The sequence below is a fragment of the Enoplosus armatus genome, chromosome 8 (assembly GCF_043641665.1).
Source record: "Enoplosus armatus isolate fEnoArm2 chromosome 8, fEnoArm2.hap1, whole genome shotgun sequence".
Classification (NCBI taxonomy): Eukaryota; Metazoa; Chordata; class Actinopteri; order Centrarchiformes; family Enoplosidae; genus Enoplosus; species Enoplosus armatus.
The window spans coordinates 2,316,673-2,550,559 of record NC_092187.1 but is presented as its reverse complement, the minus strand read 5'-3'; the positions used below and the strand labels follow the sequence as shown (position 1 = coordinate 2,550,559).

The 233,887-nt window shown below is 43.0% G+C and overlaps 12 protein-coding genes across 26 annotated transcripts; 8 read left to right on the top strand and 4 right to left on the bottom strand.

The window, feature by feature from the left end:
- Positions 1 to 1,666: 1,666 nt before the first annotated feature.
- On the bottom strand, positions 1,667 to 17,970 carry dennd2c (DENN/MADD domain containing 2C). Its single transcript, XM_070909932.1, has 19 exons — positions 17,674 to 17,970; positions 16,926 to 17,589; positions 14,777 to 14,901; positions 12,972 to 13,054; positions 12,627 to 12,785; positions 11,583 to 11,661; positions 11,275 to 11,319; positions 10,002 to 10,189; positions 9,595 to 9,704; positions 8,925 to 8,994; positions 8,210 to 8,287; positions 7,760 to 7,900; positions 7,148 to 7,296; positions 5,756 to 5,933; positions 5,455 to 5,496; positions 4,578 to 4,686; positions 3,390 to 3,635; positions 2,631 to 2,717; positions 1,667 to 2,537 (listed from the first exon to the last, which is right to left on the bottom strand). The coding sequence occupies exons 1-19, from the start codon at positions 17,924 to 17,926 to the stop codon at positions 2,506 to 2,508; spliced, it is 2,838 nt and encodes a 945-aa protein (XP_070766033.1). The 5' UTR covers positions 17,927 to 17,970; the 3' UTR covers positions 1,667 to 2,505.
- Positions 17,971 to 23,986: 6,016 nt separating this feature from the next.
- ampd1 (adenosine monophosphate deaminase 1 (isoform M)) lies at positions 23,987 to 35,816 on the bottom strand. 4 transcript variants are annotated; one of them, XM_070909993.1, is made up of 16 exons: positions 35,795 to 35,816; positions 33,132 to 33,140; positions 32,220 to 32,385; positions 31,858 to 32,011; positions 29,970 to 30,135; positions 29,628 to 29,847; positions 29,063 to 29,192; positions 28,288 to 28,482; positions 27,898 to 28,029; positions 27,510 to 27,673; positions 27,185 to 27,311; positions 26,649 to 26,812; positions 26,366 to 26,486; positions 25,033 to 25,206; positions 24,572 to 24,682; positions 23,987 to 24,421 (listed from the first exon to the last, which is right to left on the bottom strand). In XM_070909993.1, the coding sequence occupies exons 1-16, from the start codon at positions 35,814 to 35,816 to the stop codon at positions 24,266 to 24,268; spliced, it is 2,211 nt and encodes a 736-aa protein (XP_070766094.1). In that variant the 3' UTR covers positions 23,987 to 24,265. The 4 variants fall into 4 exon arrangements, with proteins under 4 accessions (XP_070766094.1, XP_070766095.1, XP_070766092.1 ...); XM_070909994.1 differs by lacking the exon at positions 33,132 to 33,140 and adding an exon at positions 32,635 to 32,640; XM_070909991.1 differs by lacking the exon at positions 33,132 to 33,140 and having other exon boundaries at positions 35,780 to 35,816.
- A 3,033-nt stretch (positions 35,817 to 38,849) lies between these two features.
- LOC139289543 (ras association domain-containing protein 8-like) lies at positions 38,850 to 41,655 on the top strand. Its single transcript, XM_070911168.1, has 3 exons — positions 38,850 to 38,956; positions 39,191 to 39,303; positions 39,387 to 41,655. Exons 1-3 carry the CDS (start codon positions 38,883 to 38,885, stop codon positions 40,721 to 40,723), a joined length of 1,524 nt encoding a protein of 507 aa, XP_070767269.1. The 5' UTR covers positions 38,850 to 38,882; the 3' UTR covers positions 40,724 to 41,655.
- A 2-nt stretch (positions 41,656 to 41,657) lies between these two features.
- Positions 41,658 to 59,487, bottom strand: csde1 (cold shock domain containing E1, RNA-binding). 5 transcript variants are annotated; one of them, XM_070911165.1, is made up of 20 exons: positions 59,429 to 59,487; positions 56,054 to 56,715; positions 52,565 to 52,763; positions 52,292 to 52,458; positions 51,429 to 51,515; positions 50,969 to 51,066; positions 50,807 to 50,888; positions 49,762 to 49,890; positions 49,481 to 49,606; positions 49,128 to 49,343; positions 48,795 to 48,965; positions 48,539 to 48,703; positions 47,031 to 47,138; positions 46,612 to 46,790; positions 44,749 to 44,861; positions 44,508 to 44,627; positions 44,243 to 44,421; positions 43,932 to 44,095; positions 43,670 to 43,802; positions 41,658 to 43,213 (listed from the first exon to the last, which is right to left on the bottom strand). In XM_070911165.1, the coding sequence occupies exons 3-20, from the start codon at positions 52,761 to 52,763 to the stop codon at positions 43,166 to 43,168; spliced, it is 2,484 nt and encodes an 827-aa protein (XP_070767266.1). In that variant the 5' UTR covers positions 56,054 to 56,715; positions 59,429 to 59,487; the 3' UTR covers positions 41,658 to 43,165. The 5 variants fall into 5 exon arrangements, with proteins under 5 accessions (XP_070767266.1, XP_070767267.1, XP_070767264.1 ...); XM_070911166.1 differs by having other exon boundaries at positions 47,043 to 47,138; XM_070911163.1 differs by lacking the exons at positions 56,054 to 56,715; positions 59,429 to 59,487 and having other exon boundaries at positions 48,825 to 48,965.
- Positions 59,488 to 60,803: 1,316 nt separating this feature from the next.
- Positions 60,804 to 64,242, top strand: sike1 (suppressor of IKBKE 1). Of its 2 annotated transcripts, none has more exons than XM_070910606.1 (5): positions 60,804 to 61,155; positions 62,020 to 62,125; positions 62,215 to 62,357; positions 62,452 to 62,565; positions 63,133 to 64,242. In XM_070910606.1, the coding sequence occupies exons 1-5, from the start codon at positions 60,997 to 60,999 to the stop codon at positions 63,268 to 63,270; spliced, it is 660 nt and encodes a 219-aa protein (XP_070766707.1). In that variant the 5' UTR covers positions 60,804 to 60,996; the 3' UTR covers positions 63,271 to 64,242. The 2 variants fall into 2 exon arrangements, with proteins under 2 accessions (XP_070766707.1, XP_070766708.1); XM_070910607.1 differs by having other exon boundaries at positions 60,804 to 61,166; positions 62,019 to 62,125.
- A 377-nt stretch (positions 64,243 to 64,619) lies between these two features.
- micos10 (mitochondrial contact site and cristae organizing system subunit 10) lies at positions 64,620 to 66,809 on the top strand. Its single transcript, XM_070910868.1, has 4 exons — positions 64,620 to 64,730; positions 65,878 to 65,925; positions 66,341 to 66,447; positions 66,588 to 66,809. The coding sequence occupies exons 1-4, from the start codon at positions 64,667 to 64,669 to the stop codon at positions 66,591 to 66,593; spliced, it is 225 nt and encodes a 74-aa protein (XP_070766969.1). The 5' UTR covers positions 64,620 to 64,666; the 3' UTR covers positions 66,594 to 66,809.
- A 2,000-nt stretch (positions 66,810 to 68,809) lies between these two features.
- htr6 (5-hydroxytryptamine (serotonin) receptor 6) lies at positions 68,810 to 74,277 on the top strand. Its single transcript, XM_070911156.1, has 3 exons — positions 68,810 to 69,727; positions 71,773 to 71,907; positions 73,921 to 74,277. The coding sequence occupies exons 1-3, from the start codon at positions 68,810 to 68,812 to the stop codon at positions 74,275 to 74,277; spliced, it is 1,410 nt and encodes a 469-aa protein (XP_070767257.1).
- A 162-nt stretch (positions 74,278 to 74,439) lies between these two features.
- On the bottom strand, positions 74,440 to 83,696 carry tmco4 (transmembrane and coiled-coil domains 4). The gene is made up of 14 exons (XM_070910551.1): positions 83,654 to 83,696; positions 82,819 to 82,969; positions 82,169 to 82,343; positions 81,581 to 81,608; positions 81,349 to 81,478; positions 80,851 to 80,948; positions 80,506 to 80,649; positions 80,216 to 80,335; positions 78,567 to 78,731; positions 78,221 to 78,357; positions 77,903 to 77,987; positions 77,573 to 77,690; positions 77,263 to 77,380; positions 74,440 to 75,692 (listed from the first exon to the last, which is right to left on the bottom strand). Exons 1-14 carry the CDS (start codon positions 83,694 to 83,696, stop codon positions 75,180 to 75,182), a joined length of 2,025 nt encoding a protein of 674 aa, XP_070766652.1. The 3' UTR covers positions 74,440 to 75,179.
- A 10,342-nt stretch (positions 83,697 to 94,038) lies between these two features.
- vwa1 (von Willebrand factor A domain containing 1) lies at positions 94,039 to 103,866 on the top strand. The gene is made up of 6 exons (XM_070910647.1): positions 94,039 to 94,387; positions 97,523 to 98,080; positions 100,077 to 100,409; positions 100,910 to 101,185; positions 101,494 to 101,769; positions 102,852 to 103,866. The coding sequence occupies exons 1-6, from the start codon at positions 94,303 to 94,305 to the stop codon at positions 102,878 to 102,880; spliced, it is 1,557 nt and encodes a 518-aa protein (XP_070766748.1). The 5' UTR covers positions 94,039 to 94,302; the 3' UTR covers positions 102,881 to 103,866.
- Positions 103,867 to 106,249: 2,383 nt separating this feature from the next.
- Positions 106,250 to 126,040, top strand: LOC139288647 (ral GTPase-activating protein subunit beta-like). 3 transcript variants are annotated; one of them, XM_070910002.1, is made up of 30 exons: positions 106,250 to 106,336; positions 107,410 to 107,630; positions 109,889 to 110,091; positions 110,317 to 110,483; positions 110,575 to 110,761; positions 111,053 to 111,184; positions 111,548 to 111,726; positions 112,923 to 113,074; positions 113,415 to 113,652; positions 115,138 to 115,339; positions 115,461 to 115,628; positions 115,775 to 115,889; positions 116,011 to 116,158; positions 116,276 to 116,340; positions 116,442 to 116,586; positions 118,142 to 118,269; positions 119,098 to 119,274; positions 119,423 to 119,571; positions 119,959 to 120,146; positions 120,316 to 120,419; positions 120,587 to 120,742; positions 121,434 to 121,643; positions 121,895 to 122,053; positions 122,247 to 122,415; positions 122,555 to 122,677; positions 122,791 to 122,927; positions 123,038 to 123,146; positions 123,426 to 123,504; positions 124,472 to 124,620; positions 125,357 to 126,040. In XM_070910002.1, the coding sequence occupies exons 2-30, from the start codon at positions 107,454 to 107,456 to the stop codon at positions 125,548 to 125,550; spliced, it is 4,509 nt and encodes a 1,502-aa protein (XP_070766103.1). In that variant the 5' UTR covers positions 106,250 to 106,336; positions 107,410 to 107,453; the 3' UTR covers positions 125,551 to 126,040. The 3 variants fall into 3 exon arrangements, with proteins under 3 accessions (XP_070766103.1, XP_070766102.1, XP_070766104.1); XM_070910001.1 differs by having other exon boundaries at positions 118,133 to 118,269; XM_070910003.1 differs by having other exon boundaries at positions 112,923 to 113,078; positions 113,440 to 113,652; positions 118,142 to 118,263; positions 119,092 to 119,274; positions 120,590 to 120,742.
- A 3,558-nt stretch (positions 126,041 to 129,598) lies between these two features.
- On the top strand, positions 129,599 to 206,651 carry prex1 (phosphatidylinositol-3,4,5-trisphosphate-dependent Rac exchange factor 1). 2 transcript variants are annotated; one of them, XM_070909962.1, is made up of 41 exons: positions 129,599 to 129,742; positions 146,826 to 146,891; positions 147,102 to 147,224; positions 153,051 to 153,155; positions 156,172 to 156,273; positions 156,668 to 156,829; positions 160,209 to 160,342; positions 160,679 to 160,794; positions 162,758 to 162,907; positions 166,732 to 166,879; positions 171,150 to 171,250; positions 173,329 to 173,432; positions 173,913 to 173,962; positions 176,335 to 176,410; positions 176,766 to 176,838; positions 180,026 to 180,171; positions 182,425 to 182,517; positions 184,355 to 184,503; positions 184,608 to 184,693; positions 186,269 to 186,408; positions 187,844 to 187,988; positions 188,794 to 188,969; positions 189,293 to 189,454; positions 189,834 to 190,044; positions 191,357 to 191,642; positions 192,303 to 192,521; positions 195,831 to 195,919; positions 196,438 to 196,520; positions 197,565 to 197,655; positions 197,799 to 197,927; positions 198,029 to 198,070; positions 198,934 to 199,151; positions 199,401 to 199,503; positions 201,571 to 201,714; positions 202,750 to 202,864; positions 203,638 to 203,704; positions 203,863 to 203,907; positions 204,576 to 204,751; positions 204,998 to 205,100; positions 205,743 to 205,810; positions 205,925 to 206,651. In XM_070909962.1, the coding sequence occupies exons 1-41, from the start codon at positions 129,599 to 129,601 to the stop codon at positions 205,965 to 205,967; spliced, it is 4,983 nt and encodes a 1,660-aa protein (XP_070766063.1). In that variant the 3' UTR covers positions 205,968 to 206,651. The 2 variants fall into 2 exon arrangements, with proteins under 2 accessions (XP_070766063.1, XP_070766064.1); XM_070909963.1 differs by lacking the exon at positions 203,863 to 203,907.
- Positions 206,652 to 209,153: 2,502 nt separating this feature from the next.
- Positions 209,154 to 231,801, top strand: LOC139288649 (potassium voltage-gated channel subfamily KQT member 2-like). 4 transcript variants are annotated; one of them, XM_070910006.1, is made up of 19 exons: positions 209,154 to 209,452; positions 217,268 to 217,358; positions 217,451 to 217,577; positions 217,887 to 218,062; positions 219,164 to 219,289; positions 219,464 to 219,574; positions 221,128 to 221,223; positions 221,320 to 221,414; positions 221,968 to 222,027; positions 222,671 to 222,700; positions 223,484 to 223,537; positions 224,387 to 224,592; positions 225,436 to 225,483; positions 225,765 to 225,782; positions 226,579 to 226,684; positions 229,043 to 229,174; positions 229,812 to 229,880; positions 230,732 to 230,825; positions 230,962 to 231,801. In XM_070910006.1, exons 1-19 carry the CDS (start codon positions 209,154 to 209,156, stop codon positions 231,799 to 231,801), a joined length of 2,778 nt encoding a protein of 925 aa, XP_070766107.1. The 4 variants fall into 4 exon arrangements, with proteins under 4 accessions (XP_070766107.1, XP_070766108.1, XP_070766110.1 ...); XM_070910007.1 differs by lacking the exon at positions 223,484 to 223,537; XM_070910009.1 differs by lacking the exon at positions 229,812 to 229,880.
- Positions 231,802 to 233,887: the final 2,086 nt, after the last annotated feature.

Sequence of the window (233,887 nt, the reverse complement as noted above, 5' to 3'; positions counted from 1 at the left end):
GGTTAAGTAAACAGTTAATGACAGTAATAATTTTCTTGCCCCAAACAGTTGTCCTATTGACTGACTTCCACCACAAAGTTCCAGGAAGACTTTCAGTGCGTTGGACTGAAAACTCTACTAAGCTTGTCCTGTCCTCGTCAGTGGAAGCACATGCAGGCAGCGCCCCCAAGTGGTCATGGCGGTGATATATTCTTATCACGTTGCTTGGGTGGCCTTTACATTAGTAAATGGCACATAGTACTTCCGAAAAAATACTAAGAGATTTAATTGACTGCTCCAACAAACTCCATCAATCAAATGTTTGTGTTTTGGTTAGGGCTGGTAGGGTTAGGGCCCTGTTTGGGGTGGGTTCTCCTCTCAGAAGAACCTGTTCTGCCAGAATCCTCCTTCCCTGCTCTCTCAGGGCGTGTCCTTCAACCAATACACCAATCCTCTGGAGGAGTCACTCCTCTGTACAGACGTTATTCAGGTGACTCCTTTTTTTGGATTTCAGGCCCCAATTGGACGCGATGAGCGAGGTGAGGTCAGAGGTACATGCTCACGAGCTATTTTACATAATGTGCTGGTAAATGTAAATCACAGAGTTAATTTGTAATGCAGTGAGCATCATGCAAAGGAGCTTCTGTCCTGGAGAAGGTGCCTCATGTGGAAAGGGATGATGGGAAATTGTCTCATCACTGGTGGCTCAAAGAGCAAGCGATGTCTACCTCCTGCTAAATCAGACGTTTTCAAGCCAGTGACATTTTTACTTGCTTATAATAGTGAAATATACCGTGTGTATAATTTCCCTGATGGAATAGGATGCAGCCCCACATTGCAAAACTGCAGGGCACCTTTAAATAGAATAAGGATACTTGACTGACAACTTAAGCCACTGTCTGATCCTCAAAACACATACAGACAATAGGACAACAAGATAAAATGTACATGCTGACTATATTTTTTCAGACCTTTTTTCAAGTGAACATAAGTGCAGGCTTGTCTTTTTTAATACTTTTCGTACTTGACAAAGGTGATGCTTTGTACTGCCTCAGGTGTGATTTGGAGTCATTTCTATAAAAAGACTAAAAACACATTCAGGAGTCAGTGTGACTTCAAGGATATGTTCACAGTTTTCAGACAATGGTCAGGTGCCCATATGAATATTGAAACAGGTTTGCTCTCTGAAACCATTCCCCCTGGTCGTACTGGCTGTAAAGAGATCGCTTCCTAACGTTTTTCCAGTGATTAAAATGTAATCAAAAGCATGAAGCCTCAGCCTGCCAAATGAGTCAGATTTAAGTGGATATCTTCCAATCTTACAGCCAATTCCCTCTTTTTGCTATATACTGCCACGGAAACGCAAGAGGGAAACAGAGAATTTTATAGTAAAAAGATTGTAACTTTGGAAGATTTCCACTCCATCTCAGCCTCATTAACTTCAGATAAACGTTTGAATACATTTTTTTGCACAGGATTTTGTCCCCCGGCTCTTACGTTGAAGGTGCATTAGGAGGTGATCTCTTAATGGTCAGTATGAACAGGAAGTACAGTATAGAATATACAGCAATATGGCCTCTCATACAAACGCTTGTATGTAATTATTATTAAGTATGCTTCCTGTAAAACCCAGTGTAATGCATTTGCATCATAAATAGCACAGTCACACATTAAATACTGTCCCTGTTCCATTTATTTAAAAAGTATGTAGGACACGTCATGCTTTTCTACAAAAATATTCCAAATACTGTACACTGGTTCTTACCATTGTGCAAAATGTAAAAAAAAAACAAAAATATTTACAACTCCAGTTAACAAGGAGAAAGTCAAGGACAGATGAAATAAAACAGACTTAATTTCCTCAAAATGTAAATATTAATTTTGACTGACATGGAGTTCCAATCAGAGTTAATAAACCTCCACTTAATCTGAACTTCAAACAAACAGAAACACAGTAAACAACAGGTTCTTACAGTTTGTGCTGAAACCAATGCAACATGGATAATGGAATATTACATCAAAATGTATAAAAACATGCACCAGGATGGAACGGCAGACGTTACTTTAAGTACTTACACAAGACTGGAATGCAACATTAAAGTTGCATTCATGTAAAATGCACACATTGTGCAGTAGAGCGGAATGTAAATGTGAAAGTCTTGCAAGTCAAAGAGGAAATAGTTACAACCACACGTGTTGAGGTTGGTAACTGAGGCGAAGTAGCCGGAATGTTTTTTTTTGTAGATTTCCAAAGACACAGTGCCTCGTCCTCAACGCTTCATAAAACCATACGCTGATGTAAAAAAAAGTTCCAGTTTGCGTCCAACAAGCAGCGCGCTGCTCTCGGATGGTTGTAACACGAGCCGAGGTCCTCTCGTATCCAAACTCTTCACCGTCCCGTTCACATCGGGACACAAGGCTCGGGACACACGTTCGTTTCCTCAGCGAGTCCAGCAGCGGCGAGTGATCTGGTTTCAATTGCAAAGTCTTTCATTTAAAAGCCAGGGCGCTGGTCTTTTATTTCTTTCATTTAATTTGTAGGAGTTTCATCTTGTTTCCTAAAAAAACAAACAAAAAAAAAGGAACCCATAATTAGCTGTTGAAAATTAACCCTTTGGAGAGTGAACATTTGATGATAGAGCAACACTTACCCAGTCCTTTAAGAAACTTGTTCACACCACTTGGCTCCGGTTCAGGGTACGAATCCAGATACTCACCCACTCTGACCTCAAAGAGACCTGGGAAGGGGTTGGAAAGGGGGAGCCATCGAGACAAAATTATGTACAGCGTAAGATATTCAACTTAAAACGAAAAAAAAGTTTAGATTCTCTTCGCATGCAGCGTGGTTCAGTGTTCTGGTATTTGCATGCAGGGATTTACCTTCTTGACCCTGCTTTTCAAACGTCCTGACTTTATGCTTTGACTTCAGTGCTATCTGTGACTCATTTCATTTAGCTCATATGTTTCAGGTTTCATATGATTGAATTAAAAACACTACCATTTATCCATTTAACAAAATTATGTGGAAACATCTGACTATGTGAAATCTCACTGGGACGATATTTAATATGTTCCTCCCAAACATCACGGAGCAACGGTGCATCCACGCTGCTCCAAATTAATCAAATGATTTCGTTTTCCTGTTATTATTTGAAAGCTTTTTCAGCTTTTACTTTTGTTGTATGCATCAACTTTGTTTGCACAGCATTATCAGAACATTAAAAAGGAAGGGACAGCTTAGATTCATGTAAAAAGCTTAAATAAAAGTGTTGGCTTGAAGGACAATACCAAATGATACCAGAGAATGTTTATTTTTCTTATTGATTTTATTATTATGAAAATGAGTTCTACTCTGTCACTACTGAGTGTGACCCTCATGATTACTGGCAGTGCTACATTAACACAATTACCTCTTCTTCCTCCTCCCTTGCACAGCTCTTTGTCTTGGATGAAGCCGGCAAACATCTGAGTATCCATGAAGAGCTGCAGGAACTGGCGGACTCCGCGGGAGGGGTGGGATTTGCGGAAGCTGTCACGCTGGAGCTCCCTGCTTCCGTTGGAGGACTCGACCATGTGGAGGGGATAGTGGCCCACCAGCTCCACGAACAACCGCACAAAACCCTCCGAAACCAGAGAGCTCAGGTCAGCCTGCTGACCTGGATTTGGGATGAAGACAAAGGGGTTAATGACAGACTCCAAAACAGATGAATTCTGCTGTGGTTTTACAAGAGGAGATATACAGTGCTTAGCAAATGTATTAGACCACCTGTCATAAAACACAAGAAAACACAAATATTTTAGAAATCTGTCAAAAACTTGTTTCAAACTAAAAATTGTATCGTTATTTATTAGGGAAATAACAAACTGGAACAACTAAATAGTCCTTATTCACATATATTAACCAGAAATCTTAATATTCTGTATGACCTCCTTTGGCCCTGATAACAGCTTGCATTCTTTGCAACCACTAAAACAAATGTTTCTGTTCAGGAATGCAAGTAAATTTTTTTTGTAAAACGGTAAATTTGAGAATTCATGGATAACAACAATAATTCTATTTTAGCATTAAAGAGATCATTTGGATTAAAGAGCTTGGCTTGCACATACTGGTGGATTAACCATTACAGAAACATCAGCAATACTGTTCATTTAGGGCAGCGGGGGCAAACACCTTACACTGGGTGGGGGGGTCTAATACATTTGTTAAGCACTGTATTTGTTTCATAAAATACTACAACATTCTTGCTACACGCATGTTAAAAGCTTACATGACTTGCTGACTTAATATTGAAACCTCTTTACTGATGTATTGTAATCATAATCTATTAAACAACATAAATAGGTCAAACTGCAGGTCATCGGCAACGCAGGCATTTTGTGCAGCTGGCATTAGCACGCCGAACAACAGGGTGAGCTGATGCTGCGGTGATGATGTCCAGGACCTGCAAATATTCTTTATCACTCCAAAAGGAGACAAACAAGGAACGTCATCTGGTGGTGACGGGGCGACTGCAAGGGCTTTATAAAAATCGGCAGCTGAAGATGCTGACACGCAGCGTCTTGTGGTTTGGCACGTGTCGGTGTCTGACATTACCGACCTCCACATCTGTCTCCACCCTCCTGTCTCAGGATATCTTCCCTCTCCTCCAGGATCTGCTGCAGCGCCGCCTGCAGTTTGCTGGGCAGGATGCAGTCTTCGTCGCCCAGCTGTCACACATTACAGGAGAGGTCAACAGCAGTCCAACACTCCTGACCAATCCGTTCTTAGGAATTAACAGCTGTACATTTTTTGTTTCAGTATAATTTTTAAATCAGGCGTACAAAAACAAACAAACAATGACCTAATGCTGCTAAACACTGTTTGTGTCACTGTTTCAAATCTCGTGTGCCAAAGTGTTTCACTGTCTAAATGCCTGCAGACTACATGTGTATGTCAAAGATTCTTGAGCCCTTTATTCAAACAATGTTGTACTTCATGTTCCCTGCTGAGGAGGGAAGCCACCCACCCAAGCTTTATTGACATTAAAGCTCTGTATAACAGACATCTGTTGCTGGAGTGGCAAGTCAACACTGCTTGTCCCATTAGCTCGTAGCTAATAGAGAAAGGGACTGAACAAAGATTAAGCTCGCTGAATTAAATGTCAAACAGGAACCCAGACAAATTAAGACAGACGTAATACAAACAAAACTAAACAAACAAGTGTATCATCAATTGAATGGGCCGAGTAATTACTGTTGACTGACAAACCTGCAGCTCTGAATCTGCCATGTGTTTGCATCATGACAGGATTCTGCCCTGGGCTTACATCCTGCATAGTTTCACCTCTTCTGTGTGCTTGAGGGTGTAACATCATTTTCTCTCTGTCGCCCTCAAAACATTCTACATGCAAACAAGAGACAAGTGTGGGCAAAGCCCTTTTTCCCCCACTGGGACCACACCCATCATTCCCATTATGCGCTGCTATGTGTACACACCTGAACTACGAACTTGTCTGCACACAGATCCACTATGAGCACCTGGGGAGACGGTGGGGAGAAAGAATGACAGTTATTGACTGCAAGAGTTCATTATTTCGCAACAAGAAGGTGAGCTGAGCCTGAGCTACAGTCCCTTCAGGGTGTTGCTCACACACACAGTGGAAGCTGCTAAGCTACTGTGGAGCCCTCACTGGTTCTAGACTCATCTTTACAACCAAAAGATGGCACCAAAACCACTACACAGAAACACGGCAAACTGAACAAGGATTAAAACATTTTAACTGAAAGTCTGACCGACCTCCTCGATGGGCAGCTCCAGCAGCTGTGGCAGGCAGGGCGCCAGGACCCCAATGAGAAACGGGGTGGGGGAGCAGCTAATGTCCAGCATGCTGGCTGGTAGCACAGGCACAAAGGTATGCTGCCAGGTGAAGGGGTACAGCAGCGCCAGCACTGCGTGGCCACACCGAGACAACACACTTCAGAGACCAGGGGAGGAGAGAGAAGATGAAACACTATTCAGTTCTTGCACAGATCACATGAGACAAAGAAATCAACCACAGCTCCCTGAAACTAGTGTGGTCACACGAGTGTAATTCTTTTCCACCACATTTTACAACTGGCCAACAGTAAGTGCTTCCAGCAAACAGTACTTGTATGAGGACGCTGTTAACTGTTCTATGCTAATACTCTTGGGGCAGTTTTATTACTACCAGCTCTGATGACACTCCTTGTCCCTTTACCGTCAGTGGCCTACAAGCTGCTAAATACCCCCTCCACTTCCTCCTTGGTCAATTTCTGGAGAAAAAACTCTTTTCATCTGTGCTCAGCGCTTTTTTTTTCCCCCTCCAAAGCACACTCATCTTATTCATTCATTCATCACCCGATTATCTTCTGGATTCAAAAAGTGACTCGTCATCCATCACCATTGTTCTCAGAAGTTGTGTCTTTCGAACAGCTGTTATTGTACTCCTCAGCAAAACTCTGAATCCTTCTATTTTTGATCACTTAAACCCAATTTCTCTTCTAAATTTCCTCTCCAAAATCCTTTGAACATTTAATACCCAACCAGCCGCTGGATAATTGTATTTCTAATAACCAAACTTAGTCAGTTTTAGACCACATGACTTTGACGTACTTTTGTCTAGAGCCTAGCTGATATGTTGGGAGGTTGACATTTGCTCGTTATCAGTATCAGCACATATGTTGGCAGATATTCTTTTCTCATAGCCTCCATTTTTATGTATACAAGGCTGTCATTCTACATAATTCAAGTCTGATATACCTTTGTTGTATATACACATTAGTTACTGTCAAATTTGAATTTGTATTATTCAACTGAGAAATGTCCAGCTAAATGAAAAAACGAATTTGCTCGTGTTTAGGAGCTTGGGCTGGGTCAGGACCGGTTATTGTTGTGGCCCTGTGGAGTGACTGTTGGCCTGTGCAAACAAACAAACATGACTGGACTTGCCATTGGGACTCTGCCATAGCTTAGCATTGGGGCCAAGGTACACACGGCCCTGGGCCTGTGTGATGTAATCAAGCATCAACTCTAGCTGGCACACATCGAGGGGGAGTCTAAGTTTTTTTTAAAATAGCTTACCTCAATATTTTTGAATCGGTATATCATCCTTATATGTACGCCGATGGATAAGTGGCCCTGCAGTATGTTGTGTTAGCACAGTAGTACCTGAGTTTGTCAGCGATAAAGATGACCCTCCTCTCAAGCAGAAGGGAGGCAAACACCTGCAGGAGTTTCCCGACGCTGAGACACTGCAGCAGGCTGTCGAAGTCCACGTGCTCCAGTCTGGAGTCCACTGGTCGACACAAAGTCAGTACCTGGCAAAGCGACAAGAGGGCAATGGGGTCAGGATGAGTATAAATATGGTGTTTTAATGTAGTTGTTCCACATTGTTAACCTGTATGTTAAGGAAAACCAGACTCTGTAGATGTATGTATATAAACGTTGCTCAAGACAAAGGACTGGTGGAGGATGGAGTTTAGAAGCCCAGTAGCAAAAACCTAAGTTGGCATCTTAAGAGAAAATAGTGATCTCGCAACATCTCCTCAGAATTGTTATTGGAAGGGTCATTACTTCGCTTATTTGAAGTCTGTAAATGGTAATGACTGAATTGTTTACTGTTGACGGCTGTCCCAACATGAACCCTTCAAAGCTGAAATAGCTCTCCCTATTGTTTACACAGATAACCTCCCATTCTGAGTCATTCTGAGTCTGCAGAAAGGAGTGGTTAGCAGGAACAAAACTACCAATTAACATTTCCTCTTTTGGTTTCAGGGTTACCTCATTCCCAGAGCCAGGGAGGAAGCTCTTGACGGTGACTGTGCGTCCAGGGGCCGGAAACGGGGCCTCCATCACGCTACGCATAAAAGGGTAGACCAGCGCTGGGGAAATCTCCCTGCGCCTCTCCACCTCCTCCAAAACCTGGACAGACACAGCCCAGACAACTCACCGTGTGTCCTGAAGGAACTAGCGGTGATTAAAAGTCTAAACAATAACACAGAGGCAAGATGCAGCTCTGCATGCAAATTTCTTCCTGGCCATATTCACACTTACTGTTTGTAGATTTCTCTCGGCCAACTGGAAAATGGGTGGGACACAACGACATGCAATACAATTCCATTTTTGAAAAACACACCCAGGGATTTGCTCAGGATTCTTTTCTATTATCTTCCTATCAAGGCTTCTATCGGCGAGAAACCAGAGAGCAGACGCATTGTATGGTTGCCTTACCTTTGCAAACAGGTTGAAACAGCCCAGTTTGCTGACAATACAGTGCACCTCAGGAAGCCTCTTCCCTTTTCCACTGGGCTTAAAGACACATATAGTTTCAGATGTCATAATGCAGGTAACAACAGAGGTATATATGACAAAAAAAAAACACTTAACTAAACAGAGAACAATCACGGCCAGAACATCAATAGCCTATTACCCCTTTTATTGTGTTTGTAGATAGAGGGAAAGAAAACAAATCAAGAGTCTAAAGTCGAACTCCATCCATGTTTATGATAGCAGAGCTTATCTACTGACAAAACAAAACATAAAACATTACTGTCTACACTACAGATAGAATAAACACAACAAAAAGGTAGTTAAATAGAGCTTAACAAGACCCATACAGCGTGTTCACAATAATACAAATAAACACAAAGAAAATAGACGAGGCTTGTTTGAAAAGGGTCTTAAGAAGATGTAAAAGCAGCTCTCCTTGTGAGGCAAAAGAAAGGGGGAAAATTATGGAATTCTTCTTACTCTCTGTCATTGATTCAGAAGTGGTTTATGGTCTGTGATTCACATGTACTGATTCACATCTCCTCAGAGATGTTGAGTAAGCACATGGCGGGCTGCCATGTCATCTCTCTCACACACACACACACACACACACACACACACACACACGCGCTCGAGTCAATGACTCAGATGCAACTGTTAATATATCCACACTCACCAAGATCTTACGGCAATAACAAAACCAGCGGCTGCCGTCCTCTCCAGTCAGGACAAAGGAGAAGGTTTCACTGTAAACACAACGCTGTTTAAATCACTTCTCGACTATTTACCGCCTTAAAACATGTAACCATAATTGTAAAACGCCCGCAAAAACAATATCTAAAAACACTGCCACATATACGCGTTTTAAAGACAGTGGGGCAGTGTAGGTTGAGATCACAACCCACATTACAACAATGTACCATACCCAGTAGAAAACAAAGGATGCCCCCAATGCCCCTTAGCACTCAGAGACTTAATTAGATCAGTTGAAACTTTAATTATCCCTGTGGGGAATTTGAGTTGTTGCAGCAGCAGCAGCTTTTGGTTACAGCTGAAAGCCGAGGATGTAAATAGGAAAAGAGGAAATGGGGGTATTAAACATAATACAGCCGATGATTACGGTGCTAACACTAAACTAAATACTGTATGTAAACAACATTTGTTAGAACACGTGTAAATTGTGTATAATGACCACAAAAGAAAATACCATAACATGCAGGAAATGAATGGAAGATGGAAAAGAATGCAGTGTCATGTTACCATTAGGCCAGTGTCACGGGACATGTTGGGTCACTTCTGTATACATTTAGCATGCTATTCAGACATTACTGTAGTAATGTGCTGACCTTGGCATGTGGGAGGAGGGCTTCCAGTCCTGTGAGTCGGGGAAGCAGAACTTGGGGATGACCTTCAGCTGATCCTCAGCCTCTCTGGAGAGCCGGGATGACTTCTCAAACTGAAACAGAGGGACTCCAGTTACAGCCTTTTCACACACAAACCTTTTCTTAAAATGGCCACATTTTAACACGACGACAACAAAAACCAGTTCCTGAAAGCTCTGGACTCACGTACACCTGGGGAAAGTCCCCTTTAAAGGATTCCTCATCATGTGAAATAAGAGTCATCTTCCTTTAATTTTGCCGGACAAGATTATATTTTGGACATGAAATTGTCCCAATCACACACAATACCATTCAGTTACAGCACCATGATCAAATTACAGTTAATTACAGTATTAAAGTGTCCTTCTAACCATTTTGGGGAACTGCTGTGTGATTTCAGGGGAGTAGGTGTTTCCTGGGGAGCCTTTTCTCAGTGACACCACCACGAAGATCTGGAAAAGCTGCTGCTGCTGCAGCTGGATCAGGTCTCTCTCCAGGGTGCGATAGCCTGGCCGGCGTTTCAGTGTAGACTGGATGTAAACTGATCTCCTGGAGCCTACTGGACACCACACAATGAGACGACATGGCAATGCTTGTCCTGAGACATATTCCATCCAGAGCAATGTCAGGCATTATAAATATCAATATATAGTAATTGTGAAGCTGACCCTGATTACACACACAAAGAGGAAGCTGCTTGGATGTGACTTTGTTTTATTTGATTGAGAACGATGAACAGAAGCCACAGTTGCCAAGGGCTTTAGGGAGGGCAACGTCGACCACTTTGGTCCAGATTTATATATCTTGACAAACAGTGTAGTGGAGGGATTTCCATAAAATCTGCCTTCATGAGTCACAGTTAAGTTGTACTGGTTTGTAGCCAAATACCTGCAAAACGAATGTCATTCCCATCAGCCTCAGCTGCAAATGTTAGCATGCTAACACGCTAAACTAAGGTGGAGTGCATGGTAAATACTTCCTAGTAGGCATCAGCATGTTATCATTTTCATTGTGCGCATGTTAGCATGCTAGCTTTAGCATTTTGCTCAAAGCACCGCTGGCGTACAGCCTCAGTGGTGTTAGCATGGCCGCGGACTCCTAGTTTTGTTTTAATCAGTTATTTAGTCTTTAGAGTATCAAAACGAATAACTGAAACTGTCAAGTCAACGTCTTGCAATTGCTTTTTTGGTCTGACCAGCAGTCTAAAACCCAAATTTGCAATTTTAGAAAACAAAGGAACACAGCAGGTCCACACGTAAAATAATCTGAAACCAGCGAGAGCTTGACATTGATTGATTATTGACTTCAACAATTAATCACATTTTCAGATGACTAATTGTTTCCACACTAGTCTTTTCTGTCTCAGTCACGTATAATCAGGTGCATTATGGTCCCGTTATGGGCGTATGTCGCTTGATTGAACAGACATATGTAACATGGCTGGCATTAACCAACCATACGATAGAAGAGCGATAATAACTTCCCTGGAGCTAATCAATTCTTCAGAGATGCTTATGACAGTTTTTGATGAGAATGAATACTGATTCCGTACTCCATACAAGATTATGTACCTCTAAACGGTAACCTGAAAAGCAGACTTCACATAAAAGGGACATGAGAGACATTTCAGCTCTACGGCGATACCTTTGGTGTTGTCCTCAGGGTCACTCTCTGTCCCGCTGGTCTCCTCTGTTGATATGAATTCGAGGAGGGAGAGATTAGGGAGAAGCAGAGGGGAGGAAAAGGCTTGAGACGCCATAATCAAAAGCAGACAGTCGGCCTTTGTTTCATAATCAGCCGCTTTGCAGCTGGCCTTGTGTGTACCATCAAGAGCTGGGTATTTCCACCAAGAGGCTCAGCTAAATCTTATTGAAGTGTTGATGTGGGTGACATATGGGCATCTGTGACAGTCTATGGAAGTGTGTGTGAGTGTGTGTGTGTGTGTGTGTTACCTCGAACTGAAACTCCCTGGTTCTTTACTCTCTTCCTCCCTCGCTTGTCGTCAAAGATGGTCTCAATCTTGTTGACATACTTTGTAGTAGAAAACACACACACACACACACACACACACACACACACACACACACACACACACACAGGTACTTGTCAGCCCCCATAATTTCATAATTTCACAGCCATTACAGAATCATGATTACAGGGAATCATGACATAACAGCCACTAAATACATAATTATATTACAGATTTGCAGCATTTTTTTGTTTACCCTTACATTCTTGCATTCTACTGTTAATGCCCCGAAAGAACACATATTTAATAGTGGAGGCCCTGCATTAATACACAGAGCTGTTCAACACAGAAACAGAAACATACAGGAAGCTCATACTTATCTTGAAGAAGACACACAAAGCCCTGCCAGCGCGTGGAAAGAAACTAAAATGCCCCTTCTAAGATAACAGTACAGTTGTTAAGCAGAAAAATACATAACGAGGTGTTATTATGCCCATTTTCGTTGTTTTAACATCTGTGTCAAAGATGTGATCTAAAAGAGTTTAAGGACAGCTAGTGAGCCAAATGTTATGTTTTATTATTACTACGGAAGTTATTCATTCTAAACTTGTTGGGTTTTTGTTTTTTTTAAAGTTACATAAGAGCCATCACCTTTGCAGATCTACGCCGGTACGTCTGTTTTATTACTGTACCTTATCGTTAAAGTTCCTCCCTGTCGACAGTCTTTCCACTGCCATGAGTCGTACGTTCGAATTCATGCGCTCTGTCCGAACTCTCACGAAGCATTCGCGCATGCTGCTCTGCCACTATCTATTTCTTTCAGTGTCCTCTCCTTCCTGCTCGACAAGTCCCCGCCCCCTTCTTTTCCTTCCAACACACCACATGATTCATCACTCAACAGAAGGCATACTCCTTTGTTGGTCTACCATATGGCAATATTAAAAAAAAAAAACCCATCTCAGTCAACCACTGTATGCAAATAACAACGGTGTGTGAAAACTCATGGCAAGATCCACTTCTCATCTACCTGAGGAGTCCTCTGTGGTTTTTGAGTGCTTGTGCGCAGGGGTGTAGCTGGTTTGGGAGTTTCTGCAAGGGTTGAGGATTTGGATGCTGTTGACGCTTGGAACCTCTTCCTCTCCACTTTGCCAGCGTAGCCTTGCAACGTTTGGGGTTTAGGAGGTAGCTGGAAGACAAGAACTGTGGAGTTAACGCTTGGTTTTAGGTAATTACATAGTACTACAATACTTCCTTCTTCCTCCCAGGTTAGGTTGCCAGGTTAGGCAGGGATCATTTGATACACCCATTAATTCACACCCAAAAATACTTCTGTAGTGCGAGAAGAGGACATAAATGAAATATCTCCCGTTACCTTTGGGACTTGAGGCCTTCCGACAGGGAGACACATGGTGGATAGCTTGACATCCTCATAGGGGTTATCTCTGGTGACTTCACCTGAGGGAAGAAAGAGTGTTGGGAAAGATCTTTTTTTTTTTTTTCTCACCTTTCTTAACATATGAAAAAAAGAAAATGAGTGAGGGGTCTGCTGTGGATATGAAAATGATGACTTTCCATCACAAAGCTGGAGCATTTCCATATTATTCTTTTCTGGTTTTGATGTGTTTTGATGTTACAGGTTCAACAACTTCAACATCTTTATTTTAAAAGACCAGTTGTAAACCTGGGAATTGCATAATAATTCCTAATCATTCCCATGGCCACAGACAGGGGTGGTTATTATTGTCATTATTGATTAATCTGTCAATTATTTTAATATATATATATACACATTTCGCTGTGATTATATCTTCGATGATTGCATGTGACAAATAAATTGATTGATTGATTGCTTGTATATATCTATATCAATTTATCTTAAAATTGTTTTGTCTATAAAATGAAAATAGTGAAAAATGCTGTGTGTAATTTTGCAAAGCCCAAGGTGATGTATTAAAATTGCTCGTTTTATTTCACATGTGAGAAGCTGCAACCAGATACATTTTGGCATTTTTGCTTGAAAAATGATTATTCATTATTAATTACGATTAAATAGTCGCAGATTAATTCTCTGTCAATTAACTGATCGTTGCACCTCTAGATATAGAAACTTTTCATTTCACTGCAGTACCACCATGTGTCAGTTTCTACCATTGGAGTTTACTGCCATGGCTGATGTCACCGTCACTGTTATATAATGTTAATACTGTTAAATAATTATATTGTTTCTGATGCAATCACTGAAAGGTGCGCACAAATCTCTCCTACACATTACAAAGGATGTAACATTTATCCTGCATTCTATTTTTTATAGCTTGCTCCTGCATTTTTGATGAACGCTTCTTTATAAAGAAACTGTTGTCTCAAGATAACAAGTTATTTTAAAAAGTGGGAAATCTCTTCAGGCAGTCCCTGGTTTGAGTCCGGCTGGGCTACCTTTATTACCTTTATTGCATGTCATTCACCATTTCTTTCCCCCTCATTTCTACTACAATAAAAAGGCATAAAAACGCCCTGAAAAATATTGATTTTATATTACCTTTTATCCATGACTATTAATTTGTACATTTGAACCAAAGTAGCCTTTCATGGCTAAAATAAATGAAAATTCACCCTTGTGCAACTGTAACTAATAACTACCACTAACATATTGTGTATAATCTTAATATCAGTCCCACTACCTATAACACAATTATTACAGACAAAACAGATGACTGAGACATGTGCGCTCCTTGAATAATCCCGATTCCCTGACTTCAGAAGTCATCCAATCCGCTGTCTTTTCCCAAGTTGAATGTTACTCTCAAAATATCACAATATTGCAGAAACTGTAAGGTCTGTGTGAAACCAGGAGTGGGAAACAGGCCCCTTTCGTAGACATATGAAATTATTTTTCTTGATCAGTTCACATTGCTCTTTAACAGGCTCTGTTATGGCAATATAATACATTTTAAATGGGGCATTTAAGTATCAGAACTGTACGTTCAACCAATGACAAGCACCCAACAGTCTTTAAGACTTCTTGTCTTTGTCTTTTTGACAAACGCAGTGTTTTAAGTTAAGCAGTTTAAAATACAGGACAACCAGACAGTCGATGCAACGATCAAAAGCTCCACAGGTTCTTTCACGACAAGCTCCACAATGTCTTCTTCGCTTTACATGACACGGAGTTCGACTTACAAACGATGTCCTCGTAAATATTGTCATCAGAGTAGGCATGGTAAAGGCCTGAGTGCCTGGCCTGGCCTCCCGCCGTGTCTTGCTTCGCCGTGAGACGCGCTGCATCCTCATACTCAAAGGACTTCCTGTGGCAGGGAGGGAAGGGAAGGCAGTGAACAAGAGGGGCCTGGATGCTGTCATAAAGATAGCCACGATACTTTTGTTTGCTCTGTTGTCTTATGTGGAGCCAGCGTCCCACCATAAAAATTCCTAATGTTGATATCAAACTGTGTCTTGTGAGCGTGATAAACTGTCATGAAAGGAAATGACTGGGCATATGGGACGAAAGCTGTTAAAAAGCAAAACAAGGAATAAGTATGACCGGATTTAGACAGAGATAGCAGTTGGCAATATGACAATGTCAGATGTCCTGGTAAAAATTAGGTCACTGTGCAACTTTGCTCTCCTGGAAGCTTTGAAATGTAGATACAGCTTCATTTAGTTTTAGCTGATCTTACAATCATCAAGTTTTAAGTGGTCACATTGTTTTACATGTAGTTGATTTTAGTTCTTTTTGTCGTGCACACAACACTCAGTCAAACTCGGTGCTGACACAGACACCGTTACATGATTTATGTTCAGATGTGATGCAATACCTAGCCCCATGGAGGTATTTCATAATGTACAAGACTAATAGCTTCCTCTCAAGCTGGTAAACAAGCAGCCGTGTGGAATGACGCTAACTGTGTGCAGACATGAGAGAAGGCTGTAGGTGAGAGAACGTTGTTGGCTTATAAACTAAACACGACATTGGATTACACTGCCAACGTAAGTATAATGGCAATATTGTACCACAATTAGGGGGTTTAAAGGCCTGTTTTTACAGTAGCTTTAGCTATGTTGCCAGATTGGGTGGCCTTCTGTCCAATTGAAAGGCACTTCTTATTTAACTGGGTGGGTAAAATGTTTTTTTGGGCAGCTTGTGACAATTTGGCCTACTTTTTGTACCATTTGGGCAGTGTCCCCCAACGAGAGGTTAGGCTATATTCCAATTAACCAGGGCCCTCCTCTCCTCAACACAATGTCTGCTAACTGATGACCAAGAAAAAAAAACAAATGTCATTTCAGTTTATTACAATTAGGCTATTTTTTTTCTATTCAAACTATCATTTGGTCATAGCTCTGTGATAAAAGACTAGTAAAAGCTTTCATCTGTTCACTTAAGTGAAGCCTTAGTATTAAAGACTTACTGGAGATCATTTTTGTTATTGTAACCACAGTTTGCATAATTACACTAAAACACCTGCGTTCTTATCGGTTTTCTTCTTGCACTCATATTGAGGCGTCAGGCTCCTTCCCATTCATTAATTAGGAAGCAGACCTCGTATAAATATACACTCAGTTGCCAGTTTATTAGGTACAGCTAGCTGAAATGAATGAGGTCTAATACAACAGTTCTGCAATAAACCCCACCTTTGTGGTGGTTATAATGTATAATGTTTCTATTATTTGGTCTAACCCCTTTATATCAGTGAGGGAAGGCTGCATAACAGAAACACTTCTCAAACTCAAAAGTACTATGAGGCTTTATATGTTTTTGTTATTGTCATCTCCTGGACAGTGTTTGGATTATAATGAAAAGACAACGCCGGGACATGACAGCTACAGAGAAGTCATGTCACCTAACAAGCCCTGAGCTGAACGTGTACACAGGTTACACAGTTATGTTTTGCTTTGCTTGACCATGAGTGAATGATTGAGCGAGTGTGAGAGTGTGTGTGCGTGCCTGTAGATGATGACCTGGGACCCGTGGCTGCTGAGGAACTAGGCCACGTCCAGACAATAGAGGACAATGCTGCCAGATATCGTGTGACATCACACCTGGACCCCAGCCAGCAATTACACGGAGTACCTTCCCCCCAAAAAACTGCCCTAAAAGCACTCACAACAAACACCACAACGTGTTTTAGACCGTCCAAAAAAAAAGAGGACAGTTTTAATACATATTAAAAATATATATATATGAGTTCCCTTATTCTATCAGCTGGAGATGTTTTCTTCAAAAACATGATTCAGATCAAATAAAGCACTGCAAGAAATTCCATCCCCTTTCAATTTTTTAAAGGTTTTTAAGAGTTATTGGTGCTCAGCTTTTAGTGCATTGACTCACCTGTTCTTTTTATGCCTTGAAAGCCCATTAGTCTTTGGAACTGGACATGGAGGAGGTGGGAAGCAAGGTGGGTGGGCCGCCCTCCTACTCCTCGTCTTGGAGTGGTTGTTACGAGGGGATCTGCTGTCCATTGTGGTCCCTGTGTTGGTTCCCCGATACTGGAATGTCCGCTGAGGTTTGGGAGGAGGAGGAGGAGGCTGAGCTTCACCTGAAGAATCCCTGCCTTTCTCCCAGAGCAATCTGTCCCCCTCAAGCTTTCGCCAGAAACCCCGTGAAGTGTAGAAGTTTCCAGCAGGCATGTTATCTTCTTGGTCATCAGTTGATAGAGGTAGAGGTTTAGAAATCACTTCAACATCCAAGATGCGATCCATTTTTTGGTCCCCATTGGCAGTGAAGATTTGTTTACCTGTAGCGTCAGCACTGTTAGCCTCCACTCCGGGAGACGCAAATATTTGTGCTGCAAGTTGTTTATTTCCTGGGCTTGTGGTTGAAAATTCAGTGGAATATTTCTGCAGAGGTTCTGACTTCCTACCAACCACACCATGTCCAGCTTGTGCTGTGCATTCCCGAAAATCTAAGCCCAAGCTCTTAGCTTTTGAGAGGCTGGCTTTTGCATGAAATCCCCCTCTCAAACCCTCGTTGGAACATCCGTTGCCCAGGACATCTCCAGACAGACTTCGGGATACAGTCTTAACTTTTGAGGGGTTGGCTTTTGCATGAATCCCCCCTCTCGATCCTTCGTTGGAACATCCGTTGCCCAGAACATCTCCAGACAGACTTCGGGATATAGTCGGAGGGTGTGCTTTCACCCCGGCATCCTGGCTGCTGCCGTGCTGACTCCGACCTTCCCACTGGGAGATCTTGTCCCTGATGCTAATGCCCTGCTCGTGAGAAGGGAGCCTCCCTGACTGACGGCCCTGCCAAGCCGCGGCGGCCCCTTTCTGCAGGCGATCAACTTCACCACCCCCTCGCCTGCCCTGCTCCAGCCTCAGAGCCAGCATGTTGAGAGGGGGCTCACCCTCAGTTCTCCATTGGTGTATGCATCACAGATTTCCTCGCAAGGACGGACAAAAAAAAACCCCCCACTGTAATATGTTGTCAATTAATCCAGAAATGATAAGTAAAAACAGGAGCGCCACAAGGTTTATGGTTCTAACTGTTCCTTTATGTCTTTATGCGTCTTCTTGTGCTATTAGAGCGTCATTTCCCCCCTTGTCTCCTTTTGTAAACAACCTAAAAAGAAGACAAGACACAAAAATTACTCATCAATCACTGCACTTAAAAACAAGCCCAGACAGCACTCCGCGGGGTCAAAGGGATACTGAGGCAACACAGGAGGACACAGTTACTTTTGAAACAGCGCACATCTGAAGCAGTCTACAACTTGCAGGCAGGGACAGAGAGGGGGTCAGGAAGGACAGGCTCCTGTCAAGGTCGGTTTCCAAAAATAAATCCAGTGAGAATAAGGAAAGGCAGTGACAGGAACAAGGTTACCGCAGGTTTCTGCTGCCGTGTGTGTCTTGAGCCTCCCCAACCCTCCTCTAGCCCCGGGGGAATTCTGTCTTCTTTGTAGCTGTCGTCCTTAACCGCGTAGCCGGCCAAAATACGAAACGCCAATGATACAGCAAAGCATTAAATCTAATTTAGTGCTCTTGCAAAGCTGACTGGGAAGAATGCACATTTTAGGTGATCTCAAAGAGCTTTAGAGGCAAGAAAACACGTTGATCTTAAAAGCATACATTTAGAGCCAGTGACAATTAGGCGACTGATGGAAAACATTTTAACCACACCTATCTACGCAGTGGAAGAAAAGCTCCTCAATCGGTTGAGCTATTTATCAGACACAACATAAAAACATACAGGGCTGTAGACTCTGACTGACGCCTCTGTGCCAGGATTAGACTATGTACGGTACAAAGCTGTACGGTATGGTCTTGCTCCCGCTCATCAAATGCTATCAAACACTGAGGACTTGATGTAAAGTTCCGCAGCGGCATCCACCCTGTCTACTAATCCCAGAGTCGACATCAATGCGGTCACTGTACGCTCTTCTGCAGCAGCTCCTGGCTTGCTGGAACCAAACCATTTGGACACGTTGCACATTAGGACCGAGGCTGAGAGAATGTGGAGAAGGGGAGACATGGTAAAATTCCACTGCACAGTTCGTGATCATAATAACGCTATGAGCTGCATTCCTGCCGAGCTGTACAAGAGGGGGGTCGGGGAATAAATTTAACCAGAGACAGTCGGTCAGTCAGTCTTGCAAGTGACGCCTTTGTTCTGTTTGACCTAAATCAAATGTATGTGTGCACTGGAATGCTGCTCAATCATTGCCAGACCATGCAATGACAATGCAACTCCCAAACTGACCCACTTGCATTATTTGTCTGTGTGCGGTATGTTGTACAGGAAGGCATGAGTTGTGTTTCCTGAGCTGCAGGAAGAAGGATCAGCAGACTGTCCATAATTATGGTGCAGGGAGATTTTCACCCAGTTGCAACCACTGATTTGAGCTATGTTTAGATTATCCATATCCAATCCCTGTGATGGCAATCAAACATTGTCTTTGAAACGCAGTAAATCCAGAAATATACAAGCTACTGGTTGGCGACAGTAACATTTTCAAACACGTCTAAAACTGTCAGCGCCACCTTTCCCATGGCATACAGTTAAAATCAAATGTTGTTACTGCCAGTGAGGCAACCTGTGACGTGCTGTGATGTGATATCAAGTGACAAAGCCAGAGGGTGAGTCAAAGTGAACTTCACTTATGTTTATGAGGCTATCAACTCTGCAGAAAGGTATCCTTGTATTTTCTTTGGTGAAACTCACTGACTCACCTACGTAGAAACCAGACAGGGGACCCATGAAGCTGGAGTAACCCGTCATCACTTGGCAGCTAAATTAAACCCTAATTGCACCTTCAAAACCACCACAAAACGCCCTCCCAAAAGAAGTGCGGCATGACACGACATGTTGTAGGTGAGGTATTGTACGACCGCGGTTCACCATCAACGGTGACAGGCAAAGCTATAATAAAAGAAAAATGTGGGTTTGCTAAATGCCAGCATGAAAGGACGCACCAAGATTAAGTGCCTTGAAATGACTGATCCATCACCCAGCCACCAGAACAGCTTGTGCGTATCACAGACATTCATTTTGACAGTGCCTGTGAAAGAGTGATAGTCCACTTCAACATGACAAGTTCCATAATTTGGTGTGGGTGGTTGTAGATGCCGCTAGCCTGAAAATGTTTCTATGGTCTCTCATAAACTCAGACCAACACAGCTATAATATAAAGAAAATGCCCATTCATTGTGCAGTGAGAAGAGCTTTACTATAAAAATGAATGCAAATCAAGTCATTAATAGTATTCCTGGTGTTGATTTTGAGATTAGTGAAATATACACCTCAGACCATTTCAGTTGTAGTCAGTTATTCATTAACTCGACTGTTTTTCCTAAGTTTGGCAAGAACAGCAGAAGATTTCCATATTGTAGCTATCCTCTCTGTATTAAGGTCCAATGACCTTAGCAAACTCTGTGACCTGAATTAGTAGCTTAAGTCCTGGTATTGCTGTTTATCGTCTGCATTGTAGACAATCAATTACTAAACTGCAGTAAAATGGTGATAGATGCAGGGGGAGAGAGAGAGAGAGAAAGATTGCTCCAGTAAGTGCCCTCGTTCTCTGCTACATGAAGAAAACATCCTGCCAAACTCCCTTCAAAACTAGGTGAATTTAAAATGTTCTTCGTTATTGTAAAGCCTCACTTCCATACAAATCAAACTCAATCACTCCTCGGACTCATTCAGTACTACTCTGTCATTCGGCCTTAACAAAAGACCGAAATAACACCAAGTAGCTAATTGGTTTACACCGCTCGTTTCCGACCACCAGGTTAAACATACTGCGCTGTCACTCGGAGGAGCGACACAGGACTAAAGTCTTCGTTACATCTCAAGGTTATATTTTACTAAAAAAAAAAGAAGAAAGAGTCGAGCCGAATTGAACAACAGGGCTTATTGATACAGAAACATTCTCGACACGGATGTCAAAATATACATGCGTTTGTCGATGGTGAAGTTAGTTTAAAAATCGCCGAACGCAACCAAATAAAACCGCTCTTACGTTGACTAACTCAGCGTTGCGAGAGAAAGACGGTAGTTAACCGTGAACAGTTAAGTCAGAGTTGTGCGATAAGGTAATTACAACACAATACCACACGGGCAGATGCATAAACTACGTGTCTTGTGACTTAACTCACCCCTCGCTGTTTCAAATTATGGGCAAAAGTCATGCCGAGTCCTCATTCTCCTTTCGATAAAAATGAAAAAGACAAATAAAATCCGACTCCACTCGCTCGTGGCTAGCAGTCTGAATAAGTCCAGGCTAGCGTTGCAGTCCACGGCCAGTTGTTGGCAACTTATTACAAAATAAAACAGTTATGAGGCATAAAAAAAAACGTGTCCCCTCTACTAATAACTATACACAACAACAAAGAAAGTGGCCATAGACTAGAGCAAAGCAGAGCAGAGCAGAGCGCTCCTCGCCCTCCTTCTCGGGACAACTACCGTCAAGTCATCCAGGAAATATGTGACTTCCGGTTACAACTTCCAAAATAAAATCCTTTCGCAGAATTGTTTCCATTATCCGACGTTTCTCAACTTTCGAATTCATTTTGCGTCTTCACCTTAAAAAAAAACAAAAAAAAACCAAAAGCATTTGTCTTTCCATTTGTACATTCGGATAAAATCTTTTCAGAGTTATCTTGTTCTTGTATTTCAAAGGCACATGTAGACTATTTTCATTTAGAACGGCAGATGGGGGTTATGTTCAGATTTAGTGTCTTAAAATGTTTTTTGTTTTTTTTATCCTACTCCGGCAACAGGCCTGTCACTGAAGTTTGGAAACGCCAAAATTGTAATAATATGATCATGATAATGATAATGTTTAAAATCCAGTACTGCTGCATCAGAATCAACAGAGGATGAGGCCTTAATGCACACATTGTGTAGTATTGTTTAATTTGTTTGTCAGAGGCAATATCAGCCTAACATGCTTACTGCCTACTTATTTCCCATGGATAAATGTCTATTTATTTCTTTATTAGACAGACACACAACTCTAAACGACTAAATAAATAAATCTGCCTTGTTTCCAATTGAGCCACACTCATTTTCTAGGCAAGTCGTGTGACTTCCGGTTTCACTCTGGGTGCTTCTGTCGAGCTTGACGCGGCCGTGACTGTGAGAAAGTTTGGTTGAATCCTCCCGATGCGAGAGGGAAGACGTCACCACATCAACTCCTGCAGCTGTCAACGATGAATAAATACTGTTGTCTTCAAGTGTCCTGGGAAATGTAGATACTGTTTTTATGAGCTGCACCTGCGCGACTCCACGAGTACTTTTCCTTTCTGAAGCGCCGAAGCTGTGATGTTTTGGGGCGGGAAAGCGATGGACACACATTTTATAAGTGATATGTCCATTCCGTCGCTCCAAAGCATCATTTGATTCGCCTCGCTCCAGCTAATGTCAAAGTCTAATAAACATCGATGCAGCAGATGACTTTTATTTTGAAACTCACTTATTTACTTATTTACTTAATTACTCAGTTTTTTCTACTCTTGAATGGGAGCACTGTATACCTGTATATATATAACTTTACATAACTGTATAATTTCCCCCTGGGGATCAATAAAGTATTTCCGATTTTGATTCTGATTCTGATATTTCACTCTAGTGGACCAGACTCACAGCATATTCTGCATATTTGTTCAGCTATTTCAGACAAACAGTGGGCCACAAAAGTCTTAGTCTGGAACTCCCTTGATGTAACAATATTGACCCATTTAAAAGTTGATGCATAGACATTTTTCAGACACTTTTTCTCTACCAGGTCAAATGTCCTATCAAGCCAGGTTGTTGGTAAGGACTTAAAGATACTAACACAAATCCATTTAAAAAGAAATCTTTGTTCTTGCCCTCATCCAATCTGAGTGCCACCATGCTAAGAATTAGCTGAGCTGTACCAGACTTCACATGCTGTAAAAATGAATGTGAATTCATTTGAATTGAAAGCTCTGAGCAGCTTGGAATCTAGGAGAGAGATCAGACCAGTTGTGGTTATGGGTTTTGAATACAATCCCAGCATGAGAAGTCAACTAGCTGAGGCAGAGTGGTATACACCTCTGAAGTCCAACCCAACAGAACATTTCAAAAACCAAATTGATGTGTCTTTTGGCTCTGGCTTTAAAAGGGTTGGATCGAGGGTCGTTGAGTGCCCTATATGTCCTGGGGTTTTTTTTTAATGCATGGGGTGTGGCTAGTCTGTTAGTCTGTTTGCATAATCAAAGGCTGCAAATCAATCAGTGTGCTCAAGTCTTAGTTTTTGCTTTGGAAGTTTGTTGTCCTCAAACTGAGAAGCACCTGATTCAGCTGCAAATTGCTTGGAGACGAGCGGAGAACCCCGATCCTCCCCTGATGTAATTGTGCTCTTTAGACATGACTTCCAAGTAGATCCCAGACTTGATCTCCATCCATGGAACAAGGTTAAACAAGAACCCAGTGCAACTAAGATACGGCAAATGTTGACTTTGCCGTCCCACTTTTGATGCTCAATAATGTGAGCGGTGCGTCTTCATGGGAAATGGCAGACATCATGGAGGTTCAGTCAATAACTAATGCCAAAAGTGATGCATTATGAAACAACTCAGACTAATAACTTCATTAAATTTGCATGACGGATGCACTTTTTTCTCCTCTTCATGCTGCTGATACAGCTAAATGTACGCAGCTACACTTCTACAGGAAACAGCAGCCATCAGGGAAGTACTTCTGCCACAGTGTAAAAGAAACAAGGCGCCGAATAAGAGTGCATAATCAAGTCTCATTTGCGACTTCTAAGGGACGTCTGAAGGCGGCAGTAGCACTGCCAAGTCACAAAGTCAACACAACTAGACAAGATCCTGCTGTCAAGTAAATCATGTTGCAATGTAATACTGATGAAATTATGAAATGCATCAATGGGGCAACTACCACGCAAACACACACTTGTGTTTTTTCACATTTTATTTCCTTTCATTCTTATACACGATGTTTCTCCATATGGCATACGCATACTGCAGTGCATATGTCAGTTGGACAAGATGTGCAGCTGATATACAGTGAAGACAATTATCAAAAGGTTTCTTCCTCCAAAGGAGAGAACATCAGTGTGTTGGAAGGTCAGTTTCTTTAAGATTGACTTCTGTTAAGAGTTACTGCGAAAAACAAAAAAGAAACCTTTCTACATCACAGCAGGCGATGAGTTTGACCGGGTGTAAGTCGGGTTTTAGGAGTGTTTACTCAGTCTTCAAGCCGTCCTTGATGAGGTTGAGCTCATAGCACAGGGTCTCGAAGCGAAAGGCCATACGGATCTGGGCCACATTCGTCTTACGGATGTCGTTGCCCTCTGGACCCTCCTTCAGGTAGTCGGGACCCAGGCAGTGGCTCTTCTCCTGGACCGCCGAAGAAAAGCACAAGCATAATTTGGTGAAGAGTATAAAATCACTTCTATGTGGATCATGATGTGATTTAAGAGCAGTCTGGGCACCAAGGATGTTACCAAGAAGATGAAAGGAAGTAAAGTCAACAAACAGGTGTGTTACCTCATGAGACATGGCGCTCTGCAGCACACTGTTCCTGGAGATCTCACACATGTCGCAGGTGCTAAGCTTGAAGACCTGTGCTGCAATGGCGTACTCTTCCATCAGGGGTTCCTGTGGACATAAAGGCCAAGATTCACACTCTGATATTTTCAAGTCACTGAGGCTCAAAAGAGACCGTGTAGATGCAGCTACCGCCAGCTACAGTTTTGCACACATCTGCATGCTCTACATGTGGCATAAACCTGTTTATGTGTTTACAATGCATTCAGTTCTACTCTTTTTTTTTCCATTTGAGTGTGCTGGAAATGACGTGGGCCTGTATAATTTGAATACAAAGACTGGCAAAGAAAACTCGAATGCATTCCACTGTAGATGTACATAATACAGTGCTTATTACGCACAGCATGGTATGCACCGTTATTAACATCATTATCAAAGGCCCTCTGTCCATGTGCTCAGACCTTGGTGTAGTGGAACTGCATGGGGTCGTCGGTGGACAGAGAAACCACCAGGCCTTTCTTGTGGAACTCCAGCAGGGGGTTCTTGGCGTACTCCAGGAACAGGCTGTTGTTGCTAAGAGGGGACATGGCAATGGGGATCTGGGCCATGAAGTACAGGTACTGCAGCACCGGACTCTGGTGGGGGAGCAAGAGTGTACGGGATCAGTTTCAGTCAACTGTTTGTTAATTTTGACTTTTATTTTTGATGATAAAGCAGGCAAAATGACTTAGAGGGCAATAACTAATATATGAACTGCTGGACTTCACTTGACATTACACTATCAATTGTACAGAAGTCCAAATATCCCCTTACAAATGTGCTCTTTTTAGTGCAATAACCCTATGGCAATGAATACAGATAAGGTCTGGAGAGCAGTACAACGTATTAAGGAAGGTAGCAAGTGTGAAACATTGGGCCTTAAAAGGTATTTCTTCCCTCAAGGACCTCTGTGAGAAGCGAGTCCTTGTGGTCTTGAATCAGCCAGTACAAAAATAGAATATATCCATAAAGAACATCTTTCAGTACTTTCAGATAAGAGATAAAAAAAAAAGAAAAAAAAAAGAAAACAGGAGAAAAGTCCTGTAGGACTCTCGCAATCTCTGGTTGTAATAATAATAATAATATGTAATAATGGAGAATATTCCGCTGGACTTCCTGAGTGAACCCTTTCTCTAACATTATTGTGAACTATGAGTCTGCCATTTTGGGTTTTGTATGTATGAGATGCTAAGGCCAGCGGCGGTGGTTGCTGCTGTATTGTATAACTGACCCTGAAAATGATGTACAATATTTGACCAATGTGCCCGCAGAGAATGGTGGGTTTTTATTGTCTCTTTGTATTGAGCTGAACAGTGTGGAGTTTTTTTCCCTGTCTGTTTGTTATTGGCTCATTTAAATTATACTTCACATGTTGTGCTTTCATGTATTTTTGTTTTTGTCCTCCTTTTATCTTAATGAAAAAGTCCAAATGTAGTTAACACATTTTGTGAAAAAAAAAAGAAGAAGTGGCTCTTCTAAAGGTTTTACTGCAATGCTATGGACTGTGCAATGAATGTTTCCATTCGTAGCCACCAACAAAAGTATATATAAATATATGCATATATCATTGTCATATTATGCTTTCGAACAATGGCAACCTTACGGTTCCTTTACAGAACCCAAGTCTGCCTCCTGGAGCTGGTGCTTGATCGTGCATAATGAATGAGTGCTGCTGAATCAAAGCGTTCATTTACAGTAAGACAGACGCCGCATCCAAGCTGCCATTTTATCCTGTAGAGAGAGAGAGAGACTGACCTTCTTGAGGTTGAGGCCGTGAGAGATGTTGTCGGCGGTCATGAAGGCAGCCAGCAGATGGGTGATGGCACCGGCCTCGCCGCAGTGAGGCCTGAATGTGAACGTGTTCATCCCCCTCTGTCTGGAAAGCAGAGGATCAACAAGTATTATACTGACGGAGAGGAACTTATTGTCCTGTTATTGTCCAAATATGCACTCACTGTGAGTGTTTAGAGAAGATGAGATATAAAGAAATTAAAAAACGAAATAATCACATTGTGTGTGGAGAGACAAAGCTGCTGACCTGCGGAGCTGGTTGAGCACAGCGATGTTGGCATACATGTAGTAAATGTAGTAAGTGTAGGAGGGGTTCTTGACGATGTCCCACTCCTCGGGTTTGGGGCTCTTGGTGGAAAACATGTGACCGCTGTGTTTGGACTCATCGTCCACGCTGTCGAAACCCGTCACCTACACACCAGGAGGCAAGCGGTTTGTTATAGGACGAAACAGGGGCCCTCTCTGGAGGTTATTCTGGGGTCTTCAACTCTTGGAGAAAGATAGCTGTCTACATTTCAGCAGAAATAACTGTAGCATACACCAGCGCCACACACGACAACACTAGAAGCCAATTTGCAACGCCCATCCCTAGATGGGCCTTTAAAATACATAAAACCCAACAACAAATACACGAGACACTAAGTCTCTTGCTTTTTCATAAAATAGAATATGAGATTCAGTGTCCCTTCCCAACCCAGTCCCTGATTCATGGCAAGGTAATCCGTCCTTTAACCAAGATACGATTTGTTTGTATCTGAGCTGTTACGACTGTTCCTGACTCACATGCTTGAGGAAGATGCTGAGGTCTGGGTCGGAGTGTGGGTCGATGGTGGCCTTGAACACAGGGAGGAAAATGTTCTCCAACATCTTGCCAAAGTGGGGCACAAAGTTCCTGCCTCTGAAGATGTCGCTAAGATAGAAAAACAAATTCTCTGAAATACGGATTCTAGCCATCTTTCAAACCTTTTTTTTTTTTTTTTCCAAGCAAAGCACGGGGGAGTATTTGACACTCAAAACATAGATTCTTCTTTAACATCAAAGTCGGATCTGTAATCGATCCATGACAGGATAAGTCATTCTCTGTCTGACTCACAGATTGAAAACTTACTAGATCCTGGGTACTTGAATCATCCATTTGAGGTTTGGGGAGAAGACTCTGTGCCTGACGAACCAGCCGGAGAGCTTGTTCCACTCGTTGGGGTTGCAGCCGTAGATGGACAGGCGAGGCTCAGCATACTGGTACTTGGCATCCTCCAGGTCAGTGGCTACTTCCTGGTTTACACAGGTGGTCAAATCGGGCACAGATCACATGAAGTTTGGTATATAAAAGACAGTGTATTTGGCAGATCAGCAGGCTGCTACATAGACAACAGGAAGCAGCATAACATCTGCTTCTAGGGTCAGTCGGGTTACAAAAACATGGAGCCTTTCATTATCAAGTTTTTTTGTCTCTCTCTGTGATGTGTCTTATCTATTCTATTTACACAGAAACCGACCTTGATGATGGTGGCAAAGTACTCTCCATTGATGTGATTCTCCGTCTTCAGGTACAGGTCACGCAGCTCGCTGGCTCCCACAGGGTTGTACTTGGCGTTGAACTTATCGAAACGCTGGAAGGTTTGTCTCCCCTTCAGAGAGACAACAAAGAGACGAGAGAAGAGATGTAGATCGAGGAAGGTTGACTGAGGGGGATGGGACAATAGGACTGATTTATTTTAGATGTTGCAATACTGGCAGTTTTTGAGTGGTCCTTATCCAATTAAATATTAAAGATTCCCAACAGGTGTTTAAATCGTAGCCGTACATGGTAATTCTATTTGTGGATATGTATGTCTATTATTCTGTATGCTCAAGGCCACCATTGTTCCAACAAGTGAGTGACGTACAGCGTGCACGTCCAGGGAGTCCACAGTGAGGTCATAAGGGTGCAGGTTAAGGGACTCGAAGAGCGCCTTCATGGTGACCTCTTTCCCTTTGAGGTTGTGCACGACGCGCTCAGCGTCCACGCGGTACGACTTCTTGATGAAGCGCAGCAGGTGCTTCTGGTTCATGCAGGCGGCAGCGTGGATGTGGGTGTCCACCTGGCAGAGGGACGACAGAGGGTGGATCACTGAGGTTTTGGGTTTATGTGTTGTAATGTCTCTGCTTGGCCACAAGAGGGAGCCGAACACACACACAAGGTTCATGACAGCTGCAAGTGAGGAAAACGACAGCAAACCGAGTGTGAAATGGAATCTCACAATTTATGTAAATGTGAATATATTTGAAATGAATATGACGAAACTTGATTTTACAACATGTTTGAATACACTGAAAATGTTGATATTCGATTTTTTTGCTCTTGAATTACTGTTCTCAACTTTTGTTCGTATGTTTTGTGTGACATATAAAACCAGATAATCATTCAAGATCTACATTACATCCAGTCAATGTAAAGATTTTAAGATCAGTGAGTGCAAAAGTTCCACTTTATTTTACAGTTTCTCCCTCATCTAGAATCCAGTCTTTGTGGAAACTGTGCCCAAAGTGTATGCGTTTGTGTTATGTTCCTCCAGATTAAAATGGCAAGAGGTTGGCTGATTTAGCGTTGTTTTTGTGTGGCTTTCACGTTTTAAAGCCAAATTAGAAGCAGTGTCCATGCTAAAGGCTGCTCATGGCTACCTTCCTGCAGTTGTAGAAGTCCCTGTGGGGGTTCATCTTCAGCTCCTTCATCTCCTCCATCTCATTCAGCATTTCGTGCACGTTGAACTTGGACATGAGGAACTTCAGACGGCGGTGACAGTAAGTCTTGCTGCAAAACAAAGAGAGGCATATTAACGCATGCGCTGCACTGCGAGGCGATACACACCGGCTTGCTGGTAGACATATCTCATGAGTGTTTGTGTCTATGAAACATGTTACTGTTTCCTCACAAAAGCAAAATGTTCATTTGAAGCATCTTGTTATTGTATGTTGTGTTGTTGTGGACCTTTCGAGGGCCCCCGTGTGGATGCCAACGACCACACACTGAGAACTTGTCTCGGGCAGTCAACCCTGTGGGTCACCTAAAAGAACGGCTACAAGCCATCAGTGTCATCAGTGGTAAATTCGGGACATTCTTTCAAAAAATCTTGGTTGCACAGAAAATTGGATATGGGTGAAATCATGGGGGGGACAACGGAGAATGATTGAGATATTGCAATTCTATATTTAAAACAGAGTAATGCACACATGTCACAGGACTCACGTTGGGCCCTGCGCAATGAGAGCAATGAGGAAGTTCATGTCGTCGATGAAGGTGGTGTAGTCGGGGCAGGGCAGGTCTTTGGGCTGATGTTTGTCAGCAGCTGCAGCGTCGTTGTACACGTAGATGAGACCCTCCCTCATGCGAGCAACATATCCCAGATTCTTTGGCAGGTCCTTGGAATCGAAGGGGTCTTCCCCGTTCTTGGGAGGAGATGTGAAGACTGATGGATATGACATACAAATTGAACATTTGGGATACCCAATGGCACAGGGAACTTATTGCATGAGGGAATTTATTGAAACCGAGGGTTCACCGCCCTATTGAGCCGCCTTTTCTCCTCACCTGGCTGCACCTGATCTTCAGGCTTGAAGGACTCCGCCTCGATCTCGCGCAAGTACTGGGAGGTCGTCCGTGGGAAGCGCTGGTAGGCCAGCCTCATGTACTTCTCCCTGATGGTCAAGGCACGGTACAGACCCCTACAGGACAGCTCAAAGTCATCCATGGTCACCTGAACGGCAGATATGAGATGTGTTACAGATTTTTTGTTTTTAAATACCAGTGCACTGATTGTAGCCTTTAAAATGACGTGTTACAATTTGAGGCATTCCTTACAAAAATAAAATGAACCACCAGCTCTCTACTCATACAAAAACCTTCATACCAAATTGAATTAATGGGGGAAAAAAAGCACATTTATATTTGTTTTGATGGAAGGGGTGGATGTTAAAAACATTTTGTGAAATGGCCAATAAACTGCTAAAATCAACAGTTTTCTGTTCAAAAGATTGTCTGTGTTTTGCTGGGGGGGTGGGGGGGGGGGGTCCTTATACTGTTTGCTGCATTACATGAGCGTTGAGTAGGATAAAGCAGAAGTATAGTAACAATCAGCTCCTCCAAAGTGTTTATCTCCCTGTAAATGTCAAACCCACGGTCAGGAAACCTAAACCCCCGGCCTGCTCTCAGATGACCTCCATTCATGGGCCTCCGGTAGTGGGAGGGAGGCTGTGAGACCACTGACCCACAGAAACAGATAGTCAGTGAAATTCAAAGTCAACACCTCCTGGAACTTTTCGTGACATGCAGTAAAATAGTATACTTATATATAGTACTGCTACTGCAAACATCGCAAAACATCGTCCTATAATTCAGTGAAATCAACTAATAGTTCATAATCTAGCTAATTTAAAAAGTCACGTTTTAATACTTTTAAAGGCTTAGGTCATGATGTTGGGAAATACTCTTAGCCAGTTTTTTGCAAAGTTAAATGGTACCACACTGTCATTGTAGCTTAGCATAAAGACTGGGGAAACAAGGGGATGACTAGACTCCAGGAAGTCATTGCACCCGGCCAAGGAATAGTCATATACCACCATAACACCACAAGTCATGTCTAAACTTTGTTTTTTATACAGATTAAACAAAAAAATATATAACGTGTTAATGATTAGAGGTGCTTGTTGGAAGACTTTGACACCTTTGAACAAAGCCAGGCCAGCTGATTCCCCCCTGTTTCCAAAACGTTATGCTAAGCGAAGCTAACTGGCTGCTGGTTGTTGTGGCCTTTATTTGAAAGGACAGATATGGGACTTTTGACAAGAAAAGAGTATTTCCCAAAATGTTATTCCTTAAATTTCTTGTTAGGCCTCGCAATTTCAAATTATGATTGATGAATGTTCTCCTGGCGGTTTCCTAAAGCAGCCAAATGAAGTCTCTACAGAAAATGGTTAGCTTATTAGCAAAGACTCCAGAGAGTCTTCAGGTTTGAAGAAAAGCTACATGATGGAAACTTTGTTTATACATGTGTGTTAAGTCAAAGATAATAATGAAAAAAAACTGCTGGTCCTGATGAAGGATAGCATTCCACGCATTTACAACAAAGTCAAACAAAGTTTTTTTTTACCCTTTAAGTTCAGGGAGCTTAATGAGGAGACTAAAAATGTTTTATAGTGCAGTACTGCATCCCCACCAGTTAATGATTGTCCGAATTTCAATCACCAATATGAGTAAAAACATTGAGTAAAAGTTTTTTTTTTTTCTGGCCTCTAAACACCACATCTTCAATTGACTAAAACCAGTTTGATGCTACTTACTGTGATGATTTTACATGAAAGGTTTATCCAAGTCTAAAAATAGTGGGTGATGTGTTTTTCTACGAAAATCAAGGAAAAACATTGAAATACCCCGAGATCACTAGTGAATTTCATTGGGGTGGAAGGAAAACGAACAGTACCCCGGCGGCGTAGTCTCCGATGATGGCCACCCTCTGGAAGTCAGGCACTTCCAGGTAGGTGGGCGTGTCCACCTCCACTGACACCACAGGGGCAGAATTCGCGTGGGCAGCGGCCGCGGGCACGGCCATGGTGCGGCAACGCTGGTGCCTCTTGCTGCAGATAAGGAGAGGTGAGGTTTAGTGGTTGGCTTCATCCATTAGTATCATTTATATAGTGAAATTTTGAACTGTTCTTTCAGGGAACTCACCAGTCTTTAAATGGTCTCAAAAGTCTAAATATAAAACCTTATTTTCTCACCATGTAATGACATGATTTTGTGGGGCCCACAAGCACAAGACAGTGACATGATCTCCCACCTCACCGTTTCTCAGCATCATCCTCAGTGTGCAGATGGTGGGCCATCTCATTGTGGAGGATGGGACAGTCCTCGGCCACATCGAACATGGAGATCTCATCGCGGATGCTCTCGTCTTTGGTCTCGGACGCGAAGACCTCCTCCGCGAAGGCCCGCATCTTATCATCGGTCTCTGTCAGGCACAGCAATGGCATGTCCCGTTAATAACAGGAAAGCCTTCTGCTCCCACCACATCATGCAGCACTGCTGAGCTCTATGAATGCTGAATGCTGTAAACTCACGATGAATGAATGGTGCACATGACATCCTTATATCTATGACATAAAAAGGCACACAACTTACCTAACCTGAAGTGTACAGACTCCAGCACATGCGTTGTATGCATGACCAAAGGTTGACTCAGTCACTACAAGTCTGCAACTCTGACCTCCAGTCCCATGCATACAGAGGAACTACAGTGATGAAGCACTGACACACACACACACAGTCAGATAGACTCATATGGATACAAGATGGTAAAGCCTTTCTCCAGACCCCATTTTCTTGTCATCTTTCGCTGTTTATTTTGCACTTTATTACTATTTGCACCCACACCAGTCAAGAGGTGAGTGGCTCTATAATTTGATCAGAATTCATGTTGAAACAATGACAGAAAAAGAGGGTCAAGATCTAAAATGACTGAACCAAGCTATGAAAAAGTTTCATGAGAAACACACTGACAATACACAGCATGAGTGGCATTACTTGATGCCCGCTACAGAGATAACTTGAGTCCAGTCTCTACTCTCTAGATCAAACTCTACTTGTTACATGCACTCACTGGGCAAGAGCCAATGCTTTCTACTCTAAGACAGCAACTCTGGTACGGCACATGTGACTAATGCGATTTGGGGTTGTACTTTCACCCTCCATACTTACTCTGTTGACCTGATTATGCACAGCAAGAAAGCAGCACCACCCGGAGTAAAACCCAAAAAAGAGAGCGTTAGAAAAGCATCGGTTAGAGAGGTATTATACATGAGGATGACACACAAACCCAACCCTGTACTGTGTTTTACATACAAAATATGCATCATATCGCCCCCATAGTTATGAAAACATAGCATTTTAGGAACAGACTGTACTTTAACACTTATTGACAATATAGAATACAGATTAGAAATACATGCCGTAGTAAAATGCTGAGGTGATGTGAGCAGTGAAATGAGACACTGAACGAGTGTATACACTTGACGGTAAATGGATAAGTTGGAAGTTAAAAGTGTGAGGACGGTACAGGCGGCGATGAGAGGAGAGGACACTGAAATTTGCAGTTACACTTGAAATAAATGTGGACACAGCAGCTGGACAAAGAACTGCTAATTGCATCGTCATGACACGTGCAGGGAGGATTTCGTGGTCTCCGTGCTCCCAGTGGGAGCGGGCTTTGAATCCAATGTGTAGGATGCTCGGGTGATGTGATTGCCATCCCTGCACCCCTACCATCTTTTAAAACCCCTCCATGCATGTGAAGACGCATTTCCCGTTGGTGGTTCAAGCAAGTCCGAAGGTCAGTTAAGTCTTGTCTGTGTGCTGCTTTGCTAAGTGGCGAGCATTCCCATGGTGGAAGAGTCAGTGAGCTACCTGGGAGAAGTCATTTATTAACGCAAGTGTCCACCTTCAGTTCAGTTTTGATTGGCGATGCTCTGTTCGTAAAGCATCTGATGCAAATACTATTATAATAAACCAGAACCGATATTGAATGTGAACAACAGATTAATAAATGGTGTCCATTTCCACTATATTCTATTACTTTCCATTTCATACGGAACGGACATTCATCTACTAAGATCCATTACTGGGTCGCATTCAAATGCACTTTGGAGAAAAACTAATTTAGGTGATGTGACTATCTCACATCCATACAGTAAACCATGCATTTTAAGATGCTTCGCATCTTCCCCAAAACTCCGGAGCCGTTTCTCAGCTCCATACTTACTTCTTCCCTCTGCTGAGTAAGCAAAAAGTCTCAGTCAGGGTGAGATGGTCCAGGTTAGAGGGAAACAAAACAAGTGTGGTTATGTCTCAAAGCAGCAACAACAAGGAAGCAAGTGAGCTACACAAAAAAAAAAACTAGTCTACAGACTTTCGGGACTATTCTTTTAGTAGAAAATGTCCATAATTAGTTAAGTGTGGAGTGTCCAGGACATGTTTCTTGACATTGTTGAGTATTTTTTAAAGGAATGTTTCAATGCTGCAGCAAAAATTCAATTCCAATCAGCCCCATGGTATCTCAAAACCTCTGTAAATAAAAACCTAAACTCTCTGCATGATGAAATCCCACTAGAAGTATGTGGGAAGATGGTAAAAAAAAGTGTTGTTTTTTTTTGTTTTGTTTTTTGTGATTTGGGTAAACTGGCCCTTTAATGTAAAACTCGTCTGAATTCAATCCGTCTTTTGTTGTCAGCTGGCCACACCTGCTCCAGCAGATTGTAAAAAAACCTGCATGGATTGCATGACAAAGTGTAAACAGTCTCAAACACATTCTCCACCAATACCGGCTAAATCATTACAACCACGTAACCGAGCCAGTTCTTCAGACAGCAGCTGTTTAGACCATTGCATTTCTATTTTTCACCCTTTGAAAAACTCTCGACGGCATAATGTGACTTCATTCTTGCCAGTTGCCCGGTGCCCAGTGGAAGTAACGTATAATTAGCCATTACAACAGCATTCAGAACAGTAATAATGATGGAGCTTTTTATGCTGGAGGAAACCGAGCATGACCTGATCCCCCGTCACACATACTCTGAGAATCCGCTGACACACAGCACACATTCCTCAAACATCATCTCTTGACATTTTCACTGCCGATACTCAATCAGTCACTAGACCCTGCACCGTCAGGAGTTTTAGGATATGATTTTGAATGCATACAATTTAGCTCTTGGAAGGTATTTTGGTGGTTGGAATCTCTGCTGATTGGACTAATATATGAAAATTCAAAGTGGTTAAGCTATTGGTGCAAGCACAGATCACAAAGGAAAGGTTAAGGTAAACAGCATTTTTATTTAAAAAATGGTCAATTCTCAGAAGAAGAAGAAGAAGAAAAAAACAAAGACACATTGTGATGACAGTATATTAGTCAGTATGGACTTCGTATTGGAACTATATGCATTTCAACCCCAATGAACCTGTCATTAAAGCTGTCAGTGCCATCCATTAAAGTGACAATATCACAGATGGAATTTATTACCTTTAGAAGTTGTTGATATTCAGTTAGGGGTGCGACCCCCGTAATATACGTTCAAAGCATATCTGCAAAGTTTTGTGAATTCTTTCGATACATTTCAAGAAGCACTTTTTTGTAGTTTCTTAAAATTATTTATTTATTTATTCATTTATTTTTGACACTTTTTCATGTGCTGGCCAAAACACGCCATGGAAAAGCATAAGAGCGTTGAATACACTATTACACCACCGGTGAAGGCTTTCCTCTGTTCGTCTTTATAGTCATGTGTCAGTGTAAAACTTTGAAAATGCTACCCAAGCCCTCTTTCTACAGGTGAGAGTGCACCCGGCGTCGCTCTGCCCGTACTCACCTGGCACTAAGACTTTAGGCATGGCGACAATCTTCTGTTGAAACGCTCCCTGAGGACTGGGAAAGGGAGGTCAGCCACTGGACCACTGTAGTAGGGAAGTGTGCTGCCCTGTGCTTGGTCTATGCAATATTAAGCTCCCTCTGCCGCAAGTGTAACCAGAACCTGCGCCCCCCCCCCCCACCACCACGCGGGACACGCCTTGACGTAATAGGGAACTCATATGTGTCCAACTCTATTTTAAGTTGTCTATGTGCACACAGGACTCACTGACAGGCACAGTGTGGAGACAAAGACTCGTATTATATAACACCCTGATAGCTGCACAAGTTGCTCTGCACATGGCGGGCGGGCTTTTAGACGGGCGCTCGTGAGTTAGTCTTCAGATTCACAACACACCCTTTCTATCCAATGCAAATGCATCAGGTGACGCAATTGTTATTCTTGCTGTTGGGTGAAAATGTTTTCAGTAAATAAGAAAAAAAAACGTCAGTTTTAAAAAAAATGATGACGGCCCATTTTTGACACTTTAGGGATTCATAGCGCAAGTGGAGTGGACTCTCAGCCCACGATGCCTTTGCTTGATCTGAAAACATGAAACCCACTGACATCAGCGATTTGTAGTTTTCACAGAGGCATTCAAGTCGTGTTATATTGTTGTTACCGAGAAACCACTCAAAGCTCCATGCTGCTACTTTTCAGCATAAGGTCTAGTTCTGTTAAACCTCACAGACCAACTTTAGAGACTATTTTGCCATCTAGTTCCCATCAAGCCAGCGGCTCTGTGAGGCTGTACTAGAAGCACAGCGGCGATTTGAACTAAAACTCTTAACGTGCTCACAATGGCAATGCCCATTGACCTGATGATGGCGCTAGAAAGTCATTAGAATTCCTTTCTTGTGGACAATAATTGTCTGTTAAAAACTTTGTGCCAGTCTATGTTGAGGTATGATGAGATTGGTGCTCAAGGAAAAGTCAGGGGATCAAGGTCAGCAGGATTAACCCTCATGGGACCACGAATATCACAAATCAATTTTGTAATTTTTCAAATGGCAAAAAGGCTGATATTGCGTTCTCAGATTGGTTAGGCTGTATATATCTAGCCCTGCAGAACGTTTTTAGCTTTGTTTGTCCTGGTTCTTCTCCGAATCTTCTGCCACTACCCTACGATGGAAGTCAATGGATTTGTTCTCCTCAGAGCTTTGAAAACGTACATACAGGCGATGTCCTGGGTACTCGGAACATGTTGTCAACAGTTTCTTTTGGGAGTATTTCAATTGCAGTTGAACCTTTTTAATGCAATCTTTTACTACTTTGAGCACGACAAACAAAATTCCACGCACCATTGTATCAGAAATCTCAGAGACAGGTATTTCAAAAGTAAAGTAAAACTCAAACTATCTGCCTTGCTAGATATGAGAATAGGTAAGTAGAAACATTTTGGGTGAATTCACCCTTTATGTAATGACTATTTCTTTGGTTGTTACAGAGGAAAAATCCTCGTCCTCATTGCACAGACTTTGCCATTCACTTGGGTGACACACTTCTGCTTCTCCGGTCCTCCTAAGACATTTAACAAGCCATCTATTTTTAGGGAATGTGATCCTAAATGTCAAAGTTCTTCTTAAGGTACGACTAGTTAAAGAGATCAAGTTAGAAATGGGCAGTCAGTCAGTTCAGCCAATAGAAATAAAAATGCCAGACAGAATGTTTTAACTTCTGAAGAGTTACTGGCGAAACATAATCCATTTCCAATCCTTTGCTCCCTCTTTGTGTGTGAATTTTTACAGCTACATCTCTACATTTTTGACCACGGCATTGACAAAGCCGCCACATGAATGTGAACTTGAAGGGCGAACTATTCCAGGCAACAAATGCACAGGCTGACATGAATGAACAGTTCTCGGAGGAATTTCTTTTTCGTGGTCTAGAGAGAAATGACTGTTCCTCACCATGAAACCGAGAGATTATCAGCAGCTGGACATGTGGTTAACATGGGCAAGAGGGAGCAGGGAGTCCAAGTTTCCCCCGTCTCGTATTACTCCTATCATCACCACCCGGACTGTCAGACACTACCAAATTACAACAGGTGCTCCCCTGTCCGGCTTCTGGTCTGGGAGTTTTTTGGGTAGTGTTTGGCCATGCGGACGTTTCCTGTGGTTTTTACTTTTCTAATCCATTTCCAATGTCATATGATAACCGAAGAGAAGCAGCAAAACATGATTCAAATGAAACAAATCCAAAAAAAAAAAGAACGTTCCATTTACACATTTCCAATATGTAAAGAGTTCGAGTTGGTCTCATATAACAATCTTTTGTTTGGTATTGAATATTACTGGTGTCATAAGTACATGTGCAAAGAAACCTGAAATATATTTAGCAGCACAGACTCTGACTGAGGAACGTGTGTGTGTGTGTGTGTGTGTGCTTGATGGTGATGGCTCACTGGTGCACACTTCAGTTCAGCATGTTTACATGTTCTGTTTGGATTGTAATCACCCTTCCTGTCAAAAAGATAAAGAGGAACACCCAGATCTAAAAACGGCATAGCCACATAATAACTGGTGAGTACACACATACACAGGTTTGTTTTCGGGCACGGCAAGTTTCACGAGGCTGTTTAGATTTTACTTCACAAAAGGCCTTCAATTCTAGTAAAATAAACAGGACTGGAGTCTGCAGCGGGTCAATAGGCTGTTTGGGGTGATGTTTCGGGGTGTGTGGGCTGCTGTTCAGCAAAACTTGGCTGCTGATGAGAATAAAAAAGCGGCAAACACAGATACATTTGGCCTGAGCAACGGGATTACACATAAACAAAGGCCTCTTCATTTCAACGTCAAAGTCTCAAAGGGTTCTCCGACTGACAGGCTCTTGTTATGCAAGCTATGTACTCCATACCATCTCAGTACTGACAGCGACCGACAAAAATGTCTCTATTTATTTTATTTTTCTGTTGTACAACTTTCTATAAACCCAGAGATTTTGCTGTGTTTTTTCAGGCAAAGTGGAAACTACGCAAGCTGGGTGGGATCATAAACTATCCTCCAGTGGTAGATGCCTTCAGGAATTTTAATTGGTCTTAATTGCTCAAATGTTCCTCCCAACCAAGAAAGTTCCCCCGGATCAGAGTGGTCAGAGCAGCCGCACTACAGACAGGACAAAGAGGTAGGTCCCTTCAAATATTTTGTCATGGATATTCCTTTGAAAGCCTTTATTAAAACCTTGCTTTCTGCATTTCCGGTATCATGGGGACACTGTCACTAGATGTCCCACAAAAAAGCTTTAAACTGACTTCAAACTGCATGATGGGCAGACGGATTACAATGAATGTTAATGGGGGTCATATAGCTGTCTCAACCACTTTACTAAACACACTTTAATTTCCTTTTCAAATCGCAGACAGGGTACAATGGAAGTAAAGGTGTCGGTGGACGGTATCCCACGCGTGGTTTGTGGAGTTACAGAGGAAACAACATGCCAAGAAGTGGTGATAGCGTTGGCTCAGGCCCTGGGTATGTACGTCTGTGGCTTTACATAGCAAGATTTACCTTCTGACATGTTCACCAAGCTGACAAACAGTCATCTTTGTCTTTAGGTCAACCGGGACGCTACACGTTACAGGAGAAATTTAAAGACTTTGAGCGGTGCATGACGCCCAATGAACGCCTTCTAGAGACTCTTAAGAAGTACGGCGAGCAGGCCAGGGAGGTCCAACTCACACTGCTCCACAACGGACCCTCAGTCTGGGATGAAATGAGCAGGACAAAAGTCGGCAGATACCAGCCCTGCCCGCCCCTGAGGAGAAAGGATGCAGGCACCAGAATGCGGCGGGGCAGTGGTTCGCTAAGTTTGCATCGTCAAAGCTTGCCACCATTGTCCTGTTTGAGAAAAGAGGCTGAGCAGCAGAAAGAGGACCTGAAAAGGCCTAAAAGAAAGTCTATGACGCTCATGGAGGAGGCCTGGGAATGGCTGGAGAGTCTGGGTAAAGGCAAGGTCTATAGCACTGCCTGTGATAAGGAAAGCAGTAAGAGGACCGACAGAAGGAACCGCACCTCTTTGGATGTTTCTTTCTCTGTCGAGAAAGATAACTCGGGCCAAAGAAGTAGAAGCAAAGTCAGAAGTCAGAAAAGTTTGCAGTCGGACTTAGATCATCAAACATCCTGCTGCATGGGAAGTCAGACGAGGGGCAAAGAAAGCAAACACTCCAAAAAGGCTCAAGAGGCAAAATCTGATGACCTGCCCAGTTCAGGCTGTGCTACAACTGACGATGAGAAAAACAGCCTAAGAGAAACCATAATATGTCAACTCGGTTGTTTGCAGGATATACAGGTCCAGATAGCGCGCACGGACAAACAGATTTTTGAGCTCGAAGAAAGACAGAGGACCAGAAAGGCTGCGCAGGAAGCCCAGCAGAGAACGGCTGACGAAGAGACGGAGCAGATCAAGTTTTGGGAGAATGAATTAAAGGCAGAGGAAGGTTACGAGAAAGACTTGCAGAGCCAGTTCCTTGAGATGAGGGCGAAGGCCGCAGAGAGCAAGGCCAGGCTGGAGGAGTACAAGCGCAAGATGCAGGGGCTTGATTTCTTCGCCACTCAAAACGCCGTTCAAGAGGATTCAGAGATGGTTTCAAAAGTTCGTGCAAGGGCCGCCGCTAAGATTTCAGCCGTTTCAACTGAAAACCTAAATCGCCAACAATCTGATCCAGATGGGAATGTAAATATTAACAGGAAGTTCCTGCCCAGAGAAGACTTGAACCCTCCTCATGCTCTAGTTCCTCCCAACCAGATAAAGGAGCGACGGCCCACGGGCCCCACCGAGCTGAGGGAGTGGTGGACGCGTTGGTCTGAAACCCAAAGCTCTCCATCACAGACTAAAAAGAAGGTGATCCACCGCTCTGAGCTCACTATATATCTGGGCAGCACCAAGGTTTAGAATCTAATTAACAGAGGTCATAAAGTCATTAAATATTATGAATGCCTTGTACATCCGTTGTTGTAATTCGATTCCTCAAAATGCAAGACGCTGATCCTCCTGGTTTAACTTACATTGAGTGTCTGTATCCAATACTTAGTGTTTGCATGTGTTTGGGATACAGCAACAGGCACTGTGGTGCACCCAATCCTACATCAGCACACAAGTCTTCTCTGTTTATTCACTCAAGTGAGCCCCCTAGTGGTTAAATATCATTGTGCCTTGAGTATCTAACCCATGCAACCTTGCGTTGTGGTGCATTGTGGAATACATTGTACATGCTATACCCTTATTGGAAGCAAGGGAACGTAGTAGTATTACTACCTTTGCTTCATACACATGTGAAATTTCATTTTGTCTATTTTGACATTCAGCTTTCGTCTGTGCATTTTGGGGATTCTGCGGGATCTGATTCTCACAGATGATGTCCATAAGAACTTTTTATGTTGTACTGAATGGAAGTGTGTGTGTGTTTCGTGCTGGAAGACAAAGCAAATAATTAGCCCTTGAGAAGTGATGGATTGGATGATTTTGGATGACAGCATTCAAGAAAGCTGGTGCAAGTATTCGTCTTGGGAGGGGTGGGAGTGGACCGAATGCTTTGACTCAGCTTCATCTCTGGTGAATTTGTAAATTCGGTCATCAGCTAAGAGGCCCTTGTTGTGAATGTTTCTCAGCCGTTAACTAGTCTTTAATAATGCAGACTACAAATGTCTTTTTTTAAATGAGGTTATTTCTTGCCCTGGAGTGGAGGACTCCTTGGAGTGCAACACTAGTCTACATAATAGAATTGTTTTCACAGCTATTTTTTGCTTTGACGTTTTCCTTATTCAGTCTTAAGATAAAGCAGACTTGTAGCAATTCTCGGAAATAAAAAGACAAACAAAACCCCTCATGATTTTCATAAAATTTTAATTCAATTGTTTCATTCAAGACCATTAACAAAAGTACATGAGAACCTCTGTAGGTGGTTCAACTGAAACCCGGTGATCTCCAAAGTTGAAATAAATTTTTGACTGTAACTTAATGTGCAGAGGCACAACAGCTCATCCACCACGTCTCCAGAGCGTAATAGCCGATATCCTGATTCTTAATGCTTTGTTTTGTTTTTTTTAAAGTGAATTTCTAATACTTTACCTTTCTCCTTCTTTAAGTTAAATTTATTTCATTATATCTGAAGTTTGAACTTTCACTAAGAAAAAAAAAAAAAAAAAAAAAAAAAAGCACACATTACATACAGTATAGTTCAACCCACAGGTTTGGGATGCATATCAGTATTATTTCTACTAGAAAAGAAAGCCACCCTAAGATTGTTCTGAATATTTTGGCGGTTGGCTGGGAACAGAGGATACATCTAATTTTTTGTTTTGTTTTTTGTTTTTTTTTTCATTTCATTTTGCTTGTAGTTTTTAGGCACCTTATTCTTACTTAATTCAATATTAGCAGATTGAGTTTCAATGAAAAAAAAAAAAGCAAAAATATGCGCGCGAGAGAAAAAAAAAAAAAAAAAAAAAACATAGTATAAAAGAACTGCAGATATAAGATGCCACAGGGAATTCTGCACCTGGGGAAAATTGCTTAAGTGGAGCATGTGAATACCAAAAAAGGTATCTAAAGGCTCCAGATTGGTAAAAGTAAATCCATCAGATTAACTACTTTGACATTCACATACACCACCCACACACACCATGCTTTCACTTCAGCTCTTCAATAAAGCATTTTTTAAAACTGCTCAAAAAACCGAGCAGAGAAGAATCCTCAGTTTAAGCTCGCACATATGAGAAATATGATCCTCCTTATGGAGGGAACTTTGCTTTGCTTTATGCGTCTTTTAGGAAAGCATACAGTAGTGGAAACCTGACAATGAAACCATTTTAAGTTTCCATGGGTAAAGGAGCAAAAATATGAGAAAAGAAAAAATGGAGCAGATGCTCAAAGACATGCCAACAGTCACAATCACTCACCCAGGCAAACTACTGGACAGATTACAGGTGCAGAATTCCAGACAAAGCAGATTCAAAAAGATACGGACATAGACAGCCACACAGTCATCACTCTGATGTAGAGGGAGAGGACCCTCAGAAACAAATACCTCCGTTACACACTATAATCACTTCTAGGATACATCACACACGCACACACACACACACACACACACACACACACACACTCAGAGATCCCATGTACACTGCAGTGTGGAACTCTGTATCAAGTACATCATACATGGGAGGCAGGGAACCGTGGAATGAGAAAAGTTACACATGCCGATTACTGTATGTGTGCGCATGTTTCGTGTATGAGTTTGTGTGTACAAGCATGTGTCAAATCAAATTCCCTTATCCCCTGCTGTTGCCCTTTGGGACAGCATCCCACCAACACCAAACAGGGTAGGCTCCGTATTGCTCAGTCAATGACACCCGGCTGGCGAGTCTTGCGCTCCACATTGAAGCCCTGTATAGGAGAGGACAGACATCATTAATGTAGCAGTGTTTCAAATCATAGTTTAGAGTTTCAGGTAGGTAAAATCTAAAAACCTTTCAGATTCTAATTAGTTCTGAACTTAAAAATTGGATAACTTCGGTTGTATCAGGCCATTGTGGCCAATGTTGAAAATCTATGACCGCATATGGCAACATTACAAGATTTTTGCATTTATGTGACGCAGTACCTTGATTTTTCCCCCCCAGGTACCTCATTCTGTATATCCCGAACATAATCCAGCTAATAGTCCTGTATATGTGCTGATATACATTTTCTTTGCATTTACACTATTTAATATATGATAAGTGAAAAAATTAAATTGGTATTTGAATCTATGATTTCATTACAATTACACATCAGGTCAAAGAACAGCAGCTACTTTCATGGTACAGGCAAAATGTGGCGATAGCACAGGCTTGATGGTACCTTTGAATTGTCAGGACCCCGGGGCTGTCTTACAATGACCAGGCGAGGAGCACTGGCGTCGTCCAGAGTGATGCTCTTCAATCGGTTCACGAGACGATCAGGACGCGGAGTCACCACCGGTTTAGGCCCCTCGCTGTAACGTCGGATACATAAAAGAGAATTCAAGATCAACATTGAGACAAATTATTTGCATCTTAAGTCACTTGAAAATGCTACCAAACAGACTGCATATCTCTAAGTTCAGCCAAAATGGAGTCCCTACCTGACTCTGCGTACGTTGCAGGCACTACATTTTCCTGTGCGTTGATTGAGGACAACTGAGAACTCCACTTCGTCCCCGGTCTGGAGCTCCAGGCCATCTTGCACTTCTTTTACATGGAAGAACAGCTTCTTGCTCTCACCAACTTCATATGTGATGAAGCCAAACTGGGGGGCGACAAAACAACACAACTTCAGGATTGAAAACTGGCAGTCAGCGACGGTAACTTCAACACTGAGGTTTCCGATACATGTGATGCAGTGAGCACTAATTCAACTGAAGACAAAAAAAAAAAAAAAGCAACTGATCACTACCTGGTCTTTGACACACTCCACCATGGCTCTACGCTGAGGGACCACATTACAGGCCATCTTCTGTCCAGTTTGAGCTACTGTGCAAACCTGGAACTTCACAAGTTCTCCTTTCTGCAGACAATCTGCCTTGTTTGCCATACCCATGATGCCAAAGGGATAATTCTGGCCTTTAGTTCCACCTGAAACAACAAAGAAGGGAGGAGGAGTGATATCGTCTTGCACAGCCTGCTTTAAATGTTGAGTCCCATCATAACTCGACACCAACCTTCTTCTGTGACTTCAATAAGCCCTTGGTATTCTGTCTGGGAGGGGTCCACACTGCGCAAGGGACGGATGACCTTCCCCATCATCACTGTTGCACCAACATCCTCACCAATGCCATTCACTAAAAGTGGAAAACAGTGGATTTCACACACTTTGTGTCTGCGCTCTACACCGCCATGTCAACAAACATTGCAAAGAAGAATGATGTAAATGAAAAGGCTTTAATGTGACCCCCCTCATACCTGCAGCCACTTTGGTAACCTTTTCAGCGCTGACTTTGTTTCCTTTTCCCTTAGAGAGAGTGTACTCCACTGTGTCGCCCAGCTCCAAGTTCTCCAAGTCTCCACACATTTCACTGAGGAGAAAACAGAGAATCGGATAAGAATGAACGGATCTTTGGAAACCATGAATACAGTGCATCCGGAAAGTATTCACAGCGCTTCACTTTTTCCACATTTTGTTATGTTGCAGCCTTATACCAAAATGGATTAAATTCATTTTTTTCCTCAAAATTCTACACACAACACCCCATAATGACAACGTGAAGAAAGTTTTTTTGAGATTTTTGCAAATTTATTAAAAATAAAAAACCTGAGAAATCACATGTACATAAGTATTCACAGCCTTTGCTCAATACTTTGTTGATGCACCTTTGGCAGCAATTACAGCCTCAAGTCTTTTTGAATATGATGCCACAAGCTTGGCACACCTATCTTTGGGCAGTTTCACCCATTCCTCTTTGCAGCACCTCTCAAGCTCCATCAGGTTGGATGGGAAGCGTCGGTGCACAGCCATTTTCAGATCTCTCCAGAGATGTTCAATCGGATTCAAGTCTGGGCTCTGGCTGGGCCACTCAAGGACATTCACAGAGTTGTCCTGAAGCCACTCCTTTGATATCTTGGCTGTGTGCTTAGGGTCGTTGTCCTGCTGAAAGATAAACCGTCGCCCCAGTCTGAGGTCAAGAGCGCTCTGGAGCAGGTTTTCATCCAGGATGTCTCTGTACTTTGCTGCATTCATCTTTCCCTCTATCCTGACTAGTCTCCCAGTTCCTGCCGCTGAAAAACATCCCCACAGCATGATGCTGCCACCACCATGCTTCACTGTAGGGATGGTATTGGCCTGGTGATGAGCGGTGCCTGGTTTCCTCCAAACGTGACGCCTGGCATTCACACCAAAGAGTTCAATCTTTGTCTCATCAGACCAGAGAATTTTGTTTCTCATGGTCTGAGAGTCCTTCAGGTGCCTTTTGGCAAACTCCAGGCGGGCTGCTATGTGCCTTTTACTAAGGAGTGGCTTCCGTCTGGCCACTCTACCATACAGGCCTGATTGGTGGATTGCTGCAGAGATGGTTGTCCTTCTGGAAGGTTCTCCTCTCTCCACAGAGGAACTCTGGAGCTCTGACAGAGTGACCATCGGGTTCTTGGTCACCTCCCTGACTAAGGCCCTTCTCCCCCGATAACTCAGTTTAGATGGCCGGCCAGCTCTAGGAAGAGTCCTGGTGGTTCCGAACTTCTTCCACTTACGGATGATGGAGGCCACTGTGCTCATTGGGACCTTCAAAGCAGCAGAAATTTTTCTGTAACCTTCCCCAGATTTGTGCCTCGAGACAATCCTGTCTCGGAGGTCTACAGACAATTCCTTTGACTTCATGCTTGGTTTGTGCTCTGACATGCACTGTCAACTGTGGGACCTTATATAGACAGGTGTGTGCCTTTCCAAATCATGTCCAACCAACTGAATTTACCACAGGTGGACTCCAATTAAGCTGCAGAAACATCTCAAGGATGATCAGTGGAAACAGGATGCACCTGAGCTCAATTTTGAGCTTCATGGCAAAGGCTGTGAATACTTATGTACATGTGATTTCTTAGTTTTTTATTTTTAATAAATTTGCAAAAATTTCAAAAAAACTTTTTTCACATTGTCATTATGGGGTGTTGTGTGTAGAATTTTGAGGAAAAAAATTAATTTAATCCATTTTGGAATAAGGGTGTAACATAACAAAATGTGGAAAAAGTGAAGCGCCGTGAATACTTTCCGGATGCACTGTAAATAAAGCAGCAACTAACTCGTCCAAAAAGGCATCTCACGACTTCGACCTCTACCTGTAGTGAAAGAAAATCTCCTGGTCATGATTTGCGGTCTCAATGAAGCCAAAGTTGTCCTTCAGTGTGGCAACAAATCCATGCAGTCTCTTGGCATTGGAGGTGTTACGGTTGAGGACCCTGATGGAGACTGCGCTCTGCTGGCCAGTTCGCTTCACTTCGTTGATAGAGAACTCCACCTAAAAAAGGACAAAGGTTAATGTCATACACATGGGGGGGGGGGGGGGGGGGAAGACTAAACACAACATGACACAGCTACAAAAGGTGGGTTATATTAGCAGCATTTGTCTGGTATAGGAGCAGACCTCGCATTGCCCACCAAGTCCTTTTAGACGGATGAGTTGACATTTTGTCAACCCTTTGAATATTCATTTAAGTCTCAAGCAAAAGTACTGAGTGCACTGTCACTCAGTAGATACCTTGTCTCCAACCTGTGGGTAACTTCCTCCCTCCAGATCCTTGGTATGGTATGGCACAGTGAGCTTCACTCCACAGTCTTCATATGCAATCACTCCTTCCTCAGCTTCCTACAGAGAGTGCAACAAACCCAGTCTACATTATCTTTCCAATAATGATCACCACCAATGCTTGATCCACCCAAGGCCATTTGTCTCGTTAACGCTACACCTGTTTCTCAATGAAACTGGTGTAAGCCACCGTTGATTCAGTCAGACTATTTAAGAGTATGCAGCGTATTAGAAGATGTGGGCAGAGGTGTGAGGATAGCCTACACAATCCTAAGAGAGGCACCAGTGTGCGCAATGCATCATTCTCTAGCAGCCTCGTTGGTTAGCATTAGCCTAGTCTACTGCGAGTTATGCTACAGCCTACAATGTAGGGCTGCATAATTACCCATCACTATTCTAGTTTCAACTACTGGGAACAGTTCTGCAATATTCGCATCAGTTATCTTCTCAGTTATTCACAGTAATTGCCTGAACCAGTCACAGCTTGCAATTTAATGACATCATCATGTCAATGTCAATAGATATTAAAAACCAACAAAAGTATGAGAAAGAAAATACAAATTAAGATGGACAGGCTGCTGGATCACAGAAAAAAGGGACATGGCTATGTTATGCTTCTTAATATGTTGTGTTCTTGCAGCTCATTACTGCGTGCAAAAACATTTATCGACCAAGTGCCAAAAAAAGGACCACTAAGTAATGGAGACCAGGGAAGTTGATTAAATGACTAATTCAGGTGCTGTTTAGGTAATTTAGGAAGGACCAAAAGAGATGCTGATATCCATTACTTAAGGCACTTAACATACTGTTCCCACAAACCATACCAGTAATTTGGATGACCGTTTCATCATTAATTGTGCAGCCCTACAACTCACTGAATAAGTGACACAAAGTTTGAGTCCATGGTACGGGTTAATTGGTGATCAAATAACATGCCGTCAACTAAAGAGTAAAAGGCGGCAATCAGTGGGCCAGAGTCCTGCAAAGACTAACCTTTTCTACAACTTTACCCTTGAAAAACATGAGAGAAACAACCACCCATTAGACAGCAAGGCTGGTCAACATCACACTACAGGAGTCTTGCACTGCATTATTTCGCAACTGTTGACTGTCAGATGTTTACCTAAGGTCTTGGAATTATTAGACTCTAAGTTAGTGAAATGTATTGACTACTGGTATAAGTTTGCACAAATTGCCTAGAATACAAGCGTCTTTATCCATTTATTTGAGACAGATGTGGCTTCATGCAGAAGGTCTAAGTCCTACCTTGTCTTTTTTCTAACCAACAAGGAGCATGAACAGGAAGAAGTCATTGGAGGAGAAAGCAAAGAGGAAAATTAGAACTAAAACAAAAATTGGGGAAAGGGGTAGATGTGGGTTGGGGCTGGACTAAGAGGCTATTGTTTTTGATGTACTGAGGGCATTTTCATGTAAAATAATGTATTTGTGCACTATGGTACCTTCTCCTTGCCCTTGGTGGGACTTGCATTCTTGTTGCTGGTTGCTACAACTTCCTTTTCCACCACACCCGCAAAGCGCTGCTCAGACTGGGTATGGAAGGACACTGTGCCCTTGGGCAGCTTCTTGATGCGCACTGCATGGTTCCTCTGGGCTGACAGCATATCCTGGCAACGACAGGACATTTACTTTATTTTGCCATTAACAAATAATGAATAATTATTAGAATGTGCCTGCTTAATAACACAGTATACATACTTTTGTGAAAAGCTTATAAACAGGACCTACAGGCACAACCGTGAACTCCACTTCATCCGAGATGTGCAGTTGGCTCTCCTCTAGAACTTCACTGAAGTGAAAGAACATCCTGGCATCCCGATCCACACACTTAATGAAGCCAAAGCCATCACGTATGGCTGCAATCACCCCCTAGAAGACAAAGTTAGTCTGTGAATAGGTATTCACTTCAGTTCAATGAAAGTGACAGCCCTTTCCAATCCGTCAATTCTTTCAACTCTATAATGACGCATTACATAATATCATTGATCACTTCAGCAAAATCACATGGATTTATCCCATAGCAATCCTCACCATTTCGCGGGTCTCCTTGGTGAAGTTGAAGGTGTCTGGGAGGACGTCGATGTTGGTAGCCCTCTCCAGCTTGTCTCTGCGGTCGGTAGAGATGTTGAACTGTATGTGGTCTCCCTCCAAAAGGGTCACCTTGGACTTTGTATCCTTCTCACCAAACGGCAGTTCCTTGTCAGTGAAACCAATTCGGGCACTGATGCGACCTGGTAGAGGGTCATTCTGTGGAAGCAGGAAAGATTTGTGAAAGCTGTGCGTTGTATTCTTGGTCAGTGGTTCACAGTTCCTCGCTTGCTTTTACAGCCAAAGCCTCTTCAAACATTTAAGAATTCAACTTGCCAATCTTGTGATCTACTTGCCTGGTTTTTGGTGGGAACCTTGGGAATGACCTTGACGACAGTGCCTTCGAACTGCTCTATGCTGATATCCTCAAAGATGACCGTTCCTTGGGCGAGCAGCCTCACATCTGTGGCTACTTCTTTACCCTACAAGAGGATAAAATGTAAACCATGTTATATGCAAATTCAGGCAGGCCATTAAAGAGTTACAGGTGTTAAAGATGGTCAAAAGTGGATCTATCCAAAGTTTAAAAGTTACTAAGGTATTTCTGAATGGTAAAGTTGAAAAGCTTAACACCTACATTTCTGTCTTTGATGGTGAACTCGACATCATCTCCAGCTTGCAGAGCCTCCAGGTCGCCCTTAAACTCACTGTAGTGAAAGAAGATCTCCTTCACCACATCAGCTCTCTCAATGAATCCAAAGGCCTCCTGAAAGACCACAAATGGTTCAACATAACAGGTACATCAACCTGACCACTGAGGCCAAAGTTACTCAGAGTATTTTAGTCAATATACGTCATTATATTCACCGGTATGGTGAAAATCATTGTGTGGCGCCGACCTGTTTGTTACAAACTCTAGGTTGGTAAATCCTGGGTTGACAGGAAAAATGTATGGCTTCTTTTCTCAGCTGTTTTGGATAGTGCAGTGTTTCCCATACACAGGCCCTACTTGGGTGGCCCGCCCAGGTAGACTGTGCCGTTTTGCCTGTCCTGTATTAACCAGTGTAAGTGGCAGTTGTTCAGGAATTATTAACAGGTCTTGGAGTCTTGGATGGAGCATTACTGACATTTGTCTGACATTACATGCCTGTATGCGAGTGCATTAACTGTTACAGTAAGAATTATGGCCAATGGGCCACTGTTGAATGTTTACATTTTTCAAAATAAATGACAAATGTTATTTTCTGCATTTTTTTGTGTTTTCCTTCTGTACTGAACTGGTACGTACTGAACCGTGTGTACAGTAACACCCCTAGTTTGATGCCTAAAAAGAAAGCTGTGTCGCATTTAATGCGTTAACATTGCACATCTTATTTTAACTTGCAATGGTGGTTGGACTGGCTAGCCAGTAATGTTAACACGCAGTGCAAAGTGATGTATTGGTAAGTTAGCCAGCTAACTAACACGAGGTCTCTCTGAGTTATTCATAAGCATTTGTTTGACTGGTTTATTACTGAACCCGGCCGTCATATGTGCCACCACCCACCACCACAAGTAAATTCTCAAGCTGAGGGAAACACTGTAGTGCATTTAGTTTTCTGATATAAGCGAGCAAAGATAGCCAGACTATGTCTGATTTGCTTATTAATAAAGTCCATGTAATTATAGTCAGTAACCCTTACCTTTGTAGCACACACCACACCCTGGCACCTCATTTGTTTTTTCTTCACAAGTTGAATATTACGAGCACTGACTGCACCAGTACTGAAATGCAAGAGCGATAACAATAAAAATTGAGCGGAAGCTGGGAATTATTACAATACTGGCACGGTGTAAAGACTTACTGCTTGTTGGTCTCCATGTAAAAACTGACTTTGTCGCCTGTGTCCAGGTGGATATTACCCTCCACATCATCAGGAGTGTAGGTAAGGTAGAACACTTCCTGTGGGAAGTCACACCACTGTCAAACTTATTGTAGACACACCTTCTAGTCGTAAAACAATTTCACATTCAAGACCAACCATAAAGTAAGAGGATGCATATATATGAAAAGCCATGCGCTGTGGAGGCTGAAGATATTACAGCTCCCCACAGCACATGGTTGCATTACATACATTGTGAATTATAACGTGGGCCCAGATGTAAAAAAATAAAAAATAAAAAAAAACCCAGCCAAGTATGAAACAAGTAATCAAGTGATGTTTGTACAAAATCCTAATGAGTGGAAGGATGACATTTTAAAATGACATTAACATTCTGCATTTCATTGATCAAGCATGCTGTAATCCAAGCCACTTCTCTTACCCCATTTCTTTCATAACAAACACTGCCAGTGGGCACCTGGCCAGGAGCAGACTTCCCATCCAAGTGCACTGGGATTGCGGAGACAACCTGCAGAAAAAGGAGGAAATTGCAAAGGGAGGCCATTAACACACTGCTTCTCCAATCTTAGATTGAATATTCATTGACATTACAAAGCCCAATTAAAATATGTCTGGACATGTGATGGATGAAATGGCAGAATTGCTAATGTCACAGTAACAAGTATATCAAGTGTCGCAGATATGGTGCATGATTCCCCACCTTAGCAGAGTTGCACGTGCACTATTGTGCTTCATTGTGACATCTGCACACTGTCAGGCCTCCTAACAGCCTCTAGCATGTTGATAACCTGACTGAAAGTGGAGTCACAATGGGCTCAGCGTGTGGACTTAGATTTATTATGTGTATGCATTACAACACAAGCAGCATCACTTGCATGTTATGAATTGTACATCACCAATAAGCCAAGCAAGCCAAGTCTGCTGTGGCTTTACGATATTTGTTTTGGTTTGTGAGACTGACCAACTGAGCTATACTAGTTGCTGTGAGCATTCACAGAGAAAGTAATACACCCGCTGGGTAATTACATTGATCACTTGACCATATTTGTTCTAGAGACATTCAACACCTCAAGCAAACATGCATGTCAAGCCAATCTGAAATTCAAATGTATTCCAAGTCTTTACGGAAAAAGTTGTTCTTTAAAATTTAGATGCGGGATAGGGGGCGGTCAAATTTCACAGTGTACTTACAATAACATCCCCTGCCCGAAAAACACAATGGGCCATACAAATGTTAAGTTGACAAACAAGGACAGAACCAAAAATAAAATGGTGTTCCTTAACTGGATGAATATAACCATGCAGCACAGTAAAGGGATAGGCGTGCAGGTCTGGCCCCACCTGGCCCGAGATGCGCTCCTCTGGCAGCACCTCTGGCTTTATCTTTAGCAGCTTCACTGCTATGGGCTTGCCAGTGCGCCTGTCAGAGGATACCTCAAACTCTACATCATCTGAGGAGAGAGAAGCAAGAGAAAACCACACACTTAGCACACTTCCAACAACAAGTTAAGTTCTGCAGGTTAAGTATTCATGGTTGATAAGTCCAAGGCCTCTCACCTCCTATTTTAAGCTCCTGTAGGTTGCCATTGTACTGGGAACAGTGGAAGAAGAGACGAGCCTGACGTTCAGAGCACTGGATGAACCCGTAAGAAGTCAGTAGCTTCTCCACCACACCAGTCTCTCTAATGCCAGGCCCTGTGCCGTTGGCGTACGCAGTGTGTCCATTGTTATGGAGCATGCCTGGGTCAAAACTCATCTGGGGAAGAGGAGAAGCAAGTGTTACTATGCATCCAGTAGTGGATCATCATGAAGCAGACAAAAAAAAAGGAGGCCATAGTTGAATGCAGTGTTTGATGCCAACCTTAACAAAACAAAAACAAAAAAAAAAAAAAACACTTCAAACATGCAGGTACAGCAAACTTCAGAGGAAGTGGCCAGGGGAAAAAGCAAAAGTAAAGCTACATCAGAGTCTTCTGGGGCTATCTGGTCATCAACAGAGGAGAACACACGTTGATGACGCCTAGATAGAATATCAGGATGATTTATACCAGTGACTGGAAATAATAAACAACCCTGTGTGGTGCTTCCAGTGTCATGCACTCAACTTGTCACATGATTTTAGTCCCAAACCACTTACGCACTAACAAAACTTTGCAGAAAAGTTCATGCAATTCTGGTTAGACAGACACATGTTTGAAAATTGTTCACTTCCTTCTACCAACCAACCGGCGACTACACAGGAGTAACAAAAACTCGCTTATCAAAACCTGCCACTACACCCTGGTTGAACTCGTTTTTTCACGCATCTACAAACCATGCTGTTAGGAAAAGTCACACGACACAACGGCAGCTCAAACGTGGGCACCACTGAACACGCCCTCTTACTGATCTCTGATACAAGGGAGTCCGCTTGTGTTTTTTACTTCCTGGGTGGGGATGGCAAGACATGGAAGAGGAGCGGGGGATAGGCATGGGACCAGTAGAGGTAGATGGGGCAGAGCCAGTGTTGCGAGCCACTGGAGGTTCAGAGGAGCCTCTTTCCATTTCTGACACTGGGGATAGGACTTGGACCTGCTGTTGGGAGGAGGCAACAGCCTTGAAAAGTAGCATAGTCATATCATTTAACTTTTTTTTTTTTTTTTAAATCACTCTTATCCAGACATCACAAGTTGTTGTTATCCAGCATTTGGGTATAAAATACTAATATCATCTACTTGTCCTTACAAATCTGTCGATATTTCATGACACCCAGTGTTTGGCCATGTAGCGATGTTTGGAGGCCAAACGTAGAGAGAGAGATGTATATAAAATTCACAATATCACAGCAATATACTACATCTTGTGCACAAAGATTTCTCCCATGCTATTGTATATTTTAGCTCATCATAACCACCAACCAATAGCCAAACCATGTGGGAACTCCTGGCACCAAAACACTCAGCAGAAAACCCTGAGGCCTCTCAGTAACAATGGATCTGCTACCATGACAATCTAACATTACATTATTAATCAATAGCACTAATAAGTGGATGATAACACCAATGCATTCAAACAGGAATTGCTCTACAAAAGAAGGCAGACTAAAAACTGAAAAGATCAACCTGCTTTTTTTGAGCAGCCAGTTAATGTGAAGTGGTTCAAAGTGCAGTGTCGCAAATTTCACTCAAGGTCGAGTAAAATAAAACTACTGAAGATGGAGACTCAGAAAATGCAGATGACAGGTCAAATAGCGGTGCATCTACAGTGGACAGAGTTGGTGATGGGTTATGGGTTATGAGGGGGTCCCAGAACAGCCTCTTCTGTTAGGCCCTGTACTACACTATGACAAATGATTGAGTCTTAAAACATATTTATCGGTATTTCTCAATACCAGGGACCGACTGGTATGTAGTTTAGCTTGTGTTTGTGTTGCCTTGATTTGAGCGAAGTTATGTACCAGCATTAATGTAGCCCAACAGGATTTGCCCGTGTCATGGCCGAACTAAGGTTTTACTGCATTGTGACGCAAAGTAAAAATGAGGGGGAAAAAAGAAAGAAAAAAAAAAAAAAGGTTCTTCAGGACTTGTGAAAAGTGCCAAATTTCTACAGTCTAATCAGCAGAACACCCCTCACCCTGCAACAATATAACTGAGTAGAGGCTAGTCTCGGGAGCCCGAAAAGGATGGAAGAGGTTAGGCCATTCACAGCAGAAAGATGCAGGGCAAGGTGGGTGGATGGGTGTTCGATGGGGTGGGGCACGTAGAAAAAGAGGTGCGAAGGTGGAACTTACGGATCGGCCATATGGCGACAGGCTGAGTCCGACAGGGGAGGTGCTGCTCAGGTCAGCGCTAACAAACGCGGTGGGTGGCGACGCAGGCAAGGTAAACTCAACAAAGCCTTTCCAGGGGCTGCCCATATTTTCCCATAAACTCGGACCAAACTTGCTTGAGCACTTGCTGAACTTGATTACTTGTTTAATTTTTTTTTGCTTGACTGTTAAGGACTATTTTTATGTAACCACCCAAATGATACACCGCTGGATGTCTGCAAGGGTGAAGAGAGGAACAAACATAACGGGTAAGGTAGATAGGTCAGCCAGTCTGCCAAGTGTCACAAACAAAAAGGAAAATAGCTGTGGGCTTCTATCCCCCAGGGAGGGAGTTGAAAAGGCAAAATTCAGGGAGGATATGACTTGAAAACGACAGAATAGAAAAAAGGTGCGAGCTGGGTGTGGGAAGGCAATCATAATTCTCAAACTCAATTGAATAACCAGTTTAACTGTTTGGAGGTGGAGGCTCAGTTCAGTTCAGCTGGCTTGTGTGAAGTTTTTTTAAGTTATCTTTAGCAAATAGCAATGTAGAGGTCACTGACACAATAGAATCAACCCTTCAACTCAGTATCACTTTGCCCTCATTCCACATTAGGAATGTCTAAACATGCTCGAAGAGCAGCGAATAGACATGGTTCGTTTCTAACCACGCACTGCAACATCTGCTTTCACCGATATCTCCCTCTCTCTGGTTGAAGGTGCGCTAATCAGTGAAATCAGCTGCTGCAAATGAATCACTGAAGATGCTGCCATTTAAAAATGTCAAACCCCAAACTCTAACTGATCAGGCCATATGATCCAGATACAGTTTCAATAAAAAACATTTCAGAAATAGTAGCGTTTGTCAAAGTTGGATGTTGTTTAGGCAAACAAGGACAAAACACACTCTTATTTGTGTTCAGTGATTAAAACAACCTCTGCATTGCTGCCCAAAACTGCTGGCCAAACTGAACAAGAATTGAGAGCATTACACAATCTGTGTTTGTACACCTGCACACCAGGGCAATGTGTACAAACAGGGAATTTACCAATTACATTTTCTGAATTCCACCCAACTTGGGGTATCAAATTCTTTTATCTCAATTCTTAAAAGCCCTTACAGGGACAACTTCTCATGATTGGGGGGAGGACATCATTCAAAACATGACATATTAAATCATAAGTGACTAAACAGTTACAAAATACAGTTGTTAACATGATAGGTCTCATGTTATGAAGGGACTGCAACTGAGACCCACCTTTATTTGTCGTCTTGAATCTTGTGATTCTCAGGATCTCGATGACTATGCAGTTCCTGCTGATCTCTTCACGCACACAGTTGAACACACACACTTGTTACAGGTTTCTGGCACAAGTTCTAGATGGTTGCATAAAGCAAAAAAGGGGGAGAAATCTAGCGCAAAAAAAGGCCAACGCAGGTGTAATAACACTGCTTAGAAAAAATTACAATGAAAACAGTGGAAGGAGTAAAGGGAGGAAAAGACGAGGGAACTATGGGGGGAAAAACTAGCAGATAGCAGCCCACTCCACACCCCGGTGGTGAGTCGGTGGTGTGGCGAGGATGAGGAGGGCTAGGAGCAGCGTTGGGACGTGTGCTTTGTCAAAGCTGTTGAGTAGGCACAAACTTCTGGTTTCAGATCAGTTATTGTCTTCTCAGAATATGGGCATAGGTTTGCTTCTCGTCTGCGTTTCAATTGGGCTGATGTGCATCTTCTTTGGTCGTTTCAGGATTTGGTTACTTCTTGTGTTTTAAACCCTTGAAGTGATCCTTTTTTTCCCTGTGTGTCTTCAGTGTTGCAACTTTGCTTGTTTCGGGAGGTTTATCTTCAGTTTCTTTGTTATGATCTGAACTTGAAGCAGTTGCGGATGGTACAAAAATTCAGTTCCGTTTCACTTCATACTGTTGGGAAAAAGCAAAATTGGTTAGCTGAGCAGAAGATATGACTTTGACTTCACCTCATGTTGATCAACAACCAACAACTTCACAGACCAAACTTCTAGGTTTAACACAAAAGACAAAAAGGCCCAAGGGCTTACATTGTCAACTTATAAGAATCGCACATTTTTCTGTCGCATGAAAAACAATAACAACCCTGAGGACCAGTGGCTTGAAGTTTTTTTGAGAACACTAGATTCTTTGCCCCCAGACTCAAGTACAAAAATAGGTTTTGCTAAGATGCCTCTGGATACTGCCCACAATGCCAGGCAGCTGACTTGCCGGCAAGAGCTGTGGATCAACAAGACCTTGAGCATACCTTCAGTTTAGGCCGTGATATTTATGGCACCATTTCTGACCAGGGCCCTCTGTTTTGTCATTCAACTCAGAACTGTTTTGAACATGAGCAGGTGAAAAATTCACACTCACGGTACACACAAACTTTTTTCATCTGGAAACCTTTCCAGATGAGAAAAGTTTGTGTCGAATTTTTCCAAATTTAGTTAGAAACTCAGAAAAAGATCTCTATCAGTAGGTTAGAGCAGACTGTTGTTGACCTAAATACACTGCTTTGAAAACAAGCTGGGGGAGCCAACCCGGGACACATGATATCTATTCTGCTGTGACTGTGTTGCAATGACTCCCATCCCACATACTTCCCAGCGGGCTAAAATATAATGTTGTAAAAATGCTAAAATGATATTCCTAGCAGTAGAGAGGAGAGCCCCCCCCCCCCCCCCCCCCCACCCCAAGGTGGCTCCTTGGTATTCATATCCAAATGTCAAATCCAGATTAAGCAACAAGCACTTTTGTGTTTTGTTTTCATTTGCAAAGCTTGGATGAATACTAGACCCCCAGGAACTAAAGCTGTGCTGCCTAGTGATAGCACAAACAAAGTTATCACAAGATGGGTTGGTTAAGTGGGTTAAAGGTTATGAGCAATGAACAGAGACGACTCTTAGGTGAAAACCTTGGGAGGAGATGGGCTCTTCTGCTTCCCCCCTTTTCAGCTTTCGGTGACGCGGAAAGAGTGCTGGTGTTTTAGTCCACCCACTAAACCGCCACCACCGATTGGCCGTTTCAGCTCTTTCTAATGAGTATTAAAGTACAGTTTCGCTCGGTAATCATTTAACTAGAAAGACTAGGAACCATACAGACTGTCACGGTTACGACAGAAAGGCTAATAAACCCATGACGTCTCTGGTCTCGCAGGCCTTCAGACGGCGGTGCTACCCTGGGTCTGGGCCCGAACAACAACGGCCCTGACAGGACCAACCATGTGACTTCCTAGCAATCCGCTATCCTCAGCTGGAACTGCTAATATGGCCTGATCCAACACGTTGCGGCATGCAGCGCTATCGAAAACGTCACATCTAGGCTAGCAAGATAATTTCTAACACATGTCAGACTCTACAATACGTGCCCAAACACTCGAGGATGTGTTACTATTCACTGTTTTACAGCGTGTTAGGTCAAAATAACGCACACAATAACAGTTAAGTACAAATCTCATCATCTTAATGACCTTGTGTGGAGAAACGGAACCAGGCAGTTTAGCATCTCGCTAACGCTAAAGTCGTAAACAGCCAATACCCCCGGGCGTTTCCGACTCTTAAAATGGAAATTAATTCACTGCGACAGTGTCATTACTGTAAGTTACGCCACAAGTTATCGCAAATAGTTAGCACACCAGGCATTTTAGTTATTTGGTTGTTATCACAAATACATGGCTCTGATCAGAAAGTTCGCGGAAAGTAGGCACTTAATCGTGTTATTCTTGTATACTGTGACAAGCATACCAAACTCCATCCAAAAAAAGTGCCTTTTCATGTTTTATAGTTTAGTCTAAAATGCCTACACTTGGTAGAAAATTATTTGAGGCGTTTTATAAAACGATTGGGTGCCCCGACAAATTCGGCACACATGTGATAAACGAGTAATTACTTTGTTTTAATAAAATGATACTGTGTAGAACTGCGTAACGTTGGAACAGCGCACTTCCCTCTGATACTGGGTATTTTGGTGGAAATATAATTGAACAGCCAAAACCAGAGTTTGGAATGGTCGATATGAAAGTGACAGCTGACGGAAAGACTTAATCTTAACGTTAGTTATTATCCGGGCTGTGTACACTTGCAACCAATCAAGGTCAAAATACATCGTTAGAGTTGTAACGGAGTTCATTATCTTCATACTCAGATAAAAGAAGGATAACGTTATCTGTGCTAACGGCACGAGGACGGAACAACAAAGAAGCTTCGACAAGCGGTCGGAGGCTCGTGGTCAATTCTAATCAATTATCGCGTCTGTCAGTCACTAATGTTCAACATAGCAATTTCACACACGTGCGGACTCTTCGGTACATTTGTCCACGTTTTATAAATGCACGATTGTTTAATTGTGCCGTTAACAATGTAGGCAGGCCGTTCACAATGCTAAGCGGCTAATAGCGGCTAAAGTCAGCTAGCATGCTGCTGGACTGCTTGGTTCTTGTGATTTATGCTGAGGAAAAACACGGCTGCCCCCACCCAGGCCCGAGCTCTGCGTATGACTAAGCGCAGGCTAACCTGTTCAATTCTAAAGACCCACTGGATGAGAAAGAGAAAATGTCTTACTGACACATTTCAAACAAATGTTTGAATAGTTATATGAAAAGGGAATATTAATAAAAACTCACCCCAACAGCTTTCAGCACTGTCACCAGCGCCGCTAGAAGCAGCACGGCACATTACGTAGTGATTAGCGATGCGGATACCGCGATATTTGACAACGTTAGGACAATCGGAGAGCCTAAAAGAAGGAGTGGTCACTGCTACGTAGAGCTGAGTGGGGCTAGTTGTGGTCTCACAATAATCCACGAGAGATTGGTAATACAGTAGTATGATAACGGTGGTAATATTTTCTCTAACTTGCTATCTGGGCTCGAAACCTGTGTTGCTGGAAACGTAGTAATCAGCATGTCATTCAGTAGTTCCAGACAGTTGAACTCGACACGTTTCCCATATTTAACCCCCTGATCGTGACTTCTCTCTCCCTAGAGTAGAGTTTCTGAGGCCACACGTTGCAACTTGGGGGTGTATTCAAGAAGCAAATCGATTGTAGGTAAAATGTCATTTGAGGCCGCAAGGCTTCTTACTTCAATTATTCACTCCTTTGCCACGCTCATGCAACATGTCTGATTGTATAATAAATGGTGCAATGTCTACATCTCTCTATGTGCAATTCAGTATAATTCCTTTACTTTTATTTCTTTCGTTCTGTGAATTTGTAAATTTGTAAATTATACTTGTTTTTTAGTTTTAGTAGCTTTTTTTTTTATGACGGTCTTTATTGTTTTTATTTATTATATCTTGATTTTCTACTTATGTCTCTGCTATTGCACTATCCTGTATGCTGCTGTAACAATGCAAATTTAACAAGGGATTATCTTATTTTATCTTATGTTATCTTTGATATTATTGATTGAACCTGTGGAGACTTGAAATGCGGATGATACGTAAAGCTCTTAAATGTGCTGATTAGATATTTGATGGCTTATTATTTTACTGTCCATAATATAAAGCGTGTTGAACTCTCAGAATATATTCAATCTGAAATCCCACAATTACTTCACTTTCAACCATAGAGGGATTAGATAAACAATACAGTCTATATGCATTCCTTTATTGGTGCCATATTCTTCTCCAAACATTTTTAAAACAAAGGGGGGGGGGGAGTTGTTTTAAAAAAAAATACCCTCTGTTACGTGACGTGTTGATGATACAGTCATTTTAGACAATGACTCTTCTGGGGGGCGGGGTCAAATTAATTGGTCTCAATTAGAATATTTGAAGGGCTTATCTTTTGTTGTTAAGGTCATTAAATGTATCTCACGCTGGCTACTGTCAAACTCGCCAGTAGATGGCGCGGTATCCACCTCGATGTTAGTGTGAGTGAGAAGAGGATACGGAAGTGACGTCGACGGGTCGGCTCACACGGAAACGGCAGACTTGACAACAAAACTGACTTATCGAGTTTTTTTTTTTTTATTCGTGTGTACTGTGCTAATTCTGTCTACCGACACATTTTTCCCGAAGGCCTGCAATAGTTTCCACACGTTGCTACAAAGGCGCCGCGGCAGCCTCGGCTAACTCAGGCTTACGGAGCCGACGTCAGCTAACGCCGCGAGTTGGTGGAGTGTGGAGTCGGTTAGCTTGTTTACGTTACACACACACACACACACAGGAGTTTTCAGTTTTCCTGCAAATGGCCTGCACTTTGGAAAAAGTGTTGGGCGATGCCCGGACCCTTCTCGAGAGGCTGAAAGAGCACGACACGGCCGCCGAGGGACTGATAGAGCAGTCCGGGGCCCTCAGCCACAGGGTGCACAGCATGAGAGAGGTGGGGGATGCCCTTCCAGACAAGGTAAGGACAAGCATCTCAACAAGGTTACACATAGATTTCATTCAAGTGCATATGGCTACGTGAAGCTGCACTGTTCAGTGGCATACACGCAGGGTTGGTACAATTGGACATAGTGGCGCACTAACTTAACTCGTCAATTCAGAATAACACAGGGAAACATGTGAACCAATAATACCAAAAAGCTGAGATTATAATGGCATTAAGTGCTGCTTGATGGGACACTCCTGTGCCCAGTTTAGATCCCCACGTTTTGATTTGTTCAGATGTTTTGTTGATGTGAGTGTTGGAGATAACCACAGCACTGTTAAATTCTATTAATGTTGAATGGAGTTTGGCGTGGCATTCATTTTACCGCTTGCATGACACCCCTGTCTTCCTGAGACTACGTTTGATTCTTATTTTTTTGTCCTTGTATTTTGCTTGTTTATGTGTTTATTTACTTCATCAAAAGCAATGAGTAAATTCAACCGGTGGGAAAAACAATTAGATGTACTGAATGTCATGGAAACATTTCTATGGAGCAGGTCAATATTTTTTGTAATTGACCTTTTGATGCTTTTAGTGAGTAAATACCTCTCATAATAACATAAATTTGTATCTTTAAAATGGAAATTAGGACTTTCTTTTACGAATGAAACAACGGCTTTGCACCATCATACTCTGTTGTAGCATTAGTATTCAGCTTTTGAGGTAGGATGTTAAATGTATATTATCATCATGCACTTTCACTTTGCAATATGCTGGAAATCCCTATTTTTGAATATAATATATTCCCCCGTGTCTCGGTTGATTTAATAATAAAACATCATCCGTCTCTCTATTCTATATAATTTCTTTCCACCTTTAACTGCTCTCTCCTCCCAGCACATAGAAGACACGTCAGAGATTCAAGAGCTAACCAAATACAAGCCTCATGTCCTTCTGACTCAGGAAAACACTCAAATCAAGGAACTACAGCAGGAGAATAAAGGTTAAAAAAGAAACAACAACACAATTCTGTTGATTGTATGGCTGGTGTTTTATATCTTTGCTAACCCCTTTTCTTGACTGTATCTGCAGAACTATGGTTGTCTCTTGAAGAACACCAGTACGCGCTAGAGTTGATCATGGGTCGATACCGGAAGCAGATGCTCCAGCTGATGATGGCGAAGAAGGAGCTCGACACCAAGCCTGTGCTCAGCCTTCACGAGGACCACGCGAAGGTATGCTGGCCGTCTCCACATTTGAACATTTTTAGGATTACACGTGAATGGCTGTATTCTGGGGAAAACGTCTTGCTTTCTGACTCTTCTCCAGGAAGTGCAGAGCCAGGTGGAGCGGATATGCGAGATGGGTCAGGTGATGAGAAGAGCAGTGCAGGTCGATGACCAGCACTACTGCTCTGTTCGAGAGAGGCTCGCTCAGCTGGAGGTGAGCGCAAGGCTACAGGAGAATCGGGAACAGCTGTAGATGTTTGTCTGGTTGAATCCATATATCTGGGAAGCTGTTTCTGGTACTGTCTCTGTATCTCTATGTGGTATATTTCTTAGCTAAGGTGAAGGGATAAATACATGTAAACCCGCATTTTTGCATGTACCACCTACATAAATATGAAATATGTATATTGAATTGTATGTGTACATACAATACAATATACATGATTTTAGATCTGTTCATCTGGATATAATGCACATAAATGTGCCTTTTTGTTTTGTACCAAAACACATTTTGTCATTTTTTTGTTAGTTAGGCAAACTGTCCATTTTACACACGAGTTGGTTCACCAAAATTATAAAATAAAACAACATATTTTTACACTTATCTCTACTGATATCTGGTCATGCAGAGAGTTTTGGTTTCATTTGCGATAGTTTTGTGATATCCACCTCTGAAAGAAAACAGTTCCAGTGATACATGTTCACCGCAACATCTCTAGATTATCCAGAGTAACAGAAACACTGTTTCCTTTTAAATATACGGTTACTCTGTCTTGTTTAGATTGAGAACAAGGAGCTGCGAGACCTCCTGGCCATCAGCAAGGGCTCTGTGAAGACAGCGAGAGAAGAAACCTACCAGGCAGCAGCAGCAGCAGTAGCAGCACAAGAACAGTCCCCTCAATCAGGGTCCAACGAGTGATCAGAATAGCTTCCGTGTGAACCGTGGTTGGGGCAACAAGTCCTTCAGGACCAGGAGACAGGGTTGATGATCTCTTTACCTGTGTTCACATTATTTTTTTACATAAGATGGAATGCAGTCAAACCACATTATATTTTTTTGCCGTGAATGCCACTTAAACACAACATTCTGGCTATCAGAAGCATTTACCTGCAGGTATGTCTGAATGATAGCTATTGTTTTCATATGTACAGTATGTGTATTATCACTTTTAATGAATTGTCTTGGTTTTCACAGACAACAATTGAGTGGGAGCTAAGACACATGTACTGGAGTAAAGGTGGTAAAAGCAAAGGGGATTTATTTTGTTTTTGGCCAAAGATACGTTATTCTTCAAGGACACAGTTTCTACCTCTTTGGTGTCCCTTTGCTGTTCACACACACTCACAATGTGCAAAATGCTCATAACCACACCTGCTATGAGTTCACTTGAAGTCCATTAAGAAGCCAAGTCGTGTTCTACACCATTTTAAGAGGCTGTGATGGAGAATCACTGCCAACAAGATGACTTTTTGGCTGTTTCACATAGTTTGCCTGCTGAGGAGTGACAGTGAATCATTTGTATGTGATTGTCTATAATCTTCCTGAAGTTGGTACGTTTGTCGGTCTGTTTGTAGAATTCATATATAACATGATTTCCATGTTAAGTTCTTTGATTCGGTGTGTTAAACACTAGTTTTCATATTTGGATGCACAGTAATCCCAGTGTCCCAGCTGATGGCACGTCTTTATTTAATGGCAACAATTTCAAAACATACCAGCTTTTCGTGTAATGGATATCAAATGTTGGCGCACTGTGTGGTGTCAGAGATTGTACCTTGTCATCTCAGGAAATCAGTGTTAATAAGGTGAACATGCTGTAATGACGTCATGACAGTGTACTGATTTGTGTCAAGTGAAATTTCATTCTGAAACTTTGAAATAAATTTTCAATTAAAATATTGTGCATCTGTGAATGTTTTTTTTTTTCTTCCAGAACATACTGTATGTATTGAGGTGAATGACTGCGGGAGTTATCATATTCTTTGCCGCAAGATGGCGACATTAAGCCGCTTCTAACGCGTCGCGAGGTTTGCTGGAGTGGCGTAATGTTGCGTTCAAGTGAACAGCCGTAAACGAGCTTTCGTCAGTTTCGGTGGGGGTTTTTTTCCACATATACTGTGCTGTCTATGATATTGACAACATAGAGCCGATAAGGTAACATTTTAAACTCTGGCGGCCTAAAACCATCTGCACTTGGTCACTTGGTCACTTGGTCTACGTTCAAATCTCAACGACTGTACATTTCCAACAGGACTTGAAAGCCGCACCGGAGCTGCATTTGACACTTCTAGCCTGACACAAGCTAACGTTCAGCATGTCTGAGAAGGAGCTGGGGAAAAAGTGGGACCGATGTCTTGCTGACAGTGCCATTAAACTCGGTAAATATCCCAATGTCTTCTGCGTTTAACGACATTGTAATGTCCCCGAATAAGGGTGAAACAAGCAGCAGTTTTTATTGCAGCCTACAGCTGTCATTGACTGGGCGATAGGCTAACTAGCTAGCAATAAAGGGCTTGTAAAGGACATTTGAATGACTTGTTTATTCTGACGGGTAGAATTATACTGGGACAGTTATGCAGTTTCATTAAATAATACAACCCTCGGTACTTTTTCCCTAACCTTACTCATCAATATTTGTGTTTCCCTTAGATTCTGTTGTTGGAAATAACGTCATTCAAAAAAATGGCAACGTAAATTGGACGCGTTCTTTCTTATCGATATGTAGTCTACGCCTTTGCTAAGACGTTAATCAAGATGTCTTACGTGACAGTGTCCCCCACTCCCGAATTCGGCATACATATAAAACACCAGCAAACATTTTAATATCATGTAAATCCTCCATGGTCTCGGCTTCCATCTCCACACTTTTCCAGAACGAATATAATGTAGCTTAGCTTGATAGAAATGGCGGCAGGGAGCCGGGTAAAGTTAGTTTATTTATTCGAATAAGGTATTGCTTGGTGAATCACTTGCATTCTAGACTAGTGGATCCTGTAATATCGCTAGAAAAAAAAGAAAGAAAGTCTTAAGCCATGTACGCACTTCTAATAAGCAAAGCACCATTAAATTGTCAGATATTTGAATGGAGTTTGGTCCGATGTCATTGACACAGCATCAGCTATTGGAGTGAGTCACTTGGCCCACTTTGTTTTAATAAGGAGGCTGTGTATAAAGACTGCTGGTGTTCTTTGAAACAGTGGGAGGAAATGATACCACATCATTAGCCAGTTTCACCCTGCTGTATGAATGAGAGTACAGTATGAAGTTGAAATGTAGACATTTTTGAAATTTTCACTGCAAAGCAACAAAGCAACAAAGCTTGAGCAGGGCTACATGAAAACAGTACATACTAGAAATGCACATACATTTGAGACAGTATGAGACAGCATACGCGCACAATAAATAAATAAAGATGAAGCAATAGATGTGTAAATTAAGCAGTCAATTAAAGTTACATTGCCATCCATGTCATGCTACAGCTGTGTTTATCCCCCCCCCCCCTCTCTCTCTCTCTTTTTTTTCCAGGTACTGGGCTGGGGTTAGGAATCGTGTTTTCTGTTCTGTTCTTCAAACGTAAGTCGTTCCGATGGATTGCTGCCGTATTGCATCTTGACCCCCTTTCGCTTAGCTCAGAGGTCCTTGACAAGGGGAGCAGAGCTCGGAGTGATGTTCTGTAGCCTACTGAATGCTTTGTGTCAATCAACAGTCTTGTCTAACTGAACACATTATTCAATGTGAATAAATGTGAAGTGCTTTTGTTGTGAGAAGAACATTAACAACAACCATCCTCCAAAGCATGTGAATATTAAAAGTTAAGTACAGGGGGCGCCCTTTGCTGCATGTCTCTCTCTCTCTCTCTCCTGTCTTCTTTAAATCTTTAAAAGTTCAATACGTTAAAGAAAAACAGACATGGAGTGTGAAAAGGATGTATGTTTTCTATGTGAAGTGCTTCTCTGCGTAAGAGATAAAATACCTGTTTTATTTGTAGGGCACACCTGGCCAATTTCATTCGGCTCAGGAACGGGACTTGGCATGGCATATGCCAACTGTCAGAATGACCTGAGGTCACACTATTTGCAGCACAGAAGCGAAAAGGTTTGTCTGTGCAATAAAAACACACGTGGGCCGTAAAAAACAGCTTACACAAATGATTCCTCTAACTCAGAATAGCAACCCTGTGTCATTGTTGATGGAAATCAAGACTCACGTAACCGATTGCCATTTTCCTTTAACAGGAGTAATAGCTGCAAGTCATCGAGGGACTGTCGTCTATATTTTTTTTGAATTTGTTCTTTTTTGTTTTGTTTTGTTTTGTCTGTGGGAGAGTCACCGTTTGCACTGTTCTACAGTTAGATGCCCGTCTCCCTGTTGAACAATCCATCCCTAGTATGACTCTGTATCATTTGTATGTGCCTGATCAGGACAGTCTGTGTTTATTTAATAAAACAATCATAACAACAAAACTGATGCCCTGCTGATTCATTTTTCCTCAAATGCTTTACAATGAATGAAAACCTAACCTGACCTAAAACCGAGTAACGTAATGAATTATATAAACTAGATTATACTTCACACACTCCAAGGAGTCAAGTGTTAATGCAGCTTTGAAAAAGGTGGGTTTTCAGTTTATTTCTGAATGCGTGTGGGAGTGATTTTGTGAAATGTGTGGCGGAGGAAGGTGGGGGCAGCAATGCAAACGCTGTCCCATAAGGCGGTGGGCTTGGTGTGGGTGAGAGGGGGGTCACAAGGTTGGCAGCAGCTGATCTGATGTGGCAGATGACAGGGGCGGAGTGATGGAGGAGATTAGTCAGTTTTGAGGGGGCATGAAAATTGAGAGCCTTTGCATATTATGTTTAGTATTTGACAAGGCTGTTGAAACGCTGGCGTGCACAGCACTTCACCCTGCGAATGCTTTTGTTTTATGTTATTCAGCATTCAAGTGCTCCTTTCTCATGTATTATTGAGTCACACTGAAAGCAATTAGGCTTTTTGACAGTGACAACAGAAAAAAAAAGACCGCTTCGCAAAATGTATGTGAGGTAAAAAAAAAAAAAAAAATTACAAATTGCAAAATAATTGATTGCATAAACATTCACGCCTTTCACTCTGGTGCATCATGACTGGTGCAGCCAATCGCTTCTTCAGAAGTCACTTGAGGTGTACGGAGTAAAAGCGAGCTTGAGGTGAAATACCCCTGTATCTGTATCATTAGGCCAAAAAAGGATTAAACAAATTCCAAACAAATCTGGGACAAGGTTATTGAATTGGGGAGGATACGAGAACATTTCAAATGCTGTAGAGCACAAAAGCTGAATTACATCCAGCGTGGTTCAGTCTTTTAAACCAGTAAAACGTGAAACGAGTTATTTTGATTGACAGATTGGACCGTGCTCTCAAAAAAGGAAAAGAAAAAACAGGAAAGATGACCCTCTCCATGTCTATAAATTGTACACATCCTTTGTACCCTTTTTCAAATAGACCTTACTTTGAAGAAAAAGCAGTTGCATCAAATCTTTATAATGCCTTACAACAAAAAAAAAAAAGCTATAACAGCCTCAGTAGTTTGAAAACACCATGACCAAACATGGAAAAAAAAGACCACCCACACCATGGTGTAGAATTAGCATTTCTTGGCTGTGATTGTGCATGGTTATGCATTAACAGCTCAATGCTTTGACACGCTCCTTCTCAGAAGCTGTGCGCTCCGGCTGGGAGGCGCGCTGGAGTGGCCGACACAGGGATTAACGGGAGCGAGGGATATAAAGGCAGCGTTACAAGGACCCAGGTACCTGTAGAGCACTTATGGACAGAGCCTGGCTTACAAATGACTGCCGCACAGTTTTGTGTTGGTCTCTGCTCCCCTACGCTGTTTCCCAGAATGAAAGAGATGCGTGAAAGGCGGCGGAGCTCCAGCTCTAAGGACTTTCGGAAGCTGTGCAATTCCTCTTCTGTGAGGTGAGGTGCGATTCTGAGAATTGGTCCTTGTTGTCTTTATCTTCAGCAGAGCCTAGTCGAGCTCGTCTCCCTGTGTGCCCTCCTACCAGTGACTGTCATCATTGTGACATGCTGCTTCGAAACCCTCTGTCAGCCATCGAATGGCTCATTCTGGCTCTTAGCCGTGGATGAGGCAGGGACGTGCTGGCCAGGATGGAGAGATGAGTGAAACTGTGTGTTGGTGATTTTGATCACTGTACTGGTGGCAGTGGACGTAAGCCCACTGGACACCTGGATGTATTCCTGCCAAAGGGAGGTGGAGATATTTACCCATGGAGAACGGTCCGGTTAGCCTGGACAGGGAGAGGGTTGGATGGCTTCCCAACACAAGACCTCAGTGGCTTCTTTTTATCCAACAGTGTCCCTAAAGTGAGAGCTTCGGCTGGTTAAAGTCTAGAACATTTAGTCGCGCCTGAAGAGGGACCTTCAGGAGCCGGTTCGTCGGTTGTTGCCAACCAGCACCATGGCTGACTCCCACTTGTCTGGTTCCGTAGGAAGCTACAACAGCAGCTCCGCCGCCACCACCAGCGCTTGGAACATCACTGGCAGCGGCCCGTGGTTGTTGGCCTTCATGCTGACTGTCATCATCCTCATGACAGTCTGTGGCAACATGCTGCTTATTGCTTTGGTGTTTGCCCATCGCTCCTTGCGTTGCACCTCGAACTGCTTCCTGGTGTCTCTGTTCCTGTCTGACCTAATGGTGGCCCTGGTGGTCATGCCCCCAGCCATGCTCAACGTGCTGTGTGGGGCCTGGGTGCTGTGGCCCGCCTTTTGCCCGATTTGGCTTTGCTTTGACGTCATGTGCTGCAGCGCGTCCATCCTCAACCTGTGTGTGATCAGCCTGGACCGCTACCTCTTCATCATCTCACCGCTGCGCTACAAGCAGAGGATGACCCCACCTCGGGCGTTGCTCCTTGTAGGAGCAGCTTGGGGGTTGGCGGCGTTGGCCTCCTTCCTGCCCATTGAGATGAAATGGCACAGCTTAGGCCACGGGAGTGGACACTCAGCGGTTCCCGGGGTCAGCGGTAGCAACAGCAGCTCTTACTCTGACACACTGTACCCAGCATCCTACTTCCAGCTGTCACCATCAGGAGGCCTTTCCTTCCAGTGCCGCCTGCGGGTCACCCTGCCCTTTGCCCTGGTGGCGTCTGTACTCACGTTCTTTTTGCCCTCCAGCGCCATTTGTTTCACCTACTGTCGGATCCTTCTGGCAGCACGGAGGCAGGCGAAGAGGGTCGCAGCGCTGAGCCACCCGCCGCACCCACATCCCTCTCTCGGGGAGCCTTCCAGACCTCCTTCACCCGGGGTTGTAGCAGGGCAAGCTCAGCAGGACGGAGACGACTGCACTCACCAGGAGCCTCCTGTGTCACAAAATGTACCGGTAAGGAACTTTAGGGCTCTCAGACCAAGACATAATTATTATTAAAAACAATTTCTATGTGAAATCCAGACCGAAATGCCTAAAATGAAGCAGCGGCGCTAAAATAATCGACTGGCCTTTCAGTAGAGCAGACTGCAATGAGAGTAGGAGTTGAAAAGGTTGATTCTGAGTGGTGAAAGCAGCGCAAAGATATTAACCAAATTACAGCAAGCTTGTCGTATCCTTGACATTTTTAAGGTTTTACATAATACTTTTCACACCTGCATCTCAATCCCTAAAAATGCCATTTATACTGTTGAAATCCACTCCTAAGTTTAATAGTAGTGCAGCAATTATAAACCTGGAGATGTTATTTTTTATTATTATAGGCCACCGTGTGCTTTAAATTCTTTTTACTGTTTTACTTTTAGTTCTGAGTTTAGACCCACTTGACTGTCCTGCTGTTCTCTATCGCAAAAGTACCTCTTTTTTTTTTGCCTAGTTTGGAAGTATATCTGAAAGTATGACTGAGACATTTTTGTCCACCAAAAACCTCATAGGAAATTTGGAGATCAAGTGCATGCACCATTCAATCGTGCAGGTGTGAAAGTGTACTGTTGGGGCTCTGCAGCAGGATGGGCCTGTCTCAACGAAGAGGACCAGCGTGGAGTTTTTACAGCTTTTTTAAATGAGGATATTGAATAACAAAGAAGTGGAGATGTTAAAGACTGATGCTGAAATGAATGTGGACGTCACTGAACATGAGCCTATGGAGAGCAGCGGTAGTACGTAACCAAGTTACATTTACTACAATTTGTACATGTACAAATTTGAGGTACTTGTACTTTACTTGAGTATTTCCATTTTACGCTACTTTATACGTCTAAAATATTTTACTTTTTACTCCACTACATTTGTCTTGACAGCTTATACTTACTGGTTTGTTTGCAGAATACATTTTTTTCAAGTAAAAAACATGTATCTCCAAATTTGGTGATGTTGTATTTGATTTTTTTTCTGATAAACCGAAGGATTAAGTGTTCCTTTGTGAGTTGAGAAAATTCTCATACTTCATAAGCTAAATAAACTATTAAGAATAACAACAGCCTGGGATTAGCTGGAAAGTGCATTATCACAAAGCTGAAAACAGGAATTATATTTATTATAGTAATTATTAGCTCAACCATAAACATCTAGAGCAGTGAGATGAACATACACATTAATGCAGCAGTAGTATTAATCCAGAAACATCAGTATCTGAATACTTCCTCCGGCACGAGTGCAAGGATATAAACCAATGAGAGGAATGCTGCACAAATGCGTGCTCGTGTGGTTTACTGGCTGCCTGCAAGGACAGGGAGACAGACATTCTTTTACTTTTGGTGTATTTTAAACTTGGTTCATCGTTATCAGGCTGTCAAATAAAAAAAAAACAGAAGACAGACAAATAACGGGAGGCAGCTAGTATACGATGTAGAGCTGAGGAACGTTTTCGCTCTTCAGCCATTTTAACCCACGAATGGATAAAAAAAGTAAAAAATAATAAAAACCCAGCAGAGACTCAGTGAAAGGGAGGCGTGAAACCTGCCTGAGAGAAGAGTACAGCCAGTGCGTCAGATGTGTTACCCCCGTTTGCAAGGATCACAGCCACGTAGTCTGTCACATTTTCCTGCAGTAAAACCACACACACTCTCACACTCACACACACTCTCACACACACACACACACACACACACACCAGAACAGTCCGTTCTATATGAATTCTAAAAAAATTCAGCAAAGAAAAATCGAATAATTTACAAACCCTTAAAACATAGTGTTTTAAGTGGAGAGTTCAAACTTTTTTATGGCTGCACTATTCTATCCAATGGAACTAGTCCCCCCAAATTAAATCTGACATATTTGGTATCTTTGGGAATTTCATGACCTCCACTGAAATAAATATTAAAGTCGGTTAAATTCGTAACGACTGGCTCGCCCGTCGATGACGTTTAAGGGACGTTCAAAAGATGGAACTACTTTACGTTTATATTCTATATATTTCTATTGTTCTCTCCTGCCCACAGCCGTCGGTGAACAGTGAGCGTCGCCTGGCTCACAGGCAGGGTCGGAGGGCACTGAAGGCCAGCCTGACGCTGGGAGTCCTCCTGGGACTCTTCTTCAGCGCTTGGCTACCCTTCTTCATCACCAACATGGCACAGGTCAGTAGAGGGACCAGGGCGCTGACTCCACCACAGAAATGTAGTCAATGAAAAATACACAAAATACAGCTAACACGACATATTAGCGTCCATCTGATACCATCTAGTCTGTGGTTGCTTTTGGAAGCAGCTCTCCTCTTCTATGTATCTCAGTGACTCAGAGGTTGTTTGAGTTTTTTTTTTTTTCAGTTTTTCTCACAAATGTACATGTGCACCACAGCGGTGTGAAATAAATGCGAAAGAAAGAAAGAAAGAAGAAAGAAAAGGGAAAAAAAAAAACACAAAAACACTTGGATACCGGTCTATTTTTGTATTGGCCAGCCTTGGCGTCACAGCCTTGCCAAGCTACCCAACAAGGAAATAGATTGGCATTTCAGCTTCGTGGGGCTGACTCATTCCAAAAGCCAGCAAACAACACGGCAGAGCACCATTTATAATTGGTATTCTTTTTGAGTTGTTGATTTTCATTTGATTAGAACGAGCACTCGCGCTCATTACTCAGCCAACGAACATTGGAAGCCATGACCCCCCCCCCCGTAGAGAGTAAATGAATGTCAAAAAAACAGCTTAATCTAAATTGGTAATGACACTTGTCCTGTTTTTCAAGCTTTCAATGATCCAGTCATTTTGATTTCCCATCTGTGCCCTCTCGCTTCTCCCCTGCACAACATCGAGCACAGAGACTTGACTGTGTCTGCGCTCTCCTTCCTTTTCACACTCAATGTGGCGTGTGAAACGCACCCCTCCTTCCCGTCCCATTCCCACCGCCTCCCTGTCTTCATCTTGATAGTATTGGAAGCTCTCCTCTAACAGCTGTCTCCTCCTTCACTGTCCTTCTCCGAGCCTAGTGGTTATGTTCGAGATCAGCGTTTTCACGTGCAAGTGGATTTGCACGTTCCATTAAGGGAAAATGAAGATGTTCCGTAAGAAAAAGAGGGAGTGTGCAGCCTGTGTGATTAAGTGAGAAAGAAAATCTGTCTTCTTCTTTTTCTGATGATCACACGACTCAGCTATTTCAAATACATCGGGCAACAGATAAAGATTATATTAGGTTATTGCTAAAGGCTTAAAAAGAAGGCTGTCTTGTAGTGGTCTCAGCAGTTTCTACACCACTTCTCAGAAGGGGAGACAAGGCTGGGCTTGGGGTGGGCAAAGAAATATCAGCATTTACTATTTACACCCATTCGCTGATGAATCCAAGTTTGAGATTCATGGCAGCAACAGAAGGGGCGTACGTAAGGTGACGGACAGGAGAGAGAGTGATACCGCAGTGTATCAAACCAACAGTGAAACATGGGGGCGGGAATATTCAAGTCTACTGTGGGAGTTGGAAGCAGCTCCACCCTCTGGTTTGCACCTTTGTGGAGAGGGATTCATGCTGCAGCAGGATAATGACCCCAAACACACCAAGGAGTCCGGACTGTCATGGACTTTCCTCCACAGTCACACCTGACCTCAACCCCATTGAACATTTATGGGGGCACTTGAAGACTCAAGAAAGCCAAGCATTCTGTGTCATCACAAGGCGCCCTTTGGAACATTGTCAGATCATGCTGGGTTAACGTGGGTCGTGATCAGGGTTTGCACAAACTTGTAGAGTCCATGCCAGCTACATGAACCAGCTCCAAATAACTACATTAATAGATAAATAGACGATCTGCTTTTCTTAATCTATTTAACTCTCTCTCACACTGTAAATTAAAGGCGCCTTGTGGAGTTTTCTGTGATATTTACACGAGATATTTATCCTCGAGGTCAAACAATCGTGTTGAACGCATTTTCTTCCTCATAAAACATTTGCAAAGCAGATTGCATTGTTTACATGTATTTTTCTCAGCAGAAGCAGCAGAACAGTGTAAAACCACCGCTCCACAGCGCTACCATGGCTCCTTAGGGTGCCTTTAAGATTATATTTCTCTGCATTTATTTCTCTAATGAATTGTTTTTCCCCATTTTTTACCATAAATGAACTGATGCCTTCCTGCCTGCAATACCTTTCATGTCTTCATTCAGGCAGTGTGTGAGTGCGTCCCCCTCGCGCTCTTCGACGCCATCACCTGGCTGGGCTACTGCAACAGCACAATGAACCCCATCATCTACCCGCTGTTCATGAGGGACTTCAAGCGAGCGCTGGGGAGGCTCTTGCCCTGCTGTTCCTCCCGGTCAACCAGAAGACCCTCACCAGCGCTCTCCCTCTCCCTCCGCAACTCAGGAGAGCCCAACGTCGCCAGCGAGCCCCCCTCCCCGCTGGCCTCCGACCCCACCCACCCCCCTGCCACCGCCACCGATGCCGTCAACCTGCTGGAGGCCGAGCACGCTGGCATCGAGTTGCCTCTGCTTCTGCCCAATCAGGTCGACACACTGGATTGAACAGCAGCGACAGAAATGGAGTCAGCTAGTGTGTTCAGTCAGGGTTTAAAAGTGATTCAAGACACTGAGACTCATAACAATTCACTATTTACTCACCGTGAGTTCAGAGGTTTAGGCCTAAGAGAAATTTAAAAAGAAAAAAAAGAAAAAGACACATTTAAAATGAATTCTTTATAGTCACAGAAAAATGTCAATGGACACAAATTCAATAAGCTCCGATAAGCCCTGTTCTATCTCGAATTGTGTGTTTCTTTGCAATTATGAAATACTGTTGTAAGAATCTCTTACAGACGCATTACCAAAAGAAAGGGTTTTGGGTTGTTTTTTTGTTTTTTTTTTACAATGTAACTCAACTCTATGTAAACTCTACAGCACGCAGCCCTTCACATTGGTATGGGTGGAACAGAGAAAAGGAAGGCCTTGAAGAAGACACACTCACTGAATTAGCCGCTGGCCTTATGGAAATCAAATGACTGTGATAATATCCATAGCAACCAAGCCAACCGATGAATATGAGAAGCGCACGAGGGACGGAGACGTCACCTATTTTGTAGCATCCTCTAAAACCTGAACAACACAAGTAATATTTACAGTGTGTTCGGGGGAATAAATTATGACACTATTTACAGTTTGTAAAAAAAAAAAAAAATCAGCTTCATTTACAAAATCCTAAATTGTTATTAAATGAATACATTCGTGTAAAAACCCCATTTAGGGGTTAAACAAAGCAGTTGATTCAGGGGCACTGACTCTTCATCAGCCATCTCTGGCATGTCAGCGTGTTGAGAATGGAATGAATATTTTCTCCAACAAAGCTTTGATGCGGGAGAAAAAAAAAAAAAAAAAAAAACTTGAGAAGACAAGATTTTACAGGGGAAGCAGCTGGTCCTGTAACATGCTCTTTACAAGTTTGGCCGCCTTTGTTTGTGTGTGTGCTCTGTGGTCCAGTGTGTATCATCCCAGCTCCATGATGCGCGTTCGCTGTCAGGGTCAGCCCCCACTGCACCGTCACACACGGTCGGAGCAGGCGCTGTGTCGTCACTCGTGGCATTCTCCTCAGGGGGAAGTGGTACGTTGTCCCTGACTCCGATTTGACGCTCCGATTCCGTATCGTTCAGTGAGTCCAGCAGGTCTGAAATATCAGGGATATCCCAGCCGTCGTCCATCCCGTCTGTCCCTGCCACCTGTTTCACGTCTCCACTGTCTTCTGTGCAGGTCTCAGCCTCCTCGGCTTGGCTTTGTGTCTCAGTCACCTGTTGCTCATTGGGGATTTGATCAGGGACGTCCACGGCTGCCTTTGTAATTGTCCCAGGCTGAGGAAGAGCAAAGAAGGCTCCTGGGACTTCTTTGGTGGGAAGTCCTACTGCCACCAAGATGGTGTCCATCTGTCGCATGTAGTCCAAGTGACCTTTCACCTGGGAGGCAGAAACATGGTTTTACTGTCTCTGAATAAAAAAAGGACACATCTTTCTTTGTAAATGACAGCGTAGAATTGAAATAACTTTTTTGTATAGCAGATTTTCCTCCCGTTACATGACTACATATACAGTGTGCGGTGCTTCAGGCATGTCAAGTATCTTTTTACTGTTCTTTTCTAAATGTTCAGTTGAGTGAAATGTGAAACCTGATGCTTTACCTGGTTCAGCAAAACAACTTGCCATGATAAGTACTACGTGTTAAGTTTCTTGTGGAATCATGTTGATTTACGGGGTGGCAGAGAGGCATTGCTGCGAACTGAAACAGACCAGCAGGGGCCTTATTTTTAATTTTATCGAAAACGATACAACTGTCTCTTTTCAAGTGCTAATTAAATTGTGTATTTCGTAATATTGCATCGCAAACATTTGATCTCATAACGTTTTATTTGCAGTTATTAGAAACCGTTTTTTTGTATTAATTACTAAAAATAACAATTTCTTTCAAAAACCTCCAGCCTGGTTTTCGTTTAAAGCTGCACTAATTCACATTTTCTCCAATAGGTCGCAGTGTGTAACGTGAACGGGGTCGTTCATAGCGATGATCCCACAATGAATCATCGCCAGGCTCTGCAGTTCCATCTCAGCTACTTCCAGCTCAGTGTTTTGGTTTTATGGGCCACAACTTTGCCGTTTTGTTCTATCACACCGCTCTCATTGACCTTGTTACCAAACGGCAGGCAGAGACAGTTAGAGACGAGCTGATGAACTAAGTGAAGCATTTAGCAGCTATGTACAGCTTGTTCTACTGCCCCCAAGTTGCCCCAAAAAATATCAATTAATACTTAATGAGGGACGCAGTAAGCAGTCAATAATAAGTCAATGAGACAAAACATAACTGACTGGGAACATCTGCAAGTTTATTTAAGTTTAGCTTATTTACTCTGGCAGATACATCTGCCCCCCACTTTCGGAACAACCTAGATGGCTGCCGCTGATGTGGAACGTTCTGAATCTGCCATCGCATCAGCATTAAACGACCTGGACGGTAGTCCGCGCTACGTACAAAGTGTTGGCTTCTAAATCATGTCATGCCAAATGTCTGTGTATTATGTTGAACGAGAGGCCACAAGAATTGGATGTTGGAACTAGCTACCTAGCCTAGCAGCCTACTGCTACGTCCCACGTTTGCTGCGATTGGCCAGAGCTTCCAGAGGCGTTTTGGTCTGCGCCTGCTGATAACGCCCCTTTATAACCAACATGAATATGGCAGCTGCACACAATGTACAGCTTACGTTGTCAGTAGTGTCATGCAGGATCGTGTCAGCTGCGTCTCCCCTCTCATCAATCAGTCAACGACCCCTTATATCATTTCACAAACTCTGACGTAGCAAAACAAATCACATTATTATGCTTGAGAAGCGTCAATCTGAGGCGACTGCTGCACGTGGCCTTTCTTGAAAGACGAAAACCTTGAGACATTAAACAAACTTTAGCTCGCATGTACTTGGAAAAACTATTCATGCAGGAAACTTGAATGAGCCTAATTCAAATATAAGCTCTGACTCACCACAGAGGAAAGATCCACATTGATTATACGGCGATCCTGGACGTTGATTGGCTGTAGCCCAGCAACAGACAGTTGTGCAGCTGAACTTCGGTACAAGAACCCCAGGAGCCAGTCCCCTCTGAGAGATGGAGAGTTTGGAAAGTCATTTATTTATTTTATTACTTCTATCACAAACCCTGCCGTCGTGACAGTAGTTTCAGAATCCACTGCAGTCAAAACATTGGATCCTGAATATACAATGACTCTATATAAAGGCTGCTATAGAGCAACCTCAAGCATTCACTTGCAGGATAGAGCTCTTTTAGATTACCTGCAGTAGCCGTTCACGATTTTTCCAGCCACTACCTTGGTCATCCTCTCCCAGGCCTTTTCAGAGCCGTCCACAGGGGCCCCCAAGAGGACTACATCCTCCACTACTCCCTCACTACCTGAAGAATCACAACAACGCAGGACTCGTTTGTCAGAACAATGTGAAACAAATATGGAAAAATGAGAAACTGAATTAGATCAATCACGGTTTGATTATAGAAGGTATAACAATCAAACTGAGTTTTGGTAGACAGTCAGTAGGAAATTGAGACGTGAATCCAATTCCAATGCATAATCAAAATATGGCTCATCCACAGAAAGCTGTTCATACCTTGGTCATTGGCAAGCTCCTGTAGACAGTAATAGATAACTCTGGCCCCAAGACTGAAACCTATGAGACTGACAGGCCGCTTTCCCTTCAAATACAGAAAGAAAGACGAGAGAGAAAGAAGAGATGCACAATTCTTGAGTAGCTTTCATCCTCCTAGTGTTTACTGACCACAGGCAACTTATTCTCTCTGAGCTCATTGTAACACTTCACGTTAATAAATATAACAGATCATTTAAAGTTTTGTTCTAACATCCTAGGAGTACAATCAAAGCGAAGGGGAACTAACGCAGTTAATAATGTGGACCCAAAATACGATACCTGCTGTCTGCTTCTCAAAACCTGTGCCAGGTGTTTCCCCACCTCAGCTGAGCGGTTCAGACAAACACACCAGGGGTTGTCAATGACGCTGGCTGCTGCCAGCAAAGACGCGGGCCACGTCAGAGCCGCCACGATGCCTGGCCACAGCGCCATGGTGGAAAAGAGGGTGCCAAGCGAGGGTCAATACAACAAAAGGACAATGGCTAGATAACATAGTCTACGTTAACAGTGGCATTGACTTTTTACCTCCCATATCACACATATCACACGCAAGCACAAACACTCCCGTTTCTAAACACAGATGCACTGAATGGACCAAGTGCTTCCTGCAGGACCGTCCTCCTACCTGAGAGCACTGTGTACTTGAGCGCTTCCTGGGCCACTATGCTGACTAGCCCATCCAACAGCGAGGCCATGGCCGAGCCCAGGTCCCTGAGGAAACGTGACTCCCACACCAGGCAGTACTGCTCCCCGCACTCGCCCAGGCTGCACCACGGGGCCTGGAACGAACCTGGAAGAGAGCAGTTGTGTTTTTATGCAAGGAGACGAAGCAGCACTTGTAAGTGAAGTGTTTTTTAGCCACTGTAAGAGAAGGGGGTACTGAGCTTGTTACTGAGTGTATTTTTTTCGTGGGGGAAGAGAGCTGCATCGTTTTATGCAAGTGGCTTGTTTGCATAATCTCAGGTGGACACTCTACTGGTATAGCTTTAGAACATTATGTGTTATATGTTATTGTGTGTTATGCGTTACCACATCAATTTGTGGGATTGCTGTTTCCCAGCAGCAAAATGTCCAGCTCATTGAGGACATGATGGGAATTACTAAGTATTATTATTATTATTATTATTATTATTATTATATTGTTATATTTAGTTTGTATCTTCCACATCTTCCACAGGTTTTCCAAATAAAAGCCATCAGAGGGTAACCCGGCTTACTGGGGGGCACCGGAGTAGACTGGATTTTCAAACTAAAAGCCAAAAAGGTAACAGCAGCTACATGAGCACTGATCTCAAAGACTTTTTTTTTTTTAGACCTCCGCTGATAGTTTACCCTTATTCCAACTAAGACACTTAAATGACACCTCAACTAATAACATTATAAAGAGTACGGTCTAGGCCTGCTCTATATGTAAAGTGTCATGAGATGACATTTGGCGCTATATAAATAAAACTGAATTGAATTGAACTCCTTCTACACGCTCATTCAAGTCCTTACACTATAACTCTCACTTCAACACCTTTCATTGCTTACGCTAAAGCTTGCTCCTCTTTATGCCTTTCCTGCTATTCCAATTCTTCATACTCCTTCAGCTGCTCCTTCATCCAAAGTTAACCCAGCAATGCAGTTTCGCTCAGGTCAGCGTCAGCTTTTCAGCAGCCGGCAATCCCACCTCAATTTCTTCTTCTGGTTTCTGTTTCGTGTAATGGACCTAGCTGAGCCCCAAAACCTAACACTGAACCTGACAAGAACACGCAGAGAAAGCATTTAAAAAAAAAAAAGATCACAGCAAATGTGTTAAGATGGCTATGTTTATTTATCTATGTTTTTTTTTTCCCTCGTGCACGGATACGATGGCCCTGGCACTGACCCTCCTCTCAAAACTGGTAAAAAAAAAAAAAAAAAAAACTGAACAGGATTGTAATATATTCAGTGCTCTCTAAACTGAACTATGCAGGCTTAACTGTCACGGTAAAGACAGCTATTGGAAGATATCACATGTCCAGTGTAGTTGTATGGTTATGTTCAGCCATGATATCTAACACCTCTGAATGCAAAAGATTGTGACATAAACAGACCAGCAGTCCTATCTGGTTATTTTATCCATGAACATTTTCTCAATTCATTTTTACAGAAAATGTACTATACCATGATGTATATTGATACTGCAATATAAAATGACACATACCATGCCAGGGGATTTATCCATATCGCCCACACCTCATCAGTAGAAACTGTGAGTGGTTGTAGTGAGACAGTATAAGCCATACTTACTGTATTTACCACTGCAGAGCCAACCTGTCACGGCAATGGTCAGGTGAAGATGCTTCCCGGAGTTGAGTGGCAGGAATTCAAATTCCTCTATCGCCCCAACACACTTATTCATCTTATAGCCTGGAGAGCCAACGTATGGAAATGAAAAATCAAGTAGAGGATGAGAAAAGCTATCGATATCACAACTAGGGAACACCACAAAAACACGTGTGTTTATTGCATATTGAGTCAAAATACCAAAGACGATAACTTCTTTCTGCACACAATCATGTGTCGTCCAACGCTCTCACCAGTCAATCCAGCTCCCGCTGCTCCAAACAGGGAGGCCATGATTGCGATGCCAGTGGCTGAGCCCAGAGCAGCAGCCCCTCCAGCCCCGAGCACAGCACCGGCCCCTGCTGCCACCAGTGGGGCTGCCAGCCCACCTGTCACACCTGGCAAAGGCGCAAGAGTGCAGAACAAAGCAGGTCAGTGCCGATATCTGTAAGGTGAAGGCTTTTAGGGAAAAGTCAAGTCTAAAGAAGAATAATCAGTTGATTTGCTTATCAACTGAAGTCTACGTGTCCACATAAGGTACTAGATGCTTCAAATGTCAATTTCAGGTTTTCAAAAGCAGTTGAGGCAGGAATAATCACCGATCACAGTTCCTCCGCCCACGGTGGCTAGTCCAATCAGGAGGTAGCGTCGTAACTTTCGCCCCCTTTCTCTCCTCAGCCGCCGGGAGGACTCCTCCCTAACAGAAGCAGAGTCAGACAGATCACCCGTGTTGCTTGAAATACCGATTGGCTCTAAAAATAAAAATGCCGGATGACTTTTGCATTTAAGATGGCATCTTGAAAACAAGACGCTGCTTGTTTATGCCACACAACTATCTTCACGCTATCATTTTGGATACAAGTGTGTGAGTGCCATGCACAGTGTCTGTGTTGTTTAAACAGTGTGACACACACAAGATTTGGCAAATAAGAAAAGACTGAACATATTGTCATTTAGTTTTTTTTTAATTGACTGAGGTTGAAGGTTTTTTAACACCTCTTGCAACTAAATGAACTTTTCTATTATCAGTAGTGTAAAAGGCTCAGTCAGATTCATCTATCATCCATCCTTCCATCCTACTATCAGCCATAACTTACTCGCTCTCCTCTCCTCCTTCCCTCAGCCTCTCTCCCAGCGTCTCCTCGAACTCCTCCAGCCGCTGTGGGAAGACTCGTAGCAGACAGCTGACGTGACGGACGAGAACCCTCGCTCTGGCATCATACCGGCCTGAGTGCGGGACGGAATCACGGACGTTATGAAGTAACAGGCTTATATGAATTTACGCCGACTTAAAAGTCGACGGGCGTTTATTCATCGAAGGATTCTTACCGTCTTTGACAGAAAAAGACACCAGATCCTGTCATGAAAAGTGAAAGCTGGTTATAACTGGTGTGTTTGTAGAAATACAGACACAAATTTAGTACAAAACGATTGAATTGCTGTTCAACAACAAAAAAGATGAATTGTTATGTTAGCATGATCAGTTGTTTACACAAAATATACTTTTTATTCAATAACACTTAATAATAATAATAATAATAATATTTAATAAAATGAAATCATGTATGACTGAGTTGATTATGATACGCATTCTATGTAGATATTTATAATCAATACATTGCATATATCTTTGACTCAGTACTAAATTAAGATAAAGGAATAAAGGATAAAAGTCAGAAACATAAGAAAACAAACAGGAGCGACTGTAACAGGCTGCATGCACAGTCGGCGCATGCACACTCAATGCTCACTTCTGTAGTTATTTCAATTACAAATTTGTACTTAATATGTTTTTCTATTGCGTTAAATTACAGTGCAACAACCCATTTGCTATCATCTTTGTATTCTGCGTTTTCTTTGCTGTTGCAACAATCCAATTTTCCACAGGGTGCGCGTTGGAAATGCAGTGACAAAGACCTGTACGATGGGGGTGGCCCCAGCAGCCAGCAGTGGTTCGGCCTGTAAGGTGGAGAGGAAGGTGTCGGAGCCCTCGAAGCCCAGGCCTGACAGGAAAGCCCCCATAACCGGCATCACCGACTCATCCAGGTCCAGCCAGCGGACCAAGCCCCGCAGGTACTGCTCCCTGAACACACTGAGAGACAACACAGCTGCTCATCCCCTCAAGTCAAACGACCGTTCAGTGAAAGCATTATTATTCAGTTCAGTTAAAAAGCTGTTAATCCAAAAGTGAAAGAAGAAAGTGGTGTCCGAGACTTCTTAAAGCCTGTAAGGATCCCACTCATGCCCACTTAAATTTGACCCATGGCGGATGACCACATGCACGCACTGCATGTGCAAGTCCAAATTTGATTTTGCCATTATGGGGAGCCATATAGGTCAATTTATCTAGAAGCCATATGTAACGAAAACCTAATCAAATCAAAGGTGCATTCAGGGCCAGCATCCCCTCCGTATGGTGCGTTTGTTGACTGTAGCTGCGATAGGTCATCCCACTGACCAAATACTCACACCTTGGTCGATCATCAGCCACTTATCCGCTGAAAAAAACACTTCAGGTGGAATGACGCAGAATGTCATGGTGACATTCTCCTTCATGGCTCTGTTACCTGTTTTCGGGTCCAGTGAACAGCTGGCCCAGAGACACACCACACAGCGCGGCATAAGCAAACCGGCCCTGTTCAGTCAGCTGTCTGCTGAGGATTTCCGCTGGGCTTTGGTCACTTGGGGCCTCCTGTGTTGCTCCTGCACCCCCCGGGTCTAAGGTGACAAAGCTTAATCATTAACTACCGTAAGGTAGCAGTTTGACTCAGACACATCATAGAATAAAACAAATACAAGTGACATATTACCACATAGTAACGACTTCGGGGGGGGGTTATACGGACTATTTCAAAGGCTGTTTGGTGGATCACCTACACGCCGAATTTACCCCCAGAGGACCCCAGTGATTGATATGAGGTCTTATGTCACATTGCACAAGATTTGTTACCTGCCCATGTGACCTGTGAGAAATGGTGAGTGGAGTTCAGTGTGACGTTTCGCTCCACTCTCGCAAACAGCGAAACTAGGTTAACTATGGAGTCTAACTTTGTGCTTCTCGCCATGTCTCTGGTGAACTGACCTAAATTCAACACACAAGAGGCCGCTGAAATGTGTGTGACCCTCATGATGGTTCAACGTCCCCTTTAGCTACAACTTAATAACTTAATAACAAAGCCAGTGTGACTCAAACTTGTGTATTTCAACAACATACAACACTTAGCGCTAGCTGGTCCGAACAGCTGGCTGATAGTGGCTGTGCGGCTTCCAGCAGGTTAACTAGCTAACGGTTCGGTCGCAACTTTTCAGAACGTCGTCAATTTAATTACTTAATTAATTAATTAATTGTTAAGTGACGTTACTACTGCGCTGGGGGAAGTAATACAAACTTTTAAGTGGTACCTGGAGCAAAATTGGTGTCCGCACTGTGCTTATTTTCCTCCATAGCAGATGTCTCAAGTCCGTAGACTGAACTTTTGTTGCCTTCAGGGTCTTCCTCCCGAGCTCTGAAATCTGACAATTACACGTTGATACGACATTGAGACGTTCAGGTTCACTTGCTTCATTCGCTGGATGATAAATATTCCCCCAAAATCACCAATGCAACAAAAACATTTCTTGTGGCTGTTTTAATGTTAGATATCAACCCGCACAGAGCTACTGTGTGCTGGACCGATACAATGAAGGGAAGAAAAGTGCATTAGAAACAAGTTTAGTTATATGATTCATTTACTTTTGGGAAAGCTGCTGTATATATCGCCGTTACCACCAAACAATAGTGCAGCTTTAAAACGCAGTTTCCTATGTAACGACCAAACGTTTTTATAACCACGTTTTATAACGCGACGTTTTGGAGACATTCACACGGTTGTTCAGAATTAAATCTCAATATTTTCGACTGTATCTGAAGGCATCACTTGTTTGCAACTTTTGAATGACGTCACTATCCACGTACCGTTAACACAGAGCAGGGGTCTATTCACGACTGAAACGTTTTGGAAAGTTTTTGTTTGAGAAATTGATATTAAGTCGATGAATTACACATCTTTAAGCAAGACCTTATGTGCTACTGGAGGCTAAAGCAAAGAGCAGCTGCTGGTTTCACTGATTAGCTGTACTTCATACAGAGAAGAGGAAATAAGCAGTGAAATCCCCTGCAAGATCCAAAATCAGAGGTAGAGGTAGTATAACTACTGGCCAGTAGGTGTGAGTGTAACATTTATTTTCTGCCATTCTGACTGCACAGCCCTGATCACAGCAATTATTATTGTTGGTCACTTCAATTAAGTGGATGGTTACTGTTTTCATAATGTGGATTATTCTGAAATGTGGCATTTGTTTGCCTTCTGTTGGTTATATGACTGTCTGTCACCAGAAAAAAAAAATGCCTTTTCTCAGATCCGTGGCGGTACATGAGCCTGAGGATGGTTGCTTGCCAACCACTCAAGGGAAACAGCTTCACTCAAGGACATGGTCATGGAAGCGCACTGGAATCATTTGATTAGACGTCGCCCATGGCTAAGAATGCAACAGAAAACGCCATTGTTCAATGGTGTATGGTTAATAGATGGATTTTTTAAAAGTGAAAAAGGGGTCACAACCGTAAAGAGAGAGGAGCAAGAGACACTTACAATAGACCGAGGCCACTGCATTTGGAATGAGTGGGATTTAATGGAATTTTGTGGATTCTCTTTTATGTGCGAGGGGAGACATGAGCTATGAGTCATATAGTACCATACCCAACTAGAGAGTATATTATAATGTAGTATAGTATAGTTTACTATAATATAGCATAGTATAGTTATTACAGTACAGAACAGTATGTGAATTATAGTATAGTAGGCTATGTGTAGGTGGTACTATGGTATAGTAAGTATAGAACAGTATGTGTAGCATGATAAAATACAGTGTAGTGTTATACAGTATAACATATATACAAGAAGAGTGAAACATGTATAGTATATTACAGTATAGTAAAGTACAGTACAGTATGTGTAGTATAGTATAGTAAAGTAGAGTATAGTGTATTAAAGTATAGTACAATATGTATAGTGCAGTTTAGTAAAATAGTGCAGAAAAATGAAATACAGCGAAAACTAAAAATAATTGATCATCAGTGACGGTATCTATCCGAGAGTGAGGGTTAAGTGCATTTTTAGCATATTGAGTGCTTGTCAAGGAGGCATTGTGCTCCAACCTCCATGTGGCTATCATGTTCTTTCTTGCCAAAACGCTTTATTTTCTTACACAGTACACACCACCTTTTCATATACTCTCTCTGGCCACCGCTCTGTTGATCTTTGACTTTCCCGTTGGTATTTTTCCTCTCCCACTCCCTTCCCATCTGCTTCATCAGCCATCTCATCTCCCTTCATGGTTCCCAGTGACAGAGGAGAGCAAGGCCAGTAGTGGAAAGTGCGTAAGGGCGGATTAAGCTTCCACCAGGTCTTCGTGTGGAGGAACTGTTAGTACTGTGTGGGTACTTTGTCAAAATAATATCCTGGCCTTGTCACAGAGGAATCTCCAACCCTACGTGTGCTGTATTTGTCTGTCTCTGAAAGGCATCCTGTTTATACAGCCTACCGAACAGTCTCGAGTGTATCATAAACAAGACTTTATATGCAGCAAAGCCACAGCTTGATTGCAAATGACGCAAATAGTGGAATCTTTTTCTTTTGCGTAGCATGAATATGAATAATCATTTCTACATTAAACACAGCAGGTACAACATATACAACTAACTATTGATGAAAGGCAGATAAGAGGCATTGTGAGAGAATAACTGTTAAACTCATATAAGTTCTCCTTTCAAAGACTTGACCTGTTCAGCTTGCCTAGACTTGTAATCAGGGAAAAATAAAAGCCCTAAGTCTGACTTTGAAAACCTTGAGTAATCAAAAACAGCGAGAATAAAAGATAATATGACGTGAACTCCTGCTGTACCTCGCATAACATTCAGGCTATTTGTACACCTGTGCTCAACATCCCTGGTAAACAGTGCTCACGTTTCTGCTGTTATCAGTGCATTGCCTTTAGTTAGTGTTTCTATGGTGGCATTAAAATAACATTGACATGTATTATTATTATTATCATTACACTTGACCAGTATTTTACTTTGCTAAATATTGTGTGGGCTGCAACACTGTGAAAATAATTCTATCCGCCAAACTTGTGGTTGAGGCTACAATAAAGAATTGATCAGTTTTATTAACAATTTTAGCGATCAATTAATAATTTCAGTCCTTTCTCATGTTAAACATTCACTGGTTCCAGCTTCTCAAATATGAGAATTTGATGCTTTTGTTTGTGTTAAAGTAAGCTGAATATCTTTTGGGTTTTGGACCGTTGTTTGGTTTAAACAAGCATTTTGAAGATGTGGCTTTTGGTCTGGGAAATCGTATTGGGCTTTTTTTGTAGACTCAATGATTAGTTGATTAGTTCGCAGATCAATCGATAATGAAAATAACCGTAGGTCCCTACTTGTGTTTGTCCTAAACGTCTTTGCAAATGCTTAAATCCCTTGCCATGCAAGTATTATTTTAAATTTAAAGCCATCACGTGTAGATTTGAAAAAAAATCCGCATTAGCGTCTACTTGCGTCCTTCCAGACATTTAATTGCTTCTCGTCATCTAGCCTTAAGAGATGAAGGATGGATCTGAAAACTGGAATATTTTGAAATCCTTAGACTGCTCCCATGATTGTTTTCTTCTGTTTCGGTGACGTACTGTGACAATCAAAAATGTTTCACTCGTTCATTTCACTGCAAAAACACACGTTGCCTACAGACATGTAGTGGTGAGGCTGTATTTTGGCACAGTGGTGCTTTGAGCTAAATGCTAACCTGCTTACGCTTCGTAGGTATAATGTTTACCATGTTCACCATCTTAGTTTAGTGTGTTAGCATTATAATATTTGCTTATTATAATATATATTATAATATATTTATAATATATGATATTTGGTCATAAACCAAAGTATTGGACACTGGGATGAAAAGTCAGGGGATCAGTAAAGTTATCACAGTTCATCCTGAGGGGGACTTGAATGCATGCGCCATATTCCACGGCAATTTATCCAGTTAACATTTGCTGAGATGTTTCAGTCTGGACCAAAGCGGTGGACCAGCCGACAGACTGGCATCATCCATCCCTGCAGCTAGGCCGCCAGCTCGGGCTGGTGAAAAGAAACTAGGGTTGGAGGTTGTTAAACAAGTAGCGTGAAGCTTTGACGCTTTGCAGGTATACATTACTGCCTCACAGTCATGGTGCCGTTTTCAACCGCAGAAGCTTCAGCAAACTTTCCACAAGAAGACAAACTCTTCAACCTAACCGGCAGCCTCCTCGTCTCACACGTCACCCATCGATCTCCCTCGGGGCTGAAACCCCTCTTCCCTCATGTACTTGAGCCGTCAGACAACCTGCCAGTGTGTATGTGTGTATGCGTGTGTGCTCAGTCTTACAATGGATTACTCATTCGAAAGCAGGCAGGCAGACAGGCAGAGCTCATGCCAGACAAGTTCAAACACAACACCCCCCCCCCCTCCTCCCCCCTTCTCCCCCATACCATATCTCGAACAGACAATGTCAGGTTTCTTCTCCTTTCTGTCACCTTGACACTCGACAGGAGGAGGTGAGTGAAACCGAGACAGAGTGGACTGTGACCTGCGGGGCGTGTTGTGTGTGCGTACGGTAAAAAAAAAAAAGAAAGAGCCGGAGGTGGGAAAGAGATAACAAAGGGAGGCTGAAACTCTGAGCGTGTGCAGAATGCGCCTGGAAGTGAAAGGCGCAGACTTAAGTGGGGAGGCAGCGGACGTGAATGACAGGTGATTGTGTTAATAGGCAGGGATGGGCCGGACAGCCGGGTTGTCATCCGTCTGTCATTAAAGGACGGTGGGATGTTCATCACACCTGGTGAGGTGTTTGAGTAAAAGTTTGCTCCTCGGGAGTCTCAACCTCTCCGTTTATCCCGGCCCGATGCGTCTGCAGCACACATATCAAGACTGGGGATTTGACCAGGTGGGGAGATTGTAGCTTTTGAACAATATCTGAGCCTTTGTGTGTACGAGCAGATACAAGAGAGGGGGTGGTTTGCCACACTGATGGCTTTGATAGGTTGCCAGGTCCTCCCCCCTGACTCAACCTGCCCTAACAGATTCCACTGTGGATGCACTTGTAATTACACCACATGCCTGCTTCTTTAAACCTTAAGACATACCAAAAAAGTGACTTCAGCCACCTTCTCTCTGTGTGTGTGTGTGTGTGTGTGTGTGTGTGTGTGTGTGTGTGTGTGTGTGTGTACGTATCGGCCGGCGCGTGAGTATTTGCTGTGTATGCATGCATGCGCGTGCACCTCTGTCGGCGTACATGCGAGGGCTTGTGTGCGTGCTTGTGTCTGTGTGTTTGTATAGCTTGCAGGAGTGTTACTAAGGGTGGGAGGCAGCTGGGACTGCCGGGGAGGGAGTGTGCCGGGTTTGAGGAGCAATAAGAGGGCGAGGTATCACAAAGGGAGGAGAGAATGGAGAATCCAGCTGCTATCCACTGAGGCCAAAACACTTTGGAGAACCAGCTGAAAGGAAGAGAAAAAACTGATCGGCCTGCTATATTAAAAACAGAGAGTGGGTGATCAGAGAAAGAATGGAAAGAAAACAAAGGATGAGTGGAAATGCGACTTGAGAACTTGAGGCAGGAAAGAATTTATTAGAGTCCTTGCGATGTGAATACAAACGCACTCCAGCACGGCACTGGATTGTGGTTGCCCGTGTGTGTGTGTGTGTGAGAAACGCCTGTTACATCCAGCCAACTGTAGCCTACCATCCTCCTTCCCACAGGCTGCACTCATGCAGCCAGTGCTGGGAGAACTCTGACATGGATGAGTCACCACCACTGACCTTTCTCATGTGGTTTCTGAATAAGTGGGACTTTTAGTATTTCTCCGTTTATTGCGAGCATTAGAGATTCTTTCAGCATTTTGTGCTTTTGGATGGAAGTCATTTCACACAGTACAAGAGAGCACTTGGGGGCACCCTGAGGATGTGAATGGAATTTCCCTTTTATATTGCTGAACTATAGTCAACAAAGCAGACTTCTTAGTTCTCAGACATTTTGGAAACAACAACCAGTAGAGCCTTTCCAGAGGACTTCAGTCTCACTAGGGGTAAAGTTTCTCGCATGCCGCTGGAGTCAAACCCTACTGCGATGTTAAAATGACCCATGAAATGTTCCTCTTTCAGTGAGCTTCCTCGTGAATCACGGGATTCATTGCCTCGGGCGACAGATTTGAACCTGCACTATCAGCTGCCATCTTTCAAAGGTTATCCAACGTCCCCCCCCCCGATCAGTTTGTGCTCACACTGAGCCCAAAAGATAAATACATTTATCCTCTATTGATAAATGATGTCCTGCCAAACCTCAGCAACAATAAGACCATTATCTGAGCGGACCTCTAAAGGGGAGCCGAGCCAGCTACAGAGAGAGAGAGAACGTCCTCCACCGACCCAACTTGGCAGAACCAGAGTCAGCTTGTGACATTTTACTGTGGAAACTTGCAGTGGGTGTTGGCCTCACCAGTGTGGAGACTCGCTGACTGTCGATGATTGCAAAACAGATGTGTCTAACTAGCGAGATGGATCTAGGCTGCGTACCCGGTTTCACTCCGAGACAGTGAGCAGACACGGGCGCTTCTGTCCAAATTTAAATACACACTCTGATTTATTCAGTGAAAATGTGGTCCTGCCTTGAACTGGATGGTTTGCTTGTGTTTAACGTAACTTGTCATATTTGTTTAGGAAAAGCTTGATTGAGCATTTCTCAGGATGCAGTTAGGTCTTGAGTTCCAGGAACACAGGGAGATAGCAACAGTTTCGTTCAGAGGCAGCATCTTACCGAACCTTTTGTGTCTCCAGACCAGAGTTACTCAACTATACACTTCCTGCCAGGTTTTTAATAGAAAACAAAATGTTCCACCAGTTAAAAAGCTCAGGAAATGCCTTTATAGTCGCAGTTTAAAAGACAAGACCCAGTGTGGAGATACACAGGATGCTGATCAGAGGAGGCAGGAAGGTGCCGCTGACGCAGGACCGGAGGTGTCAGTGTTTCTCAGGAAAGCAGTGGGCACTTGGAAGCATTTCTGGTCTTCTGCACATCCCGGCGATGGGAAGCCCCTGTCTTTATTTTTAGTTTAATGACTTTTGTTTATGTGTACAGTCACGCTGGACAGGCAAAGAGCGTCCTTGGCTCTGCGTTTGAGCTGCTTGCCCGAAAGGTCCAAATGTAAATTCAGCTAAATATTTGATCTGGTGTTTCACTCTCATCCTTGGATTTATCTCCCTTTAACGTCACCCTCAAACCCGCATCCCCCCTTGTTCCCTCTCCTTAATCTGTGTTTTCATCTAGCCTCTCCTTCTTCGTCTTCTTCACTTTTTGCGATGCAGTTTCATTCGTATCACTGACAGAGAGGCGACATTTCTGCTTTTATTCCTCAAATCTGCACAGAAACACTTTGCGTTTGCCATAAACCAAACCTCGAATACCATAGCCTGGCAGAAAGGAGGAAAACACTGGCAAATATAGATCCGTGGAATTCACTTCACCGCTGACAGTGGCATTCCGATACGTAGCCAAACCCTCAGCAGCCAAAGTTTTAATGGGTAATTACAAGTAGGCTGCTATTATGGGCCGAAGTTACAAGAGGCTGCATACGAGGCTGTAACTCTGCTGGTTAAAGAGCGTTTCAGGCTTCAACCCCCTCCCAAAGGATCTGCTGTTTTTCTCTGTTTCCATGTTATCACACCCTCAATGTTGTGATGAACAGAATGTCGTAAACTCTTCCTTTGCCTCGATGACATCTCACTGTTTTCGCCTCTCCTCCCGTTCCTCCTACTCCCTCTGCTGCCGCCTTGCCCAGAGCTAAAAGGTCAAGTTTGCAGTGCTGTTGCGACTTTTTTCCCCCTCTGAAAGGACTTTTAGTTGTCATCTCAACAGGACTACGATGGTATGTGAAAATGAGCAGAAACAGATCGCCGCTCAGGTTGCGTAATCTGACATACTGATTGAGGCGGTGGAGACAGGGTGCTGACATGACGCTGTGTTGGGTGGAAACAGCTGGCGATGTCTGTGGATTTCAACGCAATGTCTGTCGCGAGCTGCAACTCGTGTGCTGCATGTGATCCGTCATTACACAAACTCACGCAATGCTTGACATGATGAAATACACGCAGAAACGCTCATGCAAAGAACATACACTCATGAACATGCTCTGTGCGCATGCATGTTGAGCTATTTACAGCTCACACACACACACACACACACCGGTGCCAAGTTGCTCCAGGTGGGGTTATACTGTGTGTATCTAACTGATTTACAGCTCACTGACTAGACTGTTAAAAGGAAAAAAGAAAAAAAAAAGCACAGGAAGAGAACTCCCATCTGTAGTAATATCCAAACAGCATGGTGTCGTTGACCATGGACTTCGGGGGCCACAAATGTGCATGTGAGAACTTGTTCAGCCCCGGAGGGGAGTTGCTCAAAAGCCGCAGAGAAATTAATGTTGCATGTCTGTTGTGCAGTAGCAGCAGGGTGTAAATGGATCACGATGCAGCAGGGGACTTGACTTTGGAGTCAAATTATAGCAACAGAGCATAAAACCAAAATGTCCAGAAACCGGACACAGACTTAAATTGGCATGCGTATAAAATGGGTCACACTCATGAGCCACAAGCATAATTAAGAGCTTGTACTTATCTATTATTGTTTGTTTGTTTATTTGTCTCATATGTGGTGCTCTTTTTTTTTTTCTTTTTTTTTTACATAATTTTCTGTGTGGATGATTGCAATGAAATATAGGTCAGACTTAGCTATCACAGTGCTTACCAATCACTGACCTCCCCCGGAGTGGTTGTGTTTAGTTACTAGGTGTGTGTATTGGGAAGGGTGTGTTTATTGTCAATGTCTCACTGGAACAAAACAAGTATTTGGACACAATGCGTCACAGAGGAATCCAGACCTTTGAACCCCTGCATCCTCTCACATCCATTCATTCCCTCCTACCCCCTTTTGTTTCTTTTTTTTTTGTGCGTGTGTTTCTGTCTCACACACAAACACACTAATAGACACACACACACACACACACACACACACACACACACACACACACACACACAGTAGGTCCTGTGTGACTTCATGCAGCTAAACTGCCAATTCACTTCACTTTCTGCATGTAAATCTTACTCTATTGTATAAAAGGCAGAGCGGTTGACCTCAGAAAGTAGCCTACATGCAAAGCGACTGACCCTCCTCCACTCTCGGACTTTGTGCTGTGCAGTTTCAAAGATGCACTCCCTGCGGTTGTGGCCTCTCTTGGTGAAACAGTTCCCTCATCTCTTGGGATAGCTGAAATTCTTGGTTGTCTCCACCACGACAAATATGCAGAAAATAAGTCTTAAGTCTTAAAGGTAAATATTACTCGCAGTGTCTGAAGACCAATTCGAAAAAATTAACAAAAATTGGGGGCATTTCAGCAAAGATCTATAATATTTTCACAAGTGTATTAACTAATAATTATTACTTATTTCTCTGTAATCCCCCATAGACTTTGTGTGTACTTGTCAGCAAAAAACTGTACAGTGAGTTTTTAGTGGGTTCTCCATTTATATCGCTGCTAATGAGGTAATGTGAAGACTTCTAATCGTGGATCAGATCCAAGGTGCTGACGCCTGGATGGTGAACATTGCCCCATTTACTATTCTGAGTTACTGGGGAGACTGGAGACTGCAGAGAAGGGAGGAGTGAGGTACACAAGACCGTCAGAGGTGTCAGGGGCAGCCAAAGGGAAGTCAAAGCAACTTTAACTTCAAAATAAAAGCACATCTTTGTCAGCCGTGTCAGTGCTGGCTTACTCTGATTTGTCTGTTCTTCCACCTCTGCTATATTGGCTACAATAATAACCAGACATCATTCTTAGCAGTGTGTTTGTGATCAAGTCTCTTCAAGTAAATAATGCAGGTTTGCAAATGTTTTATGAGGAAGGAAATGCAGTCAACTCATTTGTTAGGTCTTAATGAACACGCATGATGCATTTTGATAATTAACACTAAATGTAAACAGAAATTTTGTTTACAAGAAAACTCCACTGAGCACCATTAAGATAATATATATATATTTATAAAATATGTATTTTTAACAGAAGAAACATCATATAAATCATTATGCATTGGGTTTTTTTTATGTGGTTGTTTTATTTGTGTTATGTTATTTGCTTGCTGTATGTTTGGTCCTGTGTGTTCTTCTTATTGTAAAAGTGTATCGGGACCATGCTGCATGGTGATTCTGCACTTTGAATAAAACTGATTGATTGATTGATTGATCAAATCTAAACTAGCCAACAGCATCTACAACGTTAACATCCTGCTTACAAGTTAAGGATAATGATAATCAAATAATATGGCATATACAATAATATGACCATTCTGCATTACAAATACTTTGTTACACTTTGTTGAGAATATTTTTTTTAAGTAACATTTAGAAAGTAAAATTACTTGTGAGTATTTTTTACATTGTGGTACTACTATTTTTTTTTTTTAACTTACTTTTAGTGAGAGGCTACGTACTTTATTTAGGCTACTCGATGTTTTATTCCACCATTCCTGTAACCACCCTACGATGAAATCTGACTTCAGCCGGAGCAAGCGAGAGTTTTATTGTGAAGGTTTTGCCCGGAAACCTTGTATGTTACTTTGTCGCGCGCTTGACGCCCGCGTCCCGAGCGCAAAGCGCAGCGCACGTTGACGGGGAGCGCCCGGACTCTGCGCACACGGACTGAAGTCTGGAGTCCCGGTTTAACTTCCAGCGCCTCCAGTCGCCGCCCGGTCGGTCATGTCCAACGAGGAGGACCGAGGAGCAGGAGAAGCCCAATAAAGCGCGGTGGACGCGACTCGTGCGTGTTATGCTTCTGAGTGAGGTCTGCTGGCTGGGAGCGCGCTCCTCCGGGCTGCGGTGCGTTTTATGTTTGACTCAAGAGCCCCGAACGTCTGCGTGATTATTTGGAACTAACGATGGAGAACCACATGTCGTTGACCTGGATGCTGTTGTGTCTGCTCCTGCGGCCGTCGGCCCCACAGAACCCCGCACCTGAAGCAGGTAAGCCCCCCCCTCAGATGGACACGGACACCATTGATCCAATTTTTTTTTTTTTTTTTTTTAGCATTTGAAGGCCACAACAGTAAAAAAGGTAGTTCTCAGCCGTTACAAAACTTTATCCCCACTTTACATGAGGGGAGTTTAAATGCGTTGGTGGCGCATGATATGAGATGCGATGACTTGCAAGGAGGTGGAGGGACTGTTTGTGCTCAGGGTGGATCAGGGTGGGGCTGATATTACGCCCCAGTGTTCTCGGTGAAATGGCATGACTCCAGGTATTGGATTGTCAGTTGATGAAATCCCACAGCCTGGGGCAGTGGTTCCTAAAAAAAAAAATTACAATTCCTAGGGTATTACAAAGCAGCCTACAGATCCACTGAGGAATAGTTATAATATGATGATTACCTTCGTTAAAGTAATAATCCAATGAGAAACCTGCCAGCAAGAGCACCTGATCCCATCTACACTACAATGTAAGTGATGTGCTAAATAACATGTATGATAAAAGTCTCACTAAGGCTGTGTTTTTTTTGTTGTCTCTGAACTCATTAGCTCTGATCACGTGATTGCCAGTTTGATTCACTGACACAACAAAACAAGTGTCGTCGGCTGCAGTTATTGCAGTGCCCCCCTTTCGCTCCCCGTGGTGAAGCTGACGACCACAAGGTGTCTGAGAGGCTAAGTTTATCACTGGGAGCGACTCTTTATGACTGCAGTGAGTGAGATGCTGTCGCTTTGCTGTTGCCATTAATAGGGAGCTGATGAGGCTGGAGCATCCCAGCTTACAGTAACTGGGCTTTTTTTTTTATAAGTGTTATTACTGTCATCCTTGTATAACAGAGAGCTCACCACCCCCATGACAGACACCCACAGACAGAGAAGGAACATGCTGCTGTTGTTTCTTGTTCTGCTGTATGGCTTTGGAAGCTGGTCGTGAAATGCTTCAAATTCAAATTCCTCTAATCTTCTGCAGGACACCACACGCTGAACTTTCTGTCTTTGGTAGTCCTCATATTCGTGCTACATTTCTGCACACAACAAAACCTACATTGTTCGTGCTTGGTTGTGCATCGTGTCAGCGTACGACTCCTGATGTGCCCATGTGTTCAGCAGGTTGCAAGACCTGCTCTGCTCTCCCGTAGTGTTTTACTGGGGCCACATGAGGTTTTACACTTCATTTTTCCACCATCACATCACTCGGGTGCTAATAGTCCACCAATAAATCTGATTTATCCTGCGCACTATAACAGCAGGCTTGCAGTTAAACGCGTCTTCTCTCCGTCTTGTCTCCGGGTTAGGGTTAGGGTTAGGGTTAGTTACTGAGTTCTCTTTTTCAAAACTCTTCACGCAGTCAGCACAGCAGAAGTCAGCGTGGACTGAACTGTTCACATTTCATTGCTTTGAAACAAAACGCATTCAATGACCTCATCTTTCAAATGTCATTAACTATTTCCTCCCTCAAACTCAACAGCCACCAAACCTCTGTGCATTTTCCCGCCATTTTGCACGTTTACATGCTATTCTCGAAAACGGTTCCATTTATACTTCAAACACAAAAGTGCTGGAAATTAGACCGCAGTTTCCTAAATTCTGCTACATCGACACCTAAAGAGAAATTAGAAAAAAAAAAATGGGTGCTTATTTTCGTTCCTTGATGACCTTCATGAAAGACCTGTGCCGGGCTTCTCCTTCCACCACATTCTCCATTCCTCAACCCCATAGAGGAAATCTTTTCCTCATTGTGGTGGAAAGTTTATCACCAACCAGCCACGTGGACGCATCTGCAGGAGATTGCCAGCGTTGGATCAGACATGCAAATAGATCCTCTCCCAGGTGGATCGCAAGAGAAGGACGGGAGGTGGGATGTGGATGAGAACTCGTGGGCCAAATGCAGAAGACAGGGTGCACCAGCACTTTTGTATTACTATATCTGTAGCAATCATATACATACTTAACTAATTACTTAAGTTTCATTTTGCGCACTTGGAAATATTCTGCAAAAATGGCAAAAAAAACAAACAAACAATTAAGCCTATTGAAGCATGATTCATTTCTGTGACATACTGCAAGGCTGCACAATCCATGCGATGAAGGAGTGACCTCCTGGAATCTGGGTTTATGCTAATTAAGTAGATACATAAACACATGTTAGGTCATTGCTGTTGGGAGAGTTGACCCTGAGGCTGTACTGTGTGATGAACTGCTGCATGTCGGCGAAGAGCTCAGGATAGAGAAATGTGTGTCGAACGATTCTAAAAAAGGCTGCAAGTCAGACTAATCCATCTAAGGCCTTCATCTCTCTATGTATCACACCTTTATCTTTTTCTTTTCTCCTTAACCCGGAATTTAACAGTGTGGCGTCTCTTCTCGGATGACTGCAAAATCTGGAGATCTACTGCAACTAGATATTGCTTTTAGATTCTTGTCTCTATTGCTGCCGTTTCTTTCTCTCTCTCTCTCTCTCTCTCTCTCTCTCTCTCTCTCTCTCTGCACTGTATCTGGCCATCCAACATTCCTCTTCGCCTCTCACATGGAACTGCCCCCCCAACCCCCCCCCCCGCCTCACTCCTCTCCATTTAACGCCTTTTATTTCTCCTCTCTCCACTCCCTTTCCCCTTCCCTCTACCACTAATTCCCAGCAGCTACTGTTTTCCCTCCCCCTTATCCTTCACTCTTCGCATTCCCTTTTAACTTTGCTTCTGTTACGAAATATGGAAAATTGTGTGTGTGTGTGGGGGGGGGGCACTCTCTGGCTCAGTGCCAGAATGCCTTTTATCCATCCATTATCATAATGCAGCATCATTTGTTGTTCCTCTGTTTGTTTTCGTTTCTTCTTATCGTCGCTGTAATTACTTGTTTCTTACTTGCGTCTGACTCTTTGCTGCTTTCATGACAATATCCCCCTAGAAATGTTGGGTGACTGTGTTGTTCCAAGAAGGTGGAAGGAGAAAAGGGAGGGAGATTTCCAATGTGTGTGTGTGTGTGTGTGTGTGAGACCTGTGGAAAAAGTTGTGGGAGTAAAAAGGAATCATAGAGGGGAGTTGAATAGAGTGTTCCCACATCAGAATTAAAAAGCAGCACATAGTGATTTTGCATATTAATGACTGTGTTGATCTTTATTTTGTTCCTCCACAGTGCTGAACTGCTGCGAGGGTGACGTCCTCTTCTTGTTGGACTCCTCGGGGAGTGTGTCGTCCTACGAGCACTCCCGCATGCTCACCTTCCTGTCTGAGCTCCTCCTCCCCTTCTCACTGGGAGAGGACCAGGTGAGGGTGGGGCTTCTGCAGGTGGGCACCCGACCACGCCTCGAGTTCGGCTTTGACACCCATAGCACCCAAAGTGGCCTCCAGGGGGCTTTGAGGAGCGTCAAGCCCCTCAGGGGGGACACGAACACAGTGGAGGCGCTAAGAATGGCAAAGGAGTGGGTGCTGAGACCCGGAGCAGCGGACGGGGCCCGGGCGGGGCTCCCAAGAGTGCTGGTGTGGTTGACGGATGGGGTGAAACCGGGTGATGTTATTGGACCAATGGCCGAACTGCGGGAGCAGGGCGTGGCTGTGCTGGTGGTCTCCACTGGGCATGGCAACTATCAGGTGTTGAGGGAGGTGGTGACCCCGCCCGTGGAAAACAACCTGTACTTTGTGGACATCGATGATATGAGTATCATCACGGAGGACCTGCGGGATGCCATCATTGGTGAGTACGGTGCGGGTTAACTGGGGATTTTTGAGGTTTAAGGGATGGAGCCTGAGATGTGCCACCAAAAGAATTATTGATTTTTCAGTGTTTAATAATAATCAACAAACTAATTTTGAGATCTTTCCTTGTCTGCCAATCAGAGCCCCTGTCACTGCTTTGCGGGTTGGACTCTGGTTTCATTGTTAGGTGTAACATCGCTTACATGACTTTAAATGGAAGCAATAATAAAACCGAATGTTAAAGCAGGAGACAAATTGTGAAATGCACATCAGTGAAATGGAGTATTAAAGAGCAATACTCAAGAGCCTTTAAAAATTCATTTTAAAACATAATTATTAATTCCTAATTTAAAGACAGAATGAAGAAATAGAATTCTGGCAAATGCAATGATTTTCTTTACTTTGTGATTTTTACTGCAACGTTTAATGCAAACTCAGAATGGTTTCCTTAAATGTACCAATTTATTAAAGCCGCACTGGCCAATGTTTTATTTTTATTTCATTATATTACTAATGGAACAAGTGACTCACTATTTGCACTATACTTAATGTCCGCCATTTTATTCGTGGGAAGTTTATGCTGTAACATTATATAGTGCCCTCAAAGATTCCCACAATGGAAGAAAAAAAAAGTAGTGTTCGGTTTTACATTTAGGAACATAAGTCTTTCGGTATAATCTTACCGCTGTCATCCACCTTGTTTCCAGCTATATAAGGAAAAAAAACTGATAAACCGACTGTACACTACCTGCTCAGCACGATATTTCCCTCAGGTGTTGGTAGACGCCAAAACAGAGCTAAAAGAGAGGGAATATTGGACTTACATTTTCCAGGTGACCAGAAACATGACTCCAAATGATGGATAATGACTACTGGATATGAAAACAGGCAACTGCATGCAAGCACGCTGGCCACAACAACTTTTGGCTAAAAGGTCAAAGTCAGTCATTTCTTAAAGGTACATGTTGTTGCATCAAGTCAATTTCCGGCTTTTCATCAAAATGTACATACCTTTGCCCAGGTTTGAAATCGGGATCTGAGGTGATTCATTTGAATTTCATTTCATGTAGCTCAAAGCTTTCAAAAGTTAAATTTAAAATTCAAATTTAGCGTTAACAATGCCCTGTTTACTCTGTATAGTCAATCTGTGGAAGTACTTTCTACCAAGGAAATAGTCCCTATAATTACAGCTGACAGTGATTTCTTATGCAGTGTGTTATCCAGAGTCACCAGGACATTCTTTTTTTACAAAGACACTGTGGCACTCATACACAGATGTAGGCTTGTCACATGTCTATGTGCTTCTCCCTAATTCCACACATGCTCCTGAAGACAGTGAGACTAAAAGGGAAGCCAGGACACTGAGAGCGTCTGTGTGCATGTGTAATGAGATAGGATGATCTATTAATGGATTACTGATTCAACTTCCCTTTCTGCATTCTCCAACACTATGCCAGACATGATGCATATATATATATATATATATATATATATATATATATATATATATATATACTGTATATATAATTTATAAATAGACCAGGGGGGTCGCCCACTTCTCTGGCCAGATTAGGTAACTGCCAGAAACACTCACAGGGGACACCTCAGCAATTATACAGTATATACTGCAGCTGTAGGACATGATGCATAGTATAAATAAGGCTTGGGTACAACGAGGAGATTTGCACCAGTCCTTGCAGAGTGCCTAAGGATCCCATCACAGATATCAATGCCTCTGTGGTATTTGTCATTTTGTTGCAGGGCCTCACTGGGTTGGCTATTTCAAGTTGTCTTATTGCAAGGGTTATGAATGCACCCAGAAACCCAAGTCTGGCTGCCTACGCGGGTGGCTGTCTGAAGTCCGAGGCATTTTTAGCGCTCTGCCTTGTCTCCATCCTGTCTCTGTGTCTTTGCAGAATTATAACTTGTCCCTAAATCCTGACAGACTAGTGCGCGCACAGTGACTTCAGTCATCTTTACCCTGCCTCCAACAGAGATTATCCGAGCGGAGCGAATCCAAGTCCGCGACGTCTCCTCCGACTCTGCCACGCTCCAGTGGCGACCCGTTCTGTCCGGTTTGACGGGCTACTACGAGGTCCGCTTTGGCCCGCTACCGACGGGAGGAGCAGGTGGTGGTGGAGGAGGCGGAACTGGGACCAGTCCCAGCACCGGTGGTAGTCATTACCAGAGACTAATCCAATCTGGAGAGTCCAGCACTGCCAGGCTAACAGGCCTGAAGCCTGACACCACCTATACCGCCACACTGACCCCGGAGTCCAATGAACAAGCATTTAACACACTCTCTGTCGCCTTCACAACAAAGCCAGGTTGGATAACATCCTATTTACACGCTGTCATAACCCATAACTGTGTACTTTGTTACTTACTCTGAATCTTTTCATTAGGATGGTTGGAGAGGAAAAAAATGCAAACATTCACTGGTTCCAGCTTTTATCTGTATTTCATTATAAATTTAATTGGAGCAGTTTAACAATTTGAAGAACTTTTCATGCCATTATTGACTATTATTTGTCATTTTCTAGGTAGTGTTTTATTTTACGGGTCTGAATTTTTCCCCCAAAATCCCCAATAATCTGGTACTAATTATATCTTTTTCATATATGTTGAATTGTATGCTTGTCTGTGGACACATTTTCACATTTTGACTAATAGACTTCTCATGCTAGTAATTAACTGGAATTAATTAATTGGAAGTGTACCAATTGAATACTTCTTGATGTCTTCTCTGTTCTTGTTATAGTTATTAAGAAGTTAATCATAAATTTAATCAAAAACAAGTTTATTATCTTGTGTCCCCACACACCAGAGGTGCTGAGCCCAGCTGTGGTAACGGTCTCTGAGTCGGGGCCAACCAGCGTCCGGGTGAGCTGGGGTCCTCTTCAGCCAGAGATGGTCACGAGTTATTACATCGAGTACTCCGGCCTGCCCCGGGGCAAGCTCCACGCGGTCACAGTGGGTCAAACGCAAAACTCCACGCTGCTCAGAGACCTCCAACCAGATACCACTTACTTGGTCACCGTCAGTGCCCGGCACGCCTCGGGCATGGAGAAGGCCATGTCTGTCAAAGTGTGCACTCAGGAAGGTGAGCTACATGAAGAAAACACAGTCAAACTTGGTGATCAAGGATCCATTTACTGCACACTAATCCTAATCCTACACAGCCTAGTCCTCTCTGGGTCTTAAATATCTGATAATTACTAGCAGTTCCATTCAGGTTTGACTACCCCAAGGGTAGTTCTGAGCTGCTAGAGGAGCTTGAGCCAACCAAACAGACTCATATTTCTACTGTACAAGTTCTATTAAAGAATTCCCGTTTTCCTTTAGCTTCAACTTTTTTTTTACTCCGCTTCTGAAATATATGACCAATATCTCTGTGGTCTCCATTACCAGTGACTCCAGCCCTGGCAGACCTCCAGCTGACCACAGTGGGGAGCGACTCAGTGCAGGTCAACTGGAAGAGCAGTGTAGCCGGCCTGAGGGGCTACTGGCTCACCTGGGAGGGACAGCAAAGCTCTGTGCCTGGCCAGCGCTCCACCCTCTATTTGCCGCCCGACTCTCTGTCAACGCGCCTCACACACCTCCCTCCGTTGGCTAGAGTGTGTGTGTCACCCATTTACCGGACGGCGCGGGGAGAGGGACTGTGTTGCACGGCACAGTTTCATTCAGGTGAGGGAATTTCATGCCATGAGGGGAATTTCTTGGGTTGGTTGGGTTGATATTTATAGGAATATTCACAGTTTGGGAAATATACTTTCTTTCAGAGAGTTTAGCATTTACTAAACAGCTAGAGCCATGACACAATTAGCCTAGCTAAAGAAAATCCCCCTACCGACGTCTAAAATGCTCTAACAACATATCTGTTTGTTTTTTTTAATCCATACACAAAAAGTAATGAAATTAAAGAATATATATTGTTTGTGTAACTATTTCTTGATAAACAACAACAAACAGGTGACTTCCTGGAGACTTGTCATCATCGTGCAGACGCTGCTCAAAAGTGCTGGGAGGAAGGATAAACTGTTGTCATAAAATAGTTCCACTGCATAACTCCCTCTAAAACCATTTCTCTGTTGTTTTTACGTGTCTGTTTCAGTACTGATTACACTAATGAGATACCAAGTTTTTACTGGTTAACTTTGGAGGTGTTGGTAGGCGGACATTAACTATGGAGGAAACAGGCTAGCTCTTTCCACACTTGCACGCTTCACGCCTCCAGCTTAGTACTCAAAAGAAGTAGTAGAAGTAGAAGAAGTTCAGCATTTTGGGAAAAAGTGGTACAGTATCTATCCATGTAGATAGTCCAGGTTTTGATCAGTCTCTGCCTACACCGAAATACAATGGAGGTAAATGGAATTTTGTTTGTGTTGCACAAAACATCTACAACGTCTCTTTCAGAATCCGTTTCCTGGATAATCCACAGACCTCACCGTCAACACTTTTTATTGTATCTACTTTCTATTGGAGTAATAATCCCTCAAAAATCAAAGAGACAGTTATCTCAAAATCTAGGCAAATAAATCCTGTCTTCATGTCTAGATACCACCAGCAATAAGTCAGAAAATGCGTGTTTTTGTAAATTGATGAACAGACCCTGTGAAACGTGTTTATGTTGAATGAATAGCTCCAAATTAACTCAATTTGTTATCTGATGGTAAATGAAATGAAAATTCATGACATAACACTTTGACTTTTGCCCAAATGTTTTTAAATGTCATTGTCTTAGCTGCTGTTTTCTCTCTGCTCTTTAGATGCATTAGCATACGGCTACCAGTCATAGCACCCCTGAACCGCAAGTGCACCTTACCAAACATGGACGCGCGATGGCAAAAGAAGAATGCTGACTTTCATCCATAATTCTCTTCCGTGCCTCTCCCCTCTGTGGACGTCATCCAGGAGAGATGTGTGGTTTGTCTTACTGAGCGCTCAATGTGGAGGCCATAGACACTGAAGAGTGGTCTGGGACAATATGGCCACATGTCGACTGCTAACAATCTGCAACATAGAGGACTATTGGCTTTTCCATGTCTATTGTCTCATCTGGTTTACACCTGTAGTAAATGCATAATGCTTCAGTTTAAATATGCAAGCTTAAGATAAAGATATTTCTGATGCCTGTTTTGCAGATACACAGCAAGCCACGCTGGGAATGTTGGATGTTTTATGTGGCTTGTTTTGGAGAAAGGCTTTGCACCATATGTGGGGCCCATACCCCAAATTACCATTTTTTTTTTTTTCAAATCCTGCTAACACACAGAGAACATCTGATTTACATTTATAATGAATACTTATGACTTGTACTTAAATAACTTCTCTTTCAGCACATGCTTGATTCATGTGTGAACACTGGACTGCAACCAGGGAACATTAACATGCGGGTCCTAATAACAGGATCTGAAAGATTGCTTTGAACTTTCCCCAAAATTACGAACAGACCGGCCACATGCCCTGAAACTACGGAGATGCTGCATGTGAGAAAAATGTGTTTAACTGAGAGTGGGCTTGTATTACAGTCTCTGACTATAGATCCATCATTCATATTTATTAATCAAGAGTCATGGAAGTATGATAATTAATAGCGTATGGTATTTACAGACATGCGGTTTACATTTTAAGACTGTTACCTTTTTTATGCCAGTCTTTGCTGCCCCCTACTGAAAGGACCCTCACAAGCTTACAGCTGATCTTTTACTGTTATCCTCTCAGAGAAAATGTATTGTGTTATGTTTGTTGATCACTATTGAAATTTAATATGAGCTTGCAATAAAGTCCTTATATAATTTTGTTTATAATAATTCTATATATTTTTTTTATTATAGTACAATCTAGCATCGAGGACTGAGATCACGGCTAAATATTCTGAAGAATAGCCCCTTTTAAAGGGGCGCTCCACTGATTTTACAAGTCAATTTCAGTTTACTAGTCATGAGGAGTACTACTCAGTCAGTGAAAACACTTGTATAATGTCTTTGTGGCTCTGCAAGTGCTTTGAAATGATCATTTAGCAGGCAGAGAGGGTCTACTGAATGTAGGATCCAGCATTTTTGGAGTTTGGCCCATTCTAAGGACAAAAATTCAGGATGCCTTGGCCTCTGCTGCTTCAATTTACCAACTTTTGCTAATACAATCCTACTATAATCATTGAAACTCTCCCTAAAATCACTTTATGATAGAACTGTACCTTAAAGGTTTCATCCAGAAAAATAACATGCATCAAACACCACTAGTTTCCATGAAAAAGTCAGTGTGTTTGTTTTAGTGTTTGCTTTATAATTCTTCCAAAAACACAGCATTTTGGCTCACCTTCAAGTATTGTCTAGTTTTGTACAGTAACGGTATGAATAACTTACCAAATACAATCTGTATGAAGTGGTGGGATGGCACCAGCTCATGCGTTATCAACAATCCTGTCCATCTCTCATGTGGGCGTGGTCTGAAGAGACTGAAAGTGGGAGAGCATGAAACCAGTCCAGTCCTATCACAGTTTCATAGAGTAGAGATGATGGTTATGCTTGATAACTTTGAAGGGAGGTTTCATGGTATTTGTAGATTTAAATATAAATTAGGTTTTGAAAGCAGACTTTGATTATTCCAGATGTTGTACAAAGATCACATAAACGCACTCAATGAAATGAGTGGAGTATACTGACTGTATCAAGGCCTCCCCCTGCAGATGAAAGAAAGCATCTTCAACTGGTCAGCTGGTGTATTATCTGTGAAATACCATTTTGATAAACATTGGTGGTTTAATTGGTCTTTTCTGGCTAAATCTTGAATTAAAGACATTTATGCAGAATGTTTTGACACATAGGTCTGAATATATGAGGAAATTCATTTGGTGCGTGATATGGGTGAAAGGTGGTTTCCATGGGTGCAGGGCACAAAATTAGCACCAGCTAATAGATGGTAGATTTGCTTCACTCACCAGCCAAAAAAAACAATGGTAATATATTGAGTGGCAGGTCAAATTTGAACATTCACCAGCAAAAGTTCATGTTGCACCTTGCACGGGTGGCTGTTGCTCAGGCCAAAGAGGCTGTTGGACATTAATTGTAGGGTTGGTGGTTCCTGGCTCCTCAAGTTGAAGCGTCAAAGTAAAACTAAACACAGACACACTCCCAAATTGCTCCAGATGTATATGGAAAAATGTTTAATGTCCATGTAATTTTATATTGCATTAGTCATGTACTGTATATCATAATGCACAAGTCACATGCAACCAAATGTATGTTTTTTACTCCCCCAGGGCACTAAATACCTGACAAGTCAAGTTACTTCATCACATTTATGAAGATGTGTAAATCCAATATTGTAATAAAGCCTAGAATTGCCTACAAGTACCTCATGTAACAAGAGATAATAAAGGGACGGCAATCTAAACAGTGTGGCAAAGGGTAGACAAATCTTTTATTGTCTTATGGCATATTGTCATGTCACCCAACCCTACAACTATCCTCAACAAACAGCCTAAAGTGTATGCATAGAGTCTCTCAGGCCTGACCATCATCTCTAATGTCCTGCTGGAGAATCAGCAGTTTTAGTCACATTCTTTTCCGAAGTCAAGTTCAGTACCAAAATACATGACTTAATCACTATTTATGAGGTTAATAGCTCAGCAATTGATTCTGATTACTACATCCTAAGGTGACCATTTTATACCAGTTTACGAGCTACTCCCACATCCTAATTCATTCCAACTGGATCAGGGCACCCTAATATAACTGTATGACTGCAATACAAAAGCATACCATACTCTTTTTTTTTTATTGTACGTAACCATCATGTCTCACCTAATGTAATCTAACTTCTATTTGAAACCCCGTTACTTTTAGGGACCTTTATCAGAGACCCTGAACATCACGCAGGCCTCCCAGAGATGAAAACATATAATCAAACAGAGTATATTTCTTTCTTTGAATTGTAAAACGAAACAATGGCTTTCAGGAAGACAAACACTATTTCAATATTCAAATATCTGAACGAGAGCACTTGAACGGATTTTCGAGCGGACGAGAGTTCACCAGGAGCACATGAAGGCAGCACCAGGTCTGATGCAGTTGCTGCACAGTAGGGGGCGTCAATCTACGGATCCTGTTTCCCGTTAGCCCATCAAGCTGCAATATCCAAACCTTGACATTGCGAAGATGGACGCTGTTATGGTCTAGACCAGGAAACATAGAAAGCACACACTGCGAGTTTCAGAGCTCTGTTATGACAACATTTCCAGTTGGTCCAGGTAAATGGAAAAACCCCGGGCTACTTAGCTGGCGAGCAAACGTTAGCGTCTTTGCAAAGTTACGTATAGCTAGGTTAGCTATAACAAATGACAGTCAGCTCAGCTAATGTCAACGAACGGGCTAGCGCAGCGAACATTAGCTAAGCTAGCTAGCAGCGTCGGACCAACTAGCTACAACGTAGTTTGATATAACTGATAAGTTAGCACATAGAACCGTCAGTTTGTCTTAGCGACAGCTTCTTGTCTTATCCACAGAGATGGCCTTGTAACAAAGAAGCCAGTCAGCGGCTAACTTCAGCTAATGTCATCAGCGAGATAAGGGAGATGTTTCGATGTCAATGCTAGCTAACGTTAGCAAGCTAATCATTTTCAGAACCGTTTCCTGGTTGTGATTCCTTGGCTTGTTACCGACCCGAGGTTTAGGATACAAATGGTTGGTATGTTTCTTTCCTCGTCTTCGTTTATGCTCACAGGGCATAAAAGCCAGCTGGCATTTAACATATGTTATGTAATTCTAGTTTTGACACTTTATGTTTTCTCTGGAAGGAGAGCTTGTAGCGTTAACATTAGCAACAACATACAAATACCTGCTGTTTGATGGGCTCTCTTTACTTTCAAACTACATATCAATGAACATTACTTAAGAAGCTTTACAAAGTTTTATGATACGCTCTTTATTTCGCTATGCATGCAGTGCACCAAATGGCAATTGTTTTAATGTAATGATAATAAGATAATACTATTCTTGCCGTTGCTAATGTTTAAGTCCGGCATTCCCTTTCTACCAAAACACACTATACGTAAGATAAAAGTAAACCAGTTAAACAAGTTAAAGTCGAAACACTGCATGATGGACCTTTTGATAGTCGACAAGATCAAATCTATTATCAAAAGATTCTCGTTCTGTAAGAGGTTTCTCTGTTAGCAGGGTTAACTACAATATTGGCAGCGTTGGCAGAAGTATTCTCATAATAGACGACACAACTGCCTGTGCTAGATATTAGCTAAGTAGCCTATTCATAGTTTTCTCAACATGACATATTAGGTTGACTTCTCGATTTGTGTGTGTGCAGGTGGAGGCAGGAGGTGTGAGTAGAGTGCAGTAGACATCAGCAGCATGTACTCCGAGTGGCGCTCGCTGCAGTTGGTGGTGCAGAGTGACCAGGGCCACCTCAGCGTTCTGCACACCTACCCCACCAGTGTGGGTACGGAGGTGGCAAATGCTGTGGTCAAGCCTCTGGGCACAGCTGTAAGCCCTGTCGCCACGGAAAACATCCTCAAGACAGACAAGGAGGTGAGAAAGAGGTTCACACTGTTAGTACCTTAACCTGGTAACAATACAATGTTTGACATATAATTTGAATGCCTTGGTAGTCAGCTACCAGATCCATCACCAAAGCTTTGGAGAGCCTGTCAGCTTCAAAACTCATATGACTTAAGTGGGCTTGGCCTCATTGATCCATCATAAGATGTATTTTAGACAACACCAGTGACAGGAGCTCAGTGTATACCACACTGTTTGATGGTGCTATCACTATGCTACGGTATATATGTTTTGATAAAATATTAGTAAAAATAATAAAGTAAAATGGAGGTTAAGCTACTAATATCAGTTGTTTGAATGTGATGCAAATCATTTTTGTGGACATACGGCTTAGTGTCAGCAGGCCAGGGTGAGGAAGTTTATTGATCATTGTTTGATATGACATACTGCAATTTGAGCAGTAATCCACTTTAAAGGAAGAGCCTTCCGCATAACTCGTGTTGTCTTAAGTGCCATATGTAAGCAGTACAAACTAGACACTATTAAAACTTAAAAAGCCAGAAATACAGTGGCTGCTGGCTCCTGCCCACAGCATTCAAGGGGCACCTCTATTTTACATACAGCTGTCTGTGTCATTACTGTGACAACCAATATATGGTAAAATAAATAAAATAATAACTGCACTGCTAGGAGGCATAAAGTGCTATTTGCATCCCCTCACTTTTTATTTATTTATTTATTTTTTACATTATCTTGTGTGTTTGAATTGGATAAAAAGTCTAACCATTATACCCAATAAGTTATGCCATGATGCTATCACAGCCATGTTTCACTGTAGGGATGATAGTATCTGTGTAGACCCTAATTTGGACCTGATGTAATACTTGACATTTAGACCAAAGAGTTAAATTTTTATGTCATGAGATCAGAGTCCTTTATTTCACATGCTCTCAAAGTCCATTAAGTGCCATTAGGCAAAACCTAGTTGGGCTGTCATGTTTTTTACACAGGGGTATCTTTGCTGTAGCTACTCTAGCATATAAAGGCGTGACTGATGGAGTGCTACAGAGATAGCTTCTCCTATCTCTGCAGGAGGCTTAAGCCTGAAACACAACAGACACTTAGAGCTGTTTGAACAGTTCCCCTTCACTTCACCTTCCATGTTAATGAAAATGAACACAGTTTGGGTGCCTATGTGTGCGATTTATTTTGATGTATTTTCTCTAAATGTTGTGCGTGGATTATCCATGAAAACTACCTTTTTAAATGGCTAAACAATGAGTGATAAACAATATATGTGTGTTTAATAGGGATGTCCTGAGCCTTTCTTTAGGATTAGGACAGAGTGTCTGATTAAAGCTGTATTTGATGGATTGGTCAGATTCTTTTTTTTGTATGCTTGGTGTACACCAGCTGTCAAAAAAGTCTCCCACGTGCTCTGATAAAACACTGGAAGCTCTGCTTACGCACACCGTTGTGAGCAAGTGAACTGCAGAGCTCACAGCAAACCCAGAGTTACAATTAATGATATGACTGCATGAGTCAGGATGTGATGTGAGAGGCGCTGCGTTGGGTTAAGAATATTACAGCAATATTTCTCAGGTGCACCGTGCATCCATGCTGTTGCTTTCATCTACTACTGATCCACAGTGACTTTCCTCTCTTCACGAATATTTCACGAAACACTGTAGTATATTATAGAAAATATTGCAGGAAACTGTTAAGGGAGAGCTGTTATGCAGGCCGACTTGAGGCTAAGTATGAAGCTGTATTATGTTGGGGGTGAAAAAAATACCTTGGATTGACAGATACTGAATATATAAAACATGATTGGGACATCCCCTGTCTTTACTGTTATCATTGATAAGTGTACACCAATGTTTAAGTGTAACATTGACTGTAGAAGGATTATCTGGTTTTCATTCATCATTTGCCTTTTGAATGTCCCGTCTGTTTTTGATTTAGCAGGAAACTCAAAAACATGGAGAGAGAAGCATATGTATTGTATATTGCCACCATTGTCTTACCCTAAACCTTTGGCCCTCCTTGTTATGAGACACTAAATCAGATGTGCTCAACTCCTTTGGTTGCTCACTTGACATAGTTCAGACGACACAAAGGTACAGTATTATATCAAACGAATTAAAGCACTTGCAGAATAGGACATTGTTTAATATATTTTGAGAACTGTCATTCTTTCTGTGTCATGTGCAGTTGGATACAGGACTCATCAACAGCAATATGTTCACAGCCTTCACATAAGCTAATGAGAATGGTTTGATTCACAGGTGAAGTGGACCATGGAGGTGCTGTGTTATGGTCTCACCCTGCCCCTAGAGGGTGACACTGTCAAGCTGTGTGTGGATGTGTACACAGACTGGATGATGGCCCTGGTGTCACCCAGGGACTCGATGCCTCAGCCTGTGGTGAAGGAGCCCAATATGTACGTCCAGACCATCCTTAAACATCTCTACAACGTCTTTGTACCAAGGTATGTCAGAAGTGTTCACAGACGAGCCTTTATCTCACATTAGCCGTAGTTTTCAAATGTAAATGCATACGTATCTGTTTTTGCACAATGTCTGTAGCTGTAACAGCCGTCCTACATAAATCTGAGAGCACTGGTGCCACTTATAATGCCTGCTGTTCTCTGTACACTCTCTCTCCTCATTACCTCCCTATCCCCTCATTTCAAACGCTCCATCTCTCCCCTTAGGCCTGAACAGCACAGTCTGAACCACATCAGGCTTTGCCAGCAGGTTCTGACTGCAGTCCAGAAATTGGCACGAGAGTCCATTTCCATGGTGAGGGAAACCTGGGAGGTGCTGCTGCTCTTCCTGCTTCGCATCAACGACACATTACTTGCCCCGCCTACGGTTGGAGGTATGCCCCTCCCTGTCCTACGCGACCCCTCTTGCTCTTATTAATGATGATTACTAATATCAATAATCCCCTAATATTTCCCCTCTTCCAGTTGGGGTGGCAGAGAAACTGGCAGAGAAATTGATGGCAGTGCTCTTTGAGGTGTGGCTGCTGGCATGTGCCCGCTGCTTTCCCACGCCGCCATATTGGAAGACAGCAAGGGAGATGCTGGCCAACTGGAGACACCACCCTCCTGTAGTAGAGCAGTGGAGCAGAGTGGCCTGTGCCCTCACCTCCAGGTTAGCAAGGCATCAGCTCAACTTTATGTGGCCTTGGATTTAGTGCTGAAAAAGGTTTCATACAGCTTGTCACTGACAGAGAGTTTTGTGTGTGCTTGAAGAGTTAAGATAGTTGGTCTAACTTGTTTTAGGGGAAGCAAACCTAATATTGAACTAAACAGTAGTAGCCTCTGAAGTGGGGAGTGTGTTGGTGGTTGCAATAATGTCAGTAGGAAAAATAGTAAGATAAGTGCCTGTATTCTCTACTGAGTGTGATCATCTTTACATTCTTGTCTCACTTCTTCAACCCAGGCTTTTGCGCTTTACCCATGGACCATCCTTCCCCCCTTTTAAAGTTCCTGATGAAGATGCCAACCTGATTCCTTTAGAGATGGACAATGACTGTGTGGCACAGACGTGGTACCGCTTTCTCCACATGCTTAGGTGCATAAAACCTAATTTTCCTGGGTTCAAATGTGAAAAGGAGATTTTCTCTCTTCATCAAACTAACTAATGGACACAGATGATCTTTCATGTGTTGTAAGGGACAGAGAAGTTGTAGCACGGGGTGGAATGAAGAAGTATCTTATATCACCCTCTTACCATCAAATATTTACTCTATGTATTCTACTTCCTGTTCCTAAAATGTCCCCTCTATCCTTCCCTCCTTTCCTTCCATCCACCTATGGCAGATTCAGATATCAGATATCATATATATATATATATATATATAAAATAAGCTTTAGCAGCATCTGTAAGCTTTTTTGCTTAATCCATAAATGTTCTTCTTCCCCACTTTCTTTGTAGTAACCCAGTGGACCTGAGCAACCCTGCGATTGTGAGCACCACTCCAAAGTTTCAGGAACAGTTTCTTAACTCCAGCGGTATTCCTCATGAAGTGGTGCTGCATCCGTGTTTGAAACAGCTACCCCAGATCTTCTTCAGGGCCATGAGGGGCATCAGCTGCCTAGTGGATGCCTTCTTAGGTAAGAGGATGCAGAGTTAATATGAAAAGCTCAGTCATTGGACACTTGAGAGGAATGTGAATGTGTTTTTGCACATTTTAGTAGTAAAATACTACAAGACATGTTAACATTACTGCTCATTTTGCAATGCATGATAATGTTGAATGCAATTTGTTGTTCCTACCTTCTAGGCAGCTACCTGCTTTTGTAAGGGAAATCATCACATTGAACATGCTTTTACTATTGTCAAAGTTATACATAATTTACATGGACTGATTTTCAAAGCCTGTCCCGTATTACATGCAAACGAGATGTTACTTTGACCAAAAAAAAAAAGCAGACATATTGTTTATTGTGATCTATCTCAAAAATACATTACATTCAAACTCTGTACATTCAAAATGGTATGGAAAAAGGTAAAGTGTATGTGCTTAGTAGTGAAAAGGGCAAAACATACAACACAGAGAGTCATTTAAATGATTGACAGCAATTCCAAACATTAATTTCTTCTACAGTTTTACTGCTTTCCAGTTGTTGTTCTGGGCACTGCTCCTGAGAAAAATCCAGATGGAAGATGTCAGTCAGTAATACCTGTTCACACATTTGAATAAAAAGTGTGTCGGTGTGTATTTTTCTCTTTACACTGTAGGTGTCTCTGTTGAAAAGAGAGATGTACGGGAGAGGGTGTTCTCTTTTTGTCCAGTGCTGCTCTCTCATGGTACAAACATCAGCTGATGCATCATATAATGAGATGGGCATATGATGGAGTGGTCTATTTATTGGTGGTGATGATATTAACAACTGGGGTTAGTCTTCCTATAGCAAAATGATATGTCCCGTACATTCAGACTACGCTACAAGATCATCAACAGGGGTCAAAAGTCAATCAAGATGGATGGATATCAATTATTGCTGATTTGTATCTAACCATTGTCTTGCATGTCTACGAATGAATATTATCAATGATCAACTCACAACTCTGAAGCCACTTCATTTCCTTCTCTCTCTCATAACAGTAGAAATGGGGAAAATGGCTTCAAATGATTATGTTTACCCATACAAAGTTCTGTCCACTGGAAAAGTGGCGGGATGACGATTTTTCTTTCTTGTTTACTGAAGGCTAATCAGAAATGTATTTTCCCCCTGCTATGGAGGGAAAAAACACTAACTTTAACACTAACTTTAATCCCCAACTCATTTGACCTTCCTGTCAACAGGTATATCGCGTCCCAGAGCTGACAGTGCCCCGCCCACCCCAGTCAACAGAATGAGCATGTCTCCGCCACCCTCCATCGCTAACACCACGCCCCCTCACAGCCGCAAGCAACGGCATACAGTGGTCACCAAAACCACAAGCAAGAGTTCAACTGTAAGTTCAATCATTGCATTAAACCACAACAAATACTTTTTTATTTAATTACATTTTTTTATCCTCGTACATATTTGCAGTTTATCTACAGACAGAACAGAGCTTATACATTTGTGATACATTTGCGTAGCTACACTAACCCAAGATTTTTATGGAAGAATACAGCACACTTGTCCAAATCAGTGTGTGGATCGCATCTCCTGCCATGTGTTTTGTCCTGTTCATGTAAAGAAACCCCAAGAAACCATCTTTTTAACTCACCTTGTCTGTGTGTGATCTGTTAGTGACACTAGTCAACAGCCTAATCAGATATCTTCCTCTATCCCTCCCCACCCTGCAGAGCAGCGGCAGTCAACCAACCAAAGCATCCCAGCAGCAACAGCAGCAGCAGCAAACTTCGTCCTCCCCCACCCTGCTTTCCAGCCCCAACCAGAGCAGTTGGGAGTCTCGGCCCCTGCCAGCCCCAGCACGGCCCAAGGTCAACAGCATCCTCAACCTGTTTGGCCAGTGGCTTTTTGACGCTGCTCTGGTCCACTGTAAGCTCCACAGCGGCCTCAGCCGAGACCCCAGCATGACTGGTAAGAAGTGAGACGATGGCTATTAGCATTTCCATTTATGCATGGGCAGGTGGGTGTTTTGTTGCTGTTCATTAGTATGTGTTTTTGTGGAGTTATCTGTGTTTTCGGTGTCAGTGTTATTTTTTTACTGTATGTCTTTGGGATATCCTTTCCTTTTTTCACCATTTTCTCTGAAACTTCTTTGTGCCTTTCTGTGTGTGGAGGGCTTGGTTAGAAGTGGCCTGGTATGAGATTTCCATCTGATTCTAATCCATTTACATCTACCAACTATTTAAGCCTGGCTAAAACTGCATATAGACTATAACCATATGTTAAGGACTTCATACAGTCATTTTATTGGTAAAATCATTGCTAGAGGAGTCAATGACAGCACATAGAATACTTGGTATTTGAAAATAAATTTGGCTCATCATTGGCTCTCCATTTATTTTTCTCTTTTTGGTGTAGTGTCCTGCACGTGTCTACCATGTCTGATTAATGTTAAAGAGTTGTAATGGGTCAAAAGTCATGTATTGAGGAGAACAAAAAAAAAAAACACAATTCATGCCTGATATGAATTGATCCCAAAATATTGGATCTGCTTTGATTTTGTGTCTCTCCACTATTTCTGTTATCTTGCAGCCTCTTTTATCCAAATTCTCCTTTCTTATAAATCTTGTAAGTAGGAGCGGCAGCTTTTTTTCCTTGATTTTGCGTTTCTTGACAAATCTTCCTGCTTTTTAGTTGAGTTCCTCATGATCATTGCCATTATCGCCATTGTTTTCTGTTTCCACTGCTTGTCATATATAAAAGTTCACCAGCGTTCTCTCAGCGTTTCTCCAAAGGTGATGGAATGGGTTTCACCAACTGACCACTTGTCTCTACCATAACGTTGCCAGTTTGTGACAACGCCACCCTGTTTTAAGTTCTCATTTTTGTTTTCTTTGGGTCACACTAATCCTTATTATAGTCCCCTCAAGTTCAGCATTAATGTTTTGTTTCTTGTAATTTCCTTTTGTATTGTCAGTCCACTTGAGTTTTGATTTTATTGGTTTGGTGCCTCAATGCATGAAGTGAATGTTCTGTACCTTGAGTGACAGTCATATAATTGCAACAGCGAGGGAGCTGACACAGGGATTTTGTTTTGTGGTCTTGCAGCTGAAAACATTTTATTACCAGCACTCTACACTTGGTCATGCTTTGTGCCAGTTTTAGGTCGAACGTTTATGGCAAACTCTTTGTGTCAGAGTTCCCTTTTGAATGCTTTTAAATGATGTGAGTGTGTGTTTGCAATCATTGAAGTCTTTGTTCTCTCTTGTTGTGATAGTGATTAAATGTCTGCTTTATGGTGCTTGTTTTTCAAATTTTAACTATGTTTACTTTTTATTTTAGTGTGCATATAGTAGCTACATGTCTGTTTGCCTGTTTCTCATACATGCATGTATACTAATGACCACATTACAATTCAGGGTCCTTTCATTCTCTGTCTCTTCCCACTCTCTACAGCAATAGCCACTCAAGTAGGCCTGGAGCTGAGGAGGAAGGGTTCCCAGATGTCCACTGACTCCATGGTGTCCAACCCCATGTTTGACGCCAACGAATTCCCAGAGAGCTATGAGGCAGGACGAGCTGAGGCCTGCGGGACTCTCTGCCGCATCTTCTGTAGCAAGAAAACTGGAGAAGAGATTCTGCCCGTTTACCTGTCCAGGTAACAGCCAAGTTTTTTTTATCATGCCAAATCTAATTCAAACTAACATCATCCTAACTGTGGTAATGTGATTTTTTTAAACTGTGCAAATCTACAAGGATTCCTCTTTCTCTTTCTGCAGATTCTACATGGTCCTGATTCAGGGTCTCCAGATCTCCGATTTCATTTGTAGACCAGTTCTGGCTTCTATCATTCTCAACTCTTCCTCTCTCTTCTGTACTGACCTGAAGGGCATCAATGTGGTGGTACCCTACTTCATAGCTGCCCTGGAGACCATTGTACCAGACAGGTTAGACTGGTAGTATGTAATTAGCATCTTTAATTTACCGGATAACATTTTCAGCCCATATGTTTTTTTAGTGAGATTTCTCTTCTCTTTTTGAGAATATTGTCTTACGTTTCTTGAAGTCCATGAGATTTGTTTTATTCTATCAGGGAGCTGTCCAAATTCAAGATTTATGTAAATCCTACCGACCTGAGGAGAGCCTCCATCAACATCCTGCTTGCCATGTTGCCATTGCCTCATCACTTTGGCAACATCAAATCAGAGGTAACAGCTTTGGTATCTGTATTTTACGTCTTTGAAATCTGCCACTTGAGTGCAGGATTTAGCATGTTCATGTTAACAACAAAAGTGCCAGGTTCTTTATCATGTTAATGTTGTGCTTTAGGTTCTGTTGGAAGGAAAGTTCAATGAAGAGGATGGATGGCCTCATGACCAGCCCGTGTCTTTCCTGTCCCTGAGGCTACGTCTCGTCAATGTCCTCATAGGAGCACTGCAGACTGAGACTGACCCCACCAACACACAGCTCATCCTGGGTATCATTTTGCCCTTCCATATTACTTATGCAGTTTTTAAACCCTGATATAAACCAGTTTGGGACTGCGCTTAAGTCTTCATAGTATTTTATATCCATGTTTTATTATTCCTCTCAGGTGCAATGTTAAATATTGTTCAAGACTCAGCACTGTTGGAGTCCATAGGTGCACAGACGGAAACAGTAAGGCTGCTGTTATCTACTGATAAACGATTAACATTTTACAATGGTAGAAGCAGTGTGATGGAGTGGACCTCATGATTGCTTTGTTTTTGTGGTGGTAGGGGAGCATAGATGGGAGCCACGTGACAGTGAGGAGTCAGAGTCACAGCCGCACCAACAGTGGCATTAGTTTCACCAGCGGGGGCAGCACGGAGGCCACCAGCCCAGACTCTGAGCGTCCTGCCCAGGCCCTGCTTCGAGACTACGGTAAGACAGCTTCACATGAAACAATATCTTCGTGCTTGGTGAATTAACATAAGGGTGCCAGCTTTGGTCAGATTGTGCATAACAGACTTGTAACTGATATGTAACTTGTTAAATTAACACATTTGTTCTTTATAGCTAACGTGGTTAAAGTGGTATGCAGAGTTAAGAAGCGTTGGGTAAAATGTCTTTGTAGGTGAAACCCAAAGCTATTTGCTGTGATGCTGTGCTGTTGAACAGTTTGGCACTGAGACGTGTGGAGCGCCTCTGCTTATTGCATTTGTTTTGTCTAGTTGATTGGTTGCAACAATATTGCCTAATCAAAAGATCTTTTCCTCAGTAGGGCTGAGCGATGTTTGACTAAATTATTGTGTTGGACAGAGTAATGTGAGAGAGACTTTAAAAAAATAAATGGATAATTGTCGCTCTCATTGAATTTTGCCCACAAGTTTTATATTTATTTTCACTGAACACCGTGTTGCTTATAGGCGACTTTATCCAGCAGGAAGTGGGGGAAGGGCGGCCTGCAGGTTTCCTGTGGTATAGGATGGTTACATTGTGTTGTGAGGCTCAGTACTGGACAGGAAAAACTAGACTTGAGAGGGTACAGGAGTCTGGAGACAGTTGTTTCAAACACTGCAGCCAATTCAGCATGATTTGGGAGCTTTTGCTGATCATAAATTTAGAAAATGCTAGGCCTGGTTTCTAAAATTGGAGCCAGATCTACCTCTTAGACAGGCTCAATACAGAAGCCTCAATGTAATCACTTTTAATCACATTTTGAAACATTAAGACTTCCTCAGGTTGTTTTAGATGGAACCTCTGAAATGGATAGCTGGCTCAAGAAATATTTACTCTGGATGGGACAGAGGTAACAACAGGGGGACAGAAGGTAATGGAAAGAAATGAAATGGGAGAACAGACAGAAACGTTAACTTGTGTCATAGTCTAGTCTAAGGCTCTGTTACTTCCACTTGTTAACACTTCTCTTCTGGAACAAAGCCAAACTATTCAAGCAACAGCATCAGCTGTTACTTTGCTTTGCATTGATTTTTAAAAACTGCAAATTGTAGGTTAAACTGAGAAAGTGTATGAAATTCTGTCGTCTTTAATGTTACAAATTCATAGAAGTTGATCATTATATCACAGAAGACCCATAAGATAACATAATATATTTATGGTTCATGTAATTTGTTTTTAAAGTTTTTTTTTTATCAGATTTGATCTAATTTTATCTTTTATCTTAATTAATTTAGTCTTGTTTTGGATGATTATAGTACACAACAAAGTTTTCTTAACTTTTAAAGTCCAAACTTGATCGCTCAGCCCTATTCCTCAGTAGTGTATTTACTATCTATTCTTCAATCTACCTGAATTTTTCTTAACACTGTGTGCTGTACTAATTTTAAACTCTATTCTAGACAAATCTACTAACTGGGCATCCAGGATGTTTTTCCTGATGTCCTGTATACCTATAGCTGTGTTGCCTGAATCCTGCTTTGCTCTATTCTTTGCGGTGTTTGGTATTTCGGGGTGTTATATGATCTAGCTCTTCCAGATACGGCGGCAGGCTTGCTGGTGCGCAGCATCCACCTGGTCACTCAGAGACTCAACTCCCAGTGGAGGCAAGACATGAGCATTTCACTGGCTGCCCTGGAACTGCTGGCTGGGCTTGCCAAGGTAAAGGTACAATGTCCAAACACCACAGAGACTCAGTGTAACAATCTGCAATCATTGCTATCTGGCCAGTCCAAGGTGAGACTATTATATGTCTTTCAGTTCACCCATGCTACCCACCCAAGTCTCAGTACAACAGAAGCACTTCTCACTCTTATCACTTTATAAAACTGCAGCTGTTTTGCAGTTACAGTAAACCCTAGATTTGCTCCTCCAAGAACAAGGTTTACTGAATTTCTGTGCCTATTACCATGGCAACGGATGGCCTGAAACTAACCAGTTGTATTACATGTTAACCCCCTGATCCCAATTAACTAGTTCACCTCCTGCCCAAATGAGACAATCTAGCCTCACAGAGAGCAAAAGCAATGGTGCTTTCAGGTGATTCATGTCAACTTCTAAGTCAGACATTTCCAAGTTCATCACAAGGGAGTTGCCCTCAAACTGTCAACACAGTACCGCTAATTACCCGAATGAGAGAAGTTTATGGACAGAGCTTGCAATTTCTCTGCCCGGTAATGGCTGCACAGTTGGTCCCAGTTAACTAGTGCACCTGCTATGACATGCTGCAATGAGAAGTGTCTGTTTTCAAATAAAGTCACATTAATATAATAGATAGTAACTGGCTAAAATGTAAAACTCAGGCACTTGATATCACACAAAGGAAGAGTGCTGAGGAGCAGAGAGAGAGAAGAGGCCAAGGCAACATTTATGTTAGCTCCAACAATACTGTGTTTAACTTTAAAACTTGTATTTAAAACCACAAATAATCACATACGTGTAGCCTTATGTACTACATTGTGTTGCATTTTTTCTAAATGTCTTAACCAGGTAAAGGTGGGAGTAGACTCTGCAGACCGTAAGCGTGCCGTTAGCTCTATATGTGGGTACATTGTGTACCAGTGTAGCCGTCCAGCTCCTCTTCAATCCAGAGACCTCCACTCCATGATTGTAGCTGCCTTCCAGTTTCTCTGTGTGTGGCTCACAGAGCACCCTGACATGCTGGATGAGAAGGTAAGACTAAATTAAAATTTCCATGGGATATTTTGTTTGGTTAGAGAGGGATAGAATTTTATTTGGTAAAGTTAAGCTTCTACCAAGAACATACAGAAAATTGGATACCTCGCCATTTCTCTCAGATTTTTCTTTTTTTTTGGATCAGGATTGTTTGGTAGAGGTGTTGGAGATTGTGGAGCTAGGAATCTCTGGCAGCAAGTCCAGACAGGAACAGGAAGTCCGACATAAAGGGGAGAAGGAGCACAACCCAGCTTCAATGAGAGTGAAGGACGCTGCTGAGGCAACTTTGTCCTGGTGAGACTCCACAAAGTTTCTACAGTATAGATCAGAGAGTAGTTTGTTGATAGATTTAATACACTATTCCAAAAAATGTATGAAAAGGTAGCACTTCTCAAATTTCCAGGTCAAGGAGGACAAAGTACTCACATTTCACTTGTTTAATTCGATCATAAAGTGTTATTAGCAATACATTTGAATATCACTGACTCTGACTCTGATTGGACTTTAAATCTTAGCTGTTGTACTAAATTATGTATTTGTTCTATTTTTCTGCTGCTACAATGACCTACTTTTCCCAGTTTTTGCTAAATCGACGACTAATAAAAAGTAGAATGTGCTGTACCTATTTACCCAGTTTCTGTATATTTATGTTCTTGCTGGTTTTGCTGCGGTGTTCCCCAGTATCATGCAGGTGTTGGGGGCCTTCCCTTCCCCTAGCGGGCCCGCCTCCACCTGCAGCCTGCTGAATGAAGACACCCTGATCCGCTACGCCAGACTCAGTGCCACAGGAGCCAGCAACTTCCGCTACTTTGTCCTAGATAACTCGGTCATCCTCGCCATGCTGGAACAACCTCTCGGCAATGAGCAGAGTCAGTAGCTTATCATCCTTTGACAAAATACCAGTTTATTGGGATATCAGGGTGAATTAAGGTCTTACTTGGTTCATTTTTAATGTACAAGTAGAGACTCCAAGTACCAAGCACTGGTAAATTAATTAAATCTGTTTCTCCATAAATGAAAGCATCTCTGTCCTCACAGACCCCAGTCCGTCAGTGACCGTTTTGATCCGAGGGACGGCTGGCAGACATGCCTGGACCATGCAGCTCTTCCACCAACCCAGAGGAGCGCGGGCCAATCAGAGGGTGAGATCACACTGTTGATTACTGCATCATGAAAGACAACAATGTTAAACCAGTATAATTTCAGAAATTATTTAAAAAGTTTTGCTTTTGTAAAGCGTGTAGCGTCACACCTGTTTCACTGATAACTGTGCTTCATCTCTATGTACTCTTCCTCTCTCCTTCCACAGCAGGTGTTTGTTCCCGAGGGCCGTCCAGCGCCCAACAATGATGTGGGGATCAAGTACAACGTCAAGCAGAGGCCTTTCCCTGAAGAGGTGGATAAGATTCCTCTTGTGAAAGCTGATGTCAGTATTCCTGACCTGGACGACATTGTCAGTAAAGAGGTGAGATTTGCTTCCTGTTGAACCCTGTCATTGATCTTCTATCCACATTATGACTAATTAAGCTGAAACAAGATTGTTTGTTGTCGTGGCTAAAATAGAGCTATGCAGTAAATGAATGACTCATTATTTGTTATTATACAAACTCAGGTGTTTTGTATGGGCTGGCAGGATGATTCGAGAGCTACAAATACACTGATGAGTAATTACCCACACGTGAGTTGTTGGAGAGATGAAATTTCACTGGGGTGTCAAATAATCAAATGGTGTGGTGACAAACATATGATGATTGTTTTGTGCGGTTTCTCAGTCCTATGCAATACACCCTTGCAATCATTTGTAGCTTTTAATGCAATCCAACCACTAATTACGGTCTGAAAGAAAGTGAACATTAAAAGCTTCACAAAGACTGGATTTATTGAAGGGCTGGATTGGAGTAGATTGTACTGGTTTAGCTAATAAAATGGTAACTCATTCTCTAATTAAATATCTGATGCCAATGTTTTAAAGCACAGATGCACACTAGTGACTCTTTTCACATCAACATCGCAAGGTGACACCTCAGTTTTGGGACTGTGGGCCTTGCCCTTTGTGGGTTAATGCTGAATTTAATTATGCAGTTGAGTGCCATTCATCAGCCACAGCCTCTCAGAATTGTCTTTAAGAAAATGCCCTATCCCCTTCTTCTTTTCAGCTGGAGGTTCAGCATGACAAGCTCCGTATTCTGATGACCAAGCAGATAGAGTATGAGAACGCCTTGGAGCGGCACAGCGAGGAAATCTGGAAGTCCAGGCGTTTCCCGGACCCACAGACAGACTGCAAACCCCCTCCGCCCTCGCAGGAGTTCCAGACGGCGCGCCTCTTCCTCTCCCACTTTGGCTTTCTGTCTCTGGAGGCGCTCAAGGTTGGTTAACATAATTTGTCTGTTGGAAGATCTCTTGGATTGAAGTTGCGAAAAGCATTTTCAAATGATATATAAAAGCCTTCCAGCCACTTGTCCTTAACTTAAATTGGTACTTTTGCTTGGCGATTCTATTTAAGTCTGTGGAATGAATAATAATGACTGTAATGTATTAAGTATTAATGGCATATACATGTATAATATTGTTAATATAGTTCATGTAGAATGTATGTTTATTGATTTATTATTGATAGGAGCCCAACAACAGTCGTCTACCTCCTCATCTGATTGGCCTGGAGTCGTCCTTGCCAGGGTTTTTTGATGACATCAGCTACCTGGACCTGCTTCCCTGCCGACCATTTGACACTGTCTTTATATTCTACGTGAGGGCTGGACAGAAAAGCAGCCCTGAGGTGAGGGAACTCCATTCCACAACAGATTCTGTGTGAAATAATGATGGATAAGTTTGGCCTGTGTTTAATTACAGCTGCGTTGAAATGGCTTGAATTAACCTTGAAAATGGTAGGTGTTGTGCAGGTGTTAATTCTTTCATAACCTGCATATAAAAATCTCTCACAGTGGATATGTTCTGCTTGTGATGATCAGATCCTGAGGAATGTGGAGTCATCGTCCAGTGTCCAGCCCCACTTCTTGGAGTTCCTGCTGTCCTTGGGCTGGCCTGTGGATGTAGGACGCCACCCAGGATGGACGGGACACCTAGATACCAGCTGGTCCCTCAACTCCTGCTCCGACAGCAATGATATACAACAGACAGGTAAGCTACTAATCTAACTACTGCAATAGATCTGAGGAAGACTTTGGGCATATGCACATCATGGCAACTGTTTGTCTACAAGTTAAATATTCGTGGTCAAGTCAATGTTGAACTTTTGTTTTTGTTTTTTTTACCAAAGAGGAAGCAGCTACTCCTGAGGACACGGGAGGTTCAGAGTTCAACGGGGAGAAGAAAGTTTTGTACTACGCTGATGCTCTGACAGAGATTGCCTTCGTTGTTCCATCCTTAACGGAAAATTCTGGTCAGTATTCACTACCTTGACAATGAATTGATAGATAGTGTATATGATGAAACCCTAGTGAGCGAATCAGGGTTGACAGAGTTGCCATTGTTTTTTTTTTTGCTTTTTCCCAGAGGAGTCATCAATACACAGTGACTCCACAGTGGAGGCAGACACCAACCCAGACCTCATGCCTGGTTTACTCAAACAACCCAATCTCACACTGGAGCTGTTCCCCAACCATTCTGAAAACCTGGAGTCTGTCAAAAAGGTAAAGTTTTATGTGAGTGTGTCTGAACTGTATGCTGACAGCCTTGATTATCATTTACATTTTTTTCTAGCATTTCCCTGAACTTAATGTGTATTGTGCTAATGCCATAGCTGAGTCCTTTGGTGAAGACAAAGAGGTCATCGACTGGAAAGTCTTTCCCCCCACTGGGTCCCGAGACGAAGGTGTTTGTGGTCTGGGTGGAGCGCTTTGATGATATCGGTAGGCACATACTCTTTATGCTGCCCCCCTGTGCTGTAATTTGACACCACCGGACTCAAATTACAGGACAGGGGGGCAGTGTAGTCTCTCTCCATAGATTATATTCTATTTCTTTTTCTAGCATTTTCTCTTGTTCAGTCAGTAAGTAGCTCCACCAAAAAATCTTTTATAAAATACTCAACCTCTGTAGCCTTAAAAGGTGGCTGTAAAAAGTTGTTTTTTCAGTACATGACCAACACAATGAGGTACATGAATGTCATTGTTTTTTATGTTTTTTAGAGAACTTCCCGTTGTCTGATCTCTTGGCGGAAACCAGCACGGGCTTGGAAGCTAGCATGAGCAACAGCACTTCCTGCAGGTATTGAGAAGTTCACACTCAAAACACATATGGTTCATGAATTCTGCAAAAACTGCATGTGCTCTCACATGCAGGATAACAAACCATGCATAAACACATGCAGTGCAAAACAGGAAGTACAACATACAGTGTTTGCAAAAGCAGGCAGATAAAAGGAACTGTGTCAGAGCTGTGACAATATTTGGGTGTGAAGTGGCTTAAAGGAAAATCCAGTTTTTGTCTAACATGATTTGTGTGTAAGTTGTTTTGATACTAGCAGCTTCATTGTTACAATTGTGGATAGGTTGACATCAAGTGGGCCATGGACCCCAAGCCTCAAACAGATTTAAATGGGTTGTATTTAACCAAATGAACAATGTGTGAGCTGATGCAAAATGACAACCGTTCGTTCATGAGTGACATAATTAATTTTCTGAGTGCCCACGACCCTTGAAAGAAAATGGGTGGGTGGCATTTGTGAAGATTGCCAAATTGCCGCTTTCTTATTATCGAAGCAAACACAGAAGCTATATTGGGCAATTTTAAATGCTGAAAACAGCACCAGAGGAAAAGGCCATCTTCTCTGCCTAAATGATTGTTTGATGTGGAGTGAAAATATATTGGCATTTACATTTAAAGCTACAGTATGCAATATTATTGAATTATAATTTTGGTTGAAATAACGAATTTTGACCATTGCATGCCACTAACAATATCTAACTGAAGGGCTGAAACAAATGTGTCTGTGAGCACCTACCCTTATGTATTTAGTCTTAAAAATATTTCCCACTGTAGCTTTAAGTTCAGTCAAGTTCTATGAGATTGCGGTCTGACCTATCAAGATACATGTTAATGCCAAATATAAATAAGGTCATTATCAAGAAATGTGGTGCTTGTAAATATATTTCGATATTCATTTATTGTTCTAGTTTGTTGCAAATCACATACATCATCTTCCTCTCTATTGTTGTAATTGTTCCTGCTGCAGGTCAGGGTTACTAGAGAAGGACGTTCCTCTGATCTTCATCCACCCTCTGAAGACGGGACTCTTCAGGATCCGGCTGCATGGAGCTGTGGGTAAATTTGGCATGGTGATTCCCCTGGTGGACGGCATGGTGGTCAGCCGCAGAGCACTAGGTAATGGCTCTCTTCTGTCTTTGTTTATTCGTCCTTACCGTGCATTTCCTTTTTATTTTTTCCTCCCCTCATCAGAAAGAACAGAGGCAACAAGACTTAATGCATCACATGGTTTCCACAGGGAATCTATTAGGATCATTGATGAGCTTTACTGAAATAATAATATGCGCACATTTATATTTCATGGTTGGCATTTGAGTTTACAATATACACAGGAAACAAACTCAGTTTAATCTGTTTATATAGTTTTTGAGTGCAGAAGTTGTGGTTAGTAATACGAAGAAGGCGTGAGTTATTTGTATTCACAAGTTGAACTACATTAGCTACGATCAGTTAGTTGCAAAGAGAAAGCCAGTGCAAATGTCATGGTTTAGCAGTACCATGAAATAAATGTGATTCTTCTGATACATAACTTGACCTTGAAAAAATGTAAATAATCCTCTTTCTGCTTCCATGCATGTAATGCCACTCTTTGCCAACAGATGGCGTAGTTGGTTGGTTTGACAGTTTCTTTGGCTTTCCAAAACATTAATGTACAAGAGTAAATGTAAATATATATATATATTAACAAGGAAGTTTGAAAAATGTCGGGATCTCTTTCCCGCCCTAATTTTTCATCTTCCACACATTTTCATGCTTTCTCAGTATCATGAAATTCCTTTGTTCACTGCCTCGAAACTGTCCCATTAAGCTCCTTTGGCCTGATGAGCTCCTGTGTTTTGCATCCTTCTCCCAGGGTTTCTTGTGCGCCAAACGGTCATCAATGTGTGCCGACGGAAGCGTCTGGAAAGTGACTTGTACAACCCGCCTCACGTGAGGCGGAAGCAGAAAATAACTGAGATTGTCCAGCGTTACCGCAACAAGCAACTGGAGCCTGAGTTTTACACCTCGCTCTTCCACGAGGTGGGGGAGGGAAAGCCTCACCTCTAACCCCCCTGTCCTGTCCTAACACTGGCTCAGAAGCGCACACAACAACACACACACACACACACACACACACACACACACACTCTTATCCTATACTCCTACACCATTTACAACTGTGCGTGCATACACACATACACACACACAGAATCTTTATATTTATACTGTACTGTTTTGTTATTTATATGAATACATATATCAACACTGTCTGCCTTTGACTCTGAGAGCAAAGTGTCAAAAACCATGCCAAGGTGGAAAAAGCTACATTTCTGTCGCAGCCACTCATTGAAGATTTGAATGGCTGAAGTTCAACAGTGACTGTCTCTCCTTATTTAGGCTCATGCTTTGTGGCAAAAGAGTTTCTGCTTGTCATTAACTGCAATACAATAGTTACACTGTTGGCCTTTCTGAAATTGTAAAAAGTTTGTCCTTTAAGCCCTGTGATATGAGTGAATTTCATGATGGTTTGGTAATACAGAGTTGTGTCCAAAATCCAGATCTGCACATCTGTTTTTGTTTTAATCAAACAGATTTATGGTTGGATTTTTGCCAAGGAGATACACATGTAATCGTCATAAAAAATGTTTTATATTATACACTGCTGCTTCGAGGCAGGTGGCTTCAAGAGAACAAAGACATGATTGACAGCATTAACCCATGATCTAATTTTACTACAAATTGTCATCTACATGGAGATACCTGCTGAAGTCTTCCTCGTGCGAGCACACATTCGGCCATCTCAGCAGCTGACTTCCCCCCCACCCCCCAGATGCTTTATAGGACTCCTCCGTTGTATTACTGTATGTGGATGTCAGTTTTGACACCTGCGCTGTCTCTGTGCCAGTCTGAAAGTCATCCCATCTCACATCAGCCACTGTGTGTGTGTGTGTGTGTGTGTGTGTCTGTCTACGTAGCCACATGTGTGCTTGTTCAGCCAGTCAAATCATTTACACTGCACAGAGTCATAATGACCCCTAAAAACCCCATGAATGGCATTTAAAGCTGAATTGTCACTTTATACAAACGAGAATCTCAAGATAATAGAGTTTGGAGTATTTCAATTTCCTCTGTCAAGACATAACCCTAGAATTGGCTTACTCTTAATGCTTGGTAACGTCTGCGTTTACTGATAATGAGAGTAGTCACAGAGCTCCTGGAGTTTGCACTTGATGTTTGCAGGGCTAATGTGAAATGACCACAAAGACATTTTAGGTTTGAAGGCTGTGCCAACACCAAACCGAAGCTGCAGCACAGCTGAAGTGTCTTGCTCCTCCAAACAAATCTATGGTGTTGGATTCAAAGGCCGAAACATTCAACGTAGCTGACAGCATCATACACAACTTGCATTTTGGCTGATCAAAGCTGTATTTTTTTTAATTTTATTATTATTCTAAACACAGAAAGAGAATATTTAACTTCAGTTTGCATAACAGGAACGTGCAGTTTTGCCTTCACACATGTTTTGATATCTTTCTTCCTTTTTTTTTTTTTGGCTTCACAATTTGTTTGACTTTTGTTTACTCACTGTACTTTGGTTTTGATTCAAGCCCTCTCACTGTCTGCCTGTAACAATGTGAATTTATTTATCACAGAGATGGAACAGGGCAAACACCTCTAGTTTCTTTGTTATATTGGGAAGTCTTAATGCACTGAGCACATTTTATGTTTATTTTCTATTCCCTTTGGTTACCTTACATGTCTTTTTGTACTTTTGTGCATTTTGAAAGAAAACCCCTGCTGAAGGAATAGTTTTATCTTGTGAAATATGAATGAAGGCGTCGTGGAGTTTTTAACCTATCATGTCGAATTGTGTGACTCACTTTTTATGACAGTGCTTTATGCACATGCCTTTTTTTGGAAGGAAAAAAAAAACAAAAGTACATTAAATATGCTTCAAAGAAACTGCATACAATCAGTCATACATTGTATCCTACGTTACTCCTCTGATGTTTGATCATATTTAAGGACTTGCCATGTACAGAAGCGGAGGATGATATGTAAATATATGATAGTGTAAGGCATTTACAAGCTGTCTGTTGCATTCCTCATCTGAGATGGCGAGAAAAGTTATGTATGTATGCAATTATGTGTGGGAGGATCACAATGGGTATTGAATGTAACATGCATCAATTAAAACTATTATTGACATTTTAATTTCTCCCTTTCCTGATATTTTGACTTTTTTTTTTTTTTGTTCACAGGATGTCTACGAGGAATACATTTTATTTTCACTTTTACTTTTTAAACAACTCGTTTCAGGGTAAAAACGCAGACACTGCAGTTGTTCTGTTATGAATATTTTGCACCACAAACGGAACGGGTGTGCCCCGAGGCGTTAACGGTAGCCTCGTATGAAAGCAGTGAAACGAGCCGGATATTACTTGATAAAACGGCCGTCAGCTCCGTGGCCAGACCTGTGACAGTAGGTGTGCCTCCGCGCCCCGAAGCTCTTAATTACGTATTAGCGTACTGTAACCGAAAATACCGTTTGTATTTGGTCTACCCATAACGGCAAGTCTTGATGAAAGCTTCACAGTTAAATCTTTATTTGAGGACGCACTCACGCTCACTCCGCCTAGCACGGCTGGGAGCCCTTTACACTGCTCATACACCTGGATGAAATAGATACAAGGCTGACCGACGACAAAAAAACAAAAAACAGACCCATGACCAGACCGCCACCGGCGGCCGAGGAGCACAAGTAAGGCGCGAGACTCAAATGAGCTCGCGCGGAGTCCGAAAGAGGCGCGAGACAAGTCGGTGCTAAACACACTTCAAAGCGAATTGAACGTGAGTGGCTTCAGCAGACCGCCCGTGCTCGTTCTGCAAGTGTGTACACCAGGGGGCGCCTTCCTCTGTGGTTTTACTAGCTAGCTACAGGTGGGGTAGCTTATATGCTGTGACGGGTAAACATTTAATGGCACAGGTCGTGGTCCTCAATTAAAAAAAAAATGTTCGTTTCAAGAATTCTAAATGAGTTTTCCACGAAACCTGGAAGTCCTAAAGGCCAGTATTTAGCCTTTATTCCTGTCTTAAATTGCTAGCACATTGCCACTTTGACAATTAACATTTGAATTGGCGTATAAACGTTTGAACTGTTAGCTACCATTTTGTTCACTTTAAATTCTTTATATTTAGCAGCAGGTGTTGGCTAAACGTTGAGGAGAGGGGGTGGAGTTAAAGGTAGGCTATGCAACATATATATATATATATATATATATATATATATATATATATAAAAAGAAGAAATCTTTTAAAATTTGTAGGATATGTTTAAATCTCCGTTGAGCCTGGGAGCACGCTGTATCCATGTCACACATTACGTTTCATTGTGGAACTGAAAGAGGATATAATACAATACAGAAACACAGACAATATAGTGACTGTTGGGCTCAGTTTTATTACACGTTTTAATGTATTTATATGGGTTCGTACTGTGTTTTAGGCATTCCCTGGTAAGCAGACTTAAATTAGTGCAGCTGGAGTCATTTTTTTTTGGTTCTTATCTGGTATCGCTTGTTTCCTTTGGAGTAGTTATTCATTACTACAGTAATTGATGTAAGATACAGTGTTTGGCCATAACTTAAGGTGCTGATGTGTCTGTGAACGTGTTGTTTGTTTGGGCAGAAGTGAGCTGTGGCCCCTGTGTGTGTGTGTGTGTGTATGTCTCTCTCTCTCTCTCTCTCTCTCTCTCTCTCTCTGGCACAGGGTCCCTGCTGCTCCTCCTCCTCCTCCTCCTCCTCTCTGTCGTCTCTCTGGTCTGAACTCATCTACTGTTGCCTTGCCCGCTCTCAGCTGGTGCCGCGACCACACAGCCAGGCTCTCCGCTCGCCGTTTTGGTACTTTTTTTGGCGAACTTTCCGGTGTGTGTGTGTGTGTGTGCGTGTGTGTGTGCGTGTGTGTGCGGTGCGCTGCGCATCGCAGCTCGTGAGGGTTTTGGAAAATCGCTGCTGCAGAATGGACTGAAGCAACAACTTGAGCAAATCGCGAACACTTAGGGAAAGAAGATTATTTCTGTTGAGAGCGACCTTTTGTAAGGGGTTGACTTACCATCATGGAAGAGGACGACGGGCATCTGGAGAACGGTTTCCACGCCGCCAAGGACTCGGACCGACAGCAGCGGCTCAGGCTTTGTGTTTTGAACGAAATACTGAACACCGAGAGGGATTATGTTCGGACGTTGCTTTTCCTGCAGTCGGTAAGTTTGACATCACCTTTCACGTTGCTTGTGTTCACGTTCCGCTCACCCCTACACGGGCAGAACACTGCCCCAAAACCCCGATCACAAATCTTTCAATTCAAGGTTGTATTTCCTTTTGGCCAACACACACGTCTGGTACGTTGTATTAAACGCCTGGTGACATTTTATGAAACAACAGGCTACACTCTTCAATTCGGCATATATAAGCTACATAAAGTGGCACAAGTTGCAAGAAAAAAAAAAGAACTTTAATAATTTCCCCTGCTGTATCTCACAGACTGGGCATGAAGATTAAACCATCAGCAGTTCGTATTGGGGTTGGTGTGACGTTCTGTCCACAAGGGTAGCATTTCTGTTAGAATCTTAACTTTTTAATCCCATTATTGTTTTTATAAATAAACAGGCTGCAGAAATTAGACACACCTCGCATCTCTGGTTTACAGTTTTTGTTAACTGCAGGCTGGCTTTCTTCACACAGACATTAATTGACAGCTTTCTTCTGAGAGAGGACAGCCAGCTGGAAATGTTATGAGCATAGACTTGCCTGTGTCTAACTTGCTGCATCTTAGCCTAACGTTATCAATGAACACATTCAGGTAATTTTGGAAAAATATTCCTGGGTAGATTTGTTAGGAGGTAGGCGTGAGGGTTTCCACACGGGCATGAATGCTAGGGGCATCATTCACACCTCTCCATTGTGTGTTAAAGCTCAGGTTCACAACAATCAAAAGAGAGCTCAATTCACACTGGCTTTGCAAATAAATAGATATTCATGAGCATTCAACACCGCCACGCCTCCCTTTTCCAGACAGTGATAAGAAATCATTTCAGCACAGCGACTTATTCACTCATTGTACATCAGCTGCCTCTGATGAATGAACGTCCTGGAAATTTTACACGCTCCTTTCAGCCGACAACACAGTGCCAGTATAGATGGCTCTCACCTACAGGAGACTATTCAATTTGTCACTTCTCCTTGTCATCTTTCATTGTTCTTCTCCTCCCCTCATCCTTGCCTTGTCATCTATGGCGATTGCACAGTGCAGGTGGTGTCTGTTTCCAGCTGAGGCATTGTCAACATGTGGTTAATTCAAAATTGACTGCATTTAATGTGACAGCAATAATGTAACTTTATTATTATGCTTTATTGCAAGCTCCCCTCATTTGTTGCCCCCTCCACAATAAGGTCAAAGGTCAGGGTCAGCTACAAAACATCACCCTTGACCTGGTAAGGATTCGGGATTCATCTTCTAACCTGCTTAGGCACCCTGCTGACTCGAAGGTTGAAAAGGCAGCCGTTGATTGTTATCATTTTTACTCGCAGCTAAAAGTCTGTTTCTTATGAATGTGCTAATGATTCTGTAAATTTTCCAATTTCAACATCTGACAGGCATTTGTCAAACATGGTCATGGTTCCCTCTTTCTCTTGTGGTGTCACGTGTTAAGAAACTTCCTCAAAATTCTTGAAATAATTGTGTTCATCTGTACAGATGGCTCACAGTAGCTTAGTGTCACGAAGGTACTAAATGATCTGACAGACTTCAAGTCAGAGGTTTATGATTTCCTCAAAATTATACCCACATAATGTAGCTTCAGGACGATGTATGCAGCTGAAGCCTGAACTCGCTTACCGCGTGAATTTAAATTCTACACTTCTGTGTAGGCATCTTTTAACATTTGGGGTCAATCTCTGTGGTACTGTTTACTTTCTCGGTTACACAAGAGGCAGCCAAGGCTTATCTTCTGTTACAAGACAGAGCAGGCTGCAGAGGGACATGCTATGACCTCCTCCCCCCGAAACCCTGTTCCGGCATAATGATTAAGACAAAGCCCCAATGATTTATCAGAGAGGTCTGGGAGCTTTTTCCTGTGAACATCTGAAAGCTGTCAGTGCCAGTGCCTTCCACTGTGCTCTTCCCCATCAGCACGTCAATTGGCATGTCTTGATTTAAACCATACGGTTAATTGCCAGAGGGGAGTGATGCGGTCAGGCTTGAGGGAAATTCTGTTATCACCTGTGTCTTAGTATAGCATGCCTATGGGATTTTTGTTGGGTCTCATGGTAAGCCAGATGGTATACTAATTCAACACTTGCACATGTGCAGTTTGATAATGAATGCTGCTTTTTGCTCAATAATCAAAACAATGAATCATCCCTTTTAGTATAAGAAAGGACATGCCAGTTATGTACCGTACTGATTTCTATGTTTCTGTAGGCGGGAATAGATGCATATGACTGCCCTCATTACCAGTCATCTTCACATATGGGCACATACTGTGTAAACAAGCCTTGATGCCAAAGCATGATGCTCCATACTGATTTACCCTATATGTTATAGTATATGTTGTGTGTACACGTGAGACCAGAGCTGCAACTAACAGTTATTTTCATTATTGATCAATCTTCATATTATTTTCACGATTAATCGTTTAGTCTATAAAATGAGAAAAAATTCGATCATCATAATTCCCCAGAACCCAAACCAACAATCCAAAACCCAAAAGAAAAAGCAGAAAATCCTGACATTTAAGAAGCTGGAACCAGCAAATGTTAATAAAAATAGTTGGCAATTAATTGTCTTTCAATTGACTTATCAATGAATCGACTAATCGCTGCAGCTCTGTGTGAGACCATTCCACAGTCCGCTGAATCTCTACAAGGAGGACTTTGTGGCATTGAGGCTCAGTAGCTTAGATTGCTAAAGGAGTACATGGACATTCAAAACAAAAAGAGAAAAGAAACATCAGCCCACACCACCAATGCCAATCCTCTGTAAACCCCCCCCCCCCATGCTCTACGTCTAGAGTCCAGCCGAGACTGCTCCCCTTCCCTCAGTGGGAGCCGAGGCTTTGTCACCATGCAGCTCACTGTGGTGTTGATAAGGGAAGTATGGCTGTGGGAGCTCAGAACATATGGTTTCAGTAAAGATATAGAGTGGTTCATGGTGGGGGGGTGGGTGGGTTGGGTTATGCGTGGTCCGTCTCAGTGAAGAGGCTAAAGCAGTGATAGAATCAGACTGTTCTCGAAGCAGTTATATGTGACGCTGTTATTTGTGTTTCTAAGAGTTATTTTGTGATGGTAAGTGATGTTTTTCACATTTTCGAGTGTCTGCTTTCTCTCAACCTGCCTCGTCTAGTTCAGTCAGATAGCTCCTACATTTCCCAGAATGCCCTTTGACAGCTCACTGAGACTGCCTGATATATTTATGCATCTTGTGTGAGTTATACATGCACGTGGAGATGAGAAAAGGGTCTAACGTAGGTGCTAGACAGTGAGAGGCGTCCCCCCCCAGTCAAGAAACTGCACCTATGACTGAAAACGAAACATGGTTTGAGGTTGCCACTGTTGTGCGCTGTATGTTTAACAACCACAGCGCAGACTATGAAGTTTTGATTTTGTGGGACCGACCCCACAACCTGACATACTGTTCATTTTTAGATCACTGAAACGCTTTCTGCTGTCAAACTCAAGTGTAGCCGCCCCTGAGATATCTGGACGTGGCGTCTATGTATAACTATTTAAGTCCAAAATATATTACATAGCCAAGTGTTTCAGAAAATTGCTTTTTTATGTAGACCCCCTCAGCTTCTTCCTTATCTGTAGGCACCTGACTGTTTTGTTTCCTCTCATTTTCCTCCCCGTCCATGGTAGAAATTGAACAGTAGCCGATTGAATGGCGGCACCTCATTGACCGCCCACATCACCCTTATCACTGATTTATTTTCCACCTCCCTTTGTGCTCTGCCACAACCTCCTGGATCTTTGGCCCCCGTGCAGCATCGCTTCTCAATCGCAACGATTGCAATGACACACTGAAGAGATGCTTATCTGGCTTTGGCATCTCCGCCATTCTGCATGTCACTCATCCCCTGGCAATTACCAGCGCCAACGAGCTCATCCAATGTGCTGGAGGGAAGTATGTAGGGATGGTGGGAGGAGAAGAGGTGAGAAGGGGGTTGGTGGTGTGAAAAGAGGGATGAAAGGATTCATTTTGCTCAGCGTTCTCATTGCGAATCTCTAAGTCTGTTGTCTCTTTGAGGAAGAGTGGAAGCAGCCTAATTTAAACAAGCTGAAATCTTTTCAATTCCAGTTTTATAGCGATAACTGCCCTCTTAAAGCTTTTCTTGCAACAAATTCTCTTGTTTGTGTCTGAATTGATCATTTCTTAGTGCCATAGATTAGTGGGGATTTTCTTCAGGGCATCACTTTGTTGATTTAATCCAGGCAACTGGATTTTCCCCATCATGATCCACCAAAATGTAGGCTATCTATGACGGGAATACGGTCAGTGGCGTCATACACGGTAGACGTGAGGGATTTTCCTTCAAAACCATAAAAATGGGGCTTTGCCATTTTGAATGCTGCTGTCTTTTCTATGACCACACTCTTTTTTTTATGTCTTGGTGAAACCTGTCCAGCAAAGACAACAGTGAAATCATGTGGCCAATAAATTAGTCAGCTTTTGACCTTCCTTTTTGTTTCGGAGAAGTGAGAGACAGAGAGTAGGGAGACCATGAAGGTCTCGCCAGGACTGCGGGATAATAGGAAACATCTGGAAATCCTGCCCTCTGTGACCCTTACTTTGGGCCACACACAAGTGAGATTACACGTCTGATGTGTGTTTGTGTGGATAAATGACATTGTGCTTTGCTGTGTGACTGCACGTACACTGTATAGCTGCAGTTCTTTCACACCTCTTCCTCTTCTTTTGCTGTGGTTGACTTTTCTATATGTCCACCTGTAGTTACTGTTGACACGGCTCGCTGAGCAAACAGGATGACATGTGTGCATGCATACAAACACATTATCCGACTGCTGCCCAGGAAGACAGACATGCAGGAAGCCAGTTTCCTCTCCAAACATGAGCCTGTGTCTACCTCTTTCCTTTCTTTTTTCCTCCACTCCATCTCTCCAGCCCTCCCCACTTGGTGGGAAAGACCAGTATGAAGTTTCTCTGGGCTAAGGGTGTATAAATAGCTTCAGATTCTAACTCTCATCTTGGCCACAATGCTAGTGGTTTCAGTTCACTGCAGCCTCAGCCCCACTGAAGTCATACAAATACAGGCACACATCTCATGTATAGCAAGAGTGAAGGGGGAAAATAGCCCGTGGAGTCCTAACAGCAGGTAGAGCAGTTACTATGGACAGACTGCTGGGATTTTGTGACGGTTTTATTATTACTGGGCTTTAAACTAAAGATATAGGATACAGAGTCTTTATCATGTAGCTTGTAACTTCGAAGGTGGAATTCAGTTGAAGCAGATATGCTGGTGTTCGAATGAAGCAAAAGGGAGAAAGCTTAACATTTTTGGTTAAATGGTGGTCAAAACAGCTCCTCTGACTCTGAGTATTTTGTTGGCCATCTGTTTCCAAACCAGTGCCGGTTGTCAAAGTTGTTTGCCCACTAACAACTGCATCTCCACGTTAACCTGAGGTCAGCGCATAAACCACTGACCTGCCTTTGATAGATACAAATGACGTTACTGTTTTGACTTGCCACTGTGCATCCCTCCACCTCACTCTGGACAATCGGTACCTTGCCGTGCAGCTTTTGCTACAGCTACAGTGCCAGACTAACTCATCACAATGCAGCGTGTTGCATAAATGGGGTAAATGCCAGTTTCCAAGTTAATCTTGGTGCTTTTTTTAGTCATGTGTGTTGATAAGCCATTTCTTTGAGGCATAAGACTGCAGCAGGAATTTTAAGAATTCAAGTTAACAAGTCTAAACCACTGTAACACCCGGAGGCATGATGTCAACCCCCACCCCTCTTCCACAAGAGATGATTGCGGGTTCTTACAGTGTTTAGTAGCGTAGGAGAAAAGTCATTTTGCATGATCAATATGGAAGGATGACTTTTGCGAATGTCGACTTTTTTTTTCTGGCTTAAATGTTTCTTTTTGAATGGTTCTCTGGCAGTGGTTATGTAGTTAAAGAAGTGGGTGCTGTGAAATCTGAGGTGTTTGGAGGTAAGGAAGTCATGAACCAGAAGCCATTAGCATACTGATGTCACTGTGGCAAGTATCAGACAAGGCAGGAATGCAGACCAGATAGACTTTGCAGGTTATTATGACTGGAGCAAACACCAAATAAGAGACACTACCACTGCGTGCGTGTGAAAAGCTCTGTGCAGTGCTTTTCAACAGGCTGATATACGATACAGTGGGTGACCTGGCCTGAATTGTAGAAGCGCAGCAACATGAGATGTCCCGTTGGAGATCATGATTCGGACAAAGTTGAGACAAGTACTTTCTCAGGGTGGATACCGGGTGCAGTAACTGTGCAGCATGTTTTTCAGAACACTCTTGAAGGGTGAATGAACAGAATGGATGGAGACCTGCAGGAGGACTTGGCGTAGACTCTCCCCTGGGAGCTTCCTATTTGGTTCACGAACTGTGGCAGCAGGCTTACAATGTTTGTTTGCTTTCTCAAATACAACCAGATGTGTGGCTTCTTTCAGGGTCAGAGGTCATTCACCTCCACAAAACAACCATACAACAACTTTTCACAAAGCTTCTTCAATGTAGAGAATATGGCAAAGGTGTTTGATAAAGCCTGGGTTCGATTACAGGACTGTTGAAGTGTTGCCCGACCAGGGCGGCTCAGAGCAAAGGCCTGGCCTGTGTGCTGTCCAGCCAGGAAGCTGTTCACATGACACAATGGGACAAAGGAGTGTCAGACACACACCACACACTTAGTGTGTCGTAGTTCTTCTATTGCCTCTTGTTCCATGATACAGAAGCAGTTTAACAAATGTATTTTGAAGTAACATGAATACAATACCTACGTGGAGCAAGTGAACTTTTCTAGCAAATTGCCACAACAGCGAACAGAGAACATTTACAGAGGAGAAAACAAGGAAGGCTTATGCTGAAATTATCTCGTCAGGATTGTCCCTTTGTCAAACATTATCTGGAAGTTAAACAATTTCCCTTTGCCAATTAGTGGAGATCTTTGCCTGTTGTTGTTATTTAACCCCACGAGTTAAAGAGGCTGCTGACTATGTTGTTATAACTGTTCACGACAGCTGCTGACAAATTCTTGGGCCTGGTTGCCGAGGGGCTTTTTATCTAGGCAATTGTTCAATGTTATGACATTTTTGCCAACTTACATGACATGATTAAAGGCCTGAGTCATACTTGCTTGAGCTGTTACTGTGATGATTTTGTTCTCACGTGCTGATAGAAAGCCTTATAGGAATTGGTACAACGCTTTGACATAATGAATGGGGGATCTTTGCCTCCAGCTGTGGTTTACATGACCCTTTACAGGTTAGATATGAGACTTGAGGGTGAATGGAGCCATTGTTTTAATGGGGTTTTACCAGGAATGATCTTTTCATCATATGATTACATGTGATTCAGTTTTACAATTTTCAGTTCCTCACTCGTTCGGAAGTGGAAACTAACACTGGTTAGTGGCATTAGTGGCTGTCAAAATGAGAGGTTGGGATAGAATGTAGGCCAGTTGCATCAGTGTATTCAGAGCTAGAACGAGGCCTTTTCAGCCAGAAAGGGCTTTAACTAGCTGCCGTCTGTCTTTCCATTAAAATACTGTTCTCTATCAGGTTGGTAAATACTGTTTGAGTCAGGGCCAGTGGGTGTTCTCTATGATCTTCCTCCCTGCTTTGCCAAATGAACATTATTGTGTCGTGCGGGACTCTGATTTGGTTCTTTACCACCGTTTCTCTCTGTCTGTGCCCATGACACTGTTTATGTCTGCCCAGCTGAATGCCAGGTGTGGCATTCTTAGTTTGGTTTTGCTTGATGACGTCACATATGTGAAAGCAAACACATGTTTTTGTTATAAAACACACACGTGTACAGATATTATGGAAAATCACAAACTGAATGTAGCTTAAATGATCAGCTGATCTCTTTCTGTAGCTCGTCTGAGGTCAGTCGGAAGCTTCACAGGCCTCTGATGGCTCACTCGACACCATACTCGCCACTCTCTGATTCAGTCTGAGATCCCTACGTCTGTCAGCACCAAAAAAAAACCCAGGTCCAAATGTACAGATGGCCTCTGCAATCTGGTCCATGATGTTATCTCCTGATCGCCACATGTCACCCCTCAACAGGAAAGCCACTTAGAAAAAGGGCTCGCAGACAAACCTGTGCCTCGTGTCAGCACGGGTGGAGATGAAATTAGGTGATTAATTAGGTAATTATTTAGCCAAGATGAAAGCTGAAGGTTCCCTGTGAGGAGACTATGTCACTCAGCAGTATAGACTTAAATATAAATACACATGTCAAACATAGATAAAGGTAGAGCATTTTAACAGATTCACAGGTTGAAGCAGATGTGCAAGTGTGAATTGCTGGCTGTTAACATTCAGTGTACAAATGGGGAAACAAATATAAAGACATGTCTTCCAGCACACAAATAAGCGCCACAAGCTATTTCCACTCCCATTATCACAAGGGGAGTAAGTGAGAACGAGTGCCGTGTGCTTCTGTCTTTTGTTCCTATAGACGTGTAATGAGTGACAGAATTGAGAGTGAGTCTATAATTGTGATGGAGAATGAATTGAGATATCATGAAGGATATTTATAACACATTCATTACATACAGCCACTGTGGGAGTGGGAGCATCGAGCTGAATGAGGTGGTGAAAATGCCCCTCCTCTCTCTTACATGCTTCATGCCAACTTGGCCAATAAAAACAAGGCATGCTCAGAAGATTTAAATGTTTGCAGCAGTGAAACCTATTGAAAGCAACAATTTGATGGACTGAAGCCAGTACCAAGCTGGGGGATTTTATCACAGTAAGTGTTATTGGAAATTTGTATTTCACATATTCATCATGTGCATCATATGTTCATTAATGCAACGGAGCTGATGGGGGCTTGATGAGTAGGCAGTCTTAAACAAGAAGTCTCTAGTCCAGCGCTGTCTCTGTCCTCTGTGGTCGAGACACTGTCTCATCCCCCTGTAGTGTTTAGTTTCCGCCCATGTGAGCTACTCAAAGAGCCCTGAAGTTTAAAGTCCTTCAAAGCGGAAGTGAGTGAAAGTGGGAGAAAAAAAACTGGACAAGACTCAAAGAAGACTTTGTATTTTGGTGATTGGCTCCGCCAAAAAGGGTTTCTCTTGGAAGACAGCGAGGGACTGGTTGGAGGGTGAAGGGGAGCTGAGGGAGTTTTTGGAGGGTTGGGTAGAGATGTGAATTACGGCTTCAGAGAGAAAGAAGTCTGTTAAGGTTTGCTGGGGTCCCTCATTGTGGCAACGCCACAGGCCATTCTCTGGCTCTGCTGCACAAAGAGGGGATTTTTTTCATTTATTTATTCAATTTCATGCCATGTCGACCCCAAAATGGCCCCCATTCCCTCTCCAAAACTGCCCTGTCCCCCTTTGTGGCTGGCCACCCCAATCCTCGCCCCAAAAAGAGGGACACTTAATGGACACATTGTTTTTAGCTTGTTGTTGTTTTCTCTTGGATAAGGAGGGGTAGAGATTTTGAGGCTGGTGACCTGAGAACTCGCATAGAAAAGTCCTGAATCTGTGATTCTGTTTAAGGGCTGTTTCAGTAGGTGTGGGAACTGCAGCAAATTGAAAAGGGGCTCCCAGGGCCGGCTGGTAAAACCTTGACAAGTGTTCGAGCTTGTGCTTGATATAAGGGGCTCTTGTGAGACACCTGAATTGAGCGAGATGGCCCAGCATTGTTGTTGAATGCTGATGCAGCCGTGGGCAATCCGCAAAATGGCCGAGTTTTGTCCCCATGAACCACATCTTCAGTCTCGTTATGGAGAAGCTGCTAGAATGAGAGAAGTCTATTCCCAAAGAAGTTAATCGAGTGTGATATTTAAGATTTAAAGCTACGATGTGCCTTAAATGGTGCAATCCGATTGGCCCATTAATAAACAGACGGCTCTATAAAATGACCTGTGCCGTCAAAGAAATGGACATGGAAACATTTGACGTGTGCGTATTCATTACACCATCTTGCTATTGATTTCCCAGATGTTACATGTAAATTTGCACTTGCTCTTGTGACCAACGGGAAGTACATGATCCATCAGGTCATTGTCACATCTCAGTAACTCCGTTTCTCTGGGTTACACAAGAGTATGATTACCAAACATCGACTAAACCGAAGTAAAGTCAATGACAACGACACATGCCACTTTAATATATATATATATATATATATTTGTGTACTAGATTTTATACTAAAGGTAGTATAAAAATATATCCGTTTATTCATATACCTGTTTGTGGGCTTGTTTGTACTGAACCCTCATTGTTTCTTAAGTTTTTCTTGTAATTAAGGAGACTAACACAGCAACACTTTCCTCCTTCCTTTTCTGTACAAAATATTAAAAAAGCCTTTCAGTGTGCATGCTATCCAGTACAACACCACCGCAGCTTCCAAAATGACAAGTCAAGGTGCCATGTGACCGTGCTCCCACAGACATTCATCTTCCCATTAATCCCTGTTTAATATCGATAACCTTTGCTGAAGATCAACAGACAAATTAAAACAATCCTGCGCAACTGGCTCTGAGTGACCCTTGAGGCAACATCCCCTGCCAGCAGCGTGACACCAGCTCCAGCAGCTTCAAACCTACGAGCCTCACTGCACGCCTGACTTACTCCCATGATGCATCTTGACCTAGTTTGACAATTATGGCATTTTTTTTTTGTCTAGTTATGTCCCTGCTGGCTTTTAACTATTAATTAAGTAATGGTGAGTTTGAGTAGAGTTTCGAAATTATGTTTAGAAATTATTTTTAATTGTGAAGATTTGTTAGGAAAGTGTAGATGTGCATTATGCTTGTTTCACAGTCAGCGATTTATAAGGGTTCCAGACCGAGGCGAAGACCTTGACTCAAAGAAGTGAGGCTGTTGTCGGCTCGGGTTACGTAGCTGGCTTAGCTGCAGGTAGAAAGCTCTGTTCAGAAGCAGACAAGGCAGACGTGAAGGCAGCAGGCCCCTTACTCACTGTCCAGTGGAGCGAACACTGAACCCACACCAGCATATGGTCCATCTGTATCTTCACACCTTACTGTCTGGCCCCTCCTCGCTCTGATAAACCTCAACATTTAGCAACCCCCCCCCCCCTCCCCCCTTTGGCTGTAATATGAGATGATTCCTAATGTCTCATATGACGCAAGAGCAGTTACTGATGTTTAACATTGGTCGCACCGTCTGGGGTGGCGGGTGATGATGGATGTTGGGTTAGACATGTTTTGTCAGCCTGCCAGGTACTACGATGGGTGGCAATTGAATGTGTAAATAAAGAAGGCTGTGGCTTTGCATTTCTGTCCGTTCCTTTCAATCCATAGCAGTTAAACAGCGTGATCTTCCACTAGTCATTATGTAATCGTTGGTGCCTTTAAAACATTGACAACATAGTCTCATTACAGCGCAGCTGTCGTGCCACAAAGTTTAGAGTCAAGTCCACCATTTAAAGCATTTCAAGTGTATAGAGCACAATGTCATTTATTTGTTACAGTTTGGTAGCACAAAACCGTCAGGCTTTGCTTAGAACACCAGTCGAGTTAGCGGCTAGTCAAACGTGTCATCTACTTCCTTTGCACAAAAGCCACACTTCCTGTCCAGAAACGACATCTGCTGCTTTTGTGTCGCGCGGCACTGCTTCATTCTGCAGACTGTTTATTTTCCTTCCCCGCTGAGTTGAACTGCATTCAGCCTATCTGCTTGAAAAGAAAAAAAAAAAGAAAAATCTTGTGAGTGATTTGGTCGTCTAACAAGGTATTGGTTTTTGTTCAGTGTGTTTTCACTTCCTGTTTGCCTGCCGCACGCACAAACATATCAACAGAGGCATGCGCGCACGCTTCTTGTGTTGCAGTTTTTTTTTTTTTTTTTAACTTGTTCACATTTTCTCGCACATAAATTGTTGCAATAAAGCGACTCAGCTTGGCGGGATCCCCCAACCTCACTTCGACCTGCTCACGTGCCCGTTCAACAAGAGGCACGTTTGACAGCTTTTATGTAAACTGATGTAAGGGCAGTTTCACACTCGGCCCACTTGAGTACGGACCCTGGCTAGTTTCTGAAGACATTTAGGAGGGAGAGTGATGTCTGAGGGGAAACTCTGTCACGTCTCATGTGCTGCTTTTGTAACACAGAAGTTGCTTTTTACGTCTCTTTCATTCAAGGAGTCTTGTGATTGGTTCGCTCCACATGAAAGCATCTTTCGTCAGACGGACGTAAGCCTTTACGTGCTTGTCCCTGCGGTGTTACTGCTTTCATTCCCAACACAGCCGTACCGACATTTTCCCTGAGATGCTACTCGGTCTTGTGGTGAGAAACTGGCGGCACGGACTTCCCTGAATATCGATCCCTGCTCCTGCCTATTAGATGTCTCACCTTTTTTTTTAACCTGGCATAAAGATGTCCAACTGCGTACTTAAAGCCATGGCCTTCATCTGTTTGGCTTCTGTACTAAATATGTATTTTAAACATTTGTAGCTTTTGTCAAGACCATTTACGCACAATTGACACACTGTTTCACCAGCCTGTCATCCTCTCTCTCTCTGTCAGTTCACTGCTCTTGACAAGAAGAGAGCCAGCTCATACATTTTAATACATGCTTATTGCTGACAGGATTGAATAATGTGCTGCTGCAAGTACTTCTGTTATGAATGGATGCGCATGCTTTTGAGGATGAGTAAGGAGGAAATCATTTAGAACAATTATTGAGCAATAGAAAGAACCTGAGGAAAATCCTGACAATGTTGTCAGCGCTTGCATAACTGCAGTGCACACTGTTAAAGGTCCGACTGCCAAGAAAAGGAGGGACAGAATGCATGCAAATTTGTTTTGTCCAATAAGGGAAATCCACAGAAAATGCAGAAAATGAAAGTACTTTCTGTCTCCTGAAACTGAGGGACTACTTCCTTTTGTGGAGGATGTTGGACTGTCCTGGCTTTACCAATCTGAAATATTAGTGGTATAATTCTGCATTAATGTTGTACTTGGCAGCTACTTTGTGGTCTATCAAGAAGCTTCATGGTTTTGTTACTCGTCTCCTGTGGGATTGCATCATGAGCAGTTTCCCCTAACAGCCCTTCGCCCCTGTGGCAAGAGACCATCATGTGCAATATCTCTGTTGTTCTGTGCAGCAGCTGAGCCCCCTCTGTGCAGCCACTCTGACTCATTATTATGAGTCCAAGGGTATCAAAAAATGAATTTGTGTCCCATCTGACCAACTGTTATTAACACATTGTTTGATGTCATCACTATTTTTAGGCATCTGAGAGTAAAAAGGCACCCAATCTGCTGGGAGCAGCTCAGGGCAACCTATGCAGCCCAATATCACAAATTTGCCTCAAGGGGCTTTACAATCTGTACGTCATACGACACCCTCTGTCTTTAGACCCTAGATCCAGATAAGGAAAAATTGCTACTGCTAGATATTTTTAAGGACCACAATTTGCTTTAGGCTTTCAAAACCTAATCATCTCCTGGTGCTGACCTGTGGCCGAATCAGATTTCAGAGAATAACAGAAAAACAAATCTTTCCATCTTAATCAACGTAGACATAGAGAGTTATGGTTATTTGTCCTTCATGTAAATATTCACCAACGCCTGATCCTCCACTTAACGTGATTACACACCCTCTGCTCGCCGATGACGATGTGCTGATGTCAGAAAAGAGGCAGAAAGGTCACCTGAGACGGAGATATGAAAGTGAACGAGGACCATCAGCTGCGTCCTGCTGCCGCTCAGCATGTTGATTAAGAAGTAATGAGCTCAACAACTGTGTCCAGTGGGTAGAGTAGAGTTACAGTGTTCGTCATGACTACGGTGTTTGCTTTTCATGATTGATTTTTTTCCAATAACAACTGGCTTAGCTAAGTACTGTGAAAAGAATGGCTCTTTCAACATTCATCTCATATCTTGATGTAAGTGTGTGTGTGTGTGTGTGTGTGTGTGTGTGTGTGTGTGTGTGTGTGTGTGTGTGGGCAATGCTCTGAGGTATTGTCCCCTCCATGCAAATGATGCATGACTTGTAATATGCTGAGGGTTAGCTGAGGGTACAATCACATCTGCTTCTTTTGTGTTATCCAATCCAGAGTGGGAAATAGTGCCCGTTTCATTTTTGCATCTCGTTCACTCTGCTAGAATTCTAAAGCCGATCTGGCCACGTTAACAAAAGTCACATGGAGCTGCACGTCTTGCCTGTGAGTACTGGTCAACTGTCATCTTGCCAAGTTACAGATTTCGGATGCGGAGGAAGTCAAAACAAATCAGGTTCCAGTCCGCGAAGTATGACTGACTTGTATGTTTTCTCGGCAGGAAGTTATTTTGACTGGTGATCATTACTGTTAAGGGCTCAAGAAATAGCTGAATATGAATTAGTCCAGTTTGCCCAATTATGATGCTTGGCTTTCCAAGCACAGTCGACTGCTGTCCATCAGATGTCAACATCCTTCCAATTATATCCATAATACCTCCTTTTGTGGCCATTTCCTGTTGTGGATTCTGATCACGCTCTCAAAATATTACAGTCCAGACTGTGAAAACCCTGAGTTTGAGTAAACTCAGACATGCTTGGTGTGCATGCCCAGTTTATTCTCTGTTCTGCCATCTTCTATGGCTCTCCTGAAGCTCGTGTCTCGGCCATGATGGTGGACAGAGAAAGCTTCCACTTTTCTCTCCAAATAAACCTGTGTGCTTTGTGATGGAACAATGACGACAGTCAGTACAACCCTGGGTGAGAATGGCCACGTTGGGGCGAGACCTGGACTGAAAGGATCTCTTTGTTGCTCCTTCCCTCCATCTTCCCTGCTGATCCTCCTGTCACCACATCTGTGTGGCACATTTTGCTTCAGGAGTGAATCCTGCTCAGATGGTAGCTGTCTAAGATGTCAATAAGGAGTGACTCCAAAGTCTGGATACTTTAGTTTTACCTCCCCCTCCGTTCCACCATTGTCCCTCTCGCCTTTTTGTTTTCATCCTTTGCCCTCTTTGCTCTCCCCTGCACCCACCCCGCCCTCGCCCTGTTCTCCTCCATCTGAAAGCGACTGAGGACTCTTCTTGTCATCTCTGCCAGGGAGCAATCTCTCACATGAGTGACTCCTCCAGTGTGGACACGGTACAAGTTGCCATATGGGAGATTTAATTAGTGTACGCCTCAAGCACAATCAGCTCCCTCCCAAAACCAGTCAAGAACGCGGCGACTACTGCTTCCCTTTAATACTGGTCTTAATTAGCGAGGTCGCAGCTCACTGCTAAGGACCTTTGCTTTCTATTTTGGTGCAACCTACGCAAAAGCTAGTAAAGAGGGGAAAAAACTGAGACAATCCTCCCAAAGTGTTCAGTCTCTGTGGAAATGATATGATTGCTGCCTGACTGCCTGGTTGGCTGGGTTCTATCTTTAGAGCAAATGTGTGATTATAAGTGTGAGTCTTTCATTATAGGCAAGTGACTTACTGTAAGTAATACATGTAGTAGGCTGATGTTATGTGTGACTGTATAGAGCATGCAAAGGTATTCTGTAAAGGGCCGGTTCACCCAAATTACAAAAAAACATATGGTCTTACTTCCATCTAGTTGTATCTTGACATGCAAACATTGTGGGTTGCTCTGGATGAAATACTTTTTGAGTACCGACTCAAAACGTAGCATCAAAAAAGCATCAAGCATCACAGATATTTCTGATCTAGTTTGGCAAACTTTTCTATTTTTAAGTCTGTATTTCATTTTTCCTTTTTATCCTACATTTCAGAACCCTTTATTTAACACGGCTAAACTGAGAAATGTGGCGTGTTTTGTTATTGGGGGAAAAAAAAGGGTGAAAATATGTTTATGTATGTACATAAATTGTATATAGATCCAATGTGTTGGGGTTGAGGCAGAAACTCTAAGACACAGATTATCTCAAAACCTGAACAAATAAAACCTAAACCATTGACCCTTTAACATTAGCGCCTAGGCAGTTTGTGTACACGTCATTGTGCTGCGTAAAGGTTAGAGCGACAGTATCCTCCAGTAACGCTTAGATGTTCAGAATCATTGTGCATTCATCATTGAACCCAGCGTGTTTCTTTCCATTTGTAACACCCTTCACCCTTCATTCATTGTGGCACGCTATCAATTTTCAGACTCGAGGCGCAGAAATGCAGGCAGACACGACGGCAGGAGCCTGCCTGATGAAGCAGGCCACAGGAGTAGGATTCATATCTCCTCTATCCATTTCTTTTCAAGACAGTATTGGCATTTGGAGATGAGGCAGACAGTCTGACTGAGGCAGGTTAAGCCTGTCAGACACAGACTGATAGACGGAGGATTGGGGAAGAGAGAATAAAAGAAACTTTGCAGATTCACTTCCCCCTCTTTTCACCATTCTCTTTTTTTTTTTTCTAAGTCAGGATTCTGATTGGCAGGCACTTACACACACACACACACGCACACACACACACACACACATACACAAATGGACAAAACTGCACACACAAGCAAAGCTCAACTTGACTTGAGCCTATTACGGTCGTCTTCTGTGAAGTGGTGCGTGTAGACGCTGCAACAATGAAGCAGTTATTTTTTTTATGATGTCTCACAGCTAAATGCTCGGGTGCATTCGCTTCCACAACAGACGATCCATACAGCGAGCTTTCAGTGTCACAAGACGGTGAAAGAAAAACACGTCTTGTCACATAATGGGGAGTTCTGCGGTACCTAAGGGATAGTGAAACAACTGTGACAAGTCTATGTCTAGCACCATGAAAGGCAATTTTCCATTAAGTATATGAGTGTACATGTGACTGCCTGCTGCTGAAAGGCTCGTGTGTTTATGCTCATGCACAGTGATGTGACAGAACCTGTACGTATTGCACGTGTTCGTTTCCTCAAAGCAGAGAGTGCATATGTACTCATTTTGAAATAATCAGCAGAGGGAACGTGGACTTCCTTCTTCCAGACCACTCTTGTTTGCGCATGAGATGGTTCAGGATTACAAACACCTGTCTTGTTATCTTGTTGATAAGGAATCAGACTCTGAGGGATGTTCAAAACTCGCCCCGCGTATGTTCTCCTAGATGTAAATGCCTTATCGCCAATAAAGCACAGGGCTAATTTTTAAAACCTGCTTTGTTTCTGTTTCCTCTACAGGCATTTTTGCACAGAATCAGACAAACTGCAGATGACCAACAGTGTCTCTCACCAGAACACGTCAAGGTACGACTGGCTTTTGAATATTTCGTTTTTTTTGTGCAGCAAAAAAGATGAAGCCTACAAGTTTTAATTCACGAATTTGCCTTCTTTCCCCACATCTCTGTCCATCTGTTTGTCACTTCCTTGCTCCTTTCCCTCTCTTCCTTCCACCCCGCCCCTTTGTCTCTTCCTTCCTCTGTATCCCCTCCCTTTACATCATCCCCCTGTTTATAGATTCTGTTCTCAAATATTGAGGACATCCTGGAGTTGCACAAAGAGGTGTTGTCCGCAGTGGAGGCCAGTCTGCAGCCCGAACCCCAGCTTCAGCATGCACTGGGACACGTGTTCCTCCAGTTTGTAAGTGCATGACACGCATACACACAAACACACATGAAACAGCAGACAGTCACACGCATATACAAGCACATGGACACGCATGTGGGAGCGCATGCATGCATGAATTCCTCTTCCATGCAAAGACACACACACACACACACAAACTCTTTTCATGGGATACCCGTAACCACAGATGCAGGGAAAGCGTGCAAAGCCTGCTGTGAAAATGCTCCTTAATTCTCTCTTTCTCACATGAAACACCCCTCCCATCCCCCTCACTCCCCCCTCACACACACACACACACAGTCACAGACTACCTCCACCCCTTTGCTTTTCCTCCTTTTCCAAACAGGCCTGCGTCCTGTCAGGCAAAAGAGTCTCTCTTCCATCTATCTCCCTCCATCTCGGTCTGTGCAAGTTGCTATATCTGCCATCTTCTTCTTTTGCCCCTCCATCCCTCCATCGAAAGATTCCTCTGTGACCCCCCCCTCCACCCCCTCCGCTCCCCTCCCCTCTGTTTGAACTCGTTTGGCCCCAGGGAACAAACAAAGAAGGGTCTGTGTCCTGAGAGGAAGAGATGGTGTGTCACTCAGTGAGGGGACAATGCTTCTGCTGGTAGCACTCAATCTCAAGCTTCTTCTCCCTCTCTCTCTTTCTCTCTGTTTGTCTCTCTCTGATAAACCAACTTAAATTCACTTTCACTGACGCACACAACACCACAGCCAGTTATTACACCATCAGTTTGCTCCATCAGCCTACAGGTCAGTGTTGCAGAGAAAAAAAAAAAAAAAAAAACTCAAAAACCTGCCCCTCGCCTTTTCACTCGGGTTCAGTCGAATATTAGAGCCACAACTCTGTGGATAGCTGTTGAATTGGCTCATCAAAACGTACCTTCACACATGTGTGAGGCGTTATGGCCATTCAGTCTGTCAGGCCAAGTGTCAGGGCGGAGAATTGATTAAATGAGCCTAACCTGTTTTCCATCGCTCTGTGGTCAGCTGAAGAGGAATAACCTCTGTCTCTTCACAAGTTCACTTACTTTAGTTTTACGTCAGTGCCGTGACAGGAAAGAAACCTTTGTGACTGAAACCAGTACTGCGTATCAATTTCAGGAACGATAAAGAGTCATAGTTATAAAGCAAAACTCAATGAATGTCACCGTAGCATTGATATAATGAATTTAAATGGTATTTCAGTACAGGTCTGTTCAACTGATGAAGATGTCATGTGAAATATACACAATACGCAATGAAAACAGAGGCTATACATAGTATTTAAAATGAACTGTATAAGTATGTATGTATGTTTGCTGATTTTTTTCCCAACCAACAGATGATAAATTAATGATAAAAGCAGGAAATCCTTATATTTGAAAAACTTCAACCAGATTGTGTTTGGCTTAAAGTAGAAGGCTAGTGATGTTCCATAGTTTTCTTATTGTCAACAAATCCCATAAAAAGAGCAAAACCGATAATAAACTGATTCTAACAAGGATTGTTATGTAGCCAAAGTCTGATAAAGCGTATTTCTCTGTGCCATAGAGCTCTGTTGTTGTCCAAAAACTATTAAAGGTATTGTTCGACATTTACCGGAGTATAAGAACAATATATTGTAGATTTAAGAGGGGTTAGGTGTGCGATTTCTTGGCTACAATTATTCTATTTTTGTACAGATTTAGGAAACGAGATATAATACGATAAAATAACTTTAATGTAACGTTCTGACATGCGTTATGTTATCTTTTGACAGAGTCAGGCTAGCTCTTTCCCCCTGTTTCCAGTGTTTATGTTAAGCTCAGCTAACTAGGCTGCTAGCTTGGGCTACATATTTACTGCATAGAGGTGAGAGTGGTACTGATCTTCTCATCTAACTCTCAGCAAAAAGCAAATAAGCATATGTCCGAAAATGAACTAATCCCTTAAATGATTAATTCATTTCATTCACTATTGTGGCTGAACAAATCGCACTAATATGTTTAATGCGCAAACATTAAGTATACATACATATACATATATATATATATATATATATATATATATATATATATATATATATATATATATAAACACAAAGGAGTCATAGGAGAAGTTATAATTGCTGACAAACACTTTAACACGCGAAATATTTCCTCATACCTGCTTACAACACAGTGTGTTAGAAACATTTATTAAATGTTTACGCACTGCTTATAAATGCTAAACAGGGGGACTTGAATTAAAGTGTTACCCTACATATCCATTACACTTCCCTCTCCAACCCATGACCTTTGTCTCCTTCAACACTGACACCTCTCAGCCAATCGGTTGGCCCCGTCTGGCGCCCTCCAGCCGTAGCCCTTGACCTCGACCAGAGGTCAACACCATGACTGGGATTTGATTAACCCCCCGCATTGTTGCACAAGACTGTCTGCCTCTCACAGTTAGGGAAGAAAAATGGGAAGATTCATTGCTATTCAAAGTCAGATGTTGCCAAGATGGCTTGGGGGGCTGCAAATGTAAAAAATAAGTGCACCAGTCTTTGATTTTGAATAGAAAAACCACAATAGTCTGTCACCATAACTCTTTAACTATTCTTCACTATTATTGAAAATAGGTAATTTTTCTGTTTTAACCACATAATATTTTTCTTAATAGCTTTGAAAAAGTTTTGACTGAGTGTGTTTGCTCTGACCAAACACACACACACACACACACACACACACACACACACACACACACACACAGATCTGCAGCCATCGTTTCAGGATCACGGCATGCTTGAAATTATTCAAACTCTGCAAAGGTGAAAAAGTGACTCACGTTAGAGGAGAAATCAGAGACATCAATATTTGCTCTATTTCTGGGAGTGTATGCATGAGCACCGTGCAAGACGCAACAGTCATGTCATTATGCACTTTCCGAGCTACACACATTATGCTTTGACTCTTATGTGATTCCTCAGTGTGTGATATTACCCTCTAATATCGCCTCCGGAATAACATTCCAATGACGAAGAATTCAAATAAAGACGTGTGTTTATCAAAGGGACAACCCACGTCTTTGAGCTATTCTGGGTACAACTGATGTCTTTCAGTCTTTCAGAGGAGTCCTGATGTAGAAAATTGGCTCTGTGGTTCACTTTTTGGCCCCGGTAAGATACTCGAGCGTGCTTGAATTGACTATGTAGTTGTGTTGTCACCTGAGAAAAGGAAATACCTCGGAGGGGGCTTTGGTTGTAAACATAGCTGCAAAACGGCGCGCTGTCTTGGGAGCAGAAGGGTTCAATTGCAGATGGTGATTGAGAGCTGAAATGGTTATTTGAGGTTCAGCTACTGAAGTGCCACCGTGTCTAGGAGCATGTAAGTGTAAACTGATACACAGCGGCTACACACTCCCTTAATAGTGTTGCTGTTTGGTTCAGTTTTGCCTTGTGTTTTTAGCTTGATGTCTGCATTTCATGTCTGCTCCGCATTTTATTTTATTTTATTTTCTGTCTTTCATTATGAAGCACTTTATTGTTCTCATGAAAGGTGCTATACAAATAAACATACTTACTTTATATTCAACCTGCTCAAGTATTCTGTTCCTTAGTTAGTCCATGTATTTCTCTTTTTCACTCTGATACTGTTTGGGATACTGACGCATGGAAACATGTCATCCTGTTTACTGCTGGATTTCACAGTGTGGGTATGTTCAGTGTGGCCATTGCTAGCAGTCCTTTCTGGTTAAATAACTGGGGGGAGCCGAAAGGCAGAAGACATTCTGTTCGCTTTACTGGTTTCACAAACAGCAAGCTATTAGAGAATATGTTTTTTAAGTTGCTTAGTATACCCAGAGTAAGACTTTTAAAGGACCATGCTGTGGTTTTTCCATGTTTTAACCATTTCCGTCAACTGCTTTTCAAAGCATACCATTAAGTTTTCTAATGTGTTTTCCAACAAAACAGCACTATAAGAAGCAGCAAAATCCACACTCACATTTTGCTACATATTACAAGATATGCACACATTTGATATTTTGGTACATTTGGCCAGCCAACATAGTTTGTTGCCAGATGATGAGCCAGAATCAACTTTAATGTCACACTACCTTGAATTTGGGAGTGATGAGCTGCTGAATGGTATAATGGAATGGAATGAAATAAATGAGGAAGCCTGGGTTTTATGACAAAGTGCACATACGAGTGGTAAAGCCAGCTTACTCCGTAAACACCACCGTAGTCATTTAAAATCATCGCCAAAATGAACAGACACCAATGACACAATGGCAGTCCGTAAGATAGGAATAATGAATTTAGTTAAAGATACTGCACATGATTTTGTGTGTTGATGGGCAGAAACATTCAGAAACACCAGAATAGTCCTTCATCCCTATTATGATATATAAGCATTTCAAACATGTTGTCAGACCTTTACACGCACACATGAACAAATAGACGTTGTACATGTGTTTACAAGTCTTGGCCCTCCTGCGCTCTCTTCCTCAAGCTGTGTAGTGTATTAACTCAGTTTGACAGTATCTGGGGTTTCATGCCATATGCTGGCCCAGCTGTTGCTCCCAGTGGTACTTTGGACTGGAACCCCCTGCCAAACGTGGCTTTGGGTGTGTTTGGGCTCCTGCCTGCCTGTGTGGTTTAAAAACTGCCCACTGTTTACGTTGTGCTGCACATCTACAAAAGATTTTGCGCTCCCTTCGGGTCAAGGGGATGGGATTGAGCAGAGACACAGACTTCTTTCTATAAAAAGAGCTGTTAGCTTTGTTTGGCCGCTCCTGTCACCACTGCTGGGTTAAAGTGTAAAACAGACACATGCACACATGCACTCAGCAGTGACATATTGTATGTAGTTAGGTTCGATGTGTGGGCGTAAAACCACTTTTGCACGTCTGTGCCTGTGCAGGATGCTGGCTCGGTAACCATTTGTACTTTTAAAGGTGTTGTCATAGATTTTACGGAACTCATGAAATGATTCAAAGCTGCTACAGTGCAGTGACTGAGTATTGACTGTTCCTTTGTAACATTATGGCCAAGCCAGCTTTACCTGCAAAGGCTTCGGGCAGTAGAATTTCAGTTAAGGTGGAAAGTGGTATCCGAGCACCTGCAGTTTAGGATTTCACTTACTAGGCTGTTTCAGGTGACAGTTTCAGTTTCTAGACCTCAAGCTTAGGCCCCACCGCGCACATGGTTTCACATCCCCATTGCTGTAGCACAGTTAAGAATACACAATAGGCTGCAATAAGCTTCAGGGTGTAAATTCAACTGCAGCTGCGATGCTGTGTATACATCGTCGTCTACAGTATGCTGCATGAATAATGCATTTCAAGCTACAGTATATTCGCTTGCCCAGGTGTCGAATTACACATTGTAAATAAAACGAGATGGCAGCCCGACAAAAAGCTTCTGTATGAGTGCAAGGATTGTTTTTGTCTTGTTGCGCAGTGTGATGCTATCACCGAGGGAAAAGAGGAAGTGTTGGCAAGCTATTTTTTTTTTCCTCTATGATGTAGACTACTTTGAAAAAGAGAAGTGTGACAAATGATGCCGATGAATACCAGGACAGAACGATTCAAAAAGCTTTATAAGAGTCAGTGTACTTTCAGTAGTTTTGTCTTATCATTGTTGCAGTTACCATGACAGCAAATGCTGATGTTGCTGCTACTAATGACAGTAAGCAATGGTAGCTGTGGAAGTGCAGTTATCCGCCACTTTCCTTGCGATAGTACAACTGAATCTCAGTAGACTGTAGTAACTGAGGCCTTCTCCCCAGTTTCTGCCCTGCACCGTCAAATCTTCCTCCTGCCAGTTAGCCAGTGAAATATGGTATCAAGTCCCTGGTCCGCAATCCTGACCTGTGCTTTCCTCCTGCTGCAGAGGGAGAGTTTCTCAGTGTACGGCGAGTACTGCAGTAACCACGAGAAGGCTCTGCGGCTTCTCATGGAGCTTAACAAGATCCCCAACATCAGGACCTTCCTGCTGGTAAGTCACCACACACCTCCTCTCCTCGCATTGCTTCTCCACTCCTCAGCTACTCGAACCTATCTTTCTTCTGCATTTTTATGGCCGTCCTTCCTCTTCCCGTTATGACTCGGACTTCGCTCCTCTTAAATATGTATAAAAATCATATCGATCTATGTATCCTTTCCTCTAGTTGTGGTCAGACTCGTGTTTGTCCACATGACCCTCTCACCTTACTTTCTTTCCTGGCAACTTTTATTACCACCTTCCTTTGCCCCACATTTCTTTCCTCCCGTGAGTCGCCTCTCGCTTATTTTCTGTCATCTATCCGTCCGCCCCGTCCATTTTCCTTCCGTCTTATCACCTCCATTTCCATGTTAACACTTTTAATACAGGGCATAAACCATAACAAGGTCAGAGGGTTCTTCCTGCCCGGGCAGGATGCAACTGAGGTCATTTCTGTGCCGCTCTTGTAGTGTTTCCGCTGCCAGCTGTTTCTGTGTTTTGACACCCAAATCTTTGGGCCCTGGACAATGAACTTAGAATGGCGACGGGGCCTTTGAGTGGGGGCCCAACCAATGAAATCATCTGCAGATTCGGGTCCAGCCAGCTGTGGAGTGTTGGCAGCCTTTTCGGGATTGGCCGAGAGATCTGAGGCCCTGCATTTGTCGCTGCCTGATGGTTTGCTTCCATGGCATTATTCTGACCCACAGGACTGGAAACAGTGGGATCAGAGTGTTGCCGTGTGCTTTGTCTTTTTGCTTCTGCTGGTCCAGCCATGCAGTGGTTAATTGGTTAGGTCTTATGCGACATTGATGCTTCCAAAATAAAATCACTACACAACATCTGGTTATGTATTAAAGCAGTTGCCAGACCTGCTCAGTCTAATCTCAAATATTGGCCTGGCTCTCGTGTTTTGTGTAGCAACCGTGAGCAAAATAGAAACGAGATTGATTCAGAAAAAAAAAACACAAAACATTGTTTGTTTAAGATATGTTGACTTAGCAAAGAAAATATGCAATCATTCAGTAGAATAGCAGAGGATACAGATTGAAGTCAATTTCAATTCTCAAAGTGGTGACCTTTGCAAATCCTTGTCATAGTAGTTAATGGCAGTGAAATATGTCTTGCCATTGGCTTCTTTTCTGCTGTGTTTAATTCCAGTGATTTTTTTTCTTTCTGGATTAAACTATTTTTATGCTAATTGAATCACACAATGAAGACAGCTTGCGAAATTGTATGTAGAAATGAAGTGTTAATTGCCGTGGAAGAGAAGAGAGAAGTGAAGTGAAAGCAAAAGGAGGTCAGAGTGAAGAGAAGAGGGAATTCTGGCTTTAGGCTGGCAGATTACAAATAAGCAGAAGATGAGAGGAAAGAAGAAAAGGAAGTCAGGGAAGATTTAGCGAGAAACGGGTGTGTGTGGGAGAGAAATACATTAGTATTGATACGTTATGATTCTGTGGAGTCCCAGAGTTCTGCATTCATTATCAGTTGCATTTTTGTTGCTCATTTTTCCATCGAAAAAAATACTGCACTACCCCCCCCCACCGTCCTCGCCTGCTCCTGCTCCGTGTAGAGTTGAAAGGAATTGCCATATGATGATTATAATGCTCTAAACTGATCTCCTGCCTTCTTTCCCACTGGAGAACACTCAAGTGGTTTATCTGCATGGCTGCTTTTGATCTTTCATCCCATCTCATGAGCTCATAGCATACTGACAGCTTGTGTTCCTACAAAATACAAGGCATAGAGAAACCATGCCTGTAACTGTAAGTGCCCCCCCCCCACTTCTCAACTGGTTCTTGGGGTTCTTAAAGACCAAATCTTCTGGGGAAGGAGAAGGCATTTTAGAGGTTTCTCAGTGATCCTTTTGTTGAAAAGCGTGGATGTTTTGGAGGGTTTTCCAGTGGCACAGAAGAAGAAATATAGTTTAGTTACAGACAGAGTTCTGTGTCTAAATGAGTCAGCTTAAAAACAACCCTGAAGTCTTTTTTTTTGTCTGAATCTCCTGACTGTTGCTTTCCTGTAAGAGAAGCAGCAAGAGAATGATCTTTCGGTGTATGTAAAAAAAAAGTGGATTAAAGTACGAAAATAAAAACATGACACACAAGCAAGTAGAGTTTAACTATATATGTAAAAAATCCACCTATATGAACTGAAATGTCAAAAAGTGGCTAAAAGTGCTATTACCAACACCATCGACTAAATACACAAATGTAATTTCAGTGGCAGCAAAAACATTTGCTCCACAATTGTACATGCATTTTTTTAGCATGAAGAGCATGTCTCAGTCTGCATACAGGTTTAATAACTTGTTTATAAAAGCAATAGACATATGGGAAATGTACCACACCTAAAGCTTTACTCCCAGACAAACAGAGACAGATTATTCTACTGCACCTGGACCTGTTATGGATCTTCTGCCGATGTAACAGACTGTGACTGAGTGGAAATGACAACAATAGTCAATTAAAGTCTGTTTATTACTGAAAAAGCACACGAGGCATGAGACAGCAACAGCTGCAAATGTTCTAAAATAGTTTTTCAGACAGGTGCTGTCTCACGTAATAAACATTTTTATGCAGTAGGTATGGAAAAGTTAAATTGACTTGTAGCTGTAGCTGAACCAAGACGCATATTTGAAAAAAAAACAAACCCCACATATATTTTTTATTAATCTTTAATTAATCCCATTTGACACCGAGTCACAGAGATTGACTTACTGTGGAAAGTTGTTTGTTAACATGGAGTAAAGCTAAAGAAAAGGCGAACATGTTGTCCTTTTTTTGGTTTACACTTTTGTACACAAGCGTTTTTAACTCACTGGGTTTGTAAATAAAAGTGTGTAATGTGCAGTTATTGATGAATTAAGAGGTTTTCTGGCTATTCATGCCCCTTTATTTTTAAACTCATTCATTTCAGGAAGAATCTCTTATCTTTCTGTCTGACTGTACTCATAATCCTTCCTTTTTTAAATATTTAAGGTGTCTTGGTGTACATTGGCATGTAATATTGTTTGTTTGTGTTTCTTCTTCAGCACTGTATGCTTCTCGGGGGGAAGAAAAGCACAGATATTCCCCTGGAGGGCTACCTTCTCACCCCCATTCAGAGGATCTGCAAGTACCCTCTGCTGCTGAAGGTAAACTGCTGCACTAGTGTCATGATGTTGCTGTCAAATAATAACGCCAGCTTTGTTTGACATATCACAGCCGGCTCAGAGAAATCTAAAAAACTAAACCAAAACGAAAGCTAACATCAGAAAGTGACTCATTTTATATTACTTGGCAAGACATTTTGGAGCAAAAACTTTATAACCACTGGCATTTCAAGGCTCCAAATCTTCCCCACCTACTAGTATTTTCGACTGCGGGGGTGGCGGGTTTCGGACTCACGTAGAAGAGGTTGTTGTTACTAAAGGTCACAGAATACTTTATGCCCCTCTAAGACTGATGTGTTTTTTTAATGTGCCGGCTTCCGGAGATTCTACATTCTGTGTCTTAAAACCCAGCCCACCTCCTCTTTCCCCAACATAGGAACTGTTAAAGCGGACCCCAAAGAAGCACGCTGACTATCCTGCAGTGGAAGAGGCTCTGCAGGCCATGAAGGCTGTCTGTTCCAACATCAACGAGACCAAGAGGCAGATGGAGAAACTGGAGGCCCTCGAACAGCTGCAGTCCCACATCGAGGGCTGGGAGGTGAGAGCAAGAAGGAGAGAGTGAGGAGGGATGAGAAAGGGCCAGGGAGAAGAGTGGAGACTGCAGTCATGTGGAGACTCATGTCACAAGGAGGCAAGATAGAGGTCGATTAAAGAGCAACATAGCTATTGCTTGCTTGAGAGCAGAAAGCTTGAGAGCTGAAAGACAGTGACATAACGGTTAAGGGTAGTGCCTTGACATTTAGAGGGTGAAAAGTGAAGGAATGGAATACAGTTTTCTTAGAGCATCCTGAAACGCAACACAATAATGAGTCGGACAAAGTTCCCGCAAAAGAAAGAAATGAAAGTCCTGTAACATAACCTCTGCAAAAACAGTCAGACTTTTTTTTTCTTTTTTTAAAAATACCCCAACCACCACGGTCTCCATCTATCTTAAGAGTTAAGCGCTAATGCAGCCAAAATCGCTGCTCTGAGTACAGGGGCCACGGACGGGGCTTGGGAGCCGAGCGAAGGGTCCAGTGCATTTTTCACGGCTCCCTCACCCACCACAACAGAGGCCTTGTCTTAGCAGGCACCAATGGGACAATCCACCCACACAGGGTGCCAAGGGGGATGCCAACGGGCATACTGCCCAATCAGAAGAGACCTAGGAAGCAGAGCTCTAGTCTCACATGCACTGGGAGGGTTATATGAGGGGACCTTTGGAGGGGAGCAGAGGAAGAAAACTGAAGGATGGAACCAGAGAGTGGGCCCCACTGGGACATCCCCCTATCTGCTTGCCAAAACGGACCCCCTTTCTCCCTTTTCCTCAGAAAAATGTCACCAAGAAATGGGTATTTAGCTTGGGTATATTGACAGTAAATATAATACAGAGTATTTTCTGGAAATAATTGTTAGATGCAACCCTCGCAGAAGTAGAATCGCTGTGAGTCACTCTCAGATTGGCAGTGGGGTTGATGTTGGGCTGATAGTCTTTTGCCTAAATAGCTTGAGCGTGAATGATTGAACTCGAATGGTATTAGTCATTAAAACAGATCACAGCTATTAGATTACAGCCAAAATCCAACGTTTACTTCCAAAGGGGAAAACCTCAAACAGACAGTAAATTTTGCAGTCCAAGACAGACAATTTCTCTGTTCTCTTCCTCTGAACAACTCAGCAGAAACTCGGAAAGCCCCCCCCCAATAGAGCCTTCTACCTACAAGCATTAGTCTCGCCCTTCTTTCCCCTCTCCAGGCTAATCACCTCCAGCCCTAATGGAAGTGGACGCCAGTAGTGCCGAATCAGACCCAGACGCATTACCGCTGCTCAGATACACTGTGCTCGTGCACGTGGACACACACACACACACACACACACACACACACACACATATACACCGCCACCATGTACTCTTACACTTGCACGCATACACATACATTATAAATGCAGGAAAGTGTACACATGCATGCAAACACTGCAAGACATGCGTGCATGTGCGCCCATAGGTACAAGCATGCCCCCTGAATTCTTATACACTCCTACACAAACTCATGCCCAACCCCCCCCCCCCCCCCCCCCCCAACATGAGGCTGAATCGATTGTCTGAAACACGATCCCCTCCGCAGACCCGGCTTGGTATGCACCTCAAGAAAAGCTCAGAGAATCATTTTTCTCTTTTATGAACTCTGGAGCGATGAACATCCATCATAAATATGTACTCATGGGAATCAATTATGGACGCTTGAGAGTGGGTGTGGCCGACGGGGGATTCCACAGATCTCTGGTGGACCCATGTCAGAAACATCAAAGACAACAGTGACGTCCAAATCCGATGTATATGTGTGTGCCTGTGGTGATGTTTGGTGGTGGTGGTGGTGGTGGTGGTGGTGGTGGGGGGGTTGTCCTAAGTCCACACATGGGTGTATTTAGTTCCAGATGATTTGGAGTGGAGTGATCCGTATGACAATGAGTAATGAGATGTCTTTTAACTTCATTATTTAATTATATTTTTGGTTTTGGTGAACAGCATGTGTACTCACTCCTGCTCGTGGACTAGAAGGTTATCCACGTTGAATGCAATCCTTTTGATATTTCCTTGGTCGTTTGAATAGTAGGAGATAGTTTCATCTGTCATTCACCTCTCGGGCAGGAACATATGAGTGCATGGGCGTCTGTGGCTGTGAAAGCGGTTTCTGTTCAAAAAATAATGCTGCCTAAATAATGTCATGTGTCGGTCCTGAAGTTCAGCCACTTTGTGAAAAGGTTAATTAGACATCATGCTGTGGTCAATCAACGTGGCATTTTTTAACACACTGGCGTCAAAACAACCTCATTAACAAAGACCTTTACCACCAAAACTAAGACCTTTCTAGATATGAATTTTCTAAATTACAGTAATAATTAAAATCTTTGATGATTGATATAATTCAGGCAATTAAATGCGGAAAGTCTGGCGTTATACGTTGACCGGAGAAGCGTATTTCTTACAGCTCTTACGGTACATCGTGTCGACGATCGCACTGCTCCATAAAGTGAAAAGGATCTTTCGGCCTCAACAGGTCGTGGTGAATTTGATAGCTGGCGAGAAACGGCTTTTAAGAAAGACTCGATCACATCCTGTGAAGGCGGTAGGCTGCAGAGTAACACGATACATCTTCCTGAAGAAGCACAGTGGAGTTGACTTCGCTTTTATATCACATTTTTTTAATTTTCCCCTTGACATGACAGAGGCACAAAGCATTTCATCAGGTTTCACTGCAGGGATCAGAATAAGGCTTAAAAACGTCCACCTACAGTCTGCACATTGTCATGAGTCATGTATTTCCTTCCTCCTATGCATATACAACTGTATTTTTAAGTGTATGGATGCAGGCATGTATTTTGTAGCTTGCATGTTTACATCCTGAGAAAAGAATAAAAAGGCTTTGTTTGTTCCTAAAACAGGAAAACTGTATGTAGGCCAGGGCTGCCCCGTCACTTTGCTGTTTAGTGCTTCCAATTAACTTTACACATTTTACACGAACACATTGTGAATTTGTGACAGTGGAGTAATGTTGGGAAGCTCTCCAGCTACTATGACAGCACTCAGGCTAACTGTCCTGGCAGTGAACAGTGTGCAGTTAATAGTTTTGCAATTGCTGTAAATTGAAGTTGGGTGGGGGACAGATGCGTCCCCCAAATTGTTCACAATTGTCAAAGTTGAATTTCATATTGTTTCACTGAGGTTGTGAACTCTTCAGGTTTTGATACAGGTAACAATGTTTTTCTTCGCAACTCTCCAATTTACTATCTAGAGTTTCTACAGTATTCTCTGGACTCTGGAAATGACAAATGACCCTGTAAATGAGGGATAAAACTGCCATGTTCAGTTGTTCAGTTGTTGTTACCATAAAACTGTCAGCTAGCTAATGTCCTTTTCAATCTTTGGTTGTTTTCAGGGAACCAACCTGACAGATATCTGCACAGAGCTGCTGCTTCATGGAAATCTCCTTAAAATCTCAGCAGGCAACATCCAGGAACGCGTCTTCTTCCTGTTTGACAACCTTTTGGTTTACTGTAAGAGGAAGTCCAGGTGAGAAAATGCAACTTCTGGACAGCTATACAGCAACCACCACAATAGAGTGTCAATGAGAAGGAGCAAGAAAGTATTCAAAAATATCTTTATTGACTGACAGCTGGAAAAAGCTAGTCATGGAGAATTGGAGCAAATCTCCACATCACTGTTTGTGTAGACATGTTTTTAATATGCAAGCAAAACAAAAACAACTACATGTGTCTGCTGCTCCCGTAGCTGTGTCTGGATGAATGAGCATGTGTTACAGACACAGGTTCTTTTCTTGCTGTGCGCACTGGCATCAACGGATGTTTTCGCTGCCGAGTGTAACCACAGTGTTGTCCCATTACCTAGGGCTTCTGGAAAGAAGTCCACCAAGAGGACCAAGTCCATCAACGGGCCCCTGTATGTGTTCAGAGGCCGAATCAACACTGAGGTGATGGAGGTGGAAAATGTGGAAGATGGAACAGGTTTGTGTTTGCCCAGCAGCGTTACCTTTGGGGACTGTCTATATGTCCATTCATCCAACTCTCCCGGTGCATTTGTGTAATTTCTCATGAGTCTCTGGTTATTTTTGATGTAACTGCTATGTTACCCAAGCTCTTGATTTGTTCACTTTGATATCACAGGTAATTTAGGAAATTACAATAACACTAATAATTACTGCTTTCAATTTGCCTACAGTCCTCAATTTTCATCTTAGGTCATGAAACCGTGCCATTTAGAAACTGGTGGTTGGGCATGAATCAGGCGCTTGTTGACAGTTTGGGTGGAGTATCATACTTGCACCTAGTTTCAAACAGGATGTAGCTTGCAACCTCATGTACCACCTTTTGATGTCAGCTATTCAGTAATGGGTTGAGGTGTTGATACAAATCTGAAGTGCAACACCCCAAGCTAGGTGCTAAACTTGATACGCGCTAGTATTGGCTGAGATGTTGTGCCAAAGATAAACGACTCATCTGCGGGTTTGTAGCGATATGGCCGTCACTCAGCTCATTTTGCTGTTGTGGTTTGTTGCGAGGCACCGCTCTGGGCTTGGTACGTGTTGTCTGCTGGTGTCGAAACTCTTCGTCTTCCTCTCTCTCACATGTTTCCTCTTTTTTTTTTCTTTTCTGCGCTGGCAGACTATTTTGCAAGCTCACATGACCTTTTTTTTTCTCTGCATGTTAGCTTCTGGCTGTCACATTTAGGCTGCTGAAGGGGAAACCACAAAGAAAAACATGCCTCATTCGCAGAACTAAGGGGTCCCACATTGAAAGTTCGTACATGTGTGTTCCCAGAACACAGATTATCTGATTACTAGCTGTAAAAGATATGAAATGTGTGAGTATTTGGGGTTATGTGCTGAAAGCTTGAATGGAAATAACGAGTTTCTGTTGCAAAAATTATGAAAACAGATAACCCAGATTTCATAAAATATACACAATATATTACAACCTTAAGTAACACAGTCAAAGAAGCTGACTTATATTAGCAAAGCCGTTCAATTCATTTTTTGTGACCTGAGTGGAAAGCTGTTCACTTTTGCAAAAGTTAAAATTGTCCTCACCTCCACTGTCTCATACACCTCTCTGTCATGATAAATGCCACCTTACCAGATCTCAGCATGTACTTACATAAGATTTTACAAGAATCCATCTTTTTACATCCCCATGGCTAAAAAGGGACTTGACACAGTAGTATATGTCCCAACCCAGTTCCCTGCTCTCCCAGATCAGTAGGAGCTGCTCCCTGTGGGGCCTGAAGTATCTGATCTATTTATATGACCTTTGAGCGTGAGACTAATGCACCCCATTACCAGTGGCCATTCATTATTCAGTAGCTGCTCACCTGCAGCTAAATGGATGACAAAATTAGAAAGGGGTACGAGGAGAGATTTTGCTGAGTCAGTAGAAAGGTGGTCTTTTACTGCTCTCATGGTGCATCATGTTTATCTTTTTAATTGGCTTGTAAATCATTGCTCAAGCAGTAAATCCTCTGTAGAGATAACTTTAATGTTAACTTACACAATGTCTTTACAAGTATGATTTAATTACACTCAATACTTCCTTTACTTACCACTGAGGTCAGTGTGTGTGTGTGTGTGTGTGTGTGTGTGTGTGTGTGTGTGTGTGTTTGTGTCTGTGGTTTTTGTCTCATTTTTTCAAAATGAAAATGCTTTAAGAGATTATGAGAACAAGAGGAGAGAAAAAAACAAAACAAGCTTGACAACAAACGGTGAACTAGAAAGAGAATTTGCAGTAGTACATTTTTTTTTAATTAGGTGATTTGTTTTAAGTATATCCCTAAACCCTACAGGCAGGCCATTCCTAAATAGGCTTGATTTATTGGAAAAAATGACTCTATAGCAATGTATTTTAATGTTATTCATGATGACCCCTCTCCCATTTTTCAAGCGTAAATTACTTGAATTAATTCTTTGCCTTGCAGCGGACTATCACAGCAACAACTATACGGTGACTAACGGCTGGAAGATCCACAACACTGCTAAGAACAAGTGGTTTGTCTGCATGGCCAAAAATGCAGAGGACAAGCAGAAGTGGCTGGACGCCATCTTGAGGGAACGGGAGCAGAGAGAGAGTGAGTAACACTTTTTTTTTTTTTAAAAGGCCATTTTTTGGCACTCCTGGTTGATGGAACTGGCAGAGCAAAAGAAGAAATGTTTTTATACTAGATTTCCCTTTGTGGGAAATTCTGTTGCTTTTGTGATCTTGCTTAGAAAGCTATGACAACTGTGTGCTCATTTAAGAGGCTGCTGTTTGTGGTTGAATTGTATTATGTTATACTGACAGGTGTTTCTGTTATTTTGTCCTCCCCGTTTATTTCCATGATAGTTGGCTAATTAACACCTGTCTGTATAATGCAATACAGTTCAACATCCTCCAGAACAATCACACAGTTGAATCAACACAACTCTAAAACAGTTTCCACTGAAATTGAACATTGTAACATTCATGACGGTAGGATCCATTGCAGGACTGTTGTATCAGACTGTCTGATGTACCTAATAAACTTGCACCTGGGTGTATAGAAGTACCTCCTGCTCCTCTCCACCCTCTGCTTTTTCAGCCTCTCCATTTGCTGTCTTGACCTGCAAGATCCTTATTTTTCATTTTGCCTCCATCTTTTGTGCTGCTCGCTCATTGCGGTGTTGAGCTGCGTGTCCCAGAGATCACACATGTCAATCAAACCGTTTGACCAATACCGTGACGTGTCTGTCCTTGGGGAAACACATTTTATGGGAGCCAGCTTTGGCCTTTGCATTCCTGATTTGTAGATGTGGGGGCACCCGTTGTATGTTGCCCTACATGTTGGCGTCACCTTAGATTCACAAACTATCAAGGCTCCCTTAGCCGGCTCACAATGATGACTGTGGATGTGCTTCTGACCTGGATCCAGTGTTTGTGTCCTACGGTTATGTCCCACCTTGAACAAGCTGCCTGCCTTTGTTTTGCAAATAGAAGCTTAGGTGACATGACGTTCACAGTTGGCCTGGTTGACCTGTGCACTGAGCAGAGGCTGCCACAACCATCTATTCTTCACATGAAACAAAATCAATGCAGCAGAGGTATTTGTCTAATCAAAGCGCTCGGTGGGAAGTGGCCGACGAATCAAATGTCTCATTCACAGATGTGCTAAAAACAGCATCCTCTATCAAATGCTTAAAATAGAAAAGCATTCACTTGTCAAAGAAAGTGAAGCTCAACTACGTCATACACTTAAATTTATTTTTAAATCTATTTTTACTATTATAAAATTGTTTGTGTCTCGCATGGACTTAAAGGCCGAGTTTCAGCAGCTTGTTTTTGAATTTAACTCGAGGAATTAGCTTTGGATAAGTGCAGAGAAAATCAAAAAGTGTATTTAGTCTCACCCCAAAAAAAATCCAAAATCCAGGGACTAAGACAGCACCACCTCCTCTGATTCGAGATTAGTAATGTAACCTGATATTCTTGTCGCTCCTCAAGTTGTCTTTCCTTCATTGTGCGACTTCCCTCTTTTGCCGTAAAATGCGTTCCCACCTGTTCAGCACTGGCCATCTGTCTTTGTTATGTTGTGTGCATTAGGCAGTGTGAAAGGCTTTAACCAGATTAGGGGCTGTACACAACAGGTCACCTGATAGCATTGATGGCGAAAAATCTAAACTGGATCCCCTAAAGCTATTTGAACACGAGTTGTCTGAAAACGACTGATTGCTCAAAGGTGTTGCTGCACATGCGTGTTAGTACAACTGTCAACATAAACATTTGCATTTTTGTAATTCTTTCCCGGTTGTACACTAAATAAGCATCCACAGCGGAGTTCGGCGTCGTCAGCTGATCCTGTGATGAAAGGGTTCCAGAGTACGAATTAGTACGAAGGAGTGTGCTGCAGCTTGAGGTGTTAAGTTTCAGCCCGGCGGAAATCGACCTGAGGCTAACAGATGCCGGATCAGTCACAGTGCCCCATTTCCCCACACTCTCCCTTTCTTTTACCCAATCTACAGTAGACTCCGCTCTCAACCTCTTTACTACAGTCTAGACAGCTACATGATAAGTTTTATCCCAGCAACGATTTTTTTCACTCCTCCCCATTCATGCATTATTGCTTGTCCTGACACGCCTTGTTTAACGTGACCTTTTCCGTGTATTGTTGTGGTCCTTCCCTGTGTTGGACATTCAGCTCCCCTGAACCCTCCCAAAAGACTTTCATTGTTTAACAACTGCCAGCTGAAGGTGTTTTGTCTTATCACTGTTTTCATGGAAGTTTAGGGGAAATGCGTGGGTCAGATAATGCGATGGGGTATTAGCTCGCGGAGGAAGACGAGGCGCAGCACAAGACAAACTCTGACAGCTGGACCAGAAGCTGAGGGGCCTCTGTGCTGGACAGGCCCCGTCTGTTGTTCAATGACACTCATTGTTTAAGTCTACTCCAGCTGCTGTCAAATGTAATATAACCCCACCTCCATCACAGGCTGTCAGTGCAGAACCCTAAAGACTCAATGGGAAAACTGGATTAAAGAGTTAGTCTTTAACTTCATACATTGTTTGTCTCATCCTTCTCTCTCCCTTTTAAATCGGTCAGGCTTCTACCCCAGCACTTGTCACTCAGCTTTCTACCCTCAGATGCTAAGTTGCATAATACAGCATAAGAGATATTGTTTTCAACTTAGTTTGCACTGGACAGCATAGAGAGTCTGAAAATCTTAAGGACTCTGGCACTCCGAGCTGACCACAAAAAACTAGTGACAAGAGCCAGCTGATCAAATGCAGACGGTTGCTGTACTTTGCCTCATGTCTTCAGTTCGTATCTGCAGATTAAGTCACTGCAAAGGCTACAGCCATGCACATGCGCTCTGGGGCTACATGAGAGGAAGTAACTAGTCAGCAGTTTGTATTTGTAGTCCAAAAAAACAGGAATGTTGGACAGGAAGACAAACGAAGTCACCTACCATCTTCAAGCCAAAAAGGAGGAGAAGGGCGCCCCGGTAGCTCTCCTGGTAGAGCGCGTACCATGTTGAGGCTGAGTCCTTACCGCAGCAGCCTGGGTTTGATTGCAGCCTGGGCCCTTTGCTGCGTGTCATCCCCTCTCTCTCACTGATTCGCTAGACTCCAGTCGGGAAGGTTCACTGTCAAAATGATAAATAATGACCGCCAGTCAAAGATCGCCAGTTAGTTCTGTTTCCAGGTGTCACTCTATGTTCTTTGTCAAGAGCGTTGCAACGCATAAATCAGAATGCTTTATAGTCGGGTTCAGCAGCTCGGTGTGACTCTCAGTAGAGTTAAGCAGCTTAGGGAGGCACAGTGCAGCAAAGTTGAGTTGCCAGAGTCAGAAAGTCTCGGTGTGGTTCAGAAGTTCATCAAACCGCTCGATGAGGTTAAGCAGCTCAAACAGTGTGCTCACTGCAGAGGTTCTCCTGGGGTAGCAGGCCCTACAATGGGCCCTCACATGTTCTGCTTTACAATAGAGGAATAATAGTTAACAAACCAACACAGAGACGAGATCAAGATCACATTGCCCTCCTGAACTTTACTTACTCTAAAAACTACTTGCCTTGGAGAGATTAACATCTGGGTTTGTTTCAGAAGGCTGTGGCAGACCCGAGCCGCCATGCTCTGTTCCTGGCTTCGTTCCATCTGCACAATACCAGAACACAACCGGGCCGTCCAGGCAAAAGCCCGATTGTCTCTTCTAACAGCGCCGTGACGGTCTTTGCCTTTTGGCCCTGATACGTGTAGATAGCTGTGGAGAGTTGAAAATTGGTGTCCTGTAATGAGTCCGTTGTATTTTTCTTGGCATTGTGATACAGTGACTGTGTTGGACTGTGCTGACTGTTTTTAGGTCATTAAAAAGAGTCTCATTCCATTGATGGCAAGAGTGACAAATCCACTTGGATCTGACTTGTTCTTCTCTTTTGTTTTTAGGTCTGAAACTTGGAATGGAGCGGGATGCCTATGTGATGATTGCAGAGAAGGGAGAGAAGCTCTACCACATGATGATGACCAAGAGTCGGCACCTGATTAAGGATAGACGCAGGAAGCTCAGCATTGTGCCCAAGTGCTTCATGGGAAAGTGAGTTTCTTGCCTCCTCAGTGCCTGGTTTCTTTAACTTCCAAGAATGTGACTGCAATGCTATGCTGTTCACAAGGGGATCTTTACAAATTGTTGTTACATAAGATCAGCAGGTTTTCAAAAGAGCTGGTATCCAGTCTCCCCAAGTCCTGGCAAAATGCCTAAACTGTTTTGTCCCTACATCCTCTTGTCCGTAATGAGCCCCCCCTGCGCGCGCCCCCCCCCCCCCCCAATAGTCTCCTCTCACGGGTCATAGAAAAGGCCAAGTTGCTTCCCACTAACTCATATCATCGAGCACACACTCACACACCCAGACTTTCATTAGCAAAGGACCTTTAACTGAGGCTCTGCAACAAGCCATTCCCCCTTCTGTCCCCTTGATGTTTCAATGCCATGAATAGACAATGAGAGACTTGCCTAAGTTTCCCTGAGTTGCTCTACATACACAACCAGTGTTTGTGAGATCGTGAGCAGCAATTAAATTCTTTCCGGCACTATCTTGGGGAGACAAAAAATAAAACCAGGCAAGACTACGGTGGTGACTGATGACTGATCTTGTAAAGAGAAACCAGGGAGCAACCATTAAAGTCTGCAACACGGCCAACATGGCCTCTCAGTATATTGCAAATCATCCTCCATCGGAAAAGTTTTTTTTCTAGAGGTAAATGTAGTGGACGATAACACTGCATTGAGATGGGATTTTTTATGAGTTGCTCAAACATTTTATGGTGTTTCTGGGAGATGTGTTCCATATTGGTGGCGTCACACGAAATCCTTGTCTGGGACTTTTCCCCTCTCTGTCACTAGACCGTCTGGACCCTGAGACCTTCTAGGAATTCGATTCTGCCATACTGTGTGTATGTGTGCACTCTTTTTCCCTGTCAGAGCAAGATTAGTGCGTTACTAGTATCCTCATCGGGAGGTAATGTTTTATCTTGCCCCTATCCGCTTGTAGGTGAGAGTTCAGAGTCAGCCCCGGTACAGTAGCTGCCGAGCTGGTTCAAATTCCAACGACTGCCAACATGGATGTTTGTTTTCTCCGACAATCCTAATTTCCTCCTCTGCCTCATCCATTTGGTATACGTCCAGTTTATCTCCCTCTTTCCCTCACTGTCTGTCCCTGTTTTCACTTTCTACCATCCTCGCTTTATCACTCCGTCATTTCCAGCCGATGAGCGCAACCTGCATTAGCCCTGCATTTGTCTTTCTGATGAAATTAGCAGCAGGCATCGTTTGAGTGCTTATTGCATTAAACAGAGTTGCTGACTGCCAGTGTGATAGCACCCTGTTGTCTTGATGGCGGCATCCCATCATCTGTCTGTCATCTACACTGGAAGATGGTCGGTGTTAACACGCTTCACATTTTCTTATAGCTACTTTTGCCAGTGCTTGCTTAGCATCATTTGTGGGGCTTTAAAGTGATGATATATCGTATCCTAATTTCTTGTATTGTTTGTCCGTACCTTTTGGTGCTGAGAGGAGAGCTAAAGCTAGGAAAGATATGGAATTAGCTCTCAACTGTTGACTCTTAAGATAAATCTTCCTGCTCCGTTTCGGGGTAAGCTTCTGTTCTGCTAGCTTTTGGTTCTCAATGTATTCTCTTACCCTCTGAGGGAAAATACATTAGCTGTGTCCCAGTTCCATGCTACGCGTTCATTCTGAGCGGGTCTTGAGCATGTAGTGTTTTCACAGTGTAAACATGACAAAATTACAGCACACTGTAAAAGGTCAGCATACATACTTGTGTGTTGGTGATGCACACTGGTGTCCCACAATGCAATGCACAAAAGAAATGGAGCTGGAACAAATGAAGACAAAAGGCTAATGGTGGTGAAATTGCTCCAGATCTCAATCGTTAGAAACAGGGTTTTCTCTTCGTGAAGCTAGGCCGTTAGTTTGGTTGGTAGTTGGTAGTGACACTCTAAAGTGGCAGTTTGATTGACGTACAATGGCACCCACCCTCATTTTCTGTTAGTAGTAAAGTAAAGTATATTGATTTCTTGTATACTCACTGCACTATACACTACACTGTAAAGATTAGCCTGTCTCAAGCCTAGTAGAACACGGCTGACTTGAAAAGGGTTTAAGTCAGTTACAGAAATATGCAGAAGCTCAACCAATCATCAGCAGATATTCCCACAAATCCATTATCCTTGTCTTCTACCTCTTTGTGTGTGGCTGAAGGCTCTCTCTCTCTCTCTATCAATGTCCATTTGTCTCTCTCTCTTTCTTGCTCACACACACACACTATTCCTGCTCATCATATTAATTTCCATAACAGATTTGTGTCCAAAATTAACTTGACTCTTACATAACATCCACACACACACACACACACACACACACACACACACCCACCCAACATCCCCTCACATTCACTTGAGTCCCCTGTCAATGTCAATTAACCGGCTGTGACATGAATATAAAGATAGACAATGAACGCACACACATACACTAATAATTCAGGCATGAAAACACATTTTTTCCAAAGACTTTTTTTTCCCACATACACACACATACAACACTTACAGGTTATAGCATGCACCTGGCAGGTCACTGCCAAAAAAAAAACAAAAACGTATTAATTATGGTAAAATATTCCTTTTGTGCGTCAGGCAGACAAAAAAGGACTGGTGGCAGATGGCTCAAGGTGTCTGCAGTTCTGCATGCACACACACACAGCAATCATATTCCTGTGGGTGGGCTTTATATACATACACACCCTTAACATTCATGCATACTATATTTACGATCACATACACACTCACGCATCTGTTGCATGATTGCCTGGAAGCAAATCCGCACATATGGACAGATTTCTTACGCGCATGCTTCTAAATTATTCCCATGCTGGAATGTTCAGTCTAAGAATTCATGAACACACACACACTCACATGTACTAGTGCTCTCCAAATCACTGTTCATCATTATCTAGGGGAGTGATTTCACTCAGCAGCATGAAAGACGAAGAAGCGGAGAATGTAATTTTTCAAACATTTGTTCAGTGCACACTGGGTTTGAAAAGAAGGGAGCAGAGCTGAAGTGCTTACATTTAGATGGTTAATGCTTCTACAGTACCAAAGTCTCGGGGATATTTGTAGCAAAAAAGGTTTTCTATGAATATGCACTGTCTGTGGCTGCACAGTCTGTGCCTGTGGTCTGAGTAGTTCATTAAAGCTGTAACCATTTGAAATGTCATACTGACAGACTAAATTGGTCAAAGAATCTTGCACAGTGTCAACATGTTGCATTGCGCAAGGATGTCAGCAGTGAACATCATGGCCAGCTCATCTTCAGAATGGATATATTTCACTGCTTGTGTCACGTCTGGCCTACTGAAAGCAATACGCTCTGCTTGCAAGACATACATGTAAACACTATATGCATTAGGCGTACCATTAAGATACAGTATAAACAAACTAGCAATAGCTACTTCCGTTGAAGTTGGGAATAGTGTGGCAAAAAAATGTGCACGCTCATATTCGCACTGCTGACTAACTCCCATTAGCTTTTACTCTAGCCACATTTAGCAACCGCAAACTACAGCCACGATGAGCCGTGACGCATTACAGTGCTTGTCATTTATAAACAAAACAGTTAGGCTAAAAATCCCTTACTCGGTCATCACAAGAATTGTATTATTTCCTCACTGGTGGAATCTGACAAGTTCATGTACACTTTGACAACGTGTCAAAGGGTGAATCCATAATAGCCTGTGCACTTACACTGAGACTGACGTTTCTCCTAACCAAGACACCATGATGCAGTTTTCAACGGAAGACTGTGCTTTAGTGAAATCCCCTGCTGCAGTAGATATATTTTTATAGTATGAAAACATCTCTCACGTACATTGGTGTTATAGATAAGGTTCTAGATGGGCCGCCGCTATGACTAATACGTTAAAATTAGGTTGAAATTCAGCAAAACGTTTCTCAATGTTTATTCGCATTTATTTATGGTCTTAAGTGTTTAGCGTGAGCAGTGAGCGCGAGAGGCTTCGTGAATGAATGTGAAAGAAAATAGGTGTACTTTCAGAAATACCAACTTTATCGACAGAAAAATCCAAGAAGAAACATGGTGGCATGGAGGCACCCACACTGTGTGTCTCCCAGGTGAAGGCCTGTGAAAATTCCATGCAAAAACAGCACAGCAAGGCGCCCCATGCCACAGATGGAGACAATTCAAACCAAAAATCAAAGCAAACCAGTGAACAGATTGCCACTTTAAGAAACCGGGCCTCATCATATGCTTCTTTGTCTTGTTTTCTCAGTGAGTTTGTGTCATGGCTGATAGAGAGTGGAGAGATCAGTAAGCCTGACGAAGGGGTCAACCTGGGACAAGCCTTGCTGGAAAATGGCATCATTCACCATGGTGAGGCCAAAAACAGAATCCTTTATTTCTCTCTCTCTCTCTCTCCTTTCTTCATTCTCTCTCTGTTTGTTAAACCTCTATCATCTTCTGTTAACATCTTCTTATCAACTCACGTTTTGATGCTCTTTGCAGCTCCCCTCGTCATGTTTCTGCTGTTTTAAACTTTCATCTCATCCTCTTTATTTAGCTGGTTTTACTGCCTCTCTTTTTTCTCTGATTTCCATTCTCCCTCTATAATTGTTTGACTCATTCGTGTCATGAATGTGTCCTTCCACTCCCATTGGAGCACCCGTTTTAGGGTAGAAACCACCATGATCCAAAAACATTGTCTGGTAATAATAATTCTGTAAATGTGTCTCACATTATTTCCTCTCCCCTGACTTTGTCTTGAGTGTAACATTCACAGGTCCACTAACCTGAATTATGCATTGATAAGTGACAGAGACACACACACACAAACAGCTATGAATAATGTATGAACACAGTTGTCCAGAGGATGTTGAAGGGGCTCTTGTACAAAATAAGTGCAAACCACTGTCACGACTTATACACACACCACCCTCTCAGAGAAATGTGCTGATACCCAACATTCATATTCCTTAATACCTGTGGAAAATCCCCTGAAATCCTCCCTCACAGTAGCCTACGACCACAGAGAGATACAATGATGACATGCAGGGCTCTGTGGGATAGCAATGAGGCTTTGTGGGCAAACTGGAGAGGCTCAGGGCCCTGCAGGCAAAGTGTAGGTGGCACCAGTTAGTGAAAAGAAATCAGACAGAGTGGTAATGTGACACACTGGCAAAATGAAGCTGTCCATCTACCCCTCCTGAGTCATGCATTTGTTTTGTGAGGAAACGCATAAAACAGTCAACCACATGTATTTTATAGTACAGTGCAAATTTTGTCCAATCAGCTGTGCGTGTTTGAGCCACTAAAACACACCAGTTCGTACTTGAATGTTTTCAATTTTGACGTCTCCTTTGCTCCCATAATAATTCAGCTATCATTCATGTGCTTTAAATTCCACATTTGACACTTTACAATGGCTGATTGTGTGGTGCCTTCTGTTTTATGAGGGCATTTTAAGTCTAGACTGAGAAAACTAGCAGCTTGTTTGAGCCCATGCCAACTTGTTGTGGTGGAACCAAACTGCCTCCGTTTGGCAGATTTCACCGTTTCTGTTTGTGTAAATATTAGTCATCTTACATTTTCTGTCTTGAATTGATTATAAATAAGAACTTGTTTTGGATGTTTTTTTTGCTTATTAATGGGAGTTGGGAGATTTTATGGGAATTGGCAGCTGTCTGCTATGTTAAATATTTGAATCTTATGACTTAATCTAAAATCTAATGCTCCACTATTCTCCAAACTTTAGGAAACTTACTACCGAAAAGACCCAGACAAAGTAGTGACAGCCTGAGCTTTGCCTCACTCTGCAAAGTTTCCTCAATACGAGTGTGCTTCAACTCTGACAACAAATATTGAGTAATGACTACTGACTCAGCTTGCCAGAACTAGAAAGATGAAAACGAATCTGATTTCAACTCTTACTGTAACTTTTCAGCCATGTTGTCTGAGTAGAGACAAAGGCCAACTAGTGTTACCAGCGAGCACTGCCAAGTGTTGTGAACATTATTTCATATAATACCTCATTATTTCATACACTACCTCATATAGTCTTTTAGTGCAATACATATATATATATACACATTGTATATATTTTTTACTTTTATTTTTCACTTAAATATTGTAAGTGTGTATATTTGTCATTTTTTATATCTTATTTTTGTACATACTCTCATTTCTAAATTTATGCTACTTTCTACTCTTGAATGGGAGCACCAGTACTGTATAATTTCCCCCCGGGGATCAATAAAGTATTTCTGATTCAGATTCTGATTATAGACATGCCAGCCATTTACCTGTTACAATAAGTCGGTAAATGTAGACAATTTCAAACAAGGAAAAGATGTGAAAGGAGCACTTTTATTTTGATTAGATATTCCACAGTTAAGAGTGGAGGAGGAGGAAGGGTCCAGCTGCGGTGACATTTTCTCCTTCTGGTGATGTTTCAGTTTCAGACAAGCACCAGTTCAAGAACGAGCAGGTGTTGTACCGATTCCGCTACGACGACGGCACCTACAAGGCCCGCAGTGAGATGGAGGACATCATGTCTAAGGTAACTATAATTCTGCGTATCCAAGTTGGTGTTTGATAAGAAATGTAAGAACAAAAGATGGGGGAAAAGAGATGGCAACAAATCAAAAAGTGACTCCCAAGTGATATTGTTGACTTTAGCGAACGCATCATAATTTAGTGCCTTAAAATTACATAATTGAATAAAATTGTTCAACATCATACGAGCATAAACCTTGGTGGCTTTGCAGTTTATGCAAATGTTCAAATATAATCTCTGGAGGCACTAATCCCTTCCCATGAAACTCAGAAAGTAAACTCCAAAGAAAAGGACATAAAGGTTGGTTATGTTGGCCTACATCTGTGCTCAGAAACCATTCAGAGAGTTCTGAAATTCCTATCCGAAAACGATAGCCTGGGGGAAGTTACGGTTAAACCTCTTGTCCTGAAGCCATGCTTGTACTTGTTTACCCAAGGTGTGCATGCTCTATGACTCAGCGGCTCCGTTTTTCTTTTCTTTTAGGGCGTCAGGCTGTACTGCCGCCTTCACAGCCTCCACACGCCTGTCATCAAGTAAGTACTTGCCCCTGCCCCCCCACCCCCCATATGCTAATGTTCCCACTCTCCAGGTGCGTGAATGCATATTCATGAAGGGTTCACATTCGACCCACGTCACCCTCTCTGTAATGACTGAGCTAACACGAGCACTGCCAGGAATGACAGCCCTCAAACCCCTTTCCGCTCCAACTTGGACTCCCAGCCGGGCCCGAGCTGCTGTAGATTCATGTGCTCAAGAATCAGTTCAGGTCGAGGATACCAGGTTTTCATGACTGTAGATTTACATGAGGTAGCTCTTAAAGGATTAAGGAAAGCCACATATTATGAGCACTTGTCTCTTAATCTTTACAGCGTTGTGACTTGGCTGAAAATACGTTATGTCACATGTTACATGTGAATTTCTAAAATCACGAGTTAAGTGGGAGTCCCAAGCATTTTTTAACCTCATCAATCACTTTTTATTTCTCCTTTACGCTCTCTCCCTCTTTCACACCCGTAAACAAACACACCCTTTCTCACTTTCATGCTTACATTCGCAGTACACATACTCAGAAATATAAACAGTACAGTATACAGCATATAAACACACATCAAAAAGCACCATCCCCTGAATGTTGGACTCCGTAATTGTTCTTTTAAACTAAGTCTTATTATAATTCTAACTCTAACTGAAGTGGAAGAGTGATCTCACAAAAAAATAGTTTCCATCTGAATGTCCGAGGGTCAGAATAGAAGTACAGATTTATAGAAGCAGAGGAAACACTGACACCCCCTTAAACACACACACACACACACTCTCTGTCCGCCGCAGGCCTTCCCTGTAATCTCCCCCCTTCATCTCTCTATCTCTCCCTCCATCTCTCACCCGCTGATTGAAGTGCCCGGGCTTGCCATTGGTGCAAACAAAGGGCTTTCGGTCCGGGGACAAATCCTATTAACATACAAAGGCAATCCCTCTGCCTGCCAGCCAGATATTGTGTAATATGGCCTTTTTTTAATCCATCACTAAATTGGCATTGTAAGTAGCAACCATTAATTATAATGTTTGAGTGATGGATGTATTGCATTTTATGAATGCTAAAGAAAAAAAGCATAAAATGTGCCTCTGCTTTATTAAATTACGTTGAGTGACAAAGCGCCCGCCGGTTTCATAACATTAAAATGCCGTGAATAAGAATCACAACGTATGGTAAAACAGATGTAAACCTCATAAAATCAATCTCGGAAAGGCCACAGATGTCTTATGCTGTAGAGGATGATGCCCTCCTTGATACAGAAAGTCATTGATCAGCAAATGGAGCTCACTCCTCATGTTGTTTCAAGGCATTGTCTGCGTTGTCAGTGTCAGTGCACCTCGTGTCACATCTGCATTTAACAGGTGTCGCATTTGGCTTTTGTTCTGAATGTGACAGTTAGCAATATGGGTGGTCCAGATACAGCCCTTACTCACAACGTTGAGACGTTAAAGCAAGTCATTCCTCCCAAATGTGCAACAGAGCGCCACAGGAAATCATTCCCGTCTGTGGCCATCAAACTGTTCAACTCCTCCCTCTGAGTGTCAGACACTGGACCTGCTCCTACACATACTACCTCATTATTATTTATTCTTTACATTTTCAGTGCAATACATATAAAGTCATACACAACAGTGCAATACATATATATATATATGTATATATACATACATACATATACATTGTTATTGTATATATTTTTGACTTAAATATTGTAAATGTGTATATTTTTTATTTTCTATTTCTTATTTTCATATTTTGTACATACTTTTAGTTCAAAATTTTTGCTACTTTCTACTCTTGAGTGGGAGCACCGGTACTGTACAATTTCCCCCCGGGGATCAATAAAGTATTTCTGATTGCGATTCTGATTCTGAAATAGAGGATATGGTTCATTTGCATCTCTGATACACTCGTTGAGTCACACAGCCAACCGCACATCCTCTATAGCGTTTCCTTTTTCACATCTTTACATGCTGAGCAGATTGGTCCTCCGGGGTTGTTCATGTTCTCTCACAAAGGCTCAAAGAATCAGAAATGAAAAGGGCAATGACTGCAGGAAAACTGTAGCCCGTCTGCAACACAGGTAGCACTGTACCTGCAAACAAACAATTCTCATGATGTTCAACAGAAATCACACATGCTTTCTCTGACTCTACAATGTCCTCTTTTGTCTGTTACTCAAGAAATGCAGCATTACAAAAGCATAGCAGAGAAACTGTTGGGTGATGATGCTGTTGACCGCAAAGAGGTTTTGTTATCTATTAAACGTAGTTACATGTGAAACCACCGACTGTGAACGGTGTATCTTTCATGCCACCTGCATTGTGCTGTGAAAATGCATTTTTGTGAAACCTTTCAATGCTCCTCCAGGGACAGAGACCACCATCTGAAAACCTTTAAATCTGTGGTGCCTGCCAGCAAACTGGTTGACTGGCTACTCTTGCAGGTAAAATCAATGTCTATTACTTCCATTACTGTAAATGAGTATCTTTTTGTTGTACTGTTTGAGTATATTCTTCAAGTGTAACTTTTGCTGAATGTGGGAGAAACAAACTATTGGTTTTGCAAAACATTTGTTGGACATTTGTCACTATATGGCGATCTTGAAGAACACAGCTAAGGCCATGTAGAATCAGTCTCCCTATCTCTCTTTGTTTTTATTATACGCATAATTATTAACACGTGCTGGCTAACAAATCCAGAGAGCTCAGGCCAGCGGTGCCGGCGTCGGCTGTGTGTGAGGAGGTGTAAACAGGCATTGTAACTGACCGACTGTGTGCGTCACTGATTTGGTTTCCCAGGGAGACTGCTCGACCCGAGAGGACGCTGTGACGCTGGGCGTGGGGCTCTGCAACAATGGCTTCATGCACCACGGTCAGTTCAATTCTCTCTCTCACACACGCATGCATAAAGCACAGGTCAACACACACAAACTGAGCAGGGTTTCTACTTTACTTCGGTTTGATGACACGCTACTCTTCAGCACAAGATAAAAGGAGCTTAATGACACGTTGACATGACACATTCATGACGTGGTGATGCGTTTTGTCTGTCTCTAATTATTTAGCCCTCTCTGGTTTAAATTTCATTAACGCTGTTGTTGTTGTTGTGTGACTTGATCATTCTCTCCCTCTTGTATTCTCCTTTTCTGTGCCACTTGATTGCCTCATTGTGCATTTTTTCAGTCCTTCTCTCTACCCGCAAAAAAACATAACATTAGCCTCTCCTCTGTCATGCCATCGTAAAAAAAAAAAAAAAAAAAAAATTGGCATACCTGGTCCAGCCAAGTCTCGGCAACCTCACTGACCACGTTGTAGCGAGGCGGCTTTGGTTCTCGCCCAGCATGTTGAACGTAAACAGCATTAGCAGTGTACCCTGACCATGGCTGTTTGGCGTAGCTACATGGCTGTCTGGGTCAGTCCGCTGAACCATGACCACTGGTTAAGGCCTAAAATTGAATCGGCCGTCTTCATTGGCCAAGTGTATTATGTGTAAAGTGAGAACCACTTAAAGGCAGCAGTTGGTGTTGGAATACTGAAGAAGTAACGTGATGACGGTGCTTCCTGATGCATATAGTGAAGTATGCAAGAAGACTGACATCTAAGATGAAGGTCATTCTTACACATTCCGTAATTGGGCCAATTTGTAGACCGGTGATTTACACCTATCCTTCATTTTAATTTAGTGTAGATCCTTTAACAAACACTGTCCAGTCGTCCTAGTAGGGGATTACAGTAGGTACTATTGACACGTCTTACAGCAGTCAGTACAAGTGATGAATCAGAATGTATACAGTAGAAATGTACACATGATTAAAAGCTCACACATCTCCTCTGTAAATATTGTCTCAAGTGTTTGTATTTCGCTCTCATTTAAACACACCTAACACTTCCAGGCAGTCATGTGGTGGCTCTTTTCGCTCGCCTCACTGGCACTCACAAATACACCTACTTTCCCTCACCATCTGTTGGAAGGTGTCACCTGTTTCCTTTTACCTCTTCCTCTTCTCTGCCCTCCTTCAGGGTCACGACCTCTCTCCTCTCAGCCTGTCTGCACTCCTCACCTCTCCTCACGTCACTCTCTTTAGTCCTTAGTCAGCACATCTGCTGCTCTTCACCTGGTTCCTCTTCGTCTCTTTGTTTTTCTCTGTCCTTGCCTTCCTTGACTCTGTCTCTTTTTGTTTGCCTGTCTGGTTTTATTGGATACGAGGCAAAGGGGCTCCTCACTGGTGGGAAGATCACTGATAACAGATAAGACAGTTAATATGCCTTTCGTCTGTCCTTACCTGCGTACATCATTCATCTACACGTCTGTCGTGAACACTTGCATTTTGCCCCCCAGGCGACTCAACATTCAGAGCACAACACCAGATGCAGCAATTCGTTTCCTCCATTAGTCCTGTTATACGGAAAGATTGAATGGCTCCTGAGTCGAAATGTCATTTACAAGTCATTACCTATTGGAGAATATTAAATACAGAGTAGCGATAATGGAACTATGAGTGAGTAATAAGATTTCCTCTCCACCGCAGTTTTCTTATCAACAGCATCAACAGTTACGTAAGTCAATACTAAACCAGTGAAAGTGAATGATCTTCCCAAAATGTGTCTTGTGGGGATCTATTTTGTCGTGGTGTGTCTATTTGGTGGACATTGATTTAACCCCGGTTAAATAGGCACCCAGATCAGTCACTCAGGCACTTAGTACAAAGGAACCTTAAAGGAATATTTAGTTAATGATTGCCCATGTAGTTGCATCAGTGCATTATATTTTATGCCGTGCATTCATAGTATTATTATATAAACAAAAAATGTTTAAAAAGTATATGCAATTTAGTACTTTAAAAAAAAAAACATATATTCCTGTGAATAAATGTCTCATCAGAATGAGTCTTAACTGTTGTTGACCCTTAGATATTGTTAGCTGTTCTCAGCTTTTACATGATGATTTAGCAGAGTGTGTGTGTGTGCAACCATGGGTGTGTTATTAGGGTATGACAGTTTCCGGAGTAGCACTCCCTCTAGTTGAATAGGTGGTGTTAAGGTATTATACGGCCACAGCCCCGTGACTCAGAGGAAATAACTCACGGTCAGGCTCATTTTGAGTTGGCGTAAGGCCAGTGTGAGTGGGTTTGGCGTGTGTGTGTGTGTGTGTGTGTGTGTAATCAGTTTGTGACGGCTTTTGTTCACCTGAGGGTGCCAGATGCTCTCCAAATCTCTGAACAGCTGGGTACCTTTGGCTCTCAGTGTTGCCCGTACAAGCCCCAGTGGCCTGACAGATTCTTACACCTAACATTAGGGAATGTCCTCAGCTCAATGTCTTGTATCTATGAGTGTGTTTTTGGGCCAAAAGTCAAAAATACCAACTCATACGTGACACAAACAATATGGATATTCTTTCAAGCTCAAAAACCGCTGTGGCTGGAGAAGCATTTTATTCCTCACCTGTTTGAAGTGCCCCATGTGTTGGAGTGAGGCTCAGCCCAACAGTGGGATTTCTGAACACACTTGCACACACGCGGCAGACGGTTTCTTGTGTCCTCCGGAGAATCCTTCCTAGCCCTGGCCTGAGCTGGCTACGACCCAGATGTGGTTTGGCTCCAGATGTTCCTGCTAGCGTAATTAGCTGAACTAATTAACCGTTAGCTTGCTTGTGTGAAGATGTCCACACATTAAGTGGCAGCTTTTTTGGGGGGATTTTGCTCGGGCAGACACTCGTATATCTCCGCAGGTCTTTGAAGTTGCAAATGACCTGCAAACGGGGCTTGTGTCATCATGCAACACACTTAACATTTACGAGGTCCAATTTACCAACAAGACCATCATTTTAGCCAGTATGAACACAAACACACTTTGATTATTAACGGACGGGCAACAATGTATGGTCAACGCTGATGCTAAATGCCTTTTTTGGCCTTTCATTAGCAATACCTAACCTCTTTTCTCAGCAACGTTTAACTGAATAGACTGAAATAGAGCCATCGCCATTTGTGTCATTATGACTTTCTGCAGCGGCTCTCTGATTACATGCTGTGTGTGTGTGTGTGTGTTTTTCCCCTCAGTCTTGGAGAAGAGTGAGTTCAAAGACGAGTCCCAGTTCTTCCGTTTCTATGCGGACGAGGAAATGGAGGGAACCAGCACCAAGAGCAAGCAGCTCCAGCGCAATGACTTCAAACTCATCGAAAACGTCTTGGCCAAGTCCCTGGTGGTGAGCTGGAACACAGGACACACATAAACACGCGCATTTCCTCATTCTCTCACACAAATTTGTGGTTACACGGATACTTATTATCACAGTACCAGGCTAACACAGTAGTTTTTGTTTCCTTTGGAGAGAAAAAATAGTCTTTCCCTGAAGCAAGCGCACTAAATATTGCATATCACTACATTGTGATACCAGCATTATCCACACACAAAAAAGGAAACACTGTTCCGGGTGGGAAGCAATGAATCAATGTGGATGGACAAAGAAAACGAGCTGTTTTTTCAAATCCATTCGCATTTATCTGGATATGTGTCACTCATTCATGCAAATACGTGCGTGTGTACACAGCAATTATATAACAGGACTGTATTGTATAGCCAATTGAACTGGCATACTGGCGTCTACTATGTTCGTCACTCCACTTTGTTTAGACCTGTCTTTGTATGTGTGCGTTCTTCTTTCTGATCTCCACAGCTAGGTGCCCCCCCCCCTCTCCCCTGTCCTCGTGGGAGCGGGGGGGGGGGGGGGGGGGGGGCTGCGTTGATGACAATAAACACCTTTGAATTTGCTCTGATCAGTATGCATCTTTAATGAGTGTCGTCTTGTGGAAATAAAATACAATCAACTGTACTGCCTGCGATGAATTCCCCTTTGTGCTGCTGCTGCTGAGTCAAGAGATTAAAGTCATGATGAGTGACAGGAGTGGGTTGTTGCAGTCAGATATACTGTACGCTCGTCATTGGAAACATTTCATTTTAGTGCACAGACACGCGAAACAGTGTAGTGATCCCAATTTGGACCCCCTCCCCCCTTTCACATTATTCCTTGGATCTTGGTCTTGGATCCTAATATTTTTTTAACTAACAAGCTGCTTAGTTCCCTTATCTAATAACGCAGAGGCTAATTAAGAGTGCAATGGAACAGTGTCTCATTTTCCCTCCTCAGAAATGCTCTCTTTTACTGGTAGTACATTGACACTGAACAGTCCTCGTTATGGACATGAGACAACAGTTGCTGGGAGAATAGAGTGAAGAGGACAACCTGAAATCAGGAGTGAGACGTTTAAGCACTGTCTACCATGTATTCAATAAAATTGGTTGAAGCATCTCCTGTAAACAAAACGGAAAAATTGTGGGAAACAATCCTGAAGTTTCTAAAATGTCATGAATTGAAGTCAGGGAAAAAATAGTAGTATAGCCTCTGCTCACCATATTAAAGCTTCCAAAACCTTATTGGCAACATTATCATGTCATGGCCTGGATAGAGACTTCTATTGTTATTACTTTTTCTACAGTAAAAAGCAGCAAAACGGCCTGAATGTCCTTTTGTCATTAGAAATTGTGCAATAGGTCATATAGCAAATAGCCTGTTCAATATGAAAACGACATCTAACTGATGTGTATTTATTTCGCACATGAAATAAGGTCAGTGCACTCTGTTTTGGGTCCAGCAGTTAGTAGTTTAAGAAAGAAAGTTCTCCGTTTAGTTAAGTCCATTATCTTTGGGGAAACCTAGAAGCATCACCAGCATCCCTTTTATCAGAGTGGGAAGTACGCACGCTATCTGGCCTTCCACAAGAAGTCGAAAAGGGTTTTTTCCTCGATTAGCAGAACTAATCCTCCCTCCTGGCTGTTATTGAAGTGAAGTGCAGGAACTCTTTATTTACCACGGCCATCTCCTCTGATGTAACAGCCGAGATCCCCATCTTATCAGGGTCGAGCAGCAGGAAGATGGCCCCGGCCGCTTACCTAATGGAAGCTAATGTGTTTGGTGATGACAGAATTTAACTAAGCCTCGCCCCACTGGGGAATAGAATGTAAGAAGCAGAGAACATCTTAAGAAGCAAGACACCTGACACGCAATGAAAATCGCAAATTGCAACGATATGCTAATGTGTGGATGGTTTGTACATACGACCGCTCAGAAAGAGAGCCGCACATCGCCTTTTTAACATGACACTTTGCAGCTCATTGCAGCAAATGTGAACAAACGGCATGAAACAGCAAGAGCATGCAGTTGACTTCAGTTTAAGAGTCAGACGTACAAGATGTGCCAATAACAAGATATTTTACAGGATTTTTCCAAATAGCAGCAGAGCATAGTGAGGCAAATATGATTGAATATGAATGTACAGTATATGTCATGACAGCTATTTAGCCACTTGCTTTACTGACGATGCTAAACCAGTGAAAGACATTAAAGTGTCAGTCAGCAGTGTAAACGTGGGAGTAATTAGGTGATTTTTCTCTGTGCTAGATCCACCCCGAGGAAGAAGACTACGGCTTCGAGATTGAGGAGAAAAACAAGGCCATTGTGGTGAAATCTGTCACTAGGGGCTCACATGCTGAGGTAATGGTCAACACACACGCATTGTCTCTCCTTCCTGCCCCAGGGCACTAGTTCCAGTAGGTAATGGCTGTCTACTGTTTGGACGGCTGCTGTCAGTCTGCCTCTTTTCCCTCTGGAAGGACTTCGCTCTGATTGGCTGTAGCGCCATTAGACATGCTTACTCGCATCACCTCCACAAAAAATACACACACACACACACACACACACACACAAACATTTTACTCATCCAGAGCAATTTAAAATGGCGATAAGGTTGTGACAAAACGTTTCAAATGGGCGTGATTATTGTGTTTCTTTTTAACTAATCATGCTGTGGTGTTATTTTCATGTTCGTGAGATGCCTGTAAACATGTGTCACATCTGTGGCTACTGTGTCAGCGGTTGTTTTACACCGGCCAAAACTAAAATCACAATGTCACCTCAACTTATTTCACTCATCGCAGTTTTTTCCCCACATTGCACGTCTCCTCAGTCACTCTCTGGACAATCTTAACCCTTTTTCTATCCTCTTTCCTGCTTCCACCACAGTAAACCCGCACTCTTCTGCTCCCTCTTGCACTTTTTTCTCCTCTTCTCTCTCACCCTCTTACTCTGTTATTCATACCCCATGTCCCACAATAACAAGATTGCTAGTTGTGACACAGCCTGTGTGCCAGCACAGTGAATAAAGCTCAGCTGATTCCCATGGGGCTCTGAAAAGGGCTGAGAGACACACACACTCACTCACACACACACACACACACACACACACACACGCATGCACACACACACAGTGCTCTTTCACTATATGATACTATTATAGAAAGTCACGTGCAGACAGGCATCCATGCTGTATAATCACACACACACACACACGCACACATACATCCTTCCACATTCAGATGGCTGTGGCTCCTCCCAGTCGGTCCTACATCCACCCTGGGCCGTTATCCAGAGTCAGGGCCCCAGCTCAGCCAAGCCACCCCACCGGATCTGTGCCCAGGACACTGGACCCACACAGGGAACACACAGAGGCAGCATTATTCTCACAACGTGACTGAAGATGTGCAAGATGACTGCATTTAATGACGTGCAGCAGGCTGCGGTGCTGCGTGTCTGTCATTTGAAAAGGGATTTTAGAAGCTAATGTCTGACTGTGCAAAGCTGAGGATGTACTTTGTGAGCATGTGTATTTGTGTGTGCAGTTGGTATTGTATTTCCACATTCTTACGTGCACTGTGACTGATCAGATTGTATTTAATTCAAGGAAGAGGGCAAGATCTGATAACTGAAACCACCACTGGTGGCAGGCAGAAACACGTGGCCACATTAAGAGAAAAATGTAAATAAAGTGCACCTCAGTATTCACAGAAGTAACCCTTCAATCTGAAAATGCGTGCAAATCCAACAGGCAGCAGGCAGGAGACTCAGGTGTAGATATATGCAGCTTAATCATATCTAATATCCAATCTTGATATGCACTCCCGCCATCAAAAGCCTATTCATATCCTGGAAAATACATGACAAGACTGAACAGGCTGTGAAAATACTGAGCAGTACACACTGCTCTGTTATGTTTTGGTTTGTTTTCTTCCATACTCCTTGGAAGCACATGTACTGAACAGGGACTTGATTCTGGGTATTAGACACTCGTCAGTGAGGTAAAAAACTGAATCATACTTCACCTGAGCCGAATGCCGTACACAGTTTAGGTCTCACTGTGACACTAGGGAGGTAATTCACGAATTGAATCTGGTCCCCACATGAAACTCTTACCAATTCAAATGGGGGCTTTAGAGGGAGCTGCAACCTAAAAATAACAGCATTCTGTCTCCCGTCTGTCTGTCTGTCCATCCAGATGGCTGGCCTGCAGGTGGGCAGGAAGATCTACACCATCAACGAGGACCTGCTGTTCCTCAGGCCCCTGTCGGAGGTGGAAACCATGATCGGCCAGGCCTTCTGCATAAGACGCTCCCTGCGGCTGCTGGTTGCCACCAAGGCCAAGGAGTGAGGGAACACAAACACTCAAACACACGTATACACGCACACACACACACACACACACACACACACATAGGGCACACTGGTCTGACTGGTCTTTTCTCATCCAGGATTGTGAAGATCCCTGACAACCCAGACAGCCTCTCCTTTCGACTCTGTGGCTCTGCCCCTCCTCATGTCCACGCTGTCAGGAAAGGTGAGTGATTCCTGCGGCCACTTTGATCACCACAGTACATGACGTGGAGAATACCTAGCAAGATAAAGACTAACACTAACACTATAATAAAGCCGACGTCCAATCACCCAAACCAAACTTTGTGTTAGAATGTAATTAAAAATAATTTTATAAAAAAAAAAGGTTCTGGTCCCTGATTACAAAGTTCACATAGTGAGAGAGATGAGTTGCAGAAGAGTTCAGTCACAAGGAAGGACACAGCATACAATATAGTTTTTAAAGGTAAAAGGATGACCATGAGTTTGTATCTGGAATGTAAAAGTAATCTGCTGAGTGGTTGAACAGTTCACAGCTCCCAGGGAGATGAAATTGAATTAGTATTTCTTTAATTCAATTACAAGTGACATATTTTTGGCTTATGACTCCCAAGACTGGAGATCTGTGAACAGATATGTAAGAATCCGACCTTGTTATTGCAGAATCAGTGCCAGTGAATGCTTTAAAAGTGTTTATGGTGTCAGAAAGACAAATAATTCTGGGTGAATTCAAAGGAAAGATGAGGTAACTCTAGCCTCCAACCACCTGTTACGTTCTGCATTTAGTGAGCCTCTATCAAGTTTTTATGGCCACCTGTCAGCCAGACAGCCTGCGGTCAGGGTTCAAACTAATAGACCAAACTCTACTTTTAAAACACACACATGTGCACACACACACACACACACACACAATGCTCTGTGATCAGAGCTAAGAGGACATAGGTAACTAAAAAGACCCCCACACTTTTGTTCTATCTTCCCATTCCTCCTGCTCTCTCGTTACAACTTCCCACAACCTCCAGATGTTTCTAAAGACTAGACTGAAAATTAGAGATTGAATGAGGGATGAATCCCAATGTGTAATCCAGACATGGGTAGGAGAGGACACACAAACAACCAAGAAACGCAATCTCATGGTTTTACTTTTCTATATCATGGCATTCTCATAATTTCTCTCCTTCCCCTCCCTCTCCACATTCCCTTTCCTCTGTTTGCTAATGTCTTGTTATCACTTCTGAGTGTATGAGGAGCAGCTTTTTCCAGCTTATATTCAGAGTCTCCTGTAGTTTTTTTTTTTTTTATGTTCCTAAATCAGTCCCCCTGTGTGCTATCCATGCATGGGTCAAGTAGCCCCGGAGTTGGGTAATTGCTGGCACCCTGGGTGCAAGTGATGCCAGCGCTGGTATTTTTAGAGCGGAGAGGAAGATGATGGAGGTGTTGATTGGACTTCCAGGCTGTAAAGCCATTAGTAGCTTGGGACAGCGTGTTACGGCACTGAACCGAGTAATTTTCTATTTTCCTGGAGGAACAAAAGGGGCGAGGTTATGTACAGGTGTGGGAATTGAGTCCAAAGTGAGATTTAAAAAACAAATTATAGAAAATGAATTCATGCGCTTTGATGTTAGTATTTTGGAGACCACATGTGTGACACTTTTAACTCATCCTTGTCCCTGACTTAAGTTTCATGTTTTCATAATAGCCCAATGTGTTGTATACAGTTACACTGTAACTATACCACCATGTGACCTTTGACCTCTGATCCCATGTTGATGCACTGCAGGCTGGGAGGCGGTGGGGGCGGGTCTCCAGCCCGGCCAGGTCATCCTGAAGGTCAACGGCAACAACGTCAACCACAGTGACTACCAAGAGGCCCTGGAGCACTTCACCGCCCAGCACACACACCAGGAGCCTCCCCAAGTGGTGAGGGGACCCATGAAACCAAACAATAACACGCATCTTTTCTTCATCAGAGCAGGTTTTGTCGTGTATTCAGTGAGAGTGTTTTAAAAGAAATACAATCTGACTGAAAAGTAATTTCTCAACAAGCCACATGATCTATACATGGTGTCCAGTGAGTCTTTACAGTCCTTGTTTGTGTTGTTATGGCTTACTCTACCAGTAGGGCGCTCCCTGAGCACCTTATTTATACTACAAAGTAAGTGATGCCATAAACTACCATGATTAGTATCAGTTGTAACTTTTTAAGTAATTTCCCAGACCACTCGACAATGTGGGACAGCTCACTAAATTCACATTTGATGAGCTAACAGATCAGAGAACCTCGGTGACCGAGACATTCCTGCTCTGAGACGGTACGTAAAACAGCATTAGCATTAGCTGGAGCTTGAATTAGCCACAGCAACTTTGTGTCTGAACAGAAAACAACATATTGAAGTCTTCAAGGATTTTGCTGATCCTTGTAACACACTTGCCCTTTTAAATTTCCATCACCGAAGTGGCTTCATTTCATCAGTGTTCTTGGCTTCACGAGTGGATACTTGGCCTAGTGACCTCCAACATAATTTACTGGCTGTCACTTTGTTGCCGCAGGCCACTTGTAGCGAGAGCTGGAAAATGTTCAGCTCAAGATACGACCCCAGAGTGAAAAAGTAGCCCAAAGCAACAAATAAACAACTTTCCTCCTTCCACTGAATTCTCATCCATTGCTGTTGCCAAGAATGTCTGGGTTGAATTTTGTTTAAAAGTAGTTTTTTCAAATAGTCATAACTGGATACTAGTATTTACATACTACATAGCCAACATGCAAACTTCAAAACCCATGTCTTGGCTGTTTGGACATTCCTACAGCAGCAGTCCATGGCTCCAGGCAGTGTTTTTTTCAGTCAGAGTAGGATGTCCTCCTTACTGTATAGAGCACATTGTTTTGTTTTGTTTATGTAGCCTGGCCTACTCTTCTGGCAAATCCCCTTGAACGGGCTCAGCTGAGCAGCCTCATTTTGGACTCCTTCCAGTAAAAGTTTGCTGGTTCACTTAACATCAGTATAAATAACCAGGATGTTGTTGATGTAACTGACTGCACTGCAGCGTTTGGGGCGGTGCAGTCACTCCCGATTGCCTTGTCAGGTGAAAAGTGACCATGTCCGCAGGGCATGTAGAAATACTTGGTTTAAAACAAAGCACATACTTGAACAATGCTAAATTTAACAATTTCCTCCTTCTTTCTCTTCCTCTCTCCCTTTATCTCACCTACACCTCTCACCATATTTCTTTTTCTGCTCAGTTCTTCCTTCTTTCAGTTCCTCATTTTGATTCCAATAATGGGTTTTTGTTTTTTTTGCGCATTACAGAAATACTTACTATGACTGTTCAACCCTATCTCATCTGTTTCCCCCAGTGTCAGTGGGTCTATCGTGCATTTGAGGATGTGGAAGAGCTGCAAAGAGAAAGAGGTGCAGGTGAGAAGGAGGAGAGCCCTTTCAGGCCTTATCCAGTGGAGAATGGCTCTGACCACGAGGAGGAGAACGGCACCAACGGAAAAGGTGAAACACAGTCTTACATCCTCTGAAATTGTCTTTTTTTTATGCTTAAATCTCTATTAAAATAAAGGATCTCTGATTAAGGAGTTTTAAGGAGTGATGCTGAATCATTCAAGAGAGTATCACAATGTATTGTGTGGGGTTTACTAATCCATAGCAGATTTAATTAATAAGTTACTCAGTAGTGTAATGTAAACTGTAGCTGCCTTGTGTGTCTGTAGATTGATTGCAGGCTTTATGTTCTGCCGCTGCCAAAAAACAGTACATCAGAATGTTATGTTCTACCTAAACTGCTATTTTTTATTTTTATTTTCAGATGACTTCTGAATTAGGTCACTGTGGCAATAAAAAGGCTTTAGCAGTAGGTCATTTTGCCCAGGATACGGAAACTCTGCTTGAAAATTACACACGCTACATACAGGCAGTAGTTCCAGCCGTAGGACATCATCTAGTAACACTCTGTGAGAGTGTATATACAATAAGTGACACAGGTACACTTGGCAGATGTGCAGTACACCGTGTGCCTTTACACGTGTCATCACTAAATGGGCTTGTAATGTTATCATTTGTCCCTCCAAAGCTTAGGAGGGTTTCTTATACAAGGTTTTCTTGCATCTTAGATGTGCCAGTAACATTTTAGGCCAGGAAAAATTCATTTCATTTCAAATTTCATTTTTTGCGTTTTTTTCTCTCTGAAATCACAACGTTAAACTTTTGTTGTTTTTTTTCCTTCATTTTGTATATAAATGCTTAACTTAAATACATAGAATGACTTTATATACTGACATGTGACACTTCTGCTCCGCAGACTACCGGCTGGGCAGACTTTCCCTCTCCGATGAGCTGCCTCTGGTCAGTATGACGGTAGACAACGTCCATCTGGAGCACGGCGTAGTCTATGAATACGTCAGCACTGCCGGCATCAAGAGCCACGTCCTGGAGAAGATGGTGGAGCCCAAAGGCTGCTTCAGCCTCACTGCAAAGGTGAGGAAAAGAACTTGAATTTGTGAACATGGCTCGCAACTTTTCAGCCTCCAAAATACCTCATGTATCATAGAAAATCAGAGGTTCGTGGGTCACTGATATTTGTTCAACTTGAACTATTATGACAAAAGGGTTTTTTGGCCTCACGGGTGGTTTCAACTGTTAGTATTGGAAAGCTGAATGTTTAGCTAAAAATGAAACGAAAAACACACTTGCTGCTGCTAGGAATGCTGTTTTTACTCTGATTGTAATCAACTAAATCTTGTTTCTTAACTTGTACTGTAGGGGTGATCCATGCTTACCAATGTTTCTTGTCTCTATAGATCCTGGAGGCATTTTCTGGTGACGACAGCCTCTTTGTTCGTAACTGCAGCCAGCTCATCTCTCAGAGCGACCGAGTAGTTACCATGCCTCAGTACGAGTTCAGACAAATCTGTGACACCAAGCTAGAGAGTATCCGACGGCGTATTAGCAGCTATCAGCAGGTACTAAGACACTTTTCTACTCTCTCTAGAACACATAGAAATCAGACTGGAATCAGATCCATGTGAATTGTTACACACACATAACACACATAACATTTGAAACACAATTTGAAAATGATTTATTCACAAGTGGCTGAATAACTCTGAAATACAAGTCAGGTGACTTAAAATCATCGTTCATACCAAAAAAAGATGTATCGTCTCTCCTCATGTCAGTATATTTCTTACTGGCTCTTATTTTCCAGATGCATTAGCCTCCTCACAGCCATGCTTTTTAATGCTTTTATAACGGCTAAGAGAGGCTCTTTGGTGGGATGGGAAAATAGGTCGAACCCTGTCTGTGTCCTGCTCCCCATCATTTTTCCCCTTTTTCACCCAGTTTGCCCAGGAGCTGAGGAACAAGGCGTGGCCCTCCTTCAGGCAGGCCGGCGTTCGCCCTCACCCACTGGGCTGCATGGACTTTGTTCCCACCAACTGCCACGTTAACTTCATGCAGGTCTCCTATCCCAAGAGCACTACCTCTGCCGGCAGGACTTTCAGCATCCGCTTCGGGCGCAAGAACTCCCTGTTTGGCCTGGATCCCGACCAAGGTAGAGGGGACACGCCTGTATCCAATAAGACTTGAATATTAGTACAATCTCGTATTAGTCACATATGCACTGCTTAAACTAAGCTTCACCGGGATCCGTTTCCTTTATGATAATACAGCTTAACCCACTTAACACCAGCTCAATGATAATTTTGACAAATTGCCCTCCGTGACCATTTCAATCCCGCAGCACAGGGAAGGGAATGTCAACACCAGCTTCCCACAGCAGCCATTGGGTCTCAAAAAGGATTCCCATAGTAAATTAGATGAGTGGTTTGCCATTAAGACTCCATTAGCCCCAGGCCATACTCATGTTATTGACATGAGAAGTGAATGAATGATGTCAGCAAAGATGGTGCCTCAAGGCAGCGTAGGAATGTGTGCCGTTCACTCAATGCTGCTGCTGCTGCAGAGGTCAAAGGGGAGAGAAAAAAAAGAGTGTGTACCCTCGCCAAGGAATCATTTCAATTAGAGGGCAAAATAATAGGAAATACTTTATCCATAGTGACAGAAAGAAGTATCCTGTCTTCTGTCTATATGGCCCAAACTTAATTAATAGTCTTTAGACTTGGCTGCTGAACTCCCCCACCTCTCAGCAAAGATGAAAATGCAACACAGCTGTCTAGACAGCAGACAGTTGGCGTTGCTTGCATTGTTGTTGGGTGCCTCGTCCTCAGCTTTCCTCTCAGCACCAGCTGCAAGTCAGACATCTGCCTCGCAGTTGTACCGACAAGATGTTCAGCTCTGGTGTTTTTCAGTGCGCGCTCTGCAGGCTCAGCCGGCCAGCAGCCATGGAGATGATGTTTTCTCTAGAGACAAGACGCTAGCCTTTAATGTTGCAATCAGAAACAGAAATGGAATTACAAGGCTTATTACCTGAGGTGATACAAACTTTTCTAGCACCATACCCTGTGTTTTAAAGGTATGTGTGGAATGTACATAAATTGCACACGGGCTTCTCTATTTAATCATAATGTGCGCTGTGTACTAATAGTCCCCACCCTGGGTTCATTGCAAGTTGCAACTTAATCTGTCTGCAGTTTTGGGGTGTCTCGGGTTATTGCAGCTTAGTTTGGCATTCAACCCAAGTAAACAGTTTTGCATCCTGCTCTCGCTGTGCATATCAGTTGCATAAGTGCCCTTTAAGAAGTTGTTTTTCATCAAGTCTAAATGGAGAACAGAGAACAAGAGTGTTACTTCATCGGGTTTTGAACATCTGGGGTAGATATGATTGTCAGAGAGTGAAGTCTGTTTCATTTATCCACTGCAAACATGTTGTTTATTCTCACTGTCTCCCCTCTCCTCTCCTGTAGCACAACTGAACCCCATGTCCCACACCCAGCACTGCGTGACCAGCATGGGAGCTCCTTCCTGGAACTGCTCTGGCCTGGAAGGGGACGAGGCGGACAGCAGCGGGGAGGTGACCGTGGATGGAGGCGAGGGGTTGATGGACAGTCGGCGGGGTGGCCATGGGGAAGGCGGGTTGAGCTTCCTGCTCAAACAGGAAGACACAGAGACTCAGGATGCCTACATTTATTTGTATAGCCGCCTGGACGTCGCTGTGAGGGAGATGAGGCAGTATGTTGCTCAGATAGATGTGTAAGTTTTGATCCTCCTTTTATGTTCCACCTTTGAATGGTATTTCCTCGTGGCTATGGCTCTAAGTCTCTTATCTTTACCCCCATGATGACATCTATCAAATGAAAAGTAAAGTGTTTACTCATATCCATTCAGAAAAAGCTCTATGCATCTGGTGCTGTTATCAAATATTGGCTTTCCGCTGGTATTTCTATGTGTGTAGACTATTTTTGTAGCCTTCACAGTGACATTTAGAGATCTCTGCATAAAAAGCGAGGAGCTGTTATCCCCACACCAGCCTCCTGAGGCTGTTCGTCAGCTTCAGTTTGTCTGTCTGCCCTTTGCCTTGTTTAAAGCTGAGGATTTACAAAAGGAACATTCTTCAGGCCCCAAATATTTATGGGCCGGGCCCAGCACAGGAACAGAGAGTGAGGCCAGGATAACATCAAGAGAAAGAGACAAATATTGTGTGCCTGTGCCGAGGAAGGGGTGTGATCGTGGATGAATAGACGTTTATGTTTGATTGATTATTTGAAGGATTTAATTCCAATGTACTTTGTATTTTTAAAGCCATCAATACATTTTGAATTATTTAAAAATTATAAAAAATATACCGCAAAAAATGTATTGTACTAAATGCTGCAAATTGTGTAATAACCCTTCCCTTTTTTTTCCCTTTAGCCTCTTGTCGTCTATCACAGAGCCCACGCAACTCCAAGGGGAGGGTGGGGAGCCTCCGATTTATGAGCCGGGTCAGCCACCCGCTCTGGCCCCCTGTGAGGATGGCTGTGACCAGGACAAGGTGGAGCAAGGCGGTATTAAAAGGGTCTGCTTCAAGGTGAACGAGGAGGACCAGGAAGACTCTGGCCATGACACGATGAGCTACAGGGACTCCTACAGGTAATGGTTAATGGCTGTGCCTCAAAGGAAAATTGTTGATATTAGAATAACCTGGTTATGATTTATCAGGCTTAGAAATCTCCAAACTGAGACCGTAGTAGCTCAAAACCTCTGATGTTTGAATCCATTCAATTTAATAATTTAGAATCATATTGTCATTCTTTCCTCAATAAGCTGCCTGTTATAAAGATCAATTAATTGTAAATGTTCGGAAAAAATGTTAACCTGGTGTAGCAGCATCTTTATAAAACACAAGAAAGGAGACGGGGGACACCCTTGTCCACACCTGGATTTCTAACTGTGGACTATAAAGCATGATCAACATTCAAACTCCCTCTTTACTCTACAAACCCATAATGCTGCTCCCTTTGGAGGCTAAAATTCATTCCAGATGTTGCCATTTTAACCAAGATCGAGGGCTAAAAATGACTTCAAAATGTCTCGGTCAGATCTGGTTATGTCATTTGCTTGTTGTGAGTTCATTCAGATGTTTCTGTGTGTGTGTGTGTGTGTGTGTGTGTGTGTGTGTGTGTGTGTGTGTGTGAGAGAGAGAGAGAGAGAAGAGAGTGTGTGTGTGCACAGTTCACTGGGCAGTGCTCCACTGAGCCCCACCCTCCACCACCCACTAAGATGTAGTTATTGGTTGTTGGTGTGGTGGGCTGGTGTATAATAGAGCCAAATGTTTGGGGCGCGGCCTCCTCACCCACTCTGTCATTAAGGCCCGGCCACGCCATGTGAAACGCGACTACCTCATCGCAATAAAATGTAAAGTAAAATGTAGGCTGTTGTGTGTGTGTGTGCGGCGCACTCACACACTCTGACACACTGTGAGGTGTTTACTCAGGGTTTTGAAGCCCAGTGGGAGAAAAATACTAGCAGCAAAAGGCTGCACGGCAAATGTGTCTGAATAGTGCCACTTGTGAAATTTTGGATGTGATTTGAAGTGCTACTGTGTTTCAGTGGCGGGCGGTGAATCCTTTCTTGAGTCAGGCTGAGAGAATCGGACATTAAAGCCCGAGGTGGTGACAGACCAAAGCAGAGCTCAGCAGTTGGAGGTCACTGGCCGAGTACAGCTTGTCAGGAACATAATGTGAGAACAAGGACAGAAGAGATTGGCTTCCACGCACAGAGAAACACAAGGGGTCAAAGAGAGAAAAACAGAGACCGAGAAAGAGAGCGTGAAGAAATTATAGTTCAATCGGTTTGTTCTAAACTCTGGTACTGGTGTCTGTCATAAATCGCTGGCTCTCAAGTGCGCACCCCTGTGTGTGTGTGTGTGTGTGTGTGGCCCTCTTAAGACCCTTTTTTCTTGTATTCAGATATATGTGTGTCCAGATCCGCCTGAGACAGATTACAGTTCCCTCCTGGCTTCAGAATGCATCTCGAGTGACAACCCGTGATTGATCTTCCTCCGCCGCTTAACATTTCAAGTAGTCCCATTCATCTCTTCTGTTTCCTTAACACTCAAAATCAATCCAATACAGGCTGTCATTTCATTTTGGCTTCCTTAGACAAACCAGCTTGCTCAAGATGTCACTGACCGTATATGAATTTAGAAATGCACCATCCCAGCTTTAACACATCGCACAAGTCAAATTTGTTCACAGTTATTTAACATGTGTTTGTTTTTCGGGAATGTTCCTGAAGCTGTCGCACCGACGTTCAAATTTGTTTCAGCATTTTAACAGATAAGTAGCTCTTTGTGGGACAATATGTCCATCAACACCACACTCAAAATTCAAGTGGTTTTAATCTACATGCTGGCATTTGTAGTATCCTTAATCGAGCGTGATTACTACATATAACACTAGACAGTATGCAAATGGGACATGGCCTCAGAGAGGAGGCTGTTAATGAGTTTTTACTGGGATCCCAATGTGTGCCTTCTCACCTGTATTTAAGGCTGTGAATACATCACCCAGTATACACATGTATTTGAAGTGTGAACTGTGTGTGTGTGTGTGTGTGTGTGTGTGTGTGTGTGTGTGTGTGTGTGTGTGTGTGTGTGTGTGTGTGTGGGGTTTGGGTTTAGGCCAGATCCGCTACTACAAGCAAGATAATTGTCACAGTGGAGCTCACACAATTGGCAGGAGGCTTGTGGCTAAACTTGGAAATCACCTTGTGTGTGTGTGTGTGTGTGTGTGTGTGTGTGTGTATGTCTCTGAATTCAGATGGAAAACACAACTCCCCATGCAGAAGCTGATAGCCAGAAGGGGAATAATACAGGACACATAGGGAGAGAGGGAATTATGTGTATATTAGGCAGCAAATAAAGAGAATCACAACGGGAGGCTTTAAGTATGATTAGAGGGAGTGGATGGAGGAAAAGAGTACAAAGACAAAAACTTTTACTAGATTTACTTGTGCGAACGCACACATTAGTGTGAGTGTAACACGGTGCGTTTGTGTGGGCGTGTGTGAACGAAAGCCAGCAGAGAATTCAAGCCAAACTACTAAAAGACGGTTATATTAACTCTCTCCCAATAATTGTAGCGGCTCTGAGGTAGCCAGCCAACCCCCCCCCCCCCCCCTTACCACCACAAACACACACTCACACACACACACACACATTAGGGACCACAGAATAACCCGGCAGGTGATATCCACCCCCTGCTCCCCCGCTTTGTCATCCAGCCAAGTCTGGAAATGGCAGAGGAAGACAAAGCCAGTGTTGTCGTTTTGTAGCTCGTAGTTGCTCGTAGGCCATTTGTCATGGTAATTCAGCTTGTGAATCATTCAGAGCTCCTCTGAGGGGACTGCAATCGTGCTCACTTGAAGCCATGTATAATTTGAGCCACATAAATCTTCCACACGCTCCCGGTAATCATGTTGAATCACGTAGACGTATGACTATAAATACCAGCCTATGTCATTTAACAAAACGGTCTTAGGCAGGTTGAAGTTCTCCGCACACACCAGTGTGAAGGAATACACTGACAACTGAGCTCCAACACCCTGGCAGCACTGAATGAAGAATGTGTGTATATAAAAGTGTTTAAGTCTAATGTACACTTTTATTATCAGTCAGATGTTTGGGACTTAACTGCAGCAACAGTTTGCTGAATGCTTCTCTTTGTAAACCAGCGGCGGTTGTTGCTGTGAGAAACATTTAATTACCTTTGGTCTCACATACTGTAAATCAGAAAAGGCATTTACAATCAGAAGGATTATTTGGCAGCATAATTACAAGACGCAGCTTTCCAAATCCTCTCTGTGGTTTAAGAACGGAATGAACCCTTTGCTTGATAATGCATTTTAACTGTGTGCATTTGTGTGTGTGTGTGTGTGTATGTGTGTGTATTATTACAGCGAATGCAACAGCAACAGAGATTCAGTCCTGTCCTACACCAGTGTGCGAAGTAACAGCTCTTACCTGGGGAGTGACGAGATGGGATCAGGTAAAGGAGAGAAAGGAAATGCAGCGTTTCTGTCCATTTGTAAATATGGCTTTTTATGCAGAACTGTACATTTTTGATTGGATTTCAATTGATTCACCAGAAAAATGCATTGCACTGTCCAAACAGACGACACCGCGAAGTGGATTCAACATAAGCTAGGCTGAAGCAAATACATGCGTCCTTGTGTCAAACAAGGACAAGAAATAATGGAGATTCACATTATAACTGATCAGTATTTGTCGACTTGTGACTCCTCTTTAGTTTGTCATAATGTTTATCATATGTCATGCTTTCAGAGCAGAGAAATATTTCTTGGAGATGACTGTGGTCAGATATTTTAGACACAACATTTCATAACCCCTGCAGCCACATTTTTGTGCCGTGAGCCAACTATGTGTCCACTGCTGTTTATCACTATGTTTTTTTTTTTTATCAGCGTTAACTCTTAAAATGCTGACGTCCAAATGTGTGGTTTCTTTCTTTCTTTCTTTTTTTTCTTTTTTTTTTGGGGCTGCTAGGGGATGAGCTGCCGTGTGACATGAGGATTCCCTCGGACAAACAGGACAAGCTGCATGGCTGCCTGGAGCACCTTTTCAACCAGGTCAGTTCCGGGGTTCAGTTTAGAGTGCTTAGTGGATTTATTTTAGGAAGTTTTGTGCGGTAGAATCCTAGACCGTCCCCAACTGTTTCCCCTAACCCCTAATTTTAACAAAACATCACAGTAATCTTTGTCTGAGTTCAGCTCAATATCTGTGAACTGACGTGGTTTCAATCACATACTAATACTAATTATGCAATTTACCGCTATTCCACCTACATGAAACTACTTTATAACTGCAATGAGCAGAAAATATAAATTCAATTGAACTGTTTATCAGCATCATGAACCTACTGAAACAGGCTGTTTTATTTGTCCACAAGGAGGCGCTCAAGGGTCATTTAGAGGCCCTAATGCTAACAATCTTTATTCCAAAACTACACCTAACTGAGATTCCCTAACTTTTAAATCAGATTTAAAACTGAAAGACAGTGAAACAAGAATACACACACACACACACACACGTATCAGCCTTAAACCCCCACCATCTCAGCCAAACCTTTTGGAACAGACGATGGTGATAGTAATCAGTCAACATCTGGGCTGCGTTACCTCGTGGAGCTCTCTGTCCTCTGGTCAGGATCCTGGTTTTCTCTCTCATCTTTCACTTGATCTCCTTCCTTTCTCTCCTTACGCCCCTCTTTCTCTCTTTTTGCTCACACACACAGATTCGCACTGATATATGGAATGGACCTAGTTAAAAACCATCCATCCACCTTTTCATCTCCTCACACCAGCATTTGAAGTCCTTTGACTCCTCCGTGGGGTGCGCTCACTTTGGCTGCTGTAGTTCTTTCCACATGTAAACAGCAGCTCGGGGGGTGGGGGGGGCTGCAAACACAAGCCTTGTTGTTGTTAATGCTGAAAGACCTTTGCCAGAAGCTATCGCAGAGTTGTGAGCGTGTGTGTGTGTGTATTTGAATGACACAGAAAGAAAGGAGGTAGTAGGAAGAATAAAGGAAGAAAGATGTGTAGAATAAGGACGAAGGACAGAGAGGACAGAGCCTGATTGATTGCCTTACAGTCTGTCTTTATTTCTGCACACAGGTTGACTCCATCAACAGCCTTCTCAAAGGACCTGTCATGGCCAAGGCCTGTGAGGAGACCAAGCACTTCTACTCTGACCACAGCCAACCAGGTACATATTGATATCTGTGTGTGCGCATGCATGTGTGTGTTTATGGCTTAAAAGGTGAGAGGGTGTGTCATCATGCCACTATTAATACAACTGTTACACAACAGATACACACACTCTCACATTCCTGGGTTTTATGTGAACAGAGTTCCGCCAAACAGAAGACTGGACGGTTCGTTGCCGTTACATTATCCACAAGAACATCCAGGAGGACCCTTGGAACCTGCCCAACTCTATCAAAACCCTGGTGGAGAGCCTGCAGAGATTTGTGGATGGTAAGTGGAAAACACACACACACACACACACACATGCACACATGTACATGTGGTCGTATACAATTACAATTACATTCCTTCTTTTCCTTCTTTCTCTGCAGATGGAAAGAACCAGCTTCTCCTGGCTCTGCTTAAGTGCACAGGTAGAGTAACATGTCAGTGTTCAATAGAAACCTGTTCATCATCAGAGCAAGGTGGCGGCGAATAATCAAACCAAATAAAGCCCACTTCTTATTTTCCATGAAAGAACCAGAGGAGTTGTCAAGACTTTGCAGTCACTGAGAGGAGTTCAGTGTCAAGCAGCAGGAAAGGCCTCATAACTGGAGTATTTTAAATGATTCCAACAGTTTAGAGGTCTTTGCAAATGAGATCATCCATCATGGGAAAATACAGCCCGTTCTACATCAGGACATCTGCAGGTCCTTAAAACATCTTCAAAGATGATTAAATTATAACAAAAATATTTGTTTAAAATGTCAAGAACACTTTTTTTTTTTTTTTTAACATTCAATGAGGTCATATTTTGATGGCAATGCATGTCCACTATTAATAACGAACACTAATAACTAATACAAAATCCCTATACCAAGTGTGTCACATCTGCTGTATTACAGAAGATAAAGCAGATGTTTACATTTATTTAGTTGCCAGTATATATTTTGCACATCAGACCGTATCCATGGTGAGGCCAGTTGTTCTGTATGTTTGTACAGGAATGAGGGCTGGTGTCAGACCACATGATGCTCTAGTCACTTTGAACTGTGCACAGTGACATATGGTGCTAGTTAATGGGAGATATCCTCTCAGGGGATGCAGGCTAATAGAATAAAGTGTGTGTGTTGGAACAACTCCAGGACACGTGTAATGAGGAAGGTTGCAGTGAAAGGTTGGGATGCCTGACCCTCTTCTGCCTACTGACATTCCCCATAATCTCCCCCTCTGTACCCCCTGAACTCTCTCCATCACTGTCTGACATCAACATCTCCCCCCCCCCCCCCAACACCAGACACGTCTCTGCAGTTGCGGCGGGATGTGATCTTCTGCCAGGCAGCGGCGGGCGCCCTGTGCACGCTGGCGGAGCAGCTGTTGGCAGCGTTGCGGTCGCGGTTCAACAACGCTGGAGAGTACCAGGAGGACGGCAAAGAGACCAGCCGCAAGTGGCTGGAGCAAATATCTGTCATTGGCGTGCTGCTGCACTTCCAGTCCACGCTCGCGCCACACCTGGTGAGGACAGATTTTCTGTTGTCGTTTGTCAAGGAGGGCAAACCAACGGGTTTTCTAATGCAGCCACACTTTGTGATGCAGCTTCATACATTGGATGTTTAGTGAAAGTCTTATTTGATGCAAACATCAGCAAGCATCATCCACTTGTTCTTCTGGGTCTTCAGGGCTTTCTAGCCATGCAGCTGTCTTCCAGCTATCAAAACTCTCTTGCTGGTGCGACCTCTGAGCTTTCTTTCTCTCTTCCGGCAGAAAGAGGAGCGCACCATGCTGGAAGACACCAAGGCGGCCCTGCTGGACTTGGACAAAGTCACTGTGTTCTTCAGGCAACTGGAGGATGAGTGTCTAGTCGCAAGTAAGTGACTCTATCAACAAAGACTGACTTGGTCCATTCAAACCACACTGCTGCTAATGAGCAGCTGTATGGTTTGACAAAACTCTGAATAAAGTTCCCTTATGTGGATGTATGGTAGCTATTGAGGGTGAAATTGCCGTTTTGCCGCCGCAGATTTCATTTTCTTTTCAGTAGAGAGGGACTGAATAGGGAGCTAAAACAACATTATAATGGCTCCATAAATCATCTTAAACAATGGCAGAGCATTCAGTCTCTTAAAGTCCTTGTATTAAAGGCTGTGAGGGGCTCTGAGACTCATGAAATACTACCACACATATGGTGGAAGCACCCATAGATATACAGTATGTTTAGGTACTCATACACATATGTAATATTCTAGCACCAAACGCAGCATGTGCGGTAATAGAGAAATATTATTTTGGAGCACGAAAATGGCACATTTATTTTGTGGTTTGAATGCGTCCCGCCAAACCGCTGAAGGTCACATTTATTTCAGAGTAAGCATTGGAATACAATAGCGTACTGCAGTAGTTTCAACTGAGGATGCACCCAGGTTGTTCGTAGTAAGGCGTTGTGAGCGTCTTGACATGACTGTATATAAAGTTTAAGAACTGGGCACATTTGTGCCTTTAATAACCTCAGTATCTTCACTCACTGAATGTGCTTCTGGCTACCAGAAGCCTTAAAGCCAGCAGATACAAAGGACGGCTGCATCCTGAATCAGGTCTCTTTTCAGCTGCCTCAATATGGCCAGCAGAGATTGCCGCTCAAAGGAAAAGCAGAACATGCACTTCCCATTTTTGGAGGCAAAGCTATGGAAGAAGCAGGGATTTGCTATTATAGGTTTACGCTCAGCAGCGAAAAAGTGTGCCGTGTACACATGCATATATTGTGCACGGACATGCAAAGCAATGCACATATTGACTTGGTAATTCACACAGCACTTATTCATTATGTATTATTACGACAGAGGAATATATGCGAGTGTGCAGACCCAATCACTCTGATGTTCTTAACCAAACTGCCTTGCTGAAATTGCATTTTATGCTCTGACTGCTGCAGTGCAGGCAGGTGGTTTGTGGCGGCAGCAACCATTCAACAGTATTGATCTGCTAATAGCATCTTTGGCAAGCTGGGAGCCATACAGTAGTTAGGGTGGAGTCATAGAGCCATGGAAGCACCACAGAGTCTGAGGCCTCTGAGTGCAGCCTGAAGCATCACAGCCAATTCCATAGGATTGTGGCTTGATAGGTTCTCTTTGAAAGAGCGCTGACCCTAGAGGTGACTCAGTAAAGGTCATCTTTTCCATTTTCTGAGGAACTGCTCATGTTCCACAGTCAGAAAATGTCAGAGATCTGCACCTTCACCTTCAGACTTATAGATTATTACTAGCCATGTATTGTTTGTAGAATTAGAAAAGGTTACTGCTCTGCTTACAAGTGACACACGTTATTTTAAACTACAATTATTTTAGGTGCAGAAAGATATTTAAAATGAAAGAGAGTCCATTGCTGTTCACTCTGGCAGTGCCAAAGCTAAACTGAAGCCACGCTGGAGACACAGCGAGTTGTCCACATTCAGTCGTGGCAGGATGGAGTTTCCTATGCGCCTGCAGTGAATGTGGTTTTATGAACTCATGTTTGGAAAAAAATTCTAATTATTTGAAATGATTTATGATGCTCACTAATGCAGCAGTATGTCTGAGCTGTTTTTAATGGCATTTGGAAACCTGGAGTATGACAGAGCTTCTGACTGGCAAATATATCCCAGGGTGCAGAAGTTGTACACACACACAAACACACACACACACACACACACACGTGTCCTTTTTCTGTTCACTGTGAAACTTCACCATTAATTCACTATTATTTACGCTATTGTTAATGTTGAATTTTCTATATGTGACATGGTTTGAAAACCCAAACAAACACAGTTCAGTGTGTAGACGAGCCATAACAAAATATCTGATCCTCACATTTTCATTTGTTGAGTGCCAAAAGTATAATGGTGCAGTCTTGTTAACATCTCCCCCGTCTATGTGTGTGTGTGTGTGTGTGTGTATTGCAGACACACCAGTGTGTTACCAGGTGGACGGCAGCCGACAGGCCCTGAGGGTCACCCTGTATCTGGACAGCTGTCACTTCAGTGAGCTGCCCAGTCGCCTGCAAAATGGAGGCAGCCTCAAGCTCCACACCGTCCTCTTCACAAGGGGTAAGACTGGGACAGAACTGAGCTGGAGAAGCTGTGAAAACTGGAAGTCCAGTGTGGAGACGGGCATAGCATAACACAAGAGTGGCAATAGTTAGTTAGTTACAATAGAGTTCCAAAGCAATTGTTTTATACAGATTTTTAGTTTAAGCAAGAACTTAAAACGATGGTTTAAGTTAGACATTATCCGATAAACAGGATTCTTAGCATTTTGTGCCAGCTGTTGCTGCTTGACGTTACTCAAATGCACATCACACTGTTAGAGTCAATGGAGACAAATTCAGGGAGGGTTGTATTGAACGCAGGGGACATGAAAATCACTCACATGCACTATACATTGAATTTAAAAACACTCTCAGTGCATTTGGGTCTCTTAGCCTCTCGTACACATTCCCTGATAGCTTTACATGCCTTTATTAAGTTTCCGGTAGATCTGAGCCTTTCATTGGCCATTTAAAACAACCCGCCTTTGCTGCCATGCTCCTTTTAGTTCTCCATCAGTTTCAGCTGGCCTCGTATGAACTGATGGCATTATGCATCACGCCTGTCTGCCAAATTGCCATTAATTTTCCATAGACAAGTGCCAGTTGGAACACTAACCCAATGAGAAAGCTGATATTGTTCCCATGTACTTCAGTGTGCAACAGAGTGCTGCTACACATCTTCAGAGCCATTCAGCAGTGTAGACCTGTGGATGTATGAACATTGCCACCTACTGGAAAATAGTCTTTATTGCAGCTTTGGGGGGAAGTATGGGACACCTTATGATATTGCAGATGCTGAAGTTTGTGTGAGTGTGTGGCTATATGTGTGAGAGCCACGTGTCCCCAAAAACAAAACAAAAAATCCAATAAAGTAAGGAGATTTTGGGCAATCCTGACTTTTTACATTCAAATGATGTTCACGTTAGTGTCAGGGATGATGAGGATGAGGTTTAAAGGGACGGGAAAGAAAGTTTGAGGATGCATGAAAATATGGGATCATATAAATGTGTGCCCATGCATGCTGATCTCAATGCCTCCTTCCTGTTGTATCCAGCGCTGGAGCGTCCAGAGGGAGCGTCCCAGCAGGAGTACGCAGCCATGGAGGAGTTCCAGCAGCGCACCAACGCTGTCTCACTAGAGAAGGTCAAGGCCTACTACCGCAGACTCAGGTACGCTATGCTACACTGCATCACAGCCCTCCAGTGGCTTACTCACTAGCACTCAGGATATATTTCACCTTAAAGGGAGAGTTCGCCCTGTGGTGTTGCATAAGCAGAAACCACGCTTCGATTGCTGTTTCACTTTTCTTTGAACTGTTTTCAAGGTCTAGAATTTTTCAAGGTGAGAACTGTATCATTTATCTAGACCTGTGCCTGACAAAGTCCCGCATCGACCAACGGGATTTTGCCAAATGACTCCTTCAGATCTACCGTTTCTCAAACATCAGCATGTTTGCATCAGCATGCTTGAGTTACGCTTTTGCCAACATGCTCGACTGATTTATTCAACCACCTTTGATATGAGTTTGGTTAACAGGTCGAAATACATTGTACAGGATAAGATGTTTAAAAAGAAATAAATAGATAAAAAGTGTTTTCAATTTATAAAGTTTTACAGAGTTGCATATATGAATGTGTGTATTTATTTCCATTCTTTTCTACTTTCATTATTGTTTATTAATATATTCATGTCTTTCTAATAGCCTGTCAGTATGGTCATGACTTCTGATATGTGCACGTCTAAATCCCACGAAATGCCTCACGCAACATCAATAAATGATTAAATATGTACCATAGCAGATGCATATTCTATAAAGTGAAGCACTCTGGATGCTGGATGACTCAGCTCTCGCGCAAAGTGACTCAGAGGAGAAAAATCTGTAGATTTCCAAACAAGATGGAGAGTTTTTCGAACTGAAATAGATACGCTTTTGTCCTAACAGGGCTTTCTATTTGGAGAAGTCCAATCTCCCTACAGACTCGAACACCACAGCCATGAAGATAGACCAGGTAAATATACACTTATTCTGACATGTTTCCTATTTTGCTGCTTTTGCTGCGGACAGTACAGTCTATATGGTCTTTTATCACGTAACTTATATCCTGTTCTTGTAACATGAGTCATTTTTTTTATATAATGTTGTGACTGAATATAAATGCAAGCACAGATACTGGGCCTTGAAGTTAGAGACCTTCAACCAAGCATTTCAAAAGTAAGATGAACTGGTGTCCTGTTCCCTCCGCTGGAAATCCCCACTAGCTCCTCAAGACTACCCCATTAACTCCAACTAACCTCGACGCTCGACACATTGTGAACTGCTTCCATTTGAACCTCAGCGATGATTAGATTAGAAAGAAAGTTCTAGTGTCCCAAACTGACTGTAGCTGAAATAGATTCCAGTGAATAAAGCTAAGTAGAATATACAGTAGTTTCAATATAGAAAGCTTTATTCTCAGGTTTTCATCAAGACTGCAAAGAGTTAAACCTCTTTGTGTTATTTTTGATGGTTTTCTGCTGGTGCGCCATCTTAACAAGGCAGTTACTCTACTTAATCTAGTACTGAGTATTAGAAATATACCAAGTGGTGCGAGATCGTGAAACGTGTCTAATACAAATCGACTTTTTCACAATTTCCATCTTATATTTCTCAAATTTAATTGATATTACTGTTTTATTTTGGGCTGCTTATGTCCTTATACTGTCACTCGTCTTGACAGCATTGACAGAACTGAAGAAATTATAAATTATACATTTTAACACTCCGTAGTAGTCTAAGTGACTTGTTAAGATGGCCGCGTCCGTGATATTGTATTGTGTCATTTAGCCAGCAGTCCATTTAACCGCTGGCCCTCTCCGACCTTCACTGTCTCCCCCTCACAGCTGCTGCGACCCCTCAACACGCTGGACGACCTCTGTCGGCTAATGCAGTCCTACGTCAACGTGCGCCCGAGCGCCCAAGGCCACCCGTCAGGTGTCAGCGTGCTGAGTGTGTCCTCCGAGCTGTGTAACCGCCTGGGAGCCTGCCACATCACCATGTGTGGCACCGGCATGCAGAGGTCAGCCTGGCGCCACGCCACATTATTATACTGCTCGTGTAGTACCACTAGACTGTCAGCTGGAATAAAGATTAACACGGCGAATGACATGCACCACTGAACCTCGAAAGTGCAGCCTCGCCTCACTGTCTGAATTCGCTTCTACGTCAAGGTGTCCTGGCAGGCGCACGTATGGATAACCCCGTTAGTGTGTTTGTTAGAGAGGCACACGCGGCGCTGACCTTTTGCCCTTTTTGTTCTCTGCAGATGTACCTTAAATGTGACGCTGGAGCAGGCAATGATCTTAGCCAGGAACCACGGCCTCATGCCGCGCTGCATCATGCAGACCATGGATATAATGCGCAAACAGGTAAACCTCAGGGGCAGCTGATCTCAGACTGAGGTCCCGTAGAGATCCCTCAGGAGGCTGTAGGGCCTCCCTGCTGAGGTGTACTTTCTTTGCACTTTGCACACAGAAATCATTTTAGTAAGAACTGGGCAAAAATAAGTGCACAAAGTGATATTGATGTATGTCACAATATAAAAAAGGGATACAGAAATCACATAAATACTATTTTCCACTTTAATACATGACATCAGACAAAACTCCAGACACAGCAACGTTTTTGTTTGTTTTTAAATACAATGTGCTATTATTATTATTATTATTAAAGCACTAAAATTTGTAAATGATAATGATAACACGGTATGATCATATTGTCACGGTACCATTTTTCTGAAAGTCAATAAATAGTAATAATTATATTACCATTATGATAATACTTGAATTAGAGTGCATATACAGCAAGAGTAACTATTGTGATCGTACATTTCTCTCACCTCAACAACAAAATCTAACTTCCTGGAGGCCTTTGGCAAAATCATATCAAACAATAACGAAAATACATCAAATCCTTTGTAGGTTTTTGGATGACCCAGCCGTTCAGGGAATTTGAGCTCACTGCAATATGGTCATTGTGGAGCTCATAGCACATGTTTTCTCTTCTACCAGGGGGCAAGAGTTGAGCTCTCTGCTAAAAATCTCAAAGTAATGGACCAGATGCCTCCTTCATTCCCAAGGTACTGCACAAAACCACTTCCAGGCACCTCTTCCCATGCCATCAATACATTCAACCATTTATGGTCTTGGACAAGCTGGAGTCCCCTCATTTGCATTTGTGTCTGTCTCAACAGGCTCTTCAAGCTGTGTTTGCCACCGTCAGATGGAGAACTCTAAGGAAACCGCCGCTTCAGAGAAAGGGTCAGTGTGGAAGAGGACGATATGATGAGGGATGACAGAAACAAAAGAGTGCGAGTCTCACCACTCCCCCCCACCCCACCCCACCCCACTGCCCTAGTTACACAGGGATCATTCCACCATGGATACCACTAGAGTCTTCGGTGCAACATAGGGCCTAAACAAGACCCTACAAATGACTAATGCCAATTACCAGGGAGCACCTACTGTGAGACTGATGCAGCCTGAAGCTCAAGACGAATCCTCTACTGTTATGCTGGGGAGCCACCCAGATAGAAGTACTATCGCTTTGGCTGGATGAATGACTTGGTGCAAAAACACAAGTGAAAGGGAGCTGCCAGTTTGAGACGACCTCCACGGTGATTGCGCTCATAACCAAGCTCTTATTATTAACTGGATTAACCAAACTACCTGTAGCCGACTGTCACCCTAAATGCAGATGTTATCCGTTTTTTTTTGCCTTGGACTGCAACTCCAGAGAGCTGTCTCTTTCTCTGTCTGGGCTGGTGCTCCCCCAAGTGCTCAGTGTTCGGACCCACGAGGGAAGCAGAACACTTGAATACCCCGGTATTCGTGTGTGTGTGTGTGTGTGTGTTAGCTGGCTGAATAGATGAAGAAAGTCAGAAAAGAGAGGTGGAAGTAGGGATTGAGGGACAGATGAAAAGACGGATGATGGGGGGGGGGGGGGGCGGGCGGGGTGCGGCTGTTCTTTCTTCAGCCCGTTGCATGTGGTTACTGTGCAATTACTGTAGGTTTAGTGTGAGTACTGTATTACTGCACTATATGAAGGATAGTTATTTATTGTGTCGTCCGGAAGGAGCATTTTTATCCCTCACTTATACTATATCAGGTATTAAAGAATCTAAAAACATTCCAGCCTACGTAGTGAACAGTATTTAAAGGACCAGTGGCATGCCATTCTTTTTAGACGTAACTGCTTGTGTATTTTATTTATACGTATGGTCTTTTATCACGTCAGGAAGTGTTACATTGATCTTCAGGGAGAGCAGCGGAGGGAAGATGAACAGAAGCTAGCTAATAAGAATGGAGACAAAGGAAGCTGAAGCAAACTATACACGGCTGCTAGTCAGTTAGCAGCCAAGTCAACAGGTTGGGATATTGAATCATTGTTAAATTATTAATATATTAATTCAAATGTGCTAGTTGAAGGAATGCCTTCCGTTAACTACGACATTATTTAGATTTTTAAATTGGTTTTTACATCGCCTTGGGACTATTGTATTTACTGGAGGTATTAAAATAAGCACAATGACTCAAGTTGCAGTGTTAAAAACTGTACTGTAAGCAGTTTGTGGGGGACGTAAACAAAGGGATCATTTCAGGACTGAAACACAGTGACTTTATTTTGCCGAGGGGTTTCTCATTTCTTGTACATACAAACTGTAACCATGTCAGAGAAAAAGGTAGGACGTGTCTTCAAGCAGCAAAGTAATGCTATAAATTAAATTGGATTATTTTTATGGAGATAATATAGTATATGAAACGTTTTGTATTCACGATCTTTGCTGACTGTAACCTCACTGACAACCTCGTTGTGTTTGACTGTTAAAAAGGTTCGACATGCATTTCAAGTAATCTGTCTCGACGCGCTGCATTCACAAGGCAGATCACTGAGTCTTTAGTTTAGTTTACTGAGTTTTATTTATTTAGAAGCCGCCTGGTTCCAAGTGAGTACGTTGAAATCGTCTCCCAGCACTAGTGTAGCCACTGTAAATCCACATCCCTCTGTTGGCATATAAGACTCAGTGAATATTTGCATTATTGTAACTTTCCCTTATCAAATTTGCTCTCAATCTGAGCAGTGTACGTTGCATAAACTCAAGAATGCAGCATTAGTTATTAGCCACGGCCTCATTTGAAGTGTGTGTGTGTGTGCGTGTGTGTGTGTGTGTGTTACCTGTTCAAATTAGCAGTGACTGCAGCATGTCGGTGCAGCCGGACAAACAAATGTGTCACTGATCACGCGTTTATTGACATTATTCTAATGTTCTGTATATACTTTATTTGCAATGTTATGTTGCTTGAAAATAACTGTACAAAGGATCTTTGGTTGAATCTTTCTAAAATGATCATTGTAAATGCAATCTTAACAAGCTAGTAAATAAAATGTTCACACAAGCACGACTGTGTTCTTCACTGAGGGAAGCGGCGACCCAACAGAAGACATGATGTCCAATGTAACAATGCCAACAGTTGTGTCCCTCTGGTTGGGACTTTTACTACCGTTTATCTTTTAATTCCCCTGCTTTGCAAAGTGTCCCAGCCTTGTTTATGTTGCCTTTTCGTCTGCTGTCTTTTACTGTACTTTCAGTACAGAGTCACAGCACACCTGCCACAATACTGCCAGTCACCATGCAGTCCTTATCTTTCACACCAGTTTGCTGCACATTGATCTGCATTGTTTTGCTGAATGAGGGCTGAGATGTTCCATTTCTTTTCTTTTCTTTTATGGGTTCTTCCTGATGACAGATACTTTCACATTTGTTTTTTTTGTTTTTGTTGTTTTTCTCTGGCCAGGACTGCATGTGTCCCAATTAGAGGCGGCAAAAGCTTTGACTCATGGTTGGACATGGGGGTTGAGGTGTCCATTAAATCTGCCACGTATGAATATTGCATGAACACGCATCATCCGGCTCCGCAGCTGTAGCTCTCCGGGGCCGGACGTGAGTGGAGAGGATAGAAGGTCATCTTGGGATAGATCTTTTTTTGTTTTTTTGGGGGGGGGGGTTTCTTTTTTGGAAACAGGACACCTTCATTTTGCCAAAACACAGTAGAGAGCCTCTCCTCCTAATCAACGACTTGTGATTGATTTGATAGACTGCTTGCAGGCTCAGTTTAACTTTGCAGTGATAGTCATTTCTGGACCACTGAGCGATTGCGGACAGTCTCTTAATTTGCTGATGGCCAACGTGATAAGACTGTGGAGTGAACCTCGTGTGCATTTCCCTCATTGTTGTGCCTGTCGGGGTAGCCGGAAGGGGCTAAGATAAAAGCGTGGTTATTGCGATTGCTTTTCTAGGGGGGGGGAACCGACACCGACTGCATCCTCCACACCAGCCAAAAGCACACACCCCTCAGCACCGGTGATGCATCCCCGCGGCAAGGGCGCGGACAGCTCCCCGGCAGAGTCGTCCGGACTTTAGAATGGTGAAGAAGCCGCTCAACGGCGGGGTTTACCCAACTCAAGCCGGGGAGAAGAAGCCCAAAGTCGGCTTCGTCGGATTGGACCCGGGGGCTCCCGAATCCAGCAGAGACGGGGCGCTGCTCATTGCGGGCTCGGACGGCGCCAAGCGGAGCAGCATCCTCTGCAGACCCAGGTCCAGCGTCTCCGCCGGCAGACCCAGGCAGTCGAAGAAAAACGCCAGCTATCGGAAACTGCAGAATTTCCTGTACAATGCGCTGGAGAGACCGCGGGGCTGGGCGTTCATCTACCACGCTTATGTGTAAGTGAGGCTCGGGCGTTAAAGCACGCCGATCCCGGCACATCGCGGCCTGTTACCGCGGCGTGCCGTTTTTTTTGGGGGGGGGGGGCGGCTGTTACGCAGTTTTTGCGGGTTTCGTGGTCTCGCTCCACATGGACGGCCGCGTTCATGATGGGTGCGCGAACGGGTTAATGTTGTCACGCTGCCGAGCTGCTGGTTTTAGGAGGGAGAGGGGGGGGGGGGGGGTTGGGAGGGGGGAGTGGGGTGCCACTTCACCTGCAGAACTCCTGCCGTAACTCTTAACGTGTGGGTTTTTTATTGATGGCGCTTCCCATGTGTTGCGGCCGCATTCGGTTTCAGCACCGCGGTGTGTGGACAGCTCCGCGCCGCATCACTACTCGCCCTAATTAACGTCGCAGTCCGGCTCTGCTCGGTCGTGCACCGCATGCTGTTATCTCCGTGCAGGCAAAGGGAGTGTTCTGGATACTCTTGTAGCTAGAACATGATGTAATTTGTGTGTGTGTGTGTGTGTGTGTGTGTGTGTGTGTGTGTGTCTGGCCTCGGTTAAATCCAAAAGAGCCAAAGAGATATTGTAGTTATACCAGAAGAAACCCGCCAATGACAAGTCTTTTGAGGCAAACGTTCCTTCATCATGCGCTGTAAAATGACACTGCAGCAGTTTAGTCGTGTACTTCCACAAAGTTGGGGGACTAGGAAGAGAATCTGTGCAGCAGCAGCAGCAGCATCAGCAGCAGCAGCAGAGTCCAAGATGTCCAGACTTAGAGCCTACATTTCCCACAGTGCAACCGACTGCATGCTTTAGTTGAAACCCTCCCTGCCTCATAATCACCCAAGTCTTTCAAGCCCCAGCGTGCCTTGTTTGTTAAAAGTGTGTTCTTTATTAGTGTTTCCTCAAGCTGGGTCACAAGCTGAGTGGTCCTCCCAGTTACCAGCAAACTGACCTTTATGCATGCAATCAGTGGCTTCCCCTCGACACGTGTGACACGCAGTGGTTTCGTGCGTTTTGGGCTAAGGTGAGCCCTGTTGTTAGCTCACCCTGCAGCCATGCCCGAATCCTTCCGATTCAGTGATGCATGCTCGGTGGCGAGGAGTTTGAAATGGCCACAGCATTAAGGAATTCACTGTGCACAGCATATCGACTCCCCGGAGACGGCTGGATGCCCAGAAGTAAGCCTGTGCTTTAATGTGAAACCACGCACACACACACACACACACACACACACACACACACTCACACACACTCACACACTCACACAGGCCCTCTGGGCGCTTTTGAAATATTAACGGAATACTATAGCAGGCTGCTAAAACTCCTTCTTCACCGTTTGTTTGGCTTTTTTGGGAGATCTTTATTGACCGGCGTCGCTCTCAGGAGGTAGTGCTGGCTTCGTGGCTGACTCCGGTATAGGCAGCAGTGGTGGGGGTGACAGACTACAATAAGCAACCTAGTTAGAACAGGGTCAGTAGCATGTGTACTGCCTGACATGCGATTAGAGAAGGGGGACGGAGCACAGGCATGCGATAGATGCCTACAGTTATAGCAAACTGCATCATCTGCATAGAGTAACCACGACTCTGCCTCTATTCCACTTGTCTGTCCCATGCATTATTCATAGACACACTCCACTTCATTTAATTCCCCAACTCTTTTTTTTTTTTTTTTTTTTTTACTGCCAGACATCTGATTTATAAAACTATCATGTGCTGACTTCAGTCAAATCTTTCCCTTCCTCCTCCCTTCTTCAACTTACCTCCGCTTTAAAAGACGACGCTTTGCAAAATGTGCCTGTGCTCAGACAATCAGACAGCAGCTATTTTTTTTTTTTTTCCTCCTGAAATGTATGGCAGATGTTTGTAAGGCACGTGTGAACGATCAGTATGTGGAACACGAGTACTTACATCCAGAGGACTGTCTTTCTGCCTCTCTCTCTCTGTCTATCTAGCAGTCTGAGAACCAAGGCTACCCTTCTGTCGCTGCTGCAACATCAGTTAAAGGGGAGAGACACGTTGACCCCGCAGTCAAGGATAACCCTGCGTATCTAAATCTTCAGCACCTTGTGTAAATGCAGCAGACCGTGACTGGGTTTGAACATCTTGAATTATTCTGAGTGAAAGGGGAAAAGTGTGAAAAACCCATTCGCAGCAAAGGCGTCTCGCAGCAGCCTGGCTGTCAGGACAGTTGCAGTGTGTCTCACGTTCTCTGCAAGGAGGGACAAATTGACAGTTTTAATCTGTCTCCAGCTTACAGCCGGCCATCCTATTCTGATTTATCCAGGTGATGGTATGTCCCCGCGCTGATACAGAGATCTGATGTCTTCGCTGGTTCGGCTTCAACGGGGAGCCTCATTACTGTGTGTGTGTGTGTGTGTGTGTGTGTGTGTCCTCTTGCAGAAAGCACCAGCTGTGTGAGAAAATGGAAAGGCCTCTGCAGCTGTGAAAATGACAAAATGTGTCAGCTCTGCGCCAAAAGTAAGGAACAGAGGGCTGCACTGAGAAAGACAAGCAAAGAGTTTGGAAAGTGATCAATCGGTGAAAACAAAACAAATGTTATTTCACAAAGTGGTTCAGAGAGACGGATCAAGGACACGGTCCAGTTATTCGCTATTTTTGCATTTTGTGTTTTGTCCCTCATGATGTTGACGTGAGAGCTCCCATAAAATGCACCTTTGCTCGCTTCAACACACAGTAAGGGGTTTTGCTGCTACGGCCTTACTTGGTCTAAAAAACAGTTAGCTTATGGTGGCTAATGTTAGCAAACTTTAGATAGATATTGTTGTGAGGCACAATTCAAACCTACACATTTTTTATTAGTTAACAATAACAATTTGAAGTGGCCTTCATTGCATTTGTTTGTTATATTATTTGCTGGTTCATTTGGCAGACTGGTCTAAAAACTACAGGGAGCATTATTGTAGAGGCTTGGTAGGTATTATTGTTCTTTTTCGTGGTTTTATTCTGCGCATAAAATACACAAGCGGTGAATATTTCTTGTAACCCCATTGGTGTTTCCCGGCAATGGCTGCTGTGAATGCTGCATGCACCGCTAAGCACCTCTGCGGCTCATCAGGAACACAATGGCAGCAGGTAGCTACACTAGCAGGGTCATTCGTGTACGCATTTACACACGAGATGAGCGCTCCAGAAAGTCACCCCCCGCCCTCAAACATCCCCCCCCGAGGAGCCCACAGAGTGACACGCCGCAGTGCCGGCACACGGCCTACGGGCAGGCACTATTTGTGCTTGCTTGCTCATGGTGGGAACTGTTGGGTCTCTGTAATAACATTATAAAGAGTCGGTCTAGACCTGCTCTATTTTGTAAAGTGTCATGAGATGACTTTGTTGTGATTTGGCGCTATATAAATAAAATTGAATTGAATTGAATTGAATCTGCCTAGTGAAAAAAAACAAAACCTTTCTTCCTCATTTGCTCTCCTCGAGTTCGTCGCAGTCTAAATTTAGCATGTTGAGTATGTCTGGGTAGGCAATGTTGCGCCGAGCGGGGAAAATCAATGGTTCTTTATCTACTGCTCATGAGGAAATGCAGGCTTTTTCTGCTTCCAGCAACACCCGCCTCAACTTGATTGATCAGTGGCCACGTTCCCTACTGACGTCGCCCGGACCTCTCTGGCAACAAGTGGGTGTGCTGCTGCCCGTGGCTGTTTTCTCGACTGCAAGAGCGAATGCGATTTTCACTCCAAGCAGGGACAGAGGTGGCCATCCGGATGCGATGGCATAAAAAAATTAGAGCTCGGTGGTGGTCGTGTGTGAGTTTATGTGTGTGAGCTGTGGTGCATGTGGCATCAGAATGTTTTTACTTTACTGAAACATCTATCTATACAAGTGATCCTTCTATTACTGGGCCAGTAGAATGGAATCTATTTAGCGATAGTAAAGTAAAGTAAATCAATCTTTGTGCTACTGGAAATTTAGCCGTATTCATTGATCCATACCCGTGTTTGCTTTCTTGCTGAGACTTAGACGGGAAGAGTGACAGCACCCTCACGTTTGCTGAATATGAAGCAGCAGCCATGTGATGGTTGAGCTTATTATAACTGATGCTGAAAACACAGGGAAACCTAACAACACAATACACATTTTTTTGTTTAATAAAACAAAAAAAAGTGTGAAACCAACAAGGTATGGATTTATTATATATTCTCTGCCTCCACTCTTAATGCTACGCTAAGCTAACCAGCCGCTTGGCACGGCTTCACATGTGGCGTGCAGACACGTGAGTGGTGTCAATCTTCTCACCTAACTTTCCCTATGAAAACAAATAAGCGTAATTTCCCAAAATGTTGAACCATTTCTTGAATAAGGAATTTGGCCCAGTTGCGGTTTGCGTCCTTCGTAGATTGCAGTCAGATACTGTAGCTGGTATCTGGACATGCTCTCATGGCCAGACACATGAAATGAAAACAACATTCTTTCATCTTAGAGAACGTTGACGTGTTTATTGCTCTCGTTGCACTGTCCACACCAGACCTCCCGTGCATTTGACCTTGTCTCCTCCCCAGACTTTCTCATAACCATGAGCTGCTGTGTGTGTGTCCACAGACAGTATGATAGAGGGAGGTATAAATGAATCCTTGGGAGCTTCACTCTGCCGATGGTAAAGGGAAGGAGAGGCGAGTAGCTGTAGAAGCTAATTGTTTGACTGCTTCAGGAGGCAGGTTCTGTCCCTCTCCTTTATCAGCAAGTGTCCTCATTAGCAGGTACTGATGAGCTTGGCAAGGTCGAGTCAGGAGAGTCGCATAAACGGATGTGTAATTAGACTTGCAGCCAGCCAGCTTCTTTGACCGCAACATTTCCTTTCAGTGGTTATACGTGTTTGATCTGCTTTACTGTCATTTTTAGAACAAGTAGGAACCCTTTGTCCTTTTGGTTTACACGGAGCTGCTCACTGGAAGAAAGAAATCCAACTCCCACATCGGCGTGAACATGAACAGTAGAAGTGATTTTGTGCAGTCTCACAGTGCGTCTGTTGGATTTAGCCAGCTATAGTAAACCGGCTACAAGCGATATCAGTCACATTGTCGAGGTGTCAGCGTGAGTAATGTAGACTTGTGAATTCTGGCAAGAAGTCCCATCTATGGATGTGGTTCCAGCACACACAAAGACATGTTGGTCTTTGGATGGCAAGTCAAAGTGACAAGTCAAAGTTCTGTAAGTGACAAGATGCAAAGTGTCTGACCTTAATATGCCTCCTGGCTACAGTGGAAATGGCAGGAGCACAAGATGTCCCAGGGCAGACACAATACGATGTTTTTTTTCCAGACTTGGGACACACAGGTGCCCAAAATGGGAAGCATTCGATCCCGGCAGAGCTTAAAATCTATTCAAAGCCCATTTCAGTGGATAAATAAATGCAAATGAAGTGTGCACACAGTGTGAGGTGATCATTAGGGCATCAAACGGTGGGAGGAAAACTGACATGAGGTCATTTAAAGGTCATCTGCGTTATCATTGGTGGGTAACACGAGGAGGCCCCAAGGGCCTTCACTCGTGGCCAGCTGTGTGTGTATGTGTGGGGGGGGGGGCTGGTTATCCGGAAGTCACGATTAGACAGACCTTGAAGATGTGCTCTGTTCCCCATGTGTGCAAACTGGTTCTATCTGGTAAATGGAGACACTGGGTCCGACCGATTCAGATGCCCCGTGTTACACGAGACTTTAGGACATGTAAGTTGAAGACAAGGTGGAATGTTTTACGTTTTTTTGGTGGAGATCGTACCCATGTGTGCTCTCTGTACTCAAGGCTTCTCTGACATCAGGCAAAATCTATACTGACTGTAATTACAATATGTCAAAGAAGCAATAATAATAATAAGAGCTTTCTCACCGCGTGAGGAGCTCACTTTTACCAAGCAAGCCTCGACTGCTGTGGCTGTCACTGCTTCATGCTGTAGCTGTCACTGCTTCATGCTGATTGGCTGCCAAGAGTTTGATACGTCCAAACAGAAACTGCAGCAGCAGGAAATAAATGAGCGGGTGAGCTGCAGGTGAGAGTATAAAAAAAAAGTATTATTATTGAAAGAACAGGGAATCCAGGGAGGATTGGATCCTTGATGATGCCAGATGAAGCTTAGATGAACTAGTTTGCCGGTGTAGATCGCGTGGAGCCGCCTCAAAGGGAGGGTTCAGAGGCAGACAATGGGCCCCCACTAAACGTCATCAGGATTAAGACAGGAACGAGATTTATCTTGTCGTTTTGTATTGTCCTAGTTGCTTCTTGCTTCTAAACTGCTGTAGCGATCAGTCAGCGCAAAGCATTTCTGCTGAACACGCCAATTAATTTAAGCAAGGCGGTGTGGCTGAATCACAGTCTAGACCTTTAACTTCTGAAAAGTCAAAATTGGCCGCCTTACCGTTTGCTGAAATTTATGTTTAGATTCGGTGACAGTGACTTACTGTTGTGGGCAAAGTGTAACCCTTGGTCTGGATATGCTGACAGTGTACAAGACTCAGTCTGGGGGTAGATTGTCGTTTGTTTTGGGGACATTTAGCAGCTGAAAAGACATTTTTTTTCTCTCAAGAATTCATGGAGAAACAAAGCAGAGCAAAAAGGAGAGTGAATCTTCAGGTGGAAAGGAACAACACCATAGCAACAACACCCTACTGACAGCTGGTCTCTACATACGTATACATTCTTGTTTCAGAAACGATAATTGCATCTCATACCGTATATCACTTCTTTGAAGTGCTCAGGAGATTGGTGCTGTCATTCCACAGTATCTGATTAATGCCGGCTGCGCCTGCATCTTTTCAGATCCTGCATCGGCCTAGTATTGGGTTTCACCAGGCACTCTCCATTAGCTCTGCTCTGGACTCCATCCAGAAGATCTTTTCCAAAGGATGTCCCTGAGGTCGGGCCCTGCTGTGCCTCATCCTCTTCATATCACATGTTATCTTCCGTCCAATAAAAAGCGCCTCGCCTGATGGTCTCAGCCAGTCTTCTGGAGGCGTGGCCTCTGGAGGAGATTTGATGTCTACTGAGACCCATCTACCATCACTTTCCTATTTCACCTAAAAGAATCATTGGTTGTTTATTATTGTTATCGTTGACCTTTGAACAGATGTTTTGGCCGATGGTTATAAATCACCTCTGACATGAACTCCCATCCCGTGCTGAAAGAAATCTAATGTGATAAACGTCACTAATGACTCCGACAGGAAGAAGATAATGTTGTTTAGGCTGTAAGGAGGAGGTTCATAAGTTTTTGGTTTTCTTGTCTTTCTGTCCATCAGTTTTTCCTCTCAGCCTTAGTTACTCATTCCGACTGAGCTTCTGCTGTTGGTGCAGTTTGGTTTGTTTCCACTAATTAAGGCACCACCCCGGGTCTGCAGCTCTAATTATTCATTCAGTCCCTAACTGTACCCACTCAAGCTTTCGAAACTGATTAGCAGATGGCTATCGGCCTTTATGCTACATTATGATATCGCAGCCATCCCAACTGCTGAATATTCAATCCAATGTGGAAATGTCTTAAAGGGTGTGTTCGCCCCTAATGCACAAGTAGTCCCAGTGGTAACCGTTGATAGATGTCTGTGGTTTATCCAGATAAACAGGGAAATTATGCTGTTAAGTTTTTCAAATGTGATTTACCCAGCTCCTCAGAAACCTTTCACTGACGTCACAGATGCTGTATGCATATGTTTCTCCACTGTGGGGTTATAAACCAAGCCAAACCGTTTCGCTGAATATATTGAACTTCCTACCTGCGTCTAAAACAGCATGTGACTAATTCAACAGTGACGTATCCTGAAAAAGAAAAAAAGCAACAACTGTTCTTGTACTTTTTCCCATCTCCTCCAGCTTCCTCTTGGTCTTCTCCTGTCTCATTCTTTCAGTCTTTGCCACCATCAGAGAGTTCAAAAACAGCTCAGAGAGTGCCTTGTACATCCTGGTAGGTGTCATTCCATTCGCCGTAAATCTATACTCCCTACACGTTCATGTCGCAGGGTTACAGCCGCAACTTCTTTTTTTTTTGTTCCACAGGAAATTGTGACCATCGTGGTGTTTGGAGTGGAGTACATTGTAAGGATATGGGCTGCTGGCTGCTGCTGTCGATACAGAGGATGGAGAGGGAGGCTGAAATTTGCCAGAAAGCCTTTCTGTATCATAGGTGAGAAAAACACAACACGCACTGCTGTGTGTTTCCATTTCTTCCATTTTCAAATGCTGGACACCATCTTTTATTCTTTCTTCTTTTCAGGTTATACTGAGGTTATACTAAAGACGAGGTGAAACCAAATTTGTAACCATCATAGTAGTTGCCCCCAAGTAATTGGGGACACTTTTAAATCACAAGAAACGTGATAGTCATTATAAATAAAGAGTAAAGTGGTGGCTTGATCAGGAATATACTGTCTCTGGCTTCCTCTGCTTCCCATTATGTGTAGAATACTATGATTGTGTTTCTCTCTCTCCCCAGACATTATGGTGCTGATTGCCTCGGTATCTGTGCTGGCAGCCGGATCTCAGGGCAATGTTTTTGCCACCTCTGCCATCAGGAGTCTGCGATTCCTTCAGATCTTGCGCATGCTGCGTATGGATCGCCGTGGAGGCACCTGGAAGTTGCTTGGATCCGTAGTTTATGCCCACAGCAAGGTGATCCCGGTGTCATTTCTTGTCATTTCGCCGTAGAGCTTCACAAGCCGTTGACTGCTCCTTTACTGAAGCACCTTTCTCAATGTTGTTATTAGAGGCTGGGTATCATTAGCCAGCCACACGTGGTTGGTACTATAACAAAAAAAGACCTGGTATGATACATAACATTATCTTAATAACGATAATGTATCTTTACAATAGACTGCTGTTCTTCACTGCCTCATCTTTCATGAGGGTTGACGTCCACTTCCAGCATCTTTTTAGGAGAATAATTAATTGTAAATAATAATAATAAACAGATTTAATCATTGCGTTACCCAGAGCACGTGCAGAGAGACTGTAGTCTTCCGCTCAGGCTGCATACAGCCTCAACAACCTCCACACATAAACTAGGGCAGCCTGTATGTTGCCTGAGAGGCAAAACCCTGGGCGTCAATATGGTCATGAAACGTGAGGAAATGGAAATGATGTCCTTGTGTTGCACCCTATCAAAAATACTTGTATATTTGTAATAAGTTATATTAGGGCAAATGTTCTGTAGGAATGTACCCCCCCCCCCAAAACCAAATCTAAGTCTCAGTAACTAGTATTCACGTCTGACCCAGATGAAGAGGGGAAATTTAATCCCAGTTTATGACACAAGTAGCTCATATAAAAGACTGACAGTAAAAAGGAACATGTCCCTCACTGTGGGCAACATCTTCACTTGGGTTTTGAAACATAGGAGCTGAAGCTAAAAGTGCAGAGGCCCTTTGTTTTTCAGTGTCCTACTTCCAAGTCATTCTGTCATTGGCGAGGAAACACATTTTATTTTAACGAGCTTTGAAATAGAATGATCTGCACTGAGAATGTGCAACAGTGTGTGTGTGTGTGTGTGTGTGTTGTGGTGAGAAGGAGGTTGGGCGGGTGCGTAACCCTGTGCGGAGCCGAGGGAAATAAAGACTATCTATGCAATACGTGGTTTGCCACAGAGGCCATGCGACTCGCATAATCACGTCAAATATTATTACAGTACTGACATCGCCACTTTGCAAGGCATCCTAGATGACACTTTATTACTTCAGATTCCCTGATGCTTATTTATTGTTTTTTCTCTGTAAGGAGCTCATCACTGCGTGGTACATAGGCTTCCTGTGTCTGATCCTGGCTTCATTCCTGGTGTACTCTGTGGAAAAGGAGTCAAACGATGAGTTTGAGACCTATGCTGATGCTCTTTGGTGGGGACTGGTAAGACCAAATGCGGGACTATAAAATCCACTTTACAGTTTTGAGAATCAACGTCTGCCTTCTCTGATGTTCTAACTCCTAATTGTATTTCCAGTTTTCACCCTGCGTCTGTTACAAAATGTCTACAACCTGTACCACGCCTCTCAAATCAACTTTGAAGTATCTTTTCACCAGATCACCCTCACCACCATCGGTTACGGCGATAAGGTTCCCAAGACCTGGAACGGACGCGTGCTGGCAGCCACATTCAGCATGATCGGGGTGGCCTTCTTTGCGCTTCCTGCTGTAAGTATGAGGGTTCGTCAGGAGCACCTTTGAACCCAGTGCCGTCATGCAAAAGACCTCATCTGTGTTCATTTAGCCTCTCCAGCCGTCACGGCGTCAAGCGCTCATCGACGTGGTGTTACTGCTCTGCGCCTCCTTAAGAAGCAGCGTGTCCGGTTCTAACCCTAACCCTCTTTAAAGCTGCACTAGTCGATATTCTTATGTTAACAATGGATCAAATGGCTGTGTGAGATGCGTTGCTCATAGATGAGCCAACGGAGAATTTTTTTGTTTAGCCCTGTGGAGCGTTTTAGCGTCTTTCAGCTCCTTGTTTTTGGTTTTTACGGTATGCAGCGTTTCTGTTTTGGTTCACCGCTCTCGTCACCCTCGTTTCCAGCAGGCAGCTGTTTTCTCAGATAAACCCACCATGCAACACCTGCCCAGCACCAAACAGCAGCAACTGGCAGGTGAACACAGCGGAGCATTTAGCAGCTAAAGAGGTATTTCCCTCGGGAAATTCAAGAGACCAAAAATATTGTCAGCTGGAGTCAATGTCGGACTCACATTCATCAGGTCACCGGAAACACGACTCCAACGCTAATGTTGCTCCATGTCTATTAGCTAGCACGTTCTCAACTTTATTAGGTAACGTTATGTCAAAGTTGTGTTCGCAGGTTAATGCTTGAGGTTAATGCTGCTCAAGTTACTATTGAAGTTATTGCATTAAATTTGGTCCTTTACATTTATAATAGACAAGCGCTCAGTAAAGCGGCACGGCCGTAATAGATCTTTTTCACAGCCGACATTTTGTCGGAGTTGTCGTAGTGGGAAAAGGTGGAACCAATGACACTCAGTGAACCAGCATGCACAACACCAGGGCCCTGGACCTGTTAAAGCTATAGATGTAGACGCCTGTGCTTTCCCTGTTCTGAAGTGTCGTGCCGTGAAGAACGTACATGTATTAGAAAAGGATGTGCGGTACCCGATAGGGTATTGTGCACCTCAGCCACCTCATAAGTGTTCAGTCTTTATGACATAAGAAAGCACTCTAAGTGAGCCGGTCTGTTACGTTACACTCTTCGTCGGGGGCACTTAGACTGCAGAAGTAAACTAAAAGCTTTCTCTGAATCTACACCAGCTTTTCTCCCCTTTACATTCAGAAAGCTCTCATGTTTTGATGTTGTAATTGTCGTCACTGATGTGTTTGTCGGTTGCCGTTAAATGAGGTTTGAAGATGTCTGACTCGGCGGCAAGCTTTGAGTAAGCAGCTAAGACCTGCTCAGCCTATCACACGTACAAAAGAACCGCGGATTGCCGTATCAGCACTCGGTCAACCGGAAACAGTCGCTACTTTTGCCACATTGCATCTTCTACCGCCTCGAAGGCTTTGCAGACACGCGGGAAATGTCTGTATCACACATTATTGCTCACCGGTCTCTGCTGTGGAAGGATTCCGCAAGGTGCTGGAGGAGACGGCCAGCTTGTTTGTTGCAATGCCGACTCCCGGCCAGTAGAGGTCAATAAATGTCACTGATCACTTTGTGGGCTCTCTGTGTGCGACTGAATCTGTACAGGGCATCCTGGGGTCTGGCTTTGCCCTCAAAGTCCAAGAGCAGCACAGACAGAAACATTTTGAGAAGAGGCGTAACCCTGCAGCAGGCCTCATCCAGGTAATGCTCCTAAGACAAACTCCATTATGACATTATGACATTTATTTGTTCTCCTGACAATGAAAGTAAAACGACTTTTTCTATTTCTCCATCCAGTCTGCTTGGAGGTTTTACGCTACCAACCTTTCCCGTACGGATCTGCTGAGCACTTGGGATTTTTACGAGCAAACTGTGGTTGTTCCAATGTACAGGTAAGTGACACGACTGTCCGGATAACGCTGTACATTATTTAGCATTTTCAATAAATACAACTGTTTCCCCATATCACATTCTGCAATCTCTTTTAAAACTGGGAAGCTAAGTGGGAAACTGAACCTACAGAGCATCCTCATCTTATTGTATTCCAAACTCCCTTGTTGAATCAGATACTACTGTCTCTTGTACGCGCTGGTGTGACTTTTCACTTTCTGCTTTAACAAGGGTCATTTTACAACGGACGAGGCCGGTGTGTTGGCAGTGACACCAGAACCTCTTTGAAAAGCGACTCGAAACATCGCTGTCCGGCCGTATGAATCAGCAAATAAGCTGTGGCACTTGACTTTCACAAGTCACTTCAATTTTGGATATGGCTTCATGTTCGGTTTAATTTCAGTAGTAATTCGAGGTGATAAGGTGATGACCGGCGGAATAGATAACTGCCAAACTAAAAAGAATTAGTGCCCAACGGCAAGCTGCGACCTTACAACACAAGAGATGGGGAAACTGTCTTGACGGAATGACACAATGCTCTTTGTGTTTTCCCAGACTTATTCCACCTCTGAATCAGCTGGACCTGCTGAGGAATCTGAAGGGCAAGTCATTCAGGTATAAACATGACAGTAAGAGTGACACAGCTGATGGTGATGATCTCATGATGACGAGGATGCCGGGATGCTGATGATCAATATTTTTCAGAATGACAATGTATATTGTGGAAAAAGGTCAACTTTTCTGTTTTGGTTCAATCTCACATCATCGTTTTTTTTTGTTTGGATGCAGCACACTAACCTGGTCAGCATTTGAACGTAGCGTAGCATTTTAGCTGCGAAAGAGGCAGGTGAACCAGAGCTAAGAGCGAGTGAACGTCCCGCTAACGACGCTCAGTAGCTGCTGGATGTGCTGTTTGCTCATCGCAAGTTCATCATATCGACTTAAAGGTCAAAATATGATGTTATTGCAGGTTTAAACATACAGTCATTTGCGCAAAAATCTAGCGTCTTAAGTGCCAGCATTGGATTATATTCATTTTTTTAGTCACGTCCCAAGTGTGATTTTGGTTTTGCAGCAGCGAAGCTTTTACCATCCAGCTGCTGGATTTAATATGTACCTGGACATGTTGCTTGACAAGTGATTCCTAATGCTAATCCAACTCAACCCTACCTGTATCGCACCGTATGCCATATGTCATACGGTGCGATGCATGACCGACTTGCACTGTGTAACAGTTAGGTGTCTTCTCTCCTCACAGGAAGGAGTCTCAAACAGAAACCTCTCCCAGGTCTGTGATCTGATTGGTTTTTTAAATTTTTTTTTCTCTCTTCACCTCCCTTTGGCTTCTCTTCAATTCTGCTCTTAGCTGCTGCTGGGGCACTCTTCTTGGGGGAGTGCGTGTACAGTATATCTGTGTGTGAGCGTGTGTGTGTGTGTGTGTGTGTGTGTGTGTGTGTGTTTGTATGTTGGGGGTTATTGTAAGTCCTGTGTGTCTCAGACATGGATATGACTGTGTTTTAATTGCCTCCTTCAAGAACGGTCATGCTGCATTTGCTCACATGGTGCTCAAAGATCAGCTCACTTTTGCCTCACTCCCAAACTGCCAGCTTTGTGAGATATTCACCAATAAGCTGTTCTTTGATACTCTAGCTTTCAGCATCACCTCAGGAAAAAGTGATTTTGAACATTTCCAGAGCCTTGCTTGACTTTTACCACACTGTTTTTGACAAAAGAAACAAGTGTAATTATTGACAATGTAGTAACACTTTATCATGACTTAGCCCTTTATAAGCCGTTTGCACATTTTGTGTTGTGCCTCGTTGTGAACAATCAGCCCTGAGTCACCATCAGAAAGACACCGGCAGGCATTCCACACATGGAAAAGCAAAAGGGAATCAGCTGAGTGTTAATTGGTCGATCTGATGGACAAGCAGGTCGCAAATGAATTGTGAATTACAGTTACAATAAAGTGTTACTTGGCATCACAGTATGGCACACACACTGCTGTTTTTGTGACTGTATCCACTGCTATTTTATCTTTTTCTGTCTCCTCTACTGCCCACCACTCCAGTAATGAAAATGCACACAAAGACAGACTTTGCGGGTGCTGTCCGAGAAATATTAGGTATTCAAGATACAGATACTTAACATCTGCACTGCAAGTCTGTGTGTCTCCTTTCCATTCCTGCCTCTCTTCCTCTTCCTCTTTAAACACAAGTAAAGGTAGAGGAATCACAGAATAAGGACCTTTCACTTGGTGAACGATAACATCTGACTGGTTGACTTTTTGGAGTGTAGTGCAGCTCTGTCAATAATGTCTACGTGAAATTCTTAAAAGAAACACAAGAGCCAACCTGCTAGCACCTTTTTCCTCTGAAATAAACGCAGATATACATCATTTAGTTAGCTCCCCTGTCACACTTGATTTATGGTTTCGGTTTAGTAATGTCTTTATGCAGTTGATTTGCTTGCTTCCTTTTTTTGTTGCCTAATCAGCACTTCTGTTCAGCAGGCAAGGTGCATATTGCTGAGTGCCAAACAATGTGTTGCCTTTGACCAATTCCTGTACAGCAGGCGCAGCATACAGTATGATGGTGAACTGTTTTGCATGATTTGTGGTCACTTTTTGCATCGAGTGAGACCACAGCTCTTCTTTTTGAGACGTGCGGTGTCACTTTGCTTCCCGTGCATGCTTGCTTGTAGCTTCCTGCTGCTTGCCTGACCCACTGAATGCCCCACTATGTTCGTATGTGGACATGGCTCCTTCTGCTGTAGGACATTGCCCATTTTGCGTTTCTGCTGAGGTAAGATTTATTATCACATCCGTGCTGAATTAGACAATTTCCCAAGATTACACTTAAAACAGCAAAGCAGTAGGATAAAGGCATTTAGTTGCAGATAGTTATTTACTTTGATTTAATGATGCTGTAGTTAAGTTAGTTACATTTCCCTTCTCACTACTTGCTCTCTGTAGTCGAAAGGCCAGCCTGAAGGACAAGGTATTCCCCAGTCCTTCCAAGGCTCCCATGGCCAAGGGGAAGGCCCAGTCTCCGGGGGCGGAGGACGGGGCTGAGGCGAGTCCCAGCAAGGTCGCCAAGAGTTGGAGCTTCACTGAGAAGAACAGAGGGCCGAAGCCTGCTTTCAGAGTCCGGGGCAGCACCTCACGCCAAAACTCAGAGGGTGAGGGAACTCCACACAGTGCAGAATAACATCTGACCAGATTGATAATGAGTGCTGACACATATGGACTATGAATCGTGTTCACGCTAAAGTAGAAAGTCTCTGAAACAGCATTTAAACCCATCATGAAATACTAAACTCTACATACAAACTCAGACTGCTATTTAAGGGAGGTTTGCAACCGTTTAAAGGAATAGAGAGTTAGAGAGTTTACCACTCACTTCTGCATGGTCAATCTGAAGCTTCAGCCAGGAGAAGGTAAGCTTAGCTTAGCACAGAGAAAGGATGCAGAGGTAAACAGCTGGCCCGGCTCTGTCCAATGGTGATAAAATCCCCAAAACTGTCAATCTTCTCATTTTACATCCCAGCAAGAAAGGGAGTAAGCGCAATGAACAAAATGTCCAACTGTTCCTTTAAGCCAATATGACCAGCTTCATGTTAAATGGTTGAGAAATTGGAATTAGAAATTACATTGGAAAGCAATTAAATGAAAAGGAAAATAAAATTGCGTTGTTGTTTCACTGGCAGTACGTGCGGTCAGAAAGCCTCTGTTATATATTTAAGTATTTTAGCAAGCCAGCATATTGGTCTAATCTTTGTGGAGGCATGAAGTCAACACTTCAACATTGTGCTGGGGAGACAGAGGTTTGTTGGTTTGGATGTTGGTGTCCAGCCATCATTTATTGTTAGACAGCCCAACTGCATCCATATGTCATCCGGGCCACTGTATCACTATCAACTTATACACTTTTTCTCCTTCACCATTTCTTTGCCTTTTTGTTAAACAATTTGAATCAACTCTCATTAGTTGTTTTTCTTCTTCCGCTTTATGGCATGTTAAAGTGCTGATTGAAATGCAGAACGAAGACTTTCGCCGGAAGAGTTCTCCAGGTTAGACATCAAATCATCATGCCATGTCTTCAATTTAGACTGTAATATACTATGTAGTGTATATATGTATTCTACCGTATGTGTTATATGAAGATTTATAATATGTGCAGTTTGTTACGTACACGTAAGAGACGAGAGGCCAGACCTTTCAAACATGAACCAGCAACCATTCAGTGGACTCCACAAGTTCCCATGTTTGGAATTGATTTGTCTGCCATAGTCATCCTGCTAGAATCCATAACAAATCTTTTTCCATGTCTCTCCCCTCTCTCTTTTTGCAGCAATTGAAGGTTTAATAAGTAAGACATTGGGACATGATGTTGGTTGGCTTCTATGGGGGAAATAATCAAAAGACAAGTCAGCTTCACTGGTCTGAGAAACCTGCATGCTGAAATCTGCTGAGATTTGTTCACTTGACATGAACCCTTTTTTTAATTTTCTCTGTGTTTTTGCCCCGACGATACTGGAGCATGATGCTAGCTGAGAATAAGCATGTAATGATTGAAGTATTTATTCAAATTGTAAGAGCTCAATACATATGATGATTATATTTATTTACCATAGTGGTAGGCTAAGTTAAATCGTGGGTTCAAGTCAAGTGGTGCCAAGATAACCCAAAACTGACCCAGAGACGAAATGCCCAAAAGGCCCGCTTTACGTTGCATGAAGAGACCTCACTTTCCCTACCAGATTCTCATCTGATTTCTGTTAAGCAGTGATTGGGCCTTTGCCTTTATGCAACATGCTTCAAAATCCATAGATTAGCATTCTGGCTAAACTAAACATGCTAGTTACAATGCTAATCTAGCCTGTAATTGGTGGTGGGAAGAGAGTACTTGACGTTTAAAGGTTTATCCCATCAGCACTATCCTTCAATTCTGCACCAAGTCTTTTTTTTCTTTTTTTCTTTTCTGTTGTTCCACAAAGCTCACTACGCTCACAAACTGGCTAACTGGCTTTTGAAACTAACTTGGTAATTGAATTTTGCACCTTTAAAGCTAAAAGCAACAGCTCTGCTCTGCTTCTGTGGTGGACACTGGTCGTGCAGAAGCAGGTTAAACATTCTTTAAGAGTGCCCTTGTCTTTGCTCTGTAGAGGCGAGCCTCCCGGAAGAGGAACTTGGTGATGATAAGAGCTGCCACTGTGAGTTTCTCACTCAAGAATTACCACCGGGCTTGAGGGTTTCAATAAGGGCAATCTGGTAAGGATTCACTTTAATACCCAGCTTTAATGGTTCTGCAATGTTTTCTTCACCCATGAAGACAAAATAAGCAATTATGCTTTGTGTTTATGTTTTTCCTTCACTTTGTGGTCATCTATGGCGCAGGCTTTATTAGTTCTGATAGCGTTTAAAGGATAATTCCAGTTAAGTTCTATCAGTAATAATAACATTGCTTTATGAAGTAGCCCAGAAGTACCCTTTAACAACTAAGATAGGTTTGACAAATTTTCAGTCATAACCCCACTCTGTAACCCCACCTGTAAGAAGCAAGACCTCCAGCGTCGGATCCTCCTTCCCCTATCTCTTGTCGGTCAAAATTAACATACTTCCAAAGTTTTTATATTTATTTCAATGTATCCCTACTTTCATCCCAAAGTCCTTCTTTAACCGAATTGATACCATTATTTTGGAATTCATTTGGAGCAACAAAAAAAAGTCCAGAGGCTGCAGAAAATTATCCTATAGAAGCCCAAATTTCATGGGGGTATGGCACTCCCCAACTTTTTATTTTGTTACAGTGCTCCCAACTTCCACTTGGCTCCAGGTGGTTGGGGTGGTCCTGCCCTCTGCACGGTGGCTCAAGGAGTCAGCCTCCTGTGCCCCGGTATCTCCTGCATTCACCTCCAAATATTCCAATGATGTATTTGTCAAATCCACTCTTAGGATTTGGCATCAATTTAAACGGCACTTTGGCATACAGCTAATCCCACTTCTAATACCACTACAGAGAAACCCTCTACCCCCCCCCCCCCCCCCCTCCCTACATGACCATGCATTTTAGACCTGGCATAACCGAGGCATTACATCGATCCAAGACTTTTTTTCATCGACGGCACATTTCCCCCGATGCTATTTTTTCCCCCTTTCTACAGGCTTGTGACTTTGCCTGTAAGAAGTTTCCTAATTTTCCAAGGTTCCTTCCAGAAACCCCTGTAGATGTACTTCTCGCATCGACCGCCACTAACTTTAAGGGCATAATGTAGTCGCTTTACTCCAGAATCCTCTACCTGCCCTCCCACTCTGCCCTTAAGACCCAATGGGCTGAGGATATAGGTGAGGACATACCTGATGAAATCTGGGAGGCTATACTTCAGCAAATCCGTTCAATCTGTGCTAAGCCCAGTGCTATCCAGTGTAAGATTGTGCACAGCTCTGGAATAGGGTAACACTGACCTGCATTTATACTGAGATTGACCTGATGTGTGTGAGATGCCGCCATGCTGCGTCTACCTTTATCCATTCTGGTCCTGCCCTGCCTTACATTTGTATTGGCTCTCTATATTTGAAACCATTTCTGATATACTGCAGGTCGCCCTGGAGCCCTCCCCCATAGTCTTTCTGTTCGGTGTTCCTTATTCAGTGGAAGGAGACACATCCGTTGTCCCATGCGTGGTGGATCACAGACATTTTTGGTTATATTAAATGAACAAATATTAGCTTCACCGTTGCACGGGTCGAAAGCTAAATTTCAAAAGACCTGGCGCCCCTTTCTTGATCAGGTTGATCTTGAGGAGGATCCCCCTTCCCGCTTTGTGCCAGTTTGATTCGTTGTCTGCCTGTCTTGGATCTAATCTGGCTAACTTGTTGGCCTGTTTACAACGTGTGTGGACGTCTGACTGCTCGAGTTTCTTGCCCTGGTAGACTTCCCAGATCTCTGATCACAAATTTCTTTAGTGAGTTCAATGTTATTATAACCAACAGAGGGGATGGCCAAAATTCTGGAAATAAAAAGTTCTTGCTTGACCTTAGAAATAGTAGTTTGACAAAATAACCTCAACTTAAGGCCCCCTTACTAGGTTTTTCAACCACATCTAACAGTATTGATCAGCGGGTGGAGTTTGCTCAGTTGTCATGGAGTTGCCCATATACGACTACGTGTTATCGCCTGACCTAAAGTTCCGTAAGTAAGTTCCACACGTAGGTCATACGATGACAAGTGAGCCAACTCCACCTGCTAAATAAGACCATGTGATGCGGTGGAAAGCTCTGGGAAAGGCAAGTAAGTGGGCCTTGAGTTAAGATTATTTTGTCAAACCACAAAAATTACACCCAAATTATAATGAATTCCCCCTTAAGAAGACAGTTTTCTGCATCTGCCGTGTGAAATTGTTATAACATGCCTTTTTAACAAAATGCTTTTTGACATGTCACAGTAGGAAAAGCACAGGCATAAATAATAAAATGGTTGAATACCATTTAGCTGCTTCATGCTGGCTCACTGTCACATTGTCATGGCTCACTGGTACACTTAATTCATGTTATTAGTAACACTTGTACTTTTCCAACAAGTCAAAATGTCTGCTGTGTCACATGTGAAAATAATGTGTCCTCCTTCAGCATCATGAGGTTTCTGGTGTCAAAGAGGAGGTTCAAAGAGAGCCTGCGGCCTTACGATGTCATGGATGTGATCGAGCAGTACTCTGCAGGTCACCTGGACATGCTGTCTCGGATTAAGAACCTGCAGTCCAGGCAAGTGCACGTTCACTATACAGTGTATTCGCGCCTGTTTAAATCTGACCTCATTGACTCGTTTTCTGGTTGTCTCAGAGTGAATAGCCTGTCCCACTGTCACTTTCACTGTAAGCCTAAATACCAGGGATGGACATGGAGGATACATAGAATTATTTCTTTAGTGAAATAAACAGTTGAATAGTAGAGATGTGATTCAGTAATACAGTGTTTCTGGTGTGACTGGATACACACATGTGACACACAAGTCACCGATTTGCCCGTTTCATTTGTCCAACCACATGTGTTGTATTCAGACCTCAGTTTAATATCTGTAACCTTTACATTATCAAAATATGATTCACTCCTTCAGCATCGAATGCTTCACAAATTCATTTTAGATGTAAAGATTGATGTATAACATTGTTTTCTGTATCAGTTTTACCTTCTGCAAATTAGCTCCTGACATTTTGATCGCCCAAAGGTCTAACATGTAGAATGAATATATTCCAACTGTGAAATACATGCACTTTTCATCCACAAAGCAAGTATGTCTTGTGTGTATGGAATATATTGAAACTTGTTCTCCATAGCTGATGTGATTCCCGTGTTGCTTCATTTTGCATTGCACTCATATCGTCTCTGTGTGCCTTGCCAGGGTAGATATGATTGTGGGCCCCCCTCCCCCATCAACACCTCGCCATAGGAAGTCCACTGAAGGTCCTAGGTTAGGTTAATAGACTGCACCTCTAGAATGACCATTTTACCAGCATTATGCTCCTCATATCATAGTCCAAATATTGAAGCAGTTACATGCTACCTTATTATTTTGATTGATGGAACCCCTTTTGAGTTCAAGCCACTTGACCTGTCTCATGTAGCTAGATGATATGTGCTGAAATGAGGCAATGTTAAAGATTTTATGTCAAATATAATCAAGAAAAGTGTTCCGATCAAACATTTTGAGGCTGTTGTGCCGTTACTTTAGCTCTTATGTCACATTATATCAGCTGCTGTCAAGAATAGGCCCCCCGCCCCCCCCCCCCCTCCCCCGCCCAAAAAAAGTGAGCCATCCCGCGGCTTTCCCACTGAATGTTGTGAGTCGTGTCATATGGCCTCACTCAACAGGGGTTTGACAGAGCTAGATGCTTGCTCTCATACTGGAGAGACAGAGTGAGAGCTCCCCCAGTAGGATGCAATGGAAATGAAGCATGAAGCACAACAAAAGCATGCCAAGTGATGCATTTTGGCCCAAGATGAAATCTGCCCTCTATTCACCCTTCGTTTCATTAAAGACTGCCTAAACTAATAATGCATGCACACTGAAATCAATACTGACTCTGGATGACGGCCTAACACTTGAGCATTTCCTTTCATTCAAAACACATTTGTAGCTTGACGAGTATCATCAACATTAACGCTCTCTTTACCTAAATTCCATGCAGCAGTAGTTCACATTATGGCATCATGAACTTCTTAAGTTTAAAAAAAATAAAATAAAAAATGGGTTAAAAGCCATGCGGCAGAACAGAGAACAATGTTTTTTTAATCTCAGGTATGACTTTTCTCAAATGCTAGAGTTGACCAGATAGTTGGTAAAGGTCCTAAAGGGGAAGGAGAGGCTGCAGAGGACCAGAGCATGATGGGACGTCTGGTCAAAGTGGAAAAGCAGGTATGAATGCTTCCTCATACAAGTTGGTTTACACTGAGGTCAGTCATTGCAGTATTTTATGTTTTTCTCATTATCTGTATATTTTAATTCTGGTGATGGAACACCATTTCTTCATGGCTTTTCTTTCTCCCTGCAGGTGGTCTGTATGGACAAGAAACTTGATTTCCTGGTCAATGTGTATGTGAAGAGTATGGGCATCCCTCGCTCTGAAACAGAGGCCTTTTTCAACTCCAAAGAGCCCTATCCAGCCCCGCCTTACCACAGCCCAGAGGAGAACAAGAAGGAGGATAAAGAAGAGGTGAAGGAGGAAAAGGAGGTGAAGACATGCTCAGCTGTAGATGTCCCGTGCTCTGATGGGTCTTTGGAAAAGAAACATGCTTTACTGGGTCGGTCTGTGGAGAGATCGGTGGGTACTCCCTCTGGCAGCCACAGTCGCCCCTCTACCTCCTGGCAGCACCAGCTGCAGCATCCCCTCAGCCAGCCTGCGTGGAACAGCAGCGTGGGCAACACCCCTTCACCAGTCGGTAATTCGCCCACCCTGTTCCGCCTTCCTCCTCCACCTGCTCTGGTTCACGACCGATCCTCCTCCGGCCCGGGGGGCAGCGGCAGAGAGAGCGGCTCCCAGAACAGGAGGCGCCACAGGAGGCAGAGGTGTCAGCAAGATACCACCGCCATGGAGAGTGACACGTCTCTATCCATCCCGTCCGTTGACCACGAGGAGCTGGAGCGCTCCTTCAGCGGCTTCAGCATCTCCCAGGCCAAGGAGGACTTCTTTGGGCCTTCTTTCTTTATAGGCTCGGGAGGGGGACCTGGAACAGGGACTGAAGCCGCAGCTGGAACTTCAATCTGTGCCAAGGTCAGACCCTTCATAGCAGAGGAAGAATCAGACACAGACTCTGACCTCTACGCTCCCTCGCCTCTGTCCTTCACCGGAGAGGTCTCAAGCGGAGAGAGGGCATGGTCAGGACTGAAGTAGGTCAGGAAGGACTGCTCTCCCTGGCAGAGCGGCTTGCGGTAAAAGAGATCTGCGTTTCAGTTGCCAACAGGAGACCTATCATGAGACCTTGTAGCCAACTGACTGTTGTTGCTGATGATGCTATTACAGACTGTTTTAGGTTGAGTGAAAGGTTACGATTAGCTGTTTTACTGAAGATGGTAAAAAACAAAGGGGTCGTCCTCTTATCACCTTTTTTGTTTTTGTGATGTAACACTTTACAAGCAATGCTTCATTCCAGTCGCATTGTATCCATCAAGATCTTGATTAAATAGAACAATAGCTTAGCTGGGGACATTTCTGTTGTATGTATTAGTGATGAAAGGTACATGAGAGCATAGATGTGCGAGAGCGTGATCTATGACATTGAACATATACTTGATATTGCTTTGTATGACACATACAAGAGAAAATCACCTTGATTTCGTTTACGAATAGTGAGTGCATTTCAACACATTTTCTGTTACACTGACCACTTTAGCTTTCGAAACATAGCGGGAGTCAGTAATGCAAGATTGTTGAAGTCGTACCACGTGGTTAGCATAGTGTCTTGATAACTTCTATACCTTTGAATGACTTGAGGTGTTATGATGCCAAAACCTTAGCTATGATAATCAATTAGATTCTTGCAGAGTAAAAAAAAAAAATGTGCTTGCTTTTCAGCATCATTAATTCAGCCTGATGTTTACTGAATACTACAGAAGAACTCCCCTTAAAATATTGCAAATACTTCCCCATCGATAAACCAGTGAACTTGCTGCATGGCATGTTAAAATGGTTGACTTAAGGACTGTGTTAAACAGGCTACAAAACCCCAACAACAGCGGCAAAACAATCCTGTAAGTGTTTTTTCTTCTATACAGACAGAGTGGTGAATAAAACCTGAACATGTTTGCATGACTGGTTTCAAGCTGCAATGTGTTGATTTTTTAAGGGGCTTTGCTTGAATTCCAATCATGGAAATGCAGCCCAAACTCGCTCATTTCAATGGATCTTCTTTTCGGGGCAAATATGTCCACAAATGATGTACACGTTAAATACAGAGGCAGACGTTTAATGCCTCATATGGAAACTCAAATGGACATTAACTCACACATGTTGCATTGTAATCGCACAACATGCAGTGATGAAGTTGGATTGAGTAAATGGTGGTATTTAGCCTGCAATGCATAGGTCTGTCATTTAGATTCTCTGCTGCTAAGTCAGTTCTGCACTAAATGGAAGGAAATGCAATAAAAAGCAAGCTAGGCAATCAAGAACCATCCCTCACCAACATTATACATGGCCTTATTTTTCACACCAAAATCCATTGTTTTGTAAGTGAATAAATTTCATTTTAAACATTTGATAAAAGTAGTGCAAGTACATTTTCAAGTGTTATATAGGATGTTCTGTTGCCTGAGAGCAGTTGTTCTGGGTTACAAATTTAGCCGTCGATAAGGCAAAAAGCATGGGATTCATCCGAAGCATGAACATTTCTTGTTAAAACTAACCCGAGTCATAGCAAATCAAACATTTTAAAATTGACATTGAAACATGGACACGGTGGCGGAGGAAATATCACTTAGCGGAGACTGTTTCACACAAGATACACAATCCATGTTTTTTTCAGAAAAGAAGAAACAAACCTGCTGGCATGTTTTATACAATCCAAAGAAAGGACCTGTAAGGTTTTACAGTAGCTCTTAGTTCAACATCATCATGTAACCTGCACCTTCTTCAATAATAAAACTTTGTACATCACTGAAAATCATCTCTCGTTTTCGTGTCCTTTGTCGATTATGTGCAATACTGTGACGATGCCGTGGTAAAACAAGGCTGTGAGAAGTGCATTGGCCACGTGGTGTAATAGTGGCCATGTATCACTAGATGGCAAGCGAGAGCTTCAGTTGAGTGGGTCCCTGTTGAAACATATGAGAGAGAAGTCGAGGGAATAGATTAGGTAGATAGATATGGCCAAAAGTATGTGGACGTCTGAACATTATACATCTTTAAATGATCAACATCTCATAACAAAAAAACAAAAACCCAATATGCTGCTGTAACAGCCACTGCTCTTCTCATAAGG

Coding starts and splice junctions, on each gene's coding strand:
- dennd2c (XM_070909932.1), bottom strand. CDS start 17,926: ATGCTGGCTCTGAGGCTGGAGCAGGGCAGGCGAGGGGGTGGTGAAGTT. Junction 12,786..12,971: donor GAAGGCCTCAAGTCCCAAAG/GTAACGGGAGAT, acceptor CTTGTCTTCCAG/CTACCTCCTAAACCCCAAAC. Junction 8,995..9,594: donor CCCTCCTCCCACATGCCAAG/GTCAGCACATTA, acceptor TTGTGTTTACAG/TGAAACCTTCTCCTTTGTCC.
- csde1 (XM_070911165.1), bottom strand. CDS start 52,763: ATGAGTTTTGACCCAGGCATGCTCCATAACAATGGACACACTGCGTAC. Junction 50,889..50,968: donor TACATGGAGACCAACAAGCA/GTAAGTCTTTAC, acceptor CTTGCATTTCAG/TACTGGTGCAGTCAGTGCTC. Junction 44,862..46,611: donor GAGATTTTCTTTCACTACAG/GTAGAGGTCGAA, acceptor TTTTCTCCTCAG/TGAAATGTGTGGAGACTTGG.
- prex1 (XM_070909962.1), top strand. CDS start 129,599: ATGGAAGAGGACGACGGGCATCTGGAGAACGGTTTCCACGCCGCCAAG. Junction 191,643..192,302: donor TATGTTGCTCAGATAGATGT/GTAAGTTTTGAT, acceptor TTTTCCCTTTAG/CCTCTTGTCGTCTATCACAG. Junction 205,101..205,742: donor TGGATATAATGCGCAAACAG/GTAAACCTCAGG, acceptor CTCTTCTACCAG/GGGGCAAGAGTTGAGCTCTC.
- ampd1 (XM_070909991.1), bottom strand. CDS start 35,816: ATGCCTAAAGTCTTAGTGCCAGGTGAGTACGGGCAGA. Junction 30,136..31,857: donor TCGGAGACTACGCCGCCGGG/GTACTGTTCGTT, acceptor TCTGCCGTTCAG/GTGACCATGGATGACTTTGA. Junction 26,813..27,184: donor TCAGCATCTTCCTCAAGCAT/GTGAGTCAGGAA, acceptor CCTGGTGTGTAG/GTGACGGGTTTCGACAGCGT.
- LOC139288647 (XM_070910001.1), top strand. CDS start 107,454: ATGTACTCCGAGTGGCGCTCGCTGCAGTTGGTGGTGCAGAGTGACCAG. Junction 115,629..115,774: donor GAGACCATTGTACCAGACAG/GTTAGACTGGTA, acceptor TTATTCTATCAG/GGAGCTGTCCAAATTCAAGA. Junction 116,587..118,132: donor GGCCCTGCTTCGAGACTACG/GTAAGACAGCTT, acceptor TATATGATCTAG/CTCTTCCAGATACGGCGGCA.
- tmco4 (XM_070910551.1), bottom strand. CDS start 83,696: ATGGAGGAAAATAAGCACAGTGCGGACACCAATTTTGCTCCAG. Junction 80,336..80,505: donor AGCGGGAGCTGGATTGACTG/GTGAGAGCGTTG, acceptor TTGGCTCTCCAG/GCTATAAGATGAATAAGTGT. Junction 77,381..77,572: donor ATCGTGAACGGCTACTGCAG/GTAATCTAAAAG, acceptor TCCATCTCTCAG/AGGGGACTGGCTCCTGGGGT.
- LOC139289543 (XM_070911168.1), top strand. CDS start 38,883: ATGTTCCTCCCAACCAAGAAAGTTCCCCCGGATCAGAGTGGTCAGAGC. Junction 38,957..39,190: donor ACTACAGACAGGACAAAGAG/GTAGGTCCCTTC, acceptor TTCAAATCGCAG/ACAGGGTACAATGGAAGTAA. Junction 39,304..39,386: donor AGCGTTGGCTCAGGCCCTGG/GTATGTACGTCT, acceptor CTTTGTCTTTAG/GTCAACCGGGACGCTACACG.
- vwa1 (XM_070910647.1), top strand. CDS start 94,303: ATGGAGAACCACATGTCGTTGACCTGGATGCTGTTGTGTCTGCTCCTG. Junction 94,388..97,522: donor GAACCCCGCACCTGAAGCAG/GTAAGCCCCCCC, acceptor GTTCCTCCACAG/TGCTGAACTGCTGCGAGGGT. Junction 101,770..102,851: donor CACGGCACAGTTTCATTCAG/GTGAGGGAATTT, acceptor TCTGCTCTTTAG/ATGCATTAGCATACGGCTAC.
- micos10 (XM_070910868.1), top strand. CDS start 64,667: ATGTCTGAGAAGGAGCTGGGGAAAAAGTGGGACCGATGTCTTGCTGAC. Junction 64,731..65,877: donor TGACAGTGCCATTAAACTCG/GTAAATATCCCA, acceptor TTTTTTTTCCAG/GTACTGGGCTGGGGTTAGGA. Junction 65,926..66,340: donor TTCTGTTCTGTTCTTCAAAC/GTAAGTCGTTCC, acceptor TTTTATTTGTAG/GGCACACCTGGCCAATTTCA.
- sike1 (XM_070910607.1), top strand. CDS start 60,997: ATGGCCTGCACTTTGGAAAAAGTGTTGGGCGATGCCCGGACCCTTCTC. Junction 62,126..62,214: donor ACTACAGCAGGAGAATAAAG/GTTAAAAAAGAA, acceptor CTGTATCTGCAG/AACTATGGTTGTCTCTTGAA. Junction 62,358..62,451: donor TTCACGAGGACCACGCGAAG/GTATGCTGGCCG, acceptor ACTCTTCTCCAG/GAAGTGCAGAGCCAGGTGGA.
- htr6 (XM_070911156.1), top strand. CDS start 68,810: ATGGCTGACTCCCACTTGTCTGGTTCCGTAGGAAGCTACAACAGCAGC. Junction 69,728..71,772: donor CTGTGTCACAAAATGTACCG/GTAAGGAACTTT, acceptor TCCTGCCCACAG/CCGTCGGTGAACAGTGAGCG. Junction 71,908..73,920: donor TCATCACCAACATGGCACAG/GTCAGTAGAGGG, acceptor GTCTTCATTCAG/GCAGTGTGTGAGTGCGTCCC.
- LOC139288649 (XM_070910006.1), top strand. CDS start 209,154: ATGGTGAAGAAGCCGCTCAACGGCGGGGTTTACCCAACTCAAGCCGGG. Junction 219,290..219,463: donor ATGCTCTTTGGTGGGGACTG/GTAAGACCAAAT, acceptor TCTTTTCACCAG/ATCACCCTCACCACCATCGG. Junction 229,175..229,811: donor ATTAAGAACCTGCAGTCCAG/GCAAGTGCACGT, acceptor GTGCCTTGCCAG/GGTAGATATGATTGTGGGCC.